Raw genomic sequence first — 288,358 nt, forward strand, 5'->3', positions numbered from 1 at the left:
AGGATTGAGCAACAAAAAGAAATTAGGACACAAGGGAAGTAGATACAGGTTCAGTAATTATACTTTATTACAACTCTAATACTTTACTTGCTCCTAAAGACTCCCTTAGCTAAATTTGTTTGTCCCAACAATTTTTTCTGTATCAACAAATAAACACATGAAACATGTACATTTTTCTTATTATTTTATTGAAAAGATACATTTAAAAAAATACACAGACATTTTACTATTATGGATTGCAGATAAAGATGCTCTAAAAGTTAATTCTATATATATATATATATATATATTTCCTTTCTTCCACCTGTTGTCCCCATTGTCACATAATGACTTCAATCTGAGTACTGCATATTGATATCACCTTTATAAAAGGGCTGGGGAGGTAAGAAGAGAGGTGGGCTATTACTGCAATATATTCAGTAAACAGATAAGACAGTCAATTATAAATATTTCATGTTCTGTACATTATTGCATTAAGGAGCCACAACATTATGCAGCATCATTACGAAGGAAACTAGTTAGAAATGGAAAAAAAGGATATTTACGTACAATTACACGGATCCATTGTTGTCTTGAACAATGCATATGAGTTGTGGTAATGTGCAATTGAAAAGCTTTTATTTTTTCCTCTTTAAACATTGCTTAGCAACATCAGCAAAGAAACAACAAAAATAATTTAAAGTAGCAAACAAGTAGTAATCTTAACTATCTGTTATATGGCTTTCTAGTTTTAATCTCTCTAAATAAAGTCTGACACAAAAGAAAGAAAATATTAAAAAAAGCTTCAGCGCTGCATTACTTCCAAACAACTGCACAGAAACTAAAAATCTTAAAATCAGACGCAGTACATCTTCAGTACTACACAAGATACACCAGTACTGGGGCCTAGGACAGTACACAATCCCTGTCAACAAGAGAGCACATTGAAAAGAAAAGGACGCAGTTCATTTGGAGATGTTACCCCCAATCAAGCACTTGGCTCACTTACCTTTTTCCACACCAGATTACACCCCTGCGGCTTTCAGAGAGCTATGTACGTAGGTGTGAGAGAGGAAGACCCTAGTTTTCAAGTCTGTCAGGAAAATATTTTATGTTCCTTGTTTCCAAGGTGCGTCATACACATTGCAAAAAATAATAATAGATGCATTTATCTCTAATGATACAATTTTATGAGCAATTAAGTTTTTAGTAAATCACTCTCTATTTGGATTAAGAGGGAGAGAGAGACCAAGAAAGAGAGTTGTCTAGATTTCAAAACGCAGTACCCATCAGCGATGAGCTTTATGGTGAAGATAGTTGAGATGTCATGCCGGGTGGCGTTTCGAAAGACCCTTTGCTCGCTATTCTTTCACCCTTCCTACTGGCCATAGCTATCTCCCTTTAACACCAGACTCAGTATGGTGCAAAAAGGATGGAGGCGGGTGTAGCACGAATGGGCCCGTGGCCAGGCCTGAGGAGGGCTGGGGGGATGGCAGGTGCCTGGAAGAGGGAGGCCGCAGGGCGGGCTGGGAGTGACAGTGCCGATGACACTGCAGCAGCCAGTGGTGAGGAGAGAAACGCAGGGGCCAGTGGCTTGATCATGTCTTTCTGGAATGCAAGCTTTGCCTAGAGTAAAGCAAACAAAAGGCAGGGTCAGTCCAGTTCTCCACATGTCCATTTTCACAGGGGAAGAATGAACCCCAGCACACAGAGCCTGGTGTCGGCTGTTCAGGAGCATCAACCTCACAGCCCCTCACTGCCAAGCCAACCAAAGCAACTACTACGTACTCATGGTGCACAAATCTCTACTGTAGAGCAGTCAGGCTGGCGTTTAGAAGGAAGCATAATTTCAAGTGAGCAACAATAAATTGTATAGGTCATTCCTGTGTGAGAGATGTTTAAAAAACCAGACTTAAGACTTCAATTTAAAAAGTCAAGCTTTTCACTTGCAAAAATGAATTGTAGAAAAGTACAGTGGCCAAGGTGGGAAACTAATATTAATTCAGCTTTTTTTGTCTGCTGATGCAGAGCTGTTCTTATCTACATCCATACATTTTAAAGATCAATACCATAAAAAATTTCTTATGATCTACAAGAGTGGGAAATACTGCTGAACGGGGAGACTTGGAAAAAGCTTTCAGCATTTTCACTTGCCTCTGTACAATTACAAAAACCCACTCACAGCTCAGCTTTTAAAGACTTTTCACATGTTTTTACTCATGCACACTCACATTTGCATGTCTCCCTTTCCAGCCTATAAATTGTTTTTGCATCATAGATGGCATGCACTTTTCCCCAATGAATAAAATACAGGCTGAGTCATGAGCAAATAAACACACAGTCTGTGCTCTGTGCCAGAGCCAGACTGAACTTGGGATGCATCAGACTGGCAGAACCAGCCTGTGGAATCCTTGGAAATGCAGGTGCGTGCAAGATGGGGACAGCTGGGGGCATAGAGGTGGGAGATCTGTTTTGATAGCCAGTGAAAGACACTGCTCGAGCACACAGATACAGATAGGCAATCAATTCTCCTAAACAACTGATAACTCATTTTCAGCACCATAATACATCCGCAGAGCACTCTGTTTTGCAGCATGGAGAGAATGAGCATTAGTATTTTTATAGCTTAACATCATATGTCCTTTTCACTGACTGCATCCATCATAACTAAGGGTTATCTCTGGTGCTGAGAATGACAGAGTATATGTGTTTCAGACTTCAAGAAGTACACCAACACTGCAGAGCTGATACCTTTCCATGGGGCACACAGTTCATTCTGCATTCCACTGATTATTCCCTCCTTCCTAGCAGTAAATAATACTCCCAGTGTTGTCTGTGTGCCTCAGACAGGGCAGACAGCATACATAAGTATCTTCAAATCTGATCCCAGCACAGAATCTTCCTGCAAGGGCAGAAAGTCTGCGCTACTGTCAGGTCTGTCATGTTCCCGTCTCTGTGTGGTGGGAGTCCCCAAGGTCACAAATTCACATAGTGATGAGAAATAAAAATACTTACTGCTAAAATACTTGGGCTGCGCTGCAGTTTGTTGTAAGGACTGTATTTAGGTTTCATAGGCTTTCCTGCAACTCTGTCCTTATGCCTTCGGCTGGAAATGTGCTGAAATGAACATCCCCACATTTAATTAGCTGCTTAAACATTTCTCAGTTTTGAGTTTGAAACTGATTTATCAGCAGGGTACATCTAGCCCCCTGTTTGTAAGATAAAGTAGGTTCTTTAGAGAGAGTGAATATGAGTTTTGCTAAATTAAACAAAACAGTTTGGAGCACATCAAACAGAGCACCAGAAACTAATAAAATACAGCAAATTCTGTGATCCAAGACAGGCTCTGCAAATTATTGATATTTTGGTTAGTACTTCCTTTTTCTACTTGATAAGCTTTGAATCAGGCAGAGCTGTAATCACTCAGTCATAGGGATATTCAGAATCAGGTGAACTTCAGTGTCTTTGATGCTGTCCGTTTGCATAAATAATTCAATATTAACTGAAGGAAGAACCGGTTCCTAGGGATAGTTCTACACCACGCAATTTAATACTGCCTTAGAGATAACTGAAATAACCATGGATGAAAGGACATGTCTACACTGCAAAGCAGCATCCAATTGGAAATTTCAGTCTGGCTATCAGAAACAACAAATTTGTATTGCATTGCTCTGAACCCAGGGCTAATTGGCTTGGTTGGAACAGAGCTGTGTATTCATGCAGTTGTTCTGATATTCCAGTGCTAATGATAACATCACCACACAGTTCAGGCTTATCTATGGTATTACTGTCTTACTGACTGTCCTAAGCCAACAGATTCACGTCCCATTCTCCTTCTTGGACTCAAAGATGTAAAAATAAATAAATGAATAAATAAATTCCCAACTGATTAAAGCAGTACCATAATAGGAATTCAGGAACCCCAGCCCCGAATTTCTTCCTATTGGGAGAGCAAAATTAACATCCTCTATTGAGCTTCAGCAAACTTTTAAACTAGATCTACCATGCTATCCAGAGCTACCAACAATTTTTCCACCTCTGCTTTCTGCTTAATGACTCACAAACTCATTTTTTCTCCAGCTGAAACAGTTACGTGAGGGACTTTCAGAAATAGCTGTGGGCTCACGAAAAGCAAGTTCATTTTATGGGAAAACACAGACCTATATCCCACCTATAATATTGCAATGGAACTAAAATTCATGAAGAAGCCTCGGGCACATGCAAGCTACCTGTTTAAGCTGAATTTCTGAGTTAACGTGGACATCGCAGATTTCACAATGAAATGTCTTGTTCTGCAGTCCTGAGCCTTTACTGCCATTCTGCACCTTCAGCCGTGAGCCGGGTCTGGGGTAAGACTTGATGGGACCAGCACCATTCCGAGCCTCGACCATTGTCTTGTGTTTTGAGCCTAGTGGGCAAGCAGATATAGGTAAGTTAGATCAGCATCACATAACAGTGTCTATTAGCCATGGCACTCCTTGTCCCACATTTATCTTCAAGACAGAATACTCAGAACCACCACAGATTAGTATAATAATGGTGTTACTCTTGGTCAGCATAGCTCCCACTTCATCAATCCAAACGGAAACCCAGCAACAAAAGAACGGTTTGTACAGAAAGGGAGCTGGACCACTGAGCCTCCATTTGAGGTCAGTGTGCAGCCACGCAGCCCACGTGTTTGTGCTTATTCTAACAAAACCCAGGAGCTAATGGAGCACAGCAGGAAAAGGTCATGATCCAGGAGTGATCACTCAAAAACTGCCTTGGAACAGGAATCCATGACTAAGCCAGCAGCCACATTACTGCTTATGCGTTCAAGAAAAGACACTGTACAAAGCCTTGTCTTTGTTAACTAATTTTCTCTTGACTGGGAGCTAAAATTCAATCCTTGGCTTGAACTGTGGGAATTGACAAATGGTCAACAAGAAAAAGCTGATCTTGAAAGAATTCCCCTGAATCTATGTGATTCTGGAGGTCTGGATCACCCAGAGATTTGCAATGTAGAGGAATTCTATACCAAACAGAGACATGAGCTTTCTGGATTCATCTTTTAGGCCATCATGACAATTTCTCTAGTAGAGGCGTCTTAAAGAAAATAAATCTATACTGACTTCTGCTGTATTTAAGAGCAGTACATACTTAAAATAATTTTAATAATTAAAATAGAACAGTGACTGTGGGGCCATCCAGAAAAGTGTAAAATAAGAGTGTCTAGGCACACAGTTATTTCCACAGCTTTTCAGCAGAGGAGGTGCTGGAGATTGCAATAAGTATCCTTGGATTTGGAAGAAGTGGCTGCTTTGGCCATTTCAAGAAAGGATTACAGCTGTAAAATTGGTTTAAATGGTTTGATAACAAGCTTTACGTCACCAGCACATCACAGAGCAGCCAGAATACATTAAGAGTTGTTGCTGGTGGCCTTTAAAAAGATTTATCCACTGAATGAAGACAGCATAGTTAATACTTAGAGATCCAAAGATTCCAGGATACCTAGGAAATCTAAGGAATCCATCCTAAAAATAGGGAAAATATCAAATAACAAAAGTTACTGAATATAGTGCCATGAAAAGACAGCATAGGTAGCTGAAATATGAAAGAGATATGTCACTCACATTTTAGAAACCCTCGTGCTACAGAGGTATGATGGAATATGACTAGGTAACATGAACTGTAAGGATTTAAAAAGCTTATAGAGTACATGAAGAAGTGCTCTAAAAATGTATAGAGAGCTTTAATGAAATATCAAATACATCAAATTGCCATTACCAGAAAAGTTTTTGTAACTTGGCACTGTAAGTTTTAACTAAAGATTCCAGTAAACTGAGGTTACCACAGTGCCAGAAAAATAGCTTTTTATGTTGACCTTTTCAAAAACAGCACACAACTCACACTCTGTACACACTCACCTGTATTGTGTGCTTCTAGTTGTGACAGGGAATTCACAGCTACTTTGCATAATGAACAGTAAAGTAGTTTTTTGGCTTTTTCCTCTTCTGACTCAGAGGCTGTGCTGGGAGCCCCATTAGTGCTGTTGGAGGATGCTGCAGGTGTTACAGGTGCCACTGCTGCCACTCCAGTTTTGGAAAGAAAAGCACCCACTTCTGTACTGGAATGCTGACTTGCACCATTGGATTTCACTTTTCCTTTATCTTCTAAAAGAAGGAAAATAACTATGTCAAAAATATGCTGTGCAATAATTATGCAATCATGCAATAATAATCCTGTGGTTTTAGTGAACCTATCCCAGAAGGGGCGTAATTCATCTAACTCTAGACAGGCCAGCAGCATCCTTGAAACCTTGTTAAAATTCAACCACAGAATGTATGTCATTTGATGGAAGGGCTGACTTTCTTGATTTTAAGGCTACCAGTGAACATAGTGACTTAAGCAAATTCACAGCAGCTGCTGTTGTGCTCCAGGTTTGGCCAGCTGCAAACAACCCGAGGAATCTCCAAGGCAGCCTGGGTTAAATACTGGAGAGTACACAGAAACATGCAAGGCTTTGTACCAGAGATTGCAAAAAGGCTCCTGAAAAGCAATATATTGCCTTTGGAATAGCTCAAATTTCTCAAAGTCACTGGGAGGACACTGAAAGACTCCAGCTCTGTCTTGACACGTGATATCCCTCCTCTGAGCTAGAGGAGTTCAGTACAGTACAACACTATACACAGCTGTTAAATATTTTCAGATTTTTCAAACAATTCCCCCATACATCCAGAGATATGATAGCTCCAATGTGCATTTATCGTATTCCTGTATCACTTCACAACCATGAATCAATAACTCATGTTCCTAGGAGACAGGTAGGCAAGTATTACTTCATTCTGCAGATGGTGATTGCAAGACAGAGAGATTAAATGTCTCAACTGTGCCTGAAGAGGCACTTTGTGCCAGAGCCAATATTCAAATGATCCTTGCCTATGTGATGTCTTACAAGAGCTCATTGAACTCTATTCAGCTGAAGTCCTTGTGACCACGGGCTATAGTGGTATAAGCTCACTAATAATGAACACGGAATGGAAGTGGGAAAAAACAGCACCTCTGGTATGGGCAGCACTGACAAAATGGACTCATGAAATGACTGTCTTAGGCTGCAACCTGTTGTAGTCTGAGCAAACTGCTACATCAGCAGAACGAAAGATCACAAATTTCCAACTTCAGTAAATAACACTGGCACCGGATGACCTGAATTTTTAAGATTTTTTTTTTTTTTATAATATGTGGAAGGGTACTAGAGATCTAATTTTGCTAGAGACCAACCAAGATCAGCCCTGACATCTCAGTGTATCCGAGATTAATGCAGTACCAAGAGCCAGCTCTACATTTAGGATTATTCATAGCTTGATCACTTGCAGCAGAAGCAAAAAGTAGGCACAATTAAAAATGGATGGGGCAAAGCATAGAAAGTGATGATGCAGATGAGCATCTTCCCAAAATTAAGATTTCCTGTTTCATCAGAACAAATTAGAAACTCATATAGCTCCACTTCCATTGTCTTTTTTTTTTCCTTACTCATTGCTTATATTTATATCTAAAAATACCTAATCTCTTGTGAGAAACACCACAAACTTGACATTACTATCACTTCTGCAAGTCCGTATGATGATTGTTTCCTCTACTTCAGAGAAACAAAAATCTGGAAAGGGATGAGAAGAGCATTCCTTACTCGTTTACCCACAGCAATTAATATTTAAATAGTTTTGGTGAGCTGAAGTAATGTCCTTAATCTGTCTTTATGACCACTGCTAGACTCTGCCTTGACTTACACCACATTTTCTCCTCATTAAGCCATGAGGCTTTCAGCATCCTTCAGATTCAAAAGAATACTTTTACGTATTCAGTATCTGCAACAGGAACCAACTTTTATAAGGGAAGTACAACACCTACATAACAGCAAACTATTAAAAACTACTCTGATCCTACATGAAACCTAAAGCACAGTTTTAGAAGTGTTGAACCAATTTAAAAAACAGACATTATTTTGCACACTCCGTCACTGTAAAATATAGGCCCTTGCAATTTATGCATACAGACACTGGACTCAGTAAGTAACATCACTCCAAGCATCTGGCCAAGACTGTGCAACCAAGACTTCTGAAAAAAAAAAATCCCTGCAACAAACACTTGAAAGTGCATAACAACTATGAACAGGCATTTTGATACTCAAACCCACAGATTTTGGCAGTTTTCCCAGAAGTGCATTGAAGTGCATCAATTTTAAATTGTTAAAAACTGGGAGAAAGGAAATTCTAATAACAGGATTGAATATATTTTTAAGTAGCTATAAAAATACTTTGAAATTACACAGTATGAACTATATAAGACATACAAAATGATCAAGTATGAAGTCTACTATTAGTAGATTGAATTTATGATAAAGAGATTCTGGAAGTATTGTCATTGATAAAGTATGACAGAAGAAAGTGATGTTAAATCACCGCTCATAGACTATTTAGTTTTAACATCACTACAGTAATCAGTTACATCTGCAAAACCCTCAAACATAGTGTGACCTGAGAGTATTCATAAAACAGAATTTTGGTAAATCACATCCACTGACATTCTAAATTAAACAATTTCAGTATGGAAAGTTCCCAACCATGGGAATTATCTACTATGGAAACATACTGAACTGCTGCCATTTGTGAGCTCACATTACAGGAAAACAGACTTGTTGTTCTACACAATACTCTGCGAGACTGCAAGTGGCATCACATCCAGAGGTGTGGGGGCCTGATTCCAGAAAAGGAAGGTCCTTAGTATTTTGCCTTTCAGGCCATAAAAGAGTAAGACAGGATTTGGAATAAGAGAATATAGCTCTGGATTTTGCCATCAGGCACTTGTGGAGTATGATCCTAAACAGTGAGGATAAGACCGAGAAGCCACTGATCACTGTCAGTGACAGCTTCCCATTGCCAAAGCTGACAGCTGATTGAAATATTCTCAAGATTTGCAGTGTTTTCACTCTCGATAATACGGAACAATTCTAGAGTATATAATGCATAATCTCCTGTCAAAAAAAAATTCTGGAGAAGTGGAGGGGAATTACCAGCATCCAGCTATGCAAAATGCTGTCAGCATTTCAGCTTTGGAAAAGAACCACAGCTCATGTAATAGCATCACTGGGAGAGCTTCCTGACACCATCAGCTCCTCATCCATGTGACTATAGGCGTACATGGAGAGACACATGCCCCTTTATGAATTGATGTTTCCTTCCACCGTTCTGAGTGCTTAATGCAGAATATCTTCAAAAATCGTTAACAGTGATGTTATTAGGCAGTTTAACTCCTATAGAAGGTACACTAAGTGCATATTTATCTCTGTGCTGGGATCAGAACTGTTTCTTTTTTTCTGCTTTCTAAATCAGAAAATTGCACTTCCCCAGATGGGCTTTGGATAATAGCTTACTGTTTTCAGTCTACAGAATTCAAAACACCATTACCTACGGTTTTGTTTGGGACAGAAAAGCCTACCAAGTATTCAAACGGGTAAAGCACAGGAAATGCAGATCAGATGTAAATACAAAGCAGGAAGAAGTCCATTCTTATTGTACTTATATTAAATTACATCTTCAAGCAGAAATCAGAGGAAAGGCAGTTTATACCTGCACACATACACATGCTTCCAGACTGTGCTCATTGTACAAAATACATGGGGCTGGTTCAACACGGCTGTAGAATCAGAGTATTTTTGCTACTTCTGAAGGCCAGTATTAGTGAGCGAGGGCCCAAACTTGCACCAATTTCCACCTGGGCCAACCCCACTGAGCTCAGCAGAGCTGGGCAGAGGCCAAACCAGCACACGAATGGGCGCATGCTGCTCAACAAACATGCAAGGGGCTATTGAACGTCTAACCCATGCTGCTGCACTGTATTGGACTATGCTTGTTTTCCACACAGAAGGATCATATTTCATCTGTGCTAAATGCCTCTCTTTAAATTAAGTCTCCCTTTTCCTCAGGACTCAAGAGAAGTAAATCAGTGATTCATTTTGAGTTCTTACTGAAGCCTGCATTTATTTTGAAAGAGTGCCCAAGGAAAAAGTAAAGCAGCTAATTAAGTATTGCTTTGGGCTCAATAATATCAATGCTCTTGTTGCCTACTTACATTGTTTCAATTCCACTTTGAAGTTGTTTTCATGTATTTGTGGTTGTTTGCCTCGCATCTGCACCAGCATCACGCTAGAATTCAAGGCTTATTTATCTCATTAGTAGCGCCTCATTTCAGCTTTTTGCATCCAAGTCAGACAATCGCATAGGATAACATCTGACAGGCTCACACCTTACAGGTTCCAGGTCCCTCCCAGTTCATGACCAGCCCAAGTGATGCACCCTCCTCCTTTGTAGATCGTGCTGCTCTCCCTGCTGTTGCTATTGCATAGTTTATGACCCACCTGTTAAAGCTGAAATCCTGCTCCAACTAAGTGTGTGAAGGGGTAAAACCACTGCCATACACCTTTCTTCCCTGTGATACAGCCTGCTTTACCTTTGTGCAGCAGTTTCCTCTCCTGGTTCCAGGCAACAGTGTGTGAATGTTCTGCCCCATGCAGAGACCAACTATTGATGAATGCCATGCATTTTCCTTTTAACATTTAGCAGCTTGATTTACAAGGTATTTTTTAAGAGAGTTCATTGTGTTCATTGTTCATGTCAAGAGTTTATAATATTATAACATATGTATTTGTACAGTATCAATTTGTATCTTAAAATCATCTCTTGTCATACTGAAATGTGCCAGTAGATCTTGCTTTTTACTGTTCAGAAACCACTTCTTGTATAAGAGTGATGATTTCTGTGCACATTCAGAGAAGTTCCAATTTGGACTTTGTGATGAAAATGAAGGTGTTCTTAAAAATGAAAAAGTAACCCAAACTTCAGATTTTAAATTCAGATTTGTAACAAAAATTGAGAGAACAAGATTCTATATTCCATGTATAAACTAAGAAATTCAAATAGCTTTTCTGTAGTATACAGGTTTTCTGCATCACTATTTGTAATTGCTACTTACATCCTACAACATGCTCACCTGCATGGTTTTTGTTACTGAAGATACACAAAATGTGTATTTCCAATAAACTTCTGTTTGACAACAGCTTAAGTAGCAAGTTGTGCATGAAGAAAATAAAGTACAACTTGATCACTTTATGGTTGTCAATGTCATGCTACCAGACAGGAGATGATGCATAGTTAGTTGCAATACCTTTGGTGCTATCAGACGTGTTTGCGGTGCTTTGCATCTCTACCAAAAGAACAACTGTTAAAAATGCAGGCAGTTTGATGAGTCTAACACCTTAAATTAATTTCTGACTACATCATTTGTTACGGTACCTAAAATCAGAAGTAATTTTTTGAGAGGATGTGTTTGTGTTTTATTTATGGGTTTCACAACACTGATCCTTAGTAGCTTTATGCTGTCACTAGAAGTGTGGCACAAATATTGTCTTATAACAGCCCTGAGTTCACTTGTGCTATTATTCTGGGCACTGGTACTGGTCCAAAGTGCTGATTTCTGAGACTAATTAGGACTCTGAGGTAAAGCAGGCGTATCTCCCAAGCCAGCGGAGCTGTATGGAGGGAAACCAATTCTCGAGTTCTGCCTGTAATGTCAATATCTCCGAATATGACAGAGTATTGGGCTGCATTAAACAACCTATGAAGCATTCAGTGATTGCAAAATTGGAAGAGGAAATCAATCATATTGTCAAGCTTGTATAAACATTCTCTCCCTGATCAAGTGTGTACCAAAGGTAAAATCAGTTACATTAATTACAGCCATATATAATACAAGGAACTCTGTTGAAAAGCTCATCACTGTAGTTAAATTGGCACCTATAAAGACAGAGTAAAAATGTATCAATTTAAAAATAAAATTATAACTCAGTTAAAACTTAGTATTTTGGATGCTTGGCACGTATGATAGAAAAAAATAAGAAGTGACACTTAGTTTCTTCCTAGACTGTATTAAATACAGCCATTGGTAATGCTGAAAAGAGTTGATATTACTGGAACCCATTATTTGACCCTGCTGTTCTAAGCTTTCTGCACACACAACAATAAGACAGTCCCCAGACCAAATGATTTGCAGCTTAAGGGCAGAGATCACATCTAAAGACAGACAGATACAAGTGAAAGAGCAATAGGTCATCAACAGAGGTATCACTGTGTGGCAGCCTAACTTCACACAAGCTTTCTTCTGCTTTTCTGTCCATCACAGACACATACATATATATATATTTATATACATATATTAATGTGCACACACACACACACACACACACATACATATGTATATAAATCAGAGGTAACTATAGCAAAAATAAGTTTGGCAGCTGCTGGTAGGATGATTTTCACATACAGAAGGACCAGAAAAGGTGCAAAGCTGCTTGTAGCAGCTAAGGGGTGGTAGGTAAAAGTCAGCATCTTGAAAGCACACTACAGCAAGAACCCAGTCTTATGTAGAACTCTAAAAGTGAAGGACATAAAGAGATTGGAGAGAGAAAATCAGTAGCTTTAACTTGGGGAGAAAAAAGTGAAATAACACAGAAGATCTACTGCTTTCTTCCCTTTGAGAGCCCAGGAGAATCCCTGAAGCACTGGTTCTGAGCATACTCAACTTTAACTCAGCTGCATTTGTTAAAGACGCGGAAAATAATGCCATTGTGAAAATGGAAAATCATGAAAAATATTAGAAAGAAGCAGTTAAAGGAAGAAAGGACTGGACACTAGAAACTGTACCACAGAAATACTGCAACAAAATTCAAAGCCACCCTGAAGGTGGGAAAAGCTTATTTATTCATGTTGTACACGAAGGATAAACAAACTCTAGGATTCACCCTGGGATACAGGTTTGTGCAAAGGAAGACGATCCATATGTCAACACACTAGAAACAATAGTTGCTGTAGTCCTGTTTGACTTGAAATAAGACACAGAGGGAGAAGAAGATCAATGACAGAATTAATAGAAGGACAAGAAGGGCATCCTCAGTACATGGGCAGAAAAACTCTACTGAATGGAAAGGCAGATAATAGCTCCAGTGAAAAAAGCAAGGATCAAACCATTGTTCTTCACAGAAGGTCTTATCATCTGCTGTCTCACACTGTTGTAAAGGAATAAAGCATGCGTTTAAACAATTAATTATCCTTTTTATGAGGAAAAATATGAGCACTATGAGTAATATATGCCATGAAAGCAATAGCAGGAAAGCAATTAAGTCACTAGAGGTCATAACCTTCACAGCATTTGCAGGCATTTTGTCCTGCACCTCACCACTCATTGCTCAAAAAAACCAAACCAAAACAAACCAAAAAACAAAAAACAAACCCACAACAAAGAGCATTAGATTATTTCTTGCCACTCATTAAGAGAGTTAGCTAACTTTGATAAAGGATTTTGAAATCTTTCTGTTTTATCTCCCCATTTGCTGAATAATGAGACTTTAATGGCTGCCAGAGAAAATATCTACTATTTCACCAGTTGTGCAGCCTACTGAGAAATGAGGCAGAAAAACCCGTAGGGCTCTGTTCTAGAAAAATTCCACTGCAAACCTACATGCAAATCAGATGGCACAGTGAATTTGTTAACTCACTGATTACCTTTAGTTCTCGTAAAATGTTCTTCCTTGTACCTGAGGCCCATCTGAAAAATGACTAGGTTTCACATAACAAAAGGTTGTTATAAGAAATAAATCTGTTTGACACATTCTAAAGAAAACCAATTTTGTTTCTATACAAAGATGAGAAACAAATGGAAGCTATAAATATAAAGCTTTTCATTTCAGGCACAAATGTGCACTGAAATAAGCTACAACATATTTTGTCGAGATACTGAAGCTACATCAGGAAATGTCTGGATGTCTCTGCAATATTGAGCGAGGTCTGTAGCTAGACTGATTATTTGATTAACTGCATCACTACTCTCCAACTCGCTGAGCTGAAGTATCATTTTCATTTCAGAAGTATTGCTTGTTTGGCTATGATACAACAGTGATGTTGATACTTAATTTCTTGGATATTTTGTTTCTGAATTGGCCTAGTAAAGACACTTACAAAGGAACTTGTCCCTTTTTAAGGTAACAGAAATATTTGCAACTAATTGGATTAAAAATGCAACATTATCAAGTTTTGGTTTTGAAATTTGAGATGGGCATAATTCTTATGGAAAGAGACTGAGAATAAGAAAATATTCAAAAGCCCATGTGTGTCTGAAAGTGCAAAACCTTGCCTTGCAAAATTTGTTTCTATCTATGTATCTTCTTGAACAGAGGGAAGCCAGTGTTTCAACTACTGGGTGCCTTTGAAATGATTCTACTGTATCACCTACAGTTTTTTGTCAATTCTTTGCATATTTGTGGCTATTTTTCCAGGTATGCTGGTACATACATAAAAAAAACCATAAATCAAAGTAACTATGTAAAAGTTACATCTCAACAAGGAGAGCTCACTTTACAAAAATCCCTCTGTTCAGGAAGTATCCTTAAAGTGAGAACGTCTTGCAGCTTTGCATTCCTGGGTAATGTCGCTCTTTGCCAAGCCAAATTTATTTCAAAATTATTTTAAGCTTTCATCTTTTCTAAGCCATGCCAGTCTGTATTGGCTGGGATGGAAAAATTTAAAACGAACTTGGAAAAGTGTTACACAGTTTGGGCAAAGTTGGAAATACAGTATATGATCTGTTATTGCAAAATGTTACTCTTGTCCATGCTACAATAAATCTTCTAGCTGATAGAACGTACCTTTCTCTGATATCAGACATCTACTGTTCAGTAAATATTTTATATTCCCATTACAAACTGACACGTTTGTTTTACTGGTACAGGAATGTAAGCTTTTCCACAGTCTTTTAACAGTATAAGCATGTTTAGAAAAATAACACTCAAGGATTAGAACAAACTTAGCATATTCTACCTAGGTATCCCTCACATCCTAAAAATGCTTTGGATCATCTCTTTAACTATAAAATTAATGTTATGTTCTCTACCTGTGAACTGAAAATATATTACTAGAAATACATTTCACATGCATTTTGTGCTTAAATACTCTTGAAATTCTACCCACAGCTGCTAAAGTGCTTTGGAATTCAATATAAAATTTATGGGTGTCTAAATAAATGAATCAAGAAGAGCTGACAATCTACATCCAAGTGCTTTCTCACGGGCCTGTGTCTGAACAACTGATTCAGTACTTGCCCGGACAGAACTGCCTCTGAAGCCAACTATGAAACACTCATCTTCATTTTAGTTAAATTACATTTATAATTGTGCATTCTCACTGATTTCAGTGGCAGGTCTGCCTGAGGACTGCGAGTATTCAGTCATGCTTTCAAGATTTATCCAATAAATTGTATATAATTTGCTTATCAGACACAGAAGTATTTTCACTCTCCTTGAAAATAAGGAATAAGGAAATAAAACACAACCTATTGACCATGTAAGCATTTTTATGCTACAGGAAGTGTAGCGTCTTTCTCACACCAATTCAGTAATGCAATGGCTGTATAATTACAGCCAGAAGTGTAATACGGAGGATTTTCAAAAGACCTATTTTACTGTCTTATGTGTCAGCCACAGGCATCTTTGCTCTGGTTTTGATTCTGAATTTCTGAACAACCATTTGGACATTATTTTCTAAATGCTGCTTACACGTTACAAAAATGAAGATAAATATAACTAAAAATAATGTTTACAAAAAAAAAAAAAATCTAGATGTGTGAAAATTGCTACTAGAGTACACTTAGAAATCTTTTCCTTTAACTATTTAAGAATAGTTAGTGAGAAATACAGAAAAAAGCCACTGATGAGACTGTTCCCTCAGTTATGTTTATGTACATGTTTTCCAGAAAAAAATGGTTCTGAAATAGAACATTTATCTGGTTTAGATGCTAAACCAAAATATCCTGAAGTGACAGCCTTGAGTCCAACATATTAGTTTATATTTGGAAACTAAAGTCACTGAAAGACCTTTCATTCTCAGATTTTAGAGACAACAAAACCTCCTACTCTGGCAAACCAGACCCAGATAAAATCCACTCCTAACTGCATGAGTAATCACCAGCATTCTACTATTTATTCCCTGATTACATGAGGGAACTCCGTGTCTGGCATCAGAAGCATGGCCTTAATTCTTCAGCAATATATTTCTTTAATAAGGAAATATTAAGTACAAATAAAGCTACTCCCTCCCAGGTGTGTTTAAAAAAAAAAAAAAAAAAAAAAATTCACAACCAGGAGCTGTCTTTATTTGGAGTTTTCCTTCCTAACAAATTTAAAGGCCTAATTTCAGTCCATCTCTGATTAAGAGAACTTCCCCTGATTTGAATTCCTTTGTCATCCAAGAACAAACCTTGTGCTTGGTTCAAAAATGAAACGTTTCCTAAGCAAACAGTAGTCATTTACCAACAGAACAATCCCATCTTGAGGAAATCAAAATGGATGTATCATTTATTTCCTTGGGAAATTTTACAAAATCCCAATCTATAACTCTCATCTTTACAGACGCCACAGGAACATCATTCTTCCTAGCAGAACATAGCAAAGGAGATGAGTGACATTGGTGTTTCAGTCCTACACCTGCTTTTTACTAACTGCTACTTTTTAGTCTCACTTTTCTCCTTCTTCCACTTTCTCACCTGACGACTCAAGATGTCTTGTAATATGTTGCAAAAACATCCATTACAAAGAATGATGTCACACAAAATAGTTGAGGTCATTGTGTCATCTCTATGGCATTATGTTCTCTGTGGAAATATACAAATTTGTTCTATCATAAGCTAGTAAGTTGTGACGTTCTATATTCATTTATCATTGCATTACCATTCAAAATAATCTTTGGATATTCATCAGGCATCATTAACAGAAACAAACAAGAAAAACAGATGCCTGATGTAAGAAGAAAAGAGCTGCTGAGGGATTCAGTATATATAAATGAATTCCTTAAGCGACTGTAGATATATTACTAAAAAAACAGTAGCCAAGAGTCTGTGCCTCAAAGTCCAGATGCATTAGCATAATCAGTCTCATTTAGCCTAATGTCTGTCTTTTTCTCTACCCACAGTAAGGAAAACATGTATGATTTTAAGAATGCCAATTAGGAAACTATTCAACAAAGTTCCAATTTTTATAACTGGAAGAAGTAATAACAGTACATTGCATTATTGATAAAGGACACGTGAATGTTCTAGTACACATCCAAGTACTCCAAAAAAGTCTTATTTAATCTTACAATGTATTTTTTAATGCAGAACTTCTGCTTTTACATTATGGCAGGAGAAAAGGCTGATGGTTTCCACAAAGCGATCTCCAGCTTACGCATCCTGATTGATATAATGGCTGAAGAAAGAAAAAATTGACTTCTTTCAATTTGAACAGGCATTGCAACAACTCATCAGTTGTGTCAGTCACAGAGCTTATTTTTTCTGTTAATGGCACCTGTAGTCATTTTCAGTTGAGGTGGGGATTTAGATCTGGGTGAGTTAACATTATGACAGGCTGAGTGAAGAAAGACCTGGAGTCCTCCAGGAGCTCTCAGGAGTTAATCAACATCAAATTGCAGAATGACTACTTAAAGCACACAGAAAAGTTAAGAATTTGAGCATTGGCAGGAAGAATTTTAAAATATGCAACTCAAGCAACATGACTAAGGGGGTGTCCTGATGGTGGACTTGTAAAATATGAACTAAAGCCTCCCTTGGGACATTACACCTCATTTGCAGCTGATGAATAAACAGCACTGGTAATTGGGACACTGGGGAAATCCAATCCATTGTAATATGCCTGAGTAAATGCGATTTAATATGTTGCACTCTACTACTAGGAATAAAAGGGAAAAAAAATCAGTTTCATTGTCAAAACTCCCACAGAGAAGCCCTCAATGAATTATAAACCTTAGACAAGCCCTCAAGGTCAACTGTTCTAATAAAGCTTGGAGCTGCCAGTCCTATCTAATATAAGCCAACTTATTACTATATGTCTACAAGACAAAGTAGCACTTCTGTTGATCAACAGATCTAGGCTGTTTTCAAAACTTAAGCTAACTCACCGAGCAACTCCAGCAGGCTGAAATAACTAGGGTAATTCCTAAGAGCCCTAGCTGGATCAAACAGCAGCATTCCAGTTACACGACATCACTGCTGTCCTCACCATACACTGCACATCAGCACAGGACTGCTCATGCTTTGTCACAGCACCACAAACTTGACACTGAGCTGCTCTGAGATGCATTTACAGAACAAAGTTACAGTGAGAGAAGCCAGAATTTGAAACAGGTCCAGAATTCAGCCTGGTTGCATGCCTAATACTGCAGATATACAAGCTGAACAAAAAGGATTTTTCAAAGACCATCCAAAGGAATCAATTGTAACACAACCCAGGTAGCAGAGCCTGAAGATCTTACTTGAATGAGAACTGAACTTGAAATGTGCATCTATATCATTTCAAAAACAGCTCTCACTGACGCATGGGAAAGAGATTATATCTAGAATGGCTGAAAGACAGAAAAAGGTCTTATTTTTCTATCCTGGTTTTGACTTTTGAGAAGGTTAAAACAGTTGTATTTATTTTCTGAGTTTTATATCAAAGCAAAATGCAAAGGAAGTAATAATGCATCATCTGTCTGCTTCACTTTGAAAAATTTATTTTGATTTAGAAGTATGATCAAAGACTTTGTATTTGTTTGATAAGTAAATAGTGACACTTCAGTCCATTTATTACCATATATATTCCTGACGGATGTTTCACTGTAAGCATATCTGCTCACAGCAGATGATGCTACGCTGGGATCATGAACCCCAGCTCCTGCTACATCCTCAGAGCCACATTTAAAATGTACTCAGCATATTCTAAACTCTGCTACGTATTTGTTGCTGCCTGTGCCCTTTTCTAAAGCTGTGCATTCTGGAAATACATATACATGCATATATAAATTTCATGTGTCTGTGTACAACACAGTAATACAATAAATATCTTTCAGTCTAAAGGACTTCACTAATCACTTAATGGGGTCTTCCTCATACATGCACACTTCTGTGTGAAGCCATCCTGAAATCCTGGGGTTCCACAGGGAAGAAAGGTAATATTTGCCCAACATGAAAGAGCAGCCCCCAGTCCTATTAATGCTGCTGCCTTGTAACTATACTTCAAAGCACCAACAAAAACGTTGGCAATGTCACAAGCAGTACAGTCCAAACCATAAACATACACACTTACCTGAGGATGCAGTAAACTCAGCATCAGTGTACTACAGCTTTGTCATTACATGGTTGCTGATGATCAATTTACAATAGTTATTTAAATCATGTTGTGCTGTTAAGAGCAGCAGAGACCACCACCCTCATACAAATGGGCATCATACTCAGACCAGGTTCCAAAGTACACCCAGCTGAGACAAGTTCTATCTGCAGGAACCCACATCCTCCTCAGAACCCCTCAAAACACCTTAAAAATTAATTTAACTGCTGTAGCTCTACCACCAGCCACACTTCCCACATTGAAAGGAACAGCTGATAGATTCATCACACAAACTGAGCTAATAGTGAAGTTATTTTTCTGGATCTACTACTTCTGAAAAATAGCATGACATCCAAAACAGTTGTGTCTGACCCACAAAAGATGTGGCTTTGCAGCAAACTTGACATTTCAGCTCAACATATAGCAACTGTTCTGTCTAGAGAGCTCCAGGGCAGACATCGACATGTCACTCAAAATGACAGCACATCAGAAAAGCTGTGAGTCATGCCTGTTGTGTCCTTTTATTAGCAGACGTACATAACATAATAGTAAACTGAGCTTGTCAATGCACTATGCTACTCCCTACCCATTCTTCATAAATACCAGCACAAGTGCAACACGTAACAAAGGAACACAAACTTAAAACTCTCTTCCCTTTTTAGTTTCTCATCCTGTCCTTCCATACTCAAGGAAAGGACACCAAGAATGATTTTTTTTAATTTTTTTTTAGGAATACTTCTCTGGAACCTAACAACCCTTACAGTGGTTAACCAACAGTTTCAGCAGTGATGGGATATAGTTCCTTCAAGCATTCTGCCCTTCCCCAGGCTGGAAGACAGCATTATACTGAACGGCCACTATGATTTATTTTGAATGTAGAAACACTTGCAGTTGTATAATCCAACACATGACAATCTGCTTGATTTTTGTCAAGTAATTAATATCATTTAACAACATAATGTCAAAACTGGGAAAATACTGCAATAACAGGAACAGGTTTCCCTTATTGTTGGCTAGATTATTTTAACTCCTCTCAAAAAGTGAACACAAAGATATGAAAGACTTTATATACATTCCACAGAGAAGAAAATTAAGTCAGGGACAGACCTTGCAGTCTGGCCTAAGAGACACGTAAGACAGCGCTAGACTTACAGAAAATGTTTGGAAAGGAAGACAAGGGGGTTGGTAACAAGGATGCAAATTGTGCTACTTGACACAAGTAGGGCAGCACAGTGCACAGCTATGTGCTCACAGCATGTATTGCAACATGGTAATTCCTCTGAAGTTTTAATGGAAATCTTCCTAAAGAGTTGCCTGAGATTTTACAGTTTACACCTGGAATAGTAAACTGTTCTAACTGAAGCTATTTATAGTGGTACAGACAGTAAAATATTTAACAAATATTTTAAATCACTTCCCATTAGATAATGCACATTTTATTTAAAGCAGACAGTAGCTTGCTACTGCTTTACAGTAACTTGGCTTGTTTCCTTGGACATATTACTGGATTCATGTTAACTTACTCAAATCTAAAGTGTGATTTTCTAGGTGAATCATCCCAAAATTTGGCACCCATCAGCATTGCTAAGGACCCAAAGACGGTTTTGCTGGTCAAAACAAGGAAACAAATAGCCATGTTATGGAAATTTGGGTGTTTTTCCCCCCATTTCTTTAGTTTTGATAGAGAACTATTTCTGCCGATTATTCTATAGAATCTGAGTCACATTCAGCTCTGTCAAAGATAAATGGATAAGTGGCTATCAAAGCAGCAGCAAGCTTATCACACACAACCAGCTGATCAGACCAACAGTTGGTTAACCCACATTAGGTGTTCTCTCCTGGATGACTAGTGCAATATTTCAGACTCTCAGCCAGTTCAGGAAATCTCTTATTTCACCTGGTAACACAACACTGACAGAGCTGAAAGTGGCTCAAACAACTGCACTGCAATTAGTGTTACTGATCTTCCTCAGATTACTGACATGAGGGGAAAAAAAAAAAAAAAAAGATGTTAAAACACTAACAAGCTGTGGAAATCAGGAAATAGCTGTGTCATGAGGCTTCACTACCTTTCTGTGGGTGTGTTTCTTACAGGAGCAGTATTATTTTATTCAGAAGGGAAAATTTTTTTAGAGAAATTTCTTGTGCCTCAGCTAAATACACACATCTCAGACTTGACACCCACCCACATCCATTACTACTGCCACATGAATAACAGTTTATATGAGTAAATTTGCTAAGAGAACATTAACTCACCAATGTCAGCATTCAGATGGGGGGGGATGGGGGGGGGGGGAAGCCTTCATAACATCAAAACTAACCAATTCCACACAAGGAAATATAACAAACAGTTTGGAAAAGACAAGATATGGATCAGCATCATGCAATAAGATTCTTTCATATACACATCTACAAAAGGAGAAAAAGAATGGATAGAACAAAAAGCTTTAATTGACCTGATTTGTCAGAGATGTTGGTTGTGACTGGCGTGGAGCAGCTTGGGTTAGCCTTTGCGCTGTCCTTGGAAGACCCAACTTTTGGTTTATTTTTCGTTGCCTCTAGTGCTTTCACCTTCTTGGCATGCTTACTTCCTTTGTAGTGGGCCTCGGCCTGGCTCTACAAAGGAGAACAAATCAGGCTCACTTTTATCTGTACTTTTGTATAACACAATGGATGATAAGGCAGAAAAGTGACACTTTCAATAGTAGGCACCATACTGTTCCAGCTGAAAAATCATAGTAGCTTTATAGTAACAGTTCTCCTATATGTAATTTCTCATATGTTCATACAACAGGATTTTAATGAACAGCACATGCTTTTGTGAACTTGGAAAAAAAGGCATCAGGATTAGATACAGCTCTGCTACTTCTAATCTAATTCTTTGCTTCCATGCTGCTTAAAGATTTAAAGAGCTATACAAATGTAAACATGCCCAGTTGAGGAAGATGCTACTCAATTTTTATGAACTGTTCCCTAGTCTTTATTGCTTGTAGTTAGAAACATGTATCACCCTGTAACATGATTAAAAAATCCATTTCTTTCTGTTTGATCTAGCAAAGAAGTCCAAGTATTTCCATTGTTACACTAACTCCAATTGAAACAAGCATTAACAGCATTATAAATTCACTATTAGATCAAGCAGAAAGGGATAAAAACAAGAAACACCATACCTATAAGCTTCAATAGCTTCAAACACAGGAATTGAAAATATTTATCAGTCTTGATTGTTCTACAAATTGCCTCACGCATATGTGTGTGTGTATATATATATATTTATGTTCCACACCCCCCACCCCCCCAAGACTAAGCAAAGGTGAACACAATGGACAGGAAGTAGAGAAGCTCTTTTTCCTTCTTTTCCTGCATTGAAGCACTGAATGTACGTACTCTTGGTCTGCCCAGATAGAACCACAGAAATAGATACCAAGATGCAATGTTTACCTCACCTTTGTCCTAAAACTATCTACAGAGACTAGCTTAGTATTTTTGAAATTGCACCACTAAAGACACATAAACAAATGCTTGTTCACTGATTTTAAGACCCCATTATTCTTCCTGACAGTCTATAACTACCTTGACAAGTCAGGCCACTTCATTAGCTGCAAAGTCTAGACATTACAAACTTAATCCAACCCAAGTGTCTGACATTTCCACCAATGTCCTTCAATGCATTTCTGGACACAGTTTCATACAAAACACAATCTATTTGCATAACATTTTCCGTCATGCTATTCAGCATTGCATTTTTCCCATTTTCAAACATTATGTTTTTTTCTTAATGATTTGAGAGGTAGTACTAGGTGCCTCTATTGAAGGTTACATATTAACTATACAAGTTAATATTGTAGTACATTTCAAAGTAAAATGCTTGGAGAAAGCATGCTTCATGTAGCAAGATGACCACACCTTGGCACCTGGCATATAACAACATCAGTGCAAGGAAACTTTTGCTAGATCATGCAAAAAACACTTTTTATGTTATTTAGCTCATTGTGTTAAATGAAACAAATTACATGCTTTAAAAAAGCAATTATGGGATCCAAACATCTCAGATGTTAGAAAGAGTGCTGCCATAACGAGGAAATTGTCATAAGATCAGTAGAAATAGGCATTGCAGTACAATCACCGTGGGACAGCACATAATAAACATTTTACTGTATGGAAGAGCATAAGTGAGCAGTAGAAACAGCTGGACTAGACAACAGAATAGACAGTTTGGTGGAACCTTCACAAAAACTATATGTACCTTAAAACTGGTGGAGAACTGCAGTTAAAACAGAGGATGAAGTTCTTACACACTGAAGCTTTGTGATTATACACCTTGTGAAACAGTGCTTTCTACCTCAAAAGGACAGCGTGTATAGTGACATGTTGTGACTATATATTTTTAAAACAGATTGCAGTAAGCAAGCATTCAGTAAGAAAAGCTCCTAGATAAACTTCACTTTGAATTCCTTTGAAATTGAGACTAGTTTCAATGTTCATTATAAAAACAGTAGAGGCTCTATTCATCACTTGCTATTAAGTTATATGATGATTTCAAAATCTTTGGAATTTAAGACATGATACAAACGCAATTTAAGGATTATAAAGAAAAGCTACACAGCTAAACCACTACTACTACATGCACTACTTAAAGGGACACTTGTCAACTTCTGGGTTGGAGCTCCTCAGCTCTGAGCAAGTAGAGGAGTGCAGATTGTTTGCACCCTGTTAGTGCGATGCATCTTAAGTAAGAACAGGAGCAAAGTGCCATCACCCTGCCTCTCTCCACTTTTGCCAAGCTTTGTCCATTTCTCTGCACTTTGCTGTTGCTACATGATGAGCTAGAAGGAGCATCAAGCGTAAAAAAAAGTTAAATCAACTATTCACAGGCTTGTACATATGTACAGAAGTCAAAGCTCAAAATTAAGGGGTGTGTATACCCTTTCCATTATGATACTTTCAATTTCCAATAAAAGCAAGGACAAAGGTATCCACTGGAGCACTCTAAAGTTGATGACAAGTTGATGATGTCCCTTTAAATAACTGAACTTTGCTCCATGTGCACTGTGCTGTTGGTAGGACCATGTACTGTCTGGGGCCAAAGCTACGACACAGGAGACATAGGTGCACTCAAGAGAAAGGCTTAGTCAGTCAAATCCTTGATAATAAGCCTTTCTACTGATATTTGCAATAATAGTGTCAGCAATATCAGTCAGAACCTACGATAGTCTTTGATTCCCTTCATTCAATCCTCACATAGTGTACATGAGACCTGTTGAAAACAAACAAGCCCAAGCAGAATTAAAATTAAGACTTCCATAAACACAAAACAAAGCCCCCTGGATTGTGCCACATGGCCTCACCTTTTATTTAAATTGCATAATTACTATCTTTGCACTAACAAATCCATGGTTGTACATTATATGGCCCAAAAGTGCTGTGGTGACCACTTAAGCACAGTGTCCAAAAATGTCAGTCTTCCTCAGGCTGCTCGAACCAGCCTTTCTTTTTTGAGTGGTGGGCAGAAAAACTACATTTTGTAAAATTTTTCAAGCATATTCTATTAATTTTTACACTGAATTTGTCTAGCCTCAGCTTCTAGCCCCTGGCTTTCATTAAACCTTTGGTTCTCAGGCTCTTTCAACACATGTTCTGTGCATGACAATATAAAAACTCTTTTCAAACATAAAGTCAGAGGAGCATCCCTCGGGGTGCTGAAGTAATGTTTTCAAAGGTATCTGCAAATCGGAGCTTGCTTATTACCCACTATGAAATAAATCATTTGATTCCATTGCTTTTGGTAACAAAAATGTGGAAACAACATGGAATAGAATTTCCTCTGATTCTTACAAAAAATGATTACTTTCTATAATTTCCTGGAATAATGGTAAATGAAAGAAAAGGGCATCCATGGCAATCTGAAATTAGAAAGTGTGTTATGATTATTCCCGGTACCAATTATTCTGATTATTAATGTCCCGGGCATAACTAACCCTACTTTTATAAGATATTTGCACCACATTATATGCAAGCCTATTTTCTCCAACTCCCATTAAAAACCTGTTTCTGGCACAATACAGCAATACATTACAAGTTATGGGCTTCTGTAATATGTGTGACTGAAATATTAAACATATCTTTGGAAAAAGCCACAACACGATTTCTTTCATTTTTTTCAGCTTAAAAAAGAAACTGAATGTTCATTTCCATTTGCTCTGACAATCCAGAAGTTATGCACGCAGAAGGTTTAAAAGACACGTTACATAAAAGGGAACTTACCAGTTTTAACATAAACTCCAGTAAAATAACAAATAAAATTAAAAATGAGAAAAGAAAACAAGAGCTCTAAAAGCCAAAATAAATAGCCTTAAGTGATGTCACAATACTCAGACTCATGATGCCTTTTAGTTGCACAGTGATTTATTCCAGTGTATATTTACAGTAGAATAGACCAAAGAAGTGAAATAATTTTGTTGATGTCATTGTGTCGCAATTCAATAGTACTGTCATAATTAATGCTTTATTTCAAACAAATTGTTACATTTATTTCTTATATTCTAAAAACTAAACATCTCATAAACTAAAATTTTAAACTCTCATTACTATGATTGTTGTTTAACCAAACGCTTTCCAAGTTGCTGAGAAGCTAGCTGTGGTATCCCTGTTCATTGTAGAGCAGTTGGCTTACATAAACTTCAGAGGTCCCTTTCAACTCTAAGGAAACTATGATTCTGGGATATTATGACATTTTTAGCAAACTTAGAATGCTGTAAGATTAATGACTTGGTTGAAGCCTTTCCTCTCTTAAACACATTTTCCATTGAGACACACAATGTTAGATTTTATTAAAAAACTAAAATTTGTTGTGAATTTCTGCTTTTGATTATCAACTAAGTCTTAAAGCTAAGCATCAGCATGTTTGTCTGTAAGTCTACGTGCAATACAAAGCCATAATGCACTGCCTTATATATGAGATTCCATCTAACAAAACATCAGCAATGCAAATCTTCATCTTTACATGTAAGCATGCTTTCTTGGAACGTGAGAATATGATTACCATATAATGCCATCAGTAGCTTTGCTAAAAGTTACATATATATATGTTTACAGATATATACAGAGAGAAAGCAAACTAGGAAACATGCAGATCATACAGTCATTGATTGCCATATTATCTTCAAGAAACCTTTAAAATTCAGTTACAGCTACAGTACAAAAAAATGACAGAAATTGCCCCTGTCAGGAGCAGGGAGTGACAGAATATTTGAAATCAGCACTATTCATTTTGACAGTTCATAACTGACTCAGTTTGAGAATCTATCTGGGGTACGAATGGCTAATTAACTGAATTTATTACAGCGTAGAGAAGAAATATGAGCCTATCAGATCTCTTCAGTGACAACATGATGCACCTGTGCTGAATAATTTTAACTGTAGTCTGATATTAAGTGCAGATGCAACTGATGTTAAGAATGGATGTAATTGAAGTAATCTGTAAAACTGAAGTAGCCATACTTTTGTTACACCAAAGCTGTGTGTTATTTTTGAAATTCAGCTCTCAGTAGCTTTGTGAAACTAAATTGCTCCAAATATTAAGGTAGATTAATATGAAATGGAAAAAATGGAAAAGTGGTGAAAATCGGTCACGTCATAAGAAAGCAACTAGTCAAACTTAGCTGCTTTATTAAATAGTTGGTTTGGAACAGAACTTTCAGCATGTTATAACTCTGCACCCTGTAATCACACAGTATTTCTGTCATGATGAAGCTAACAACTTTCATCATTTTGTCAGATCTGTCTTCAAAACAGAAAATTGCCTTCACAAGATCCTGAGATTTATGCTTTTAATTACCCCTTACCTGCTCTGCTATGCTCCAAACCCTCAGCATCAGCTCCAATAGTTTTATTTATAAGAAAAAACGTAGAACATTTGCCAAAAGCTGGTGACAGTTCTGTAGATTTTTATTTGATGCTATTGATTATTTTGCATGTTAGCTTTTTGACATTCATTCAAATTTGCAAAGATAAGATTTGGCAACACTAGCCTCAACTTTATAAAGTTGCCTTCTGGCTTTTTCTAAAAAGATGATCACTATTATTGCATCATTTTTATTAGCTAAATATATGCAATAATAAGTTGACTGTCAGCATCTTTTAATACCCAACTGTTGCATCCTCCTGCAAAGCATTTTGACTTCATTTCTGAGTCTTTGCATACCATGTCAAAAGGCAGCGCCAACTTAGCAGAGCGCAATAAGCTGCGCAGACACACACTTATGTCAATGAAAAGATACTGTATCAACAAGATGGTACCCACTGGCTTCCTACAGATAAGGACAGTGGACACTGAGGGAAGCGGATATTTCATTTAGAAGCAATCAGATGATTTAAAAAAAAAAAAAAAAAAAAAAAACACAACAAAAGTAACAAACACCAGCAAACAAACAAATCACGCAGACTGCTAGTGTAACATATTTGAGTTTGGAGTACAGTTGGAGAGGAAAGTGACTAGATCAACACCAACAATAATAGCTAGTGCCCAAGCTCCAAAAAACGTGGACTACTGAAACAAACAATGGAGGAGAATAGCAGAAAGAATTTTATTGATTTTGTAAGTATGGAGAAAAAGTTTTGCCAAAGCCTAACAGGTATCCTTGCAACTTGACTGATGCTTCTCTTGCAGGTGACAGTGCCAGTTGCTAGAGCAGAGAAGAACAGACAGCTCAGCACAGCCTGGCCTAAGTTCCACAGCTGCTGGAGTGACTCAGTGCCACATAACAGCTGTGGGAGATGTGCCAAAGAGAAGTAGAAGAGCAAGCCAAGAGTAAGTAGAGAAGAAATCTCTGGGAGACAGCAACAGCCATCTTCCCCATGCCCCATTGCTACTTGGATCCTGTTATGAGTTCCATAAAGTTAGGGCAAACCTTCCTCGTTGCTTTTAGTTTCTGCTAGAATGTCTGCAACATAAATAATTAACTCAATAAATCATACCTACTCAGTTAATATGAAAACCTGCTTAGCAAAGCTTATCCATAGTCCATATAGATATAACCACGGGTTTGAAAGGAGTCCCAGGATTCATAAGAAGAGTAACCTATTTTTGAAAAGCTAGGCTAGATCTTTTTCAGCACATCTCATTTCCTTTTCATGGATTGCAGCTGCATCCCTTGCTCTGGTGGCCTTTATGCAAGAGCAAGGTCTGACTCACTACCACAATCTGCTCCACAAAGAGGATTCTCTCCCTTCTGCTAGTTGGTCTCTGGTGGCAGTGAATATAATGGAGATATTTCCCAATTCTTCTGAGCTGGACAAAACACCAAACCAGAGCTTGAATTCTACTGAAACACTAGAATTTACAGCCCTGGAACACACGCTGTTTCATCATCATGTAGAAATTGAACAATAAAAATGTCGTTAACAGGCATTTTGATGCAGAGATACAAACATCTATGTTTGTTCTAATATACTGGAGCAAATCCAACCACAACTATTAATGGCTAATATATATTTTTAAACAGTTTTCTATAGAAGCATGTTCTACTTCACAACAGAATAAAGTTTACACATTCTGAAACATATCTCGGTTCTTGCTACTATGATTAATCAAACTCATCAGCTACCAATCCTTGCAATGCTATCCTTCATAAATTGACATTTCCAACCTAATTCAACATTATTTGATTTCTGTTACCAGTTACCATAAAAGTTAGCTCAGAACAAGTTTCCTTGCTTTAATTTGTACTCATACTTTTGCCATTTCACTTCCCTTCACTGTTGAGAACCTTACTAACTTCCTATTTTTAAAAATATTTCTATCTTTTAATGATATTCTGCTCCCAGACTCGACCTGGAGGAATGGAAGGAAAAAAGAAAGAGTGGAAAAACAAAACAAGAAAGCAAGGTTAATGGGTTGGAATTTCTGTGTCCAATAACAGGTGTTAAGTACAGTTGATGATGTCCACAGGTGTCCTGCCTGACCATGGACTGAGCACCCTCTGTCAGGTCCACTATTCAGGTGTGGATATCCGAGTTACCCAAATGACACAAGACACTTAGTTTTAAGCACTCTTAAGTACCAGCCAGAGCACCTTAAGTAGGTCATGGGACAAGTTTTGTTGATGCAGCCTCACTGATATCAGCTCAGTGTTAACCTTACAAATAAATTCCAAGTCCCCTGACCTCAAAATGCAGGAACTTCTCATACTGTCCTGCCAGCAAGCAAAGGGCTGAGTGGCACAAGGACTTAAGAGAGGATAGAAGCAGAACAGCTGGCCAAAACTGGGCAAAGGCCATTTCATATTATACCATGCACAAAAATCTTGAAAACTGTGGAGAGTTGGTTGGGTAGGCAGCTACATCTCAAGGACTCCCTGGGCATCAGTCAGTGGGCAGTGAGCAATTGCACTGTGCATCAGTTGTTTTTTATATATATAATTATCATCACTATTAGCATTCTTTTTTTCCTGCTCTCTTCCTTTTCCACCTTGGTAAACAGTTTAAATCTGTCTTAGTAAACAGAACCTACAAGTTCTACTTTGTTTTTTTTCTATCCCCTCCCCCACTTCACTCAGGGGTTGGAGCTGAGTGAATGACTGTGCTGAGCCATCTGCTAAGTTAAACCACAATGAGCTTCCAAGCTGTGGTCAATGAATTCATGGAAGGGATGGCATCACATTGAATGCCTCTTTCAACAAGAGGAGGCTTCAGCTACTTTGTAGAAGGTTACTATTCCTGATCCAACAGGACATCTGAAGACATTCCAAAACTGTATTTTCCTGGAAAAAAGAAGGTTTTTATTTCAAATTCTTATTTCAGAATGGAATTCAGAATTGCTTTCCACAATAACAGTTTTATACATTCCACAGTCGAAGTTTGTCAGTCTGATGTCCCTCTCAAGTAATTTCTTTTCTCCCTCAAAGTATCTCCAAACCAATTCTGTTTTTTAAAATACTAAATCAAAATTATTCAAAGCAAAATGCTTGATTTTAGTAACATGCTATTCCACGACACTTTAATTTACTTGTTTTTACCTTTCTGAAAACTCAAAACAAAACCAAATGCATTAGGCTACAGTCCTCAATTAAAGTAGCTCAAAACACTTCTTGAAATGTTTCTATATATCAATATACAGAAATTTTGATGGGCTTCTGTATTTCACCCTTGTCAATTTCCTTTGAAATATATTAGTGTAAATCTGGACTACCAGAAACAGTAGGTCCACTATGCCACATGACGGTCCCAAGAGTGCTGTGATATGGTTTAACTGCCAGATTTTACCAAAGTACTTCTACATACTCCTATACCATGTGACAAATACTTGGGTATCCCTCTACAAAAATTGTAGCTGAAAATAACTTGTTTGGTTTTATGAAATAATAATACAGAGCGCTTGAACGTATGCAAACAGAAACTCAGGTATGTAAATTTGATCTCCCTTAAATGAGAAAGAAATTCCTAAAGGTAAGATGTTCCTTAACTCAATTGTCTGCCCGCTGGCAACGTTAACAGTATTAATTTCTAAAGGTGCTAATCATGAACATTTCCCAAATGCACAAGTGAAGTTGCATAAATGTTGTACAAGTAAAGCATGCAGCCTCTGTCTTTTAATGGGGTACAGCAGAGACAGTGGAAAAAAGAACAAGGGGGACACTGAGTCACACTGACACTTATCCACAATGCATAGAACTATATATATGCCAACTTACATTCTAGAAGAAGATTGACTACATTTTCTTTTTCATATTTTCTACACAAATACACATCAATAAAATACACATTTAAAAAGTATTTCCATAACATTAGAAGTTGTTAGTTCACATTTTCTTTATACCCTCACACAAGTAAAATAGCTTAAGTAACAAACGATCAAAGACCTAGTCAGTCTTCTTATTCTGCTTTCACTAAACCAGCCCCTACCATGTAATGTCTCCTTCTGTATCCTCTGCAAGTTTAAAAGCTGTCAGTTACTCTTTTTGTAAAACATTGAAAATAAACTCTTTGGTTTTCACCCCTTAAGGTAAACAGTTCACAGTTTGGACTCACCTCAATCATTTTGTAAGTACTTCAACTATTTACCATATGCCTTGTTTCAGCCATCTCTATTTGCATATACACAGGATTATTTCCGAATAATTAATTCTCTTTTATGCAAAGAAACAAAGAAAAGGCTGACCATAGCCTTGCAGGGGTCTGTTTTTGCTGTTTAGGTTTTACTTCTTTGAAACACAAACACAAACAACACTTGATTAAGAACAAAAGTAATCCAATCTGATTGTGAAGAAGAAAGCAGATGAGTGGCCAGTCACACACAACTCGTAACTTCTCTTCATATTATAATATGTTAGGAGAAAAGTAACTATCTTAGCAAATTTTATTTCTCAAGATAAAGGTGGCATCACCTCAAAATTAGATATATTTACTCCCAGAACGAAGACAACTTATTTTAAAATATTTTCCAACCCTGATGTTAGACTTTACCTCCTGCCAAGAAAAGCTGCAGATCCCTCCTCCGGATCTGATGGCAGAACACTCTCACTGCAGACACAGTAGCAGAAGAAAACTGAAACCTTTGCAATTAACTATGCAAACTTAACGGAAGATTTGACAAATATAAATTGACTAAGTCAGAATTATTTTGTTCTATTGATCCAGAACAGTGAGAATCAACAGTGTGAATACAAGATTACAGGCAAGGAAACCAACATTCTTCTCACAGACAAATTTCCATTGGTTTGTACATTATTCATGTAATAGACAAACCAATACTAGGATCAGGTCAGGAACTTCAAACACCATGAAAATGAAATTCATTTAATAAAATAAAACAACTACTTTTTGGTTGGTTTTGTTTTATTTGCTTGCACAATTTAGGTCAAAGGAAGTTCAAAGAAACAACATGCCCATCGTGTACAAGGAGCACATCAGCTCTGTGGAGACAGAGAAAGAAACTGAAAAACTGAAGTGGATGAACCGCAAATCTCTGCTATGCTCAAAGATTTGACGCAAGTAATCATATATTTGTTTGCCACCAGGAAGGATTTCAAAACATTCTTAGCAAGCTGCAGAGTGGAATTGATCCACTGAAAGATTCAGTAGATATGATGGTCAAAAAATATCTGATTGCCTTTCCCATAAAGATAAGAAATTGCATCATCCTTTCAAGGACTAACAGCTACAAGAAATCACTTGCATTTCTGCATATAAAAAAAGACACGAAAAACTTTGTCAAGGAATTACAAAAGAGTCTGAAGATCTGAACTGAAAAGACACTAACATTACCAAACACTGTGACTGCAGATTTTTACAGGGGCAGGGGAGAAGTGATATTTACGAAAAACAAATTCTCACACTTCAGGGATGGGCAGAGGGTTGAAAAGATAACACGTGTAAACAAATAACTCAAGGTTAGAACACTGAACTGGAGGAAAGATTTAAAATCTCAAGCAAGCTTAACATGAGAAACTGAATAATCTACTGAAAGACTGGACAGCTTTGAATAGAACAGTGTTTCAATTGTAATACTTGTTCTCCAAATATTCTTGTATATTCTGGTGATGAAATGTTTGTGAAGCTTTATTTTATATTCAAGTATTTTCTAGTATTAAAATTCCACTAGAGTTTCAGTACATTTTAAAATCAAGTTTCCAGATTGTTTATGAATGTACTGTTATGGAAAAACTGCTCTAGAAAGGAACTGCTTTTTATCACTACCACTGGCATGGTCATGATGCTTCATGCATTCATAAAACCATCCATTACAAAAGAGTTATGATATCTTCTAACAGTTAGAATTGCGTCTATTAGACATGTTTAAAAAGTAAGGAGCACAGCACTGTGAATACAGCCACTCCAAAAGGGGAAACAAGACTATAATCTGACACGCTACAGTGATGCCACTGTTGGAAGCAGAATATGATACGCACTTTTTATTCTACCTCGTAAGCAAGTAAGTTCGGAAAAATTACTCAGTTGGCAGATGTACAAAATGATATAATATTTCAGCTCCTTTTTCTTCTGCCACTAAGTTGTGATTCAATCTGTCTGCCTTGAAGTACTGTTTAACCATCTGAATGTCAGTGCAAAATCCTCTAGTGACAGGACCTGCCCTCAAGAGGGACTCCTTAGAAGGAGAGGGAAGAGCAGGAACAAGCTGAGCCATCCTCTCAGAGAGGAAATAAGATCGTACTCAGAAGCAAGATTCAGATCCACAGGGCCTACATATTTTTAGAAACTGTACTGGTTCCTTGTTTTAATCAGTAAAAGTGAGTATTTTGATCAGGAATCAGAGCAGAAAGATTTTTTTAAGCCTAAACCTTAACCTTAAAAAGAAACATAAATGAATTAAATAAAAAAATGACTTTGAAATCTGTTAACTAAGTAGATATTGCCACTTCAAAGAAAGTTTAATAAGCTTGTTAGAAGATGATAGATTTTTGATTCAGAAATCAATTTGAAGGTAAGACAGCAATCCTTCAAAATCCATGCCAGGCTAGACAAGAAAGTCAAACTAGGGAAATAACATTACAAACCACTTCAAAAGGCAATGGTAGAGGCAAGAGAAAACCAGAGCAATAGATACTGACTTTATAGGCCTTTACTGAGAATGTTTAGTAGCACCAAGACCTCAACAGCCTCGAGGAGCTTCCTTCAAACTATTTCTTACAATAGCAAAATATCTAATCATGCATCACTTAAGTACTTCTTACACTTAACAGCAATAAAATGTCTGAGTCTTTAAATTTCTATTAGCCTAACAACATTTGTAAAGTCTCAGAGAACACATATGTTGTGTCAAAGTTCATAGTTTTCCAAAACAAACTTTTTTTTTTTTTTTTTTTAATACTTGTCAATATTTTGCCACACAGCTTGGGCAAAAACTAGTTGGATATACAGTTTAGTCATATCGGCCAATGTGTTCTTTTGCACTGCTTTTTTTCTTTTTTTCCTTTTGAATTACACGTCAGAAAGCAGCTTCTTTGAACTTTATCATTCTCAAAGGACAGCTAGAAGTAAATACTCAAAATGGTTACAACTGAAAGTTACTGGAAAGCTGACTTTATTAAAAAAAAATCCAAAGGCATTATCAGAAAGAACATAAGAACAACAGGAAAAAGATGTCTTTTGAAAAAAAAAAAAGTGGGTATGACATGAAGAGAACATAGTTTTTTTGTCTGCTCCCTCTTGAATTTTACTGGACTGTACAATAGGCCACCACCAGTGGATGTGACGTGGGCTATCATGGCAATCTGTATCTGAAAACACAGACATGCTGCTGGAGTAGCATTTCAGTATATGGTTGATATGTTTAAGAAGTTAGCATCTAGAACTTGAGAAAAAGTGCAGCCTGCTCCTCAGGTACAAGGACAAAGGTGTATGGCAACAGTCAGTGCCAGACTTCTATCTCTAAGTGGGCAAAATATCAGCCCAGAAGTTTGGGCAGAATGTATGCAGAACAATAACTGCCAACTTGGAGAAAAGAAGCTTGGATTAATTAAACCTATTTTGAATAATAAAAGAAAAAGAAAATAGCCAGTACTCACATCAGAGTTAAAGCGAAGCTGGCAGACGTTACAGGAAATGACTTGCTTCTTCTTTGGGGGAATGGACACTCCGAACGTATGGTTTATGACTGCTTTTTGCACAGGATCCATCTAGAGAACAAACAAGAATCCATTTACAACTTCTCACAGTATATAGTAAAAGAAAAAAACACACCAACATAATGCTGGAAGCCTATTCTTTAATTTTGGATATAAATAAGAAGAGATTTAATAGGTTCAGGAATAGGTAGCCTTACAAAGATCCAATGGAAAAAAAAAATGCAGCTCCATTGTTGCTGCCACTCTCAGGCTACCAAAAATTCCCTTCCCAAATCCTGCACATCCTCCATGCTTTCAAGGCTTCAATCACATCTGAATTCCAGAGACCCTCCTGAAAGCCTGCCTGTATCACCTGGTGATTCAACAGACATAATGGAAAACCACTTTTGCCCCCTAAAAAAGTCAGGGTCATTCATTTCTCTCCTCTTGGAGACGTCTTCATGAGATGAGGTCCTTTGCAGGCTCCATTAGGAATTCTGCCTGCCAGGAAAATGATCACAATTCTCCAACACTTCCATATGCAGAACTGATGGCAGACCCCATGAAAAGACAAATCCAGAGGAGTAAGCAGAGTGTGTTGGCCCCAGGAAAGGATACCAGTCACCACAGTTCAGAAAACATTTTGATAGTGGAAAAATTGAGATAAATGAAGCACTGAATATATTAGTTTTAAATTTGCCTGAACATTTTCACAAAGTGGAAATGATTATATCTAAATATAAGGACTGCTGCTAGTAATCAGTTTAAAATATCCTCAAGGACAGAGAGCTCTGTTAACATGGAAAGATGGGAACAGCACTGGAAGTTATAACTGCTACTGCACTGAGGCCTCAATTAAGCCTAATATTCATGATGCAGTATGGATAAAAAAAATAAAATGAACTTATTAAGCCAAATTTATTGACTGAAACACTGTTTCAATTCACATAAAGTATAACTGGACTGATCTAGCTGCACTGCTTAGAGCAGGAGGCTGGAGCAGGTGACTTCTGAGGTTCCCTCCAACCTCCATCATCCAACAAGCTTCTGTGCACAAACAGTCTTCTACACTTATTTAACATGTGAAATGGATTCTGAAAACAAGAGAGGGAAAATGGCAATCCACAAGAAAAGATAAATGCTCATTTCCCAACCTTGCTTTTAAACCACAAGAGATAATAGTTCAATTCGCCATAAATACGTATTTTTCTGAAGCCTGTCTTGCAGCCACAGTCATGATTTTTCCTTTACAGCATTGTCTTAAGAAAACCTGTCTGTATAATTCTGGATGATACACACCACCTATCTGATACTAAGCTCACTTACAAAAGAAAGAAAGAAAAGTTGAAGATAATGCTTTATTAAAGAATAATAATTGAAAGTTAGCTGCTGCTTCCAGAGTTTCCAAACCTGAGGATCAAGATTGTAATTTTCCCTTGGTACAGTATCATGCTTCCAGAGAAACCTGCACTGATGAGGACTTCCTGTACATGCATGGACATGTAGAATCTCACAAATTTAAGAAATTACTTTATAGCATTATATCTCTAATAATTTGTTATCTAACATTCAACCCTTACTTTTGTTTTTTTTTTACTGAAGCTAAACAGATTTATTGCCAGATTCTTCTTAAGCCAAACACATGATTTTGTAAATGTTATTATTAACAAATTTTCTGGATATAATTTCTATCAGCTTCTGTCATTAATTCTGGATTTCCTTGCCATCACTATCAAGGTAAAATATTAAAAGAAGTAATTACAAATGCAAAAAGGCCATTTTGAATGAACAAACATCCATTTTGAATGATTTATAAATGAAAACATGTTGTTGCAATTAACATGATAAAGTCTAAAATAAAAACCAAAATAAATATCCTTATTCCTTGTTTCAGCTTCTTCTAGAATAAAGTAACAGTCCCACGTTTAAGTTTATCATAACAAAAAAATCAGTTTCTCACAAGTACCACTTATTGCATTCTCCTGCATAATATTGCACAATTACACATGCAGATTAAAAGTTTTTCAGCATTAATTTTATTATAGATCTGCCAGTCAATATTATAAAATTCATATATTAAAATATTGCTGTGTCATTAGAGAATAGAATTTCTTTCTTTAAATAGAGTACATGCATTGCTTTTCAACTTAACTAGCAATTGGTAGATCAAACCAACTAGAACAAGACAGTAATGCTGAAAAGTACCTCAACCATTTGAAGTGTCTGAGATCAGTGAGAAGAAATAGCCAAAATACCCACTAGCATCTGCAGTCCCATTTAAAAGAAAATCAGCAATACTCAATGACTCCTCTGTGCGTACCAGATAGCAATCCACAGCGCTAGCATTAGCAGTCATCAGTTCAAAAGCACACAAGGCAGACTATGCACAAAGTCCTAGTTTCAAACAGATGCACAGCACAAGGACAAGCTCCCAAATAGCTTGGCTCACGCTTCCTCCAGACAGTGCCACTCTGGCTCCCCTGGGAGCGGTTACTGATCCTGCCCAAACCTGAGCCCTGCACGTTGCCTGGTCACAATTAGAATTCAAGAAGCACAACATTAACAATTAATAGCTTTTAAATATATCTGAAACTAGGGTGGATTACAGGATGCTGGAAAAATTAAAAAGTATCTATGTTAGATGATTAACGCTGCAGGGTAAGCTGATCTCAGATCTCTAAACAAAATTATCCTCTTCACTGCAGGGAGAGAGGGAGCAAATTATTTATTGAGGTATATATTAGGAAATGACGCGGCACACTTGGCGCAGTTGGGAGCACCAGTATTTAAAAAGCAATTCTGTAAAATGGGTTTATTCTAGAAATAATAACTGCAACTAAACAGCCAACACAAATAATAAAATTGTGCACTATGCTATTTCTGTTATGGTGTAATAAACAATCAATAAATAAATGGTTCTAGTAGCCATAACCAAGTTTAACAACTCTTTAGTCTTGTTTTCCTACTACAGTTCATTTAACAAAAAGTTAAATTTAAGACATCTTTCCAACAAAACTAGATATCTTACTATTTTGCAATGAGTCTCCTTATAAAGCCACCTGAACCATTACAGTGAACAAAGATTAACAGAATCTGGACAGGTTTCAGCAGTAATCTCCTCTTTCTTCTTCTGTTTTCCAATTTCACAACACGCAAATGTGAGAGATGTCTATATCCACTGAGGCTGGTGGTAGTGACTTTCAGGGCACTTCAGAAAAGCTGGTGCAGTAACACACAATCCAAAATGATAGAAACACTAAACTCCACTGCACTTCCCCCTAGCCTATCCTCTTCTCCTCCAAACAGCCATATTTAGTTAGCAAGAGAACAAGAACATGAACATACATGCCTTTCCCACACCTGTTTTCATACAATTCATACATTTTCTTTCCAACATAAGTTTTGCAGAACCAGGAATGCTTTTCCATGTATTTGGCAAATCCCAATGACCTTCTCTTCCATATGCTTTCACTGTCATCTCCTGAATATCAGGAAAAACTCCACAGTTTGCACTGAGCTCCATTTCCTACAACCTGCTGTGCCAAGGAACAGTTATTCTTCATTAAGCCTAGTTCCATGCAACTCAGTTTTCTATGACCTGTACCACATATCAAGTTAACTGTGCATTACTTGATCATTCTACACATGGAAGCTGTCCCATACTTTGGAATATCTTTGCTGTACTTCTTAATTCTACTGTATTAGTACAGATTCCATGAAGCGTTTTGAAGAGATGGATAAGAACCACGTACCATATTCAGGGTGGATCAGTAATGAACTCTGAGATGAGTTTTTCATGGAATTACCTATTACAATCACACTCTCAAGTCTTAATGAGAAAAACAAACAAAAAACCAACAGACAAGCTAGGTATTATTTCTAGGCCTTTTTTTTTTTAAAAAAAAAAAAAAGTTCACACTACTTTGCAAGAAAAGATGCTTTTATGGTATTGCAAACCCTAAATATTTTCATTAATTTTTATTCAAGTGCAATCTCCAGTTTAAAAGATTGAATAAATGCCAATTTATCTGAGCTGAAGCTTTTGGTGCTTGCCTAGTATCCAGGAGGTTACAGGCAGCCTAATGATAAAGCAGCATGGCTAAATTGCCTTTTCTACCTCATGACTCCTATGCTTTCGTTCTACTCCTGGTCCACTTAGCCATTAATTCACACTAAACAAGCATCATACATGCTACTGCAACCACTCCAACAAAAATCTTCATGCTACAGCTATCAATAACAGCATCATAACAGCTATCATAACAGCAGCAATAAAGCCCGTTTTATGGCAGTGGAACCCTGGGATCTCCAAATCACAGTGAAGTTTAACGTTGTGACTGGGAATTTACGGCCTATGTTCAGTTACCTCTTATCTTAACAACTCTCAGGTCAAACCTAGGGTTGTGTGTTGAGAAGCATTTGTAACAGAATATCAAAGGGTGGCTGTAAGAGATTTAATGGAATATCACTTAACCACTGGTCATTAAGAAACTTCTGTACAAACACTGAGAGCAGCCTTAAGGCATACTATGCTGTTCTGCTCTCATAAAACAAAATTTTCAACCGTATGTGGAAAAAAAACTGACATTATAATCCAGTGCTTCCCTCTGGCAATCAAGGCAAGCAAATAGTGGCGAATATAAATTACCAATGCAAGACAGCAACTAAAGTTCTGGGATTTTTCCAAACTGCTTGACAATCTACTCATGTGTGTGTCTTTCTAAAAATGATTATTATAAGCAAGCACCTAGGCAAACATCAGTAAACATTCTGCAGATTAGGCCTTCCCAATGTCCTTCTTGGTCAGAAGGCCATGTGCAGACATTCTGTGTTTGTGCTCCAGATGTCAGGAAAGCTGAGCAGCTTGCCATCATACAGAATGGTGATTCACTGAAGCTTACCATAAAATCTGCCATATACACACAGCCTTCTACCACAATGGTGCACATCATGATGATTAATACAGTTATGGAAGTAAACAGCCATACTCAACAGAGCACATATATAAAATGCCCTCTGTAAAACCAAAAATGGTGTAGTGCAACTTTAGACATGCTTGGCAAACCCAAACTGGTAGAAGTCTGTTCTTTCCATGCTTGTGCTATTTTCATCACAACAGACAATATTTCCCATTGGGCTAATGCTCATGGCAATATACTGTTCAAGTGACCACTATGCTGTTTCACATCTCCTTGCTTTTTTGTATTACTAGGAACACTCAAGGCAGCTCTGCTGATGCATACCACTGATTCTTCTTACAGAAACCCTGCCAACTGCATTTCAGCCCTGCTCACCTAGCACAGAGTGCATCCCAGAGATGTACCTCTATACGGCAAGCATGCAAACACCACCTCACTCACTGCAATATTTGGAGAGTCAAAAAAATCAGGGAGATGTAAATGATCATAGAATCATTTGAGTTGGAAGGGATCCTTAAAGGCCATCTGATCCCACTCCCCTGCAATGAACAGGAACACCTACAGCTAGATCGCTGCTCAGAGCATTGCCCAGCCCGACCTGGACTCTTTGAAACCATTCCTCCTTGTCCTATCACAAAATAATAACTTAGGGGAGAGCACTTTGCAGATTGTCCACAGCTGATTCAGAGACAAATGTGTAATTAGAACACATAATATTAGAATACAACATAATATTCTTTTGCTGTAATCTTGTGGTCTAAGCAAGGGTTACTTTTAACACTTTCTGTTGATTAACAAACTACAGTCTCTCTTACTGTTCTTGCACATTAGGCATTTGCATACAGTATAAAATTTGGATCTTACTCAAGTCAAACCCAAACTTACACAGGTTGGAATGAGTCCACAACTTTATCAAGAATGTCTACTCTCTCTCTCTCTTTAAAATGGAAAAAAAAAAAAAAAGTTCTGAGTAGATGCCTTTCCCCAAGTGCAGAAATACATAAGCTTGTACTTCTTGTATCCACTGAGACAAGTCTGACCTCAGGGACTAATCTCCCTTCCCTCCCACATGGTTTCCAAAACACAGGAACACTGTACCCTGAACACACACCTCTCTGAATACAACTCCCACTGTTTGTCTCTCCACATCTCCATCAATTTGGCAGCAAGCTCCAGCTTCCCCAAGGAAAACAGTGGTTGTGAGAGCCGTGACCTCTGCACACTATCACTAGTCAAAGAAATCAGCCCGAAGGCATTTTAAAGCAAAACAAAAATTCTGCTGTAATTCACTTGCTAACATGTCAGACACTGCAGATACCCATGAAGAGTTGATGAAATAACAGCTGGTATTTAAAATTAAAAAAAAAAAAAAAAAAAAAAAAAAAAGGAAAGAGAAACCTTTGGAGTTTACATTTCAACATCATTTTTAGTACAAGACGATTAAAAGGGCACCCAGAGCTGGGAACAGCCTTTTACATCTTAAAAGAGATGAAACATTAATAAATTCACTTTCATCAATTTCCTTTTAGAGGCTACTGTTGAACTAATTTTATTTTTGAAAATTCTACGTTATTTCTGCCAACAGACATGCAGGGCTGGAACCCAGGACTTGGGACATTGATTTTCTGTCTCCTGACAGCAGCAGTTGGGTTCCTCTTCCTTATGCCCAATCCCATGGCATAATGCAGAGTCCCCTGGAGTACTACCTTCTTGTATGTTCCCCTTAAAAGTCTAGCTCACACAGGAAAATGAAAAAGGAACAACTCTTGATTCTCTCTGTGCTTGTATCTGCAATCACAAAGAATAGTGAAAGCACTGTCTACAGTTACTTAAAGACTTGTTTTAGCTTAGAAGAAGCCATTACATCTGATTTCTTTTTTTTTTTTTTTTTTTTAAAAAAAAAAAGACAATTTTATAGACTAGAGAGCTTCAGCCTTTCCTGTGATGAAGTCTGATAATTTGTGGTCAGCCAGAGCTTAAATTTTAGAGGAGGGCAGAAGGAACAAACATACCACACTTGATTAAAGAGTTTCCAACTAAGATGAATCTATAACATCACAGAGGAAATGATGATAATGATGGAGTATTCCCACAGCTAACATCCACACCTTGCTTTGCCTGTCACAAACCACTCCATCTAGTTGTGTCTCACTCAATTAGATTAAAGGGCACCCTAATGCCTGCATGCATAGGCACTTGTACACTGCAATCAGATCAGCATTTAACCTTCTCTTTGATAAACCAAGTAAGCTGAATTCCTTAAGCCTCTCATTATAAAAGCCTTGATTCATTTGTTAGTTTTTCCTCTGACTCCTCTTCAGATTTTCAATAAGTCACTGAAGTAGAGGCACTAGAAGTGACAACAGTATGGTCAAATATACTCTCTCTTTACCTACTTAATTACATCTTTTTTTTTCTTTTAAAACCAAGAAATGCATTAATCTTCTTGCTTCAGCATCAGTTTGGGAAGCACAGCTCTACATCTTCACTGACAGGCTCATTTATTCATCTGGTGAGCTAACACAAACAATTTTGCTGTATTTTAACCTAGTCAAAGAGAAGCAGCCAGTTGAAGCTCCACACCCGGGAGCCCTGTGCTGAAGCAGAGGCTGCTTTCAGTCAGGTTTTCACTTAGAAAATTTAACTTGCAAGAACTCATCTGAACAAGTTCATGAGGCCAAGGATGAAGTCTGGCCTTATTGGTAGATTTTTATTGCTCCTAAATCAGTGCAAAATAGTGGCTTAGACCAACATAAACAAAAATAAAAACATTTATACTGTCCAACTTAAAACCAGGTTCCTTCTGATCTTCTGCTCTTCTGTTCACTCCATCTCTCCATTTTCTAGTTTAAATCAAGAAATTCAAAATTAAAAAAAAAAAAGTAACACAAATACTCTAATTTCCCCCTTCCCCTTCTCCCCACATAACATGCATATGCATAGAGATCAAAAGGGAACTGAGAAAATATCTTTTCATTCTTTTTTTTCCGCTGCTATGACTATCCCCTCTGCCCTTCCTTCTCTTCACCCATGGATATATATACTGCACAGTAAAAATAAACTCTGGTTGAGAAAAGCATAATTAGGAAAGCCTTAAAAAGACTTCTCCAAAAATGAAATGCCACTGCTGCTTTAGAAATTACTGTGAAAAAGAAATTAAAATATTTGATGCCTATGGAAAGGCTTAACTCACAGAATAAATTGGTGAGGCACAATTAATTACACAGGTAAAAGCTTCTGAATCCGGTCTTATCACAATGATGATACAGATACATAAAAGAACTGAGCTTCCAAATATGCTATTGGACAATGAAGTATTCAGGAAGTTTCTGTTTGTAATAGATATAACTCTTAACATAGTGACAGACCAAATCTGAGAAAAAGAATGAAGTATGAACCCAATGGCTAAATAAATACTTTAGCAATATGACAATTTCCCATCCCTTTGTGACTCTGCTGGCTTCCAGTTTTAACTGTACTTTTATTATTCATCTGTAAAACAGGGATAAAAATATTTTGAACCTCACAAAGAAAGCTGAAAGGTCTAAATAACATGTTTACAGCTATTCAAAATCCTCTGATGGAAGATGCTCTATAACTGCTACTTATTATTAAGACTGCTGCTATCATTCAGAACACTTGGCTGTGTTAAGTTAAATGAAAAACACCATCAGAAATACATATTGCCTTCAGATGCAGTAAAACTAGTAACATACCCTGAGAGCAAAGCTATTCTTTTTACACTATTACCACCTGACAATAAAATAATCTGAATTGGTAAAACAATAGGAAACATTACCTTCCAATAGAATCATGCCAAAAGACTCAAGCTTAAGATGTAGCAGTCAGAAAAGCTTAGATAGTGTGTGAGGTTAGCAAGATTTCTGACTTTTGCTTTCTTCTTTGAGGATGCCCTTAGACCTCACTCTTTTCTTCTTGGAGATCTGCTTTAAGTTTCGCTAGCAGTTTGCTTGCTTCCCGCCTGTTCCAGAATAGCAATGTCACTTGAAACTGAGAAGTATCCTGTTAGGTAGATCTTAATTTCCTTCAAACGTCTGAACCCTGCTAAGAGTTTAGAAGCAAGTACGTAGCCTCAATCAATACTGTGAACAGGAGAGAATAAGGACACAGGAAGCCTGGTCTTCCAAAATGAAATAGTAGATGTTACCTTTCACATATTAAAAATGCATATTTAAAAAGTAGGTAAGTTATATGTACAATGCATTTGAGTAAGTGTATAAAATGGATGAATATAAATGAGAAACGAGACAAACTGAAAATTTCTTAATGTTAGCTGACAACTGTCATCTGCTCTCCACAGTAACAAATAATAGGCTTTCTTCACATAAAAATCAATAATGATGTTTCTGGCTTCAGGGTGTTTTGATCAGTACCAGACACGACATAACAAGCCTTTACAATTCTCTTGATTAAAAAAAACCTCAACGTTTGGTTAAGTCTCTAAAAGAACATTATATTTCTCATCAAACCTGCCCTGAAACAACACAGAATCATAATGTGCTTGTTTTTATTTTTAAATCTAGGTGAATGAGATGCAAAGCAGACTGAAGGACAAACCAGTCTTTTCTAATACATGAACAAGAAAGGCCATTCTCTTTCCATACCCTTCACTTGGGGAAGCATCTGAGCTTTGAATGTCTCCGCTGTGGGACCAGACATGCTGTGATCAGAGCAGAGTGGGCTGAAAGCCCAGCTCTTGGAATCAGCCTCACTCTGGCAGCTGAAATGGGCTGGTCACTGCCTCAGACCTGGGCACCAGCAGCAGTCAGGCACGTTAACAGAAGACAGGCCTCATGCTATGACTTGAAATTGCAATGTGCTATTTCTAAATTGTTGTAAAAAAGAGCGTATCTAAATTGAACGGCCAGCAGCTATACCCAAATTCAGAGAGTGCAGCAGGCATTAACTCCCAGCTAAATTCTTATCATTTATTAGCTAATAATGAATTCAGTAATCTTTTCTTTCTCCAGGAGATTTTGAGGCAGCTGTGAGCGAGGGCAGAAACACTGAGCAGCCAGCAAGCCACATGAGTAGGTGCTTCTGCATTCATCTGACACTTCAGGAATTCAGATTTTTATTAACCTGCTCTAGAGTTTTTCTTAGGATAAGAGACCTTGCAATTAGAAACTACCAAGATCTTTATAAATACATGGTGCAATATGTATGTCTTATTTTGCAATTCTGTGACTGTGTGCTGACAATAGATGTTTTAGTCACAGCTTACTTGCAAAGTATCCTTCAGTAGTCTAACACCTAAAATATGTAAGGCTAACAATCCTGTCCCTTTAAATAGGACTTCCTCATGCTATAAAGACACTTTTAACTTAAGTAAGGAATTCAATGATGACCAAATCTTTTTAGTCATTCCCTGTGCTGACTGGGAGAAGGAATAAATAATGGCAGAGGTCTCAGGGAGACTAATTCCCAGCTTTCTAGGAAGGCAGATGAAACATGCAGCCAAGCACTAGATATTTTGGAGGATCTGGGATCTGAATGCAGAAACTGCTACGACTCCTCTGCAGAAATTGCAGTTCTGTAAGGAATACGACTGCTGAACTAATTATGCATATGCACAAGTCTCCATTGTTCAGGCTTTATTATGAAATTTCAGAGCCTCTGCCCTGTTCACCAGTAAATACCTCAGAAAACATGGTCTCTTTTTCCTTCCTCTTAGTAACACGTACCAGGCTAATTCTTCATGTTGCAGTTCAGTGATTCTGACTAAGATCTGGAAAACACAAACTATGCAGATTCCAGAATAACTAAAAGTGAAGGAGGAGAATTTCAAAGTGCTCCACAAAGGAGCAGAGGAAAATCTGAAGTGCTCTGTGTTCCTGCACTATGAGGCTAATAAAATGTTAGTAAGAAAAATAGTCATCTCTTGGTTTAAAACAAAACATTCAGCTACTCCACAACTTTCAAGTTCATTGCTTAAATTTCTTTTCTGTGTTGTCAGTCAATGAGGATAAGAGTCACATAATCATAGAATCATTAAGGTTGGAAAAGACCACTGGGATTACCAACTCCAACCATCAACTTATCACCACCATGCACGTTAACCCATAGCTCTCAGTGCCACATCCCTTTTCTTGGACACCTCCAAGGATGGTCACCCCCGCCCTTCTCTGGGTAGCCTGTTCCAGTGCCTCACCACTCCTTCCTGAGAAGAAATTTTTCCTAATATCCAACCAGAAAGGTATTGCTGTTATGAAATTTCATATGTTCTCTGGAACATTTCTGAGGGAGATAAACAGAGCAGGCCCTGCTCCCTTGGCACTGTACAGAGGGGAGAAGGGGAATTGAGGGCCCATAGACAGGCTGCATGGGAACAGGGGACAGCAGGCAATGAGCTGGCATCTCTGTCATCTGACTGCACCTCTAATCCACTCCTCCTGTGCAAAAGACTGAGCTCTGGAGCATGCTCTGGCGTGGAAGTAAAGCACTAAAGGGCTGATATTCAGATCCCACAAGGGAAATTGAAAGTTGCCGCACTTCAGTGCAGACCAGAAGCAGGAGAGGCTCCTGGTGTGGGGCAAGGAGCCATCAATATAAGGCACTGTGTTCTGATTTGCTTGATTGGGGGTCCTTCAAATTTCAGGGAGAGCAAATGAGAACTAAAGAGGTAGAAACTGAAAATGAGGGACATAATTGAAAATGCAGGAGAGGAAAGAGCAAATTAGTCTCTGCTGGTACTCTTGGGGACAGGCCAGGGATAGTTAGTCCAGGCGAGGTTAATGATGGAGAAAAGACAGAGATATCTGACCACATTACCAGTCAGCACCTCCTTCTCTTCCTAGCCCATTCCAGCTGGCTCACTTTCCCTGGCAGACGTGAAATACTTCTCGTTCACTCTGCAGTGGAGACCTGAAGTCTAATGCAAAGACTCAGCAGAGCCCTCTGCTTGAAGAACAGGCACTGAAGCAGCAACAGGGTCACGTTAACCATGATGAGAGTACAAATGGGCATTTAAAAACCAATCCTGGTCTATCTAGATGGGACATATCTTGCTAATGTAAATGCTACAAGAGATAGTATAATCTTTGATTACCCCTGGGGCCATAACAAACTTGGAAGGAAGCATAAGAATTGCTGATTATTTTCTGTGATGATAGAATCTCAGAAGTTGCTGATATCGCTTTGTGCAGACTGACAGGTCCCTGGCTGTACTGTTTTGACTGAATTTGAATCATGCAGTGCTGCTCTCATTTCAGGACAAGGTAGAATGTATGGCTTTCAGATTTTTTTTTTTCTGAGGTCTATATATCCCTTAAAGGGAGATGCAGGCAACAATCATTTAGTTTGCTTTGTGAGATAATTTCTTGCTTTCAACCACTTTAGCACATGTACAGTGATAATCATCTGTGTTGTAACCACAACACATTTTTCCTCATTCGGACCACAAGATGAATGACATACAAAAATGAATCAGGAAGAAGAAGAATACAAAGGATGAAGCCATGTGGTGAAAGCCAGGGTGCATAAAATTCAAGATTACACTATAACAGATGCACAGTAGAGGGACCTAATTAAAACTGCTCAGTAACATTAGCTTTGATTTTCACTAACTGTATGTATTTGACTTTGAAGAGTCACAGATCTTAAAATGTAATCAACAAACAAGAAGTTACATGGTAAGGAACCACTGAAGTCATTTTTGCATGCTAAATAAGTGTATTTATCAATACCCTTTTGCACTACATGCTTTCCAAATTGGAGGTACAAGTCTGGGAACTTCCTACGAAGTTGGATCAACTTCTGCAACAAACAAAACTATTTTAAGTAATACCAGTTCAAAATTTGATTCAAATTCTGCATTTTGGGCAGAGAGGTATGAGTAAAGCTTACAAAACCTGGTGCCAGAACTAGCATTCTGTCCCCTTTGTATCTGCTGCTGCAATGCTTCTGAGAGTGTTCTTTTGCGCAGCAACTCATGTTCAGGCAGTGACAGTCTGGTCACACCTGTTCTGCTCTGATAAAAACAATTTGCGGGTGCTCTGAGAAGGCCAGAAAGAACAGAGCACCTGTTCTGCAAAACCTCACTGCTTGGTGTCATTTGTTCTGCACTCAGAAGCTGAACCATTCAAACAAAAAAGGCCTCCTTAATAAGGAATAACGGAATGTATCCAAAAGAATCAGTACAAACATTCCCTCCCTAATTTGTCCTATATAATAAGCAAGTCCCAAAGAAAAAAACAAAAATTTACTTGGAATACAAATAGATAATACTATTGTTTTCATGAGAAACAAAGTAGTGGCATCTTAAAGTAAATCTCACAATTGCATCAAGAAAGTAAGTTACACCTGGGGCAGTCTTTCCTTTCAAAAAGAATAAGTCTTCTCAGCTTTTGTCTGAAAGCATGCCATGCAGAGAGAATCAAGCAATCAGAATACGTTCACAAACAAAATGGGGACACAAACGTTTCATCCATATTGCCACAGGTGTTTTCAGAATTGAAAACTGTTAATGATATAAAAAAGGGCTTACCTGAGATTTATGTTTCCATCTAGAAGAGAACTGATTTTGGAAACATGGTAGCGGTGCTCCTTTAAATAGGTTTCTAGTTCACATAATTTACCTCAGTTTTCCTACTGTTAATTATCATGCAAAACTCTTAAGATTTCATCAGAAACCACCTTCTGATAGAGCTTAAGTAAACATCTCTGATGCAAAGAAGACATTGAGACAACATTTCTTTTTCTCATGTTCAATGAATACACACAAAGATGAACATTTACATGTGCTAGCATTCTTCTCAGCCCTACCAAAGGGGAAGAGACTTGGCGTTGTGCACCATAGGTGTCACCATCTACAGTCCCTGACAAGGTCTCTCATGAAAGATTAATCTGTAGGGCAACTAATGGTTTTGGGGGCAGGCAGAAGGGCAGAGGTGTTACTCTAATGCTCTGCCTTTGCACAGGAAGAAATAAGAAGGCACTTCTGAAGATATACAAATGAGGGGTCAGGTAGGTTTTGATTCTGTTTGAATTTGATATGGAAAAGTGATTTTGACAATTTTTACATTATCTCCACACACCTATTTGTATTCACAGTGAAAAAGAAAGCATGAGCATTGAAACCTATTTCCAAAGGTTGTGCTAAGTTAAAAAGAAAAGATGTGTGTGACAGCTGGTGTTCACTGTGCCTGTCAGAAGATAACCATTAATAATTTAGTTTTTTCCAATGAGCTTTAAAGTCCATCATAAAAGACTATTAAGGAAAATCAATACCTACAAGATAAATGGCAAAGTCCATGAATTAGAAATAGCATAGTACTTAAATACTGTTCCTCCAGAAGGAGAATTTAAAAATGTGGTGTCTAGGGTGCATAACAGTGTGATTTTGAATAATTGCCAAGAATTTAAAGGGAGGAAGTAGAAAATATTTGCCACTGGCCACAGGGTTCTCTTTTAAAACCCACAGAAGTTTGGAGAAAAGTGACAGGTGTGAAAGATTCAAGAAAACAGGCAAGTGGAATGTAATCTAGATAAATGTAAGGTAGTGTTTATAAACAAAAACAGCCTAAATATCAAAATTAATCTGCCTCTAGAAGCTACCGCAAGTCAGAAATTCAATAATACCACCAAAACCAAATAATGGTTGACTACAACTACAGCATCCTCGAAGAAAAGGTTCTCTGAGACGTTACATACAGTTCTGTGAAAAAGCTCAGCTATAATACCAGTGCAACTAGAAAACAGGCAAATCAATAACCAAATTCTCAAATGTATAGATGAGGGATAATGAATGTGAATTGCATCATGCCCAGGAGATGAGACACTCCTATTTTAGAATTCTAGAATTGTATTGAGTTTTGGCTCCTGGTCTTTTAACATACTTGGATTTGTATCTTTCCTCTCTTTGGATGCATACATGTGCCTGTACCACCCACATCAGTATGCATGTACAACATCATGTTAGGCTGCTGACATTTGACAGAAGCTGGCTGATACATTACCTCACAAGTATTGCACAGCACCATGAGCTGTAGCACAAGACTTACTTGCAAGTGAGGAAGAAAAATAAATCCTCTTGCTGTACTAACTTGAAGCAGAAGGCCAGTTAGCAAAGAGAGTAGTGGTGGTTCAGCTGACCACAGCCTGTGGGTGGTGGCAATACCCCCCTTCCCCACAACAGTGACAGTCACGGTACTCTACAGTTCATGGGCCAGTCATGGATCAACAAATCACATTCACTGACTCAGCAGAAATGACTTAGAGCAATTTTTTTCCTGTCGATGTTAACTAACTGCCAACTCATTCCACACTGACTTATCTCCACACACAGAAACAGGACTGGCAGCATGCAAAATGGTGGCTTTGGTGCATTTGATGTGTTTAAGTCAGAGAACCTGAGCCTTACCTGTCACTGTTTTTTCCCTTTAACATCAGCTTTTTTTTTTTTTTTTTATTTTACATTTCATGGAAAAGCATACACTCTGGCAAAAGCTCAAAATTGTTCCATCACTCATTAAAACTCAACCATGAGGCTTTTTCAGTGTGCAAACAGCAATCCCACAGACCAGGTCTGTGGCCCACATACAGCAAAAAGGTTGCGAACAGCATGAGATCGTCACACAAGGGAGCAGTAACCAGCACAGCACAGAGTTCTGTATGTCAACTTCAATACTGGATGTTAGAACTGACTTGGAAAGCATTACACTGAAACTAAGTGCGGAATACCTTTACTTACTGTGTTAAAATTTGGGAAGAATCCAACAGCAGAGCTGCTGTCCACAGGGAAGGACATAAAGGGTTTGATATCCAGGGAAGGCTGCATCATCAAGGTAGGTGCACGCACAAGGGTGGGAAGTGCAGTAGTGCCTGCCAAGAGCAAACAAAACCAGCAATTCATAGTATTCTCCTTTCCACATTACACACAGCATAGCTATCTCTTGCTGACACAACCTCCACGAATAAATAGCGCATGGAGGTAATAAAGTAGCTCTGCAGGAGTTAATATCATTAAAAGAAACCTATTTCCACATTCTACAGATGAGGCAGAGTGCTCTCCTATGGCCATGGATGCTCGGATGCTGAAGAGGAGACATATGGTGTATAAATCACCCTGGCAGGTAGAATAAATCCCTCCTAAAGCTGAACAATTCTTCCGTGCCAAAAAGACCAGGATGGGAGCCCATGGAAGTCAGATGCTTTTGCAATTCCTGGTTGCCTATTAGATCAGCTAGTGCAGGCAGTACATGAGAGCTGAAATCCAGAGGTCTGTTTCCAAATAGCAAGTTTGTTTTTCCTTCTGATGGCTTCTGTAGCTATCAGGTACTGCACAAACATCATTTCGCTTAAGATTTAAAATAATGCCTTTTGTATTAGGTAGCAATACAAATATTAGAAAACAAACAATTAAATAATCAGCAGGCAACACACACAAAATAAATTCTTTACATGTAATGAAAAACGAAAAACAACATTTTTCTAATTGGAGCATAGCACTTTCCCTCCAAATATGGGCTTTGCAGGAATGTACTTGCTGGAGTTGTTACACTTGAGCATCACCCCCTCAACAAGGCCCCAAAGGAACACAAAGGCACAGATGTCCAAACATTCGTTTACAACTAGCTATCTGCTCTATCCACACAATGGTGTGCCTAGCACACTGCTTCCAGCTCTGCCTATGGAATGTTTTATTTTCCCTGAAATCATGCAAAATATATTTCAAACAATATCTTTCTCCTGAAATAGAAAACGAGAAAAAAAATATTCAGATTCTTCTTCCTGGGTCAAATAAATAATTCAACACTGACTGGAGCAGAGACTTGAACACAAGTCTCCCTGGTCTTTACAGGAGGTTGAGTCATTCTCTGCCTTTCCCCCAGGCCCCCCCCGACAGAATTACTCCATCATTACCTCCCTCTCCTGCTCACAGTGGCCAGCACATCAGCCAGGAGCATAACAGTCCTCAGGGAAGCTTCTTTGGTATCCAGCAGAGCCGACACAGTAACTAAGCTTTTTCTCACAGAAGTTGCCTGAGCTTTTTAAACACAGTCAGGAGGGGGAGGGAGAAGGAAAAGCAAACCAAACAGTTTTCCCTCTCTTCTCCCACAAAATCAAATTGTTTGTATCTGTTTGCAAGATGCCAGGCAATCCGTGTGGGCTGCTGAAGAACCAGTCTTCCATTAACATCTCCCTTTCTCTCTGTTAAGGATATGAAAAATTCGAGGCAGAGAAATTTTCCTCTTTCTTCATCTCATCATCCTGCCTCCATGGACATGATTTCAAATCCATTCTCTGGTATCTGAGAGAGAAGCAGAGCACAGAAGCCAGATGGGTCTGCATGAATTTACTGGATAGCCAGACACTTAGAACTAGCCCTGAGCTCAAATTCTGTAGGTGCTGGAAACACAGACAATTTGATCACAGCTGTAGCATAATAAATGCAATATTCTAGGCTAGCAGATGAGCAACAGGCTATAATCTATTTTCTGTTTCTTCTACAAAGGGTGAGGAAAGCAGAAGGGTGGGTCATTGACAACTGTGGAGAGAGAACTGGACATGCTCCCAGCAGAGCTGGGCAAGAAAGGAAAAATATGCTTGAGATACACTATTGGAAAATATTTTCTCTCTTCTGTTATCTCAATACTTTCATAAACGTAAGCTTTAAAAGTCCTTAGGTGAGTTAAACTCTGTGTTCTGACCCTGCATAAGCCCCTGCAACTTGATGACTCGGGCTCAGTTAATTAAGTCAAAGCTTATTCAAGTAGAGTCACAAATGTCAAAAAGCTTAAGGCTGCGTAAGATGCCCATAGTTCCTACTTCATATCTATAATGAAAAAAATGAAAATAGAAATGCATCAACAGGAAAGCAGTGTCTCTGAGGATTTAGTCATAGAAAATATCTTCAACTGCAAAAATGATGATTATTTCTACTAGCTTGTTCTGAAACAGTAGCTTTACATAATTTAGGTTTGAGCTGTACTCAAACAGCAGCTATACTGTATTCAATTACCTAAAGTCCACAGAGTGCAGTCAAACTTCTACAAATTTCTTTTTAAAGTTCAGAAGCAATTAAGATCCACAGAGTTAATGAAAGACCTGTCCTCTCTTTGCATATGAAGCTATGGTTATTCTAACTATATTTTACAAAAAAAAACCACAAAAACAAAATGAACAAACAACAAACAGCAACAACATAGTTAACTTGCCACTGAAGTTTAAAATTAGAGTTAAGCTGAGTTTCTGATGCTGTCTTTAACTGAGGTATAGAAAAATGTTGCCATAAAAAATTTTAAAATTAGAAAACAGTCAGCATCCAATAAGATAGCAATCCTCTTTGTATTTCTCATCTGGGCAGAGACCACTACAGACACTTCTGAAATCTGCCCTCAGCTTTGCAGATCATGGTGCTTCTGCTGCCAGAACAATACAAGTTCAAACTAGGATACATTCAGAGTCCATATGAAATAGAAAATGTACACACCTACTGGACTGATTAGTGGAGGAACTGATAACAAGAAATTCGTTCACTTCCGTTTTGCAGTTTGCTACTGCTACTACTGCCAAACAAATACCAGTGGTCCAATTGGACTGAAGTCGTATTTTCAGAACCACATTTGGAAGCCTTTGGAAGAATGACTAGTTAAAGACGACTCAAACTACAGGAGGGAGCACTTCATGGCAATCATCCTATTAAACAGAACAGAACCCACGTTCCACTGGTATTACATCCAAATGCCAAATAGATTCTTACCATCACTCCACCAGATCTGTATGCAGACCTGAGCTAAGCTGGAATGCTGGCACAAGAAAGATGGAGCTGACAAGCTTCATTATAATCATAAATTTAACAGATGTTTACCATTTCATTAGCATTTTAATGATAAAGACAATTTACCATGTCAAACACAGGTTGTTTTAAATACTTGTGAATCTTTGGCATAAATAACTGATATTTTTTGTAAATTCATTTATTCATTTCAAATTTGAAATTTATAAACATTATTTTATCTCTTTTTTTAAAAAATAAATAAATAAAAGAAATTACCTTCAACTCTGAGTGCCACTGCAGGAGTTACCTCTGCACAGGGCATGCAAGCAGCAGACAGCCAAATCCTCAATTGTTCTTTTTTAGTATTGCATAAGAGGGGGAAAAGCAGGCTTTCATGTGAACAGATGACTCAAAACGTCTCATTTTGTGCAGGAGGACAGACATGTCAGAGGCACACATCATCATGGCTTGTAGTCATTGCTCATCCTTTCCAAGCAGGTGAGGTGCTGATTTCAGCAAAACACAAGAGCACAACTGCTCAAACTTGAAAGCATGTTCTTGAAAAGCATTCACTACAGGCCACTATAGAGAAATCCAAAGCCATAATCAATTCCTTCTTCTCTTTTATCACCTTGAGACATTTCTACATTTCTTTAGTCCTTAGATCCAAGTAGTCCAAACTCAAGACAGGAACAATGGGAGAGTAACTGATGTGCAACTGAGACTGAATGATAGTATCCCGTCGACAATCTGCATCCATTTCAGATTGCACATGGTCACCTTTAACATGTGACCCAACACAGTATTAGGAGATCAACAGGATCTCATCTCTTAACATCCACCACTACCTACAACAGTTAAAGTTAAGAAGCGTCAGTATAGAGGCAGGCCATGCAGGCTTGAATTACCTGACCTTTTTTGGCTATGCGGAGCTATGACCTCCTAGATCAATGCACAGTAGTCTCACCCAGACAGAATCTAAGAACAACTGAGGGAATGGGTGAGTTCTGGGCTCTCTCCTCCCCTGACCTTATTAAAGTAGCATTTTGCAGGCACCACTTTGAGCCAAAGGTATCCTTTCAAGAGGGGATGGCAACTTGTCCCTTTGGTTTTGCACATATTGGCTGAATTCATTACCTACTGCTACCACACTAAGCACAGTCACTGCGCTTTTAGACTTCACACTGTCATCTCAATTTACAGCCTTTTCCTTCAACATTCCAGAAGACTTAAGACCAGACAGGACATGTTTGAAACATTTCAGGGAACAGTTCTGGGAGAATTTTGCATGCATAATCTTTTTCTGGGTACCCACAGCTTTCAGTACAGTTTATTAATTTTGTCAGTGCAAATTTTGAATATTGTCAGAAATACTTATTCAGCATGAGACTCAAAAACAGTTTTATAAGCAGCTTAGAGCCTAGAGGTAGTACCTAGGCTTTCATATCGAATAAAACTCTCTTCAGCTCTATTGCCTGTGCTTTGCAAAAAACACAAAACAAACAAACCCAACACATGCTTTTATGCAGTTTTATGGGAATATGTGCACAATTGGATTATATGTTTAAAAAAAATAGAAGCAATGCCTAGCTAGAGAAACGAACCCCATAAAAAACATCATCAGAAATCTTGCTTAGGATCTGATGCCCCCATTCCATCTTCTCCAGGCACGCTCACTGGGACTATTTCACTGTAAATGACAGGTAAGACTGGTTGATTGCAAGTAATCACATCTTCTAGTTTAGGTATGTACATGACATGTTAGGTGCTGTGATTACAGATATCTCCCTACACTGAACAATATAAATATTAATCTTTTTTGCTACCCAACGTTATTGGTTCAAAGGATTCAGGAACTTTCTTTTTCATTATTTTAGATAAGATATGCGTGAGCATTACAGAGTGCCATGTGTTCCTGCTCATGCTTAAAACAAACTGCTAAAACAACATTAAGCCTATGTGAAGTAATTCTGATTTTCTGAAAAACAGGTGATATAAAAATGTTTTAAGTAAAAGCTATCCTATATCATTAATAATATTTATGAACATTAAAACAAACTCTTCTCTTAAATACAAAACAAGGTAAATAAACATAGCACATCAGTAATTTCTTTTTCCAGAATTCAGTAGAACAAATATTGCTTTCTTGCAATGTGAAATTATGATAACTGAGACTTCTGATAGGGGTTTTGGTCTGTTGAAAGTAAAGCAGTAAAGGAGAGATAAGGCTGCTCATTCAATAGTTTCCTAATTGGCAAATTAACACAATTATATGAAATATTCACTACCCAGACAATGCAACTTATTTTTTAAAAATACATTGAAGTAGAACCCCGGTATGTATGAGATAAAGGCAAAGCCCTCCTTTGACAATAGGAAAAATGCTAAGAACTTCTGCATCCCCAGGGCAACACATAAACTAACTCATTAATGAATGAGGATGCAGGTCCTTTGGGGTTGAAACGGTGAGCACAAGAGCTAGCTACTCATGAATCTTTTAAAGCTTGGGGAGTGCACTGAATTCATACTTAGATGTTATTCAGAAACTGAGGGAACAGTCAGACCTTGCACGGACTCATTACCCACCTTAAACAGCATAAGTCATACATGTCTGGCAACTAACAACGGGTACAATTCTCAAATCTGTTTTTTTGTTGTTGATGGTTGGGTTTTCTGGTTTTTTTTGTTTGTTTGTATTTTTTATTTTTTTAGAAACTACAAGGAAAGGCAGCAAGAGCTGGTGTAGAGCTGATGGCTATTCAACAGCATTAAGGAAGAGCCACTCTGCACAAGCATCTTAACACAAGTTATGAGAAAGCAGTAGCCCAGGTCTAATCTCGCAGAGCAACATCTGGATATGAAATGACACACCAAATATTTTCATTCCAGTCTGAGTTTATTTTTTCAGTGGTTGCTTCAAAAAACCCAAAGGCATTTAATGCAACTTCACTGCAACATACAAAATTGCCTATATATTGTGCAGTTCAAGCTCTTCATGCTCAAGTATTACTTATCTAAACCAAGTCAGATTATAGAAATAACTCTCCCCCTACAAATTGTGATTTCCAGTATGCTAGAAGTTAGTATTTCCATTATTATTTCAAAATAACTGTATTATCAAGACATGCTGACAATTCAGTATGATCCTTTTGTAAAAAATCAGACACTGTGAAATAAAATATTTCTACTTTTCAAATACATGTAGGATTCCACCAGTCAGATCAGTACCAAAAATTAATTGAAACCTGATGCTGCTGAAATGAATGGATTTTCTGCCATTTCATAAACCCAAAAAGTCAGCTATTATTTACTTATCTAGTGTTGATAATTATACATAGTTCGTTTGCAGTCAGAAAAGTATAGCTATGTATTGCAAGTATTTTTTCAAAAGGATTGTAAAAATAAAAACAAACATGCAAAGCAAGAAAATCCTCATTAGACCAGACCCCTCCTCAATAAAATACTAGGGACTGACCTTGAATCACTTTAATGTCTATGAATTTTTAATATTTCTCTAATTGCTCTCCATTTCCAGTGCTTTATGATTAAAGGATGTTCATTTCAATAATGACAATGTAGACTACATATTGTAGTCTATGCATGTACTTGATACGAAGGGAATAATAGAAAAGCTGATATTTGAAACCTCTATTATAATAATGTTAACTTTCAATAGAAATAAATATTTATTCTTCTAATCTCTACAGTTAGCACATCAGAATCATAGAGAACAAATATTGATGTTTACACACAGCGAGGGCATAGAAAAAACCGAAAAGTGTAATTTCACACACTATTTTAAAGACAAGTAGATCAAAATAGATCAAGAAAATCTTACTCTCCTTGCAGTCGTACTGCATTTATAACAGTTTGAAATTACAACTGGAATCCCTGTGGGTTTTGTGTAAAAGACAGCAGAACAGATGGAATGAGCAGGTAAGTCCAATTATTAGAAACAGAACAGACTGCCCTGCATTTTCCTTAAATAACTGTGCTGCAATTATCAGCTCCTAACATTTGGAAGAGCCCTGTCCTTCCTCAGGTTGGCAGAATGTGTGACTCACACCACTGCCCTCTTTCTCCTTTAGCCATCCCTCTTCCCTGTACACTTGCAAGCTGAGAAAAGAAAAGCTTGTGCAATGCCCAGCTTAAATTTTACAGCACCTATGCTACCTTATTCCACACACATTTTGCAGTACAGAAACGAATTCTAGAAGCATTAGACTGGCATCAAAGCGTGGTTGTTGGTTCTGGCTTCTTGCAAAGCCTAAGAATTAGACAAATTAAGGAATATCCTTTACTATATTCAGAAGAAGTATTCTGGCTGCCGTAGAACAACAATCTTATTATCTATAGATACTATAGAAATATTTGTCATTAGTTTTTAAAAGAGCTAACTCTCTTCTTATAAACTTCTAAAGCAATCAAGGTGAATTTTTCAACTAGAAAGCAGAGTGGCACATTACCACTTCACATTGTTTCGTTTAGCAAGTCAGATTTTATTCTAAACAAACAGTGACAGCTATAAATAAACACAGTACTTTTGCATGCACTGAAGTTAGCTGGAGCTTCACAATCTACTCCAGTTTATTTGTCCTGGGAACCCCTGTGTTGCTCATCCCTCTTCCTCGGGTGCCCACAGCTGGATCAGCTCTGTGCTTCCTCTGCTACTACTTGGTTCTGGGAAGTGCTGCTTTAGAGTGGCTTGCTCTTATGAAGTTGTCCAAACTATGACAAAAAAAAAACAGCTGCGTCTTTTTCAGCTCTCCATTCGCTTGCCATCCATATTAACATATCTTTCTGAAAACCTGAAGATCACTTTTTTTTTCCCTCTCCATTTGTTTACATCAGATGCCTCCCCTTGCCTTTTCCACTCCCCCAACGCAAAATAAATCAGAAAGAATTTTTTTGCTTTTCTGCTGCTATCCTCAATAAAAAATATAAAATCACCACAAGCCTACTGAAGCCACAATCTTGCCTGGACCATGAGACAAATTCCATTTCAGCCTCTGTGCTGACTTCTTTTTTTTTAAAAAAAATGCATATTCTTGATGCATCAGGCCTGCGCGTGCCCCAGAATGAAGCACTGCACTCCATTCCCTCTCTGATTAACACATAGGCACAGCAACCAACATTTACCATCAGCTTACTGCCATATCAGTACAAAAAAGCAACTGCTTTTTCCTCTTCAGGAGTCTGTAGGGACTGAGATTTGATAAGCAACCCATCAAAGACAATTACCTTTACCTAGACTATGAAAAGTATCAGGAAAGAATACAGAAGTGTCTTTTGACTTAACACCTTTCTTTACAAAATGAAGTGTCTCTATCAAGAAACAGCTACAAAAATGACCAAGTTTACATTATAAATTCCCCTGCATTGGGATAAAAACTAGTTGCAGTTAGCTTACTAAAGAGCGAGTTCCCTCCTCTGCACTTCTCATATAATCTGATTTCCCAAAATCCAACATTTTTTTAAATCCTGAATTCCAACACCAATCCACACTCAGCCTCAGTGTAGTCTTTTCTTCTGGAGGCCCTGAGTTGCTATCCGTTGGCAACAAACATGGCAATCAGAGGGAGCGCTGCTGGGTGACGGTTTTGTTATTGCTCAAAGCCATCACAGCTTATCTTCTACAGTTGGGGTAATGTCTGCAGTTTTATATGAAATCATTTTATGTCTGCAGTTGGCTTCTTTCTCCTTATTCCACTTTAGTACTCCAACAAAGCAGCTCAGCAAAAAATATAATAGGGGATCCAGATCCATATGCATTGTCACAGCTGTGTCTAATCATTTAACCCCTTTAGACAATTTCTAACTCTCTTAAAAGAGCTCTTAGCTCAGAGAATTTAACGCTTCATTTGCTTTTCCCACCTATTACACAATCACCTCTAGAACATTCAGCTACCTGAATTGTTTCTTGTTTTCCTTCTCTAAGTACTTCTATTGACACAGCTCCCTAAACGTCCTTCAGATACAAGACTACAAACAGGTCATTTGGGCTCTTTAAACTGTTTGCTGTGGAAACCAGGCTCACTGAACGAAATTAAGGTGTGTTGTTGTTGTTGATTTAAATAAAGGTATTCAGTGTTTCAGAAAATTCAAAAGGAATTTGAACATTCAAAGCATCTCCCATCGACTCAAAGAGTCACAATTTCAGTCATGCTCTCCCTTTTATTTGCTATCATTTTCATACTATGGCAGTTACTTTTAGAGGAACCATAATCCAAGTGAGAAAGACTATGAGGCAATGAGACAGGGAAGTGGAATTTAAAGCTTTCATAATATTGTCCATGTAGCCTACAATAAACACAATCTTAACTGCTCTGCCAAAGCACAGGGCATGCTGCATAAAAGCATCTGTCCAAAAAAGGTCAACTTGGTAACACTACTAGGAAGATTTACTAGACTTAAATTAAACTGTGCATGAATATAAGTGATATAATAATCCTTTTCACAAAACTGAAGAAAATCCCTTCTTAAAGTAGTTTAAAGAAAACAAAAAACAACTTCATAATTTCCTAGTTAACACTACAGAAGTGAAAACATTTATCTCTCCTGAACTTGTCCAGCTCTCCTTGGTGCTCTGACTAAAAAAACAAGAAAGTCTCAGAGGATTTCCTGAAGGACTTTGCTTCTCTCTTCATCAGATGCCCTGCTGTACCGCCCTCTGCTCAGAGCCCATGCTTCTACAAGCCAAAGTAACGGGCATGTCAAAACTGCTTCTTGAGCTCTAGGAATTACCAGCATCCTGTTATACTGTAAATGGAAACAAAAAGCGCAGATTTCATCCTACTCAAGAAACCAGAAGCCAGACACATTACTACTTCTCACACCTAAAAAGACAACAACGGTGTTTCAGAATGTGAAAAGATGACAAGAGTTGCATTGCTGACCAAAGTTTATGCCATTTTTAAATGGAAGAAAAATGCTACAGATCACCAGAGACTTACAGTATTCAGAAGCTGCAGAGCTTTCACTGAGACCACTCAACCATGAATCATTTCAGCAAAACAAAGGCATAAAACAGACCGAGTTGTCCCACAAAGGCTTCCCGCTGCTAATTGGTGTCACGATTCTTACCTCAGTGCCTAAGGCTACAGCCCACCTCCACCGCAGCATTTAAACATACCCAGCATGAGATTCAGAGATAAATAATCCTTGCAGTTCGGCACGGTGCGTTGGTAATGCTAGGTGCTGCGAGACAGTGGGCAACCAACAAGTCCAAACAAATCAGGGCTGCTGTAATTGTATGCTTAGCTTTAATTACCCTCGAGGACACTGTTTGCAACTTGACTCCAGAGGAAAGGCAGCCTACTATTGACATCACCAGATCAAATATAACCTAAAAGACTGACAAGAGGCATTTCAGCAGCTCATTTCCTATTATTGTTCTTAAAACTAAGCTTGGGGATTACAGCTTTAGAAAGCTAGCTGTCTGCTGCAGAGCTGTATCTTTTAAATAAATTCTTCTTTTATATTATTGTTTTTAAAAGAGATGGTGTCTTGCTTGAGTGTTTGAAAAAGTTCATAAAAGAGGACCTTGGAGAACAGGGTTACGGAGACACTGAAGGGTCACGAGATTCAGAAGATCAGAGCCCTCAAATCCTGACCCTGCTGTATTAAGGTACACTACTATACTTATTCATCAGTCCTGACTTAGAGAATAAGTAAAAAAATCCAAAAAATCATTGAACTATAGTACACAGTACCTAGCCTGAAGAGAAATAAAGGCAACAGATTTATAACTAACAGATTTGGTAGCACAAATCATCACATCAGTGGCCTTACTGAATATTAATTAGTGTAATTAGTAACTGCCATTTGAGTAGGAAAGCAGCACTGCACCAGGCCTGCCTGGGCTGGGTCGTAGAGTTTCAATGCTGTTATATTTTCAAAGACTGTATGACACGAACTTGGGCAACTCTCCCCTCAGTTACATTCAGAGACCCAAGAAATAACATAAAAAAGCTGTATTTAAGAAAATGTTTCTGTAAAATTAATTAGACTGGACCAAAGTAAAAAACTTCTTTGGTGGGAAGGTGGAAGTCAATGTCAAAAAAGCATGAAGGCAGATTTATGAAGACTGCCATGCAGCTTGCATCTCTACCCATGACCACACTTAAGCAGGCTGGGCAGCCCCACCTGCTCCCACTCCCAGCTCCTCCCTTAAGCTGGCACAGAGAGTGCCAGCAGGCTGCCCAGGGAGGTGGTGGAGTCTCCTTCTCTGGAGATGTTCAAGACCTGCCTGGATGCCTACCTGTGCTACCTGGTGTAGGGAACCTGCTTTGGCAGGGGGGTTGGACTCGATGATCTCTGGAGGTCCCTTCCAACCCCTACAATTCTGTGATTCTGTGATTCTGTGAGCAACAAACCAAGAAAAGAGAAATATGCTTTCAGCCAGACCTTTGAGCTGGTCAAGCCAAACCAACAGCCATCCAAAGAAAGCAGTGAGACCGGGGTGGACAAAAAGAAAAATGAAGAATGTTGTGAGCACTGATGCCTCTCATCCATGCCCAGACTCAACCAAACTGACCCTCAGCTTCCTGGAAGTGTAGCAGACAAATTTCATGCCTGTCACACTGTGTTTCTGGTTCTCTCTCTCAGGATAGCATCCATCTAACAGGGCAGTGTTATATCACTTTCAGCTTGTGCTACACAGCAACCCTCACCTGAATTCACAGAGCAATGAGCCCTGCTCACCTGCCTTTCTAGTTATTGTTCAGCTCCTGCTCCCCTTTGTTTGCTTTGGCATAAACTTCTTCAAAGAGAAGATAATAGATTGGTTCTTAAACTCATGTTTGGCCCTTCTCCTCTTTCAAAAACACTGTGAAACCATGAGGTCTTTTTTAGTGTTCTGGGACTTCTCAGTGTCTTCACAACAGTAAAAGCTCTGAGATTTCCATTAATGCACGTATCCTTATGCACCATTTGTCAGAACATTTAAGATCCCAGTTCATCAAAACACTAACTTGTTCCTACATAGCAATCTCAGCCTTTCATCACTTGTAGTAAGCCATGTTAACAGAATCACTCTTTTTAACACCAGCAGTGCAAAAACACCACATAATTCCATCTTCTTCGCTTCTTCTGGCATTTACAGAATAACAATCCATCCTTCTCCTTGCTATTCTGTAAGTATTGCGAGTGCAGTTACAGAACAATTTCTTAAAGTTTGATGCTTCTGTCTCATTTCTTGCTTTTAATTTTTTTTTATATTTTTTTTTATTTTGTACTTTACATTTACATTACTTTTCTTCTTTCACGCTCTATAATTTGAACTACCTCCCCTTTCCTATTTCCACATAGGCTCCTTGTGCTTCACAGAAGAAAGAGCTTACGTTTAGTCCAGCTTTCCTGGCTACACTTCCTGATAGTTTGCACTGGCACTTATACCAAGGAGTCTTTAAAAGAAGTTCCAAACTTTTTCAGTATGTGTGATAAAAGCTGCATGATAAGCATGAAGGAAAGTCAAGCAAGATGACTATTCTGTTTTTAAGCATATAGAGAATATGACCTCATCTCATTTCTATAACAGGTTTTCCCTATCTTAAAGCGTAATATTTCACTCTGACTTTAAAAGTTATAATCCTTAATTTTTTGTTTCCTCAATTCTAATGAACTAGGCAGATGTTGCAGCATACAAGCTTCAGCCTACCTCCAGGAAAAGGTAGAAGTATTTCTCTTGTCCATTTCTTTCCTAACCTCAGACTACGTAGTGAGGTAAATACCAAGCCTGTAATTCTGAGAAGATTGGAGCAATCTACATCTTTACATTCTTTCTCCTCCATGCTGAACTTTACCTCTTCTGTTTTAAGAATGTGACTGCGTTCCCAATCACTGAGCTTTGAATTCACATATATACCTTTTCTCTCAATTCTCTTGACTGCCATGCACATTTACCCTTGCTTCGTACTTATTTATTGGTTAGACTGAAATAACAGAAAACTTGTGTATTGAAGGCAATGCACATTAGATACTGAGAAACCCAAAAATCATACCTCTGTGCTTTTCCCTTTTAATGCAGGTATTTGCTATTGTGAAAAAAAAAAGGGAGGGAAACAAAACTGCTGGAAAAACTTATAGCCCTGGACGTACAATGTGCAATACACAGAACTCCAGCAAATGGTCCAAGCTTGCATCTGTCACCCTGGTGTGAATCCATTATCGTTCCTTTTAAGAGCATAGCCTCACTGGGATTAGCAGCAGTGCAAGTGTGAGATCTGGCCTATTAACATCGCTAGGAGGGGCGCTGCGTAGACACAACAACTGCCAGGTCAGATGCTACAGACTTTCACAGTGCAAAGGAGTAATAGAAGGAGTGACCAAGGTATTTGTTATCAGACTGATACTACATTAAAAACTTCTACACGCCCTTCATAGACTAATGTTCTCCTTAAGTTGCTACATAAAGAAACCCAGTAAATATGTGGAACAGCAAATGGAAAGAGGCAAATAATTATCACACCACACAGGCCGCAGCATCTGCAGTGAGGGGGCCAGAATAGCCAACATCCTGCAGAAAAGGTCACAGCCCACCCTCCTATCACCACACATTCTGCACGAAACACTGCACCCATCTCACACATAACTGTCACAGAAGCATGCTCAATTGGGCAAGAGAAGTTTGCAAAGACAGGGATGAAAGACTGGTTCCTTAGCAAAGGTCCAGGTTCAAACATTCCTGTGAATATGGCAGTCATGGCTTCACAGCTGCCCGCATTCCACAATGGGTTTAAAATATGCCATATGTTTCTGCAGCAGAACAGTCAATCTGAGTGAAGCCATGCTGCAGAATACACTCCATCAGCAGAATCCAATCCAAGAGGCTAATCCAGGAGTGAGGGATGATTAAGAAGTAGGCTCTGAACTGGCCTTTTTAGAAGTACTCACTGGAGCCCATACTTTCAGCATGGACATCCTCAAACAGTTGGCATAAACAACCCTTCTCCACCTCTACTGATGGTATGTACCCCCTTGGAGTTTGCATTGCTCTTCAGAATTTTCAAAGCTGTTCTTTGGATAGATTTGATATACAAGTTTCTGTAAAAATTGTTTATAGCACAGGAGGAAATCAGGGAAATGAATTTGCCATTAACATGCTTTTATGTGCTCTAATTAGAAAAATCATAATAGCTCAAGTAGCTTTGTAACCCAATAGAAAGCACAGCAGTGACAGCAAAGCAGCAACATCATAGGCTGTAAGCAAGGATTTACTCAAATACAACAGGCACAAAAAAAAAAAAAAGGAAAGGAGCAGCTTATCTTCAAAAGGCTGCAGAGTAGACAGGAATCTCCAGTGAGATACCCTTGCTTCCACTGCCAACCCTTAAATGAGGTCTGGGAAGAGGTGGATCCTGATTCCATCCCTTCTGGTCACTGAGTGCATTGCATACAACTGAGCTCCCCTGGGTTGTCCCTGCCTTCCCACCACGTGCTCAGTCACTGGTTCAAGCCCTGACTTAGCATTTCTGCTAAAAGCTTCAAAAATAAAACTAAGTGAAAATCCTTAAGTATTTAAGAAAATGTAGTCAGAGTGTGGAAGAGAACAGGAAAGAACAAATCTATTTTTCAGTAACAGAATGTTTACAATACAGAGAAGTCTTCTACGCCTACCCCCTAAAGAAGCAGCATGTATTAATTTTTTTGTTGTTACTTTGCTTTGCTTTGTTTTAAGTGAGAAACTACTTAACTACAGATTTTGCAAAGACAATTTATACCTTATGCAGAAATGCCTATTTCTACAGCACTTTTTCCCAGTACATGAATTTCAAACATGTTCTATTGAACACTTCAGAAAGTTACACAAGACAAAAATGAGTCATGCAAGGTGAAATTTAATCCTCAGACGTCTTTTCTATTACTGAAAGCAGAAATGTAGCATATTTTAAAACCCTTATGGAGAGTACATTTGAATATAAGTCAGTGACCAACAACTGAATTAAAAACAAACAAAAACTTTTGTCTTTAGACAGCACTGCTGCAAGAATAGAAAGAAAAACATTATTTCCCTTCCCCCCCCCCCCCAAATTTAATAGCACTGATTGCAACAATGAAGAAAGATCAAGATTCTACAACAAAAATGAGGAAATACATGTAATGATCCATTCTAAATTCATTCCCAATGTCAACTGAGAAGTGCTCATCTTATGGGGTGGGGTCCCACATGCAGCACTGTGTTTAAATCTTGGCACCCATGACAAAGGAAAGGAAGAATCAACTTAAGCTGGGAATACGAAGAAATCATAAGAGCACCTGGATTCCAGCATAGTCAGAACAGAAAAATTTCAACTAATTTTGTGACTGTAAATCTTCATACCTGTAACAACAGGGGTTTGGGTACGATGAGCTTTGTTCAATACTTCTATTCCTGTATGTGCATATTCAAACATAACAATAGAAGAAATCTGTAAATCAATTTAAAACCAACTGCGCTTCGTGTGCTGGGATAGATCAATGAATTAATCCAGCAGGCAGCATTGCAGAACACAAATAAGACAAAATAACACAAAAAGTGCAGAAAATAAAAATACCCTGGACATCGAAAAGTTTTTTATGATGACAATTTTTGGCACATAATGAGAATTATGAAAAAATATAGTAGAAACAATTGTACACGTTTCCAAATAATACTTGAGTTGCAAGAGTGAAGTACTGACCTGTTAGAATGGCAATGAAAGATTAGGAGGAAGAAGCCCAACTTCCTCCTCTGCACAAAACCATTATCTGCAAAATATACGTTCCATGAAGGAAAGCATTATCACTCACTTGATGAAGATGCTTATTATGTTAAGTAGCAAGCACCTCTTCACGTAAAAAGGATTTACAAATTGAAATGACGGATATAAGAATCAAGCTCCAGAAAGTCTAGCAAATATAAACAGTGAGATAGTAACAATGCACAACTAAGAGAGGCAAAGGGCAATGCAGGCTATCTGAAAGGCTAGCAAAGAGTTGTGAAAGTTTGGAGATTAGAGAGAATTGAAGGAAAAGGATATAACTGGAAAAGAAGCCAATGAAACCCACCAGGTTTGAACATCGGGGGAAGTTTTCTTAACACCAACATTGTTCTGGGTCATACTTAGTGCTCACCATGGCACTCCTTTTGAGCTGAAGCAGACTGTGGAAATAACCTCCCCAGAGAACCTAGGAATCTCAACAGCACACAAGATGGTATCCAGACTGAATAAAACAATGTTGTATATATAGCAGAAGCAATGTCTTATGGATGAGAAGAGGTTAGATGACCAGCAATGAATACTGTGATTGCATCCATTAAAGACAAGTTGCAACAAAGATATTTACAGCTAATGTAATATACTTTTTTTTGTCTTTTAATTAAGTATAAACATGGTCTTAATTGATTTTAAGGGGGCTGCTCCTTCAGACAGTTTTATCAAATTTCTCAATGAGAAATCAACACAAAGAAATTTAAGAAAAGCAAACTAAAGCACAAACATATGCTATGAGCACTGCTACGCAGTGGATTTTATTCTGTTCAGTCCACAGCAAAAAACTGGGCCCTTTCTGCTGAAACAAGATTGCTAAAAGCTTGGCAAAATACGAAACCATGTAGAGTATGCCTTTTTTCTTTTCACAGAGAAAATGTTTTCAGTTCAATGGGAAATAGGAGCACTTATTTCTGCCTGAAATTTTCATGTTTTTCTGTGGGATTTGCGTTTTTCTTCAGTTTACATGCAGAGAACAATATAAACACTGTACAAGAATCATTCTAAGAATTATGTACCAACTCCTGCAAACAATTAAAGCAGAAAAGTTTTCCGTATTTACTTTTCTGCCTGATCTTGTTGTTGACAACTGAACGTTTTAATAGTGCTCAATAGTCATTGCAAATTCTGGGAAAAGAAGGTTGCTAAGATTCCCTCTCGTACTGAAGGTGGAATTTTCCACTTTGTATAAATACTATTTTTGTCAAATTTGTAAGAGTCCTGCTGCCGCTGTACATGAAATGGAAAGTTCCACAAAGTAATGGAACTGGGAACTTTTGTTCATGGGACATTTATTTTCATATCAAGAACAAACAAGCACCACAGTCACGAGCAGGACTTCTTATGTGAGCAGTAAATAAAAAAAATCACAAGTTCATTCCCAAGCATAAGTTCTGTCTCATTATAAATTTTAATTTTCCACAATGCACTTCTAAGTTCATGATAACACACCATGACAGCTGCTAGTTGTCATACCCCTGACATCTACCATAACGATCTGCTTCCATATAAAATGTTGAGAGCTACATCAGTGAAATCAGAGAGAGCTTTCATTTAGGAACATTAGGATTTGTGTTAGTTGCAACAAAGGAAGATATCCATCCAAGAATTTATACTTTTTTCCAGGGTGACTAACAACTTTCAGCCATTACCTCTGGATATGTCAAAGCATTTTGATTAAAACCCCATCACTACAAAATAGAACTAGACAGAATGTCAAGAGTTCAGCCAATCTACATACATAAAACGAAACCTTCTAACAATTTGTAAGAATTCTACCTTAAACCTATGGCATCAGTCAAGCTGTACACCACTATAAAAAGCACTCAGGACACAGGGAAAATAATTGAAGTTAAAAGCCAGCAGGAGAAGAGAGTCTGCTAGCGACTCCATAGGATTTAGTGCATTTTCTTTGCATGCGAGTAGCTCAAAAACAAAAGAACAAAAAAATAAAATAAATCAGATGTTTGAAAGGTCATGGTGAACTATAAAGAGGCATCCATTATAAACAACAAAAATCCATAATACGTCTCTACTTTAAAAGAAGGGTCAGCCAGACTAGGTAGGCTTGCTATTTACCCTGCAAATATTACATAGGGATAAGTATCAAGATCTTGCTTACAGCCTGGAACTTCAATTACATGAAAGAAAACACAGGAAAATAATACAATTGGTTATATTAACTAACTATACAGATTAATTGATGGAGTTACAAATACTGTTTTGGGATTTCAAAGTTCACCCTTCAATAGCAACTAGATAGTGAGAGATCTGCTCTAACGCTGGTGAAAGCAATACAGACGTGTGGTCTGTCTTCACTGAAAGTCTGGAAACCCACTTCTCAAAGTTTTGCTCACACTGATAAAGTTAGTGACAAAAGTATAAACACATATTTGACTTGCAAAGAAAAAAAAAGGTTCATTGGTGACATATCATAGGAAAACGAATCGTTTGCTACCTTCAATTTCAGAAGAAGACTGGATTTAGGAAAAAGAAAGCTTTGTTTATAGGCTGAGCAAATTTGTTAGGGAATCAGATTAAACACAGAACATGTCAGAAGGGAAATGCTCCCTGGAAGATTCAAACAAAGAGGATAGGACTGCAGTGGGGTGTAAAATGTCACTGTGAGACCAAGCACAGTACTGAGCCTGAAGTGATAGTGATTTAAAGCCAGTGCAGCTCGGCTTGGGGCCAGCCTGCAGCCAGAGGCCCTCAGTTGCTCCAGGCACACACACGACAGATGTGCAGGCATTCCTGGCACTAATACATATCTACTTGTCTTGCTTAGGAAGCAAAACAGGTACAGAGAAGCTGCTACTACTTTGGTTATTATCTCTCTGCAAATGGAGCCTGCCAATCTCAGGTGCAGTTGTTTTCCCATCTCTCATGGAAATAAAAGTAATTTTATTAAGCGTCCTGGCAAAAATAGTCTCATACTTCCATCAGCTCATCTCAATTAATCTCATCAAAAGCAGGGGAGCAGGTTTGCCTACGTTCATTCCAATCTCATTTGGCTCCCCCCCATTCTGTCTCCTCTCTCTTATTGCTCTCAGACAGCTGAACACACCTGCCAGAGGAACGAGTAGGTGGCAGCTCTTTACCCTGATGTCCAATCTCCATAGGCTGAAAGTAAAAATGACAGAAATCTTGCCACTTCTGAATTTCCTTGCAATGCCCTTCAGCTCACAGTCATGGACTACATGGCTTAGAGTTACACTTTAATTAGAGTTTTAAGAAAGTCTAACATAACTAGTAACTTTAAAATACTGGTTATTTCATTTGAATTACATACATGCTTCAGATTTACCCACAGACTTTCAAAACCAAAAGCTGCTCAGAAAGATTTTGCAACTGAGACAAATGAAAACAAATAAAGAAACTGAGCTTGTTGAGCAGAAAATGAGACACTGACAGCCCTGAATTTTTTCTTTTATGAGCATTCCATCTCAACATACCACAAAACAGCAATAACAACAACGAAATCCCCCACATCAACAAGAAAGAAAACATTCAAGAAACATACTTTCCCTCATAAGGAAAGGAGAAGGTGAGAGCTGGATGTGTTTCATACTGCAAACATGCAAAATTATTTGAATAAAACACATTTTAAAATATATTCATGTTGTTGTTTCAGGGAAAGAAAGATGTATCTGCAGTCATGAGCAATTAAGGACAACATGTATACCTGCCCAGTTATCTGCAGTTTAAAACAGATGGTATTTCACAGTGTCACTGACTGAAGCTGTTCTGTTTATCCATGTGCAGAGAGGGCTTATTGATGCCATCAAGTCAGAAAGAAACAGCTCCAAGAAACAGCTGGGTGCAGTCTCCACCTTCCACCTTTCCCGTAGAGCCGAAAAGCCTGCTTTTATATTAGACAGCTCAAACAATCAGGAAACCCTACATTGAAGAACTGAGGCAACATCTTCACAAAATGCAGAGCTTTAACATGATACACCAACCTGGAGAAAGCAGCATTCAAATCCAGATAATTTAAGAGTCCAGAAGGTATTTTGTTATGTACTATATTGACAGAGTTCATATACATTAAAGGGCAGAATTTTCACAGTACAACCCACCACCAATACTTCAAAGAGACTTGTCAAGTGCTGGACACAAACTACTTTAAAGGATATGATTTCCTTTTCACTAATTCGTCTGTCACAACATTTGTTTGAGAACAGATTTGCTCATTCAGTACCTCTCAACTACATGGAAACTAATTCCAGTTCTCTCAGCTCTAACATCAAGCACCTTTCTTACAATCATTCCCTTCTGAGCTGGTTTCCAGCACTAGTTGCAGTCCAATTTTCTCATGGTTCTTTCTCCAGAAATGATTTTCTCTTCTATATATCAGTAAAATACCCAAGCTTCTGGAATCACAGGGTTAAGTTCAAAAACTGATAATCATTTCTTTTTATTTTACTTGAAAGAAAAGCATTGCCTTTTTTCTAAATGCTTCATTTTTCAGATCAACACTGAAGCCAGATGAGAACAATAACTTCTACCTTCTTTAGGAGCCTTATTTTCTATTCCAGCAACAAACTGAGCAGAAACCTTGAGATCACATCTCGAGATGGCACACATTGTGTATACAATGAGCACACAACTCATGCTATTACAGAAGGTAAACCACAGTTTCCCGTTGAACTTTGAAACAATACCTTATGCATAATGTATAAAATTTGCAAGTTGCATCAACCTTACTTTCTGGTACACTTTAAAATGATTTAAAATGTCATATGCAATACTTCTGCCATAGGTGGCATATCTATTACTGCTGCATGTGACCCTACATTGGCATCCATTTTGTTGCTATCAACAATCACTTGAGCATTACAGATTTTTTGGCTGACAACATCACCTACTGCTTTGTTGTTACTTTTAAAGTTGCCATGGAGACAAAAGAACAACTGAATAGCAAAAGCTTAAGAAATATTTATTCTTTAGGAACAAAATTCTACTTGCCAACATGGAGTCTCAGGGTTTGATGGAAGCTGTAATAAACAGTAAATTTTGAATCAAAGCCTTGCTTAAAATGAAAAGGGACAAGACAAAAGAAGAGTTGCATTTCTTCCTACCTACTCAAATTCTACTGTCAATGAACCGATATAGAGGAAATTACCTCCTTGCTGTGGCAAGAGGAATCTCACGGAAGAACTTGCCTCCTGCCCAGTATCCTCAAGAGTAAGATAGTAGCTGTACAGAGCTTACCTTACTTTCTCTCCAGTTTCCTCTGTGCTGCAAGTAATCTCAAAATGGGAAGGAATAAGGGAGTCCCATATTTCATCTTCCTCACAAACTCAATTAAATTGCTGTTCCATCAAGAGAGACACAACACAAGCCACAAAAAAAAAAAACACAAATCAAGGATCCTCTTTGAATTAATTCCCCTAGTCACACAGTCCGGTTTTTCATCTAGCACATCCCTTCCTAAACAGAGCACGTCTAGAAGCTCAGACAAACAGCTGAGTCCTGCTGCTCTCTGCCCATAATCCCTAAACGCACATAACTGTACAACTGATGTGAACTGTGCATGCCTAGCCGTTGGATACTTGGCTCCTTTCAGATTCCTGTCCTAGACATACAATTCCTCCTACTCCCTGCAGCTCCTGAGCAGACTGAGTACAAGGGATCAAAATGAGCATCAACTGAAGCCTCTTTGACCTAAAGTCTTGTTGCTAGTTAGTCTGAAAACTTTTGTAGATCTTATAAGCAGAAGAATATTGCTGGTTTCATACAGCATATCAGCGGCAATCAGTAGCCAAACATGCAGCTGTCACTGACAGCTGAATGAATATTTTCCTATACAAGAAGTTTCCCTCCCACCTGCCTGACAGCCAGTACTTGGCAATGTGTCCCCTTTCCCGACACCCCAAAGGCAGCAGGAACACAAACCCTGCTCCCTGGGACTGCAGCCCAATCCTTTCCCAACAACAGGAGCAGCACTGGCTCCTCAATCTTCTGCTTCATGAAGTTTGAGGACTGATTTGCCCCTTCCCATGATGTGCAAAGATAGCAGTCAGAAGGAAGTATTTTAGAAAGAGAGTAGGTGGTAGGAGGTAATGAGGAGAAAGACTGGGAAAAAGACATTTCTTTCTCTTTCTTTACCAGATATCCTCACTGAAAGACACCTGTATAGCCTTTCCTGTAATTGTTCTGTCTCTGTCCTCCATGCCTTGCTCCCCACGGCCCTGACACCCACTCCTTGCTCCCCCAGATTTCAGAGCCTCCTGCAAACCCACAGCTTTCATCAGCCCTGCCCCTATGCCAGGACATATGCTGCTGACATCAGGAAGAACACTTCAAACTGGGGATTATCATCCTTTATTTGCGTTAGACAAAATCTGTTTTTGTTAAGATGCCTTGAGTTGACTTTGGAGCTCAGAGAATTTAATGTTAATATATGAAAGAACATGCATGTTCTGACAGCAGAGGCTTGTTTCTCTAGCTTGGGAGTTTACAGCTGAGTGAGAACTTTCTATTGACAAACCAAATTAGAAACATTGATCCTAGTTTTACAGATTCTCTGATCTACAGCAATGATGTTCAATGTGGAAATAAAATTCTGAAATACCATTGCTTTTTAGTTCTTTAAAGCAAATACTTTTCTATTACTTGAGGGAGAAGAAAGACAACGGGGAAATAAATTGTTATTACAGTTGTTTAACTTCATCTCAGACACCTGTCTGCAATCCTAAGATCTGAAGGATACAATGCAAATGATCACAACTACGAAGAAAAATGAAAACATAAGAGTGACTTCATCAAAAAGATGGTGAGACTGAACTTTCCACATACTGCTGGCCCACTCTCAGGAGTTCCACTGTACAACCTTGGTTTTGCCTAAGCAGGTCCTGTTCCAGTTAGAGAGAGATTGCACAGCTCAGACAAGTCATCTTGGCAGATACTGGGCAAGAAAGGAACAACCTTCATAACAACTTGTTTAGAGACATCACCAACCCAAAACCAGCATGTGTTATCCCTCTCGGGAGAGCACCCAGAGGGGTTTGCAGAGGACCAGAACTTGGGCACCACCTCCCAACACTGCAGCAGCTGCTGGATCCCAAGGAGCCAAAGCCAACATGCTGGCTTAAGGCTCCAGGCAGAAAAATAAGAGTCCAGCACACTGCTCCTGATAAGTTGCCAAGCCCAGCTCCACATTTCTTAGGTTAGCGATGCACATAGGGGATAAATTCACCAACAAAATGATGTAGTTTCTGGTCCTTGTACGCCTTAATCCAAGTCTGAATGGAAAGCAAAGAAGTTCACTTATTATAAAACACGGTAAAATTCAAAAGTGAGAAAAGAAAAAAAGACTGCTTTCTCAGACGAAATGTGAGTTTTGCTTTCAAATCAGTAATGACAACTAAATTTGAAAAAAAAAAAACAAAAACAAAAAAAACCCAGAAAATTAATGCTCTGAAATAGACAGCTGTCTTGGAGTGGAAGAGTTTGTCTAAGATTTCAGCTCCTATACCTCTTTATTAAATATATTTAAAAAGACGACCAATAACTGAGCTATCTTGGGTAGTGGGAGAAGGATACTCAGACTACTCAAGTACAGAAAAAGAAAAGCATTTATGGCAACACAAGTGGAGTTCAAAAGTAGAAAGTATCAGAAAGGATCCAAGCAAGTCAAGAAAATGAAGAACAATGCAGAAAATGGCAAACACACACACAGATGATTGAGAAATTTCCAGCAATAAAAACAGTAAGGACAGACCTCACCTGTATCTTGCTGAGTTAGTACTTTCTCACTGTGCCTTACTCAGTGAAATGAATTTCTCCATGGTGTGAGGGTACACAGACCTGGAAAGCCTTTCCCCTGTGGGGTCTGGCATCAAGGAGCCATACTGCTGCTCAGAGCCGTGGGTTTGTGCAGAGCTTGGTACAGCTGTTAGAGCATCCATGCAATGGCCTTGCAATACCACACCTTTAGAAACCCCGCTGCCTTCAACTAAGTCCATTTCTCATCCTTCTATTTCTCATGGTGGTGGTAAGTATTCCAGATGCAATTTATTAGCACTTTTTTTTTTCCCTCAGAGGTCAACATCAAGCAATGGATTAATGTTCCTAGTTTCTTAGGGTATGACAGTATCAAGAGGGTTTTTAAAATTCTTACGAAAGGTCTTAAAATTCTCCCTGGATTTGTATGTGTAATTGGCAGTATTATATAATTTTTAAGTACTGGATGACTCACAATTGCATATACAATACTGACTTTATAATAACTTTTTTATGCTTCTTAATATTTCTTACACTTTCATTGCTCTAAGGGCTTAGGATTTCAATCCCCGATGTTTGGATTTAAAAGTAGGAATTCCTTTCTTTCATGTAGAAGTCTTTCCTTTGTTTAATTTCAAAAAGCAAAGACAGTGCTAAGATCATTTTTGTTAGAGTTGCATAACTACCTCTCAAAGCACTCCTCAAATAGCTGTAACAGAAGGATTTTCCAAATCTTACAACTAGCCCTTCAACTAAGAGGCAAAATAAATCCCTATGCTTACAGACTCAGCATGTTAAATGTGGATGAACAATTTCTATGTAGACCAAGTATTAGAAAGTTTGTTTGTACTTTTTTTATTTTAATGTATTTAGCAAACTCTTCCATTCCCCAAAACCTGATTGCTTCTTTTAACTCAAAGAACTACTTAGATTTTGTAACATGCCTCTGAAATACTAGGGCTACTACTATAGTGATTTTGAAGGAGTCTTCATTTTCAATTTAATTGGATTCTGGGATATGAAAAAAAAAACAACCAAACAAACCTGCTAGTCTGTCATTTTTGTTTGCTTGTTTGTTTCACTGTTATTAAGTTGTAATAGGATCCTACTCCTTTCATTATCTCCTACCATATATCAATGTTCAAACTTGAACAAGAATTCAAAAAGTAAAATGACACTGTTATTAGTATCCCACCAGCAGACAGCTAAAAGAGGAAGCTGACACCCCTTCACAGCTGCTCCAAGCAAGCATTTGGCTTAAAGAACTTTCATGTAATCTAAGAAGTATTCAAAGCACCAAGCATGCACAGAATATATCACTAGAAGTAATTGCAAGGTTATTGTATACAGAAAACCACAAATAACCAAGTGACAGAACACCATGTGTCATGCTTATGAGTCCAGCAACTAGGGCAGGAACAATCACCTACATCAATCACAGGGAAAGCAGCATTCAAGAGGTATTTATGAGTTTCCTAGATATTCTAAAATGTCTGGAATCTCAGACCAACTTTGAAATTCAAAATTTTATTTATGTTAGTATGACCACTAATAACAACAACAGAGCACTGTTTCTACTGCTATTTCTAGGATTGATTTAGAAGAAAATTAGCATATGTAGGTAGTGTACTGTACTTGCAGCACAAACGTTTGAAAAGGAAATTCTGTAAGCAAAAAATGTTCCTTAGTTTGTTACTCTGCGGCATAAATGGGTGATGAGATGGAAGAAAGAAATGAATGGTGTTCCTAAGAATGAATATTGGGAAAACCAGCAAGACAACCTGACCAATAAAGAAAAAGGAGAATGGTAGGAAAGACAAGCTTAGGACTTCCACAAAAAGATCAGAAAATAATGAAGATGGTGAGGGTAGCCTGTTTTCAGCTGTTTTGAGACCAGTTTCATTTGTGTTTCAGTATTATGTCTAGTATTAAGCTATCAAATGTATTTTTAATGTGATAGTTACCATAATTTTAAAATTTAAAGAGCATGGAGCCATGAAGTGACCTTGTAGTCTTCACAATTGCTGAATTTAAAGTATATCATTTACTATAGATTGCATTCAGTGAAATCTGATCAATTTCTTTTTACAGCTAGAGTTGTACTTAATAAGAAACCATTCATCACTCCTGGAGGCCTTCTTGGCACTCAAGCTACAGAAACAAACAGAAAGCCACCTCCCTTATAATTTTTTTTTTTTTTTTAACTTTACATTTAAATCAGACAAAAATCATATCTTGTGGATTTCTGAGCCTACTTCTATTCTCACAAATGCTCACGTCCATGAGATTTTCACTAGCATCACAGGATTTCCTCCAGTGAAACAAACAAAACAGCAAAAATTTGAATGCACCACTCAGAAGATCATTCCAGATGAAGCCAGTGTCCCACAGCAGACTGTTCTGCAGTGCAGGCACCTGATACACCATAGAGAAGCTGATTAGCCTCATGTTTTTAAGCACATCAGAAATGCAGTACATAACTTCAGAGACCAACTCTTCATTCCACTGTAGCGAGTGGCAGAATTTCCCAACAAAATCAGAATTAGAAGCTAACAGTTTAATGGTAATGAATTATATTGAATAAACATCTTGTAGAACTCAGTAGCTTAACTTCATGTCCTGTCACATGGTTTAAACTATAAGGACACTGGTAAAAAGAGAGGGATACTGCGCTCTTCATCTCCAAATATTTTCTGTATCTTTTACTGTTTGAACAGATACTCTGTCAAGTGACATCAAAGTCCCACAGGCATAGAAATTACTTTTTTTCAGTAAAACCATAAGATTGAATATCTAGCCTTATTCTTCAATCTTTTTAAAAGCTTTGAACACTTTGAATTAGTCTCCCTTTATGTCTGTAGTGTCCTTAGTTTCTTATAGCCCTAAGCATGCTTGAAGTCAAGTCTCTCTTTGCACCTTCAGTGGCATCCCTATTCCACTCTTGACTTTATCTTGTGCTTTTTTTTTTCTTCTTCCCCAGCAGCCCCACTGCTCCCATAATGTTCTCCCTACAGGTTCTGACATCTTTGCCTTTCCTCAGCTTCAGGCAGCACAGTTTAAAAGAAAAAAAAAAAATTCTCTGCAAAGAGATGATTCTCTCAAAATATATATTTAGTCAAGTAGATTTTCTTGTTAGCCCCTGGTATTGATTCACTCCTACCCAAAGATTGATAGCTAAGTTGCAAAGTACATATCCCTAACAAATCCTCTATTTATAAATAAACACTTTTTCCCCTTTAGTCCTATAGAATTCTGGGACTACCTGAAAGAAAACAACCTACCACTTGGATTAAAGTAAATGAAGCTTCTTTCTTTTGCAAGAACATGGGAAAGGAGACAACAATAAACATATGAAAACCTTTATCTCTGGACATTTTCTTCCATGATAAATTCATGAATTATTATGAGGTGGTGGTTGTTTATTTCTTTTGGACTCACAGCCTTCTTTTTGTAAGTGATTAAATCTTTATAGTTCCGACATTAATGTCTTATAGCTAAACTAACATTTGTCCATTAAATGGGACAAATTAATCTTTGAAGTCAGCCCCAATTTTTCTATGATTTACTCATACATGCAATACTTTGGCTCTGCATCAGGACATAACTCACGTAGACTGTAGGGCTGCTTTGCTACTAATGTCAGGAGGTTGGCAGTAGCCTTTCAAAGAACTTTTCAGAGCTATTTTTAGACCTATTACTGACATCTCTACCTAAGTTTCAGCTGTGCCACCACGACATGATGACAAACAATAATATATGGTAACTCAAGTCACTAAAGAACAGCTGTTGATATCAACAAACTGATAGTCTTTTATACAATACATAAGACATTTGAAAAGGGCCATAACCTTACCAAGCATGGTTTAGAACAACTTAATTATAATACCTGTTGAATATTACTGTAGAACTCCATGTAAGCAACCAATCTGATTACGATGACAAGTCTAAACTGGAATTTGGTCAGTAAGAAAAGCAGAATAGAAAAAAATAGCTTAAAAAGTAAACCTGTACTGTCACTGTACTGACAGAGCCTGTTTTTTTGTTGTTGCTGTTCATTCTTAACATGAAGATGTAGAGGCTCAGGACTTAATGTTAGATCACTACCCATCCAGGTCTTTATTGTGGAAGCCTTATTATTGTGAAGGCTTTATCATGGACTTCCAGTACCTAAAGGGGGTTTACAAGAGAGCTGGAGAGGGACTCTGCTGGGGAGCGCAATAACAGGATAAGGGGGTAGTGGCTTTAAACTAAGAGAGGAGAGATTTAGATTAGACGTTAGGAAGAAATTTTTTCACTCAGAGGGTGGCGAGGCCCTAGCACCGGCTGCCCAGGGAAGCTGTGGGTACCCCATCCCTGGAGGCGTTCAAGGCCCAGTTGGATGGGTCTTAATCTGGTGGTTGGCAGCCCTCCTATGCCAGGGAGTCAGAACTAGTTTATCTTTAAGATCCCTTCCAACTCATTCTATGCTCCTACGATTTCTAAGATCCAGATCTGTAAATATTACTGATGAGCAACATTTGATATCAGTAGTAGTCTACTTTGAATCTACTAACATGTAATATTGTTTATTGTATTAGCCAAGGTAGCCAAGCCTTGCAGGAATATCTTCTACATACTGGAAATGAGAAAAATTCTCTATCTTCATTACATTTCACATCCCAATCAAAAAAACATATTGGCTCAATGCAAAAATAAGTACATCCCACTGAGCTTTTCCAGACTGCCAGTTCCTTGAATAAGCTACAGCAGTTACAGTTACAGTCTCTTCCAATGTCATCGAAGCAAAGAGGCTAAAGTGCCTGAAGTCTAAAATATTTGTAATCCTACTTTAGAAATAATGTGTTACATATGAAGATTTATTGGATTTCTTTTTTATTATTTACAACAATGAATGAATTCCAATACATTCTAAAATGAGTGATACTACAGAAGTTGTTGGGTTGGTTTTTTTTTTGGTGGGGACAAGAGCAGGGCATGTTACTTTGGTATGCCGCTTAGCCTTTTTTCAATTAACATACTCTATAAGCACTATAGAGGACTGTAAGTCCGGCACTATCCAAGTTGGTAAGGAATATTATGGTTTTCTGTAATATCAAAATATACAATCATATGTTTTCATGGACAAGAACAAGAAATACAGGTAATGAGGAGCAAAATACAATGAAATGAGCTGAGGCATTCTTTTATGTAGAACAAGTGCCTTGACATTTAACAATACAAGTGTTGTTGTAGAATCATAAGGAGGAAGAGTTCAAAAAGAAATCTTTATTTCTACATTCCGAAAGCTCTCTTTCTTCAAGTTTCCAATAAAATTTAGAAAGAATAATCTGATTTTTTTAGCTGTCGCCTTCAGTTTATAATAAAGCACCACAAGGAGAGGAAAAAAATAAAAATTACTTAGAAAATAATTTAACTAAACATGAAAATTCCAATATACTTTCTCTTTTTGTCTAGTACCACACAAGCACATCCGTACAAATGTAATGCTAGACAAGAAAGCAATACCAAACAGAGCTCTACATAGATATGAAGACCTGAATTGGATAATTGGCAGTTTTTGAAAATAACAAAAAGTACCTCATAAATGCTGGTGAGATGTATCATATCTTACAGATAACTGCATTTGTCACTGTTACATCAATTACTGCCTCTTCAAGTGAAAGAATCTGCTTTATCAGGAAACATCGGACACTGAATTGGATCTGTGCCCAGAGAGTTCTCTGGGTAGCACTGCCCTTTGAAAAGTGCAAGTCAGAGCTTCATTTCTCATCTGTAATAACTATTAATAAAACCACTTAATAAAGCAATATTTCAATTGTAAAGACTAGAAAATTAAATTGGGTTTCATAGTATAAGCCGAACTTCACTCGCTAGCTTGTATTATTACCGTACGCAACACATTCAGAGTAACTAGGGGGTCAGAGGGTAATTTTTATCATAAGATCACATTTTTCAGTACTCTACAGTCGGTCCATTGGTTTAATTTTCTTCAGAATTAAACAGTTGTTCAAAAACAACTATTATAAATATGCCAGATGGCATATATGAAGAAAAATTGGTGGACATCACCAAGTTAAGATTACCTGATGATGCCCATTGTGAAGGATTCTTAAAACTTTTGGGAGGACTTTTCATACTTCTGCTGACAATCAAGATTTGGAAGAATCTCCTCAGATTGTCCACTTGATCTTTAATATACTGCCACAACTTCTCTCTTGCACTCATTCTTCACATATAGCACAATGCCGCTGGCAATCATTCCTACATACAGAATTTAGAGTACAAATTTTTTCAGTCTTCACAACAGGGATGTTGGAAAAAAGAGGAACCAAGACAGGTCCAGCTTCCTCATAAGAGCTCCTGGATTCAGTAACTTTCCAATTCAAGAGGAAATTTTTAGCTGATTTTGTCAGGTAATATTATTTGTCCTGCAGCTCAGACTATAATATAGAAACAATATACTGACTCCTGTCCCTTCTTATTCCTTTCTGGCTGCTCTGAGATCAGCTGTTTTCCTGCTTCCTCTTGCCCACCTGCCAGCACTAAAGCAGAATGTGCCCCCAGAAGCAGCCAGCACCAACAGAAATAAACATCACAACAAAGGATTATAGGGAGCTTTAAATGTAACACATAGAAAAAAACAAACTGTGCCAAGGAAAGCCATTCCAGGACCAGCTTTTTTTCTTGGCTAATCTACAGAGTCTCACAAAAGTGAGAATGAAAGATCTGATCAAAATCTCAGGAATTAAGCAGAAGGAATCTGTTCCAAATATACTTCCAAACAATCCACTGTTTTAGTTGCACAACTTCAAATCTCAGCAAACAAGGTTCTGCAGAATTCAATCCAAACTTATCCCTAACCGTAACCATCTTTAACTACAAAGAAAGTTGTTGTTCTCATGGATCCTACCTTTTCACCAGTTAAACCAAGTTTTGTAGGAGAGAGGACTGCTTGTCTTTGTGTCCACTACTGCATTGATTGTAGTGTAAATATCAGGCTTCCTGCTTGTGGAGAAACTACTGCAAAGCGTCTTTCAGTTCTATTTGCACATTTCAAACCTCTGCATGGTTCAGAACAGGGAAGTTTATGTAACGTTCCAGAGAAACTGCAGTACATCATGGCTCATTTTAATTCAGGTATGAATACATGACATAGATGAATTCACAAAACGCTCCTTTCATCTGAAATTTAAGCAGTAAACCTTTTTTTCCCCTGAAGATTTAAGCTGCTTTAAGTGATGAAATTATTATATTTTCCTGTTTCTTTAAAGCAGTACTGGATAGAAACAGCTTAGGATGAATCCAGAATTTATTCAAAAAAGAGTACACCATCAGATATAAGGATATTTGAATAAGTCACTCCAAAAGATCTCAATGTTCTCTACAACTACAGAATGCAATGATTTTAAAGTTTGCTGGAAGCACTTCAGCATTACGGCACATAAAAGCAACTTTCCCCAAAGGGGAGAAATTTTCAAGTACTGAACAGAACTAAGTATCTGCTTGTAGAGATCAGTTCATACATCTGGGATATTCACCTATCTAAATACAAACTTATGATGCAAATTTTATGTCCATGCTGCCCACCACCAGTGCCCACACTGAACAACTTCCTTAGTAGTAATGCTGGTTTTATCACACAGAGAGAGCTATTTAAATTATTTATAGGAGGGAAAGTCATAGTGGAGTATCTCTGTACTTCATGATAGCACTCAGTATCCAGACACCCATCAGATGCTCAGAGTCCTGTTCAGAATGCTCTTTTTTGCTCCCACCACTGCTTCTTGCCCCCATGGCTCTGAGCCCCATGCCGTTTTCTCAGGAAGCTGGGTCAGAGCATCTCTGCTACTAGCAAGGGTTAGAAGTATTCCCTTATCTGACAACATTCATCTTGCTCAACCCTTGCCAAAATTCAGATTATTTACAGTACAGGAGTTTCCAAGTACAGGAGTTTTCCACTCTGTATTTGCAGCCTAAAGCACCTGCAAATATGCAACTAATTTTTTTGAAATCCATACAATTTAACTGGACTAAGCTAAATACTACGCCAGTCATAAACCCTTAAAAACATTTCCAGAGGACATTTGCTTGTCTTCAGAATGTTAAATGCAGTGACAACCAAAAATGATGGTAAATGGACGATGTATCTTTTTGGTATAGAAAGAAATGAACTATATTCTTCTAAAAACAACGAAAGCTGATGAAATTGAATTTGTCACAGGCAAAGGACAGTCAGACACAGAGCAGTGGCTGTTTTATAACATTCAATTTACAGCAAATGAGCATTTTGTCAGTATTTATTTTGACGTCTGAAAAAAATACCAATGACATTCCTCCAGACAAGGTTGCCTTATACAAAATAAAAGTGTTTTTTACAAGCTAATCTCGTAACTACAAGCAGGACTTTGAGAAGGAGAGCATTTATCTGCTTTTGACCTTAATAAGACATCCTGAGAAGAACTTTCCAAAAGCACCATGCACATTTTTAACATCGCTGCTAAGCAGTACAGTGAAACCTGTGATGCATTAACACTTCATAAGCTCAACAATTACTCTTTCAAGTACACAAGAATGCGTTCCCTATTTTCAAATGTTATTACTATACAATAGTTTCAACAACCACAAATAACACAGCACCCATCAACAGGATTTAGCAGCATAATGCTTAAAGGAAATTAAAGACATTCAAAAATCAAGCATTAAATTTTTTAGAGTCAACTATCAGCATGCTCACAAGGAAAAAACAAACTCATTTCAATATTTAAGCAATACATTCTTCCATTGGGCTTACTAACAAGAATTTTCATTTACAGCTTTCCTTCAGAAAATGTCAGGATTACCATCTGAACAGGGGGAAAAAAAGAAAGAAAGTTCAAATGCTGATTTTGGCATTTGTAACTTTTTGATGAAGTTTACTTAAAGATTAGAAAGGTATCTAGAAAAATAGATCACAGGTACTCACAAGCTAGTATTTCCTAATTCAGATGCTCAGCTTCTAAACTACAGAAAACAATTACATCTTTCACTAATGCACTGCTGTTAAAAACAAATCAGCAAAACACTACATGTGTTTCCCCTTCCGTACGGCTGGAGTAAGCAAACAGCGTTCTGTTATGTAGCTAGGTGAGAGACAGATTTCAACCTCCGCATGGAATTACTTACCCAGGAGCATGTTTCTCATCTACAGTTAGTTCTGCAGAATAGAAAGCTCTGCACAATAGATCTAGCAAAGGGAATGTTCCTGCAAACTCCTATTTGACTCTGCTCGAGTTCCGAGTAGGGCTTGAATTCGAGTTGCTGAGAAATGCGCTTTGCCCCATAAAGCTACTGGAATATTTTACTTCACTCTCATTGGTGAATGACACCTCTTCAGACTACACCAAAGTAAAGCAGAGGCATCGCCTGCTGGTGCCACCTTGATGTGAGGTAACAAAACCACAGGAAAAAAAAAAAGCAAGTAGTCCTTACAATGAAGTTTAAAAGTGAGGTATTTTTGTACAGCTGTCCTGAAATTGGTTTTAGCTCATTGCCTATCTTTGAGGAAGGCAAAAATTCTCTACAGAACTCCTGTATTACACAGGGTGTTCTGTTCCACACAACTAAGTATATAAATGGTAGACTACATTTAGGTTCTACAGAAGTGAAAGACTGATATTTCTTTCCACTGTGTCTGATTACATTACCTGAATTTGCCTCATTAGATATAAAATTCTGTGAAAATACTTCCTTTAAAGAAATACCAGCAGCAAGCAGGTTTGAGACTTTTTAAAAACTGGAATGGAATACCTCAAAAATCACCTCCAGTGCTAATTTGAACATGAAATATAAATGCTTAGAATGCTACAGCTACCACAGTAAGTACTTACTGTGCACTGACACCCATAACAGACTGGTTCTGCACAGTCACAATCAGCTTCTGCTGTGAAGAGAAGTTTCTTCTCACTGCAAAAGCCAAAGACTTTTGAGTCATCTGAAATCTGAGACCCGAATCATAAATTCCTAATGGAAAGAGGTGTCTCTGTTCCGGATCTCCTCACCCCAGGGTGTGCCAGTACACTCAATATAATTGAGGTTTGTGTAGAACTTCTGACGCTTCAAAACAATCTTACCAAGACCATCCCAGTAAACACGCTTGATAGAAAGAATCTTATCAAAACAAATACACATCTCACCAAGAAACCAAAGAGCATTAGGATAAGATATTTACTCCAACTGCTCAAATTTATATCACATAATATCTGACAACTCCTCATGGACAAATGGAGAATAATGAAACAAGATCTATGTGGAGCTCTTCTACCACAGTGTTTTACCTTAGATGCAGAGAGAGGGAAGATTTTCTTGATTTCCTCATTTGGTTTTAGAAAAGTTGAAGGATGGAAGGAGAGGAAGAATAGGATTTTTAAAAGCATGCCACCACTTGGAAGAAATTTCCTCAAACCTAGAAATACTGAAGAAAACCTTTCTAAACAGATTGATTTGGATGCAGTCCATAAAACATTCCAGTGACAAGGGCCTTCTCTAGGGTGGGATTATTGGTCACTCAAAGTAGCACACATGAAACTTCAGCCTAAACTTCTTAGTATTTTCTATGTTCTCCCACTTCCTATCCTCTCTTCTAAAAAGGACATTACTTTGATAATAACCTGCCAACGTGACTTGGCAGGAACTACTCTATTTTGTTACACATCGTGGATTATTTGGTAACCTTGTTAAGAGTCCTTTCCTATTTTTTATTTTTATTTTTTAACCAAGGGGAGGGGCATTACTAGCAGTAATGATCACAGAAAAACAGTGGAAAAAATGAATCAATCCTGACATAGAAAAGGACAAATAAAAATGAAACCCAATTAAAAATAAACCCCCTCTGATTTTTAAGCAAATCTTGTGATCTTGGAAGATGTGACTCATTCTCATTGCGCACTTGGGATTGGCAGCACCAAACCTCTATGAAATTTTATGTGGATTTTATATAGACTCAAATGACTTAGCAAGATGACCAGTATTTCCAAGTAAATACTACATTTCTCTCACGCTGACAATAATACTACTACTTGTATTTTCTGTGAGATATGGAGACTTAGAAAAAAAAAAAAGAAAAAAGAAAAAAGAAAAAAAAAAACTTACACTTTAAACCACAGAAGTGTTTCATATGTTCCATAAGCACACAGTATATCTGTGCGTTACAGTAAGACAAAATGGCAAGGGCTACATGGCCCCGAACCAGCAGGCATGCATCCTTCACTCCCTCCACTTGTTCAGTGTCTGTAATGTCTCTCTCTTGACAATGCTTGATAGTTTCTTGTGAATACCATCACAATCCACTAGTACTCTCAGGTTTGACCACGTAGTTGTTTGGGACACTGTAGATTTGTTTCCATCAGCAGCTAACCACAGCTTGCCCCACACAAGACCAGTCTTTAGCTGCAGATGATGTTCTTGTGACTCACTAACCACAGTTTTAGGATTTTAGTCTGCTTTCCAGCTCACATTAACCAAGCAATTTCCAGAACACAGATGATCAGAGTTTTAACTCCAAGTCTTCTTTTCATTTAAAACAAATGTTAATACCTTTCTACTCCTAGCAAGTCCACTGTCCCAAGACTGTGGAGGTCCCTGGATTATTTTCATGCCTGAGCCCCTTCAATAGTATGCAATCAGTGTTGGTCCAGCCACAGCTCCCCCATATTCCCAGCATGACAGCCTCATGGCTGAGGGCATGCAAAGTGCTAGCATGAGCCCAGCAGAGAGGATGAGGTGATGAGGAAGGCCAGAGAACACCTTTCAAGTAGCAGCTTAGAGCAGTCAGGCAGCTGTTCCATTATAGATAGTGCTAAAGAGCTGAAGAATCAACAAAAGCTAGAAAAGATGCTGAAAGAAAAAGAGAGTAACAGGAGAATTCAGAGGAGATAAGTTAGGGGGAAAAAAGGACATAAAAAACCACAGCATATTATGTGAGAGAAGAATGGGATGAAAGGCAGGGTAAAATGTTGTTATAGTTTAGTGAAAGGCAGAGGGGCAGAGCTGAAAGTACAGCAAAACCATTAGGGACCAATGAAATATAAAAGGCAAAGAACAAAGATAAATGAAATACAATAAAAATGAACACATTTTTTTCTCCATCTAGCTACCAGGTGATGACCTTCCAGAAGATAACGTGGTACAACATTCACAGCAACCTGGTACCTGCTACCACAAACCTCCTTAAGGTAAAGGGGTTGGCAAGAACACGCACACTGAGGCTGCTGAAAAGCAAGCAGACAAGCAGCTCTTGAGGAGCTGAGGGTGAATGCACTCAGGCCTTGCTCACAAGCAGCTCCCAGAACCCAAGGATGAGGAGATGACAGACAGTTCATCTGTTCAACTCCTCCAGTATCATCTTTTTACTGAAGTTAATATTTCCACACATATCCGATGCTTTCCTGGCATCTCTTTCATGTCACTGCTGAAGAAATGGGAGTTTTAACATTTGCAATAGGTTCTCTACTATAGCTCACTAATAAGTTTTAATTAAAAGAAAAGTGTCTTAGAATCCATCAATACCTACACAGAACTGGTATTAGACTCCCATTCTTCCTACCTCTCAACTTTCACATTGCTTTGGTGCAGAGAAGTCTCCCTAGCAGGCAACAGCATAACAGGCTTCTATTCTGACTGATGCTTAGGGACTCCAAGAATTGTCCTGTCAGGATGCAACTGAAGGAAAATGAACAGTATATGCAAGCATCCTTTATTTTCAGCTCAAGCACTGAGCTACACAGCCTTCCAGATGTTCAAAATTTAGTGCTTACGACTTCCACAGAAATTAACATCAAACTGTGATAACAGCATCCTACTGTCCAACCCATAAGAGGCTTGTGTGACCATGTTTGGATCCTTTAGGCTTAGTTCTTTCCTTTTGTGCATGAACAACTCTTCGGGCTTGTTATACTTGTTCTCTAGGCTGTATCTTCAGTACATCTACTACCTGCATACAGAAGCATTGCAGCAGATTTTCACAAAAGAGAAAAATGGTCTATAGTTACTATATGTAGTATTAACTGAAGACAAAATTCAGTACAGTTTTGACTATACTACTATGTACTACTCATCATGATTCTTAATCCTCACCTCTGTCTATCAAACATTTTTCATATGTTGTACAGAAGTGTTACTGTTAATATCTCAACTAAAATGAATATAATTAATATCTCAGGGAATGCACGATGAATAGATAGATGGAATACTGCAACGCACACTAATGAAGTACATGCACTCTCCAGAGAAGCTGACTTAAACCAGAGGCTAGTATAAGAAAAAAAAGACCTATTTTCAGTGAAAAATTCCACAAATATTCTGCCTCTAATAATAAAGGATTCACACCAATACTCCAAATTCTGCTACGTCTAAGAAGTGCCAAATCACCCATGATTTGTTTTGAAAACTCAATACAGGACTGAAAGTGAAGGTAGTGTCAGTAGGCAACGCTGCAGCCTTGTCCCACAAGCTGGGCTTTCTGCTGGCTGCGCTTGAGCAGTGTTTTAATCCAGTGCATTTTATGCAATGCTTAAGAGTCATCTTGGTTTAAATGAGAAAAACAGAAGTCAGAAAAGTGATTTAATAGCGTTATCCTACCATACAGACACATAGGAACAGGTGGGAGACACTGTCAAGCACAGATGAGAATCTGACCTGAGGTGAAAGTTCATTATTATAAGGTTCAGAAGAGAGCAGATGTTTTGGGATCACCCCAACAAGTAATTACTTCATTGCAGTCAGAAAAATGAAAATGACAGATTTACTTTCTGCTTTGGATCTTTTGTTATCAAACACTGGACAACAGAAACTTCCCCATATAAAACATCAGATCCTTAACCACTCCTTTTCGCAGTGATCACTGATTCTGATAGATGCATCACCTTCTAGTTCTCCAAGTTTGTTTGCATTAGATTTGTGTAACCTCCAGAAAAAGTTTAGAACATAAGAAATTATATTTGAAAACAAAGTTTTTAATCATGTGTTTATCTACTCCAGCTTTTGCTTCCAAAATTCAGATATACACTCATCTTAATGCTAATGGTAAAGAGTTCATAAGCAATGTGAATAAAGGAGAATCACAGAGCTTAACTAGCTGCAAGCTAACCTAAAAAGTTCTATAAAACATCCCTTGATGATTGTTATGTATTACATTAATGCTGAGGTGCTAAGTGACATTAAGCTCTGCAGTACTGAGTGCTGCATGCACAAGCTAAGAAAAAAATCCTGACCTAAGAGATTACAATGTAAGCAGAACCAAAAATGATACAGAAGTCAAGTACATCTCGATTCTTACGCATTGAATTAAAGCATCTGTTACTTTGTCCAAAAATGCCTGTGATATTTTCTGCTATACAATAGCAAATCATCTCTACTAGGCACATTCTTTTCCGTTGCTTTAAAAAAAATAAAATAAAATAAAAAAAGACCTACTCAGACATCTTTATTAGGGCTGGAAAATAGTTATCCCATCACAACAGATAAATGTCAGTGACATTGCTCCTGAAACACAGTGTTTTTATAAAGTGATGACAACATTAAAGGAAAAAAAAAGACAACAAATCAGAACAACAAATGGAACAAAAGGTGTAGCAGTGCTATGCCATTGACAAAGCTCTTTGTCACAGAGGAACAAGTGCCCTCTTGATTGTGGTGCAATTCAGGCTGGGAAATGGCACTTGGAAAAGGAAAAGAAAAAAAAAAAGCATGAATGCTTTCAGAGAAGAAAAGAGAGCAGTGGACATGGATTTGGGCTACTAAAAGAACTTTCAACAATGCTACAGGGGGAAGCTCACAGTGATATGTGATGATACCACTAAGAAACCTTATCTTGCTACTGGAGGTATTTGACTGCTATTGTGAATGCACTGGAAAGGAACTCTGTAAGTACTTTGAAAGACATTGCCTTTTTGACACCAGAAAACAGAAAATACTGTAGAGGTTCTGGGAGAGGAGCATGCTGTTAAAAACAAATACATAAAATAAATAAGAGTTAATCAACATGCTTCTCTCTATTGTTAAGGGAAAACAAACTTCAGTAAACCAATCACCAAAGGTGTCAGAGAAGGTTGTACTCAAAAACGTCAGATTGATGATAAAAAATGAGGACATTTGTACTGACACAAAAAAAGAAGTTTAGAACAGTTGCTTTGAGCATTTACATTGAAAATACATTCAAATCCTGTGAATGACTGTAAGAGGCTTCGGAATTTAAAAAAAAAAAAAAAAAGAGAAACATGCATACTGTTTGCAAGGACTAATATGCTAAAAAGTTCAACATAGTCAGGAAGTATAAAGGCAGTGAGAGAATCAAACCAAAAGAATGAATAACACATCTGGGTATATTATAATAAGGACTGATAGTTTAAACCCTATTAATCCTACTTAAATGACTATTTCCAGCTGATGCATAGATTTGATTCATATAAATTTTTTAAAAATCATATTGATTAAAGTTCATATTTTTGGCCAGAAAAATTTATTATTTTTTTTAAATGTGATAGTGAGAGTAAACAATAACACAGAGCCTCGCTTAAATTTGTGCTAGCCACGGCCCATGGTCACCTTCTGATGTTGAGTGCTGTGGCATGAGAACAACAAGATCCTGACGCAAGAAGAAATGGAACTGTGCAAGAACTACCATACCTGATTCACAGGCACACTCATTAGGGAACTTATTGGCAAACTTATGAGACATCAATGTCAGCTTCTGCTCAACTTCCTTTTTTCTCCAAATGGACATCTTCATTTAATGGCAGGGCAAAACAGGAAACTCCCGCAGATGAAAACACCTCCAACAAAATAGTGTGAAAAGGCTGAACGGTCTCATCATAATTTGGGCTTTCTGGCATGGCTTAACTGTGACACAGCGCAACTCACTGAGCACTTGTGTTAAGCTGTAACTGTAAAACAGATGCAGAGAAACACCTCCTGCTTCCAGCAGCTGAGTTGCTTCACTGGCACAAGCTGAGAAATACAATTTCCAACTCTCCTCTTTAAATGTGAAGGGAAATGTCTGTTCTGTGACTGCGCATTGGGTTTGGTCTTCTCTCACACAGCCTCTTCAAATTAGAAAGGCACATTCCCCAAAGCCCCTTCCCTTCAGCCCTTTCTCTTTATTTGCTACTTTCTCAATTTTCCTTCTCTTGGTCTTTGCATTAATCATTTTCTCTGGGCAGGTACAGTACTGGCCTCTTTGTTCATTCTTCTTGTACACAGAATCCTTTTACTTGTTCACAATGTTGTGTTGTTTTTGGTTTTGTTTTTTTTTTTTTGTGTTTGCACTATGTCTCACACTAGAACCCCAAAGTATTTCTGCAGAGCAATAACACCCACTGCAAGGATAGCTGGAGTGAATGCACACTGCTGCATCAGCACAGCCACTCTGCAGATGACAGAATGGGGGAAAGCTGCAAGGAAGAGTCATCAGGACAGCAGAATCCACACTAGGGTATTTTGGAAGTGGAAAATGTGCCTGATAAGCAGATCCACAGCTATGCACTGCAGGGGAGATTCTTTCTGCACTAAGGGAAGCTAAATGCCTGGACATTAGGACAGGGTCTGTTGTATAGAATTCCTTCTGAAACAGGCAGGCACATGCTGCTCTACAAGGAGACCAGTCTCTCCCTGAGCATGGTGACAAATAATAGCTCCTTTTTATTTCAGCTTTAGGTGCGAAAGCCAATTAAACTGCATAACTGAAACAAGACAGAGTTAATTTCTCTTGGCAGCCAATCTTCTCTTTCTACAGAGCCATCAAATTATGAACGGGCTTTGCAGAGATGGCATCCGTACCAATGCATCGGAACAAGAAGCAGATTTGTACCTGTTAAAATCCATCCCAAAAGGTTTGCATGTTCACAGATGCGCACCGTTGTTTGGAAGTTTGCAAGACTCCATAAGTATTTATATCTACTATGAATACAAGCATATGCTCCTAAAGCTGTGTATGAATAAGTGTAGGATGTACAGAAGGTTGGCTAAAAATTTCCAGGCTGCATTTCCAGGATGGCAGCAGAAAAAACCCTGCCTCCCTTCTACTTCCAGGAACAGCACCACAGCCCTGGGCTCACACAGACAGACCTCTGTCCCTATACTTTTGATGGAAAAACCCATTCCACGCTCCGTAGCATTCAAAGCCAACACTTCTAAAACATCACATGGTTTTTGTGTAAGGTATGATGCTAACAGCCAAAACTGCGGGGGCATCTTAGAGTGATTACTTCATTCTGAAATACTATCTCTGAATCACATGTTTTTTGCCTACGAGGTTATTCTCAGTATATAGATGACAACCTCTCTTTCCAGTCTTGATAAAGCACTAATCTCACAGTGTTAACCTCTAAGCTTCTTATTGATACCTTAGCTACCTCTTACCACAGGCATTTAGCTATGATATTTCTACCAGTGAGTCAGAGACATACCAGTTTTATCCCTTTGGGACAACCTGCTCACATCAGATCCTCTTCCTTTACCAGAAGTATTCACTCAGCTAATCTAAGCTCTGCAGCTTAAAGTACTGGCAGCAGTAAGTAAGGTCATTCCAGACACCTGTTATAAATTTAAGCAACCTAATTAGCCATCAGAGTTTGCCCCACCAGAATGGCATACGCTTTCAGTGATTTTCTTAACAGAAATTTGTATGTACTTCACCAGATTAGCACTGCAGTCTGCCACCTCGTTGGCACATACCCAATACATTGCAATGCATGACAGGACAGATTTATGCCCATAAAAACATAATTGAGCTTTTAATTGTTATATGGAAAGCACATAAGTATCACTTTTCTTCTTTAAATACTAGACATGCATATTCATTTTTTTTCCCCATCTGAATCTCATTCAGTTATTTCAGTACTGTTGCTACCTAAATACAAATATCAGAAGAGCAAAACTGACTAATATTTTCCTATTTTACTTATCTGTTAAATGCAATACTGGGCAGAAGATGGAGCTAGCACCTACCTACAAGCATGGCAGAGGAACATTTAAGCCTTATTTTCACTTGTCATTAAATTTGCCCTACAATTTGCCCTAGGAGTTAAGAGCAGTTCAGCATACAAATTTGGGTGTGAAAACTCACAAGCTTCTCCTCTCCCCGAAAAATCTGATTCATGTAGTGACTTCCTGTAGCTCAGCCCTGCTCTTCTGGGCTCTGCTCTGCTTTACTGCAAGTTCAGGTCACTATTCAGGTGGTTCTGTACTTACACAGGATACTCCCCCTGGGCACAAGCATTCAGAAATAGGGCTGCACAGAGCAGCCTGCAAGGCTAGGTCACACTACCTCTTTTCAGAGGTATGAATAATGCTGGACTGTATTTTTTATTTTATTTTATTTTTTTTTAAAATCTCATTTTCACTTCCTCTTGCAAAAAAAAAAAAAAAAAAGTGTCTGTTTTGTCTGGGAACAGATTAACTGAGGCTGCTGACTGCACTACAGTCTAAGTACCTAATCTTAGAGAAGGGCAGCAGGAGAAAGGAGCTCTCCCACTCCCAATCTACACGCACTTATTTTAGAATAAAATATTCACTGTTCTTGCATTTTCCCCTTGTTTTTTACTCTGGTGAGCATGTCATATCTTCTTTCACCTTAACAGTTTCAAAAGAAAATTTAACTTGCACCCAAAAGTTAAGCAGACACTTAAGGGAAGATGACCAAAATGGTTGACCTTGGGATAACTCACTAAGATTTCCTCTTCTCAGGATTCTTCCAAAAATTCAGTGCTAGAGAGAAATTCATTAACAAAAACTGACTTTGGTTTCTTATTTTAAAAAATATGATCTCTAGAGAAAGGCTAAAGAAGGACACCCAGGTAAATTAGCATTTCAGCTGATAAGTCATCATTAAAAGTAGGCATATTTGTTTAAAAGAAAATAACTACTTCAGAAAGGACAGGAATTTTAAATATTTTTTTAACTCCTTCAAAAACAGAGGGAAGATGATAGACTAATATCAATCTTGTCACAAAGCATATTCACTCTCCAGGGGGTTGACCAGTACAGGGAAGCGATTCTCAAATACATCACAAAAAAACAGAAGGGTCCCTCCTGAAATGTGAAAATAGTCCTTACAGAATATCTTTGTAATTTTCAGGAATAAATTGGACCTGCAGCCAAGAAACCATTTCCTGTCAATGTAAATAAACATCAAATAATAATAACAGAACTGCAAAATATTCATATTTCCACAATAAGGCATCAGCTAAACAGTAACTCATTATTTTATTTTTAAACTTTGAACAGTCACACATGTAGGCTCCTGTCTGCCCCTTCCTGATAGTTCACACCCATTTGTATCAGTCAGCATTACTGGCTCCTGACAAGAGGAAAACTGACTAACGAGACAAGTGTTGCTTCTGTACCAGAGCCAGATTTAGATCTGGGTGGAAATTTGAGATGCAAAGAAATGCCAGAGCAGCTTTGTCTCAATCCTTCATGTAACCTTTTATTTTCAGGGGGAAAACTGACCAATTATACTGCTAAATGACGACTGGCATCAAAATAACTTGCAGCCTCATATCTCTATTTTGAGGACAGATTATATCAGTAAAATCCAATGTATAAATAAAGGAATAAAAGAACATTCATATCTGAAAATACTTCCTGTGACTCCAAACAGAAAGACTGAAGAGCAGTATAACTAGCCCTGGTCATTCCAACCACTTCTTGAGATCTCAGTATGTAAAAAACAACAACAACAAAAACCCAAAAGCATGCTTAATCTTCACCAGTTTTGCAATATGTCACAATAAAGTTTATAATATAAATACATCTGCTGTTGATGCCAAAAAATGTACTAAAAAAGTAAACTAATATAAACCATTATTAGAGAACTTAGCTCCTCTTTGCCCTTATTCAAAACCACCATGGCAGTTCTTCAATGACTTCCACAGTTCTGCATGTACAGAGTTTCTTGTTTAAGTTCCATGTCACAGTCACAATATATAGCACAGTCCATAGGAGATGAGCAATTTTGGCTGGTAATAGATAGGACACCTAGGCATACAATTCAATAGTATGGAACCATCAAGATATCTCACAATGGAAGGGAAAATTCCCATCCATGCTAACTGATTCTGTAAACATCCCTGCAGGCAATAACAAACCTTTCAAGAGTCTACTTCTGATACAGATGCCTGAGAAAAAAAATACTGTTCTTATGACTAAATGAGCACCAAGTGAAATACTGTGATTTACAAATTTGAAAATAAAATTTTAAAAGTCCAAGAATGATCCAGTTAAGAGTTTTTTTTTGTTTGTTTGTTTTTCTCAAGATCTTTGTTGTTCCATGTATTTTCTGAAAATACCCCGCAAACATAATATTGGAACTCCATTTTTATATTCAAATTATAGAAATAAAACATGCAAAAAATCAAGGTTTGGAAAAGCAAATAGGAAACAACTTTCTAGGTTTCAGTTTCAGATACTGAAACAGGAGGAGAAATGAACAAAAAACCCAACACAAGTAAAGGGATAGATCTTTCATTCATCTTGTATGTCCCACTTCTGTGTCACCCAGCAAAAATGTAATTCTTCAGGAAAAAAAGCTGTATCAATTTTCAGTATAATAAATTGTCAGTTTCTTTCCTCTTCCCTACCATACTTGTATGAACTTTATTACTTCACTATTAAACTTCTTTCATAAATGATTTCCTCTCCGATATGCATTCAGATAAAGCAGTATCATAATAAGACAGACTGCAATAAGATAGCAGCTGTACCTCAAAATCTTCATAACTGGTTTTAACTCTTTCTATGTAGAGAAAACCATTCCTCCTCCCAACCAAAATGTCTGAAAAACAGATAAGTACTCTAACAATCTCTGTTGCTGAAATTTTGAACAAATCAGAGGATGAATTACTATATATTGTTACTAACAGAATAAGGAGATGACAAAATTGTGAACAGAGGATGAACTAGAACAAGCAAGCTGATGGATTGCACTAGCTTGAGATGAGCTCAAGAAAAACATCTCTCACTTACTCTCGCTTAATGCAGTGTCACTTTATTGTACTCCAAACCAGTCATGATCCCATGCAGCTGGGAGCCGTAGACACACAGGGTGCTATAACACACATCACACATACATCACTAGCATGTAATGTGGAACAGGATGTGCCCAAATAACTGCTATCATACTTAATGAAGTCATTGCAAAGTTTTTTGGCCAATTTGCAGCAACAAAATTGCTCCGAGGTGTTTTTACTGTGTCAATTTTTTGTTTAATAGCCATACAACCTAAAAAAATAAAATAAAAATAATAAAAAAAAAAATCAAGCACAGAATAAACAGTCAGAACTCCAGCAGAACTTAATGAAATGTAGTTCAAAGAAAATGTCCTTCCTGGAGTATCTTACCAAGATACCTAGGAGAGGTTTAAGCAACCACAGTATCATAAGAGAAGCAACAGAAAAAAAACAACACCTGTACAATAATGCCAAATTACTTCTATTCATCTGAACAGTTCACTGAAAGACAAACTGGAGACATTGTATAATTGTTAGTGAATAATGTTAAATGTTCATAAGCAAAGCATTGGATTCATTAAGGACAGCAGAAATGCACACCAACTTTGTAATCCTTAGATGCAGAATGTTGGGGGGGTGGGGGGGGGACAAAAAAAACCTGTTCATAATGTTGGGTATTTGCTATAATCACATCTGCCACTTCGGTTCTGTTTAATGTCATTAACACTTAAGTGAAAAAATAACAGAAATAAATTCTGCTAAATATTAGTTCAGGATATAATAGGTTTGCCCATCAACAGAAGAAATTAGCTTAAAATTTAGACACAGTCAGCTGCTCAGACATCTTCAAGAAATAAACCAGTTAAAGGTTGATCAGATTCTTTCAAACATCTCTGTTGCAATAGCATGCGAGAGATCAAGTGTTTTCTGATATTATTAAAACAGAGTCTTAATATTGCTTGTAATAGATGGCACTTTCATGAAGAAGCCATTATGGCTTTTTCCCCCATTAACGCCTTCCATAAAGGTTTTGTTTGTTCATTTTGCTTGATTAGTTTTGTTGCTTTGGGGTTGTTTTTTTGTTTGTGTGAGTTTTGTTCTGTATTGCTTTCTTTATTATTATTTCTATTCCATGCCTGTGCAAGAGAGAACATGCCTAAGCATGCTTAGCCACCTCACTGAAGAGGATACTAGCACTCAATTCCCAAGAGCAGACATATTTGCATAATTTATATTCAAAACACAAACCTCATCAAAACCTTATTAAATTTCTGTAATTATCTATTAGGTAGTTTCTGTTGTTGTTGTTTAGTTGTTCCCCCTCAACCCTCCCCCCCCCCCCCAATATTTTGGCTTTAACACTTTGTGCTTTATTCTCCCTTGTCACAAAGAGCATTCCTTCAGGGAACATCCTCAAATCGGGTAAATCCTGCTCTTTTCTCAGTTATATGCTTCAGAATTAGAGTTACTTTTGCTTCATAAAGGAGTAGCCAAATGAAAGTTCTGATCATCTAACATCAATTCTTTTGAGAAGTGTAAAATTTAAGAAAATTTTCATATTATAGTCATAGGCAAAGTCTATAATTATGCTGAAAGTATGAGATCTTTTTTATTTTTCCTTATCATGAATTTTAAATAAAATTGTTTGGGAAATCACATTATCATTTGGCGTTTCTTGATTTTATGCAGACTGCTTTGATTGTTAACACTTATGAGAGAGCTACAACCTTATCAGCAATAAAATGCCCACTGACCAACTTTCTATTAAAAATTATGTAAGGAATTAGCATTATGTATGGAAGTGAAGTTTGGTGTGCCACGTGGGAACTGAAAATTTAAATGTATCTTACTGTCAGCTACAAGATATACAGCATGCTCATTTTTATCTCTGAAGTTACAGAAACTGTGACAATTTTAAAATCAATTAACGACCTGTCACAAAGATCAGTCCCTCAGATGATTCTGCAGCCCTACTTTCCCAGAGTGGAACAGGTTCCTTGCTAGATAAATCTATCTGCAGATCTGCATAAACATATTCTGCCACAGAAGCCACACCATGAATGACTCGGTGAGAAGTAGCCTGGCTTTTAGATCAATCTGAGCCCACTCCCTCCTCCCCTCCTCCTCTTCAAAATGCAGCTTCATCAAGAATTTCTGTTCAGTAAGAGTCATTAGGCTTATTATAGTTCCAGATGACTTTGAGATCATTCAAAAAAATATATATAACTTAACACAGATGAACTATATTTCAGTCTTGTCCAAGTTACAGAAATACATTTTCATTGTTCCTACTCCTATGCAAATTCAAAATATATATTAAAGATCTGGAGAACAAACTAAATATTAGTCTACAGTACTTTTCCTTCTCTTTGAATGGAGACAAACAGAACCAACCCACAAACTCTTCAGCCAAGAGTCATTAATGCAAACTACAAGGTCATCATGATAAGAATAAAATCAATGGGATTGTCCTTCCGGGCTCTTCTCAGATATTGCTATGATGTCCCTACAGCACCTTCTTCTCCACGTTTTCTATTCAAATATTTACTCTGGTTGCAGTTTAACCTGTAGTTTGCTTTGTAATTTGTCAGTGCTCTGGTTTTGTCCAGAGCACCATTTCACACATCAAGGAGGACTGCACTGTTGTGCAACTGTGCTCAGTGCACATCCCAGTAAAGCTTGGTGGCCCACAGTTATTCTATGCATGTACTAATAAGCTCTGGAATTTCAAATAAAAACAAAGCATAACACATATGAATTGACTGACATTTAATTTATATAGGAAAGTATATAGCGTGAAAAATACCAATACTGCATTATCCAGGATTAAATTGGTTTTCAATAGCAACAACTGCAAGAGTTGCAATAACAAAATAGTTATTTGGATACCACTGAAGTGATATAAATCTCGAATATGCATTTTCTTTTTATTTCAGAAGAAATACAGCTATTTGTTCTGATTCAGACACACGTACATGTTATGCGCTGGCTGGGAAAAAAAATGACAAACCTATTATTCTTGAGCCTTAGTTATAATTACAGGAAATGAATGAAAAAACCCTACTCATTTTTGTACCTCAAACACAGATGATAATTAAGTAGATTAGCAGAATACAGAGCCTCTTACACTCCCCACTCTCCTTTGGTTAACCTGGAAGTGTTGTTTACTTATTTATTTTAAGGATAACGTTCAGAAATTCTTTGGTCTTAAGAAATTCTGATAAGCCACACATTCACTGAATGCATAAATCTTACCAAGATACTGACTTAAATTTCAGTACTGTAATCACAAGACCTGCAAATGTTCTCAAACAAAATGAAATTTCCAAAATAATCACACACCTAATATTGTAAATATTTCAAGGTTTTGAATGTACTTTGTTTAAATACAAATAAATAAAACTCAAAATGCTGTAAATCTAAAAAAATGTATACTTATAATGATAAATGTGAATGGCATTAATGGAAAAAAGATTACTAGGAGATATTCTAGGAAGCGTGCAGTTTCTTACACTTTGTAATTTTAGTATACATTGATATGTGTGCAACAATAAACAAAAGCATGCAGCAATGCTGCATACTTCTATCACATCGATTCAGAGCTGATTTGAGATTTGTTATTTCAACATAAAATGAGAACTTCAGCACAGAAGTTCTTTTTTTTCTATTGAAATTATTCAAGACAAAATTGTGTACAACTAAGAGTCTGGCACTAAAGAATAAAACTAGGTAAAAACTGAGAGGTTTATCAGCTAAATTGAAACCTTGAATTAAGCTAAATAATAGAACATACTGCCTGAATTTGAGTAGCACTGCTGATATAGTTAGAGTAAGTTCTGTTAGATCTTAAAAGCCCCAAATCCACTCTACCATAGAAATTCATCTACTTTAGCCTTTATTTATTTAATCAACTTTGGGAAATGAAAATAGAACCTAGAAACACATTAGAAGCCATTCTCCATCAATTGCGTAGAGCTTTATCACATCAATACCTCTCATATAGTTGTTGTACAGCATGTTTCAACAAAATCGCGTTGTAGCATTACTTATAAATGCAAGTTTATCTACCAAAGTCACAAACATAGAAAAAAAAATTAAAAAAGGTGATATAATCTGAATTCAAATAAAGTGGCACCTGTTCCAAGAAGTCTTTAACTCTGACACATTGAACATGAAATTTTTTACATCTTATTCAGGATTTGGCAAAACCAGATGGAGAACCTGACTCATCTCATGAAATGTGCCTCAGCATTTGATCTTACTGAAATCTACAATCCCAATAGTGCCAGTACCAGTGGTAAGGCTCCAGGATATCAGAGGCTGCAGTGTTTTTTACTGCCTTTGAGTAACTGCAGAGAAACCCATGTTTTAACTAGAAAGATTCAAGACAGTTACTCATAAACTTAAACATACATACAAAGTGCTCTCTGCTGCATTGCAAACCTTGCCATGCTAATCCTTGCTGAAAGATGTATGCTGCTTAGCTTAACCATTAAGCTGATATGCACAGGATGAACTTGAGTATTCCTGGCTGCACTAATTTTAATATTCACACTGCCGATATGAACAATCAAGAAGTTTTCAATTAATACCAGTTCCCTCCTTTCCCCCAACAATAACATAAAGCTGTAATTGAATGAAAAAAGTGCACTCCATGTTAGCAGATGAATTGAGACTCATTATTCCACAAGAAAAACAGGGATTTTTAATTTTTTTTTTTTTTGGGGGGGGGGGGGGAGGGGGGGGGAGTTGGGTTGCATCTTTTTTTTTTTAAACACAGATTGTAAACCAACTTGCCCTGTAGCGTCAAGTTTTTCTTTTAAAATTATCATTAGTCATTCCTATGGTCTATCACAAATAAAAGCAGCTACTGATTTTAAAGTCAAGACCTAATTCATTCACAAAGCATAATTTTGCAAATATAATATTCATATACTATGATAGCTTAATGCTTTCCGCATGTGTGTAAAGACAGTCCAGTCCGGCCAAAAGCAAAAACTTCAAGCTCCTCAATTCTTTGTACATGACCATCTCAAAGAAGGAAATCAGGAACACATTTCTGGAGCAGAAAACAAGTGAGCCAAAAAAACATTCCCTGAAGAGCACTCAGTACAAAGCAGCTTGGCAAACAGAAAACTTCAAAAAACTCTCAGGTCTCAAAGGTTCAAAGGCAAAATTCTACGGATTTCTATGGCACATGATTTGTAACTCTGCCTCAGAGACGGAATTTAAAAACTAATTAATATTAGCAGTTGGCATAACCTAGAGTTTATTCTTGTGCAACAGCTAAACTGTGCACAATACTTTCATATGACACTGTGATTCAGCTTGAGTTTCATGAAGCTACAATGGAACATTTCTTCACAGATCTAATTTAGCAAGTGGTAATTCTACTTTGATCAGTTGCTAAGTTGAGAAGATAATAGAACAACAGAGAATATCTGAAGGCAACTATACAGGACATGTTAAAGATAGAAACAAGCTATGTAAGCAAGACCAACCCAACATCTTTAAAAAACTCAGAATAGCAGGATTCCCTACAGTGTCCCCCAACACTAGGGACAATGCCACCACAGTGCCAATGCTAATTTTGCATTCCCTTCCACAGCCATTGTCAGGCTAAACTTAATATGACAGAAAAAGCATGAGAGGAATAGACAGCAACACCTACCTAATGCCAAATTAGCTTACCAAGATTGTGTTTTCAACACATGGAAAAGAAGAACAAAAAAAATCAGCTTCCTTTTGTGAAATATGCCACGTTAAAATTCCAATTTAAAACAAGTAATCTAGATAGGAAGTTCAACTCACTGCACTGGAAAGAGATACAGGTTTAATTGTCAGCACGAGAAAAGGAGGGTGATCAGGCAGACCCAGGTCATTTCAAGGATGTATGTTGTGTCTCCTTAGCTCTCTGCTCTGCAATCTCTTACACTTGGAGAAGCAGACAAATCTTTAATATAACAAACAATGAAGGCAGTCGCTGCCTTTCCAATTGCAAGTAAAGACCAGCTTAGTCCTTCAGAGCATAAATAGAACCCAAGAACTGTCAGCAAATATCTGCTCCCTCAGTAAAAGACACCTTCATTCACAGGGAATACACTCTGGAAGAAATCTTCCTAATAGTATGTTCAAGCTGTCAACAGCCACAGTCACATCATTATTCTCAGCTGGCAAAAATTAGAGCAAACATAATGGTTGACAAAGGCCACAGATTCATAGAGTTAAAAACAACAACAAAATAATTAAAAAAAAAAAAAAAAAAAAAAAAAAAAAAACCACCCAACAACTCAACCCCTTGTGCTGCAAGCATAAGATAAGGGTGCTCAGATTTGTTGTACCTAAATCCTCCTCCCCACACACATCCCAAAATACATCACATATCATTATATATTTCAGTTTCCTCCTGTTTAAGTAAGAATTACACACAAGTGCTCACTACTTCTCAAAGTAATTTTGAGACGTCATACTCGATGCCCATTCATTATAATAAGTGCTCAGGAGTGCGTACTAAAATAAACAGAACAAAATTTTATACACATTTCTTTAGCTTCCATATCAACAACTCATAGGTAACTAGCAAACAATTCTGTGTTGGCAGACATAAAATTTTAATCTTATTAATGGTTGCAACACACACAAGGAAGAAAAAAATATTCTGAGGATACCATAGAAATGCAATAAAATTAGAGTCAAAGACACAAATTATTGACTTTCAAAACAGAATCAAAGATGGTTTGGGCTGGAAGGAACCTTAACAGTCACCAGCTTCCCTATTGTGGACAGGGTTTACACCCAGTAGCTCATGCTGCCCAGGACTCCATGCAACCTGACCTTGAACGCTAGGGATAAGATATAAATACATACTTCCACATGTTCCTCCTGAAAAAAAAACTTGCCATATTTTTGAACTGCAGTAATCAGATTTTGCAATTATTTTATGAAAGACATGTAAGGCAGACATATACCTCAGTGATTTGAACTGGTACATATTTTCTGCTCTTGCAAGACACTGCAGTTCTGAATTCCCTTGTATATGCTATGCTGAAGCATAAAAGAAAATACACTGAGAAGAGAAACAAACAGATTATGCCCTGATTATGAATATTTGCAGCTCTGAACTAATTGCAATTCAATGTAATCATCTATCACTGTTTAGATTACTAGCACAGTACTTCTCCGCCTGCCTCAGTTCTGTGCTCAGGAATTATCTTTAACTATTTTTGGATTTCACATGTGTGCATGTTGCACATAAGCATACCTATCCTTATAAAAATATAAATTGAAACACTGCTATTTTAACCTACTGGATAAAACACTAAAAATCAGATCATTCTGAAAATCAAATCATGCTTTGAACAATGGCTTCAATAATATATTAGGTCATGTCTTTGCCCTTGAAAGCCCATTTATGAAGAAATATGCCTTGAATCAATTCCATATGCCCACAGAACTGCTTGCAGAACTTGATTTCTTATTTTTAAGCTCTGTAATACTGTAAACTCTGCTTATTTCCAATATCTCCTTGGGATATGTTCTTGCACTCAGGTATTTCCTTTAGTCACGTTCACGTACTGAAAGTGAAAACACATAAAGACACTGCTTAGGACTTGCTTCCGTTTTCTGTTTTACTCATTACTGAAGTGTTTAAAAGCATTTAAGAAAGTTTGCTGAGATACAATCTTTACCATCTCCCATAAAAACAGCACAGATTTTCTTTATCCATACCCTTTCCACACAACTCAATCTCCTAATGTTTGAAAGACCTGTGTCCTTCTCAGAATCATTTGGATCTTACTTTCTCCTGGTGTGTAAGATTTACTACCTATGAAATATTTTATTGCCTTATTTACTGGCTTCAGTGGCTCCTTCTGGGAAAATAGGCAGATCAGCTACAGGCACCCCTAAAGACAATGATGTTAATGACTCCAGCTGATGTTTCTACTTTTCCAGCCAATGGAAATGTGAGCCCTGTTCCTGCAAGAAGTGTGTTTCGTGAAGAACTGTCCCAGCATACTCCAAGTGCTTACTGCCTGGAGCAATACCAAATATATATTCTAGCCTATTTCACAAATCTGTAGAAGATCACACAGCCATCTAACAAGGAAGAGTAGTCATTTATGTTTTTCATAAGCAGGATTACTCAGCTTAAAACCAGGTGAGGTATGAGAAGGAAAAAAAAAGTTTAATCTTTCCAAGAAAGTGGCTGAAGGCAGGGATAGATCACTAATGGGAAAATAAAAAATAACAATCATGATATTTCTGTAAAGTGTTTCATTTAAAGATCTCCAACCTATTTAAAGATATTATTTCACTTACCCTATCAACATGCCTTTTCTTTGTTCAAGTAGCACTGGAAAAAAAAACAAATCAACATACAAGTTTTGCTCACAAATCTGACATACTTTAAAGCCAAGAAAATATATATTAAAAATGTAAATTTTGAAAATGGTTCAGAAAATAACCTTCGCAAATTAAATTTCATTCACCCAGCAGCCTGAAATTGGCCATTCAGCGATTCCTCCCTTGAGCACTAAGAAAGAGGCTGCAAATTTGAAGGAAATCATCACACTACAAGATCCTTTGGATTACTGTGGCGTCTCAAACAGACTGTGCAGACCTATAAGCAGCCACTCCAACTCTGAGTCTCTCATAGATCCTTACACACTGAGATATTTGGACCAGATGTTTAACACCATCCCAGCATCACACGATCAAAAAGCAGTTTAAGAAACACTTGACAGATTAGAAGAATCAGGCAGGCAGTATACACAGACAGATTGTGATAACTAGTTTGCAAACCCGCATTTTAAAAAACCTTCAAACTTATGCAATTGTAGGTTTCTATTTCTCCTGAAGAATTACAGAAGTTTAAGATACAGTAAGTATGAAATCTGGACTCTGCATGTATAACTGAGGACCTGGAATTAGGATGCTGAAAACCTAGATGAGAGCAATATTCCCTAGGCATCACAGCCCAAGGTAAGAAGAGACTGCATCATAATTCAAATTATTTTCTTGTGGTGAAGAAGAGTGATTGCTTCTAGATTTTTTATCCAATGCCTTCACGCATTGTTTCAAAGTAGATCTTAAAATTTGGATAGCAAATGTTTTTTCCCATAATTTTACGCAAGTCTAGCATAACACAATCGTGGATTTTAAGATGTGCCTGCAATACAAAGAACACTCGATTGTTATGGCATAGAAGACAAGCAGCTCTGAATTGAAATGCTTCTCCTTTATAGAGATGATAGCAGCAGGTCCTCTGCCAAGACAATTCTGAAGATATTTAAAAAAAAAAAAAAAAACACATACCAGAAAGTAACGTAGAATATTTTGTAGTTGTCACGTAGGTTTTTCTTTTTTATTTTTTTTATTTTTTTATGTTTTTCTGGGGGGGAGAGGGAGTGGTGGAAAGGGAAGTAGGGGTGACTCCTTCCCTTTACAAGGCTATAAGAACAATTATACATCTTCGAAATCAAGATAAATAGTACCTCCACATGGACATTCCCCTTTTTTTTTTTTTTAATATTCACTGACAGGTATTCTTCATTATTACTCACAATATCAATTCTGACTTCTGTTTCTAAAGACATTTTATTAGGCCTCCATGCTTCGCATCCCCACCAGTTCTTATTACCATTTTCAAACCCTATGGTGAAGCTGACAAGAAACAGAATAGATTTGACAACCAGAAGCTTGGAAATCTAGCAAGAAATTACTATGCAAATGTGTCTGGGAGAAGATAACATTAATAAATATTTGCTGACGGGCCTTTTGCTCTAGTAGGTGGCACATTTATAATGAAAACTTAACAGCAGTTAAAGCCAAAGACCAGAAACCTCAGATGTACTTGTGGATGATGGATGACAAAGAAGAAGAAAAACAGTTCTGCTCGTTGTCATTTTTAAGGAAACTAAGCCAATCTCATTACCTGAGATGAAAATACTTTCCTTCCAAATCCTCACTTGCTATGTTTTACTTACCAAAAAAAAAGAAAAAAGGAAATTTTTTTGTTCAGCAGTTACTAGCAATTCAACAGTATGTATTTCAAAGTACTCATACTTTCAGAGCTGAAACATGAAGTGTAACAGGCAACATTAGGTTTGTCATTAAAAACAAATAGAGCAGTTACTTGTAAAAAACATACATGTTAAACTTAAGTTAATTCTAGAGCTAAAGGAACATAAATCACATGGAAGCACTCCATATTTTGACTTCACAGTTGAGAAAAAAATCAGCTCTAAAATTTGACACAAAGACAAACGTAAGAAAAGAGGAGGAGTTACTTCCATGTGATCACATGAGAAGAAGACGCACTGTTTTCAGTTTGGACTACAAGAATGTAAGACATTGTTCTGGAAGAAAAGTAACTGGCCTGGTGTAACTACAGTACAGGGAACTAGAGGTAGGGCTCATGTAACAAGAAAAACAATGGCAATTCAGAAGTGAGCAATTTATACCAGACACTGAATGGCATACAGAAGAGAGAAGTCTGTTTCTATTTTAGTTTGAGTGTCCCTATAGTAGAAACTGCTGCAAAATAACTTCCTTTTCTAATACAACCATAGCTGTGATTTCCCCTTCTTAAAACACTCAACTGAAACATTTTTTTGGATTTATCAATGGCCTGCACACTCAAAAGCCTTCTGCTCTGAATAGAGGCACACATGCAGACACATACAGACCAGGGATCACCCTGACACTGAAGATAATCAGCAGCTCATTACACTAAAAGGTCAAGTTTGCAAGCAATACAGAAATCATATAAATAAATTCACAACAAAATCTAAATGTATAGAGCTTTTTCACTTCTATTTCTTTGGGAGAAAGTTTGCTAACAGAAAAATACCATATTCTGGCAGTGATTTCATTAGATTCAGAAATCCTGAACATCAATTCACAAAGCTTAGAAAGATTAGCATCATGCTTTACAGTCACAGGCTTAAGAATAAGCCTGTTGACAGGAACATGTTGTCCAGGAGGTTCTATGCAACTAAATTCTAAGCACTATTTAAAGTAAAACAGGAAGGAATTAGTCACCCAAATAAATTAATATGCTTATGCTGTGCTTCCACTCCTCCCACAAACTACAGAAAGAAGGCTTTGTGTGTGGATCGATGGATGGATGTGGGTGCTACAAACGTGTTCCAAATGAGCTGAAGACATCCCAAGGATAATAGCCTGAATATCACACGGTGTGATATTTTCCCTAAAAATCCAGATGAAACGGAAAAATACCAAGGAGTATCTGTCAAGCACTCCAGGTACTAGAAGTGATGAAATGAAAAAGATTCCATGAAATTGTTTACATAATTGGATTGTGGGCAGACAGTTCCAAAACGTCTTTATAAAAACTAAGAAAATAGGTAGAAGATATTATATTCCCTGTTTTTTGTGTTTATTGAAAATACACTTTAGATAAATGAAAGTCTTTGGAACTAATACCGAGACACTAATGTGAAATGTTACCTGAGATAAAAGGAACTCCAACTAAAGTCCCTTTTTGATATTAAGATCCACAAAAGAAAAAAAAAACAACCCCACAACCAATATTTGTAACATGTTCAAGTGCTAGAAATCACTGTACAATCATATGTAAATGCTATCCTGGACAATATTAAGCTGCATAACTGTTTTTCTATATTTAACATACAGTGTTAGAAACTGGGGCTAATTTCTATGGAAGAACTAAGAGAGCCAGCTATATCACATGCAGTTGATTCAACCTGGAGAACAACTGTCCCTTCACAAGTGCTCTCTGAGAAAAGTTTGACCTTGCCAGCTGAAAAACCACTGCATAGAGCAAGGAAAGTGGAAGTCCAGAAAAATCTTGAGAAGTACAGGTAGCACACACTCCTTACCTGATACTAAGAAAGAGAGCTTTATGCATTCAATTCTAGATGAAAGAGTATCTACCACTGGTAAGAGTACATTGTGAAGACTTAAAAAACCAGGACCCACCATTCTGCTATGAGGAGGCAAAGTTGTAATTTTGATTCATTGGGCAGTTCCTGAGATCACTGGTATGAATCAAGTTTTTGAAACAAAAGGTAAGAGATACTTCTTCCAGATGTTACAATTTGTGTTTGCAATAGCACACTTAATACAAACTGCGATGGACTTGCCCAAGCTACCTGGGCAAAAAAGGAGATGTATCTAATAGTAAAAGACAACTCCAGGCTTGTAATACAGAAAATTCAGATTAGTATTAAAATGCAATTCTCAGCAGTTAATGGATAATTTAAACAATTCAACAGTATAACGACTGAATTTATCAAGTCCTGACGTCCTTAAATTGAAATTGGATGTTTCCCTAAATAATGTGTTCTAGTTCAATTGCAGTTATTGGACTTAACACCACAGAGTTGCATACTAGAGAAAGAAATTTTTTCTAAAGAAGAAATTCAAGGAATTAAGGAGATTAAGACTCTGTGATTACTTTGGTCCTCAGAATCTTCCATATTCAGTGGATATGAGTTTGATTCTGATTTCGTTTATAGCAAAAGAATGAGGCTAAACCATATGTAGCTTACAAAATCTTTGGCTTCCAAACTTTCTGGTAACAAGTTCACTTTGATCTGTGTAACAGAAAGATTGTTCTCATTATCTTCAGTTAATTAGTAGATGTCCCTTCAGACTTTACTTCACTCTGGCAGCAAATTGTTCTCCATCACAATGGCATAAGCATGTTCCTTGAGCATTCAGCAGCAAGGACAAAGAGGAGAAAAAAGAAAAAAAAGGAAAGAAAAACATTAGTGGTTCTTCAAGCAGTCCACTACTGTCTCTCTACACCGTTACTGATGTCATTCTCACACGTATTTAACGCCTGAAATCTTGAATTTGCAAAACAATGAGTACTAGAACTCTAGCAGCAAGCAATAAACTACATGTTCATTCAACAGGTGGTCTAAAAAATAACATGAGTAAAAAAATTTCAGTTTCAGACAAGGTAGTGTATTAACGATACGTCATTGGTTTCTTACAGATTAGCACCACTCTTTAAGAGTTGCTACTGTGGTGCATTTCACAACACATTTCTAGCTACCTGTTTTGTGACCATTAAGGACATCAAAAACTGCTGTTCTTTCACCCAAGTTCAGTGCATGCTCTATCTTGTACACAGACACCTCACCCAATCTTTCCAAATCCCTGACATTTCTCCAGCAGTGCCTTTGCCACAGAGAGATCAGTGTTGAACAAATGAGGCATGTCCTGTTTCAGAAGGGCTGGATCAGCTCCCTTCTATGCAGTATGCAGCTGTCAGTCTTGAGAATGAAAACCTCTGCTGCAGCAGGAATCAGACTCAGAGTAGCTGAACTGGCTGCTAATCAGCAACCAGCAGAAAGAACGCACTCTTGCTCTCCACTCCTTAGTTATTCAATTAATTCATGACAACTATTGTCATTTGCATTTCTATCTTAGCTATTTAAAACACCTAAAGTAACTTGGGTAAGTTGCATCCACAATGAAAAGGGAAGAACTGGAGCTACCAGAGTAGTCTGCTCACTATCAAGTAACTCCAGGTTTTAAAATGAGAAGTAAAAATAGTAGAATTGGGTTTTATTTGCCCAAATCATCGCACTATACATAGTGTGAGTGGATGATTTGGGCAAATAAACATTTCTATAGGAAAACTGTAAAAAGGGAAAAATTACTACATTGAGTCTAAAAAAAAAAATCTGTCATTCCGTAACCTCCTAAGTATTTAAGCAAAAGAAAAAAAAAAGAAAGAAAAAAACAAGTTATGATTATAAACAAGGCCTATATTTGCCAAGGTAGAAGTCCAGAGCAATTAAGCACAACAGACAGGAGCTTTACTAAAATCTGCTTTTTCCTTCTGCATTGGAATCTTGACATAAAGTGTGACTGAAATCTATAGCCTTAATTTCAAATGAGTCTGTAAATTCCACAGTGATGCTTGGTCTTCAATAAATTAACAGTCCTCCAAGTGTATTTCTTGTACATAAAATACCACTATGCAGGCATACCTAAGCTAGCAATCAAAGAACTCCACAAATCTTTTTGTTCTTCTTTCAGTGAAGGCAGCTAGAATTTTTACTTGAAAAAAATAATAATAAAAGTTAAATTATCTGATAAAATTATTATTTAGAAAGCCACTCTTAACAGCTTTTGAATGCTGTTCAATTTAATAACATGCCTATTAGGCATAAAATGGACTTCTAAAGATAGAGCTGTACATTAAATTTTGTTTCTAAACACAGATAAACACAGATACTAATCTCTTGCTATTCAAATACAAAGCAACACAGCATACTTTAAAAGGTTCATTATTTTCTAGTTTTTCTCATTCTGCTTTGCTACTGAGTATCTTGATATAGATGAAAGCAGAAGAATGTTTCTGCCTCTACTGAGTAACTGATGGTGAACAATGTGAAACACTGCAAGTATCAAACACTGCCTATTTGAAAGGCACATTTTCTAGAATTTAGGAATTTATAAAGCATTTAAGATCTATAGCTTTTCCACTCAAGTATTCATGAGTAAATATTCCCTTACAAATCATAACTAGATTACAGGCAATTCATAGAGTTGCTGAATTATTTCTTTATTAATTTGGATTTTAAGCTTCACTGATTATCTAATCCAAAAACATTTCCCACAAAATGATACCAACTGCATAGGTACCATGCAGTAACACAGAGGTCTGCCATGTAATAGAGAGAACAATGTCAACCAGAATATTTTACTCCACTCAAGTAATATTAAGTAATCTCTACAACAAAGTGTTTTCAATTGTTTCTCCTGAGGAAGGAGGAAATAAAGAAGAACAAAAATCTTTCTTGCAAAGAGAAATACTTGCTAGAAAGGAAAAATCATTAAAGTGAGCAAGTGCTAGCAAATGATAAACAAAATGAAGCAGCAACAAAAATATTTTTAGTTGTTTCTGTCAAATCTTGTTTCTGTCGATAGTTCTTAACAAAAAATCTGGTGTCACAAGTTTCAGATAAACATTCTTGTTAAACATATCGCAACAACAACAACAAAAAAAGCCCAGAATGCTTCCATGATTATTTAATCCTAAGCAAATAAGTTCCTGGTGTTTTAGCTTTGGAATATCTGAAGCCTGTGCCCTGCTTACTAGCCACAGCAACTTGTATCTTAATCCCAGCATTCTGGGCATGCCAGGTGATAAGTGCTATTTATGTTTCTTTACAAAAATAAATAAAAAAGAGGCTGTTACAGTGACTGTTTAATACAATAGGGATTGTTACTATCCAGAACCTTACTAGAGACACCAGGCTCCAGTCTTGCCGCTAACAAACTTGGCCACAATACACTAATTGCAATTCCTAACAATAAACTTCAGTTCTTTCCAACTACTCTGCATTTTCTTGATGAAGTGATTTCTGTGACTCTTTATCCAGATGTGCCACTCTAAAGCCTAGAAATCTTCCTCACCTCTTTATTTTCCCCATGGTCTACTTCAGTCTGTTCTGCTGATTAAAAAAAAAAAAAAAAAAAAAAAAAAAGACTCCTTCTCTACTGACTCCCAGGACCATGATTTCATTCTTTCATTCTACCTCCTATGAAACACAATAATTCGGGATGCCATCATTGTGAACGCTCTGTGCTGAGTGAGAAGTTGAATGCCCACATACAAAAATTTTAAATCCAGGTTGAGCAAAATGAAAAACAATTTTAGGAACACCCTTCGTGGGTTTCTTCTAAAGAATGAAAGGAAATGGAGTTGTCTGAGTAAAATTCACAAGATCCCAGCTGATAAACTCTGAATTCTGAATTATGTTATTAATGAAATCTTGAAGAGAACACAATGGAAACAATAGTACCATTGTCCTGCATTAAATTATTTGACAGAAAACCACATAGGCTTCTAATTTCTATGTTTGCTTTTTTAATTTATTTTTTAAAAAACATGGAAGAGCTTCTACACAGGTTCTCAGCTCAAGAAAAGGTTCTGACCAGCACATTAGTGACCTGTTCTCTGTCTCTTCCTCTAGCTCAGTAAGAATATAAATAGCATCCAACTGAACAACTTTAACACAAGAGAGAAACAAACCCAAATGACACACAAACAGAAAACCATGAAGAGCTCAGAATTCCCTGCACGTGCAAACAGCTGTTAACCTCCAATCCTTCAAGAGTAGGGCTTCAAGCTCATGTACTGATCAGAACGTAGGTCTCATATGCTGTTCAGAGATACTGCAGAAACTACTACGTGACATTACAAAACGCATCACTCCAAGAACTCGCATCTAGCCAGAAGTTTGACATTTTCACATTGCCTAGCAAGAAATGTTTGCCCATCAAGCTTTCACAGCGGTATCTTTTCACTCAGCTCCTACAACGTGCTCTAAGAATTCAATAAGTACCAGTTTTTAATTTGAAAAAGCACTAAAGCACTGATCATTAATTTGAAGGACTGCACTGATCATGCACAAAAAAAGCTCTACTCAGGGTAGGTCCAAGAGCTACCCAAGGCTAATGAATTTAGCCTTTCATCTGCCCAGCTGCTGGTCAATACAAAAGCAACCTTCTTACATCCTTACAGATCAAAAAGTACTCTGCTTTCCTCCCATCAGAAAAGAAAACAGGAACAAAAAACCTACATGAAAGGAAAGTTATTCGGTTCATTTTCTCTTGAAAGGCACATTATGAGCACTGCTCAGAATCCAGCAAAACAGAAAGCATATAGAAAAAAAGCACAGTTTCTTGGCTGAACATTCTGGGTGAGGCTTCCAGAACATCTCAACTCCTGCCTGGCTCTCTAGCTTATCGGCAGGGAACAACACACCGAAACTCCAGCTTCAGCTGTAGGCTTCGACAGGATTGCCACAGTGTCAGCTTACTCTGCTCTCTTGACAGGAATCATTAATGACCTTCACTGAAAAAGACAAATTCAAGATTTCCACACAGAGTCTGACTAGCCTCAAGTCATAAAGTCAAGTCATCAACATAGAATGGTTTACAACTCTAAACCACTTCCCCAGTTATTTTTTCCTTTTAGCTTACAGTATCCTCTTTTTCAGGATCTTCTTGTAAGTAAACATGCACTAATGAAGCTGCTATCCCCAGAACACTGAAATAATAAAAGACCCATGCATTAACGTTTATGTCTTCTAAAAGATCTTCTAAAGAAGAAATTGAAATTACAGTGCCATGTGAAACTCATCAATCTGAAGCAGAAACACTCTTGAAGATGTAGAGTTCCCTACCAGGAAGCTCTGTCCAATTTAACTAGCATTCTGGATCTCGCTTCTCTCATTACATACCAATGTGAAATGACAGGAAGAGAAATATGCAGCAGTAAAGACACATGGGAAAAGATGCAAGATCTCTGGAGCTAAAAGTACCTTACATGCAACAAAGTCTTGGAACAAAGAACTAGCCAGCTTGAAATGCGACAAGCATATTTATAGCTATAAAAAGCACATATAAAAGAGTCCCACAAAGAATAAAAGGATAAGGAAAGGCATTCTAGCTAATGTACTTAAAGAAATAAAACAAGTTTTATATGTTACGGTAGTGACATGTCACACGTCATTTTCCAAATGTTTGTAATGATGTTTTCTGCCTGGCAGCCTTTAAACATGTGCTGAAGGATAGCAAGCAAATTTATTCAGAAGTCCTAAAACGACAGCAAGCATATATTTATTCAAAGGTCCTAAAATGACAGCAACCATCTTTTTTCAAGCTGTCTAAAAAACAAGCTGTCAGTTTGCATCAACTTCATGACTACAGGATGCTCCAAAAACCATGACTTTGAGAAAGGGGCTCTGCTGAACTGATATTCTGCGTTCCAATGAGACTTTTAGCAGCAGTTTCCAGAGATTCCACTTCTTCCTTCACGATGATGAATTACCAAAAACTGCTACATCAAACTGCTAAGAGGTAAACTGAAGTGGATCTCCAGCTTCTTTCCCAAAAAAGGTACATTGATATTTTTTCTCAGTTCGTAGAGATGACACCCATCAGTTCTAGAGCTCACCAGGTCTTCCACACAAAAACAGAGTTAGATTTTGTCCCCAGTTGACACAACTTGACAAGAAAAAAAGTTACATCATAAAAATTGCTCATTGCAGGATCAAATAAAAGTTATGGAAACTCATACTAAAAGTAGCACAGTTTAAAGTTTCCTAGTATACAACAGAAATTAATGTAAACTGGGTAAAGTAATCCAAGTGAAGCCTAACACAGTATAGTATTAATCACCTTCATTTTTCACTATGAGTAGCTGCTGTTAAAGGAACAATTTTTAATCTGGCAGAGGTAGAATGTTCTTCCATGATTCAGTCTCACATCCGTGCTGAAGATAACAGAATAGATCCTCCTGGAAGCTAGCTAAGGTATGCGGAAGAGAAAGAAATGATAAGAGACAATCAGCATGGCTTCACCAAGGGCAAGTCCTTCCTGATCAGCCTAGTGGCTTTCAGGAACGGCATAACTGCATCAGAAAGAAGAGCCATTGATGTCATTGTTCTGGACTTCAGTAAGGCCTTTGGCACTATCCCCCACAACATCCTTCTCTCCAAATTGGAAATCTATGGATTTGATTAGTTGAACTGTTTGATGGACAGGAAACTGGTTGCAAGACTGTACGCAGAGACCACTGGTCAATAGCTCCATGTCCCTATGGAGATCAGCAATGAGTCATGTCCCTCAGGAGCATCTCCATCAATGATGTGAACAGTGGGATTGAGAGCACCCTCGCCAAGCTGCAGATGACACAAAGCTGCATGGTGCAGGTGAAACAACTTATGGAAGCCTAGATAGGCTCTAGCAGTGGGCCCAGGAAAACCTTAAGACATTCAGCAAAGCCATCTAGGTTATAGCAATCATCACTATCAATGCAAGTTGAGGGATGAAAAAAAATTGAGCACAACCCCGCTGAAAAGGACTTGGGAGTAGTGGTGGATGGGAAGTTGGACATGAACCAGAAATGTACTGTCGTAGGCCAGAAAGCCAATCCTATCCAGGACTGCATCACAAGAAACGTGGCCCTGGAGAAACGAGCTCACCTGGAGTTCTCAGTAAGAAACAACGTAGACCTGTTAGAGAACATCCAGAGGAAGGCCACAAAAACAATCCAAGGAATGACAACTCCCCTATGAAGACAGGTTGAGAGCTCTGGGGCTGCTCAGCATAGAGAAGACGCTGGGGAGACCTGAGGGCAGTCTTTCACTATCTAAAGGGAGGCTGTAAGAAAGGTGACTAAGAAAGGTGACAGGCATTTTCGCAGGGTCTATGGTGACAGGACAAGAAAAGGTTCAGACTGGATATAAAGAAAAAGCTTTTTGTGCTAATGGTAGTGAGGCACTAGCACAGGTTGTCCACAGAAGCTGTGCATGCCCTGTACCTGGATACTCTCAAGGTCAGGCGGGACAGGGCTCTAAGCAACTTGATCTAGCTGCAGGTGACCCTGCTTATTGCAGGGGAATTAGACTAGGTGACCTTTTAGGGTCCCTTCCAACTCAAATTATTGTATGATTTTAAGAATGAAATACAGGTTAAAAAACAGCTGCCTAATCGATTTACAGAAGGGTTAAAAAAAAAAAAAAAAAGTATTTACTAACAACTTACAGCAACTTCTAAAAGTTTCCAGATAGAGTCTATAACACATTCTACAGTTGCATTCTAGAATGACTCTCCTGGATGTTTAGGGTGCCTCATAGACATGCGTCAAGTGCACTGTGTCTTTGATCACTGAATAAACACACAGAGTAAGATATCATCAGGGGATAGTAATTTTCCATGTCACAATAAAAGTTTATTGCAAAGTGATTTAAAAATTCTATATGAATCTTAAGAAAGTGACAATCAGTTTAATATTTTTACTTCACAAATAATAATATGCTTAGGAATGTTATGTGAAAAACTAGAAAACAACTCCAAAATGCTAACTGAAACAAGAATAGTCACTGGGCCAATTTGCCTTTATTAGGATCTCCCTAGATTCCTTTCCTCCCCCTCCCCCAACCTGCTTTTGTTGTTGGCTTTGTCTGCTGGTTTTCTGTGTGTATGTTTTTCTTTCTTATTGAGGGGGAGGGGGAAAGGGAGGGGAGAGGGCAGGTTATCTCCAAAGAACACCTTAGCAAAAGCTATCAGCTTTGACAGAACACCAAAATTCTGGCACTGAACCAGAAATTGACCATTACCATAAAAAGAACTGCTAAATGAGAAACCATGTGCTCAGTATAAAACTAATTTCATGCTTTCAAAAGCACACAGTGGCTTCTAGCAAGATAGTGGCCCTGGGACTTGCAAAGACAGATTGGCTAATACAAATGGTGTGTGCTCCTGATGCAGTCTGCTTAGCCAAGCTTCACATGTACTGGCAGTAAATGGAAATTCTCGAATCTTCTGTCAAACAAATACACACTTATCTATAACTTTAGAGCTGAAAGCTATAAAACAGCTGCCTCATAAATATATTTAGCAGGAAAATGCATGAGCTGTCCTAGTTCCTTGTAAAAAAAAAAAAAAACAACAAAAAACACAGCAGTCTTTACACAGAAAGCACAGACATTTTTAGCAAGCAAGAAAAACATTTTAATAAGTATTTTTCAGCTTCTTCCCTTCTTTAATTAAAATACTTACTATCAGAAGATTAAAATAAAATCATAGCAGGTCTCAGAATGCAACATACTAGCAGAACAGTAGTGCTTAATGAGTTTAATTTTTTAAGTATTTTGCAATAGATAAATTCTCAAACTTTTCTTTTTTTTAAAACAGGTACAAAGTTCATTTCGTTTTCAATAATGCTTCTGTCAAGCTTAAAGATTTACTACTACAACTTCACAGACTACCTTCAGCACAGTATCTGTTCCCTTAAATAAAAGTTACTGCACTAAATCTCAAATTTAACTGATTAGGGAGAAGCGACAGTCATTTTATACCCTCTCAAGCAAGCTGTCAGTGCAAATGAATTATCGGATGCTATCCTGGGCATGACAGGTCATAACTTTTAATATTAACAATGACAGACATAGACAACATGTCAAATCCAGTATACAATTTATTTCCTTCTTCACTTTCATAGCTTATCTGAAGAATCCAACAGCTCTTGTGCTTTGTATTTAATTATAACTATAATTTGAGATTTAACAAACCAAAAAGCAAGCTCTTGCAAGGGGTATTTAGTCACACTGTTAATTAGCTCCTTCCTATAACAATAATACAGCACCACTAACATGTTTCAAAAACACTTAGAACACATAGGAAGTCACCTAGTGAAAAGATGCCCTCTGCAAGCAGCAAGCAAGAAATGGGAGCTTGCCACACATTTAGTGTTACTCTGAATATTGAAATAAGAGAAGAATTTATGTATGATATACATTGTCATTTTTCTTAACATTTCCACTGGATTAACTAAAATACAAACGACATGAGTACAGAAATACTGCTGAACACGTAAGCAGTTGCTACTAATATCGCATCACAAAGCAGTTCAGTGAAGTTTAATTAAAAAAAATAATCATACTCACCTCTACTGGGAAGTCCACTCCACATTGTGGCAGTAGTATTTAACGAGCTCAAATGGAACTAAGTGACATAAACAAAACTTCCAGTATGCAACCAATATGATCTACAGTGCTACAGAGCCTTGGCTTCAGCCCTGCTCCTCTGTCACAGTGCACTGGCACACCAGTGCAGCTCCAAACCTTCCCAGATGCTGCCTTATAGCATTGCTCATTGAAAATCCTTCACACGCTGGCAACATTTTAGGGAAGGACAAGCACACTCTGAGTCATTTGTAAAGAAAGCAAAGCAATTTCAGTTCTGTATCTTCATGCGGACGGAAACACAGAGCACTGTCAAAGTAGAAGTCTGAGGTGAATTTACGCTGAGAAACAGGCAACCTAAGCAGTCATTATCAATGCATGAAATCAGCCAGTGATCAAATTCAAGCAAACCATAAAAAGGGTATGATTATGAAACGCTCCACAGATCCAGCTCTAAACCGCACAGAACGAAGAATCATTTATCTAGCCTGTGTAAATGTTAAAAATAGCTCTGTCTCTTCTACAATGAGCACGAGACAGAGGAGAAGCTGTAGCCTGTATTGTGGTGGATTGCTACTGGGAAAAATCTGGCAATAAAAATTAATGATTCCTTACAGTTTTTCTAAATAAGATCAATTTACAATTATGCAGATGAACAAATAAGTACTCTTTAACCACATAACTGACAAAGCCTATCAGATTTATACAAATACAATATCTGCTAAAGAGAAGCATAAATGTCTAGAGGAATTTCAGAATACTGACCCATCTGTACAGACTGACAGATTAAGCATTTGTCCCCCTTAAAAAAAAAAAATGAGCTACTAAAAACATGACATTATACAACCAATGCCTTTGCCTTCTGAAAACAATAATAATTTTTCATTACTTACTATGAAAAATCTCCATGGCTTATTAAATTCATGCTCTTCCTACTCCCACAGAGCCTTTCCACTGTGTAAATCCTTTTGTCTTTTCAGGTACTTCATATGTTTTCTTTCCCAGAAAAGGTAAGAGGGCATGTGCCACTGTGCACACTCACACCCTCAAAGATTTTAAATACAAAGTGTAATAAGAATCAGATGTAATCATGAATCAAGTTTAAAATGAAATAGAAGGACACAGGGGTTTTTATTATAATACCTGTGCAGTTATCCAAACATACTACTGTGTCATGAGACAGCTATGAAAGAAATTTTGGCTGGCTCTGTTCCCAGATGAAGATACTTACTATAAAGAATATCTGATTTACTTTTGAAAGATAAAAATAGTAGGAAAAAAAAAGTTAGCTTATTATTTTTTATTTCATTCATTTCTGTACTCAATCACTGTTGGAAAGACATACTGAATAAAACTGATAAATCCGTATTTAGAGAAACCACTTTTTTTTTTTTTTTTTTTTTTTTTTTTTGAATGCTACAACATCTGATTCTTGGACGTCTCGAATGTCAGTTCATTACCACAACAGAATTGCCCCCAAGAGAGATTATAAACCATCAAAGATGAGTCTTCAGCAGAGATTTTTGATACAGGACTATACTTGTGCACACTCATGTGCTAGGAGCTAATGCAACAAGTGGCAATGGTTGTAACCAATTCCATTTTGAAACCCTTCCCCACTCCGCCTGCAACAAATCCCCCCATAAGCATTTTTTTCCGCCAGACTAGTCACATACCAAATTTGCTTACAAGTGTCATTCATGTACTCCCTGCCTCCAAGAGGATGACGTGGGGACTACAGGTGGATAATTGTTCTGATTCCCATTGATCACTTCCAAAAAGCATGTTTTTTCCTTAATTTTATATCATCACTTAAACAAATAACAGAAAAAAAAGAGCCCGCTTCAATGAAAAAAAAAAAAAAATTCCCACTATTTTCTTGAAGACTCCTGACTTTATTTTTTTAATCATTACCTGTACTTTCACAATGCAACTACTCAAAGACAGAACAAAATATTATGAATACAGTTTGCAGCTACTAGCAAATGAGACCATTTTTAACATCACTCTGTCCCTTGATATTCACGCTCATCATCAATATTTTGTAAAGAGTACTAAGAGCATAAAAACAACCTGAACTCCCCTTAATTTCAGAGCAACTAATTACACTAACCGTAAGAAAAATAGCAGCCATTCCACATAAATGTGTTTCATTTCCAAGAAGAATGCTAACTTAATAGCATATAATTCCGAAGTAAATTGTGGGAGATATTCAAGTAACAGAAACAACGTAGCAGTATACCAAATACAGCCTTGTTCAGAAGAACACTGAATAAGGAAGTCAATTTACACTGCAGTAAGAAGTTAAATACTAGGTTTCTCAACAGCTCACAAATTAAAGTTATATTACAAGAGTATAACCTCTTTATTACCTTCTTCTAGTAAAATTTTTAAAAAATTTCTTCTTCTAGTGAGACTCTACTCTTTGGTTCTGCCAAATAGACAAATTTTGCCCAGAGGAGGACAGCAAAGAGGCAGGGCATCTCCCTTTCTCACAGGGACAGCAGAAGAACAGTCCCCTGACATCACTTCACCTTGTGTCTCACAGCAGCATCTTTCCTTGGCTTCCCAAGAGGGCTGCAGGCAGCAGAGAGAGAAGGCAGAACAAGAGCTGGCCTTAATCAAGTCTAGAAAAGGTTTGGGCACAACACAACAACAAATAAACCTATAGTGCATTCCCATTACCCTCTGTAGACTTGCACACTACTTCCATAGCTTCATATGCAAGAGCTGAGGAAGACATAGCTCACCAAATTTTTCAAGATACTGTTGGTTGCTGCTTAGCATTTCTCTGAGTATTCACTAGAATGAGTAATAAACATATTCTGTAATAAACTTAGATTATCCCTGTTTGCTTATTTTTTCTTCCAGAAAAATGTCAGATACATGCAGACAAGGTATTTTAGGGTCCAGTTCAAGAAGCTTAAAGCAAGCAAAATTTCTATTCACCATTGAGCTGGCACAAAGCAGTTCAGATGGCAACAAATCTACATGGCAATAAGTAAGTCTGGGTCCTGCTCAGGATTCAAATCTACGTACAAAGCTGTCCATTCAGGATCTGGGTCTGCTGGCAATCAGAAAAACAGGGAAAAACTCCACTGAAATAAGAGTAATGCACTGCAGTTACCTTTGATTGTAACAGACCATCACTCAACCCATGATTTCTGATTCTCATCACTGATCTTGTGAAGTTGCACTGAACTCATGCCCTGTCAAGGTGATTTCCTTCACCGTTCTGTAAAAGAGTCCTCTGCACACACATTTACTAGAATAAGTATATGCTCGTGCATGTAAGTCTACCTGAAATAGTCTCAGAACCATTTCCTGAAGTTTACCAGTAGTCTTTTTATTTTTTCCCCCAAGTCAGATATTTAGACAATCAATTACTAGTTTAAGCAAGATCTCGAAGAAAGCCCTTGTCATTTGGCACTGCTGAAGACCCTATCGAACTCAAGACATTTGGTTTGGGAACCCAGTATTCGAGTTACCTATCTAGGCCATAGATCCTGTAAAGCATGTGCATCCAACCTACTAGTTTATGTTTTTGTTGCCCTAATTTATTTATTTTTATGTTTTATTTTAAAAAATGTAAGAAAAAGTTGTGTTACTTAAACTATATTGTATATTTCATCTGCAACCCAAGACAGCTCCCCTTCACTCAAAGCCACTCAGGCAAGCCAAAAGGCTTGACACGATTCGGAGTGCTTTAGCAGTAAGCCTCACTGCCTCCATTGCCTTGAAAGGATGCCCAGACTTCCCACATAACGCAGCATCACATAAGATGGCAAAGCAGCACTAATTTCTGTTGCCAAAAGTGGAAAAAAAATACAATAGAAAACCTGACTTCTCCATGCTGCCTTTTGCTCTCCTCCAGTGCTCAGATGGGGCAAGGGCACCCAACGAGTGTGGACCGCAGTACGTGAAGCAAAACCGGCGTCCATCAGAGGAGAACTGAGACGAACAGAACGATACCGTTTAAAGCCCTGCCGCAGCACACCTTCACAGACGGCTGATGATCGCTCGGCACGCCGGTTCCACGGCCAGGCTGAAGGTAGCGGCAGCACGCATTGCTGCCGAGCACGGCGCAGGCTGCAGCCCCACCTGCTGGGCGCAGGTACCGCTGCACGCCCCGGCCCGTGCCCTCGGCGGCCGGCTGCTGGCAGGCGAGCGGAGAGCAGTCAGCACGCAGTGCCTTTCAGGCAGCACGGGCCTCTCTTCAAGCACCCAACTTTTAACTTCAAGCTAAAGAGAGGGTGTCGTCAGGTAAGTGCATCAAATCACCAAGCCCTTCTCTTCTCGGTCAGTTCGTTTCTTGATTCAATCAATTCTGCAATTTGTGCAAGATGAGAAAAGCAGCTTTTGATCTTTGCTTTTAGTTTTAATTTTTAATTTCAAATTGCTGTGGAGAGACTGACGTGCAGGTAGAGCATAACTAGTAAAATTGTGTGTAAACTCCAGTAATGGTGGATAATATCTTTTGAAATTCTATGACAAATTTGCCTTTAAGAATTAGCTTTGAAGTTATGAAATATTATTATGTCCAAATACATAAATCCCATCATCCGGATACCATAGATCTAGTATTATTGCCAAGAATTGGCAATAATTGCCGAAGAATTCCAGGTCCCTAGACTTAGGAAATTTTTCCATGAAGGACCATTATAGAACTTGAAGGTATGAGCAACAATTTGAGGTTATATACGTAAAATACGTTGGAGGCTAAAAATTAAGAGGATGCATTATAACATCCTGAGACCACTTGTCACAAAGGGGACTTCAAAAGAAAGAATATGAAAATACACCTCGTGACTCCTTTGTGTCTATTTGCGTTTGGAAGAAAGCCCACCAACAGCCAGTGAGGCTGGAGATGGCGCTTGGATGGATCAGTTCTGTTGCACAGGCTCAAAACAGACAAGTCTGTAGTCTTGATCTCTGTATTCTGAACATACATTTATAGGCATGTGTATTCCCAATCACCTTTTTAATATTATACTTATTTATATTTATTTATTCTATATTCATCTTACAAATGCAGAGGAAAAACCTCACTGCAATTAGCAGGAACCTTTGTAGCAAGCTTCAAATGCTCATTAACTGGTTCAGCAGAAGGGTATGTAGTTGTAACAGTGAAGTGTAAGAAGGGCTATTTGCTTTCTTTGCACGTGGAATCAAGTCTGTTCATTGGTGAGGTGAGATGAACAGAATTGTTCTCTTACCATCTGCACAATTAATTGTTTACAGTGTTAGCCAAAGAAATGGGAAAGGCAGACTCCCATTACAAGGGATAATAACACTCCAGAGGACATGGATTAAAACCGAGCCTGGATAATATCAATTTATAAGAAAATTAATTTCTACTTATTTTTGAAAGGTGTTCTTTGAGAATGACATTTTGGTAAACGCTGTTCCTCTAGTGTCTCTTAAGCATTACATTAAGCTGTCTACACAAGACATTTTTTTCTTCTAAATGCTTATGACACCAACATCCTTCAGCTATGAAAAAAGCATACCTATTTCAACACGCAATGGGTAGACTAGTGTAAGGTACTAAATAAGTAGCATGTGGTCTAATACAGAGATAAATGAACAAAGCATATTGCTAAAAAAAAACAAAGACAACAAAACAGGAGTTTTAACTCCTGTGCCATATGGTAGCCTCAAAGCCTGTGTTCCACCAAACTTAAAATTCACTGCAGTATATTCATATTTACTTGTCTCAGAATCAGAAGTATGATTTGCTCTACCTCTATTAACGTGTATGTAAACGAGCTCTTTAAGATCAACCTCAGCCTTTTTGCATGCTACAGAATTTAAAACAAAAAAAAAAACAAAAAACACCCAACCACCCAAATGTTGTTTAACAAAATAAATGGAAGGGGAAAAAAGTATCTATTTCAACTATGAGTAAGAAAAGCATCCTTGAAGTGCTCTAACAAATTTTCTTCAGTGTTTTTGGAACATCACAGAAAAAGGATAATCCTGCAGCAAAATCCTTACACACTGAACATCAAAGCAATAGACCATCTGGCATACCAGGATCCCTTACAAAAACGGAAGGAAAGTCACAATATCCTTTTCCTTACAACTGTAGAAGTTCAAATTGTTCAATGAGTTCAACCTCCTATACGCTTAGAGAAGTAGAAAAATAAGACATTTTTTTTCATAGTATATATGAGTGAAGTTTAGCAGAGAGAAAAGAAAAAAAGTTTGTGGGTTTTTTTTTTTCTTAATGTAACATTGCAACTTTTCATATTGCTTGGGCAAAATACTTATTAGGAACAAAGGACTTCTGTTTTGTCCTGTTAATAAAAAGTATTGCTTCAAATTACTTTACTTGAATTAGAGTAATTAAAAACTCAGACCTATAAAAGCAGAAACAATTAAACGACCAGGCTGTTGAAAGTTGCAGCTCTCCTTTCCTACCAGTATATTTCTTTAGAAGTTTCTCCTGCCCATACAACATCCTTCCAGAACTTGTTTCTTTAGGAAAAACATAGATGACAAATGCATTGCTCTTTGAAGCCAGAACAACTACTTTTAAATATGCCATAATCTCAACTACGTAAGGCCCAACCCAGTCATTAATCATGCACTGACATAATAGTTTAAATAAAATAATCTTCACAGGAGAAGAAATACACCAACAATTCTCAATCTAACAAAATATATGAATATAGATTAAAAGTAGCAATTATTTTTAATGGTTATGCTGGGTGGGGAAGGTAGAGCTTAAAACCTTCCTTAAATTTCTTGTCCAAAATGCAACATTTCTTACTGATTAGGTACCTGTGCTTGTACTTGCAAATAAGGTGCCAGGAGCTGTACTTGTAGGGAGCTTTCCATTATTTAGCTGCTTCACTCTTTTCAGGTGAGACTTGCCATTGTAATGAACTTGAGCTTGTGCTGCAGAGTTCAGCTGTATATTGCACACTTCGCAGAATGAAAATAGTATCTTCTTTTTTTCTTTGCCTAGTTGATAGTCCTGTCTGTCATTTTTCAATCCTTTTTCTTCAGAACTCCGTAGAACAGCTGGCTGATTCATAATCCCATCTTCAAAGACACGGTCAGGACTTAACGGACGCTTCATACCTACAAAACAAAAAGAAAAGTGTTACTGGAAGTCAACTAGTAATGCTTAATACCAAATCAGTATTTTTGTTTTCAAAATGCAGTAAAACAAGCCACCAATTCCAATACATAAGGTTCCACATTGTAGAAGCATCTCTTTATGGAGAAATATCTGCATTTGTGACACACCTCAGAGGCAAGAAATAAGAAGGTGGGTCAACACCCAGTGACAACTCACAACTCATTGCTCTGTTCTTCAAGCTCTCTGATTTAAAGCAGGTTCATACTTACATCCCCAGCAGAGGTTTAGACCTTCGTATAGAATCATTAGGGTTGGAAAAGATCACAAAAAAAAAAAATAAAATAAAATCATCTAGCCTGACAGCCTACATACCAATATTGCCCATTGAACCATATCCCTGGGTACCACATCCACACATCTCTTGGACATCTCCAGGGACAGTGACTCCACCACCTCCCTGGGCATTCCATTCCAGTGCCTGACCAGTCTTTCTGAGAAATTTTCCTAATATCCAGTCTGAACCTCCCTGGTATAACCTGAAGTCAATCTCCCTCATCTTATCATTAGTTACCAGGAGAAAAGGCTGGCTTCTACTTCACCACAACCTCCTTTCAGGTCATAATAGAGAGCAGTAAGAGCTCCCTGAGCCTCTTCTTCTCCAGACTGAAGAATTCCAGTTCCCTCAGCTGCTCATCATAAGACTCGTGCTCCAGATCTTTTACCATCTTTGTTGCCCTTCTCTGGGCACACTACAAATACATTTCCTCTATCTCATTACAAACCGGTTCCAGAGCTTTTGACTTTCCTGTGCCCATAGTATTAACTGCTGCCCCAGGTAGAATTATTCAACTAATGATTTTCTTTCATCATTATTTAGAAGACAGTAAAATGTGTGAATGAGAATAATGAATACTTTCTACTGTTATTTGCACCCAAAACTTCATACAAGCGTTAAGACTCCTATGATAGATAAATCTATGTAGATGTCTATAACTAACTCTCAACTCCTTCACTATTACAACTGTTATGCAGAAAAACTCCAGCTCAAAGTTCATCTTGTGGGAGCTAAGCAAATGCATAGCAAACGGCAGTCCCTGGACAAAAACTCAAGAGTCTGAAACATGCATTTGTCCCTAGAGAATAAGACCTCATCACAGTAAATGAACTACAGTGAACAAAGAATCTGTTATTTGTTTTGTTCCCTATTGTTTCTATCTATGTTGATAGAAATATAAAATATATATAAATATATAGATATGTGAGTCTGTAGGTACACAAGTGGTTTGTTTAAGGTTATTTAAAGGATTGTTTATACGGAGGGATGGAGTACTTCATCACATTCCTTACTCTAGCCCATGCTTAAAATCCTAGTATTTGTACAAACTCCTCCCCAGTCATGAGTCATTCTTCCAGTATTCTAAGTCAACAGAGTAGTTGTAGTCATGTATCCATTTCACACAGCTCCCAGCTCTGTCATCAAGTAAACAAAAAAATACAAGCAGGACATTCATTAAGATGTACATCAAATATTAAAACAAAAAAACATTACTGCAGATTCCAGGTACCTAATTTCTTTTTAAAACACATTTCAGGAGTGGATCCTGAAAACCTAGGCTGTCACACTAAATCATTTAAGCATAAGTATCATATTTCAAGGCAAGCAACCAAGATCCTCCACTCCACTGAGCTTAGATGACATTTTCATCTGAAAATTTAATCTGCTCAGAGCTTTGGTATTTGTTACTTTTCAGTGCATTTTTAAACCATAAATATAACTTCCCCCTGTGCCTTTTGTTCTCTGATTTCTATTATTTTATTTTTACACTGCTGCTCTGGTTTTTATTCCCTGAAGTAAGAGGCTGTGGGAAAAAAATAAATATATTATGCTGTTGTTTTGTTTTGTTTAAGTTCTACTAACATTAGAAAAAAAGAAACAGGTAACAAAAAAAAACTCAGCTTGTCAGAGATTTCGTAACTGTGACGGCAGAAAGCAAGTACTGATTCAATATGTAATTCAATAATTATTTCAATAATTCAGTAAACTTTAAGCTCTTTACAAAACTCCATTAGTGTGAATGCATTTAAAAGTGGCAGAGGCTCATATCTGCATTGAGAAGTGACAGGGATCAGAGGGACAGATGCTCGGTGCAGACAGAGAGAGTGGAGTTCCTCCAACAGCACTGCAATCTGCAAAGGGGTATTTTGGGAAACAGCAGAATGGTACTGAATTAGGCTGCTGTCACTGGAACATGGGATGCATACAGTCCCAGCCTGCACCATCCAGTTTAATTTCACCCAAAACAGTGAAGCCTTTCATTTGGCCAAGTCAGACAGCTATGCAAGATGCACCAAAGCAAAGTGAGTGGGGAAAAAATGAGAAGAATTCCTCAAAAATGCATTTCCAAGGTGACCCAGATGTTTTTTCATGTAGACACGCCCAGAAAGAGCAAGAGCAATAGCAAGGACTTGAACACTGCATCTAGACCCTAACGCAGCATCCCAGCAGCCAGCCCAGCAAGAAAATCCATCTTCACACACAAAAAAGAGGAAAAAAAAAAAAAAAAAAAAAAAAAAAACCATAAACAGAACAGTTTCAAACTTGCTTTTAGCACAAAGCACTATCTTGGCTACATTAGTAAAGAACAAGTGAGAAATACAGAAAGCAATATCTTGTTACCACTTAAGAATTAAAAATCACAACCTGAAATTTTAAAATAACTGCTTAAAGTTGTCTAAATTAAAAGCGAATTGATAACCTCCCCACAGCAGCAGGGAGCAGCGTTTGCAGACTACTTCAGAACCAGTACCTTCACCAAGCACCTTCAGCTTGGCTGTAGGAACACTCATACCTACATGCTCTGATGCTGGAGAGGACCTGTACGTGCAGCCAGAGAGCAGAGCAAACCAGCCCTCAGAAGTCTGTTCCCATGCAGCAATCCCAGCCTTCCTCTTCCTGGAATGTGAGACCTGAACATTTGGTACAGCAAAGCTCTTAAATAAGATGTGACATAATCAGATGCAAAGCCATGCTCCTGCCTGCTGCGAAGAGCCAAGAAGATCCTATGCATGCACTGAACAAGCAGAGGTGGCTTCTGGGGCTGGCTGTAGAACTGCACCACCTCTAGAAACTTATGCAGGCACCTTCCCAACCTGTCCTGCAGCCAAGAATGGTTCAACACATGGCAAACATGAAGGCACAGTCACAAAACACTTTCCTTTCCTCTCTTAAATTACTCTCAGAGAAAACTGCTCAACTCTCAGCCATTTCTGTAGGTCCTGTGAAGTAATTGACATCTTTAAAATGCCTTTTCAATACCCTTGCCCAGTCTCCTCTGAAGTGAAAGCAATGGTGGCAAATATCCACTAAGAATTTATAGCAGAAGTACCTTTAATACAACAATGTATCTTCTACCATAACTGATCAGTTGCTGTGGTATATGTATCTATAAAAAAAAAAAAAAGCAAAAATACCCACACACTCAAAAAAGATTATTATCTGAAAGGTCCCATCTTTCTTCAAATTCTATCTCCTTTCCTCTTTAAAATTTTGGTTGGAAAAACACCTTCAAAACTCTCTGCTGAAATGTGCTGGCTCTAAAATACAAGCACAGTTGGCACTGAGTCAGCATAAGAATCTTAACTTGAATGTCCCAGGAGACTGACTTCTAAAGAAAAGTTACTTGACTGCTTTGTGCTTTTATGAAACAAACTTGTACAAGAACTTACACAAAACCAACCTCATAAACTTAACTTAGACATTCTTCCTAATCTCTACATTTGCCATATACTTGCATATATTCAAGTGACTAGGAAGTCTTTCTTACCCCATTAAGAAAAACGCAGCCTTTCACTGCAGAGATTCTTAGTTCTGGATGGTATTTATTCTCACTCACCAGGAGTCAGATAGGAAATGGGGCCGTTTAGCTCCTCAAGCTTTTGCACAGCTCACTAACGTTATCATGTAACAGAGGCAGCTACTTGAGACTACAGTCAGTGAGCTGAGAATTAAGAGAAGTTATACGATCGTTGTACTTTGCAAAATCAAGAAAGTCCATTTAAAATAATTGTTATCTACGGGATTTTGAAGTATTTAGAATTAGGTTTAAGACTAAATAAAAAAAATACAACTTCATTACAAGTGAAAATAATGGGAATTATCATACGGGCAAAATACAACAAAATCAGTACATCTGTGATAGTCTGGTCAGATTTACCAGCTGCTTATGTTCGCATTTAACTCTACATAAATATTGACTTGAAAATAAGAGTTCTATAGAAAACATTTTATGGAACCTTAAAGAATGCATCATTTTCAAACAAAATGATTGAGTCCATGGTTAGAAAATGTATCTATACATGTTTACATACAGCGTCTCCTAATGAGTTTCATGAAAGCTAATCATTTAGCTCAGCTTTAAACATTAATTTAAATGAGCAAAACTTTCCTATAATGCAAATATGCTTTCCCTACCACATGCACAATACTGCCAATCTACATAGGTTGCTCCAAAAGTAATGCTTCCTATTTGTTTCCATGGCAAGTAGAACAGATACAAATAACACAATAACTGTTTGATAGAGCAAATTTTCAGCTACAAAACAGTATTTTTCAGTATAATCATCACCATCAGCTATGCATTTTTGCCAGTGATGAACAGAAGCCTGCATGCTGTGCTCATAAAAATCTGCATGGCTGTTCAGAGCATGTCTTGCCTTTCATCTCACTGTCACCACTGCTGAAACGCACCACCCACCGCCTCACTGCACTCACTTCCACTATTTGGTCTCCATAAATGCTCAGAAGAGTCAATGAATGTCAGTGGGTGCCAATTTTTCCACATGGAGGAATTCAATGACACACCATTGCTTCATACGCATTTCCATGTCAGATGCCATTTTGTCAGACTGCTGCCATCTGTCACATGGCAAAAAAGTGTAATGGAATACTGGTGAGAAGGTCCAGCCTCTACTGCCGTATCTCCAATATTCACCTCTGTAGTCATGGGCCAACATAATGAAATCGCTTCCAGAGCAGCACCTATATATGAGTAATCTTCACATAAAAGACACAAAAATTGTTGTTCCAAACACATAAATCAAACCTCCACAAGCTCTATAACTCAGGCACCAATATAAAAAAAAAAAAACAAAACAAAAAAGGTGAGCTTTTAAACCTGCACCATGTTCAGCTCATGTCCCTCATGCCCCTTCCCCCAGAAATAATAAAAACACATAATTATGTACAGGACTGTCATTCCAGAGCTATTTCATTTTTATCTTTCAGCAGACCAACATTTTTTGCACCTTTCCTAGACAAAGCTGATCACAGGGATTGGGTCCTAAAAACAGTTTAATTCACCTTTATTCACTTATCATTACAAGTTCTACAAATTGCCTCAGCACTGTACTGACACTGTCCTCCTTTCATCTGAATCTGGGTCTTAAATTCTCTGCCTGTGTAAGGCAACAGAGGAGCTTCACTTTAAAAGCAACTACCTATAGTTCAAAAGCCAACGTGTATTTTAAACTTTATTATTTAGCGTATAACTCAATGATTTCATTTAAGACTAGCAGGTGTAATTTGTTTCCCACTTTCGTATAGCCTGGATACAGTCTGCTATTTGTTAAGTCTCAACAGCAGTCAATAGATGCCAACCACAAATTAAAATACTCCATCAGGAAGCACAATACCATGAATCACCCTGAAGTGACTCAAACGTTACAAAGATAGCGCCATATCATTGTAGCAGTATTTACTCAATTACTTAGAGAACTAGACCCAATTAAAAATTGAAAAGTGAGAACTTAAAGACAAGAAAAAAGTAGGAAATGAAGAACATCTGTATCCGTTACAAAACATCCAATTGATCCAGAAATTCTAGGTTCATAAAGGGACCATACAACACTTTCATCTTTCACGTGTACTTATAATTCCGCTCCTTTCTCTTGTATTACCAAGTTTTTGGGCTTCCTCCAACTCAGGATATTCTATGACATTAAGTTCTTCTATTTCAAACCAGATATACTCCATTTTACTCTGATCAAAGTCATTCTCAAACTGCTTCCTCACATAACAGCTTTTAGATATTTGACTAAGCTGTTACCAGACTAAACACTTTTCCCCATCACGCTTCATCCTGCGTACAGAGATCTGTCCGAATAGATTCTGCAAGCAATACCACAGCAAGAATAAATTAGTGATTTATGACACCACATTAAAATTCTTAGTTGTCATGAGATACCCTGTTTGGATTTCTGAAACCACATCTTCTCGGCCTCTTTCAGCTGGGAAAGAAATCTAAGCATGAACCTTCTTTATACTTGAAGCCCAAAGCAATTAGCCTTTCAATTTAGCTAATTTACTTTTAAGCAGAGTTGTGCTTTCTGAGGAGCTACAAAGAAGTATTATATATAGCATACTGCTGTAGGTGAGAATGTGCAAATCTTTACTCAAAGGAAATAAGCTTTTGGTTATCCTAATGAATTAGTAATGGTTACACGAAGCATTCTTTTCCTAAGCACTGGTCTAAACTTTTGCAATGCCCATTCCTAATTAGTTCATACTTCAAAGAACCACCATGCTGGAAATGTGATTACAATACCAGCCCTGCATGGATCTCTGCCAGGTAAGCAAAACAGAAAACTTACCTTAACAACTCACGTTGAGCAAAGATAATTTTCTTTGTTAGCCTTTGGAAACAGTCAAATGAGTTATGGAAGAAATATAAAAATTAACTGGCTTTCTACATTGTTACATTTTCAATAAGGTTCATTCAGACAAGTGAGGAGAAAAAACAAATGTGAGAATCAAGACAGCGTTGAGCTGTACACTTCATAAGTACCTCTCATGAGGAAAAGCTATGCATGCAGATGGAAGAGCCAAGTCTCTGTGCCTAAGCTGGGGTCTCACATTGGAGCATAGTTCCTCAGTGCTGCCATAAAACACTCAAAAGAAGCAAACAACAAAAACCCCAACCAGTTCAAATATATCCGGAGCACTGTCTAAAAGGAACTCACTAGAATGATTTTGGAGAAGTCTTATGACCTTTCTTAGATTTTCAGACAGTATTTCCCAAACATAGATAAACTATGGAGAGGCATATGGTTTGCACCATCTGGGCAACAAGTTCTATTGGGATACTGCGGTGAACAGCATATGCGTAGTGCCTTGTGCTCAGTATCCTACAGTGTTAAAAAAGCACTAGAGACTATTTTGAAGCCAACCTTGAAAAATCGCCCATATGTGTAAGGGACCAATTTCCTTTCTTAAAGTGTGTTCCTCTTTCTTCTGGTACAAATCAAAACATAGAACTGCCATGTTTATTCTTTGTCTTGTTCTGAAATTCCTCAAGAAGGCATCACATTCTGCAGCGTCCCCACCAAGCTATTTGCTATCCCAAATTCTACGACCCACCAACTCTTCTTTACTTCTTTCAACTGCTCACAAAGCACACAATGTTTTGTTTCAAAACTACAGTAAAAACTGGATGGTTCAGAAGAGTTAATTCATTTTTATTCCTTGTATCACTTAAAGAATAACCAGTAAATCATGCACATCAACCAAACAGTTAAATACAGTGTTAGCCAGCAAGTTTTTTTATACTGGTTTAATAAGTGGCAATAAGAACTCGGTTTGCTATTCCCATACAAGCGAAGTTTTGAATGGTGTAGCATGACAAATGGCTGACAGCCCCTACACTAACACATTTCAGAATATTTAACATTTGAACAAGATTCTCTTTCTACTACGAAAACAGATGGTTGTTTCTCAACACAAACATTAGCTGTTCAGTACAAGGTAATTCATAAAATGGAAAATGTTCAAGTAGCTAGTATTTTGCTTTGTTCTACCAGCCCTGAAACTGTCCACTTCAAGGAAACCTGAAATTAGACCTACTGTACTGGACTGAGAGCTCAGCTGAACTGGAGTAAAGAAAATCACTCTGGATTTAGATTATACTAGACTGACTGCATTTGCATCTGTCCATGATTGTAGCATCTTCTAATTACAAGCTTTCCTCTTTAGGAAATCTTTACTTGCAGATTTTCTGTCTTTCTTAATATTAGCAATAATAGATTTATGCATCTTATTTGCCAAAGAGAAGGAATCTTGCCCTGAATTAATATATCTGACTACTGCCAAGAAGACTAATCAAGAGTGGAGTCTAAGCAGCAATCTTGGATTGTGCTTCACGAAGAGTAAATGGTTTTCTTATAACCCAATTTTGCTTGATGAACCATTTGAATAAGTTGTTACCTACTTCTTGGGAATCTGTCATTATACAATCACATATTACATTAGATTAATATGTGATTTATTAAGAATTTTTATCTGATTGTGGACAAACACGTATATACTCAAACATCCAACCTATAGTTGCACAGGGCTTTTGCTCTCTCCCTCCACGTTTGTAAGTCTACGAGAGAGTAGATCTGCCAGGAAAGCAGCTATTCAGTTTCCTTTAACCCAGCATCACTGATGGTCATTATCAGTTCACATTTAGATCTTATTTCATTCAGGAACTCTAATCTTTTATCAAAGCCCTAAACCACAAATATTCTGAAATTCTAAAGCAATGCTCAGGAAGAAAGGAAAAAAAAATAAAATAGACCTGAGATCTTGAATTACTTCCTTGTCAAACTAAACCAGGATTAAAATATCTCAGATGCCAAAATGCCAAGTAAGTAAGGCAGCCAGTAAAAAAAAAAAAACAACAACAAAAAAACCACAGAATTAAAAGTAGGATGCAACATCACCTCCACAAAAGTAGATCAAAATCATAAAACTGCTGAATTTTGTCAAGTTAAAATGAGGTGTTCAAGCATTTTCCTGAATGTATTCCCTATTTTGCCTGTTCTTTTACTTAATTAAAACGTGGGAACATTTTATCAATTACCAATTTAACAAAATATATTGTATTATATTGTCTAAGAATTTTCAAAGATCATTTTGTGTATCTTAAGAATTCTACAAAGTTGTATTTCTGTATTCTTGCATCTTTCCAAATATTTCACCTAAGTAAAAGGATTCTTATTGTATTCATCCACAGAAAAACGTCTAAATCGAACACCACAAAATGCTAATTAACCATATTTTACAATTCTAAAGATCAGAAAACAAATATATGAATGAAAAATAATGTTTAATTTGAATCTGTCTTCAATATCATATTCAAATAACTGCTTTTTTTTTTTTAAAGTACAAATTCATCTAGGATGTTTTAGATTATGTTTTCAAGCAAAAATTAATACCTCCATGTAAAGTAAATAACTTTTAAGTAACTAGAAAGTTGTTACAAAATAGAAGCATTTTCACTGAAGCATCTATTTTTATTACAAAAAAAAAAGTTTCAGGCATGAACTTGTGGGAATAAAGATCAAAATCCACTGACATAATGGGAGATTCCCACAGGGTGCTTGTATCTGGCTTTATCTCGCTTTATCTTGCTGGTTACTTTATCTTGCCTGAGCATTATCACATTTGAGGAGCATGTAAAGCTTTGGTCACAGAGAGCAAAAATCATTTCCTACCTTTCTCAAAAATACCAAGAATGCACCTACCCTAAAAGGAAGCCTTAACAGAAAGGCAGGCAGAGTGGACAGCCTTCATATTCATATAGCACAAGTCTGACAATACTAGAAGCTGAGTATAATTTGTAATGAAAAAAATCAGTAATTCAGGATACAGCATGATAATATTGTGAAAAGGCTCTTGAACACAAGAGCAAGGACTTTGAGGTCTATGTGGAATTAATATCTAAGCATGAACAAAGACCAAACAACATGAAAAAAATACCGTGAGACAGACACATCAGCTTGCTTGACTGAACTAAAAATATGAGGGAGAGAAAACCCTGCTCAAAACAGCAAGCATGGCCTATGGCCATGAAGACCAGCCCTAAGATGCTCCTCAAGAGGTGGTCCCAGGTGAGTCATCCTAAATAGACTGTCAACTGCCAAGTAAAATACTGATTCTTGTTTGGAAGTGAAAATATATTGAAAGCTACGCATCCTTTAAGTATAAAGGTAAAGACACATTTATGTGTCTTTATTATTATTTACTTATTAAGTATAAAGGTAAAGACACTATTACTAACAAGTTCAGATTTATAGTTAAGAGAACCACCCAGCTAGCGAAGTGACAGCCCTGAAGGGATCACCTAGCTTGAAGTCATCTGCAGGAATGGAAAAGGTTCAAGTTGGCTCTGTTTTGAACATATTGTTTCACTTTCCATTTTCCTTGTTTAAAAGAGCCACAATCAATCATATTTTGTGCTGACACAAAGCACAGAGATCCCTGGCATTGCTAAAGATATGAGACTGCTCAAATTCCACTTAGGCTTGCACAGATGTCTGCTCACCTCAAACTGTTGGTCACCACCAGCTTTTAGTGATCGCTGCTTGCAGAAAATCTATTCTACCTACCCTATTCCACACTAAAATGAGCACTTCAATTCATAAAGAGTGAGGCAGCTTTCTGCTGTTTTCACTGGTATTTCTCACCTCTATCTAGAAATAGTGTATGCATATGCTTCCAGGCTGCAGATAATCCACACCACTCTCCCCTCAATTCTTCAAAGAACCTGTTTGAGTGCACTTGCTTATACAAATTTGAAAGATAAATCCTCCTCATTCCTTTAAATTCCAGCAAATGTGATCATACTGTTGCATTAAGTGAGATTGAAAACTTTTGGGCATACCTTTCATGTAACATTCACATCTTACTTTTAAGCTGAAAAATACACCTTGAATTAAGATTCACATGGTTTTTTTTTTGTTTGTTTGTTTTTAAATCGTTCATCAGTATATTATTTGGATATTGTACTTAAGTGAAAGCATCTGAAGAGACTCAGATAACATATTGCTCTCATCCCCCAAAAGCTGTATATCAAAGAATGACTGGCAATTCCAACAGCATTAAACTGTACAAACATTTCAAACCCCACACCATTTTAGTACTCTGCATCAAGGAACTGGAAGCGCTGCAAAAAGAACAGTCAGGTCAGCTGTTTGAATCTGTAAAGAGAATACTGTTTTTTAAACTTTCAGCAGATACACAGACCAAGTGCAAATAAAACATGCTTTAACACTTAAAAACCAGATGCCTTAACCACAGTGGTTACATGGCAGATGCACAGATTTCCTTCTCTCCAACATGTTTATATTCAGTTCGTCCTAGAGCTTCATACTCGATTGGCTTTACCATCTAAAATAACCTACATAAAGATCTTGTCACATAAATAACAAGTGGTCTAAAGACAACTGATCTAAATAGTATTTCTCAAAATACGCAGATGAGAACAAACTAGTTCAGTGCATAGAGCCACAGAAAGGCTCAATGAGGGAAGCTGCACATGTGTATTCTTGTGGATCACCCTTATCTACTCCCATTTTCCCCTTCTCACAGATGGATGATGCACAGACACAACCATATGCACATCTACAGCAGAAAAATCTGCGCTCTTTCAAAGTCATTTTATAACTTTGGGTCCAAATTGTCCCCTTCCTTCACCTATTAACAAAACCTATACTGCCAGAACAAGGACATGTTTTATACCACAAATTTATGCTCATTATCAACATCAAGTATGACCCAATATGAGTCATCTAAACATTACCCCTGACACTGTCTCTAAGAATCAGAAGAGCTATTCTTATCACAGAAGCACCAACAATGACTAAAGGTCTGCCAGAAGTTCCACGCAAGTTCACCATCAAAGCTAAAACTACGGAAGAATCATCACCTTATACTCACCCATATGATGGAGATGGATCCAAGATACACAGATTCTCTCTGTGCTGAACACTGCATAACGTGAGGGTTTTGCAGTGCTGACTACATACCAACTGCAAGTGCTAACAAGCTGTGTCTTCCTTCGGACATTTACAAACATCAGAATGCTTATTCATGACAGTCCCACATATCATCTGCCATCCCAGATGGTGACTGGTGGGATGCTGATTTTGTCCTAAGGCAGTTACCACCCACCAAGATTTTATATGCAGGGCTAAACAAAAGCATGTGCCATCTGCTGTCAAGTTTTTGAGACTGCTAGGTTAGTTTAAGTTTATTTTAGATCAGACAGGTCAGGAGGCTGTAGCTCTCAAAATGCTCAGCAGAAGAAGGGTAAGTTGTGCTGTAACAGACACACAGTAAATCTCAAGAACGAGTTGCGAAGCATTGCTGGGCCCACCCCTTACACCTTGAGCACAGCAAAGGATTTTCACTGTCGTCAGTGGCAAAAGGCTCATGCAGCCCACAGGCACTGAGCAAACTGGAGGGAAATTGAGACCAGAAAACACGATTAAGCTCCGCAGAACTTAAAGACTTCTTTGGCCTGAAGAATTTTATTTTATTTCATTTCAGACATTTTCCTTCTTGCTGACTGGATGTTTTTTCTGACTCCTTTCCTTGTATTTCTCTACTGCTGCCATTCGGACAGGTTTTCTCCACCTTAGGATTTCTTTCCTGCTCTTTCCCTGTTCCCATATATCTGTAGATTCCTCTCATTCTCCTGTTCGTATGCTGTCACACTATATACACATATGAGAAAGTAAGGACAATTAAAAAGAAGAACCAGTGTGACCTCTTCTGCCTGCTTTACAAATCACATGTAGTTCCTCTTACTCCCTTCACCTGTCACATCTATTTATGGATGGTTAACAGAATACAGTAATCTCCCCAGTCAGGGACCATTAAGCTCTCAAATTACATAAAATAATGCTACACCTTCTTCAATCACCTCATTAAATCTCTTTTTGTATGTTAATACATAAAAATCTAAAGAAGTGGAGCAAATAAACACAGCCCTCAGCTTGTTTGTTTTTTTTTTTTTTTTTTTTTTGTTTGGTTGGGTTTTTTTTGGGGGGGGGGGGGGGAGGAGGGAGTTGTTGTTGTTTGTTTGTTTTCCCCAACATACCTAAGCCAACAGCCTGAAAACCTCTCACCTGAAGGAATTAATCCTTGCAAAAAAGTTACACCACTTATTCACAATGATGGAGAAACAATTACTGCTTCAGCTCACTCCTTAGGAACTGGGATTTCAAAACACATCTAAACTGCCTGTGAGTTAACACCAGAAGAACAGGGCACCAGAAGAACAGTGGAGAAGGAGCACTAAGGTCCAGTACTGCACAGTAATGATATCAGGGGTGCAGAGGTCTCTGCTGGGGCCTGGGCAGTCAGAGCCCCTGGTGCCACAGACCACGCCACCTCAGTTGTGCCCACTGGCACGCTCCTGGGAGCCTGGCAGCAAAGACTGAAGGCAGACAGCTCCAGCCAGCACAAGCACAGCACTTCCTGCATCCTTGGGACAGAGGCAGAAGTGCAAAATCCACAGAACAGTTTCCTCCAAGCTGTAGATTAGCTCTTCAGAAAAGATGGAGGACAACTAAAGATAGAAAATCTGGACAAGTACATGCAAAGAGAAGTCTTTGTCATTTCTCTCCATTCTAGGATGTACTGAGCAACCAAATGCAACAAGGGGCACAAGGTAGAGTTTCTCCATGCTCTCAGCCAAAGTTTCCTTAGACCTTCAAATTACTGTTTGCACAATCAGCAGCCCTGCACCAGTTTAAATCATATTAGACTGTTTCCTCTACTGCAGGGACCACAAATACCAATCTATGCGTAACTACTGCATCTACCTGTAAAGCACCCAGATTAAAAGTTGCCCACATAACCACTGAGTAATTAAAATGCAGTACCACAACAAAGTTACTTAACATAAAAAGATGTGACAAAGTTACACAACCTGCTCTTAGTCTTATACTGCCATCCTGCCAAGAACAAAGTTCTGGAATCTCTTTAAGGATATAAACATTCTTCTATCACACTGGAATCTGAACTCTTCACAGGAATTCTGCTCCCATAAAAACGTCGTTTTGAAAAGGGATAAATTTCTGATGAAGGCAGTCACACTGAAAATTGGCTGTTAATCTCCTCTGAATAAATATAACCCCTAGAAAGATGGAAGCATGAGCAGAATATTTTTTTGCACTTGAAAATGCTGAGGTGCAGAACAAGCAGCTTTCACTTTAGAGCTTACAGCTGAAGTTACCCTTTCAAAAGATCAATTTAGTCTCATAAGTTACTTCCCTCCAGTCATTCACTTTTCAAAGCCTTCTGCAACTTCAAGATTGCAGTAAAACTGACTCTTATATCCTGTTTCAGTAAATCTCTCCCTCATCCAGTCTCATTCCTTGGAGATGTTTGGTGTTTTCTCAACTTCATGAACACTCGCTAAGAGATGTATGGAACAGTAGACTTCATAATGCAATACATCCTTGTGATAAACAATTGCTCTGGTAGATCACCCAACTGATGAGGACCTTATTCGCTCATAGCAGTTTATCTAGTCCATCTGTGCTTTGCTAAAGAACTGATGCTAGGGAATCAAATACAATTTCTGCTATTAGACAGTTTTAAATACAGCATTATTGCCTTAAAAAAAAAAAAATCCAGCTGGCTGAATACGCCTTCTATGCTGACATCAATGTGACAACACCAAACACTTGGAAAGTTTCACTCAAGAAAAACTAATTTATCAATTTGAAGTCTCCCTTTCTTATGACACTCCACTAACCCTTCCATAGCTGCTAGCTCTCAAAATTGTTTTCTTGAAGCTTTAAGCATTTCTCTTAGGCCTGGTTCACGCAGTTATAAAAACCCTCCGGGAAATGTAGGGTTTTTTTGTTTGTGGTTTTGTTTTTTTTTTTTTTTAATATCCCTCTAATCCTTGCAGAGAAGACTGGAAACATGAACTCTGAAGACTTAAAAACTAGATGGGAATTAAAGAGAAACCTATTTCATTTTTCTTCTAGGACCTGACAAAGGATTTTTGAATGTTTGGAGCTGGCATTATTTCTGGCAGCTAACCAGGAGTGTTGCAGCTCCCTTAGTCAGGCACTTGAGAAATCCTGTACTGCCACTGTGTTTACTGCTGTAAACACAGAGCTTTAAAAAGACCCTCAAATCTAGTCCTCTTATACCCTAGTCTTTATCATTTAGCACCATGTTTAATGCCACTTCTCCTATACCGGGACTTTAGCTTCCACCATTCATGCTAGTAAGATGGTCCAAAGTTGCAAGTCTCCAACAGTCACATCTGTCCTTGGTCATATGAACTGCTCATGGGTGATATCCTGACACTTGCTCTGGGACAGTGCTAACTTTGGGTTTAAAGTTCTTCAATGTGTGCAGGGAAACAAATAACATTTACTTTTTTTTTTTTTTTTTTAAATACAGCAAAAGCAAGCGTGTCCTCTTCCCCCATGTTCAACATCCCCCTTCCATTACCCTTTATACTAAGACTAAGGAAGACTCTCCATAAAAACTAGGATCTCCCTTTCCCTTATCAGAATAACTCTCTGCAGCCATCTCCACCTGAACTTATAAGGGCAGCAATTAAAGCAGCTCCCTGTATTCTAGACAATTACACATCACTTTTGTAATTCCATATCCCTAAAAATCAGGAAGTTCAGGCATCACCATTCACTTACTGACACACTTATAAACAATACAGAAATCAATTTTTGGTTTTTTTAATCACAATTCATTAGGTGCAGCAATTAAATAACTGGAAAGAAACAGCAAGAATCCTCAGTTATCATAATTCATTCCACTTATGCTAAATGGCTGATTCAGCCAGTAAACAAACCACTAATTAAATGACACTTGTTGTTTTTAAATATTTATTGGCCTTTTACCGACGATACACAGACAAAACCCAGTTCCATCATCAATGGAAACAGATTGTCATTTTTCCACAGGAAATCACATGGGAAAGCAACTCAGAGAGTTCAGAGACATGACAAAATACACCCATAAAGAACATTACAGATATAGTTTCAAAAAAAAAAAAAAGTATCCCCCACTAGAAAATCCTGTTTAGTAGACAGAGTTTTTACTATAAATGAATCTATTTAGTTGCCATTCTTATTGTTCAGAAATTGCATAACCACTGAATAGCATCCTTATATACTGTTTGAGTACTTTCAGACAAGCATCACAAATGAAAATATGGAAAATTTTACAACTCTAAATATTATAGAAGCAACTTCCAAGTTTCACATTTCCCCTAAATTTAAAAGAAGAATCAAACTTGATACTAAGGAGTAAGGCGACAGTTTTGGATTCTGAGCCCTTTAAACCAACAAGGTCTACCATTCAGAGGCTGTTCTTGAACTACATTAATATTGCCCAAGTCTCCTCAATCCTGCTAATGATTTACCTGGGGCTTTGGCTCAGATAGCAATTCTAACTGAGCTAGCAAAGATCAACAAATATTTTGGGCTGTATCCTCAACTTCACCCTGTCTTCTTTGATATACGAAAAAATCAGAAGATTTTTAAAAAGAGTGAGAAGAGGGAAAACAAAGAGCCTTAAAAATAAATAAAGCAACCACAAAAGCAAACATCAAGCAGTAAAGAGAAAGAAGCATAATAAGAGCAAACTCAACACAAGTACAGCAGAACCTTCAACTGCAGTATGACTGTAACCTAATACTGATCAACCTCAACTCCTTGGCTTCTGAAGATACTCAAGATTCTACTGCAAATTTGTCTTGATTCAACATGAGAGTTATGGGTTAGACACCATTTGCATTTTATTTAGTTTTTCACCGCACACTTGTGGTCCACCCTTACATTCCTCATACTGCAAAGATTCCCAGAAACAATTGGAGTATGTGAAGAACAGCAGCAAGCCCATGCCTACCCTTGAGTTTCCTCAGCTTCATAAATGCCAATGGCCAAAAAATTTACACAGCTGATCACCTGTGGATTAACCACATACGAAGTGTCGACATTTGTAAGACATACTCTTTCAACACCAGAAACAAAATTTAACAGGTTTGTCCACCCTGCCTCAGCACAGACCCAAGTTTGTGCACATCTCCCTGAGCAGGTACAACACAAAATTCCATATGCTCGGCCCAACAATAGTAAGCACACACATATGAAATATATATGGTACCTTGTCACTTTGTCTCACATTACCCTCTCCATGAAACAGCACTAACAGACATTCTGTTACCTGGATGCACAAAAAAAACCTCAGCTTTATTCCTAAAAAAAACAAAAACAAACAAAAAAAACACACACACACTATATATATATATATATATATCTGCAATTTGGTTTCCATTCACTATAAGCCTGTTATATTCAGCTTTTAGTGAGAACATTACTACATGCCGAACTCTAAGCAGTGTCTACTGCATCAATACGAGAACAAATTAAGATAAGAGACTTCACAGAATCCAAACCCAAGAAGAGGCAGGCCACAGTTCTTTGACATGGTTTTCTAAGGGCATTTCAGACTGTTATAGCAAAGATGATCAAGGGCTCCTGTAAATGTGCATTGAACATCTCCTCAGTTCTGCTAAGTCCACCAATAACTTCTTACCTAGAAGAGGCTCCCAAGCTTTCTTTTGAGTTATGCTGCGAATCCAGAGGACAGGGCCCATACCTACTTATGCCTGCGACATTACATGAGCTTCTGGACTTGAGGCTACACAGAAAGGACAAAACACAGCTCTCGAGGGTACATTGCCCAGGTGATCTGAAGGAATCCTGAATAGGAGGAGAGAAACTAGCCACCTGCATTTTCCAGATACAAACATTGATAATCTGTAACAGAGTCATTCTAAAGGATCTTAATGCTTCCAATGTCTGAATGCTTGGACCGTAAACAGTAATTTAGGACCATTTGATCTTTTCTGCTGCTGACTTTCCCAATCCAGACAGATGGATCAGAGAATTGCAAAGCTAGATTACTTTCCTTTTTTCAGTCAATCATCCGATTCCTTTCATGAACATGCTTATTTCAGGGTATGCACAAATTGTAGAGGAAGATCTAACAGAGAACCTGAAACTGTGCAATCATTTAACTTCTTACTAATAAAAAACATGAACAAGGAAGAACACTAGCTGATTTTCCTTAGCTAATTCAGACTAGTGTACTGCAGTACAGGGAAAGAAAAATATTACGGTTTTTATGGACATTGAAGAAATAACAGTGATCTTGCTAACGGAAAATGGGATAGAAATTTAATCAAAGAAAGCCATATGGAATAGCTGTATTCTCTAATGGAATAACAAATCATATTCCAAATTAATTCTTGTGCAATAGATATAGTTGGGAACAAATAAACCAGTGTCCTAAAACTCTGTCGGAGAGAGAACTCATTTGGGAACTACAGCTGTTGTGCTTTAGAGATTTGGATTAAAATCCATCATTATCTTTCAGTTAATACTCTTTCACTGACCAATCAGCAGTCATATGGTGTTTACCAACCCTGGTCACTTAACCCACTTGAATGGCATTTGTGCTATAATTTGTACTTCAATACAATCAGATTACTTCTAATCTAAATGATTCGTATCCTTTATGGGACAGATAAACACTAATCCCAAGGTTCCTAAAACACTGTAAGCCTAAACACTGCTAGTACAGCATTCAGTGTCTGCAGTTTTAATGGAAGTATTTCAATCAAACTTGGAAATATTTCATCACTCAGACCCTGTCTTTTAAATGCTTGTTCTAACATTGTTACGTAGACGTGATTCATCAGCAAAAAAAACACACTACTCAGATAAAACCAGCAGCTAGTAATCATGTCAATGTGTATATACTACTTTTTAATCAAATTATTTCACAGGAAATAATATTTAAAGTAAACTAAGCAATGAGGAATATTTTAGATCTTTATGTTGAGCAAGGTATTACATGTGGTAATGGCCCACTGTCCCAAGCTCATGGTTGAAAACACCCTTCACTCTGGAACAATTTTCCAAGGACTGAGCAGTTAAAATGCCCTCTATCATTCGTGTTCTTCAGTTAATCTTGGGTGACACTTGAAAGAAATTGCACTGCAACACAAGTCCAACATCCAATTACATTTGCCAGTAATACGCTTAGGCTCTGATCTCACACAGGTGGATCAGTGCCCATGTGACAAACTCCTTCAGAAAGGAGGGACCCACAGACACAAGAGCATCTGCACGACTACAGGTACATCAGTGTATGTACCTTGACAAACACTGGTGGTGGGAAGAAGAATCCCAAAGTTCAGTAATAAACAATGGGTGAGAGCAGGTACACAAACATCTAACTACATAGGAGTATTATCTGTGTAACCCTGTGTATTGTATTCACATACACAAAAAAGTGATATATTTTTTTACCTAGAAAAACGGGTAACTAACATTCCAATTTCCTATAAAACATCCCCTTCAAAAAGATAACTGATTGTATGTCAAGTTAAGGAGAGAGAAATATACTTGAGAATTGGATAAATCATTCCTAAGGAAAAATTTAAAATAAGATTTTAATTTAGAAGATGTTAGCAGCATCATAGCTAGTACCTTATGTAAATCTAAATATATTTACTTACAATACATTAGCTCAAGTGCCTGTATTTCATATCAGCAAAGCCTCTTTTCTAGTTGCTGGACTAAACTAGAAAGAGAAAGTCCTTTTTTTCCCCCCCCAGTGTCTCACACACACAGAACAGCTCTCAGCTGTGACCTTAGCCTACCTTGTAGTGACAAATGAATGAACACCCACAAAAGGACCTATGAACCACCACCACTGCCAAAACTTTACAGTTAAGAAGCAAGCCTGATGCAATAACTTTCTAAAAAAAACCCAGTGATTTTAAAAGGAGTGATGCAGATCATCTAGTTCAGCACGACTGATCATAAGAGGCACTGCACTGAAAAACCCTCCATGCTAACAGCAAGCACGTGTAGAGTTACATTGTGAACAGCACGTACACTCCTTATCCTGGGCACAACACACCTCCAGAAAAGCCTAGTAGAAATTACAGCTTGTTGGAAATATTCCAGGAGAAGTAACAAACTTCAGAAGTCACACATGTGTGACTATCACAACCATTAAATCTAGTAAAAATTCAGAATTAACCATTCTGAATTTACAGTATTGCGCTTAAAAAAAAAAATAAAAAAAAAAATCACATTCACAGTACAGAAGATGTTGAAAAGACAAATATTCAAAAATTAACATCATTAGAGAAACTTCAGGCCTAAGAGTAACATAATGCACGATAACTGCTTTGCACACAAAATATACCGAAGTAGACAAAAAAAAAAAAAAAGCTATTTGGGAATGGGATCCAATAAATAAAAGCTTCTTCAAAACCCCTAAGCTAACAAAAATTGCTGGCTTGTAGAGGGTTTTTCTCCTTATTGCTGGAATACTAATTCTCTCACACTAGGAAAAAGTTAGAGCTACACTGAGAATATATGGGATATCTGCATTAAAGTAAGTTTGAACATGAAAGATCACGTGTATTTCTGTTCTTAGCTGCTATGTTTGTGCTTTATGGAAGAGCCACATTCCCTCCTCGCTCCAGTGAATTGGATATGTGACAAGGAAGCAAACAACTGTAAGTCACAGGAGCATGGGCTTTTCTGTCCTTGTCATAATAAATGAGAAGATGCTTATAGCTGCCTTCTTCTCCTCCCATCACACTAGTCACCCAGCTAGAGAAAGCATTAAACAATTGAAGGTGTGAACCCAGTCTAGATTTCCACCCCATTAAGTCATACATCATTTTTACCTAGGAGTCAGAGAGCTATAATCATATGAGACAGAATGAGAACTAATTAACAGATCACCTAAGCAAATAATTTTGCATTGTTGCACATTAGAGAGCTTTAAAATCAGCCAAATTTTCTGTAAAATATTCTCAAATATTGAAAGACACTTCAAGCTGATAGGGTTCCCTCCCCTAAGAGATGGCCATTACCATGTGAAAAATACTTAATTTCTTAGCATAGAAACCCCATGAAACTCTGAGTAAGGCTTTTGTTTCTTTTTTAATAACACTTAACTCTGTCTTGCACACCAGTTGAGGTGCAGCTTTGTTTACAGCCTTTGAGCGTAGTCAATTTTTTTCCTATAAGACCAATCTCCTATGCTTTTTAAAAAATACACAATCCAAGAAATCTAAACATACACTAATGCAAAGCATTAATCAAACACACCTAAATCTAGCAGTTAATTTTACCTTCAGAGTGTTCACAGGATTCCTTTGCCAACAAGCTATGGTTTCCTCAGAAAAACAAATTCCTTGCACCAGATCTCTCATTCAGTGCAATTACATGGTACAACATTTTCTTTGAAGGTTAGAGGGAAATCTGTTACAGACATATTAACTGAAATAAAAGAAGATTACAGCCCTTTTAAGCACACGTAATATTACTGTAGTACCTAGAGCCTCTGTTAGGGAGTAAGAAACCTATTATCCCATGATCACATAAAAATAGAGCATGAGGATGATCCTCTAAATCAAAAAGCATTTTCTCCAAGGGATTTTTATATGTAGGTATGGATATGCATTTTACTTTTATTCCTTCTCCATTTTCTTTTTAATGATGTAATGATTGAAGCTACAAAAGAAACTCATTTAGTAGTTTTTTAAAATAATTACATTCATCAATCACACTAACGCCTTCCTGCAAGACATATTCAAGTGCTTCTATAGCAGACTTACAACTTATTTTCAAAAATTTGGTTTCCCACCAGCACCTTAAAATAAGAAAGATCAAATGTTCTTCCATCCTGAAGCATACACAGATTTCACAACTAAACCTTAAAAATAAAGTGCTTTTTAAAAATTATTATTATTCTGCTGAATTTAATAAAAGGGTATGGAAAATGTTCTTAAAATAGTTTTAATTCAGGATTGAGTGAATGGAAGAAGGGCTCAAAGACATTTTTATTAAAGATACGGCAAGCATTCATCAAAGGATTCATATTTTACTGATATTCCAGTGAGTCTGTGCTTACTCTAACTTTTAGAGATGGGCTGCAATGAGGGAGAGGGATATGGTCAAATGCTAAGGGCAGGCAAGGCACTGCAGGGGCAGGAAATTAGAAAAGTCAAGAAGTGCCACTACCTGAAGGAAAGGGCAGAGCCCAAGGCATCAGGTTGCCTGATGGGAGGACAGGAGACATGCCAGGGTCAGGAGCAGTAGCAACAAGTGACAGAAGCTTTGCAGCCTATGAAGCCCAACTTGCTTTGCAGGCTCCTTTGATTCCACTCAAGTGCAAGCTGAAACCGTCAGTTTAAACGGCACAAGATAATCCTCTGGTTCAATGCCAGCAACTTTATAGAAATTTAAAAGTATATTTGTTTGTTACAGTACATCACCAACATGAAAATAATTTGAGGATTCTTACAATCTGCCAAGAAGGAGGAGGAAAAATGACAAGAGCAACACAAAAATCAGTGACAGCCGTGGATTTGGCACTTAGAATAGTTGAACATATATTATCAAAAGCATTCAAAAACTTGGATGCAGCATCACACAGAACATGCTCTCCACCTCTACAAAAACAGTAATTCCATACAAAACCACATTATTGTCATAAATGTATTTATACAGCATGAAAGCAAGTTTGCCATGACCCCCAACACTCAGCATGAAACAAGCTGTTGACTCCAAATTCCCCTTTACAGATCCTACAGTTATCAATGACCACATGGTTAAATAAGCCTCTGAGCGGGAAGAGACTGCGGAGCTGCACGCAGAGATTACAAACCCCACGCGCTCCTGTTGGCCACAGACTCCTTGCTGCCCTCTGTGTCATCTGGTGCTTAAAACAAGCATGGGCTTTTTTTTTTTTTTTTTTTATAAATGTTCACTAAATCAGATTAGGATAAAGCTCCTCCTCTGAACAAGGGGGAAGTTTTCTTGTCCCTGTCAAGACTTAGATGCCCACATGAATTGTAAAGAAATTCAAATCTTTTCTCACAGAACTACTGCACAGAAACTTGATCAATATTCTGATTTAGAGTTGGGAAAGAAAGGTGAAAAGCCATTAAGAGCTAGAAATAACATAAGAGACCCACAGGGTTCCTCTAAGGGCAAAGGTTTTTCATGCTTTTATGCTACAAAAACAAAGCTCCACTAAGTCACATGCAGAAATTTTGGCAAGTGTGAACTGAAAGGGTTAAAAGAAGCATTACAGCATTCCTGCTTTGCATGCCTTGCTCTTCCTCCCAATCCTGTATGACTTAGGCAATAAATTGTAATTACAAAAGAGTTGGGAGCCATCACATTTACAGAGTTAACATATGGTATTACAACAGCATTGACAATATAATCAAATTATGACATTAGTTCTGTCAACGTTTGTTATTTCTGATCATCAGCACAACTGTCTTTGATGTTTGCTGAAGTTCCTAAAGCTCCATTTTCTGGTTTCTTAAGCTATTTTTGCACTACTCTTGGCTTGGAGAGACTAACCTACATGCTGAGGAGAGACAGCAGAATTTGATTTGAAATGTTTCCTCAAATCTTGTTGAAAGAGAAAGAAATTTCCAGTGGGGGTGGCTGTTGCACAGCCTTTTAAGAATTTAACTTTCTCAAAAGAATCTGCCACCTGCCTGCAGTGAAGAGGTCTCACATCAGATTTGCTCCAGCCAGACTAGTAAAGCTATAGTAGTCTCAGGTACTTCTGTGAGAAGAGATTTCTATCTAAATAAAAAAAAAAAAAAAAAGTCATGTGTTGTCATGTGTTTCCAAAAGCATTAATTTGGAGCAGCTGAGTACAATATAGAACAGGACAATAGCACCAAACATCCCTACTCATACTAAAGCAATTCATATTCTTCTGCATTACTTATAGGACTGGGAGGGCCATCGTTCCACTTCAGCTGCCCCAAACCTTGTAACTATAATATGATTCTATTGCTTTTGAAAGGTACATAGTGTCTAAAAGAACATAAGAACATGCTGAAGTTTTCTAGAATAGGATCTGATCACATCCGAGTAAATACCAGCAAAAAAAAAAAATACAAGAATCAGATAAAGCTCATCAAGCCTCACCTCTTATGTCCTAATACGGTAGTATGAAGTTCATTTCTCCCTTGCTCCAGCCATTTCATAACCTCCAGAAGCAATGCTCTGTATCTAAACATCTGAAAAGTGCTTAGAAATGACACAAGACTTACCAAAATTATTCCTTAGAATTGAATTTAGAGGTTTTAAAGTTCACTTTTGAAAAATAAAATAAAGAATACATCTTCATAAAGAATACTGAGCTCTTTAAGTTACAACATCATATTTCCTCTTCTCACAAACTGGAGAGGAGTCAAGACTCTCTTACACAGAGACCTCTTTCACAGAGCTGCTAGCAACGCTTAGCAAGTCACTGAAGTCAAGCCTTCCTCCATCACTAATTGTGCATGCCTTTCCTGGGAGCCCAGCTTGATAACAGAGCTCTAGTTTACAGACATGCTGAGCACTCACACTATAATGCAAGGCAACACAAGCACTGCCACAAACACACTGCATCACTCTGAGCATTGGCATAGCAGCTCTCATAACTCCCCAGCTGAGCATGTGACACTGCTGCTGACCTTCCTGTGTTAGCTCCTCATCTACTCGGGGAGAAGGCCCCCTCACAGAAGCATTGCAAATTTTTTTATTTTTTATTTTTTAATATCACTAATCCTGCATTACTTATCCTGTTAACACAGCCTGGTGGAAGTCCCACAGAAAGAAAGCAAAAATGATTCACGGTTGTATGCAATGGGCACACAGACAACATTTCTCATGCTTCCTAATTTTCCAGTAGTTAACTTTACAAGTTCTATGCTGCTGCTGTCTGTTATAGGTACAATAAAGGTATGCTTGTTTTGCTGATTAGCAAGGAAGCAGGTGAAACATCAGAAGGCATTGACAATGCAGAGGCCCCCAGCCTCAGCAAAACCCAGCTCTGACACAGAGTGCCCCCACACTGCAGAAGAGACTGCAAAAACAGACAAAGGCAGAATCTTCACCTGTAAAGCTTTGACACTGATTTATAAGGGGTTTTCTTAATTAGTAACATGTATTAAATAACTTCATTTTAAAAGACAGATGACATGCATGTAGGCACACACATTTGCAATTCCAAGTCAAAGGTTCACCATCCAATTATTAGCTGGTAGCCAAAGGAAGCAAGATTAAGCAATTTTTTTCTTTGTCATATGCAGTCATGCAAAGATAGAGACCAGGTACTCTTCTGCTGGCTTCTATTAGCATTTCCATTATAAAATCCCATTAGGAGGTTCTAATACTTTCTTTAGAAGCCTTGCTGACCAGGGCAGAGTACACACAGTTTGAGAGCGTTTACTTTATACCCTAACCAAACTCATCTTCTCAGGGATAAGTCCTGGTAATGAATTTCTATGCTCAAAGTTATTTTCTTTCCCTGACTTGGAAAAATAAAGTCATTTTCAGACCTGATAGTTGTAATAGAAACAAACACTGAAAAAGCAAGCCAAGGTGCATAAAAATCACATTATAGTTTAAGGATCAATGGTATGACAAACAGCATTAGTACAGTGTGATTCAAAATGAGGGGAGAAGAAAAAAACTAATTAATCTTTGAAGTTCTATCAAATTGTAGTAGAACTAAAGAGACCTGATAGTCTACTATATTCAAATGGGATGCCCCAAGCCCTCTCATTTTGGCATCTCTGCAGCAAATAGGTAAATCTCCAATAGGAAACTAAGAGTAATGAAACACTATCCAATGTACTCCAGAATAAATCTTCACCAACACAACAACCCATCACTCGTCATCAAGCAAAACAGCCTGGAAAAGGTCTGGAGAACCATGAATGAAGAGATGCAATTATGCATATCCTGCATTCTGCCACAGAAGAATGTGCATTCAATGTCAATTTGTAAATTGAAAACTACTTATGCAGTCTCTCTGTTTGAGACCGACTTTAAAGCCTATAAAATGAGTCCTAAACAAAGAAAGCTATGTAAATGAAAAGACAAACACAAGACAAAAAGGACTTTAGGTGTCTAAATAAGTACAAGCGGAAGCAAAAGTTTTTTTGTTTTTTTGTTTTTTTGTTTTTGTTTTTTTTTTTTTTGCTACTTCTGCCCCTTAAATTCCCACATTATAGATTTTTAACACTAAAAACATTGTTGCCAATAAACAAAGTGATAGAGAGTAATCCCAAGGAATCAGGCATTTTTGATGTTCCCCTACCAGGCCAACATACTCATACCCAAGCAATCATCAATAACATAAACAGTGCAATTGAACTAGATGTGCAGTAGCACCACCTGCCCTTTAAAGATCTGCCTGGCAGTGCAACAGTAGCAAAATAGTAAGGTGCCAGTTTCGATAAGAAAAGGATTGGAACTGCACTGATACAATTAGATTGGTTTACAAGGCTTCTATTTTTACAAGCCTTGGCAGATCAAGTTCTCTAATGAATTTTTAACACATCAATTAATATGTTTATAGAAAGCAATGTCAGCTTTAGCTCACATGTGAGAAAAATCACAGTTGCATGTAGAATGCACAACATATACGTGACGATTCTACACTTCACAATGTAGAGATATTCAAAAGAATTACTGAGGACAATCTGATGAGAACACTCATCTGTAAAGGAAACACAATAATGCTGTGGAGGTTAATGGGAACGAATCATCACTATGGAAATACATCAGCTTATCTTCAACAAATGAGATGAATTGCAAAACAGAAAAGGGTTGGGTTTTTTCTTAGTGGTTTTGGAAGGATTGGGAGAGGCACAGTAAGACCCTGACCTCCTGTCATTAAAAACACATTATACTGAAACAAAACACTCGGTGCTTTCTTATCCTGCAGTTTACCAACATGCCACTGATGCCAAGAATTGTACTGGAACACCAGATACTGTTTTTTAGCACTGTCTCCAACAAGGTAGAATGCAGTCAAATGACTGCACTATGCAGACTTCATTTTTTACTTAATTCCCTGACTCGCCCTGCGCATTGCATAAAAAGTGAAAACAGATTATTTTATGAAAAACATTAGTTAAAATCTTTACAACAGAACTTTTCAAAGTGTTTAAAAGAAGGCATATAAAAGCATTTTGCTTTAAAAAACATTTTCATTTGTTAAGAAAATACAAAAGCCAACTTCCCATAGAAAGATTAAATGCACTTTCTGGAGCTGCAGTACAAAGAGGAGTTTTATCTCTGAAGAGAATCTGTGCATTTTACACTTGTGAGCAAAACCGGAATAGAAAATAGTCCTTTGACTAATTCCTGCAGTGCCTCTGTAGAGCTAGGCAAGCAGAGTTCCTGGGGCAAACCCACCAAGCTATGCAGCTAGTGGGATGTTAGGATCACACAGGAGTGAAGTTCCTGTAATTCCTTCAGCTTGCTGCGAATTTGCCAACCTGAGGGAACACAATGCCTGTGTGGTCTGGATTTGGGTATATTTCCCTTAAAACCACTGAGATATCGTAGCATTTAGGCACCTACCTCTGCCTTCACTGTGTCAGAGGCAATACAGGCTCACATCTGGTAAGAGCTTCCTCTTTGTACCACGATGGCTGACAGACATTAAGTACTACCATTTTCTGAATGAAATGAAATACTTCAGTTCTGTAACTTCTGGTCTGCTACAAGTTAACACTGAAGGAATGCTGATGGTTTTAAAACAAACTGATAACAGAACTTCAGAATGTAAGCTATCCAAACTGTGATTGTCTTTTCTTCCTATTAACTACAAATGATTTAAGCTTTGCAGCATATCTCAGCACACAAGAATAAACACTGCACTCAACTTTTGTTACAGCCCAGCACAGCCTGACAGACATTTTAAGGTTTGAGACAGCCACAGCTGTTCCATATGTTCATTTTTAAATCAATACTACCACCTCATCTCATAGATTTTCAAATTCATAGAGCAAATACTCACAAACCACAGTCCCTTGTGATAACCTGAAGAGCAAGGACGGCAGTGACACTTCAGCATCTGTTAGGTTTTATGCAGCAACCCTCATTGCTGTTCGAAATCTAACGACTTCCCAGCTAATTAGCTAACAAGCATACACTCCTTTCAAAGATTATTATCCTCTGCAGGGCTTTTTCCTGCTCTTATGCCATGTTATCCCTGAACAAACGTAGTCAAGTAGGAAGACATCCTCTCAATTAAAACTTCACTGAAGAAATCCAAGAGGGAAATGAGATGGGAACAGCTAAGACGAGTCGCTTAGGACAGGCTGAGCTGGTGTGATACAGCCATTGCCTCCGGTGGCAGAGACCAGCACAGAACAGAGGGGCTGGGACGGCTCCAGCCGAGGTATAAGGAGGTGAGATCACAGAATCCCCTGATACTGCCTCAGTTTAGTTAACACTTCTGAGTTTAAGCAAGCATCCTTCATATTACTCATCAGGGAAAAGCACAGGAACTTGGTACCTTTATGAAGATACCATGTAAGAAGATCGTTTCCTTTTTAATTTCTTACCACTTCATGGATTATTTAAACAAATAATAGAAAAAAAAATGTTAGTGTAACCAATTTCACAATTCCATTTCATGTCTGCCTGGCAGCTACCACACCAAACCCTGCTCACTGTAAAAGGCACGAGTTATGGAAAAGCCATGTAAGGATCCCAAACACCAGAAGGGCTCAGAATGAATTTGCAGCCATGGAAAAACACCTTAGCACTCAAAAAGCAGAAAAAAAAAAAACAAACCACCTTCCTCTAAGCAGCGCACTGACCTGATGAGTGGGAGAGAACAGCAACAGAACTCATTTGAGAAAGGAGAAACAACATAACCCAGGCAAACCCCTCCCAGGCCGGCTGAGCTCTGCACACAGGCAGCGCTCCCCCCTCACCGGTCTCCGCGCACCAGGCAGGCCGGCCGGCTGGCTGCTGGTGGGGCTGCTGCCCGCTGAGGCGCACGGCGCTGCCCCGCACAACGGAGCGCACACCCCGCGTGCCAGCCGCCCTCAGGTCCGTGCTCGCACCGTTACATGTGGCCTTATGGTGCAGCTCCTGCACTGCTGTGTCGTGTTGCATTCAGGCATGAGAACGTGCGGGTTCTGGACAGTAACAGGGCTGGTTTTATACCTTGTGCAAGATATCACTGATACTGCAGCAAAGAGGACGCAAGCAATACTATTTCTGCTACCGCTTTCCCAGTAAGCAGCAGCTTGCTGCAGTTAGACGCTCACTTTTAAGATGTATTTCAACTTCACAGAGCTTTAGAACTACCTCCCATCCCAGCTTCCCCACGCCGCTCGTGCTCAAAGCGAAGACCCCGTGCCCACACCGAGCCCCGCGGGGCGCTCATCCCGCAGCACTGCCGCGTGGGCAGGAAAGTTCTGCCGCTTCCCCGGCACGAGGGCGCTCGCGGCTGTGCGCGCGCCCACCAGCACCGCGGGGCTCGCGACGGAGACACCTGTGCTGCCCAGAGCCCGCGCCGGCCCTTGCTCACCGGGACGGCTCCTTGACAGAGGTCAGTTCCGTCTTCCCTAAAGGAATCCACCTGCCCCGAAACCTGGGCGATGCCCGCTGAGCTACGCGAGCGAGGATAGCGGATCTCCGTCCCGCCCCGGGAACGGCACAGCCCGCACCCCGAGACGCGGAACGGCTACACGCTCAGCGCTGACCTACTTAGGGCTCGCCTCGCGCTCTCCCCACTCAGACTCGCGGTTGCGGGAGACGCCGCGGAGGAGCGGGAAAGCCCGGCCCGCCGCCGCTCCTCACCTGCGCAGCCCCGTCCCCATCCCGCCGTGACATTGAGCAAGGTCCCCGCCGCGCCAGCCCTTACCTCAGCAGCCGGCTTTAGGCGAGCAGCGCGGTGCCGGCGGGCGCGGCAGTCCGGCTCTTCCTCAGGGGAGGGCACGCGTCCCAACTCCGCCGGACCCCGGCGGTTCGCTCGCTGCCACCACCCCAGCGCATGCGTCCGACGGCCCGCCCCGCCTCAGCCGCTCAGGTGCGGGCGGACCAAAGGGTGGGAGCGATCTACGTGCTTGATTCCTCTGCTAAACAAAAACGTTGAGAGTGGGTTGGAGAAAACCCGCTTGCTGGGTCTTTTCTCAGCTCGTGGAGAACACTTAATACCGTTCCGAATTGCCTCATACTTTGTTTGTGCTCCTGTGTTCAATGGGCTCTTTCATAATTCAAGAATTTTTCCGAGTTTGAAGTAGCCTTCCTGTTAGAACATGAAATCTGAAGTAAATAGCCCTTCCTCTGGTCCGTTACCTCCCACAAACTCCTCGCAGAGCAGAGATCTGAACTCTAACCTGAAACAGCTGGTGGCCTTGAAACATTTTCTGATGCATCCCTACGGTGAGAAAGGGAAGCTGAGAACAGCTTCTTTTGTTTGTGTGTTTGCCCAGACATTCTGAGTTTGTCTGAGGTCCTCGTGGAAGGATGGATGACATAATGGGAAGAATCCATCACTCAAACTGGTCACACTGGGACGTTGGTGGAGGAGCTGTTGGTGTACCCCTCCCCTGTAGTAACTCAGCTCAGGGAAATGATGAAGGCCGGCTGGTGCAGGTAAGTCAGACACAAAGTATCCATCACGGATGATCCACCAAAGGAATGTCCTGTGTGACTGCACACTGGCAATATCCAGCATGTCGATATTTGTTTATCTTTTTAGTCCATTCCAAAACAAACTTGACGTAGTCTTGAGTAACAGTTTCCAAAATACAATTGAAAAGCTCCAAATCTATCAGGCTTAAAAAAAATCAGAATTTTTCTCTTCGTATCCAGCTGTTAAGTCCTATTGTAACGAACAAGGAATATTATGTTCATGAAATATTATTTTTCTATGTAAGCAGTGGTGGTGGTTGCCATAGAGATGTTATTCAATCTCAAATTGGAAGGTGGTCTACAATGGCCATCATACTAGCTGTTAAGATGAAAATGTTTAAGAACCCGTGTGAATACCGCAACATTCTTCAGAGCAAATGCATTTCCATTTAGTAGACTTGTGATTTTTTTTAAATGACATTTCAGTGAATGGTAACCATCAGCCTCCTACAGGGAGATGTAATAGTAGACAGATAATTGTGTATGGCTTGGAATGGTTTGTGTGAAAGTGTATCTTGGCTCTGCCTTTGAACTATTCTTGTCAGAAACACCAACGTTTAACCCATAATTGTAAGGACCTTTACAGAGTATTTCATCTAAGCCTTCCACTGTACAACCCATTGCTCTTTACTCCATTTATTTTTTTTTAATACATCAATTATTGAGAACAAATTGACTTGAGCTTGTCACTGAGAGAACTAGATTCATGCAGGATGGTGCATGTAAGCAAACCTCTGAGGGAGGCTTGCAACCCAAAATCAGTGGAGAAATCCCAAGAGCTGGGAAAAATCTCCTGTCAAACTTAACTATTATATTAAACATTAGATAACAATATTAAAGGCCAACACTGTCCTGAATCAGATTACGGGGACAGGTCACTACTGGAAAACTTAGAGCAACCCTCATAGTGCGATGGTGTGACTTACCCTGCAAGAGATATAGGCCAAGAAATTTTTCTCCAGAAAAACAAGTCAACAGGTGAGCTCAAAACACTGATCTATTTTATATATGTCAAAACCTATTCATTGTGAGAAAGCCTTCCTTCCTTGTGAGAAAGCCTTCCTTCACCTGAACATTGTACTTTTTACGAGAATTAAGGTGCAAGAAATTTTATTCTCATTTGTTTAGAAGAAAAGCGGCATCTAACCACAACAGGTATGAGTGTAGACTTTATATTACTGATGGTCTCTGCAAAATATGAAATTAGTGTCCTAATGCTGCAGATGGAGATTTGCCTCTTTGGTCATCTCGTAAGGCCAACATGGAAATAACAATAAAGTGAAAGGAGCAAAAACAACAAGCAGAAATTCTTCCAAGGCACATTCCATAGGTCTTCTGCAGAAACATTCAAGCATTTCCAATGCTCCTTTTATCTGCCTCTTCCAATAACCTTATCAATGTGAGAAATATTTCAGTTAAAGAGGCTTCAGAAACTGGGAAACCATCTGTAGAAACAGAGAAACACAGGTAGAGTCAGGTCAGTATTTCCCTTCCATTAACTACTAACTCTTCTTATAATGGGAAAAGTTTCTTAGTGATTACCTCAGTGTGTCTTCTTTCCCAGGGTAATTGGCCTCGACTCTCTAAACTCATTCTGTCCTGACTGCAACTGACTGTGGGTATTTGCTTTGTGCTCTATCCCTTCAAAGGCAGCAGTAGCATTCTTGCCACATAGATCTGATTATAAACTTAAAGGAAAAGTGTTTGCTTTTCACCTTAAGATTATAGAATTAAGGTTGGAAAAGATCTCTAAAATCATGTAGTCCAACTCTCCATCTACCCCTGATGTTCCCCATTAAACCGTGTTCCTTAGTACCACACTGAATGTTTCTTGAACACCTCCAGGGACAGTGACTCAACCACCTCCATGGGCAGTCTGTTCCAATGCTTAACCACTCTTTTGGAAAACAAGTTTTTCCTAATATCCAACCTGAACCTCCCCTGATGCAATGGAGGCCATTTCCTCTAGTCTTTTCACCAGTTACCTGGGAAGAAGAGTCTAATACCCACCTCGCCAGAAGTTCCTTTCAGGTCATTGTAAAGAGTGATTGGGTCTCTCCTGAGTGTCTTCCAGACTAAACAATCCAGTTCCCTCAGATGCACCCCATAAGACTCGTGCTGCAGACCCCTCATCAGCTTCACTGCCCTTCTCTGGGTACTCGCTGGGGCCTCAATGTCTTTCATATAGTGAAAAAATTGATTTTTTTTCTGAAGATTTTCCTCATTTATTTGGTCCTCAAAGGTAATGTTTAGTTGAAGTTTTATAAAAACATGGGTGAAAATATGACCACTGCATGGAAAATATATGGTCAAGAAAGCCCCTCTTACAACTAAAGTACAGTCTGCAATACCTGAATCTGTGTGCCTGGGAAGACCCCACTGAATTCTCACAACTTTGCTTCAAAAGACAGAGTTTTCCCATTGGCATGCAGGTCCTTCTTTACTTCCCTATTTTGGTTTTCAGTGAAGCTCTTTTGAGTCACTTGATCAAGTGTGTATTTATTTAAGACTTTTGGAACTTTATTGATTTTCTTACTCAATTGTAAAAAGCACAGTTGTATATATATTGAGTTTAGGTTCCTCCAAGGGACACTGATGTTTTATAATGAGATATCTTCTATGTCTGTACATTTTCCAGTTTCCCTGCTACTGCCTCTGGGGATACAATCCCAGATTTAGTCAGATCTCCATCTGCCTCCCCTATAAAAACAAATAAAATGGCTGGTTAGCCACCTTACTACTTCCTCACCAATCTATTTTTATTTTTCAAGTAAGGTAATTATAAATGTTGTTCTTTTCTACCTTGCATTTAAATTTGATGGACCCCTTGTTACCTGAGATGCTTTCTGCAACTTGCTATTAACTCTTTGGTACTCTTTATTTTCCCCACCTACTTCCAAATGCTTGGTGTTTAAGGGTCCCAATTGTCCACTTAGCTGCTCAAAGATGTTCTCTTTTCCAACTCATGTCTTTTCCCTCTATACTAGAGTACTCAGTGGCTGATGAATTTAGCCTGGGGAAGGTGATTCTAACTTATCTGCATTATAAAATTTATGTGAGAAATTGTGCATATGATTATACTTTACTCCATTAATTGCCTTCAAACCATTCAATCATGCATAACTGTGCCATTAGTACTATGTGACAGGTTGGTTAATTCCCATGATATTGCTCTTATTTCCTGGTTGCAAGTTGAGTAAAATTATACTGATTTTGACCATAAGGTTTTTGGCACCAGAAATTGTTTGTTATCTGTCTACAGAGTGCCTTGGAAGTCACGTCTGCGAGCTATCCTTAGGGTTGGCTGTGCACATTCAATATCAATAATAGATGACAAACTGTTGTCAGGATAACCATAAACACTTCTTCACAAAACATTCTGGTTTCATTTACATAGTCACAGTGCTTTTCAAAATAACTTGTGAACAAGTATTTGTGTTTCTTGCTAAGTTAAAAACAGTATAAAAATCACAAATCAGCATTACATATTTTGTTTTAATGAAATATTCACATCTGTAATTCATTACTTTCCCAGCCATGTTAAATCCTTTTCCAGTATGTGCTTCCTATGAGAAACTGGAGCAGAAAAAAAAAAACTGTTCTAAACAAAAGCATATGACATCTTACCATAGCAATGTAAAAGCAGCTAAAGCCTTCCTTTCAGTCACAGTCTGTTCTGAGAACGAGGTCTCACTGATACATATAAAGACTATTCAATGTTATCCCATCCCTGGAGAATATCAGCTTCACAGATAGCATGGAAGCCTATTCCTCTGCATAAGCAATTTACTGTGAATGCTGGAAACAATGGAGAGTTTGTAATTTGGAAAATAAATAACTCCAACAATACCCAGGAAAAACATATTCAAGAGTTTCAGATGCTTCAAATTGTAATTCAGTTCAGGGAATAAGTTAACTCCTAGACGGGGAAGAACAACTAGATAAGGAAGGTACATTAATAATATAGTACATTAGTAATATAGAACTTAAGATGCTGAAAACCAGCATAGGGAACCTCCTGGTAAAGTATCCAGGTAGGCTAGCCAGATGGCATACTATTTGTTTTCACTACTTCATTTAACATGGAAACAAACTGTTCTTCAACTGAAAAACAAAACCGATTAGAATATTTCTTTCCCTCAGTGTTCCTAAAGCAGCCTCCATTAAAAATCACCAGGGATTTACAAGTAAGAGCTTTGCATTTTCTCTTTTGAAGTACAGGTGAAAGATTGGAGACACCTCCTGAGCTCCCATCTGTTTTTAAAAAGAATACTATCTGCACAGCATGTAAGTAGGAGATTAGGAACTGTGAGAATAATAGTGGAAAAAGAACTTGAGTTACTATGTTTGTCTTTGGTGTCACTGTCACAACCAAGGAGGATACATCACGTATAGTCATGTTCTGGAATTTTTTTATTAATATAAAAATTATGCAGTGAGCTATAACTCTGAGAAGAACTGAACTGAAAAGACCATTCTTCAGCTAAAGTACAGTCTCATCTCTCAGAGATCTGCTTCTTCAAGGACAGACAACAAGCCAAGCACATGTAGCATAATTTTGTCACTATCCCCGGATAGAAAACTATGAGATACAAAATCCGCTGTAAATGCTGGTGGTTTAGAACACATGGGAAACCAGTTATCTTCTATCTTGTGCTGTGGATTAAAAATACGTACCAAGGATAAGAGTAATCTTTAATTCTCTATATAGCCAGAGTTTTCTTTGGAAGAGTTAGTCTGGGATAAAATAAGTGTGGTGGTGAGTGACAGGATCCTTATGTACAACAGCTTCAGAACCATTTTTTAAACTGAGACAGGGGAGATTTAAAATGAGATTTAAAGGTTTAAGTTAGATATTAGGAAAAAGTTTTTCACACAGAGGGTGGTGACACACTGGAACAGATTGACCAAGGAGGTTGGGGATGCCCCATCCCTGGAGGCATTCAAGGCTAAGCTGGATGTGGCTCTGGACAGCCTGGTCTGGATGTTGGCAACCCTGCACATAGCAGGGGGTTGAAACTAGATGATCACTGTGGTCCTTTTCAACCCAGGCCATTCTATGATTCTATGATGACCATTCTCTGAAAGATGAGAATACAAGAAAGCATTAGGAGAATGCCTTGCATCTCTGACTGCAAATATTTAAACTAATATTATTCAATATGAAATCTTGGTATGCCAATCAGGACCAGAAATACTCCTAATGAAGCCAGGGGAAAATTTCTCTAGTGTCACAAACAGGATTTGGCTCTAATTGCAGTTCTATCTGTATCTCAAGCAACCCTACAGGTGCCCGTTTGGCAGCACACACGATATTACTAACCAGTGATAATACCTAACCAAACTGGTATAGCACACCATGAAAGTCAGTGTATGGAAAAATACATATCTATCTGGTGCATTACGCTGGTATTCTTACTACAGTATGGGAAGGCTGTGCAACATATTGCAATACCAGCCTATATGCATACCCATCAGATCTAATGATGCAAAGGTCCACATCAGAAACTTGAACCAGCATTGCCTATGTTATCAGACTCTGTTTGCCACTATCTTATGCCTGAAAAGTTGTATTTGAAGGCTGTTTTGTTAGTTGCTTTTTTTCTCCCCCATCACCAAAGCGGGTGCATATTGAGACTTTTTTCTCACGTGGAAATTTGTTTCCATATTAAAACGGTTTCTTCATCTCCTCTCCCTTCTGCTTTTTCTATCAAAAGATAAGTTCATTGTATTCTACCAAAAGTTAAATAGTTTCATCTATACAAAATGTGAATGGAGACCAGGTATAAGAACATTTAAAGGACAAGCTGCAACTGTGCTTGGCTAATTTCAGCAGAAATATGGGAAATTGCATCAATGGAGTGGATGTTTCAGAGCCTCTGGATGAATCACACGGATCGCTCTGCAGGGCACAGTACTTGAGCACCTGCAAGAGAATGCCTGTGCTATAAGAATAGCACGAAAATGGCTAAAAAGGAGGGAGAGATAATTTGGATTTACCGTTTTCATAGGTTATCTGCCTGCATACATACATTTAATTGAATCTCAGAAAGTTAATTCTGATTAATCAGTAGGAAGGATGGATATTATGTGGACATCGAATTTTGGAAACGCACAGGGATTTCATGCAGTGTTCAGACTGCGTTATCTTATTTATTAAAGACTAATATTGCAATTGCTGAATTTTACAATACAATAAATTTGGAAAACTTAGATGAGTTCCTCATTTTAAAAATTAATTTGATTGCACAGCCTTGTAATTACATTGTACATTAAAAAACACACTGTATAATTAAATAGTTACCTATTAAACATAGAACCACACAGACTTATAAAATGATACCCCTACAATACTTTATTTCCTGGAAAGTCCCATAACAATTTTAAAATACTGAATCTTTCCTTAGAACGTCTGTATGGTTCCAGTACATGAAGACATTAGGAGGAGATTAACTCTGACAAAGTTCTACATTTGATTTTCTCAGAGCTTGTAAACCAGCAGAGAAAATAGGGTTGTTAGGGTTTTCTTTGTTTGGGGGCTTTTTTTTTTTTTCCCCAGCATATTTTCTTTCATTCATTCAGTCATCATTCTGTAGAAAAAGACAGCAATAGATAGTTTAATTATATGCTAAAAGATCAAAAGCTGCCTCCATATGATTACACAGTTCTAAAACAGAGCAGTCACCAAAATAGTATCCACCAAACCAAATGACATTGGCTGTAACCTCAAAGGAGCACCCTGAGCCTCATGAGTGTGGCACAATCTGCTCTACTGTGAGATCTCTTTTCTTTAAGAGGGAGGTTTCACGTGTCCCAAAAAAGCATAGCTTCAGAACTGTCAGAAGAAAAAGCAGAATGGGCACCGAGCTCTTAGAAAGGAAGCGTTTGGACTGCAGTTGCAAAAAAGCTCCACCTGGTTTTGTCCTGGGCCTCCTGAGCACCGTGCAGCACAGCGGCTGGAGCAGTGAGCGCTCCGGGAAACTTCCCATGGGGATATAAATTTCCCATCGCTGCCCCAGCCTAAGGGCTGAGCCATCCCGTGGCCAGGGATCTCTGCAGGACACGGCAGCCCCAGGGAATTGAACGTAGCACGTGCCAGGCACTGCGCTGCCTCGCAGCCAGCAAAAAATATCCTGGTGTTTCTATGCCGTGAAGCCTCTGGGGCTGCAGAACAAATCTGTCTCCTGGGTGGTGTGTGAGCCAGCGACAGGCTGGAAGGAACCACAGCAGCAGTCCCAGGAGCAGTGATGGAGCAGAGGGATCTCTGGTGGCTTTTCAAGACCTACTACAGAGGATCTACAGATTTTAGTACTGGATTTACTGCTTGTGCCAGAAAGGGGGAATAATTTTCCCTGAGCTCCTGCCTTGCCCATTTGAAGGAAGCTCCAAGGGAAAACTAACACTCTGCTTTCCATGAGGTAAAGAGAATACCTCAGTGCACAGTGGCAATTGTTTTTTTTCCTACACAACTATCAAATATATATTACATTTTATCAGCATTCATAATTATGCTAAGAAATAAATTGAATGGAATGTGAATGACTCCATGTCAACAAGCTATTAACTCACAGGCTATTTTATCAGATGGTTCACATGCACTTCTCTTCTTCCTCTCATTGTAAAAGTGAAATGAATGACTAACTTGATCAGGACATCAGCAATCATAGTTGCAGCAGAGCTCAGCAGAAATGAAAAACAACCTTCTGTGTACAAACAGTCCAGATATATGAAGAGCATACGATTTCTGACATTTGTACAGCATGTGCAACTAGGAAAGAAGCAATATACAAGGTAGACTCATTTGCTTGTAACAAATTCCTATTTGAAACAAACTGTAGAAATGAATGAATTCTCAGCTCAGACTGAGAGGAAGATAAAATGCTGTTCTCCGAGCTACACCTACACAAAGTCCCTCTGTCTTACAATTTTTAGATCATTAGGGACAACTTGTCATACTTCTTTTCCCAGCAGGTGCAGGAAATAGGCTCTTTTGGAAACACGTGGCAATCTAGCAACTGCACAGAGCAGACAGGCTGTTTCAAGTCAGCAAATGAGACTATGTACGACACGGCTGTCTCTACTGACAGCCTATCGTGACATAAAACTGCTGAACCTTCACTCATTTCTTTTGAAACTTAAGATCTGCTCAACAGCAGATAGTACAGTCTTTGCAGTGAATGATGAATGCTAACACGAGCAAGAAAAAGTAATTTTTGTCAAGAGCCCTTTGTGGTTGCTTACTTTGCCCTGTCCATAGGCAGCCATGGCTGGTGGGTGGCCAGAGGCTGGGTCTGTCCCTTGTTGCCAGTTGATGAGCATGTGGGCTGTGTGTGTGTGAATCTAGCACTAGGTGCTTCCTTCCTGTTTATTAACATCTCCCCATCCATCATCCTCCCTAAACTGCAGAAGTTTGGGGAAAGATATCAATCATTGTTCTGTGCCTTACTGCAAGAAATAACTAGTCTCTTCTGGCTAATCTTCTCCCTTATCTCTTGAAATTAGGCTGTAGTTTAGGGGGAACACCTTTCTCTTGGGGTTCTAAATGTGTTTCCTGCTTCCCTCAGCTGTTTGCCTGTCCTCTTGCCTTGTCCTTCTGTCTGTCCATCCAGCTGGAGGGCATGGAGCAGGGCTCCATCAAGTGCCTTCCAATAAAAGCAGGTAGTGAGCAAGCCAAAGAAATTTATCCTTTAGCCATGCTCTGGTCTTTCTGGGTGTGACATGCTCCCTGTACTGCATCTCTGCTTGTGTAATAACACAAGGCATAGCAACAAATTAACACACTCAGAGGGATTGATCACACTTCCTCCTGCTTTTGTCACCTACTTTAGGAACAGTGGTTCTAAAACGTTTGCTCACCATTGAACTAGTCAGCTCAAGGGTTTAAGAAGGTTATCATTAAATAAAATATTCTGACCTCTTATTTTGATCTTTGGGATGAAACAAATTAAACTCCAGCTATTTCTGAAGCAGTTCCAAACAAAGCAGTGTGTCCACCTGAAGCCAGGACAAGAAAACTTCCATGCAGAATCTTTTTCCTTTAAACGTCTTCTAAAATTTGTTTAAAATCCTTGAATCAAATCCTCATAAATGTTTTCATCTTTTCCAAAACTACTTAATCATCTAATTCAAGCTGTCAGTTGTATAAATTGTACCAAAAATCTTAAAGGAATTATTAATCTAATTTTTAGTAACACAATAAATATGCATTAACAATTAAAAAAAAACGAAACATTATTTCATCTGTAATTAAGCTGTAAGAATCTCCAGAAGATATAGGAGGGGACCTGCAAGTAATAATATCATTAATCTAGACTTTAGAGAAGCCTTCAACAAGCCCAGCAGCAGATGAACTAACCAATTCCTAACAAAACTAAAATCTTCTTGAAGAAACTAATCATTTGGGAGGAAAGAGATGAAGCATGGCTTCCAAACATGCTTCTAGAATGTGAAACACATAAAGATGTGCTCAGCATTCTGTATGGCAAAAGATTAACAGTGAAACAGTCCCAGAACAATGAATGTCTCTCGCCAACAGCACAGTGACTAGCAACAACAAGCATGCAGATTGCTCCAAAAGCAACAAGTAACACTGAAAATACACCACCGTTTTGGAAGGAAGTGGTATGGTCCCAACAAGTGAGATGCCCAGTTGTTGGCTGCAGAATCACAAAGGCCTCAGCAAAAAAAGAGAAGAATGAAAGCAGTGGGAGGTGGTGAAGGCTGTCCCTCCAAAGGGAAGCTATGAAAAAGTGTTTACAGAACAGATAACAGAACAGCACTTAGCACAGGACACTGGCAATAATGAATATTATATGGAGAAGAAAACGAGCACTTCTTACCCTATCTCATAACAAGCCTCCAAGAAAATGAGAACAATACAGTTAAAATAGAGGGCAGCTTTTTTTTTCTCTTAATGATGTAGATGATTCCATAATAACAGTCTGCAAGATTTGTGGCATCAGTGTTAACTGATAATGAACTGAAGATTTCACACCCAATTCATAATATTGGTGTGTAGCACACCCCCATAAAAAAATAAAGGAGCCTTTTGGAAATGGAAGCCATCCTACCTTTCCCCTTTAATCCCTTTCTGTAAAACAAAAAGTATAATGGTTTTAACAGAACTAGGAGCCCGGAGTCATTAGGAAGAAGATGGAGTGAAAGCCAATGCTAGGGTTCAAGTGCAAATTAAGCTTGTCATTCAAAATGGTAATTTCACAGACTGATGACAGCTGCCCTGCAGCTAACCTTGAAACTTGCTCTCCTTCAACTGATCTGCAGATCATCAAAATGATTGGTCTTCACGCTGCATTTTCTTCATAAACTACAGTAAAACTGTAATTATGGAAATAAAGCCTTCCCATAAATGCTGTGAAATGAAGAAAGCTTTTGATTATACACGCACCCACGGTGAGGAATGCCTAGAGCTCTGAGCACTGAGAGCAGGCGGTGCTTTACCCCAGCTCACAGACCACAGGACCACCACCCGCTGGCCTCCTCCTGGCTGCTCCGGTTGAGCTGAGACTTAAATAATCCTGGAAAGGAAAGTATAATTGTATGTATATAAAATATCAGAATGTGACACCACAATACACGCCAACAATGCTGATATCTGTAGTATCATCTTTGGAATTGCCTATCATTATGAAAACACACAATTTTCCACTTTTGCAGCATTACACTGCACCATACATCACTACAAATCATTAACTAATGCATCAAAATGCAACTAATGCTTTTTCTTTTTTAGACTTTGTAACATTAAGAGTATCAATATTTTGTACTGTTTAACAGGGTATAGGTGGAAAAAAAGCAAACTATTTGGGAGCTATTCAGACAATATAGTAATGAAGATTATTCCACAGAGCATAAATAGCTGAAATTCATTGCTTTGACCTGTCTTAACTTTACAAGAAACTAATCTTAGTCTCTTGTAGAGGGAATGAAAATAGAAGGCTTTGTATGCAGGTGTGTGCGTTCATGCATATGCACAAAACCAAAACAGTTTTCCAGTGTGTCTGCCTCTCTGCAAACAGAGCGCTAAAAATGAATTGAGAGGAAAGAATTGCTCTACAAAAATGAAGTAAACCAACTGGGTGTGCACAGGGCTGGATTTAGCTCGAGGAATACCACGACCACAGCCTTCCCTGCAGCAGGCACAGCTTCTGACCGATCACTGCACTTTCTTCCATAGCCACAGTCACACCAATGGAGGAGCAAACAGTGGGCTGTGTGGAGCTTCTGGATGGCATCTCAAAGAGTTGCCATTTCAAATGGAACAGGGATCAAACCAGGCTGGTCACCACCTCTCTTCCACAAAGAGGTAGAACAAAGGTCTTTCTGGTGTGGGAAAGAGAAGAAGGTTTTGTTGCAGGAAGCAACAAAGCTGCCAAGTGGCATTTTTTCCCCAACTGTTGTTGGGGGAATAGTTGTTAACTTTCAGTTTCTCATTCCAATTACTGATCAACTCCGATTTCTTAAGCACTGCTGTGTCTCACAGCACCGTGTGCAGCAACGGAAGATGCCCTGTGAACCTCCTCAGAGCACGTTTGCCTGCAGATCTGACATCCAGCCTTTTGGCTTGAACGAAGGAAGCAGTCATTAAAGCACAGGTCCCACTTGAAGTAGTCCTTACTTCAGCACTCCTCCTTCCCACGAAGCCCCTCAGTTTGTCTGCACGCCTGCCAAACAAGACGCAGAATATCCAGAAAGCTCCCATTTGGAAGGCAGGTTACCACCCACCAGCCAAGTCCTCACACTGTGTCCTCACCCAAGCTGGCAGAGAGCAGGCTGCATGGATATATCCACTCTGTGGTCAAGACCCCCTGTGACACTGGGCAGACCGGGGCCCTCATGCTCTGCCATGGTCCCTGTGGGCCTCTGGTGGGGTGAACATCCCACATCCAACTGGGTTGAGAACAAGCAGGCTGTCTGCAGGATCCGAAACCAGAGCCAGTGCAAGCATTGTTATACACCATAATGGAAAAAAAGAGAACATACCAGGAACAAACTTTAAAAATAGCATCAGTATGTGGCAGGTTATATTTTCTTTTCCCCTCAATGGACTTCTGTGTTTACGACTTAACAAAATAGTTTACCAGGACACTGTAAGTTTCTAATTTGTCATCTTCCTCCCCTTTTTGTTGTTAAAGAAGAAAATGCTTGATGATAGTCATAAGGAATAGACAAGAAAAGAAAATCCCTGACTCCACTAACAGCCAAATTATAGACTGGCTGTAGGAAAACACACAAGAGAAAACTAAATATAAAAAGCAAAGGACCTCTCAAGTGCCCTTGTTTTTCCAATATATAAAGCAGCATTTTGCCCATGCCACTTTTAACCTGGAAAATACATGTGTCACTCATTCTTAGCTAAAATACTCCCTGATTTTGCATTTTGATTTCATGATTTCTTTAAAATGTATATATACATGTTGACTAACTAAGAAAGCCTTTTAAAAAAATACTAGTTTCTCTAATTGAAAATACATTGAAGGACAAGTGTCTGCGTTGTGTGTTGTTTAAGTACCTGGAGTCAATTCTCTTTGCTAACATAATAGATTCTTGCTTTTTTAGATTATCCAAGACAATGTGCCTTCTGGTGGTCACATTTCCTTATTCATTCCCAATTCAAAGCTGTTTAAGAACAATCAATGAAGAAGTTGATCTAGCATCTTTATAGTCATCAAAAGGTGCAAACTCTAAGATGTAGAGGCTCTTAAATTGGACTTAAAAACCAACCCACTCTAGCTCACTTATTGTGTTAGGTTGACACATCATTAAAGCTTCAGTAATTTAACAGCGTACTCATAAGTAAAAATAATGTACCATCTAAATCTAATTAATAGTATGAGTAATTTTCAGAATTAAATCTAACGTTCAATATGCATGCAATCTATTTGGGAACTTAACATGAGCAATGCCATAAGACAAATGTTTCTGAAGTCAAATTCACATTTCCATGCAGGCCTGCAATGAACTATATACAGTTTGAAGATGCAATATTCTCAAATATCAATTAAAATCATTTCAGTAACTACAGTTAAAATATTTTTTAAATGGTTATTAACTAAATGAGTAGACGGTTTTGGCCCTAAATTTATCTGACTGCTCTCATACTAAGAGATGGTACTGTGGCAGTTTACATAATGAGACTGTCTAAATATTTTGACAAAACATCTTCCCCTGGGTGAGGAGTGCTTATGACCTCCCCTGCAGCTCAGCAGGACTGAAGCAGCTCTGCACACATTACCCAGGCAGCCCAGCAGGCACTGTGCTGGCGTTGGGTGACTGCTGATAGCACAGCCATAACCAGACCCACTCACAGAAAGCTATGGATAGGCTAAATCAATCCTGCTTCTAAGAAGAAATTACAACTGAGCACAAGAGTTAAGAATACAACAGGATCTGTTGTTGAAGTCTTTCAGCCAGAACTGCTGCTCAAAACACAATGTAGTGCTCCAGCACCAGCTACAGGCACAAGTTTATTCATTGCTGTGCATATGCTATAGCTACAGCTAGCTAAAGAAACCCCAGCACCACAGTGGATCATCCAACTCTGCAGCAGTTGAGAGGATAGACTGAAATCAAACGAGATCACTCCTACACTCAAAAAAAACAAAGCTATTGTATCACTACTCAACTTCCAAAACACCTTATCTTGAATACTACACAGAATTAAAATAAATAAACAAACAAACAAACATCAGGAAAAATGATCGTGACTATGGAGCAGTCTCAAAAGGAGAGAGATTAATCAGATAAATTTTAAACTACCGAAAAAGAAAGAACAATATACAGAATTAGGTCTGTAAAATCACAAACAAAATGGCAATCAATTGCACAGTGCTATTCATAGAAGAAATCAGAAGGTATCAAACAAAAGTGATCAAGCAGAAGCTATGAAAGAGACCTACTTTCACACATACTGTACAGGTAAATACTGGAATTCCTGTTACAGGGTGCTGCAGTTCTCCCTGCAAAAGCATTAAAGAATGAGGCCAATTTGGGGTGAGGCCTTGTTAGGATGCACACAGAGCCTCCGGCTCAGGAAGCAGCGAGCCTGCTAGTAACTGGGAACTTGCTCCATGTGCTGACCAAGGTCAGGGCCGGGGACACTCCTGGTCTGCTGCAGAGCAGCCCTGCTTCTGGGCACCCACCTGCTTCCAGCCATGTGTTACAACTACTGCTGACTGTTACTGCATTGCTAACGCTGAATGGCTGCCGGCAGTTATCGTAAAAATCAGGTCTATTATTAATAGTTCATTCTATTAAGCATCTGTTAATCTTTCTGGGAATAAAAATCACCAAGAAACCGTACAAACAGCCGAGACCTCAGCTCAAGTCCTAGTCTCACTTCTCTTCCATTCCCTGCCCTTGGAGAGCACAATATTTCTAGTAGCTAGTATAAAGCCACACAACAATTTGGAGGTGCTGTTTACGTTGGCATTTCTTGATCAGCAGTTTCAGATCAAATGAATTTGTTTCTTTTAAGCAAACGATGCTTTGTTTTAAGGCATCTCCATTTATTACAGATGTAATTAACAAGCCTTTTAATTTGTACAGAATATCTCAAAAGCTACAGTTTCATAAAATTGATTCTATTAAACCTACAGTACAGTAAAGAAAGGGTTACTCTTGGTAAATTAGCTAAGCTTGTACAATACAACAATTATGAAATACAGGTAATTTTTAATACTGTTAGTAGACAACTAAGAAACAGACAATAATTACTAGCACTAATCTTTCTAAAAAGAATTACTTCAAATTAACTTTTCTAGGAATTAAAGAATGCTATCAAAAATGCACGATTCCCTTGGAAAATGAGAAGTGGGAACAGAAACAAAACCACATCACAATTTAAATAAGACATTCCTCATGGTGCCACTAAACTTTCATCTTTCTCTGCAGTGTGTCTTTATTTTCTCTGTTAGTATCTTTGAAAACATTTAAGTGCATGAAAACTGGCAGAAATAAATTCTGTTAAACACAGAACAGAAATACAAAGCATCATTTTTCTTAGAAAAATGTTGTGACAAGATTTATCCCAAACTAGTCTAGTTCCTTAGGAATTGCTCTGTTTTCTGTTACAAAACAGCTCAAATGCATTTTTATAACGTTCTACATGCAATGAAATACAATGCATAAATGAAATCTGCATATTTTCATGTGCCCAGAAATTATGTTCATTTTGCAAAGTGAAAAATACGGTTTTATGGCACTAAGAGTTGAGTTATACATGACTGTCATTCCTGTCTTTTCTACTGACCATGGCCACATTACTATTTCATGTCAAAATACTTTCTGTACTTGTCTTTTTTAGTGGTGATATTTAATCTTAACCACGATTCTGATTTATAAGTCAAACAATGAATGTTGAGCTAGTGCTTCAAATTACTCTTAGGTAGAACTACTTCTATATCTTCAATTGCTGGGGTTTTTTTGTTTTTGGTAAAACTTTGCTTCCAGTAAGCTTGAGCATTTCGAGCCACACAATTCAAAGCGAAGATATGAAATCTTTTCTTTCACTTTTTTTTAAAGTATAGCAGTAAGGACATTCCTTAAACATTTCCCTCAGAACTACACCTGAAGTCTACACATGACTTTAAATCAGATTCACAGCCAAAAACCTCTCTTCCTCTCTGTAAGATCACAAGCGTACATCACAAGCTTAGGATGTTATAACATTAAAAAACATTGTGAAAAGTAACACAGAACAAGTTGACACACTTTCAAAAGTGACATTTAAAATAACAAAACCGCGTTTCCAATTTTTAACTCTTGAAAAAATAAACAAAGGTTTTCCTGAAAAATTTTGGTCAAACTTACTTCCACATTTACGAAGATGGAAGAATATGTAACTATAGAATGCATGTAGTGCTCATGCTGATGTAATTCCTTTTAAAAAGCCTTCCCATGCATCATCTATAGTATAATCTGAGATTCTTACGTTAGCTTCAGTATCTTTGATCTGTAATTAGCCAAAGTTAAAATCCAACGGTTTTATACTATAAATTTATGAATACTTGTAATTAAGTGACAGAAACACCCATTTCACTGAGATCTTAACTGTTTTATTCACAAAATAAACAACTTCATCTTCCCAGAGGATGAATTTAACAGAAAGACTTAAAGCAACAGTTATAAAAAAAAGCAGTACTGAAAATTTGAAAAAGTCTGATAAAATTTACAAATGCAAACTACCACTTTGTACAAAATCTTTTTTAAAGAAAGTTTAGTCATTTTTTAAAATACAGTTTCAACAGCTCAGAAACGCCCATTTATTTCAAACTGTTTAGGTATTATTTTCGTCTGTGTGGGGAATTCTCCCTTCGTCTATCCTCATATTTTCTGGATTCCCTGTACTGGTCAGAGGAATGGTTGTACTTCTCTCTAAGTCTTTCTGAGCCATTTCTATATCGGTGGTCTTCTTCTTCCTCCCTTGGACTTGACTTGTTATATGATCTCTCTCCAGATCTAGATCTTTCTCTTTTTCTACTCCGATGTCCATTATCTCTGCTCCCGTGTCTATAACTTTCATCATCAGAAAAAGAAGCTCTTCTTTCTGCTTTCTTCTGTTTTGAATTGCTGTGTTTATTTTCTAGATCCTTACTTCTCTCATAGTTCCTATCTCTTCCACTATGGTAATCATCTCTGCCATTAGACTCATCCCTGTGATGGTATTTTGATATGTCATCTCTCCTATGTGCTTCGTAATCGTCTCTGCCATTAGACTCATCTCTGTACTGATATTTTGATGTGTCATCCCTCCTGTGTGCTTCTCTCATGTTTCGGTGATTCCTTTCTGACTTGCTCTCACTATCACTTTTGTCCTCTTGCCGCCTCCTTCCCACTTTCTTCTCAAGCGATTTTCTTTTCCTTTCTTGTTTTTTCCGGGAAGCTTTTTCAGATTCTCTGTTTTTCTTTTGTGTTCTCCTTCTTTTAGCTTTGGAAGCATCTGAAATGACAACAAATTATGGGAATAAGGTTCTATTTTAATCAACTATTTGATCTATTAAAGTACACCAAGAGTTATAAAGAAATACCTCTGTGGAAAAACATTCCAACTTTTGTTATGTATCTGGCCAGAGGTTACAAAAATATCAGCTTTGCTTGTATCCCTCCCCTCAACCACGGATTTCATGCAATAGGATAAAATCCACCCATTCTTTTAAATGAGCAGGTTCTGACTATTTTTAAGGGTCTGGCTGTATTATAGGCCTCATATTTTAATACGAAAAGTTCTCCCTTGAAGTGCAAGCTAAGAAGCCCAGAGCTACATTATTCCTCTAAGCTTCAGCATTTGTCAGCATCTGCACTGTTACAAACCCACAAACCTCACGTGAACAACAGGCAAGGCTACACCACATCCAAAACAGTAAAAACAAGAAAACATGACCTCATGGAATAATCTCCCACACTTCATCCTATTTACCATGACTGCACAGTTATCAAGAACATGACATCATTCCACTTTAGCTCTAACAAACATCAAAACCAAACTTCTTCCTCAACTTACAGAACATACAAACAAACCTGCACTTGAAAGGCAAACAAAAACTAACCAGTCGTATAAATGAAGTAACTCATACCCAAAGAGTAACATGCTAAACAGGAATCTGACATAACATGTAGGTCGTGAAAGACGTGCCTTCAGATTTTAAGTGCTGCATACTGACAAAACTCCAACCATCAAGCTTCCACCCTCTTCTACTCATTTGCAGCTTTGACACCTGCAGGGTTTTTATCCTTTACCTATCTGGAAGTAATGCCTGAATTCTGAGAGCCTCTACACATCATCACCTTTTTACTGACTTGATACAGAAGGACCAGGCACAGGATGTAAAGCCATACATCAAAACTCTGAAAATTTCTTTCCAAAAGGTCATCTTTTCCAGACCATCCATTATCTTCAAATTGTTTACTTCACCAATTACTTTCTGGAAGAGCTTATCAGGCAAGGAGTTTAAAAACAGCAGAGAGGGAAAAAACTCTTAACACTATCCTAAGAAAGAAAAGCCGGATGAAATAGCTTCAGAAACTTTGTGGTACTGCAGCAACATAACAATGACTCTGGTTTGTTTCCAGGAATGATAGTGCTAGCTTGTCAACAATTTAAGATCAGCTTCAGAACCCTAAGAAAGGCCATAGACTACTGACTCTAGGAACCACAGGAAATAACATTACATTAACATCTACAGAGCTTTAAGAAGTCCCCAGTTTAAAGTGGGCCTACATACTTGTTTCAAGTGAAAAGTGAAATCATCATGAATGCTAAAGAACAATATAAAGTTAACAAGTTTAAGAAGAGGATGTTTTGATAAAAGCCCAGTGGTCCTTAAAAATACATAAATACACAGATATTTTAGTTATGCCACAGGTACTGAGTGAAAGCAAATCAAAGGCAGTGTAGCTGCTTTAAACCAGTAAATATTTGCTTTTAATTTACAGAAAATATTTTTCTGTCTAATAAAACTTGGCTTTTGAAAATAATGTATAACCACCTCAGAAACAGCCTCCATATGAACCAACATCTGTATTTCTAAATGTGCAGCAGTATTTATCTCAGAGGAAGACTTTACTCTTCCTGTTTGCTCTTTATTAACAATCTGCAGATTTCTCTCAGCAGATGTGACAAAGCATTATAAGCAAACAGTGAACACTAAAGTTGCAGTCATTTACAGTTAACAATGGTTATTATATGAGCTACAGTATCACATATTTAACTGTTTCTAACCACCTTATGAAAATACTGTAGCCATAAATTGATTTAATAGTACATCAAATATCTGAGTCCTACAGAAGCCGGCTAATCTGTCTGAACTAAGGCTTGCTGGCACTCTGATTACATGCAATGACGGATCACTTTGGCTACATTTTAGAACAGTAAGTTTTTCTTTTTTTTCCCCAACGCTACCAAGGTAAAGAAGCCTTCCCTCTGTTTGCAGCTTTTTAAAAATCAAGCTATAACCAGTAAAATACCTTCATTTTGTAGCAAGCCTGACCCACATTCGTAAGTGCATAGTTATCTCAAATTAGCATCCCATACGTGACATTTAAGTACACAAAAATCAGAGAAAAAGTGAAACTGGGCTACTAAGATATAAAAATACAAGTTTTATGACTGTATGCCTTGATGAAGGAAGGACAAACAGTAAAAGAGAGGGTCCTAAGACTACAAAAATCAAGTGCTCACACTATCAGACTGCAGACTCAGTTGGTTTGTCACTAAGGACTTACCTCTCTGGTTCCTATCAAGCAGCTCAGCAGAGCTGCAGCTGTCTATGCAGGAACCATCTGGCTCTTTGCTGAACTAACGCCTTCTTTGACCCTATTTGACTGCGCCCTCCTCTAGTGCTTTGCTGTCATTAATGTGATAGCTTTAGGATGAAATGCAAATCAGATTTCGTAGAGGAACATTGCAAGAGGACAGAAATGCATTTCTAGACACGAGCAGTTCACACTGCTTTTATTTTATTAATCTGCATTTTCATTTCTGAGTCACATAATAAATCAAATTAATTTTGAATCAACAAGGTTCTGAACTACAGAAAGTCATGCTGTGTTATCATCTGCTCATGTTATAGGAGAGACTGTACACAGTAATTCATACTAGCAAGTACTTCACAGATTAAGCAATGTTTATGACAAATAACGATTACAACATGAAACTACATAATACTAAGTTATCAGCAAAAGCTGATTCATCCTTGAAGATTTCCCTTAAGGCAAGAACCCTCACTATATCAACACAGAAAGTCTTCCAGAGGAAGAATTAGAAATGAAGAATAACAAATAGAATAAAACAAAACTCATTGCTAGAACTGACCAATGTTGTGTCTAATCCACAACAGGGTACCTATTTACAGAAGAGGATACTAGGAGCATCAAGCTCACTCAATTAAGCAGTGGAAAAAAGAATCAGATGTTAGTACCACAGTTCCCCACTAAGCATCCCATAGAGATATTAATACTAGCCCCTCCGTTCTCCACTAGACTGAAAAGACAGCTCTGTGCAACAAGTATCAACTGTGTAAGAAACTCTTCTATAAAACAGTGTTCCTCAAGTATTTAAATCTCTAAAAACGGGACTAAGATCTTCTGTTTTCTGAAAGAAGTTTATATGAGCAAAAAGTAGTATTTTAAAAACATGCAATTTAAAAAAAAATATATTTATAAACCACAGCAACACTGTCTAGAGCTAGTTTGTAGCAATAACAGTAAACAGAAGCATGGCAGTAAACAAGAGGTAAATAAATAGTTATAGCTAGTGCTTAAATACCTGAGTCACTGCTGTCGCTACTGCTAGATGAAGAGTCACTGCTGCTGGATGACTCTGAGCTACTGCTACTGCTGTCAGAATCAGAATCTGAAGAAGAGTCTGTTTCCGAAGATGAAGATGAATCTGATGACTCAACATCTTGTTTCTGAGTCATTATCATCTTTGGTGCATTTTTCAGATGCTCCCGTAATTCATCTCTAAGGAACAACGACAATATCATCAAAAAAAAAAAAAAAAAAAAAAAAGAAGCCGCTTCCCTCTCCCACCTCCTAAACTGAGAGGCAGGGAAGGAAAGCAAATATTAAATCAAACAAAAATGTTCCTCACGTAAGTCCTCCAAGGCCAATAGAAGTGAAGAAATTGATGGCAAAGCGAGTGTTTCTTGGGTTATCCCGAGGCAGTAATCCCTCAAAGAAAGGCTGCAATGTTCTGTTGAAAACAAACATCTAAAATAATCAGTATGCTAGTTTAGCACTAATTCTCACTGACATTAATAGACTTAAAAAGGAACTATATTACATAGCACAGTGAAAATTCTCTTCATGCATTTTTCAACACTTTCCTTGTTTATATCTGTGATGTATATTAACAAAATACTTCTGAGATCTAATAATGCACTGTCATAACTGACAGTTTGAGGAGCCTGATTTTGCAAAGCCCTGAGCAGACTTGTGAAAACACAGCAGCTAGTGAAAGTAAAGGATATTACTTGATGACCATGAAGGACAAAGATCAAATTAAACAGGACCTTAAGATGGTCTAAATTCAAGCTTACATGAACTAAAGCATCTGTTAAGTTTGTTTAAGAGTCAACCCAACTAATGGGAAGCAGCTCTAGCAACCAAGATGAACGCTGCCAGAATGCAATGTATTAAAAAACCACAAACGGTTAAAAGAATGTTATTGACACGGTACTCAAGGACAAGCAACTAACCCTAGAAAAACTAGAATCAGGTCCTTTTCTTCTAAACTTTGTCAGAACAAACAGCCACAGCAACTTTCATTACTGCTGACAAAACAATGAAATTAACAGACTGGCACTTGATACATTCTTGTACAAGTTGTACTGTCTTTGGAAAAAAAAATAATATAGCTTTCAAATAAATACTCTTGCACATAGCTGAACTTGTCAATGGTAGCATTCAATTTAAAGGGACTGTAAGTCTCTAATGAGTAAAGTTATACATTAACTTATTCTTGAAAATTGCAGCTATAAAACCACCGATGTAGTTGAATTTGAAAACAGAGGTTTTATTTGTACTCTTTCTGATGAATTAATTCAACGTACTGTTTTTAAAATAAAACTTCAACTTACATGTCCTTTAGTCTTGCATTTAAATTTGGAAGTCCCATATATTCACTAAGCTCCTGAAAGAATATTTTGACAAAAATCCTACTGGAGGAAGTGGTTGTTTCTTCACTCAGTATTATACACTCCAGAACCTGAAAATGTTTAGGAAAAAAACACACAAATGAAAGAAAGTATGTTCAAACTTCACCTAAAACCCTTTGGCCTCCTGAAAAAACAAGTAAAGACTATTTATTTATTTTTGTTCACCAATGCACACTAATTCTCAGTCAAGAACTTTTCTTCCTTGAAAGGTCCGTTCTAACAAGAAATTTCTGATCATTTTTAAACTAGCAATTGTTTCAGGGTTTATCCTGTCCAAGAAAAGTCAGTGGAAGAAAAACAGGTGTGAGAACTCCTGGAAAGTTAAAGATTTGAAATGGGTGTTCTAAAGAGGTGAGATATTTGGATTAATTTGTGTGTGACTGAAGAATGTCAATTAGATTACATTATCGAACAAGAATAAAAGTGTAGGAAAAGAGAATTGTAATTATTTCTAAAGTTTCATATAAAAAGCTTGAAAATTTTCTGAATGAAGTTAATTTTAGATGATTTCTTTACATTTACTTTTTGAGAGACAGCTAATTACACTGCTGATTAGCTAGAAAAGTGTACATTTTAATCAACCAATTCCAGCTCAGCTCTGTAAAATAACAGCTCAGAGCCACTAATGAAGAACTGTGGGAGACAGAAACAGGACAGGATGTTCAATGGTGTATCTCAGAATACATTTAAAATAATTCTGTTTGCTACAAGTGCCAATAGTTCCAAAACGTTGAATGAATACTAAAACCAATTTATTACTTATTTCTGAATTACTACAGATTAATAATTAAATAAAAAACCTTTGGCAATAGCCAGTTCTACTCACACTCCAGGGAATGGAATCAGTGTACAGCAGATGAGCAAACATCTTGGCAACATTCCTTAATTTGTTTGTTTCCAAACGATGAATGGTATCATACTGTTCCTTGAAAATAGCTTCAAAGGATTCCATATATTCTTTTTTTAACATGCAGAAACGCTGAAACAGTATTTTACAATTTAAACAACCAGATTAAGCAAAATATTAAACATGCAAATAACATATGCATAAATGACTTATGCAATGTAAATGTAATGCTGCTAATATTTATCACAAGACCTTCTGTTAAAAACTAATACTTAGAGAAAACATCTCCAAACAGATACAATTGATTGCTTCCAGCAGTTTGTCAGAGCATGGAACTCATCTGCATTGCAAAGTAGTAATTAACAATTTTGACCTACAGCAAATGATTCAGCAATTTATTTTACTTCTATACATCCAGTATTCTCACTGGGCGTAACCCCTCAAATACAACTTTTTTCATGATGTCACTGAGAGGGTATTTAAGACCAGAGAGGCAGCAGGAACACAGTGAGAGGCAAGACACTTTGGACATAAACACTGCAATGAACACTAAAAAAAATTAAAAATTAAATTAATTTTTAAAAATTAAATTAAAAATTATATTTTTTTAAAAAATTAAAAATTAAATTAAAAAGAAATTAACAGTTATATCCTACAGCTTTTTAACATCCACATTCAAATGGCTGGTGCTTCATAACAATATCAGCAGAAATATTTCTTCAAATACTGAATTAAAAAAAAAAAAACCTACAAATGGAAGTAAACACTTGCTTTCATCAGAACTGCTTACTCTATTTGACTTAGCGAGTCAGCTCTGCCAATGTAAGAGATAGGAAGAGCTTAGGTAATTAACCATGACTACATTTGTAGTTATTTTGAGAAAAATGAAAACAACACCAAAGACCCAAGATGCTAAATGTTTACTGAAAGACAACAAAACAGGGAAAACCAGGACAGCAACTATTGCTTTGTCTTATAAATAAAATCTACTAAGCAGCTGAAAGAAGAGTCTCTAAGGTCAACTGTTAGCATTAAGAAAAGGATCTTTCCAGTAACTCAGAACACTTTTAACTTCTTTTAGTATCAATGCCTTGGCCTCCCATTTACTTCTCTACTGTAATGGAAAAATGGGAGGCCAAAAAGCATTAAAAGGAGAAAATGAGTTCTCATTTGGCATTCACTGTGCTTGTTACAATCCAGATGCTAATTCAATCAATTAATATAATCATTTTCAGTATAATAAAGACTATTAGTTTTACTTCTCTATTAAAATTGGTTTGACAAGAGTAAACCAAAAGAAATTATCTACCATCGAGTGTAAAATCTGAAATTAGGACTCACCCCTGCCAGTAACCCAAAGAATTTCTCATATGTTCTTTGCTGAGCGCAGCAGTCAAGTATCATGTTGCAGAGTTCTTTCTGATTTCAGAGAAAACAACATTTTCTCTAGGTAAATTTGCTGTAGCAGTACAAACATCATCACAAAGTATCAAAATATTAAAGAAACGCTCACATGGATGCCAGCTGTGAAGCAAGATATTTACATAACTTCACTGGATAAAACAGTAGTTTTCCAAATTTCTTGTGTTTCTGAAGTTATCTCAGGGTCTATATTTGCACTTTTGGCATTTGTATTTTCTCTTATGCTTAAGCCGGTGTCTTTTAATGATTCTGAGCTCACTCAATGCGTAATTTAATAACAACAGTCAAAACTACTTTACTAACCGTCTTTACCACAGAGCAGAAAAGAACACTAAATCCCTGCATCTGGAGAAAACATAGACAAAGAAATCCATATTTAATTACATCACAGGAGACCCCAGAATAACTGGTACCTTAGCAAGTGCTGGTTATCTTCATAACAAAACGCCAGACTTGGAAACTAGATAGATGCACGTAAATGCCTACCTTTGTGAGTAGGAGCAGACAACTCATGAATGAAATCTGTACACATCTTTACAAAGATCCTAAAATAATTAGTTCAATTTTAAACTGTAACATTTCTTTATGTAGCGGGTATAATTTTACAGGTTTTTTTAGTCACAAAATAACCATCTAGTAGTTTAAGCTCAGACACATTTTTAAATCCTACTGCTAGAAAGAATGAAATACACAAAAAAAGCAATTGCTTTTTTTTTTTTTTTTAAGGAGCTTTTGCACAAAATAAACATAAAAAAAGCATAAAACCAGGAAGACCTCTTTTACCATTCTGAAATCTTATTTTTAAATAACCTTTTTCAAAAGCAACAAAAATAATTCAGAAGACTAACTTGAGCCTTGGCAAACTGATCTACCTAGGCTTCTTTTCTTATTAAGGAAGTGAGCTTGGCTAGGAGAGAATGCAGGAAGTAGAGGCAGATTGGCCTTCCAAAGCTTTTTTTTTTTTTTTTTTTTTTTATACACACAGACACACACACACACACACACACCAGTGACAGCCTGCCTTCCATCTCTCCTGTCCGAATGCATGTGAGCATAAGCAAACATCAGCTATGGCAGAAGATACTAGTTGCCAACTACCCAAAACAACCAGTTCCCTCCCACTCCACAAAAGGCAGCCTTGTTGGAAGAAAAGATATCTGTCATCCTTTCTGCTCATTTCCCAGTATAATCACCCCAAGTTAATTATTGTATCACCCTCCAGCTATAGATACACATAAATGTTGTTTTCCCAACTACATAAACTGAGCAGACAGTGGCATGGCTTATGGCACAGTCACTAATAGAACCAAAGCAAATATTCTCATATATGCATAAAAGCCATAAAACTGTTATGTTTTTATGCATAAAACTGTTTTATGCATAAAACATATGCATAAAACTGTGTTGCAGTTTTCCCCAATTATTGTATACTTTTCCATATGACCAACTTCACAGCGTAAATCAATTTATGACATTCCCAAATAGGTTTTAGAGTATCAGTCATGTATCTTTCATGATTATTTAAAATAAACTTTAAACTTTCCACTAAGCTTGCGATGCAAAAAGAAACATTTTGCCCATCACAAATTGTACTCAGAAGAAACAGCAAACCAACCACATTTAACAAGAAGAAATAATCCCTTCCAAATACTGAGGCAGCAACGTATGAAAGAGAAACCTAAGTTTGTTTAAAGGCATTCTTTTCAACACTGTCACACTGGGTTAGCTTGATATATTAAAATGTATATTAACTTTTTATATTATCCTGCTTTACAGTAATGCTTCAGGTAATCAGTTTTTAAACAATAAAAAGGGGTAAAGTGCTGATGCCATTGCTAATAAAGTCAGCAAGATTTGAAAAACAAATTACTTCTTTTCCTCATCTTAAATGCAATTACAATATTGGTATCCCCTGTGGTTTACAGTAATTAAATATTTTAACATTTTAATTAAATATTACAATGATTTCTAGGAGGGTATCTTGAATAACCACATGCATGAAAATAGCTTTGCCCATAGACATCCTTGCCAGTGTTATCAAAACAACTCAAGGTTAGGTCTACAGTAACTGTCTTTCAGATTAAAAATTAACAAACTTGAAAATGATTTAATTATTTTTTGAGAGATGTAACAAGTTCACAAAACAATTCCAGCTTCAATTATAGCTTTAAAAGGTTAGTTAACTTGTTTTGTTGCTTCCAGTGCTAACGTTTCTAAAGATGATTAAGGTGAGGAAAGCTTGTGGGTTTTACTGCAGAATTTGCTTTAAAGAATGTAACAAGCGCTTCCCAGTTTTGAAGACACTTTGTGTACTGTGCTGTCCAAAGCCTTCCATACAATGACAAGCAAGCAAGCATCCAGATTTGGTCAGATATTAAGTACAGCTATCTTGTCATGAAGTAAATCAATACTTAAAAAATATCTGATGTCCAACACAGAAGGAGCGAAATCTTTTGTGAAGATCTTTACCTCAATACTGTATTATGGAAAAATGCCACTTCCCAAAACTGCTGAGATGGAAAATAAGGAGAAAGACTTCTCTACATACACTGTATTTCCCCAAGTTCTCACTTGAACAATTCCTGATCAAGCAGGATAATGGGTTGGATGGACTTAAGCGCAGCCTTGCAGGGAGATTATCTATTTTAAACCAGCATTACTGCTTTAAAGAACAAGCATACCCTTGCTACTCTACTCTATTAAACCAGCTTCACACATAAGGGCTAAATAACTTCTCTTTCTGAAGTTAACTCACTTTTCTCACTCCTTTCTGATTCTGTGTTTCTTCTTACACTATTTTTTTTTTTTCTTTCATTCATTCTCCTTTGCTTCTTGCTGTGATTTCTCTCTGTAAGAGCCACTCCTCCTCTTTCAGAGTTGACCCACAGCTGTTCTCCAAGGAGGCCGCTTTGCTCCTCCTTCCCTAGCTGGAAGCAATGACATTTCCCCTCTCCTTCCTTGCAGCCATGCAGTTCTGTTCCTGCACTGACTATACAAGCTGTATACAATCTGAAGCAACCGTGAGATATCCCTTATCCACAGACTACTAGTTCTTTTTAAAACATACAAGTTCCCATGCTAGTATGTGTGTTTCTATGATCGTGTAATGAACTGGAAGAACCAATATGCTGGAAACAAAACTAGTAAGGGATATAGGCTGGTTCACACCACTGTGAAATTACCTAAAATCAGCATCTTGTTTCTGTACATTGTTGCAGTGTTTTCACAGATGCTGTTCCTCATTCTTCTCTATTTTATTCCAGCTCAAGTTTATTTTACTACCTTTAAGCTTTCCCTACAATGGTAGGGAAATGTAGTGCATGCAACTTACATATACCTATTTTTTTCCAGCATCTCTCTCTTCTTTCTCTCAGTTCTCAGAATTATTGCACACAGCCAAGGCTGACAAAGGGATAGAAGGTGCTTCAGTAGCAGGTGGTCTGGCAAACTGCATATAATGCTTTTGGCAGTTCCAGATCTGTCCTCTATTAGGTCAGCTGATAGTTATTCTTCAACTTCCATTATCCCTTTGTCTACATTTTTATTTTTTTTTAAACCTCAGTTTGTTTTATGATTAGAGAACTGTATGATTAAAGTTGAACATACTCATCAGCAGACAATTAGACCTACAGGATTTTATGTAGGAAGAAAAAAATGCATATAAGGACACACATGTATTTAATTGTGCTGCTTTAAATCTGCTTCCCGCTACAAGTCTGCAGCACACATGGAAGGCTCTAGTAAAACAATACATTGAAGCCACACAGCATATGCTTCCTTTCAGCCTCAAAGGTATGTGTGCAAAAATTAAGTAACGCCACTGAGGTGATGTGGGCAATTCCATCTTCACAGCTTAAATGCATACACAGAAGTTTACAAGATCAAAGCCTAGCCAGAACTCTAGCTAGCACCAGGTACTAGTAATACAGAATATCACCTCCTCTTCTATATTTTTTATTTTGTAGATGGACGTGTATACCAAAATAAACACAGAAAGGGCAATGAGCTTCACAGCTAGATAATGAAATCAGCTATTTTTACATCAGTAACATTTTTATTAATGCGCTTAACGGAAGCTTTTATGTTTTTTATATTTATTGGAAACATTTTAATAAAAACATCACCTACCACAGTTATAAAATGCATGAATCCTATTTAAAAAAAAAAGAATTTAAGTCTAGACACTTCAGAGAGTTGCAAAAAAAATTTAAAAAAGCTAGCATTTTCTCATTCAAAAGATAAACGAGTGAAATGCTGGCACCTTCTAATAGATTTCACGTATTTTAAAAAGCACATTTTAAAATATAAGTTAGGTTTCTGGGACTTCATTCTGTATATACATGGCTTAGAAGTTCCCCTTAATTTGTTACTATTTATTTCCAAGAGATACTTTGAATAATCCAGCTACACAATTAGTTATTTTCTTCTGCAAACATTCAGTTCCTCCATGATCCTGAAGCCTAAACAAGTAACCCCTGTTCAGGTCGTGACAGAAACCTCAGGTCAAACAAAGCACCTAGTTCATTCCCATCTACTTAACTCTGTTTAGAAACTGCTTGCATTTTAAATATGTAATCTACATACTAACTGGAGGGAAAGGAAGAAAGTAGATAAACTGGTTCCATAAAGGGCATTTTTCAGATTTTATCTCAAGATCCACATTCTGCAGTTATATGTGCGTTTCTGATGTAACTTGGGGGATTATACTGATGTCAATGGCACTGCATGGTGCACACAGTAAAGCCACAGAACAAGACCCCATCTATTAAAATTTTATATTTTAAATGTAATACAGTGTTTAGAAGCAGGTTTTTTTGCACTTAGTCTTCTGAGGATCTTATATGTGTAAAAACTGGATCAAAAATACAGCATAACTCATAAGAACTTAAATTAGTGTAAAATGGTCAGATAGTAACCTAGCATAAACAAGCACTCAGATCAAAACTTCCATTTGAAAAACATCACAAAATCAAATTTCTAGTGGAAGCGTGGACCCATCTCAAACAAACACAAGCCTACTGGTAACACTGATCGTTCTTTCTCTCCTCAATACCTTTTCAAGTTGCCTAAGGAATAGACCTGAATCCGAGAAACAATTTATCATCTACACACCATGGAATACTCTAGACATCAATTCACAGGGCACATAACCTAACCTATCCATCCTACGTACTGAAAGAATACACTATAAATCAAAGGACTGTTAGAGGCATTCCTAGGATCCTACAGATTGTAAAAAGACAGCCAAACAAAAAAACCCCCATCATTATGCCCTATATTAGTTATTGTCTCTCAGAGGAAACTGCATCAAGCCAAGTCCTATTTCAACACAAGTCTGAAATAAACTGAAGGCTCCATGAAATAAACAAATAAAATGATAGTCCTGCTACAAAAGACAGGGAATGGCATGGAAAGACTTAAGGATGATCATGTATTACAGACAGTAGCAAGGCTGTGAATTACCAAAGTGCAGCTGCCAAACCAACCAGCTGGGATGCCCCACATTTGACAAAAGTAAACCAATGAATCTCTGAAATCACTGACTTGATCAGAACAGAGTTATCAGATTTAGATCATCCCTCTCCATACCAGCTTCTTGGACTCTGTTTTCACTGAATGTCAAGTCAAAATAAGTACTCCTGCTCTCTTCAAAACTAAATTAAGAAATAGCACAAGTAAGACACTCTCCCCCCCCCCCCCCCCCACCCCGAAGTAGGACTGTTTTGAGGAAGTGTGACTCCATCCTGTAAAAATGAAAATGTGTCAAATGCATGCATAAGTCTTTCAAGGGTGTGCTTAAAAAAAAAAAACTTCTCATATCAAGTAAAAGAAATAAATCCTGTGACCCATTATTTTTGTTTTTGTATAGCCACACTGAAGGCCAGATATTGTTACAGAAGCGGCCCTAATTTAGTTCAGCAAAGTTCCAAGTGTTGCTGTATACAGATTCAATTTACATCACAATCATTGGGAAGAACAAACCAAGCCTTTCTGTTTTATCCAAATTCTTGAAGAGCAAGAACAATATATTTTTTCTCCCTGAGAAAGACTGAAGAATAATGTAAGAATCCCTTATGAGCTCAGCTTGAATGATGCTTCAGTCCGTTTTAACTAAGTATTCTGTAAGCAGTAAAATCTTTCAAAAATAAATAAATAAATAAATAAATAAATAAAATTCAAACCCCAAATGCATTCCACATACACGTGGATTCATTCCACATACACGTTTCACTAAAGAAGGAGCAATTCTCCAGGTAAGCACTTGCGAGTGGATAGATAGGAGTGCTATCTAGATCTGAACTACCATGAAGAAATCATTTTCTTTCAACTAAAAGCATCAAAAACAGAAACGCACTCTCTTTCAAGAGCAGAGGTAACAAAACGTGGTAAGGGAAAAAAAAAGTGAAAAGCCCATTTCTGACATTTTTCATTGGGCTTGTTTTTTTTTTTTTTTTTTTCCTGTAAGAGTTTTGAAGCCAGAAGAACTGGTAATACCACATTCCTCTACTACAGTTTTAACTTAAATTTTCTTCTTTGGCAGTGCATTGGATTCACACCATTTTAACACGGATAATAACAGCACTTTAAGAACAGAAGTAGTTCTCTCTGCCAAGATCAAACATATGCCCAAAGCAGAAACTGAAAAGCTTGTTTAGAACAGCTTGTCACAGGCTGTAGTACAGACTACAACAAAGCTCTTCAACTTTTGATCTGCACGCTTCAGTTGGGTCTAAAAAAAAGCAAAAAACAAAAAACAAACAAAAAAAACCCCGAAAAACAAGAAAATGCACTCAAAAGGGTTTCTTGAGCTTTAACAATGGCTTTTATTGCTTTTTTTGCTGTGGATTTGACTCACATCAGTATGTTTGTTCTTTTCCTAAGCATTAGAAGTAGTACTTAACTATTCAGAATATCAAATTCAGACTTTTATTCTCATTATTTTTCTGCTTTTAAGGTAAAAAAAAAAAAAAAAAAAAAAAAAAAAAAAAAAAAGAAGATTTGAAGTATATTTACAGTAAAAAAAAAAAAAAAAGCCCTGCTTTTCTTGAGCGTTTTTGTAAATTCAACTGAGGCCTGAGATCAAAAGATGAAAGCTGGGCAAGAAAACTGCTTGTAAGCTTGCAACAGAAAACTGTGCAGTTATTTTTAAATGAAGAATAGAACACAGAGGTAGAAAAACTTCTCTGTTGAAAAGAAAGGGCATGAAATAAAAGGTGCAGATGAATACTCTGAGAAGAGGGAATATGTAGCTGGAGACTAAAAATTAACTATGCAAATTAGACAGAAATGGATGATGTTTGTGCTCAAATGCATTCTTTATTTCTGAAAAAGCATTTCAGTTCATAGCAGAATGAAAAACGTCTTGATTTCAAGCCACAGCACAGCAACTTACTAAAGAATAAATAAAGATTGCCAGCATTCCCATCAACACCGAGTCACACCTATACTGTAATGCCATAAAGCCTTATTAGGTTGTTCTGCTCCATAGATGATCCGTTTGAACCTTAAAGCTCTTCTGCACGTGAGATCAGTGTGGCAGACCCATGACAGGTCTGGTAGTGCATTAAGCACTTCTGTCACAAAGCAGTTGATGTGACACAATCTGTAATTCAACTGCTGACAAAAACTGCTGAATTTAAACCTGAAGTCAGCCCTACTCTATCATGTCTGAAGTCTGTGCACATAAAGATTTGAGACAAATGCCTTAAAGTAATTAAGACTTTATTAGTCTCAAAACTGTCATTCATGTCTGTCTTCAGGTTTCAAAATACTCTTAGTAGTTTTTAGGTAGCATTTCACAACTCATTACTCAAAACTGTGGAATACAGTCTTACAGATAAAATTAATGAAAGCTAATAGTTTTCATTTGATAAAGTATTCTGGAAGGAAGAAATTGACATTTAACATAATTAGAAAACAAATTTTGCAATGAAAACTTTAAGTTTTCCAATTTTTGAAAAGTAGAAACCATACTGAATGACACTAGAATTAACTCTAATACGTACACCTTGTAATAATTGCCACTCATAGTGGGGCTGGCACGGAGAATGAGCTCTACAGGGTCTTCATTATATCAGAACTGAGGCCAGCATAAAGGTTTTATGAAAGAGCAATCAACTAACCATGGCATCACCACCTCTCCTACATGAAACGAAGCTGCGATTTCCTTACAAGAACAAACATGAGTTTATCAAACATTTCAGAAATGTATCAATAACGGTTAAAGCTTGCAATCATAAGATGTGAAAAAAATGTTGGGCAAGATCCAGCATCTTCCTGAAAAACAGGTTCATGGAACTTTCATTTAAGGGAAAACCAAACAAACAAAAAAAAAAAGGGCAGAGGGACAGGGAGCTTTATGGCTAAAAAAAAATTCATCCTGTGACTTGTTTCAACTATGGAAGTAGTGAGAATAATTTCAAAAAGGCTTCATTGAAGAAGATACGGGATATAAGAGAATTTTTGTTTAGAAATAGAGGGTCAAATCAGACAGAAATGCCCTGCCATCCATTTAGCACATGGACAGATCTGAGGTGCATAAATCCTTTTATAACTTCAGAATCTACAACTGATTGTCCTTTCCACTCTCACACTGATCAGGAAACTGTATTTTCCTTCTCCACTATAAAACACTGCTTAGGAGCTGTAAGCCCATACGAGTCAAAGCTCTCACATTTTTGATTAAGGTAAAATAAAAAGTAATGATTATTATTAGGGAATGAAAACAGCACAAAGAGGAGGTGGCATCTTATGAAAAGATGCAGATTTACATTAGTTGTACCCAGTCATGAACTGAAGTAATTTTTGCAACAAGTATGAATGATTCCAGTTTGATACAGTTGATAGCAGTTTATCTCTTTTCATAAAACAATGCGTACATACACACAAAACGCCAACAAGAACTCTTCAGCATTTAACCTAAAGGCATCTAATTAATAGTAATTAGAACAGAACCCTAGTTATATGGATCACATAACATTTTTTTTTTTTTTTTTAAATAGGATGCTTATGCTAACTGCAGCCAATCATCTACGCACCACAAATTTTAATATTCAAATACAAAAATTCGTATTAATCTGTAATTCTTTTCAGAGTGTTAAAAGTTGATATTAAAATCTGTGACGATTAGAGAAATTTGAACACTTAAGTAACAACAGGAAAAAATATACTGGAATGAAACATTAGGAAAACAAAGTAGCGCTGTCCAGAGACATAACCAGACAGCTGACAGGGTATCACATTCTGTACCCCTCCATCAATTGTTCTTTAAAAATACATCACTCAGTAGAAACATTCCAGAGATTAAGTCTTGATGGTAAAAAGCTGCCATACTGTAGTCAACATTGTATTTTGTTTGATTACTAGTAGTTCCATATACAGACTATTAGACAATTTAATTTATCCATCATTTTGTAAGTCTCAAAACTAGATCTGGAAGTTCCTTTCAGAGCTTTCCTACAAAATTAAGAATGAATAATAACTTCTGCTTTTGCAATGCAGCAGAAAAACACGTATTTACCCATTTCTTTTGCATATAGTAATATTCTTACATTTTTTAAATTGTGATTGATAGTGGAAATATAAAATTTCTCAAAGCTCACACTTTTATATTTCTACAAAGCACTTCACAGGGTTATGTAATAAAAAAAGATTAACACTTGGTAAAAGGACCACATAAGTATGAGAGAAATAACACATTAAATTCATCTCTGTTTATCTGCTCATTTGCGAGTAAGGCAACCCACAAAAGCAGAAGAAAATAACCTAATGCCCAATACTGAGTCAAACCTCACAAAATACCTAGTTTTCTGAACTAAAGTGATAGAAAAGTCTATTTCTTTCCACACTTCAGATTGTGATTAATGCAGGTTTTTCGTTTAAATGTATATTTTCTCCTTGCAGTTCTTGACCATACAACAGATGATAGCTGAGACACAGCAATGGGATTAAACACCAGCAGTTGAGAATCAGTCAACAAGCCAATTACTAAAGCAGTGATGCTCAAGTTATATCTACACTGTATAACATAGCTTATGCATTCCTGACTGTTCTCTACTCTTTATAGCTGAATTGATTTTCTGCAACACAGCATTTTTTCCCCAACTACTCAGGAATTCTTCAGGTTATGGCTTCACTGGAACCCAGAATCCTATCAATGCTTTGTATTGCATTTAGGCAGTGTTGAATCATTTCATGCACAAAATTAAAGAATCAAATAAGACAAGAACATAGCAGTCACCTGAAACTTTTAAATTACTTTTATGTAAATTGTTTGCTGGCTAAAGGACAATTTCCCTTACTTGAGAACACATCTGATGATCTCCAAGACGGCAACTAAGCATCCATACACAGATTGCTTTAAATCAATACACAATATTACTAGGAAAAAAAAACAACACAACACCAAAAACTGAAAGCAATGACATGATTCATTCTTTTAATACCAACCTGTATTTCAAGTCCTACTGACAAACTCCACAGCTGCCCGAAAATACCTCCAACTCCATTCTCTTTCAGAGTCAGAGTTCTGAAAATGTCTTCCAAGTTACAGTACTTTTGTTATAGGATAACCATTTTCCAACAGTCCAACCAACAAATCTTTTCAGGCTTTAAACAAATATTTTAAACTGCTTGTCAGCAAGGATACAATTACACAAAAGAAACGTGTTAAGAAATATGTCAGCCTACGTGCCCTAGAGGTTTAAGGACATATTGAGGAAAAACAGCTATAAGGAGACACTCGTTCATTTACTTGCCACACAAGTTAGGTCCCAGGACAAGTGAGGTTTCTCAATACTACACAACTACTTCACATTAATAGCAACAACAAAAAATAAGCTTACTGTTTGACTTTCAGGAAAATCCATCTTCAGCAATTTGTGAGCACATTCTTCAAAGTCTAAGCTGCAATAAGAAAAAAAAAATTCTTCTTATCTGAGCAATATACAGCTGTACTAAAACACCTGAAAATCACTGACTTTTGTTCACTTGAAAATTTTGATTACAGCAATACTCACAGAAAAGTCCTAGTGCAGTAACTTGTATTATTGTATTGTAGAACAAAGATTTTTGTTTGAAATGATGATTTAAGAACCCACTGTCAAAATAATAGTTAATTTTCTACCTTATAAATCAAGTTCCATATGGTATTTTAAAAAAAAAAACGATGCTAAAGCAGGATTTAAAAAAAGAAGAGAATTCAAATTCGGTCACATCAAAAGAAATGCAATTGCGTATAAATTATATCATGTTTACCTTGACTGAATAGCAAGATAAATGGTACGACGAAAGGAAACCAGGTTGATTTCTGTTTTGTCATGGACAGTAACTTTCTGGCCTATGAAAGAAACACAATTTGGAAATAACAAAACATTAAGCCATATTTTTTATAATATCTATGTATCTCTTAGAACGTATCTATTTTTATTAGGTCTGCAACACATCTGTGTAAAAATACCTTTTGTATCAATACTTAAGATTTAGGCAGTATTGTGTTTGTATATTTATTTCTATCAAAGTAAAGAATTTAAAATCAATGTTCACCTTATCTATGGCTAACAGGTAAATATTTAGAGATACAGCAGAGATACAGAAAGCCTCCTTTTAAATTTTCACTCTTATGCTATGTGCTAGTATTAAACACTTAGATCTGGGAATAATTGCAGATTAAAGCCTCCCTTAACATTGCAGTGTTCTTAGTTTTATAAAATGTACAACAGAAGTCAAGCTTTCCTTTACAGTTTAACCTACAAAAAAGAAAAACAAAAAACGTGCACTCAAAACAATTCCAACAATCAAACAAAAAACAAACAAAACTCCAAAACTATCACCACTAAGTTGCCAGTCACACACTTACCATCTTCATCCTCCTCTTCATCTTCATCTTCCTCTTCATCACTACTTCCAGCCTCCTGATCTGGTTCAGACTCACTGTCACCTTCATCAAGGATTTCTGAAAGAGCAGATTAAAGGTGTACAGAACATAATAATTCAGTTACCAAAACAACAATTGATCTAACATCTGAGATTGAAAGGATGTCTCAGGCAAAGAAGGTATGCCACAACTGGCTAAAAACATAGCTGTAGGGACAATACTGAAGAAAGGGACAGGAGTATGTCAGAAAGGAGTACAATGAATTGAAAGGCAGTTATCTGAAAAACAAATGCCACCTGCAGTTAAACAATAAGACTTGTAACGATAGTTGGGTAACTAAATAGCATACAAAATACACAAAGTACATCAACACATATTTTACATATAGCATGCACATATAACATCTAATAGAATACATCTATTATGTATAAAACATGTACGCCTGTACACATACACATGTACACCTACCTTTCTTGAGTGCTTTGTATTTCTCTTCATTTTCCATAAAGTTGGGATCCATCTTGAAAACATCTTTAAAATAAAAACGAGTCTTTAAAACACGAAATGAAAATAAGGCTGTATATCAAATCTTCAGTCTGTTTTTGTGTGAAATATAATCATGGAAAATATTTCTATTTCTAACTTACTAAGAACATCCTCTGGGTTGTATTCATCTTCTAAAGGCAACATATGAGTAAACTGATCTTCCTCTTCCACTAGATCTAATCCCTCTGGAATGATTGGATGATCCTTGAAGCCATCCTTCCGTACAGCAAACATAACTTCTATCATGTACTGAACACGCATGTCAATTTTAGACTCGTGAAGAATGTGTCGAAGACGGTCAAAGATTGCTTTGGAAAAAACGAAATATTTAATATGGACAAGGACTGAACATAACACAAAACAAGAAAAGGCTAATATATTGGCTCACTATACTTACCATTAATACCTCTAGGAGAAACTTCTGTTAGCTTGAGCCCACTCTCCTTAAGAAATCCAATTGCTACTTCAATACTGTCATCAGTAGGCCTTTCAAGAAGCAAGGTGAGCATTTCCAAACATAAAACCTCATGAGCCTTTAGAAAGAATATCAGTAAAGAACCAGAATTTACAATATTTCTTTGAGGATGTCACACCATTTGTTTAATCACACAAAGAAGGCAACACGGGACAAAACTAATTAAGAGGTTGTCAACATTTCATACACAATTCAGCTATTTATATTTACACTATCTTCACAGTGAACATGACTATACTTTTGAAATATGAGTACATTCTAATAAACATTTCACCATTACTGAAAAAAACCCAACAGAATGCATTTATACAAACAAATAAAATAATACTTAGCTTACTAAAAGTAGTTTTAGCATTGCATAGTCTTTCAAAATATCTGCAAGAAGTAATGTTTCAAACTGAAGTATCTTATACACCAGGGATAGAAACCCTGGTACTTCTAACACAGAAGATGGTGAAACAAGGAAAGATACAAATTTGATTCAATTGATTCTGATCCTGTCTACAGACTTAATCATCTTTGTATGAGATTACAGTGCTGCAAGAAAATTCCATTTAGTATCTGCAGGAATTCATTTGCTTTCTATCACAAGCTATCAGAACAGTATCCCAAACATATACATAAAGTTTTGGGAAGCTCTCAGACATTAAATGCAGCAGCAAGAGATGAGAACATCACAGCCATATTATCAGACAAAATCTCTTCTCTAGAAAGTCCCAACAACTTACAGCAAGCACTGACAGGAAATCTGAACTCAGTTTTCCCATAATTTATGGAAAAGGAGAAGTAAATTCACTTGAGCTACCACTATCTTGAAGCTAAAATAAATAGAAAGCCATATAAAATATGAGCAAGTGAAAACAAAGTAACATACCACATTCTGATTCATCAAATGCGCAACGAACTTTGAAGACGTCAGACAGAGTTGCTGCAAAAGAAATAAATGACTGGAAACTGTAACACCTTACATGAAAGAAACACTTGTAACTGAGACATTCTATACTATCAATTTGTGCTTCTCAGTCAAATTAAGACATGAAAATAACTATTTTGGTATACTGGCAATTATTCTACCATTAGAACTGCATATGTCCAAGTAAAATTTAAAAATAGTATCACAATTCCAAGCTGAAATCAGTAGCCAAGCTTTCATAATACATGAGTGCTACCTTATTTAATGTACACATGGTAGGTGAAGCATAATGATACAATAATAATAATAATAATGACACACAGGTCATGGCTGTGCACCTTTGAAACACCTAACTTGAATACTCAGTACAAAATTACTCAGCAGAGTTACAAGTTTTAGCATTTTGTTTCTTCACATTTTTTACATACCTTATCATTTCTGCGATATCCTTTGCGAAAATTTAGTATCAACCTCTTGAGAATCAATTCACCAATATTTGGAAACTTTGAATTAATAATTGCCACAAGAGCCGCATAAACATGGGTAAAAATTGGAGAGGCACCCTGAGCTTGCAAAATGGATCTAGACAGCAATCCCCTGCAAATATACACAAGTTTAAGAATAAAATTTTTCTTATAATAAAACACAATGTTTTCACCCATTATGTATCACAAAATAGGATTGCATTGTTTGAATAGTTAGAAAGGTTGCTATGTGGTCATTTTCTAACAGTTGTTCACTGCAAAACCCAGGAGGAAAAAAAAAACAAAAAAGCCCTCAAAATGTGACTCTTTAAAGTACTACTTACTATAGGGTTAATAAACGGAATAGAACTCATCTGATACGTGTATAAAGGAACAGAATACTTGGTTCTAAAAGTATTAGCTACAAATGCAAATTAAATTAATCTGGTTAAGATCATATTTACTTGTACAATCACCATGATTTATAACTGATAGAATCATAGAAATACCTAATAGCAAAATAGCCTTTTCTCCAATGGGACTTACAATGGGAAAGATGAAGGTGGTAAACAGATCAGTCAGATAGTTGTAGTAAAGTGTTTTGGCTAAAAATATTTACTTCAGATAAAGGCCAGGAACACAGAAAGAAATAGACAGGCACATGTAAATTGCAAGTCATTCAAGTAAAATCAATAGATAAGCTAAAATAAAAAGGAAACATGCTATCTGCTCTACTGTCTTATTCTTCCAAGCATGTACTCCTTCCTCTACCCCTCTGCTCCCAGCCCCTTTCCTCAAGCAGGGTAGTCCCCTGCATAGGAAAATATAAGCTTTTAAAGTCAGATTAGTAACCATACACTAAACATACAGTGATGCAAGCATGTACAATACACATATTAACAGAAAAAAAAAAGTTGACTTAAATATTTCAACATTTACCTTCCTCGAACAATATTCTCCTGAAGCAGCTCATGAATAATATTTTCTATATTAGAAACATTTACTTTATTGACGAGACCGTTGATGGACTTCTTCAAGGCTTCCCAACTCATCCTCTGATATGCCAAGCTATTCAAAGGCATCACAGATTAGTAAAGCATAAATTTGTGGCAGCGCTGTTATATATACAAAAATGTGAAGATGCAATATATTAAATAAAAAAACTAAGAAAATATTCACATCACAGATATAAAAACTAGCTCACAATTATACATTAAATGACTACAAACCCACCAAACCAACATGGCATGCCAAAATGTAATTCCCCACAGATGTGGTAAAACCCAGAATGTTTGTCTTTTAATGGCATTAGGGAAAAAAAGCCTGTTTATGCTCTGTATCCCACTTTTCCATTAAGAGCAGAAGTGGAGAGGGTCATAGTCTGATTTGTTACTTTCGTTGTTGTCTGTTTGGCTGGCATTTTGTTTTCCTCAGAGACAGGTGGAAAGAGAAGATGACTTAAGAAAAATGGCTCTCATTTTTTTTCTGATTAGAAAGGTATCTCAAGAAGTGTCCCACTTATAACAACGTTCCTTAAAACCCTTCATAGTTTTGTTTTTCAAGACGAATTCTAATGTTACCTTCAACTCACCTATTTTTATCAGTAATTTGTTCTTGCATCATCCTGAGCTTGGCAGGTGGAATATATGCACCACCTGTGCGAGTAAGGATTGGATCCACTTCTTCTTTCTTCTTCTTTGAAGTGGCCTCTTCATGAGTATTTGAGCCCTGAACTGTTGACCTCTCTGGACTCCTATGATCAGGGGAAGAGAGTCTTCTCTTCCTCCTTCGATCATAATCTCTTTCTTCCCACTTTTCATAGTATCTGTCTCTCCCTCTCTCCATCCTTCTAAAAAGACAAAAAAAAAAAAAAAAAAAAAAAAAAAAGAAGCTGTTTTCCTCTTTTGTTGTTTAAAGTGAGTACCTTCATAGGAATTGAAAAACAGGTCTCAGTATTCACCTTTCTGAAGATCTGTCATCATAATACTCCCTTCTTGAATATTCTTGATCATATCTGCTGTCATCAGAATATCTTCTTCTTCTGGGAGATGGAGACCTGTCACGCTCTACATCCCTATTCACAAACCAAGACACAAAATTCTCAGTAAAAGGATTAGAGAAACTATGCTATTAGTAACTACCTGCAATGCAATCTGTTACATACACACCAACAATTCCAATTCTGCACTCCACTCTTAGTATGTGCATCACTCCAAAACAAGATGTTCCCTTTATAAATTGTTGCCAGACAGCAAAAAAATAAAAAATGAAAATAAAGAAATCGATAGAATCACCTTAAAAGGAAGCACCTCCTACCATGTGGGATAAACGCTAAATGTCAGTAACATCAAACACCAAAGGCAAGTGCCACACCGCATTTCTTGAAACTCACGTATTCACTTCAGCTACTTTTGAGGTGGTGCATGAAACAGATGCCACGAAAAATGATTGCCTTTGGTACAAGATGCTTTATTCCAATTCAAATATGAAATATAGGTAAACTGCTAGTGCTTCATCTCCTGCATCAGTACACTGTGCTTCAAACAATACTTGTACACCTCTTGCTGGCCTCCATAATCTTGCTACAAACATCAGTACTGTTCCACAAAAGAAGGTGTTATCTAATTTCCATTTTCAAGATCCCTGAGATTTTAACTGAGAATTTTAGACTAAAAGTATTTAGTCTTAATTACAAATCTATTTAACTACTGCTTTTTATACACACAAGTATTTTATTAAACCTGCAATTATTTTTCACAGCTGTTATGGTAGCGTATAAAATCATACTATATTCAGTTTTCACCTTTGTTGTTTGTTTTAATTTTTCTCTCCCTAGAAGGTGTGTACATACGTACATACATATATACACACACACACAATCACAGGGAACATAAATCAATCATTTCTACCTGTCTTCTGGAGTCAAACTTCTGTGCCGTGGACTGTATTTTTCTTTCTTTTCATGACTGGACCCATGCTTTAATAAAAGAGAAAAAAAAATTCAACTTCAAAGACATAAAACAACTAGTGTGAACACACACACATACATATAGACATCAAGGCATATGATGGCTTTAGACCACTACATATTTATAAGAAGCAATGTTCATCAAATAAAGCTAATAGCAGTCCGACTTATCACAAGGAGAGCTGCTTCTAAATAACACATACTTAAGCAGCTGCTACAGGAGACTCTAGATGCTAAGTTTTTATCACGATTTCAAGAGGCTGAACGCAGATGAAAAATCATACAGGTTACTAAAAGAAATTACAAACTGGATGAGACTGAGTATTTTCACAGTTTACCCTGTTTCTACAGGGCATTTGCTATGGATTACTGTCAGAGACTAGGCAAAATCAACCTTCAGTCTTTGTTCCTTTACTGTTTTCTTTATCCACGCATCCTTTTATACTTTGTTGTATCATGTGCAACACTGTTTACAGACATCTACCAGTCCTTGTTTAGCAAATGGCAAATGTATCTTCCCTCTTCTAAAGATTCTTTTTTACTTTTTAATTAAAAAAAACTCTCATTTTTTTCTAACCATTGTATGTTTTCTCACAGAATCATTCCTAGCTTCATAAATTTGACATGTATAAATTTAATATGCATAGTAACAACATGAAAAAGGTGGGTTTTTTGGGGATAATGAGTTCTCATGAGCTCTACAGCATTTGCCTTTGCCCAAGTAGACTAACAGAGACAAGGGTTCATAGGAGTAAAACAACGTTACTGATGTGTCTGTCTCTGGGAGTTCTCAGGTATCCTTGCAAAAGCAACTATTTTGCTGAATAACTTATTTCCCTCAGCTTTTCCTGACTAGGCTTTCTGTCATAGGTTACAGTATCCCTCCCAGCCCATTCCCAAAGCACCCAAAGAACCTACCTGGCTAAGTTACTCATTTCAACAGGTGAGAGAGCACTACTATAATCATTTGGTCAGGAAAACACAAGGACATACCTATGCTCAATACCAAAGGATATTTGAGCATCCCTGTCAAAAACTACTTTGGCGAGAAAGGCTGGAATGTAACTAGGAGCAAAACAGCCCAGGCAGGGTTGAACACAAACCCCCCCAGGAAGCTAGTGATAAAGATGTCACTCAAATTCAGTAAAATTCTAGTGAAAACAAATGTGGTATTTCTACACCCCATTTTTTCTCATTGCTTGCCAAGAAATCAGCCCTCCCACCCTCCCTGCCACTCAGAACTGTACTGTACAACCTCTAAAGCTGAAGTTCAACTTCCACGCTAAGAAACGCAGCTGACACAGTAACTTATACTTCCTTTTCTTCTTAACATCATCATTACAGTTTCAGCACCCTTTTTCCCTATTTCCCAGCCCTTATGTTCTCAGCTGAGCCACCATTCAGCCACTTTTGTTTTACTACCACTATGTAGTGCCAATAATGTTCAGAACTTCCATTGCAAGGACAGCATGCACCAGCCGCTATAACTGACTGCCTTAACAGTAACACCTCTGTTGTCAACGGCTGCCATCACCACTGTCTGCTTTACAATAAGTGTTCTATTTAATACAACATCAACAGAAATCTAGCCACCAGCAAGAAGAGAATGAGAATAATACACAACATAAGCTTCAGGGCACTTACGTTTATTTGTGTCACCCTGCTCTTCATCTCCACTTCTGCTATTTATACAAAACTCTGAACGTGCAGCAACGAGAAAATCCAAAGCGGTGACCAGTTCACCCAGAACGTTTCATCTACAATACAGAGACGACAGCAAGGATTTTATATTGCACAACACAAACGTTACATTGCCGTGCCGCAGGCCCAGCCGCGCGGCTCCCGCCCCTTCCGCCCGCTCCCCCTCCGAGCCGCGGCCCGGCACACAGGCCGCAAACGCCGGACCCGCGGGGCTCGGGAAGCGGCTCCGCCTCCTCGCAGGGGAGAGAAAGGGCAGAGAACGGAGGGACAACTCCCGCCGCCTCACCTAGACCTCGCCAAGCGACCGCAACCCCCGCTCCGCACCTACCGCCCGCCGCCGCTGTACCGCCGCCAACGCCGTCACTTCCGGCGGAACGCGATACGCAACGAACGCGACGCGCTCAGGCACCGCCCAGCGACAGCGCAACGCACAGCGCGGGGTGCCGGGCTGCGCTGCACCACGGGAAACGCAGTGCGGTAGCGGCGGTGTGCGGTTGCCATCTTGTGCGGCGGGCGGTGGCGGGCGGCTGAGGGCGATTGCCGTGCAGTGCCCGTCGGTCAGCTGTTTGGTTTAAGTGGTCGTACGGAGCGTTCGGGAAAAACAAACTGAGCAAGCAAACAAACACAAGCACTTATTTCAACAGGAAATAAGTTGATGCTGTCATCTGAAATTTGGGAATAAACGCTTTAATAAAAGCATTCTGCATTTACGACGTCAGATGTGTGAGGGGGTATCTCCACCCTAACCGCGCTTATCTGGAACAAAAGAGCTTCAGCTTGTATACGTTACCTGTGATACGTATGCAAAAGCTTCCCTGATCAGTACATGAATATTCAATATCCCCCCAAAATCGTTAACATAAGGTCCCACCTCCTTGCACATTTTGAGTGAGGGTCTCAGGACCCACAGCAATGAAGTAAGCAGTCTTCATGAGAAGAATATAAAAAATTAATTGTGCTTACTTGTTGAACACTTCACATTTTATTCACTCTCATTAATCTGGAAATACAGTGTTTATTTTGTGAGAATTCTCTTGGGACAGGGCTATTTGTACTAAAGTAAAACCCCTCCTAAATCCTGGTGATGAAAACAATGAACTCATTGCGCCCTGAGGATCACTTTGCAAATCATGACTGCAACACGCTCTGCATCCGACAGCAGTGTTCTGCTGGAAGTGCAGTGAGGAGCTGGTGAGTTTGCAGAGTTGGAACCTAACAGCTGCGACCTTATGAACATTCTGGACTTAGCACAATGGCTTTGATTGGGGCCTTGCTGCCTAACTGCATATAGCCTTTTTTTCTTTTTTGCTTGTATATTTTCTAACAGTGAAGAATATGTTTAGTTCTATAGCTTAATTAACCATAATTATGTGTCACTTTAAATAGGGCTTGATTCTACCACCAGGTTCTGTCAAGTCAAATGATCTCCAGTGGTGTTAGGACATTATATCACTAAACAATTTGACATGCTATATAAAAGGTTTTAATTTGGAAGAACCATTCCTCCCTGGTATTTATTCTCACACTGAGTACGATAATATGGATACATTTATATATAGGATACGTTTATATATATATATGTAACATATACACGTACAAACACATACAAACATCATGATGTGGCTGGATTTTGATTAATCTACTGCAGCAGTTTCAGAGTTAAGCTGCCCTGCCAAAAACTGTGATCCCACAGAAGAGTCAAGGAAAGGGAGTATCAGACCATGCCTGTGATAATTCAGCATTCATCAGTCTTTGCTCTCAAACACTTGAAGTATTTACAAAGTGAGTACAAGCTTGGTCTCACATTTTTCCAAAGGTCAGGAGTACTTTCTTTAAATTGTGCATCATGCCAGTTAAAAATACTCTGCCCTCCAGCGAGAACAGCTGTTTTTACTTATAAAGTCATAAAAGTGAACTCTCTCATTTTGTGATCCTAAGAAGATATCAACAATCTAAGAAAATCCTAATCAAAACAAACACAGGGATAAGATGTTTTAAATAATTGGAAAAGTACAGAAGTATGTTTCTGCTTACCTCTAGCTTTTAATCACAGAATTTTATTTCCTCAGCTTTTGAATTTGCAGTGGCAGTGCCTACACAGGAGACTGAAAACAGCATGTTATCTGGATGTTATAACAACTCTGACAATATGAACTGTTAAATGTTCTCACTAGATGTACCATGAACCCACTGCAAATTGAACATCACCTGCTGGCAGGGACTTGTGCCCATGAACTCTCTATGGTTTTCCATTCTGCTGGGAAAGCAATCTCTTTCCTGACCCATGCTGTGTAAGCAGGTGCCGTCAAATAAAAAGGCATATGGCATCAATGTGGCAGCACCATCTCACAAGAAGTTTCCTGTGGCTGATGGCACATGTACCATGACTCAGGCTGTCCCTCTGAACGTGCTGAGAGAGAGCAAATGGGGAGAGCTGAGCATCTCTTCAGAGGGTGTCTGAGGACAAGACCAGAAAATAAGCAGGTGCAACCTGAGGTGCAACCACCGGGAAACAACTGATTACCCCTGAGGAATAAGCTTATGTTTGAAAGCTGAGTGACATGGAGAGACCACATCCTCTCATGAATTACACTATTCAGCTTCTCTGCTTAAACACAGAATGCAGAGTAAGGGCCGGGAGAGAGATTCATTGAACAAGAAAGGAAAGGACTGTGTAATTCTGAATAGAATCAGTGAAGTGTTGTTTCTCTTTTTCCTTTCCTAAATTAAGGCTTTTGCATTTGAATTACAGAGCGGAGCCCTCTTCCGTTCATTGCTTTTCTGGCCTCCTCACCATGCAGTCTCTTCTCTGCAATGTGTTATGTAGAATTTCAGTTTTATAGAGTGTCTAGGTTTCTGATCTGGGGACATATTTTAAAAGATGTAGGTATTAATTTCGTGAAGCTGAAGAGACATTTATTTCCAAAGCCTCCTGTTTCCAAGGAAAGTTTTGAAGGGGCAGACAGCAGTGCTGGTTGGGCACTGCGTGGCAGTCTTTTTGAAGCTCCTGTGCTTGAGATCCCAAATGCACAGAGTCTGAAGCAGAGTCAAGACTCATATTTCTGAGTTCTGGAAAGGAGTAAGGCTTTAGGCATCTGCTTTTTGTTGGTATCTTACACATCTCCTTACTCTGCATGTGGTTCTCTTCATTGCTTGGAAAGCACTCAGTTCTCTATGACTGTGGTGCATGAAACCACGTACCTAACTGTAACAACCCTGATTGCCCACATTCAGAAAATAAATAAATAAGTAAACAAACAAACAAACAAATAAAAAAAAAACAAAGCAAAACCCAACAAGAACAACAAAACCACAAGAGAAACAGTATGCATTTCTGAGATATCTCAGACGTATCTACTGCCCTGTGCAAGTGCAGTAGAGAGGCACAAGGTGAAGTTAGTTCTAAACTAGCTAGTTCTGCTACCTTGTTTCATCAAGCTAGTGCAACACTGGGGATGGGCTAACAATACCGTGTTGCTTCTGATATCTGAAGTAACTGATGTCAAGTGGCTGTATGTATATTTGGGGCAGCTATAATGAACACACAGAATGCTCCTCCCTCTCTCTCTGTCCATCTCTCTCTCTCTTTTTATTTTTTAAATCTGAGCAAAACAGTACCTCAGACCTTAAAATAACTCCCAATTAATACAAAATTAAATACTGTATGAGTCAAAGTTAAAATATTAATTTCTACATATGGTAAATATAGAAACACAGAAAACAGTGATAATTCAACTGAGACTAATAGCAATTAAGCCAAACATAATTATATCTTTGAAACTTGCACAAAGGGAAAAAGGATAATGTACCCAACAAATTCATATTCAGCAGCTTAATGTTGCGCACGAACACTCCGTTAGTAAGCCACGGGAAACATAGTCAAGTTGTTTTCCCACGGCAGTTTTTGTCATTGTGCTCAAAATGATACAAGTTAAAAATTATCTCATGCTGCACTCCCTGGGTTGGCTCCTCACCTGGGATGAGCACTCCATCAGTTCCTACTCTTCTACACATAAGGAATAAAAGTTTGCATGTAGATGCTCACTGAAAAAGCAACTGTAGTAGCTCCAATATCTGATTCTTAGTACAAACACTATTTGCAGTTAATAGTACTTCATTAATTAATTACAAAATGACTTTCCTACCAGCTTCATTTGGAATACAACATTTATACACAACTAATTCCTATTAAAGATAATCAGTGTGACCTTTAGCATGCTGTAGAATTACAACTTTGTGCAAGGCTCAGACTGTGCTTTCAGATAGCTGCTACTATGCATCAGGTCCAGACTGTTACTTCACACCTCAGTAACACAAGAAATTGCATCCTCTGCAGTTTCAGCGCAAGGTCAGATAAGTTAACTGAGCCAAGCCAACAAAGAGGGGATGAGAAGCAAACATGAATTTGTTCAGAGCAGGATGTAGCTGTGCAAGACCTTCTGCTACCTTTCTTTCTCTTTTTTTTTTTTTTTTTTTTTTTTTTTTTTTTTTTTGGCAGGGGGTGTTAGGGGATGATGACAGCATTAATGCTGGTTGTTACAAATTTGTATGTGAGAAAGAGCAAGATAAAGAAAGAAACAATCTCTGACACCACAAAACCGCTTCAGAGAGATCTAATGTCTTTGCTCACCGTTACTTTTCAATACATACTAGGTAATAATCCTGCCCACAGCAGGGGGTTTGCAACTAGATGATCTTAAAGGTCCCTTCCAATCCAAAGCCATTCTAGGGTCATGGATTTACAATATTTCCTGAATGATACCTCATTTTGGTAATAAAAATGGGTAACATAGAGAAATACTCTTTTGTCCATGAAGGTACCAAGACATTCCCAGCTTGTTTTGAATCCTTGCCAAAACACAGCTATTCCCATGGTCTCAGCAGGAAGAGATGAGCAGACTGCAAACTTCCACACAGCTTCCACGGTGTGAAAATACATTACATGTGTTTTCTGTTACTTTTAATGATGCTCTCTCAGCTGTTTCTCATGTTAGTCAAAAAAGTGCATTCCTATGTAGTGGTGTGGACTGGTGGCAGAAGGAGTGCTGAAGGCACAGCTCTCCCAGGTGTGTGGTGTTTTCATTTCCTTACTTTCACTTGGTACTTACATACCTCAGAGGAACACTGGTGCTTTTCCACAGTGAGGAGTGTTCACCAAACCAAGGTGTAACATTACAGCAAATCCCCTGCAGGTGGAATAAATCTGTTTAAAATGTTGAGGCTATACGATCAATTGAACTATGTAAACATTTGGCAACTTTGTCTTCTTTAGCAACAAAAATCCATTTTTAGCACCCAACACTCATTCAGTTACGTTTTGATTCCTTTTGTTAAACCCTTCTGATGTATTTTTCCATCTCCAGTCCTGTAATGAAAGCTGTCTCTGCTGTTCCGCAGAGCTGTGGCAGCAGAGCCCTCTCGTGGGGACACCAGGCTCAGTGCCCAGAGGTGGATTTGTGCCCTGAAAGCTACAGGACACGATGACACCTTCTTTTTACCCTCCCTGCCTTAGCCAGGTCATTATGTTACTTAACCTGCTGCTCAGTGCTTTGGGGCTTTCTGTCCATGTTCTCTAATAAGCATACAAAGCTTCTTTTACTTAGCTCTTGATGTATAACTTTATCCAAATTTTACTCTTTAAATAGAATATGAATGTAAAGATACCAAAACAAAAATATTCTATGTATGTTACAATATTTTTCTGTGTTAAGGATGAATTAACTATCTGTTGCATGCTCCTAAAACTTGCTAGATAGCTACGCCTTTCTTCAACTTTTCCAAACTAGAAATGGAAATAGATGATTTTCCCATAGTTTATCTTTTTCAACAGTTAAATTAAACCTAGAAGAAAACAGGTTATTCTCCCTTCTATTGCTTCCCTGCTCTACTTTATCTGATTATTTCAAGATGCAGCAGCCACTCAAGCCAGTGAAAGACAAGTTAGCACAACTATGTCTCAGCAACTGAACATTTGAATGTGGTGTTCATCTTTCATCTCCTCAGTGATAGAGAAGGAGAGACACTGTCTGACTGCTTGCAAGGAATCCCATGTGATACTGAAGCATAAATACTTCAGCACAGACAGTATCATCATAATACACTGGGAAGGACCTGGCAATATATAGTTTACCTTGTGTTTGGTGGGCCTGAAACATAAAAAACCTGTGCACTAATTAGTTCAGAATTTTTTCCTTGTTTTGATAAATGTTTTGGTCCTGATGTCCTGACAGATGAGTCAGATCTTGACAGGACACTGCACACCCCTTGGAGTTCTGGGATTTGTAGCACATCCAGCCACAGGAGCTCCTTTTAGAAGGTTGTTTGGAAAGATATTCTTTTCTGAATTGAAACAGAGTAACAATGCTGGAAGCCCACCTGCAGTATTTCACAAAGAACTTTGTTATATAAAGAGCAGTAATCTAAAAAAGAGGGGGGAAAAAAAAAAGAAAAAAAGAAAAGAAAAAAAGGAAGCCGGAAAAGTACAGTAACAAGAAAAGAAGCAATGACATTCTAAACTGAGGTGTCTTTGTGTTAATGTATTTAATTCTTCTCTTAACAGCCACCCAATGTTGCATTAAGTGCTAGGATCTGTACAAAATGTGATGCCAGCATCTTTTCTTTGAAGTGATACATTTGATTTACAATAAAAAGTAGCTCTTCTCTATGAGAGACCAACCAGTTCAGGGTGGAAGTGATCCCAGGGTGTTCAGAATAAAAGAAGATGGCAACAACAGAACAACAAAAACCAAATCCAATAAACAAACAAAAAACCCTGAAAGCAAAAACAAACAACCAATCCAAACCAAACCAACCAACCAAACAAAAAAAAACACAAAAAATGACAAACAAATAAAAAACCATCAGAAAAGAAAAAAGCCCCAACAACAAAACAACCGAAAAACCAAGAAATCCCAACAAGCCAGCAGACGTTACAGCAAAATGTAGACCTTGAAGGAAGAGTGTCGGAAAGGCTTAATAGATAGCCACCTATACAGAGAACATAGTTCCCTGGAAGGAGGCAACATCTTTATGGACAGTGTGCTTGTGGGTATTCTGAATATCAGAATATATGTTCCATTTTAAAAACATCCTGAAAGAAAATTTATTTTAAGGAATTTTTATTGTCATAGAGCAGTTTGTAATGTACTTGAACAAACATTTTCCAGACGGGTCCTATATGTTCTCCACTAAGTTGTTTAGATTCTTTTTAGAAGTAAGGATCTTATTACCATTAAATATCAACTATAAATTTAATACGGTTGAATTGTGAGCTGCTTCCTTTAACCAAAGATTCATTAAAGTGCAGTCAAATTCTTTGAGAGAAAAAAAAAAAAAAGTATTTAAAATAGTAAAGCAAATTGCAACATATCTGGAAATATTGTTTCACAGAAAATGGAAAAATTATGTGTTCAAAATAATGTAAACAAATGTCAAAACGTTGATGCTCTAAAATTTTACTTAGAAAACTGTTCTTCAGAAAAAGTCACTACAGGAACCCCCTTAGAAATATCTTCATCATGTGACAAAATGTTACGTTTGTTAATTAACTTTTCTTAGCACTCCAGCAGACCTTCAAATTAACAGCTATTGAAACTATAGGTAAACAGTGGGTGCCTGACTTAATTAACTCAGGCTCTGTGTGATGTGATTTGTATTTCAGCAATGCTTGTTCATAACATGGGCACTGCTATTCCTATGGCATATGGCTCTTTATTGTTATTTCATGATTTCATCTCACGGTGTCCTGCAGATTAGAAGGTCTGTGAGAACCAGAGCAAATATACAAAACAGAGAGTAATGCAAAACTGAAAGCATTATTATTTTCATGAAGGCTTTATACAAATAACAAAAATATTTGTTAATAGGAATACCATAACAGATTTGCTGCGTGTCTACATATGCACAGACATGGACAGAACCCCATAATACTCAATGGAATGTCACAATGAACAGCTAAGAATCAACTAAGCAATAACTGTATCAATGCCTAGTCACACTACATTTTAATAGCTGATTAATGTATGTATATAGATAGATATCCTAATGGTATTTCTCCTAACAATCTAAATTTGAAGGGAGACAACATATTCATTACATTAACCATACTTTCTACTTTGTATTGAGTCCTTGCAATCTTCACAGAGTACAAATGCTCATATTTCCTCTAATAAAGGCTTCCAAGTAAGCCTTGGCAATATTTCTGAACAAAGTGGAGCCACTGCAGAAATAAACTGGCCTTGTGTCTCATATCTCCATGGGGTTTATGAGGCAAAATGACTTCAACAGTGATAGTAGGTTAAAGCAAGGACAGGCAGCCTCCTCAATTAGCCTCCCAGAAAACAAATGCAAATACTTCATTTAACACACATACGATTCGGCAGTTCTAAAAAAGAGCATAGGTCAAAAAGAATAAAATTATTCAGCTTTATGAAAACATGTTCTTTAATTCTTACCTGGAGGAGGAGTCCTGCACACGACTGCTGTCACTCAGCTTTACACCGAGCTTACTTCGCAGATGGCATTGAAAAAAAATCTCACTTGAAATGATCTTAAAATTTGAAGGTAGTCTGTCTTTGAAAATGGACATTTCACCAAAAAAAAAAAAAAAAACAAAAAAAAACCAAACCAAACCAAAACAAAAACCACCTGATCTTCTGTTGGTCAGTATGCAATAGTACATGGAGGGTTTTTTGCTTGTTTGTTTGAAGCATTGGATCATAGTTAATTCGCTTGCATAGTAATTAATAGGTGGCCTGTTATGCAGTTCTTGTTAGAACCTTCTTTTAGGCACAGAGACTTTAGGAACTGAAATATATTCCCGCTTTTTTTCCTAGTGCTCTCTAACAGACTAGCTGTTATTTTCTACCACAGCACTTGTTAGCAACAGGATGGATTTTTTTTCCCCACCTTGTGCAAGCAGATATGATGAGTGATTACTTTTGGAAATCCTTTCATAAGTTACCAAATACATTGTTCCACTGCTTCCCAGCTTCTCTTACGAACAGCTTTTTTAGGTAACATTCATTTTTGAATCTGAGTAGTTTTCATAGCTTCACAACTTGCTGATAATCCTTCTATCACTTGTGTGTCATCCTCCACCATATCACTGTGTATCGCTGTTGGAAATTCTGAGAACAGGAACATCTGGTTTTTCTTGGCTTTTCTTCCCTATTTTCTTGAGGAAACAGTGCCCCCAGGAGCTCTTATTTAGGGAAGGGTGATTTAAGATGATTAAGTCAATTAGCTATTCACTGATCATCTCTAAATGTAAAAAAGTCTTCATAGAATTGTTTCTAGAGATGTTGGTTTGAAAGGCAGATGAAACACAGTTTATTTTGTTTTCCTTACTTTATGTTCAATAATAGAGAGTTTACTAAATGACAGTTCTTCTAATATTTCCCATATGGAGATCTCTGGTGATGAGAACAGCTTTGCTGGCATTTTGGAGGACCGAAGAGTGTGCTGTTTGCCAGGGTTGCATCTTTGCTGTTTTTCTTCGCAAGTTTCCTTATTGCTGGGCTGGTTTTGTCATTTGCCAGTTGACATCAGGATGGCTGGCAGCAGTCCAGGATACAGCAGGAAGCAATGTTTGTTTGTTGGTTTGTGGATGAGCAGAGAAGAAAGATGGTGTGAAAGGGGAAGAACAAAGAGAATTAACAAGGAAAAGCTCAAGTTACAGTGAAATCGTAAAAGTACAGACAGCAAGACTATTAGCCACTCTTTCTTAAAATACGTGAAATACACATAGAAATAATCATGAATATCCTCAAAATCTCACAGAGTCAGATCATTGTAATAACTTGAAGTTATAACCTGGTGAATTATCACAGCTTTTTATAAATAACACACAAACATTCGTGGAAGGCACCACAACTGCTGAAAAATTGAGGAATTGTCCTCATAGCATTTAACAAATCCAACATCCTCAAGGATGGAGTTTTTAAAGCAGAATTTGGAAATTAAAAAATGATAGTTTGTCACTGAGCCTTTACATTCAGAGAGAGCATGGGGTTTGTGTATGGAGGATGGGAAGGGGAGGTGGCTAACACCACGAAAGGAGATTATGCCACTTGAAAAAAAATCCAAATTTTTCAGTGAATAACTGATTTTAATGCATTACCAAATACTTGACATCAACACCTACATTTGTTTCCGTAGCAGAAGCAAACCTCTGGTTCCCCAGACATTGGCTAGTTGACCTCAAAAGATCACTTCAAGTACATATAAATACATGGACAGAAACAATAGATAAAAAAATTCCTATCAGTGAGCTCCAGACCAATGTCAGCTATTTCAATTTACAATGAGAATTGCAGCATCTGCCTTACATGGCAACTACCCTGTAAAGCAGTGAAAAAATAAAATCCATAAAATGGAAAGGAGGAACTCCTTGGTTTTCCAGACAGACTCTCCCTGTCCTTTTAAACTATGGGCTGTTTCCAGGTCCTAGACCACTGAGAGCTTCAGAGGTCAGAAACACTGCTTGGAGCTCTCTTAGGGCACTAGACAGAGCCCTACAGATTGATAGATAAGTATAAAAGGTTTCTGTTGCAAGATCTATGCCAAAGGAGTAAAGCAGTAAACTAGATGATATTGTTTAGATTGAGCCTGCAGTCAGCCAGACGTGGTTATTTCTGAATTACACAGATCAGTGTGAATGAAGATAAATACAAGACAGAGAAAGTAGCATAAAACACGTATACAATAAATGACTCATAGTATTCCCATGTGCTTTCAGATTCTCAGGGGTAGAACCATGCTTTCAGTCCTGGGAGCATTCCTGGAATGAAGATTACTCTCTGATGCATAGCTGTATTCTATACACGGGAGATATCTGTGATGTATAGCTGTATAGTGCATGGGAATAATTCTAATTTCTCCATTAAATTTCTCCTGATCAATTGCAAAAGGCATTACTTTTTCTCCTGTTTTTCTATGTGACTGTAAATTTGCCAAAGAAAATGCTATGGAAGAAAAGGAGTTCATGGTTGGGTTTATAACTGGTGTGGAGTGAATCTTATGAAATATGGGAGAAAGGTGACCTCTGCTCAGAAGACTGCCTGATTATTAACAGATGGCTGTAGTTTAATGATTCTGCTATGGTGCATAGAACAAATCAAATTAGATGTTGTGTGAAGCTGTCGTTGCACTGTGTTTCTCTGCACAGTTCCAGCTTAAACAACGATGCTCCTTTCATAGCAGTCCCTCTGATTACTGTATCTAATTCTTTCCACATCAAAGTGCAGTCAGCACTTTTATAATATACAAAGGATGCAGAGATAATGTTACAATGCATTCTCTTCAAACAGCATTGACTTGTACAATTGCAACATTTTTTTTGAGTTTTAGTAAAAGAAGATGCATTAAAGTGAGTAGCATCCTAATACTGAACAAAACCAGAAATATTTACTTAAAATCAAACCAAAGCCCTTCTGCAGTGATGGTGGGGATTTCAGAAAGTCAAGTCTTCTCAAGTGCTATCTCAATTATATCTCAGTCAACAAATAGGAAACATTGTGAGTATGCAAAATGTTTGTACTTTAAAAAGCACAGAAGGCTTTATTTATTTACAAGCAGAAAGACTACAGTGCCTTAAAAAATCTTTAGTATAGTATAAAGTAATTCAGATCCCACTCCTTACATCAAAAGCATGGCGTCACCTAGTCACTAGTGCACAGAGAGATGGGATTGCTGTGATGATATTACTGCTTTATGACAAAGTAAAATACAATCAAATGAACACAGGATGGAAAGGATTGAAAGGCAGCAGGAAGAACTTTGTAGGATTGGCTTGAACTCTGTAGGGCTTTCTCTAATTTTACTCCGCCAAGAAATGTTCTTCCTTCCGTGATACCCCTTTAGCAGCTATGCATATATAGTCTATCCTTGTTTCACACTGTGTTTATTGGTCATGTTAGTCACTTGCCATCATCTGTATGTCACAGAAGGTGAGGGTTGGCCAGCAGGTGGCAACTATATTTTTTGTTTGCAAAGAAATCATATAAAATTTCAAAGATTTCAGATATGTTTACGAAAGAACATATAGCAACAAATCAAGAAACATAAACATTTTCCATTCATTTTCAAGGTTGTAGTAACATTTTTCAAATAAGTTTTTCAAAGAAAAAAAGCAAAGCATAACTCTGAATAAGGTGAGCACATTTACATAAAAGCAATGTTCAATGGGAGACAGAAGAATTGATATTTGGATAATTCATTTTTTTTTAACTCTGAAAAAAAAATTGAAAGCATGAGAAAAAAAGTTTAGGTCTATATATAGTAAGCCTGCCAGATCCATCTCTGTCTAAATACTACTCACTTTTATCCCAGAATTATGAAAGATCTGTTCTCAAAATTATTTCTTCCTTCCTCGGTTGCCTTTCATTCTCCTGTCTTATTAGAATGTGACTGTCAGTAATGTGCCTTTGGATCCTGAACGCAAAGGGAAGAACACTCAGACAATTATGTGTCATCTTACACACAGGTCACAGACTGATCTTGGCTAAATCAGCCTAAATCTGGAAAAACTTAGTTGAGATCAATGGGCTTACCCAAGCCTGAAATCAATTATTACCCTGCTGTAAGCACCTTGATAAACTCATTCATCTACAACAAGCTGAGAATAAAAGCTTATTCAGATGAGATCAACAATAAATATTAAGAATTTGTTTATTTTTCAGAAGTTCACTTCTTTTATTTGTTGTTTTTTTCCTAAGTTTTCAGAGTATCAGCTCAGCTTTGCAGTATGTTGGAAGTAACTCAGCCCATTCTTTGCAAATGGGTGAATTCCATCTGTTTTGTTTTTTAAAACTGCATTATTATTTTTTTTTTGGGGGGGGGGGGGGGGGAGGGAGTGGAATATCTCAAACCAGACAACTTTCCTTTTCCTGGTTTAACTCCCTACTACAAAGTCTGTATGACGTTACGGGCTGTTATGCTGCCTGCCATATTATCATGCTGCTGCTAATAGACTGCTGATTTTCTTCATCTGTGACAGCTAGAATGTATCTGTTACACAAGTTCCACTTACTAGTTATGTTAAAACTCTAATTCTGAATGCTGAAGAGAAAGCTGCCATTTCCTTTATCACCTCTTTATTAAACTCCTCCAATTAATAGATTTGAAGTATAAAGATAGCAAATCAAAGCCAATGTTTCAGGGACATTCATTTCAGGTGATAATTTTGTATCTTTGCTGAATATTTCATAGCTGACAAGAATCAAGATAACAAATGATTGCCTTTGCAATAACCTGAATTCCCTGAAATATTCCAAAGGAGTCACTGGACGATGGCTAAAAAGAGATTAGCCCATGTGCCTGTCATAAGCTCTGTTTGCAAGAAGGACGATCATTACTACAGCCTCTGAAGAATGACTGGGGTTCGTGGGTCAAAACCGAGGAAATTTCTTCACATCGATATTACAAACTGAAACTCTGTGAATCTGTGGGACAGTGTCTGTGAGGGCACTGAAGGTAAGTAGAAATCATTGTTTCTAGTGTTGGGATACAAAAGGCTGCATCGTAGCCATGCCCATAAGGGTTGTTGCCACACTGTGGGCCATCTGCTTTCAAGTTCTCAGGAATTAATAAACTCTTGATTCTGCTCCCCCTCAGCCTCCCACACAGGTCAGCCAAATCATGGATTGTGCTGCTCTGGCATGCTCTCTCACAGTGGTGATACTTTGAAAATCAAGTCCAAAGACATCTATTTCTAATAGGGATCACATAATGACTAACAACTTGCATCAAGTAAGATGTTGCATAGCAGCTTTGAGATACAAATATCCTAGCAGATTTCACAAATCAGTACACGAGGGAAAAATATCTGAAAATTCTTGGGAGCACCTTCCAAAAATAGCATTAAGCTGTGACTAGTGAGCTAATTGGACTGTACTGGAGGCAAACAAGTGGAATTCCACTGTTATGTATGGGGACACAATAAATAATTTTATGGAGATTTTGATCGAACTAATCTCCCTTCCACAAAACTTTATTCCATCACCTTTATTCCATCAGCAGATCTACAGCATTTATTTTCTCCTGCTAGGCACAAATCTGAGATGGGCTCGATACATGTCAGTCAGGCATCTCAGATTATTGCTCATTATCTTTTCCAACTGACAGTTTTGACTGCACAGAAAATTACTGATATATTCCTATTTTGGATTTCCAACATGGTGTCTTTGACTTCTAGTCTAGACCTGGCTAGCTTTATCAAAGACCTTATCAGCTACAATTAAGTGGTAGGCAGAGAAGCAATTTGTCTGAGTGCTCTTGTACTAGCTATAAGCAATAAAATAAAGGTTGCATTTAGGGACCTCCCAGCTTGTCAGTCACCTCACTTTCTGTAGATATGCACGAGGAATGGGGACAGAAGCCCTTCATGGAACAATGTCTTTTACTCAAGTGAAATTACATAGCAAATGATGTAGTGCAGGTGTGCCAATGCAGAAGGGTTTTGTTGTTGCCAAATTCTGCACTTGTACATACAGAAATAAAAAATGTGATAGACTATATATAAATTACTTTCCAGTTACTACGGTGATTAATCTGAGAAAGTACTATAATAAACATACTGAATAATAATTATTTACTGTATAAAGGAAAAAAACCCAAACAATCTAGTTCCCTTGAAATGTCAAGTAATTCTGACTGGTACAGAAAGTATCTGCTGAGAGCAGTGACAAAGCTGGAAGGTGCCCGCTTTACAGAAATAAAGCCAATGAATTAAGTAACATCCAACATTAATATGACAAGCTTGCTTTGCTTTAGTCATTTGCCATGAGAAATCATCATAAAAAGCAGCTTTCACCAGATATTTTTTAGAACTGGGGTATGTTCAATGCTTTAAAAGGGTGAATGTTTAAAAGCAGCAATTGTTGCAGACTCTTTAATGTTGACCTTCTTTTGATAACTATAGGTTTGGCATAGCCCCTGCTTTTAAATGAGAGTACTTAGTTTGTAGCACTGGCTTAAATTCACTGTCTGGCTAGTGAGCTTCAGCAGGTTTAGTGCCTCTCTATTTTAGACACTAGCATTTGTATGGTAGTTTCCTCCCCAAAGAAGTAAATTATTTATACAGCACCAACCTTTTTTAACCTGGCTTCTGACAGGCTGGGATTTTTCCAATCTCAGTTGAAACTGCCTAAATAATTTATCAAGTATTCTTTCAAAGTACAATGAATTCTGAAACCTAAGAAATGTTAAATGATGTTCTTTGCCCTTCCAATGTGAGTGGGTCACCAAGGTTAAGCTACTGTTTTCTTTGAACTTTCCTCAGTTCTCCCATTGTACAGACTCCTTTCTCCCCCTCCCCCCCCCCCCCCCCTCCCCCCATCTATTTTCATGATATATTCAATTTATCAAACTTTTTGTTTGTGTTTCTGTACCTCTTGCTAACTCTTCCCTTCCTAATGTCTTCCTACACCTTTTAATTTTAGATACAATAGGACAGTTTTCCCTGTAGGCAGTCCTCCAGGTACAGGAAGAATTGATCTCTGCATTCCAAAGTTCACAGGCAGTAGCAGTCCTCCCAGTATTCTTGGTGCTGGGTTTTCCACTGCAGCCTCAAATTCAACTGACCCTCCTTCCATCCTCTACAAAGATAACATTGATTAATAGACTTGTGATCTTTGGTATGGAGCATGAGAAAGTTTGCACAGAACCTGAATCAGGAAACAGTGTGCAGTCATTCATGGAAGTATTTCCAAGTCAGGTATTTTACATCCCCTCCATTTCTTTCTGATCAGAATTAACTCAAAGATAGATTTAATTCCTTATCTTTCCCCCCATCCCTTCTCTGGTTTTCTGGAGTCCTGGGCGTAGAGGCAGTAAATTCATCTCACAACGTTCAGGTATTTTGTAGGTACTACTTCAAAAAACAAACTCCAGAATATCTACTGCATTTCAGCTCAGAACCAACCTGATCTGAGGAACCTACTCCAAAGCCCATTGAATTTAAAATAAACATTTCTGTGATGTCACAGAACTTCGGATGTCAGTAGTTTCATTTGTTCCTTCTCTTCCAGTAACTGCCTACACTTAGTCTGGTGCCCCCTCCTTCAGTGTCATCATGCTGGTTAAATACTTTTGTGCAAACTACCAGTAGCACAGAGAGAGGCAATTTGTTGAAGCTCAAGGCTGTGAGACCTATAAAGTCAGTATTTTCCAGTATATAAATGCTCCTGCCTGTGTCAGATGTCCTGAACTCAGTTGGGTGGGTGTAGGAAGGATGAGGATGGTAACATCTGACACTAATTGTTAGACATAGCAGGATTTGCTCATTCTGTTGTAGGCTGTAGGCATCTTCTGACTTCTGTGCTGCTGTTTTACAGCGGGAATCTGTTATGTGCCAGAGCATGTCAGGATACTGAAGGCAGATATTACATTCCATATGCAAAGATTATTTTAAAAACATCGGTACCTTGACAGTTCTTAATTGTAATACATGGTAAGAAGTCTGAAGTCCACAATTTACAACTTTGCCTGCCTAAATCCACAATTATTTCACACTGGATTTGCTTTCAAATGTATCTGCAGCTTGCACTGACCTGCACCTGGTCTTAGTCTGTGTTAAAAATAGGCCTGCTCAATTTAGGAGCTTGTATATAAATTCAGGCTCTTTTCTTGCTTAAATGCCTGCTTTTACAAGGAATGTTCTTGTTACAAGGTTGTGTAAAGGAAAATTAGTTGCATGCAACAGTAAAAATAAATATCATTCCACGTTCCTTTTCACCACATAAGAAGTGTTAAAATAACCCATTTGGAAAAGGCCAGGCTACGATCTTCAGTTAAACAAAGTATGCTGTGATGTTCACTGTGTTTTGTTGGAACAAGAATGGCAGACTAGGAATCAGAAACTGCAAATAACAAAACGAAACAAATCAAAACCAACCAAACAAAAAACCCACAATTAACAAGGGGATGTAAACTCCAAACTAATTAGCATGTAACCTCCTTCTAATTATTCTTTGTGAATTATAATGTTACTGTTCCAAAGTATTTTATTTTATGTTTTGTGAATGTTGCCATCTTCTGACATATTGAATTCCTTTCCTAAAGGCTTTCTTGTCCCAAGCCATATTCTAGCTCTAAGCTGCCCCCTCAAAAAAAGATTTCCTCAGTCAGAACACTGCTATATTATTTCATGATACGCAGTACAAATATCAGTCAAGAATAAAATTTAGACCTTCACTTGGGGAATAACAGTTTTTCCAGCTTAGGGCTACCATGACATTGCTAACAAAGTTTTAAAGCAGTGAGTGTAAAGTTTTCTTATGTGATATGTGAATATGCTTTATTTAATGATATCTACTTGTGGGTAATTATTTTCTAAAAGTCTGTGCAATTTTAATTTCAGTCTAAGTTTGCCTTTTGGATTTGATAGCAACAGAGAACTTAATTTCAAAGAAGGCTTTGCTTAACATTAGCCATCTCCACAAGAGTATTTTTCTTTTTACATAAGTGTACTTTTGCTCTAGGAGATAGGAAAGCTACATTCATTAATTCAGATTTCCCAGTAGATGGTGCTCTAAGTACATTTCAATATGTTCATAAATTTACGTCCGAATTATTTGCAGACATTACATGTTCATTAATTTACAGTTTTCACGAGTTCATCAATATTGATGATATGGAGATGTAGAGTTCTATGTAAAATTAAAAAGAAAAAAGTGGTTTTACTAGACAAAAGTTCTGAAACTCGTTGGCTCGATGTTTCCCCCAGTATGCCTATAGTTGTAGTGCATCATGTAAGTATTAATGGTTTGGGTCACACGGGACACAGTGTGTTACAGTGGGCTTCCTGACATACTGCTAGGAAAGATGGATGGTACTTCTTGAAAACTAACATCAGCCAGCAAAACTTGGGTCAAACTGCCTTCTGCTTGGGCCTCTTCTGCTGCTTCTTTTTTCTCTTCTGATACAATGCTTTTTTGTTTTAAACTTGCTTGCACCTGATGCATGATGATGCTAGATGCCAGTAACTACTGCGCTCCACTCCCGTAAGGAAACTTAATTTGAATATCTACCTAGATGGTAAATATACCGTGTATTATATACAATTACACACACTCAGAAATTCACTCAGACATTCCAAACTGGAATCCACAGAGATAGGCTATTAGACATCTTTATATTCGCCTGACACTTTGCTCAAATATATCTTTATATAAAATATAGTGAAGTACTATTGAAAAATTATCATTATGACAACAATTTCCTCATAAAGTGTCCTCTGTGTTCAATTCTTTATACAAGATGTAGGACAACGTTACAGATATGGAACTGCCCAGGAGAATTTCAAGTTTGCAGCATCTATTATATCCAATGACATCAGTGCTGCAGTTGTTTATATTTTATATGAACTACTTAATAAAATGGCAGCAGTATTTCAATCTTTCCTCATTTAAAATGATAGAAATACTTACTGCTGAAACACAGTATGGAACAAAAAAAACAACAAATCCAAAACAAATAAAACAATTCTTAATCAAAGTTTCAAATAAAAACATTTCTATTCTGAGAAAGTGAAGCTGGACTTAAAAATCTCTCAACTGTTTTAACCTACAGTTGACTCTGAGTGCCTTATTGGCACCAAAGCATGCTATTCAATCTATGTGGGAAAAAAACATTTTTTAACCTTGAGGTTAAAGTGGGTATACAATTCAATCACAGTGTTAACTAACTTGAAGATATCCTGGTTTTACATCAGTGACAAAACTGGCTTAAATAGATATTTTCGTATTCATACACAGTACATTTAAAGTGTGCCCTAACCTGAAAGACTGGTATTTGCAGCAGAGCCTCAATGCATGTGATTATTAATTGATACTTTTATTTTAATTTGTCAATTATGGTAAATTACTTCATGCAGACATTTATATCAGTCTCTGAATATACCTTTATCAGGTAGCAATGGCAATGACAGCTCCAATAGTAGCAGATCTTCTCACATGAGATAATGTTAATAGTATAGTTGCTAGTGATGTTTTGTTACTTACTTACACAACAATGTTTTTTGTTTGCTCGTCTACGACAAGCAATTTTTATGCCATTAATTTTTAATTTAAAAAGTCCTTGTTGATTAACAAACAATTCTGAATTATTTTAGTTCTTGAAATTTACCAGAAAAGAGTAAGTTGTTTGTACCTGTATATGACTACTGCATGCAGTTCACATCCTGACCCATTCCAAGGAAGGAGACGTATCCACACAACCATACTAACTTCATTGGTTCCAGGGCACAGGGAAGGTCACACATGAATCAAATTGCAATGCTGCTACCTGTGAGAAATCATAAATCATGACCTGTGCTTCTCCATCACTACAAATAATGAGATATTTAAATTGCAATATTTAATTTTTGATTTATTTTATAGTTCTAGAGCATTTTTGGCTTCAGATTTCTGAGATTTCTGGAATCATTGTGATACGTACTTATTTTTTAAATACAAAAATAAATTTTCATTTCTAATTCTCTTGGCTGTGCTGGCAGACCTCTTCTACGTGCTCAGCTACGTCAGCAGAAAAATGCTGTCTTTGCTTATGCGATTCAGGAATGTGGTGCAGCTCTAGCCAAAAAATTCCTTCTGTCAGCATGTCTTGAATCTGTACTGGGGCTTCTGCCAGCCACACTAGTCTGGCATAGCTGCACAGGCAAATAAAGACAAGCCTTCAGAGCCATGCTGTGGATCTCAGTCGATAGAGCTCAATTTAACCTTTGAATGCCCCAATAACGATCAGTGATTCCAACATAAACTTAAACCTAAAGTCCTGCCTTGTGGCCAAAATTGAAGAGTTTTGCCCTGAGATGTACCAAAGCTTCCCTACAAGATTTGTTTTGCACAAGTGAAACACTGGGATTGCAGAACCTGCCCAATATTGCCCATGCCAAAGTCCAGCTGATTTTACAGCGCAATGACACGGATTTAGAGCTGGCTGTCTCACAGCTTCTGATGGCTCTCAGAATTCCCAATTGGATGAATGCTTTTCATCTTAACTTCTATTTCTGCCTTGTCCGGCATGGGAATAATGCATTTAGTTAACAACTGTTCTGTACCTCCACCAATGATGCGTCTATCAGGTATCGTGCTTTATCTCACCTTAAGCCACATACCAGCTCCTAGCAAAGCAGCACTGTGCTGGTATGTCTGAATCCTTCCCTGATTGAATGCTGAGAAAGTGCTGCCAAAATACAGTGGGCAAATGAGAGCAAAAGAAATAGAGCCAAAAGAGAAAGAATTAGACACGAAGGGTAGGGCTATATGGAACTGTGGAAGCTCAGTCTAACATTTCCCGTTCTTATTTCAAATATATTTTTTTCAGGATCTGTTTGATGCAGAACTGAGATTTAGCAAAAGCCTCATTCTATCTCACTAGTTTGAATTTAAAGAATGCTCAGGGTGGTATATGATTTTCTTTTTCTTTATGCAAAGTGAGTGAAAAGCATCACCTAAGCTATGTTTAGTGAAGCCTACAGCAGAAGCACACTCCTAGTCACTTCAGGTGAGTGCAAAGAAGGTAGCTAACAAAGAGCATAGTGTCGTTCAGTTTGGCTGGTAATTCTCAGAGCTGTGTTCTGAACAGAACAGATAGGAGAGCAATTGGAATTATCACAGCTATAGAAAGAGCCTTACTCAGAATATCTTTTGAATTAAAGGAATAATTTTCTACATGTTTGCACAGCTCTTCTCCTTTCTATGCATTTGGTATTTTAAAACTAAGGATTAGAATAAAGTATTTGTAATTGAATTGAATTGTGCAGACAGACATTTCAAACTGAAGTAAAACTAATATAAAAAACACACAGTGCTACAATAAAATGAAAAAAAAAAAGAAAAAAGCAGAGTAAAGATTCTAACTTTTTTTTTCAAAATCATTTTGAATGGACCTCCTATTTTTCAGAAGGAAAAGGCAGAGCAGGGGAGAAATGTTGGAATGTCAAAATACTACTTTACACATCTCTAATGCTCTCCATTCAAAGATCTCTAGTGCTTTACAAGCTTAAAATGATTAACTTTATGCTCAGTAAGCAGTTCTGCCCATAAAAATAGGTAGGTCTTTACAGGATTAGGGCCTCAATTTGTCCTTAGAGTGATGAGCAGAGAATATCACTTACTGCTTTAACAGACAAGCTATATAAATAACAGATACTGTGATTTGACCAAAGATCTGTCAAAATGAAAAGTTGTAATGGATTAACCTGGAATAAAACAAGTGTTTGCATTTGCAGCACACTACAAGAGAAGAATGTAGAGTAGGAAAAAAACCCAAATACTGATAGAGAAAAAAACATAATTAAACATTTCTTTTGATTAAAAATGAATTATTTTAAAGTGCTTAAAATATCATTATTTAAAATAAAATGAAAGTCATTGAAAATTACCAGTTAGAATTGAAATAATAATTCTTAGTATGTCAACATGAAATGTCAACTTTTCTTTGTACATTACATAACAATTTTTGCATCATAAAAATGTTCTTCAATAGCAAGCACTTTCTAATATCTGTACAATGAAGGGTTGAATGGGGCTTTTGAGACATTCCTTGTCATGGTAAAACTATCTTTTTGGAAGCAAGGCTCTGTGGAGTCAGCTGAGCCTGGAGGCAGGAGGCTGAGCTCGGCTCTGCCATGTCTAGTGGTCTCTAATTAGCGGCTCTTAGAAGGAAGACACAATTTCTCATGCTGTGGTGAAAACTCACTTTGATTTGTAAAAAGACAGATTAGTGCTACAAGGACCTGCAGCCCTCTGTTTTGATGGAAGAAATAGCACACAGTTTAAACACACTTTTCTTTTACTATAGAACTCCAGACAGAGCCAAAAAAGAGAAACATTTCACAGAAATGTGACCTTCCTGTACATAAAAGGATGTGTTAGGAAGTCTGGTAAAACTCATGATGTTGGGCAAATAAATATCCCATGCAGCTTCAACTTAACACATCTCTAATTATCAAAAGTAGTACTTGTGAGAGGGCACTCACACCACTGGCATGTCCCCATCACTCATCAGAAGCACACAGGTAGCACTGACTCCATGCTGTGCCCCAAGTCAGGGCCCTGGCTTGCTGTATGTGGGAACAGCATGCTGGTCTGACACGCGTGGACTGGCACACAAGCTGCAACTGCCTGTGATCAGCAGCCAGGCCTTACAGCACAAACACTGGGGGACACAGACATGCTGAGCCTACATGACAGTGGAGATGGCCACTTTGGGCATGGCTTCCAGAGGATCACATCCATTTTCTCTTTTCCAGCTGCAGTGGATATGGGTATCCACCCATATCCTCTCTCCTTGCTGGCCCAGCACCATCTTGAAAAGTCCCAGCACCATGAAAAGTATACTCACAGTATACTTACTTTCATTAAAAAATGAAAAAAAAAAAAGATATTTTCTACAGCTGATTTTTTTTTTAGCTGTAAGTATTTTTAGGACTGCAGAAAAACTTTTGACCATATAACTTTGTGTTGCATTTAGACAAGAGTAGAGAGAACACATGCTTCTTTTCCAAATAATTCAATCATAAAAATGAATAATCAATATATAATAATATTTTATAATATTTATTTATAGTAATAATTTTTAATTAAAAGGGACAGCCTATTTTGGTATTGCAAAATCCGTGAATAGAGCAAGTGAGGATGAACTCGTTTCAGAAATTTGAAAGCCTCCAGCTTGAGTTTTTAAGAATATTTGAAAACAGATGCCTCTGGGGATTTTCAAGACAATCTGCAGGTCACCTTGCATCCATTGATTTCTTTGGAAGCAGGCACCAGATTGTTTGAAAAGTCTCATTAAACCTCTTCTCTAGATTTGAAATCCTAAAATCTATTTTGTAGTGGCAAGAACCAAGCTTCCAATTCACTAAGTGTAGTTAATATTAATGCGATGCTTCTCTAGGTTTTAATAAATTATACTGTGAGACATAAAATAAAAATAAGTAAGTTTTAACTAAATGAATAAAAATACATAAATAAATAAAAAAGTTTTACCAGTTTCACAATTTTAATTCTCAATTTTTGCAATATAATTATACATTTAGCTTGCTACAAATTCAAACAAAAAATCTCTCACTTACTAAAATTGAAAATGTACTTCATCATTTTCTAATGCAAGTAAGTTTCCACCATAGAGTTTGGTATTAAATCTTCTGCTTAAAAAACTTATGTGACCAGTACTTAGTAAGAAATACCCAGCTGGAATAAAGGTCATGTGCAGTTGAGAATGTATGTATCTGACTGATTATGCACACCAGCAAGAGCAAACATTTTTAGAATAACAATGAAAGGCACAAATGCAAAACAAGATTAAAAGCAGTTATACAAATCAAGAATCCATGATTCAGATCTGTGAATTATATCACTATGATTTACATGTCAATCCATCATGCTTACAGTATTTTTCCCAATGCAATTAAGCTCAAGACCTGGACACCATATTGTTGCATTGAGCTGCAAAGATACCTTTCTAATCTCCCTGATTCTATTTTACTCATTAATGAAAAGACAATAAAAACTTCTGCCTTTTTTGGGGTGAAGGTACTATGCAAATGCAGATGATACTATACAAAATGGCAATTGAAATGGTGAAGGAGCAAAGGGTTTTAATAAGATGACAATTCAAGACACATGCACATGTCCCTGTGTGAATGTTGACTGCAATGAAGAAACTTAAGAGTGAATTTTAAGTGCCTGTAGAAAAATGCACTGAATATTAAGAGTAAACTAAGAAATGCACAGGCCAAGGGACAGAGCTCTCTCAGAAACGCATAAAGAAAGAGCCAATATATTCCTTTGTGGATTTGGGACAAAGAAGCTCTCAGTCCCTGATGTCAGTGCCCAGCAGGTTAGGGAATAGGCTGTGGGGAGCACAGGCATTGTGGCACTTCAAAAGCACCAAGAGCTGTGAAAAGTTGAAAATGCAGTTAGCAACAGATTTGGATCTGAAGGGTGTAAAAAGAAATAGTGAGCACAGCTGGATATGAACTTTGATGTTTCATTATATGACATTTAAGAAGATGTAGGGCTTTCAGAAGAAGTTGTCGTTGGAAATTCAGAGGGGTAACTCCGGGGCAGGGAGAGGGCCAAATAGTTCTTTCTGCTTTACAGCCCAAGGCTGCTGGCAAATTGCTCTGGTAGAGGCCGATCCAAAGGAGCCTGATAGAGATTTCTGCATGGATGCTCACAGTTTCTGGGACTCACCCATCCTCAGGTGTCTAAACAAAATGGACCACAAAGATAAAGGAAGCCACAATGGCCTCTCAGATGCATGGAAACCAACTCTGAGGTATTACCCTTTCACTGAGCCCCATGACAGATGGACATTTTCAAGTTTAAGAGTGAATTATATAAGAATGAAATATGGAAACACATGATCCTTTTTACCAACCTTTAGTTTGGGATGGAAAAAGTATCCTTTCTTGTTTTCAGGAACACTGAAATTGTGCTTTTGAACTTAACTTTCTTTCAAATTGAACTCACAATTGCAGAACACACAGTGCATTATTATGCTACTTGGAGAAGAGGAAAGTACAATGACAAGATGACTGAAGAAAAGAAGGGTGTATGTTGGCCCTTTTCATACTGATGATGACCCTAGCAGCTTTAAATACAAAAAGGTGCTGCTGAAAAAAAAAAAAAAAAAAAAAGTGGTTTCTACTTGTTACGAAAACTTTTCAGCCAAAACTTTTATAGGAGACTGCATGAAAGGGACAGAAGAACTCAATGGAGAGAGCTGGGACTTACTCGTGAACACTTAAAAATGGAAGAAAAATAGTCATTTCCACAACGAGCTGTTATCTTGCTAATGAGAGTTGAGGAGAAAGGCACCTTACATTTTCCTAGAGAAGTTCTGTAGCTAAGACTGTCTACTCATGCCAGGATATGGAACGCTTACTTCATGTGAGAACAACTCCTCTGTGAAAAAGACAGACCTTAGAAGTAAGTAGGAAATTACACTGAGCAGCCATGCACTGCTGCTGGCATCTCAGCTCTCCCAGTTGGTTGGCTATGGAATCCTCCCAGTGTGGAACACTGAGTGAAAGAAGAGAAGGGGCTGTTCCTTTAGCTCCCAGTGTCTCTTCAGAGACTCAGACAGTAACTAGCTGTTTAAATGTCATAGAGGATTTTCTTGACTGGCCCAGTCAGTCAAGCCAATCTCTCCTCCATACATTTTCTCCCACCTCTTACAAATTATCACAACTGCCACTGCTAATGAAGCATCTCTGGTGAAGAGAACAGCTGTGAAAACATAAGTACTGAAGTTTTTACAGTACTCAGTTAAAAAAATTTAGCTTCTTTAATTTTTTCTTTAAACAAACCCACAAACACAACAATCTATCATTTTAATGGATTCCAGCTGAAGAAACTATACAATGCTGAGATATACTCTGCCTAAGATAAGGCTGTCTTCTCACTTTCCATCATTTTACTATCTGCTCAACTGGTTGGCAGTTTATGATGCTGACAGTTTAATCCTAATTTCTAAATCAGTGTCAACAGCTATTTTTTTCTCTGGAAATGATACAGAAAGACCATAAATGATGTAGAGCACTATGCCAAACAAGCCCTTTTCTTTTGGCACATCAAGAAAAGAAGAAAAAAAAAAAAGAGAGGAAGAAAATATCTCCACAGCCACTCCTTTGTAGGAACCAGCAAACCAAGCACAATGTGAGAGATATTTTCCCAGCTAGCGTGGGTAGTTGTGACTGTCAGAAAATGTGACCAAATTACATTTGATCTCTCTGCTGGTTGAAGTTACAGATAGAAGTGCTTTAAAATTGAACTGGCCAAGTCAAGAAATCCCACTCGATGAATGATTCTGCACTTTTCTCAAATCAAGATACATCACCAGTACAGGAGAGACAAGGGGTAACGACTTTAATCTGAAATCAAATTAAACCTACCTTTAGTAAGGGAGGAAGAATGATACAGAACATGTAGCAGTTCTTACATGTAAATGTAAAAATGAAAAATATTTGTCAGTACAAATGTTATCACTGCACTTTTATTTGAAAAGCAGTTGTTAGTGTTTCCAGGATTTTAACAGCTCCCAGGAATTCATAAATTCACTAACTTAAGCAATGAGTCTGGATCACATTTATACACAGAATGATCTGTTTGCTGTGGTTGTGTAGGGCTGTACTGTGATGCTGACATGAGGCCAAATCATAGAATTATAGAATGGCCTAGGTTGAAAAGGACCACATGTATGAATGAGATGGCTTAATTTATGCTGTGGCACAAATGCAGCTTGGGAAGTAAAGACTCATCTCCTCTTTCACTTTTTGTTACAAGTGGGTATGCCCTGTAACAGTCTACTCCACTGGCCTGCTGGACTGAATCCCTCTCATCTTCTTTTTTTTTTTTTTTTTTTTCAATATATATTTTTGAACAGGAATTCATTTTGCTAGGGCACCAAAGCAAAAACAAACTGTATTTTTTTTTTCCTGAAGTAAGTTTGAAAGTATGAAGTTTTTTATTATGGGCTTTTTTTTCCTGTTCTAATGAGATACTTAGGGACACAAATTATTCAGCTGTCAAAACATTCATGCCATGGCTACAGGCAATGACTCTATGGCAGACCCAAAGCAACAGCTCTTGGCACATGCTTGTAGTCACTCTACCTGTATTACTCTCTGACAGCATGAAAAACATTAATTCAGAATGAGTCTTGTGAAGCTTATTAAGAATAGATTGCTTCTGAATTCTTCTGAAAAGAAATGCTGTTGATCATCTATCTAGGAAGTTCTCTGTAAAAAGCATCTTTGTCCCCTTTAACACCCTCTTCTCATGTAGCTTGTGCCACCCTGTGCTGAACTCTGCTATAGGAAAGTGCACAATATCCTCAGCTCCCACTGGAACCAGGGCAACCCCTTTCAATATATAGCACATCCTCAGCATCTCACAGGACGTGGTCTTCAGGCTCCAGCTCACAAACACATGGGCTTAACTTAAGCATGTGAGTAGTCCTATTAATGTTGAAGTACTTAAAGTTAACCATGTATGTAATTGCTTGCAGGGCTGGTTCCTTAATTAGCTACACTCATCCTTTAATCCTCCCTATCTTTTAACCTCTGTAGTGTTACATGACTCAATTTCTTTAATCAGATAATGAACATTAGATAAATTGTTACTTACCGCTTCTGTTTCAAGACTTGAACTAAAAAATGATGGTCTCCGCATAGCTCCTAAACACGACAAAACCTAAAATACAGTGAGAGAAGAAGTTTGCAAATTTTGAAGAACATCCAAACTTTCATTTTGTTAAATAAATGACTTTTCAGACTTCCTGAAATCATGCATGGATTTCCTGATGGCATTTTTATCTAAGTTTAAAAGTTACACATTCTTTGTGTTAAAAATAATAATAATTATGTAGTCAAAGCAGCAGCCAATCAAAACTAAAATTCATCAGTGCAAACATAGCAGAATGGTCAAGTTCTAGAAATACAAAACAGCACAGCAAAAGAAGGAAAAGGAAAAGAAACATGAAGAGGTAAAGGGAAAGGTAAAACAAAAAGGAGGAGGAAGAGGAAAAAGAAGAAGAAAAGAAAAAAGAACACTGACAAAAGTAGTTCGGAAAACGCCATTTTCCAATTGAAGTTTTTCACTGGAAGTGTGTGTGAGCTGCAGCTGGTTGTGCTGCCTGCTTTCTACCAATGTCTCCTTACCAAGCATAAAGCTGCCGAGAGGGCAGGAAGAACTTTGGCGCAGTCCAGCTCACCGATTTCCCTACTCCCTTGACCTATTTTTTCCCCAATCTTTAATTTTTTTCTTTCTCTTAGTTTGGCACATTAACATTCCTCTAAAATTTAATTATGCTCCCTCACGACTCCCCAGAGCCCTCTACTTGAGCTTACTTTCTCCATTTGCTTTAATTCTAAGTAACGAGCACCTATACTATACTTTGCAGGAGTCCAACCCCCTGTAGTTTCCTTTACTCCCTCCGTATGCTGCAAGCTGTCCCTTTTGGAGAGTTGCCCTGTAGTTTGACTGGGGGCCTATTCTTTCTCAGATGATTTCCCTATAAGGTTCATTGCTATTGAGAGCAGGACTACTGACAGCATACATTTTGAATCCAGCCATGAAAATTGCTTCGTGATAATCTTTACCAAATGCTGCATTACATGGTACAACATTTGCTACTGGGCTGGGGATTCTTCTCTCCGTTTGTAAATCTGCTTTTATGACCATATTATTTTGAACACTTCATTTCATGCCTAGTACTGAAAAAGGAATAAAATATCACAGTAAAGCATTAGATGCTTACCTAAAAAGGGGATGCTAGCCTATCCAATTTTCTGACAGTATTGCTCACTTAATATAGCGAATAAGCCCGAGGTCCAACAAGATTCCTTCATAATGCATACTGAACTGTATCACTTTCTTCCTCAAGCTGGTTTGCCATAGAGCCAGATGTATCCTACCCATCTTCTCATTACTATGATCAAACTTCTCTCTGCTGATCAGAATTTAATCCTGTTAAATCACTAGCCTTGCAGTACATGTCTATCACACACACGCGTGCTTGCCACAGCAGATTACTGTAACTGCCTTTTTTTTTTGGAACACACTCTCCAGGCTCCCCTGGGCTAATCCTTACAGCTCTGCTGCACAGCCACAGGGAACCTGGGCAGCACAGCCCTCTTGCAGGGCAAAGCAGTGTCCAAAGGGTGTGTGGGTCCCTCCAACCTGAGCTCCAGGTGGGGAGAGACAGAGCAAGCAGCACAGACCTGCCTTCCACCCAACCCAGCTGCTCACTGCTCAGCTGCAGCTGGGAGCAGTCAGCACCACTGGTCCGTGCAGGCTTCAATATACCCAGATGCAGTACAGTCTTCTCAATTTTACTGACATTTTTGATTATTTGCCCTAAGACAGTAATAGAGCGATAAAGGTCTTGACTATGGGAGAAGCACTCCAAGTCATTTAGCAATTTGTAGCTGCCAATGTTTCAACTAGTTTGGATCACTAGAGGGTGCAGATTAGCCTCTTCAGTCTCAAAGTGGACGTTTGTATTGTGACATATAGACCCAGACAGCTCCTGATTTCCAATATTAAGTGCTTCAGACAGGAGGCATGAATTACTTACTTTGAGCCTGCCTGTTTCAGCTTTCCTTTTACAAGCACACACTACTGAGGTGCAATGTTACACAGAAAAAGGCATTCTGTGCCTTCTGTTCCTACCGTATATACGGAAAGGTTTTGTCAATATCAGTATTAAACAGAATAGCAACATAAAAAGTTAGGTATGGCTTATTTAGTCTTACGATAGTCTGAAAGCAGCACACTCAAGTTATATCTCTTATTTTAAAAATAGAATATACAGCCTAATGAGATTTCTAGCCAATGGTTTTTTTTCAGATGAGATGTACAGAATTTTAGTACATTCTCATTCCTTTCACTGTGTGACTTGCCAAACTCTTTCCCTGACCTTATCACTTTCACTAACGGAGTTCAATAATTCAGCACTCTCTAACAGTAACTGTTATAACCAAATCTATTATTTTGTTTGTGTGGCACTGGTTTTGGATCACAGTTTCATCTAGCAGTTGCAATGAACGACTTGGATTTGCAGATATCCTTGCCAGGGAACTAGTGGTTCGGAATATAATGAGTAAGAAAAAACCTTTCTTGTTCTCTGTGCCATTCTCTGGGGGATAATGATGATGAGCTAGAAAGCAGAGTGGTCGAGCAATATTCTCCTGTACAATAATCATCTAATTGTCCCAGGAGGTGCACAGAACAGCATCCTGAAACCCCTCGCTGAATAAGAGCCCCCCATCCAGGTGCTTAATTAACAAAAAATTCTGAATTTAAGACTAATTAAGAAAGTCAGGATCAGTCAATCAAGAGCATATCTGAAAGTGCAGAGCCTTTAGCGGGTCTATGACATTCTAAGCTATTGGAACAAAGAAGCACAGAGTGTTTATAAACCTTAGCAGAAAGAAGCAGATGGGATTTTTGTACATTATGTGCAGCTGGATTCACTTGTTGGAGCACAAGTAGATCAATAAATACTATTTAAATGAAAACCTTTGACTCTTCCCACACTTGTACTTAGTATTTAACTTGTTAAAGAGAAATTTATTTTATGAAACAGTCAGGAGTTACAGTGGGAATTTGATTCTTGACAATACTCAAATCCACCATGCTGCACAGGACTCTATATGTCATAAAACACTGTTAATAAAATGAAAAATAATGTATCATGTAGGTAATTTAACTGCCAGAATAACATTTGACAGCATAGTTGTGGTGGGGTAGACAGAGCCTGGATGTCAATTTGTCTGCTATTGTCTGCAGTATTCATTATAGATAGCAAAATCAGTTCTATAGCAGGAATGGACAGGCAACTGGAAAACTGAACCAGGTCCAACCATGTGTTAGGAAAAGGGGCTGTAGAAAAATAATGACACCGACTCTTAATCATTCTTTGTCAGAAACAGAAAAATCTGAGTAGGGAAAAGAGAGCATTGTAAAGGTAGAAGAATGAAAAAAAAGCCCATATTTTTTTTCTATGATAAAAGATAACATATGTGTGCTCTTTAGAAGCAGCATTCACATAGGAACTCTGCTCAATTGGCTTGCTGCAAGCAGGGAAAAGAGGATAAGCTCTTCTGAATCAGTGCCTGGCCCTGGGCAGAAGCAGGCAGGGAGTCCCTGTGCAGGTGACTGTGACACACTCAGAGATGGCTCACAAGAGAGTCTGATGAGAGCTATGAGGCTTTCAAAGTCCAGATGGGGCAATGGTGATGCTAGTGACAGGTTGAATTACAAAACAGAGACAGTTCTCATCTCTAAAAGTGATAAACCCCTTCTGTGGCTGTGACTGGTCTTGATTCTCTACTAAGAGTTAGAAGACTGTGGCACTGATAGCCACAGTGACCAGCTAGTAGGGTGATGCCTCCAGGGTTTGCAATAGTAGCCTGTCAATAGAGAGATTTAAAGGGCTGATTCCACATGGAATATTTACATGAGGATGTTGTGCAGAGAAATGTATGGTAGAAATTTACAACACACATAAATTCCCATATGAACATCTCCTCATAGTCAATACTTGAAAGTGGAGCACAATAGGAAGCAGCAGGAAATAAGATTGCTTTTCTTCAGCTGTGGAAGTCTGCACAAAGCAATTGTGTTGGAATTGATCCTATTCAGTCAGAGTTGGAGCTTAGAAGAGAGGCTGTTTAATCACATCTTAGTTCTAGTTCAGTAGTCCATGCTCAGGAAAAAAAATCAACAGCAGCAAAATAATACAATGTACAAATGTACAAAAATAACAACATCATTAGATGAAAAAAATTGAATCACAGTTCCTAAATCTACTGAGATAGATCTTAAAATCATCGTCTTTTGCTCATAAGTTAAGGGATAAGATGCAACATCATGCTTTTTTTTTTTTTTTAAATAATCTATTCATATGTATTCTTTGAAAAGCAAATACAAAACCGTGTAACATATTTCTTGCAGAAGCACCAGTGTAAGAAAGGACAGTTCCTTGGCTCAGGGAAGATTTTGTAGGTATCTTAAATATATTCTCTGGTACAGTGTTAAAAAAAATCACTACATTTTCTTTGTTTTCCTCTTTTGTCTCTCGCTTTTCACTTGCATTCTTCCTGCCATTTTCTGAACTTGTGTCTAGATCAGTGAAGAGATCCTTGGCCCTCCACTAATCATTAGCATTTTGAGACAGAATCAAGTCAGTGACCTATGGATTAAAAGCACTACAGCCTATTACCATCTACCAGGGTAGTTTGCCCTAATGTTAAGTGCCATTTAGCAAAGAGGTCCTCTAGTTTGTAATCTTCTAAATTTATTGTCTAAAAAGGAATTAATTTTAAAATAATTAATGCCAGTTTAAATTGCTATGATGTATCTGCAGGCTTCTGCTTGCTCTAAGTACAACACAATTCACTCTTTTCTATCCTTCATGGTTCAGTCTCTGTAATTGCAATTCATGGTCTAGATATCTGTCAACACATTGCTCCTTTTGCTGGTTGATAGTTCATGCAATAATGCAAGGTAGATACCTTGCCAAGCAGCACCTGCCTTTTTAATAATTTAAGATATTAAATAAATAAAATGGAGTATGCACCCACTGCATTATTTTCCTTAAATTCGTTCATTCCTCTCATACACATTTAATGATAAAAGCTGGTTGTTAAGAGATGCTGATTTGTCACCACCACAGTACGTAGAGGTGCAACCGGGGAAAACTTTGCTTTTCTGACTTATTGTTTTACTTCGAGAGGAAAGACACAGCTTCAAGCTGCTGCCACTCTCAGTTGCTCAAGTTAGGCAAGAAGCATGCATAAACTCAGCATATTTGTATTTCCTGTGGTATTAAACAGCCATAAACAAATTCAAATTCATACAGAAGTTGAATACAATTTAGAGTACGAATTATTTCGAATTTGAAAATTAAGAAATTCCTACTTCCTGTATGCTATTTCTATTCCTTTATGCTGACATTTCAAATGAAATAGAGATATTGAGCACAGCAACATTAGAAATCTAACTACCACATCCAATCTACAGTGGTGCTTTGTTCTGCTGTGGGCTTCACCACAGAAGTACTGTGATGACAATGTACCAGTTGCATGTGGTTTGAAACAGGAAAGTGCTATTTGCTGTTTTAGAGGTAGGGAACTGATCCTCAGAGACCAAATCCAGATCCTGAAGAGTTGTTCAAAGCTCTTCATACTGCCATGCCAATTGCAGTGCAGCTTGGCCACTTCAAGGCTCTGACCTGACAAAATTATCCAGCCTCATAGCCAAAGTCTCTAGTTCAGAAATGATCGTGAATCTGAACCTTTCATGCTCTAGGCTCCAAGCATGAAGATATCCTTCTATTTCATTTTTAATATCTACTTTAAATTCTGTTTTTCAATCAGCATATATTTGAATAATCAAACATATTTATTTTTGTCAAAAGAAAGTCTGAAATGTGAGAATTCACTGTTCTCTACTTTTCCCCCAAGCAATCTTCAGAAAGGCAGTAGCTGTACTTCACAGATAACATAGCCATTAGCAGCTCGGTCTGCTTCCCCTGACCAGTGGCATTATGTCACACATGAGTTCTGGCATCTGAATTGAAAGCAGCAGGTATCTGCTTCAATTGATTTCTCCCATACTATTTCTAACATGCTCTATCAATTTAGATAATATATGTCACTACTTATCAAAACGACAATTCTGATATCTGAATAATAGTAATTTAAAAATAAAACCCAACAATTAATAATGTAGGAAGAACCAGAACTGGTGTGTAGGGGTTAGGGTAAGGATTGGGGGGGAGTGCAGAAATACAGGTACCACCTTCCCTGCCTACAGCATCTTGCAGCCTGAGGGGTTTCAGCGTGCTTCCAGAGCTCCAGCAGAAAAATCCACTCAATTACTGCAGTGCAATGTGGATAATTTCAGAGGCATAAATAGGTTCAGACAGTCAAAGTATTAGCATGGTCCTGTCGTTCTGCGATATGAGGCAGTTCAGCAACATTTGAGGTTCTGAGCAAAGAGAAACCAGTCTATCTATCTCCACAGCAAACAGCCTCCACTAGCGATTGTTATAGCCCATTACGTAAGATCAAGCTAAGTTTTTTTCACACTGTGTGGAAGATAACAGTTCCGCTAGAGTGATGACAAAAAGAAATACCCACAAAGAGAGGAGAAGAGCAGCAAAAGCAGACACAGCAGCTCATGCCTCTGAGACTTTTGCTTACTGATAGGCCTTAGGACAAAGCAAGTGGCCACTTCCTATAGCCTTATCAGTCCCTCTGAAATGCAGCAACAAATTCTCATCTTAAGCTGAAATGTCTTCCTTTGATTACAAGTTCACAGCGGGGACAAGAGTCAGACATGACAGTAAGGCAGTGTTACTTGGTTCCCTTCATACACTTCCTCACTCCAGCAAGGCCCTGGACAATGCTGTGAGTAGAAGATGACTAGATGGGACAATCACCGTGCTTCTCGTGCTCCATCTGCCCCTCTTGCACTGGTTTATTTTCCAGGGAGCTGGCTGTTTTAATACTTGAATAAATCTCAACTTTTTGTTGACTAATTTCTGTCACACTATTTCTAGTGTCCAGGCTTTGCCCCCTGTAGGGTTTTGTTCTGCATCATAGTTTGTATGCCATGCAATCAGATTCCTGGCTCCTGCCTGAAGGCTTTGAGTTTCTGGGAGGCCTGTGAAACCTGGTGCTTCCTATTGTTAGAACTGCTTGCATCCAAATCCCCAAGTGAGCTTGCACAGGCTTAGCTCTTCTCTGAATCTGGCCCTAAAACTTTTAGTTATCTACATTTTGTGATCAACAAAATAAACTGATGGAACTAATGCTGTGAAAGTTGAAGATCTTTGCTAAAAACAAGGGACTTTGTACTCAGTGAGAGGGATTTAGGAAGAAGTGAAGCACTCACATGCAAAAACTTCCACTCCCCCGTATACCCTGGAAGCATGTGAACCCAGAATTTTTCTTTTTGTGCCTCAGATCAATGCAATTTGAAGAGACATGAGCCCCAATACCCCTCAGCTAATTGAGATGCAGGGCTTTGCAGTCAGTGCTCTCTGAGGCTGCCTTGTGGCTCTGCTTACAGATGCAAGTGGGAGAATGGAGCTCCTGACTCAGTTGCAGCTGCACCTGCAGCTGAAGAGGGGAAAGAAGGATGCAGTACTGCCATTCTCCTCGTGAACAGAAAGTTAGCAGCCACCCAGAAAGCTCGTGTTCGTGCCCTTTCTACCCAGACCTGCCTTGCAGAAAAGTGTTTTCAGGAAGGGCAGTTATACTGTCTCTTATGTAACTTGCATGCTCACATGCATTTTCACTCTCTCACTCAGCAAAGTTGAGTGAATATCCCTTCTGGGATATTTTAAAGAAGAACATGATTTCGTGGGATGCAAAGACAAAGCATGCAGAACCTCTTTGCACTCGAATAGCCAGCAGCGCACAGGTGACTCCGTGGATTTGCATCATATCACATGACATAATTGGCACTTGGGCTGCAAGTTGCCCAGACCAAAGACCCTGTCATTGACTTGTGTTATCAATTAATGTGTGCAGCAATGGCATTATGAATGAATTACATGAGCAGACTGCCATGTGACATCACTGACCTACCATGTCGGGCAGAACATTTTACATCACAAAATAAATTGAATGGAAGTGAAAAAAGGCCTTGGCATATTTAAGGTAAAAAGCGTTTTCTCGCCCAGCTGTGAAAAGGGGAAAAAGAAAAGATTGTTTGCACTAGTGTGCACATGTTATAAAGCTGTTATTTACAGGAATGAAAATAAACTCCCTTTTTACAACTGACATTATCTAATAACCTACAACCCTTGATGCAGAATCTGCAAAGAGCTAATGATTTCAGGACTTGCTGACCCAGTATGGGCTCTGTTCCCAGAGTCCTACTGAACATATGGGGAAAATAGCCAGGTTTTGTACAGACACAAATGTTTGCTTGAGCTGAGCCCAGGACCAATGCTGTGCAACCATTATCTTGGGAAAGGAAGTTTTGTTGCCAAGCAAAAATTTAATCTGGAAACTGAAAGTCAGTAAGAAATAAAGTTGTTTCCTTAGGACAGTCATTTTCTGCTATGGAAACAAAATCCAAGGTAAGAGGAGCAGATTGTAAAAAATTGTGCTATGATGATATCTAAATACATCCTAAAAAAAGATTTATGACTTCAGTCTAGTCCTGAAGGGAATTTGCAGAACTGCAGGACCACTGGCACTGATGTGGGGATTGCAGACAGCACAAATCAGGCTCTAAATAATGGATCAAAAAGAGGAGCCTCAAAAGCTACTTTTTATTGTACATTGGGGAATAGCGAAGACTATTATAAAATACTGCAGGTTGTGAAGCTTCAATAGTATCACGAAGTTAAAAGAAAGAAAAGCCTCGAGGAAGGCAGGGAAAAGTCAGTTGTAGCGAGTAGAGCTGCACCTCAGTACAGAAGGGGACAGCAGTACCTCAGGCAGGTGATGGGGCTCAGCACCTTGCCCCATGGGCAGCCACACCACACTGTATATTGCAATGACAATGTGCAGTCTGGGGGATTCATCTGGCCCCTTCCAATCCTACATTCTTCTAAAAATAAAGGTGATTGTATGGCCTTGGTTAACAAGAACAATTGCGTGGAGATAATATTCAGACACATTCTGTTGATTGCCCATGCCAATTACCTACACGTGGTCATACCAGGAACTACCTCTTCTTGCATCATAAGGGGCAGGCATCAGCAACATGTAACAACCTTTAGTAGTTCAAGCTTTAAAGAACAAGATCAATCCACCCTCAACAAAATTTCTGCAGCATGTTTCCTTGTAGCTTTGGGGTTTCTTCACATTTGATTTTTTGTTAGAAAAACAAAACAAAAAAAAGCAACAAAAAAAAACCACAACCACGCTACCAGTTCAAATATGTAAATTAAAATACACCAGAGAGCAGCAGTTTAATTTAAGCTGGAACTTAAAGAGGCCAATAGCAGTGAATGCTTGGCTATCTTGAAGCGAACCAAGAGCATGCTTGCCAGACACGATCTCTGGTGACCAGCTCTTTGCAGCTACATGCAAGATTCAGTAAGAAAACAGATGGTACACTAGAGCTTTGCTTCATGAAGAATAATAGATGAGCAGATAGAGCCTCTCAATCTCAGAGTGGCACACTGGGTGATCAGAATCCTAATCACAACCGTGCTGTGATAAAAGAGTCTGGATGAAAAATGAATTAAGGTGGTTTGGCCTGTTTTATCAATAAAAGTAATAGCAAGACATATTTCTTACAATTCTTTAAGCAGAAGAAAACTCACACGAGTGATACATACTGCTTCTAAAGCAGTGTGAAGCCGGATAAATCACACTGTCTATTTAATGGTTGCGCATTTGTTTCTACTGTATTATCAGAAAGATTATTCCCCACATTCTGGGAAAACAGATAAGAATATACAAAAAATATACAGACCAAAATTCCCCTTCTGGCATCTTTTGTCTCCTTTCTATGAGGGCTAGTACACAGCAGAAAACAAATCATTTGCTTTATGTTGCACTGTTTTGTTATTATAATACATTATAAACTAATGCCGAATTCTGTCATCTAGAAATATCTGAGCATGATTTCCATATTTGAAAAACAATTTCACGTCAAGAAGGTAATAACAAGTGAAATAACATCAATATAACTAGAATATTAGGACAGCCTGAGAGTAATGACATTGCAGCCTAAGGTATTAGAAGGAAATAGCTTAAATTATTCAGCAAGTAAACTGATGTCATGTGGTCAATGCACTGCATGTTTCACATATCCCAATTAGAATTAATGTAATAATAAAGATTGATTATTAAGTAATAAGTACTGGCCAAACAAATTACTGTAAACATAAGTCAAATCTTGTAGGACAGCATCCCTCTCCCTCTAGCTTAAACAACAGCTCTTGACACAAACCAGTACTGAACAAGCAATTATTTAGAAATATTTTCTGACTTCCTCATCCATCTTGAAAACATAGATCAAGTCATCTCAGAACTCACTATAAAATTTCTAATGCTGTTTACTCAGTGCATCACTTTCCAAGATGCGATAATCCCCAAAGTAGTTTTCGGGCTTACCTACCCAGAACTGTACCTCGGTTTAGCTGTGCTGATTATAATTAATTGTGATAAATATATTTTTCTTTGTACTGCACAAGTAATTTATTTCATAAAAGCAGAGTAGTTTACAGACTTGTAGGTTATTGTCAGTTATTTTACTGAAAATGGGGATATACGCTACAAAGGTTTTAATACTGAATTGACTTCCTTCACAAATGATGATTCAAGCTGCGTGACAACCTGCGGAGGCCCTGTGGTTTTTGTGAAATACCACTCCCATGTTCTTGTTTCTCGGATGCTGCATGTGTGCCAGGATACAGTTAGCAGCAGAGAATATGTCCTAACAGATTCTTTCTCTGTCAGAAAACCTATGAACTACTTATGTAAGCCCTCTCAAGTCCTTCATATTTGTTTTTAGCTTTTCCAAGTAATTCCTATTAAACAGAACTTCTGGTATGGTGCTATTGCAGCTAACCTTGCTCTAAGAAGCTGTTATATCATTACTTAGTGCCGTGCAACTCTTTGGGCTCCATAAATCTATAAGCATGCTGTTCTAAGTGGTTTTATTGCTGACAAACTAGCAACAAAATGGAAACAGAAGAGAGTCCATCTGATGGAGGACAGCATTGTTATGAAAAGGCAGATCCATTTTGCTGATGTGAATGAAAGACAGTGAAATACAGCTTCTAGGGGCAAAACAAACCAATTTCAATCCAAAGTGTTCAGGGTTTACTAGAAACAATAGAATACATATTTGATTAGAACGTAAACATTAGAAGGATTTAAAGTAGCATAGAGAATGCATCTCCCACATGAGGATGTTAAAGATGGAAAACATGAAGCCCTTGTTCTAGATTTCTTTACCATGAATATCCGTCTGCATTATATATTGCTCTGGTCTGTACAGAGATGAAATATTCGATGTGGTGGGAATCCATCTGGCCTTTTCAAATACAGTCCAAGGCTACAAGAAGCCAATACTTTCAGAAGTCACTAGAAGAAATGACAAGCTGGAGAGTCACTAACTGCTGTTTCTAAATGTGCAAATAGTGAATGAATAGAAGACTGTTGCTTAATATTCCAGATATACTTTAGAATTCATGGCTGGTTATGAAGAACTTAACCAAGATGCAGTGTTTTTGAGATGCTTGTTCAAACACATGTTGCTCTCACCAAATGTGCCTCTCAGAGAACTGTGCAGTTCTACCCTCCATCAGATTTATATGCCATACGTTCCTAGATCTTGAGATAAACTAGCAGGCATCTGAGAGAGACCCCAAATGAAATATTCATGAACTTTCATAACATTCATTACCATTTTATGATTCTCTTTACTTGGTCGAACAACAACGCTTTCTAGCAGTCTATTAAATCAGCCAGCAAACTTTATAAATCACCAGATAAACTACATGAATCTGTCACATCTTAATGTACTGTCTGGGCTCCAAAAATACTTGAGCACATGGCAAAGTCATACTACTTATGAGTCTATCTGCTGTCATTCTTCAACATTGATTTTTCTGACTGTATAAGGAATTCACCATCTTTTTAGGATGGAGTTTGAGCTTAGTAAATAGATATGCCAAAGAATCATGTAAAATCTAACAAATACACATTTTCCACAGTGTTGAAAATATACATAGCTTTCCTAGAAAAAAATACAAATGTGCAAGAACTCACCAAATAAAATCTTGATTAGCTGTAGTCAATAGAATGAAGATGTTCAAGATCCAGCTAAAGCTCTGCAAGGCTGCAAATACTGGACTGAAAGTCAATTCAGGCTGCCAGAAGATGATGCTAAATCCTAGTGAAGGAAAATGGAAACAAGTGGAATTGCTGAGGATGCAGATGACCTCAAGAAGAATCAAATCTGTCCATTTCCATTAACATTCTGTCATCTCTTGCTTCAAGGCCTTCTGGGCACAAATCTTCCCAGCTGCCTGCATTACACTTTAACCACCTGCCTCTGCAGGCTAACAATAGCTCTCAAAACAACTTTTACCAATGAATTGCTGCTGAGTATAAACATACTCCATTTATCTGTTGTATTCGCTATAGACAGCACAGCACCTTCCTGGCTTATTCCCTGGTTGCATTTAACTTTGCTTAGCCTGTCTCTGCTGCTTGCTAAAATGCAGGATCTAAGTAGTCTTAGCAGTTCTCTCATGGCTGACTTCAGACATGTCAGCTCACTCAAATAATGTGATTCAGAAAAAAAACTGCAACTCCTGGGGAAAAAAAAAAAAAAAAAGCTACATCTAAACTGAAATAAAAATATCAACTACCACCTGGATTTACTTGCTGTAATTGCATCTGACACTTGCAATATTTTCACAGTATCTGTTCTGTTTATAACGTTGTACAAGGTCACAGCTACTGTACCTTTTCTGTTTCAAAATTTCTATTTTCTTATCTTAACTTTGACCTCTCTTCTACTGAGTACTGATTCTTATCGATTTGTGTGACTTCTGCCCCTGAAGCTACAGAAGCTTAAGTATATTTTGAAGCTAATTTCTCTCTTCTAAGGAGCTGGTAGGTAACTTAGAAATCATTTACAAACAGGGTTAACCCCTTGATGCCAGTTCTCTAGTTCTGTGATTGAAGTTAACCACTTGTTTAAGTGTTTTGCCAAGGTAGGGAAACAGAACCTGGTTCAGGGCCCTTGGCAGCAGCAGCAGACATTTACCAAGGCAAAATAACCTTTGGATTAGGCTAGGAATATTCACAATGATTAAAAAACACTTTACATGTCTCTGTATTGATGTTTCCTTTTTAAAATGGATGCCAAAGGAAGAAAGATTCCAAGCAGACTGTAAAACTTTGGTACATACATTTAAAGTTATAAAAACTTTAAACTGTAAAGTTGCCCTCACTCTTTCCTATTGAACAACAATAACACAACTTCTGAGCTTGTCAACAATTTGCCAGATGCTGACTGAATTTGTTCTGTACCACTGAAATGACTGTAAATGAATGATACAAGTGTAAATATGGATGCTGTGTGCTACTTATTCTTCTGCTGTAAATATACACTCCACAAATTTTTTAAAACTTATTCTTTATGCATACTCAAATTCAGTTTACTGCATTGGCTAACCTTGAAGACTTCTGCTTTTCAATTTGAGATATTTTATGTAAAGATTCTCTTTTGTTACTGAAGTCATGAATGTGATAGTTTTATAGATAAGAAAATATTCCCCTGACGATAATTTATCGCTGACCAAAAACTCATTTGCTGTAAACTGTCACAGCTCCATAGGATCCAGCTTAATTTTTATCAATGTCATCAAAAATCTTTGATGCACAGTACAACACATCATAACAGTACCAAAATTATTTTGGTTTCTAAGAAACTGCTTTTGATTTTACTTATTTTAAATTATATATGAAAAAAAAGTTTTACTTTAGAAATTGTATTGTTTTGTAACCATATCATTTCTTTGCTTCCTGGAGTAATGAGCAAATTTGCAAAGGATTCAAGTTTCCAATTCCAGGTTACACAAAATGGCTTATAAGATTTGCTTATAGGTTACCATCAGACTTCACAATGGCTTGGATGTTACTTTCTTAAGGATGGAACACATCAACACTCCAACCTTGGAGTGGCTTTTATTGTTGCAATAAAGTATTTCACATTTCACACGGGGGAAGGTAATGTTCAAATGCTCAAATATGTTTGTCCACTGACATTTGAGACATCCAAGGGTATCTGTGACTTCTATGGGGGACTGGCAATGGGATGCAGCACACAGGGGAGACCTATCATGCTCCCATGCAGCAGACAAAGGCTTGATAGGAAACCCTGAATATCTAAAATGGCATTGGGTGCCATTAATTGTTCTACAAAGCAGATAACATTAATCCTCTCCAGTCACAGGGTAGTTGAACAGAAGTTTTCTGCTAAATTAGTCTTTTTTTGTTTGTTTGTTTGTTTGTTTGTTTTCCTGTGATGGACACACATTGACATAAGCAGGTTAGTTATGGACCTGTCCAGATACATAGCAATATGAGAGAATGTAATGCTTGCACATGAACAAGTAGAAACATAGTGAATCTTGTTTAGGTAAAATCACCACAGAGAGAAACTTAAGTCATTGAAGCAATTGCCTCCTCAGTTCAGAGAAGGCCTGCCTGAGGAAATTTTGTATCCTGAAGAGAAAAAGAGTGTCAGTTCCATTCTAGTTCAGTTACCTAGTTTTGCCCGGACATCTGGTTAACAAAGCTCAAATATCCTCTTCCTGACAGTGAAGGCAGATCCTCTGAATTCTCACTCAAAGGAGCTGAAGTTAAGCCTTTCTCAACCACTATCAAAAAGGCTTACATTTAGGGATAAGGTCTCAATGTGGTACAATCTAATATCATTATTGATGGCCAAGCAACAAAACTTTATTCATTTAGTTACTTTTGTGATGGTAGCAAGGATTTTCAAGTTTGCTCTAGAGCTCTAGCTACTGTATCACCCACTGCATCTTTCATCTCCAACAAGAAAAGCAGTTCTGCAAAAGCACACTTTCTTTCCAGTGACATTGGGGAGACTGCCTTACATCAGAAGAGCAAAATATCCTCGTCCAGACTCTGCATCTAGTTATATCAGCTTAGATTTTCAGTCACCAGTGGACATAATGTAATTATACAACATATGTATTATTATAATTGGCCATAATTGCAGTGCTTAGAGATAATGAGATGAAGAATTACTTGAAATATAGAGGCATAATCAATAGACAGTAAGTAGAAAAACAATTAGATAACCTTTTAGGAAAAGTTTATTTTTTTCTGTTTGCTTCTAAATGGAATTTATTTTTTTGGAATTTCAGTTTGTGAAATCCTGGCTAAAGAATGCATTCAGCATTTTTTAAATAGACAGTCTGGGACTCAGAAGCATGACAGATTTAAATTATAACTATGCCTAGACGAAGGGTGAGACAGAGCAAACTTTGCATGGAGGAAACAGCAAATATTTCCTTAACTGTTGTCTGACAAAACAAACAAACAAACAAAACAAAACAAAACAAAACAAAAAACACCAAAAACTTGGTGAATTTAATGTTAAAAGAACTGAGAACACAAGAGAATCTCCAGCATTGGGCCTTGTTTGTAAGCACACTGGTGTGCACAGGCCAAATGGGCAGCGTGAGGCCAGCTGCTCTGCTCAGACCTGGCTACAGAGAAGTCTCTGCAATTTATACATGCAATGCCGAGGCTTGCTTTGGAGCCTGAATGTTGCTGGGGCAAACAGGGACATTATCCTGGCCCTGTGCCCACCCTTTCTAACTTCTCACCAAGAGCCATTAGCTGGATAAAAGGAGGTGTGGAAAGAAGGAAGACTGTAAAAAGAAGGGGGGTTGGCCTCCATCCAGCTTACCCAGGCTGCACATTCTCCATGGCTGCTGTAGGCTGGTTTTATGACCACTTTGGTGCCAGTCATGAGTACGACCACACCTTTATCAAGGCCGAGATTCTGGCCCACCGTCTGATCTGCTTTACTGAGCAAATCTCCCTGCTCAGGCTCTCCACACAGCAGATGTCTATCTCCAGCATTAGATGTCTGAACGTCTTCCAATTCAGCAACATCAGAGAACAACTTCCCTCAGAATTTCAGAATAAAAGCTACAAAAATAGAGATGAGAGTACTGTTAATTCTGGGCTAGTATATCAAGGAGGTGCCATTCTACAGTCACCATACAGCAATGTATTCCCTGATGTTTTTCCAGCACGTCTGCACCAAAACTCACTACATGGAAGAAATATTTTCATATTGTAATTCAATTAATATGAATATTTTAATCATATTATTATTTAAAATGCCTCCAGATATCTTAGACTGTCAGACCAAAATCTAAATGTTAAATGCTTCAGCTTCCTTCCTACAAATTTTTGGGAAGGGACAGCACGGTGCAACACTATTCTAGCTTCTACAGCTTAATAACCACAAAAAATGCTGCAATTCTTAGAAAATCATTTTGGTCTTTGATGAAACGTGATGAGATGGCACTTGATTCATGACACAAGTTTCATTAGCTAGTGATGCTTTTTGAAAATCAAGAGTAGCTGTAAACAGGATCCATCCATCCTCAGGAGTGAACCACCTTCCTGCCAGTGCCAGGCTGCACTGCCCAGGCTGTGGGTGCCTGTCATCCCTGCCATCCTACATCCTTACCATCAGAATTTTCAGTGTCTATTCAGTGTTTTAGTGAATACTATTTTTCGCCTATATCCCATCTCTATTTTTTATTAAAAATGAAACTTCAATGAATAACCTCTTTCATAACTTTTTCTCCAGTTTTTGCATCAAATGTTCTGATTGCTAGAAGAGTTGTTAAAGAAATATTTTTAAAACAAAACAGCCAATAAATAACAAAGTTAATTTTAATGCTATCTTAGACTGAGACCTTGAATCAGAAGACAAGATTTTAGCACAGCAGAGCAAAGAAAACTTAGGAGTGCCTGATATATACCTTAAGCTACTGTTTCTAAATATCACTCGAGCTACATCTCGAAGGAAGAATATTCTTATTTTCTGGTTATTCTTTGTATGCAGGAGGATTAGCTGAAGGTAAGCAGCATTAAGTTGTTTGTCAGTTATGCGCAGTTATTTGTCAGTTCTGTATCCAACTCAACAGAATAGTAGAGGAGTTAAATCTTTTATTCAAGCTATGGTTTTTGGTGCCTTGAAGAATTAAATTCTATTTTCCTAAAGTTACAAGCAATGTAACTGATGAACAAAATAATTTGGACAGTCAGATAACGCAAATCAAACCATAAAAACAAACAGCAACTACTTGTTCCAGCTACCGTTTCCTTTTAGCTTACAACCTCTCTACTTTACAATTGTCTTTTTGCATCCACATTTTCTCCATCACAGTTACTTAATTCCTAAAACACACTACACAACAGTGTTAATTTCCTGAACAGCTCTCCTCTGTGAATGAGGCAGATGTGCTTCAGTCCCATACTGGCTGCCCACTTAAATTAATCTGGAGCCAGCTGAATTCTCACTATGATCACAAGTGCCCTGCTAGCTGACTTGGGGATAGCAGGCTTGGTCTTTGAAACAACTCACATCTTGCATTCTTATCCCTTTCCTACGAATCCTTGGTGGCTTTTTGTTGTTATTTTTTTTTTTCTCCCCTCTGTTCCTTTCTTAGCTTTCACCACTTCCCTTAGTTAGGAGACTTGTTAAAGAGCAAGTTATTTTTGTTAAGCAAAGTTTTGGGCTGAACAGAATCCACAGCACTGCTGTGTTTCAGAGTTCGCTGTATTGAGGTTCTATGTAACAGAATAGGCTTAAATGTTTCCCTTCATCAGAAAAACCCTTTGAAGTAGGATCTACTACTAGCCTAGGTACAGCAACATTTTAATGCTAATAGTATCATGTGAACTGAAGAAGGTTTTGTTTCTAGCGACCAAGATGATGTTTATCCATCATCACCAGCATCACTTCTGAGTAGGACTCATCTAGAGGATTGAAAGCAGGTGACTCATATTTGCATCATCATCTTAGCTTCAGTTTTTCAGATCTATGATACAATTCCTGTTCCACAGAATTGCTAGTGCCCATCCCGTTCACATTCTCAAGGATTTTAATGAGAAGTCAAAAATACCTCCAAAATCAAACTAAACAAAATCTACCCCAAAATGAAATTTTGGGTTCTCAGCACATGCCATCTGATGGGTACACTGGAGCTGGGAGAACTTCAGTATCCCTGTGAGCACAATGCCTGTATGGTATCCAATCGGGCCAGGAAGAACTGGGGTTGATTGCCATGTGTTAGTCTTTTCATCACCTAATAAATGTACAAGAACCTGCTAACTAGATTTTTTAAAATTTATTTCTCCCCCCACCCCCACATAGAATGCTTCCTAAAGTACTCGCTGGGTATTTATGGTTTTGTGTCCCAGTAGCTGAGCTGCCATGTGAGTTTGGTTCCAAAATTTAAAGAGAATTACTCCAATAATCTGTTCTAAAAAATATTCCAGCAACAGTTTTTCCATTGCTTCCAGCCTGCACATGAACAACTTTGTTCAGTTAGCCTCTGGCTACGATCCAGTGAGATGATTAGATGCTTGAATGAACCCAGAGAAATATTTTTACAGTGTGAAGAACTTGTGCTTAATCACTTGGGGAAAAAATATTCCATTCTGATTCTCAGCTACAGCACTTATCTTGAGTTGCTTAGTCACGTGAAACTATAATTTCACTAGCTAGTCAGGAATCCCCTTGAAATTTCACTTGCAGCATGCTTTGACTCACCAGCTTTGACCCTGCTGTAAGGTCATCTGCACAGCTGTTTAAATAAAAATATACACCATGATAACTCACACTGTGCTCCAGTCATGCAGAAATGTGAGTGAGCATCTTATTGATTGCAGTGTCTGACAATGCCTATTTGTAATTAGGAAATCTATAACTCTGGATTCCTTCTCTCTTCTCCAGTGCTATCCTTCCTCCAAATGGCAAAAATATCTTCATATTCAAATAACACTCAGGTTGTATTCCATACCCAATTATGAAATGCAAGCATTTCTACAATACTTAGGACATTTCACTTAATCTACTTTCTTGGTGTAAGCCCCTTCACTTCGTGAGAACAGCTTTTTAAATTCATTATTAGGATCAGCACAGGCATTCCTGTGATTGCCAGTGACTGTAACTGGTGTAAGATGCAAGTACTCAGCTGACATCACTGCTCAGATATTGATCCGTCATCATTTCATCCAGCTGATAGCACGGCTGTAGTGCATCATCCTGTCCCTTCCTGCCAGGTTACTGAAGAGCTGGGAGGTCTGAACCCTATCAAAGATGCTTTTTTTTTTTTTTTTCTTCTCCTCTCTGTTTCAACTTTAGCACCATAGTAGCTCATCAGTGTTTCCTTGTCATCTCCTCTCTAGCTCCTACTGCTTCACGTCAGCAAGAATGCTACAGGGCTTGAAAACACTGGAGGATTTCTATAAAAGCTGCTGAAGAGGGAAACAGGGCATGCAGACAAACCAATGAAAGAAATCAAATATTTAAATAACACATGTAAAAGACTCCAGGCCTCTTACATAGCGTCTCAGAAAAGAGTCAATTACTGGGCACTGAAAGAATCTAATAATAACCAAAGTAGGCCAAATGCAAACACTGACATCCTGGCAAAAAATGTAAAAGAAGCTGTACAAATAGCAGTGAAGGAAGGCAAATATACACACTCAGAGCATGCATACCCTAGAGCACATTCACTAAATCACATTATGAGAACATGATCTACCAAGATTGAGGAGTTCTGGATTCACCTACAGTTAAATTCTATCTGAAAGACTTGCCAGACCTGAACCATTGTGCACTCCAAAGCTGCCACAACAACAACAACAACAACAATCACACAAAAAAACAACCAACCAACCAAACAAACAAAAAAACGACCTCAGAAAAAAACCATGGAAAGTGCTTTTGTAGTTGCCTGATCCTTTGTGATGGCTGAATAAGAAACAGTGTGCAACACCGCATCATCCCACTGAGCTGAAATGCAGAAGCATCAGTTAAACACAAGGAATGGAATGGATAATGCTACAGGAAGCAAAAATAAAAGATCTGAATTTCAGAAAGTTTTCTAAAATGCATTTTACTTCATTTCTGCTTCCAGTAGGTAGTGTTCTGCATGCATATTATGGTACTGACAAAATAGCAATGCATAGCTATACATGCACTGCATAAGAACCCTTAATGAGACACATGCTTGGAATTACTCAGTAAATGTTGAAAAATAGGTATGTCAAAATGAGTCCTAGTGTAAGCTTTTTTAAAATAAACATACATATTATAAAGAACCAGGATTCTCAGAAAGACTTCAGCTCCAGTACAACAGGTGAAAAAAGTTCATCCTTCATTTGAAGAATTATTCACCAGGCTACAGTCTTTTAAACACTGTATAAATTACCACATTCATGTAAGATAACAAATTTGCTTTCCTGGGAGAGGTCAGCTTATTACTCTTCAAGCAATGTATCTGTACTACCCTTGGCTTTTGCGATAAAAAGACCTCAGTGACTCTGGGAATCGCTTTCTGTGGGCTCAGTGCTTTCCAGTGCCTTTCCCTGGGGACAGAAGGCTGCTGGCACTGGGGCCATGCTGGGCTGAGGCTCATGGGCAGCTGGAGCTCAGTCCCTCATCCTGGGATGCTCTGTGCCGGTGGGCACTGCTTCACAGAGCTCCGTCTTCATAGAATCAGAGAATAGTTTGGGTTGGAAGGGAGCTTTAAGATCATCTAATTCCAACCCCCTGCTATAGGCAGGGACACTTCCCTCTAAACCATGCTCTGCAGCACTGTGATTTAACACATAGGATGCACACATTGCCCTTTGTAGAGGTGTCCATGAAGTAAAGTGAATGCAAATATTACTGTGGAGCCGGTGAAGTAAATGGGAACAGTTAGTGGTGTAACTGATGACATGAGAATATACACAGCACTTCTGAAGCACAGCAAAGGAGTGAACTTAGAATGGAAATATTATTCTATTTTGGGAAATTCAAAGTGAGGGAGTAAGAATACAGAGCCACAGCTGCTCTCCACACAAACCAGACAAACCAGGACAATATTTTACCACTTCCTCCTTGCTTCTCACTCACCCTCAAGAGTCTGTAGGGCAATTCAGAACATTTCTCTTCCAAAATATTTTTTTTAACCAAGATATCTCTTTACTTTCCCCAGATTTACTTCCTCTGATCCTCACATCAGCACTGCTGTAGCTGACTGGCACAGTCCTGCTGCACTGAGATCCTATACTTCCCTTCTTCTCCCTTCCATACAGCTAACAAAAATAACTTATCCTTTCAGAAATTGCTTGCACTGAAAATAAAAATACATTTCTTCTCTGCTTTCATGGATTAATGAGTTACTCTTTCCCAAAAAGCAGTGGAAACAGTCAGCTCCCCCTATTTCTGCCTCCCAGTGCAGTTCCACACTGACTGCAGAGACAAGGTGCAAATTTTTCCTCTATCAGAGGGTGGCTGTTCAGCCATACCAGAAAAAAAGGTACTGAATGCTACAACACGACAATAACCGGAGCAAGAGCTGTATTGTAGAGACCTCAAACCACACCATATTCTAATCCCAAGAAACAGATCACTTTCCTTTTTTTTCTTCTTCAGAAAGTTTGATAATAATCAGTATCTTACTTTTATGTAGTAACATAAACCTTGTAACAGTTAAAAGAAGTACCAGTCTGATGGCTGTAAACATTTCAAAGTATAGCATACCACAGTCCTTCTTTTGCCTCCTCCAGCTCCTCATGCTTACTCTGTTGCTTTCCAACATGTGGAATTGTTCTCCTTCAAACACATTTCTCCCAGTGCTCAGTAAAAGCCAGATGTTTTGGTACTCCTCTACATCTATTTAATTGGTTGCTATTTAACATGAAATAGTTCTCAGATGATGACAAATGCAAGGCTGCATTCATTTCCATCAAGTCACAAATGCTTGCACCTCACTCTGATTTACCTTAGAATAAGCAAAGACAGAAGGAAGAACCTGAAATTAACTTCTGTGAGAGTGACTCCTGAGGCAGAAGGAAAGAAAAGAGTTGCCTGGAGAACTACCTCAGGGCAGAGCAAGGCACACCAAAGGCAGCAGCTGCTTAGTTGCCCCTTCTGAGGGCAGACATTGATGGTTTCCTCCATCTCAGCATCCTGCACATGAAAGAAGGCTGACCCTTTAGGTCTTGCAGGAGCAGAATCAGGACTTTCAGAGAGGAGAGCATGAGTGAAGCTGCAATCAGTGTTTGGCTCTGCATCGAGGTCAGCTGGAGCACTTTCTAACCCCATTCTGATTCCTCTGTGGTGCTGAACCACCACTGGGATGGCTGCATGGCAAAGGAAACTCAGGCACCAATCCTATTTAGGAAGATTTCTTATAAACTACAAATCCTACAGCTACCCTTGTAAATGCAGGAATCACTTGGAGATAATAAAACACAGTATATCTTTTCTCCCCAGAGACAGATCTTGCAAAGCCTTACCTTGAGGGAGGGCTGAGGCTGTCTGTGGCCCTGCAGATTCACAGATGGGACGTTCTGGTGAGGCTGCCTGATGTGGTCACAGAGAGGAGAGAGCTGTGCTTCAGCATCCCTTGTCTCTGCCTGCTCCAGCTGAGCTGCAGCGACAGAGCACTGAGCTGTCTGTCAATAGAAAGAGATTTTTTTTCTGTTGCGTAAGGAAGCAGACAGACCTGGCTGTTTTCACAACTTGTTTCCAGCACAGCTCACTGCAAAGCAGGAGCTAGCACATCTTTCTTATCAATTTTTCAATCACCTTTCATAGGTACTGCCAACTCCATTCAAGCTACCTTGTCTGAGTTTGCTACAGTGGGCTGTAATTCTGTGATAGGGTCCAGGCCACTTTATGTAGCCAATTTCGATATTTGATAGGTAAATCTCATAGCTGATGATATTTATTTCATGCCTTCTTGTAGCAACAGAAGATGCTACTATTCTAACACATAGTGACACCAGTACAGAGGATCCTTTAGTGTTTAATGACATTGAATAGTTGGAAGCTGCAACAGTGCTGCTTGAATGACTCTTTCTATAAAAGCTGTATTTTAATAGAGATTTATTTCAATTTACATCACCATTTACCAATTTCTTTGGCCTTTACATTAAATTCCATTTAATGTCAAAGAGGAGTAATCGCATGTGAAATGAATGGAAAATATACCCCTTAAAACTTAATATGTACATGAGAGGTTCTTATTAACTATAGCTTTACTTAACTTCTGTACTAGAACATTAAATATGATTTTCAGAACACGGAGCATGCGAGTTTCCTCCCACAGAAGCAAATGGGGCACTGTTGCTCCTACAGCCCTGCTGAGCCCAGAAAAGATGCTGGAGGCTGTGTAGGAAATGATGCACAGAGTTCTCAAATAACATTGAGAAAACCCTCAAAGCATCTCTAATTAAACCCACACATGAGACTGAGCAGCAGAGTTTAGTTGCCATGAACGCCTACAGCACATGGTCTAAACCAACAAAGCACTACAGTTAGGTAATTAACTGGTTAATTACCAATTGAAGTGAAGATTTCATTATGAAAAAAAGCCCAAAAATATTAAAGGAGAAGGGTAGCACTGAAAAGCAAAAATCTGCAAAAGAATGCTCATCTATACCAGGAAGAAACAAACCCCAAACCTGCAAAAGCCCTTGCCCGGTTTGTTGTCTTATCTATGCTTGACCTTCAGACAAAATCTGTGCACTCCTGAAGGGTACTTCTAGTACCAAGTAGTGACCGGTCATGTTACATAGCCAAACAGACAGCATTCCAGCTCTCCTTGCAATATGGATGTCCCTCCACCCCTGTCCCTTTCTGAGCAATCACTGCTTTGTTGGAGCTGCCAGCAATCAGCATCCTGCTGTTTTCCTTCAGCAGCACAGAGCCTATCTGATCATCCACATGTCATTTTGGAGGGAAGTAGGCTGTGAGTTGTCAAAATACAATTTAGAGCTCTGAGCTAGAGGTTCTAGTCTACAGGCAAAGAGCAGAGAAACAGCAAAAGCATGCAACAATTAGTCTTTTCCCCATCCCATACCAAGCAAGGCTACTTTTAAAAGATAAATTATTTTCAATGAGTATTTTAGACTGACTTAGCTGAAAGGGGTTGCCTTTGGCATCCAGGAAGGATGGTTGGGGCAATGGAGCTCAAATCATTGTTTTCAGGGACAGAGGAGGAATCAACTTCTTTTTACAGGCTGAGGGGGAGCTGTGTTCCCTCCCTTTCACAGCAGAAATTCATGGTCAGATGAAGCAGGAGCCTTGGCTTTTCTATTTTCCACAAGCCATGGCATTTGAAATTACACTTTTCTTTTATCCAGAAGGAGGATGCGTATATTCGAGGACCACAACTACTTGAAATGCCAGATTCCTTTGTATCCTGGTACATCTTGTCAAAAAAGATGCAAGGAGAGGAGTCTAGTAGAAGAGATGCATCATTTGACATTAGAATGTATATTTAGTATCTAAGAATTAAGCACAGAAACCAATAGCATAACAAGAGAGAAACGCCTTCTATAAAAGCCACTCCTTCAAGACTGCAGATGAAAAAAGCCTCTGAGGAGCAAAGCTTACTTAACCATGCAGTGAGTTCAAAGGGCCTGGTGCTCTCCTGGCTGGATATGAGCATCATCCACTGAAATCAATGCTGTTACATGCATCTTGCAGAGCAAGAGTCAGTCTGTTTGTATGTGATTTGAGAACACTTGCAAAAAACACTAACAACATACGAGAGCTCTCATTTATCCTTCTAAAGGCTAGGCTGTCTGCCAAGAGAACAGCATGTTAAGCAGACACATCAATAATTCCCATCATCTATCCATCAAAAAAACAAAAAGAGATTCCATTTACCTTAAAATGTACAATATGTAGATTTTACTGTACTGAAAAGGGTAACACTTGTAGGTCTCTGAACTATCATAATATAACAGGATCGGTTCCCCTTAGTATTTCTCAGATACAGCCAGTGCCTCAAGGAATTTATATTAATTCAGCGAATTTCATTTCTTCTTTGATAGGAGAGGGTTATTTAGCCATAAACTGGCTAACCTCTTTGGCTATAACTGATCAAATGAAGTACGCCCATACATAATGTTCAACCAGAAAATTTAACTAAAGAAATAAAATTTGAACATCCAGTAAAAGCTGTTGGAGAAGTGGCAGCTATGATCTCAAAAGCAAAGCTATTTCCAGCACTAGATGCAAGATGAGCAATTTTAGGTTGTAAAACTGGGCGAATGGAATTCCAAGCTAGTGATTTCAATATATTATTTAGAGTGAATTTAAACAGGTTACTATTGAACACAGTATTTGAATGCCATTTTTTCTTTTATAACTAAGTATCTCACAAAATCACACAAGCATAGGGATTGAAAGTGACCTTTACCTAGTCCATCTGGTTTTGTACAGTAGGTTAAATAGGAAAATGTCCAGGCAGGTTCTGAATGTCTCCAGAGAAGGAGACTCCACAACCTCTCTGGGCAGCCTGTTCCAGTGCTCCATCACCCCCAAAGTAAACAAGTTTTTCCTCATGTTTGGATGAAACTTCCGATGTTCCAGTTTGTGACCAGTGATCCCTGCTCTGTCACTAAGCACCACTGAATAAAGCCTGGCCCCATTCTCTTGACTCCAGCCTGTTAGATATTTATAAGCATTCATAAGATATCCCCAACTATCTTCTTTTCCCCAGGCTGAACGGTTCCAAGTTTCTCAGCTTTTCCTTGTGCAAGAGATGTTCCAGGCCCTCAATCATCTTTGTGACTCTCCACTGGACTCCTTCTAGGAGATCCCTATCTTTTTTCAACTGAGGAGCCCAGAATTGGACACAGTACTCCAGATGAGGCCTCACTGGGGGAGAATAGAGGAGGAGGATCCTCGCCCTCAACCTGCTGCGCACACTCTTTTTAATGCACCCCAGGATACCATTGGCTTTCTGATCCACCAGGGCACACTGCTGCCTCATGGCTAACCTGCTGTACACTAGAACTATGAGGTTCTTCACTGCAGGTCTCTCTTCCAGGTTAGCCCCTAATCTACACTGATGCGTGTGGTGCAGGACTCTGCACTTGCCCTTATTGAAACTAAAAAGGTTCTTCTCTGCCCAACTCTCCAATCCGTCCAGAACTTGCTGGATAGTAGCACAGCCTTCTGGTATGTCAGACACTCTTCCCAGTGCTGCATCATCAGCAAACTTGCCAAGGGTGTAGTCTACCCTTTCATCCAGGTCATTGATGAAGATGTTGAGCAAGACTGGAAAAGATCTTGCATAGGTATCTCAACTGAGAAATGGGGTGCTGATACTCTGTATAATGTTTAACTCATTTTGGTTAACGCAGGGTTACGTGGTTTTCAGATGATCCTACAAAGGGTTTTTTCTCTCTGAATAAGCAAGAAAAGTCTTGCCTACTGCTGAAAAACATTTTGTTCAATACAGAAAAAAAAACCATTCAAGTTTGCAGTGCTGAGGTTTTCCTAGCAGCAGAGTTTAAAGAGTTGAGAAAGAAAATATTAGAAAATATTCTCCTCCACCCCTATAGTTACATTGCCCTCTTAAAAAAAAAAAGAAAAAAAAATCACTGAAACTTCTTATCACTTTTACATCTAAACATTGACTTAGATCATCTGGAAAATGTCAGTGTGTGAACATAAATTTATTTCTCCTCTGAGAATGAAGATTGTCTGGACATGCATAAGTGTGAGAGAGTTTCTTTCTACATAGCCCATCTGACTCAGTTATCAAATCTCACACAGATTCAGATATTGCCAGGTCAAATCCCAGTCTTGTGAGGGAAAAAAGTCTGATCTATACTTATAGGCAGCCTGCCTTACATCTCTGATGACTACTTTTTTTTGGCAGTGATGATTTATCACAATGTTTATGTTTTAAAGGAAGGACATTGCCCATTTGGGTGTGCATGGATGGGTTTGGATGCAGTAGTAACTTGTGGACAAATCACACGTGCAACAGTTCCAACCCTGCCAGGAGCTGGGGTCCTCAAGTAGCAGATTTACTCCACACATTGAATATACATTGTACTATGTGCATTCATCACTTGAATTTTATCCCTTTGGGAAACAAAACTTGAAGATTTCTGATAGTTTGTTGTAAGTGAAAATGGTTGGAAAAAATTATACATGAAATACCCCTGTGGGAATAGAAAATAGGGAAAAGAGAAGGTGGGAAGGGAAGGGAGAGGATTAGAAGTTAAACAGGTAGGGATGGGCAGGACAAAACAGTTGGATGTGTCAGCACCAGGGAATTGCATCTCCCATCTGTTCCTTCTTTTGCAGTGGCACTGAGTAATTAGGAATTGTCCCTCAGGCTAACTATATACTCAGGCCTCCTGGCCAAGTCTCAGAACAACCCCAAATCCCTATACAAAACTTGAGTAACAAAGGCTACAGCCACTCAACGGATAAAAACAAAAGAGACAGAGCAAGTCATATTTACAGTAAGGAGAATTTCTGAAAACATCTGCCATCCCACCCACTGTGAGGTATTGGTTGTTTAATGTCCCAGAGGAAGTAATGCAGTTACTAGAGCCAGCAAGTGTGTTTTCTCTGGGATATTTTAAATTCATTAAATGCAAGTAAAGAAATATTTCTCCTTGGAAGGTTTAAAAGCAAGTCTTTTTATAAAATGTTTTGTAAGGGTCACTGAGGTAACGAATGATGTGAAAGAGCTGAATATTAGATTTCAAGCACTGCAGTATGATTGAAATTTCATGTTACCGATAGGTAAAAATAAAATCCACTACCTTGCTTTGAAACAATTTAAGGAAAAAAAATGAGTTTCTGATTTTATCAATGCTGCTGGAGATTTATTTGAAGCATACAATAGAGATCAATTCCTAAAATCACATGCTCTTTGGATTGCTTAAACGTTTACTATATACTAAATAAAATAGGATGTTCCAATAAACTTCTTGCTCTCCTTCTTGACTCTATGCTGGCAAATTTCATCACAGGGACATACACAGATTTTCTTTTTAAGCAATGGTGAAAGCTTTACTTGCTGGCCTCCTCAGAAGGTTTTGCTATCATCTAAAAATCTTGCAAGACTGGTTGTGCTAGAGCTGTCAGTCAGGAAGATAAGGGCTTGAGCAATTGATATGGGAAAGGCTAGCTTTTCTAGGGAGGCAGAGAAGGATTTTCTCCTTTCTTGCTCTTGGCAAAGGACTAAGCTGAACCTTGTTTTTCTGGGCTAACCAAGATGTGGAGGTAACAAAAAGCATTTTCTACAAAAATCACCAGTCAATACACAATATTTCTCTTGGTTTCAGAGCAGACAGGGCAACTGAAAACATCTCCTGTCTTGTACTGCCACATAGGAAACCCGTGCTTGGGCACACTGATGCAATGAGGACATTTTACTGCATCCGTTGTGCAATGCAGACCTCAAGTAAAGAACAGTGGTTCCTTCTGGAGGACACATCATATTTTTGTGTCAGAGCGAACACTCAATTTACTGCAGATGGATCATAGTGGTGTTCTGATGCCATCTCTAAGCTGGGCATACTGCCAGGCCGCAAGTTCATTCCAGCAATGTACTGAGATAACTTTGCTCTTCTTACTCTCAAGTCTCCTTGGAGATAGTCCAGGTAGGTTTTCCCTATTTTCTAACAGCTTTTGGCTAGCTCTTTCCAGACTCTGAGGTTTCCAGATTTCCCACTCTCCTGACAATGCTCGTCTTTGATTCACCCTGAACCTTGTGAAAAAGCACAAGGAATCCAGACCCTTCTTCAAGCCCAGTATCTGATGTACAGATGGTGAGCATCCAACAGCACCCACACTTCACTTTTTTTTTTTCCAAGCTGCTCAGATGCTCTCTAAGTAGAAAGACCAGTGTAACATTGTGCTCCCTTCCTTGCTTCCCACCAGCAATGGTGCAGAGAGGGATCTGCTGATCCACTGGGTGTCACATGCAGCTCCTCACAGGAAGATCTGGGACAGAACTCCATCACAGAAGATATCAAAGAAAAGTCTAGGTAACATATCCTACATGTGTAACACTGCTCTGAAGGTACAGGTCTTCGCACCTCCCTGGCTGCAGACAGGGGCATGCTGTTCTACACAGATGGGCCAAAAGTTGTGCCCATTCAAATGACTATTTCTGATGCATTTAGTTGCTGGCTAACAGTTCTAAATATTTGTTTGCTGTTGGTATTTATCCAGGTTTGTGAATTACTCAGAAAATATTCAATTAGCAAGGAATTAATTGTGTTTTTAATTGCCCGCACTTCTGTGATGAAATATAGTATAAGCACAGCTCAGATGAATAGAAAAGCAGAAGATTATGCATGCAGAGTTGGAAGCCCTCCTGAATAGCTTTTATTTTTTTTTCCTCCAAGTCCTGATTGAAGCTAACAAAATAAAATGAGAGGCAATTATGGGAACTGGGGACAAGAAAACTGCATTTTTAAATTTATGCATAGGGCTGGACTGGAATTCAGGACATACACTGGCTATAATCACCTGACCAGTTCCTCAGCACCAGTCTCAGCATCTTCAGTCCAAAATGTGCCTTCCCCCAGTGCTCCCTGTCAGACAGATCTTTGGAAGCCTTCATCCAGCTTATAGGAAGATCTTGGCATGAGGATGAAGGACGAGCATAGGTCTCCCAAAGACAGTGCTCAGAACTGTCAGAACACTGGAAATTAGGCAGAGATCAGCTTGCTGTGGGACAAGGCTATTCTATCTCCTCAGTGTGCCAGAAGCTCAATTTCTCAGCCTTTGAGGCAGAGGATACCTCCTCTCATGTTCTATGCGCATATGAAAGGAAGGCGATTGAAGAGATGGATACATTTTGCTGAAGGGCTATGAAGAAGCTCATGCTGCTTTCAGTAAGCTTTGGTCCCTCTTAGATACTGCAATGAGCAAAGTGTTTTTAAAATAACAACAGTCAGTACCTTGCTGCTGGAAGAGGCTCAATACAGGTGGAGCAGAAGTGCTCTGGCAGCCCCTGCCTCATCCACTGCAACACAAGTCTGGCCAGCAAGGCTCTCAATATCTGACCTTTCATTCTTTGGGGGCAACATTATTTCTGTTCCACCTAATGCTGACCATTGGATACCTATATCATTGACAGATGCTGCTAATAAATGCAGGCACAATTCCACAACAGAGCAGTGTAAAACCATGTGCCTATCACAGGAAGTCACATATGGGGTTTGAAGAAGTGGTCCATTTGCCCTGAGCATAGATTTAAAGCTGTCAGACTGGTTAAGAATAATGAAGGTAGCTTCATGCTCTTATGTCAGAAGTCAGTGATTCATTGTCACCCACTGCAAGATAAACTGAGAGCTCAGAACTAACATCTTGACAGGTAAAATGTCTTTGATTTTTCTTTTAATTCAGCAAGCTCACATCATTACTGGTTTCCCTGTATTAATAATGAATGCATGCTGAAGATGTTGTCAGCTGCAGGGTTGAGTTCTAGCCTGATAACTGCACATCTGAGAAAGCAGGACTCTTCTTGCAGTGTGCCAGAGCCAGCAACTCTCTAACACAATGTGGAAGTAAAACGGTGGTAATATGATCATTAATTAGATTTATAAACTCCTTTATTATTTGCGGCGTTAGTTGTTCAGTCAAAGAAATCCATTCAGAGAGAAGTGATTTGGATCAAACAGATTTGTACCTATATATGACAGCACAATTTGGCCCTTTTCTTCTTAGTGTAAATTTGAACTGCAAAATCTGCAAATTGATTTGCTAAGAGGAAAGCTTAAGAGCTATATTTGAAGACTGTTGAAAGCATAAGCTGGCCTTTTGTATAAAAAGGAACACATTTGAATCTACATTTAACAAATCACTGGATATTAATTTTATTGAATTCAGTCTCCTGGCCACAGTAACATTTATTCAATCCTCATCTTTTATCTCAGTTGCAGAGCAATTCTATATTTACTGTACAGTATTTCATCTGAAGGATCATTAACTCCATTAATAGCAACAATGCGGAGGTTTTCTAATTTATGATTTCTCCACTGGTCATTATTTTCTCAATGCCACAAGTGATTATGAATCTGAGTGATGCCTAACCACTGCAGCCTCCATTGACTTCAGCAAGAGTTGCAGCTGGTCAGCAAATTATGGCCTTTAGCACAGCGTTTGTGTCAGAGTGGCGAAGCTCTGAGGTGAGGGCTGGGCATGTGGCAGTGATTTTGAACTTAGGAGAATATTGTCTTGGAAATCTCAGGAAAGAATTTAACCTCTCTTCCACATCTTAATAAACTCCTTCATTGATTCCCCCTACCTCCTAAACAAAGATTGCAAATTGCTCTAGTTGTGAGCAATAGAACATACAAGTAAATTGTTGCTATGCAGAATTTCCTATACACTAATACTAAATACACCCATAAAGTAGCCAACATTACCAGATCAAGCTGTGACAGTCAGACATACTAATAACATTCTTGAGTATAGTTGGCTTGAGTATAGTTTACTTGGTAAACCTCCATCTTGATTTTAACATTTTTACTGTTATTGTGTTTTAAAAGTATTCAGTGGCATCTAGCCTTTTTCTTAACACTTTCAGTCATATAAACTGACATATTGATTTTTTTTCAAATCACCCAATGATCTCATTGAATTGCTGGCAGGCTGTGCTGCACTTGTCTTGCTCTGGGTATCACTGCCCATTCAATCAAACCTTTAAGACTGCTAACAAAAATAAGGTTACCAATCTTATTTGAAAGACCTCAGACCTACCACCAGCATCATTGAGCAGAACAGTATACGCGTGTTTCATATTAAAAACAGATTTGATGGTGGAAGTTTGGTGGAGAAAATTCAATACACATATATTAAAAGAAAAAAAATTTAAAACTCAGTGTACAGCAATATTCAAAGAGAAAAATGACAAAAAAAAAAAAAAAAAAAGAAAGTTTGCTACTGCATAAATCATAATTAGAAGGAATAGAGAGACTAATCTGTAGCAGGTCAATAATACCCTTATCTAGAACAAATATTAATGATGGAAACAAATACCAAGGATGCAATATATCTCACTTAGAACACGAAGAATACCTGTAAGAACTAGGCAAGATATCTTGGATTGAACTAACTACTATAGCTGGATCCACAGAACGGAAACACTTTATCTGACCCAATCGATGCCTTCATCCACACCCTTAAGATAGATATGTGCTGTTCATTTACCACTACAAAATGCTAAACCAATAATCACTGCAGTACTACATCCTCCTCCCAAAACAGCTGTGTCAGATTTGCTACAAGCATGAGACACCACAAGTCTCTGTACACATCTGCATCCCAGCAGTTGCCTGGGAGCTGCACTCAGCACAGCAGTCCCTCAGCAGCCCTAGCACCCCATCCATGAAGCAATGGTAGAGCACAGCTGTTTGACTATCACTCCGATACGGCTTTATAGCATGACTGCCTACGTGCAAGTGAAAAAAAAATCCTGTGCATATGCACTCAGACACTCAAGGATGGTAGCAAAGACATGAATATTTAACCAAAAAAAAAAAAAAAAAAAAAAAAAAAAAAAAAATCACTGTACAGTAATCCATCCTTTTTTTTTTGCCCAAGATAAATCCAACTTGTTTTTCTTAATAGACATCATGAAAGTTTTTCATTAATACATTATGAAGTTCTGTATTTACAATAAATTACACTGAATACATAAAAACATCAAACACTTTTTTCAGAATATTTCTTATGCTGCTATTACTCATGATACTAATTTTGATAACCACATCAGCTAATAAGATGATAGTTACTGACTCTAAGCATAGCTTCTGAAGAAATTTTTTGAATGCCCTTCTAAAAATAATAAGTATTTGGAGACAGAGAAGGAATGACTGTAAACCATAGTATGAAAACTGGTATGGTGTTGTGACAAAATGACACAAAAAACAATTGCAAAAACACAAGTTGACAGTTCATAACTAGAAGTGAACACCAACTGCATTTATTTAAAGACCTGTCAAATGCAACTATCTGTGAAATACAAAGAATGTCCGGTCTGATGGAAAGAACAGCTAACATTTTTTACCCATTCTTCCCTCACAGAGAGAAGAGCATGACATCTTAATAGGGTAATCAAAACCCTGATTGCCATTGGTGACAGCACATGCCACAGAATCTGAATGGATTTGATAGAAAGGAGCATTTTTGAATTTGTGCATTGTATCCTTCTGTAGCACAGGATTTTTGTTTCCTAACAATAGCTCGTTCAGCATCTCTTTAATAAAGGCAAAGGGTGGGATGGAAGCCTGTGAATACAGGAAAACCATGCTCAGAGTTGAGCATAAGTACAACTTTTATGTTATATCTTCAGAGTTTCACTGCCATGGGATTCACAAGTGTTAATTTGTGAGCAGAATTCAGATCTAGTCTCTCCAGACAAAGAATCATCACTAAACATTGAATCAGTCTGATGCATTTGTTTCACTTTTAATGTTTGCTCTCACTACAAGTAAAGAAGTTTCCTGCATTGCGTTCTCAGATTTGTATTTTCAGAGGTTGTTGCATAGATGTGTCTTTTTTATTTTGTGGTCATATTTACTCTTCTATTTCCTCTTACTCATTTTCTCTCTTTTAATAAAATACAGAGTTGCTACACCTAAGACCGTTTCTTCTTTGTATTGGAACATTCACCCACTGTGTATTTGGAAGGAAAGCTCCAATGTACAGGCTTGCTCTTTAGCCTTATGTGCTTATGTCTGATAGTGAGGAGAGTTTTGGACTCACAAGGAACAGGTGATGGGGCTCTCAACATGAACTGCTTAGGCAAGCAATTACAGAACCACTAAAGTTCAAATGCCACACAGGGCAGTGTCATAATCAGAAATATAAATGAACCATGATATTTGTAAGGAGATAATTAATGGCCTAATAAATCCCTCTAGCAATGAATTAATTCCATTCAAACTCTGGAAAAGAAGGAGAAGCAGTTTTTTTCTGTACACGGAGAAAATTCTTTCATGAATACATTGTGAATCTGGCTAGTGCTCAAATTCAGAGATTCATCTGGGCAACAAACAAACAACAAAAAAATAGAAATAAAAATTACAACAACCTACCACTGCCCAAACCAAACCAAACTAACAGAACTGCAAATAGCCTATAAGTAACTTTGAGGGAAGGATATGCTAGTGAAAGCAGTCCTTCCGTCCTCCATCTCTTGCTTTCTAGGTCCTGCATGTTATCCTTGGCCACGCAGCCACCCCTATATGCTTCCCAGCCTGCAGCATCAAAGCGCTTCTGAATTTGCCTAGTGCAGAAACATCTCCCATAAGCTAATTGCAAAAGGGTCAAGGTATGTGAGATCTCCATTCTAGCAAGCCCACTTCTCCTGTAAAGATCTGCTTGGATGGCAGGAGCACTGATGGGGTTCAGCATGCCGCTCTGCCACAGCCATGGCATGCAACGCTACTGCAGAGTGAAAGTAATCAATGCCTGCAATTCCATTATTTATAGGAAGTCATTTAACTACAGTGTACTTAAAGGAAGAACCAGAGACTAGTAAATTTCTCTTAAAATAGACAGATTGTTCCGTATCAGAAAAGAAGGGCAAGACAACCTAGCAATTCTTCCTTTCTTTTCAGTTCTAGATTCTGTAACAATGCAAAAACACTTTTTTTTTTTTTTTTTTTTTTTTTTCTTTCCTGGTTTGCATCCCTTGGTGGATGAGATTCCTGCATCACATTGATCCCTCTGCAGAGAGACTTGGAAAGATGGCAGAAGTTTTAGGACCAGCAGGCTCTCTCCTTAGCTATGTTTGCTCAGAAGAAGCTACCTCAACTATTTCTTCCAGTATAACCAGCAAGTCAGTCTGACTTGCTTTTTCACGCTGACAAATTTGTACAACACAATTCTTTCTCCAGCTTAAAAATAAACCACCTATGACTAAAATACTCAGGTTTTACTCATTATCTTCATTGAACAATAACTGTATGTAGCAATTTCACACTGATATGTTGCATATAAAAGTATCATCATTGTCAAATACCAGGGGAAAATAAATAGTTAAAACAATTTTGGTTTTTTATTGTTTAAGAAGGAAAATCTCAGAAATTTTAAGGAGACCTTTATCAAAAGAAGGCAAGCTTGAAAAAGGCCTGATGTGGCTGGGGTAGGGTGTGATTTTCACATTACTGCATGTAAAACTAAGGGTGACAACTGATATTTCTACAAAACTAAACTTCTGATTGCACAAGCTGATTAGCAAAGATAACTTGTCCTTTCTTACGTTATTGGTACTGGAATCAAATTTAAAGCCTTTGGGAGGGAGGGGTGGTGAGGAAGGGAAAAAAATATCAGCCCAGTAATGTTATTTAGGGCTTCAGTTCTTCACTAGGGATGTACATGTCTTAAGCTCTTGACCGAAAGTGCCTTAAAATGAGGATGCACAGTGGCTATCTTATAAGTGCTAGGTGGTAATGAGCTCCTTTATTATTCTCTTCCAGATCTTTTCTTCACATCTTGCTCAGACATTGTAAAACTGTTTTTTCCCCCCTTGAAGTCACCATAGTGCTCAGAGCTCATCAGATGGCCTCACTTTCAGCTAGACCTGAAGATATGCTGCTTTCCTAACCAAGATCCTTGCCTTTCTTTGTCAAACACCTTTGTTTTTTTGCTCAAACTCAAAAGCAGAGAGGACCCTAACTCAGCTGCATGCAGGGTGCTGTACAGGTGCAATGAATAAGCAAAGAGAAGCATTTTATCAGCCTAAGCCTAGGATTAGGCTTAGTAAAATAATAATAGTTATAGTGATGTCTGAAGCTTACTACTGAAAACCTACAATTTTAAACAGCTGTGGCTCCCAAATTATGACAGTTGCCAGCCTGTATACCTCTGCATTTACTGCACTGATTCTGTGCTACGCTTTGTCTGTAAAAACAGTGGATCAAATTGGCCCTGTGGGTAATTCCCCTGATTTAACCATCCCTTCTTTCCTCTGAGCAGCAGTGCATAGAAGCAGGGCTGACTATCTTGTCTGTGACTCCCCGTGTGCAGAGATCTGATTAAAATTAGTAGTTGCAGAGCTATTCAGGTATCCAAATCAGATCAGTTATAATTAGAACAAAATTGTCACAGCAACAATGCAATGTGAAAATATCTTTTCCTTTAGAGAAGAAGCAACTGCAGAAGAACCACTCTTTGTGTATTTCTGCATTGTGTATGGCTAATAAATCTGATTAACTTTCCAGGTCATTCTGTAAGTGCAGAATGGTTTGAATTTAGAGAGAAAAACAAGGTTGAGAATTTCCTTGCTTTGACATGTCCCACTTGCAGAAAGTACTTCTAAGCACAACTGTGTGCAGAGTATGACATTTTGAGCACAGTAACACACTGTAACATTATTGTTTTCATTGTTTAAATAATCCATTTCAGCACTCCTGAAACCTTGATGATGTATTGCCATGACTCAAAACAGGTTACTCTGAGTCAGCTGGAATTTAACAAGCATTTTTTCATAGTGAAGCACCACTTGCAAGGAGCTGTAATTTGTAAGAATGTCTTTCTCCAGTTCCATTCTCTTTAACAAGCCAAAGATTCCTGTCAAAGTGTGCTTCCCACTGAATGCAATGTATGGCTAGCAATTAATTACAGCTTGCTAGATGAATAAAATCAGTCAGAAATACTGTTATTTGTTACAACCTTGGAAGCACTGTTACAATAATTTTTTTAAAGAAATATTTAAATAGCCTGATTTTTTAAAATATGTTTTAGGCCACTAAGCAATACCTTTCAAATAGCTTGTCAAGTAAATTACCATTCTAAAACTGCATTTATTTAAAAATTTCTATACATTTAATTACAATGAAGTCATCTTTTATCCCATGACAAACTCAGAAACACATGGATGAACAACTGCATAATATTCCTGCAGAAGGAAACCTCAACCTGCATTGTGCAGAAACACAGTTCTCAGTAGACTTGGCTTTGGTGGGGTGAATGGGTGCCCTAGTTACAGCAATGGTAGTACAAAAACAGACCTCAATATCTTGAGTTAGTTTTAGCATAGATTTGCTTGAGAAAATTTGACTTGTATTATGTGCATATTTCTATGGACTTTGTTTCTAGTATTTGTGACAACTTCACATATCCAAAGAGAAATAAAAATGGAGAAATTAGTGCATTAGCACCATCTTGTAGGGGACAACCCCACTCCAACCTTTCCTGATTTGTATTCTTGCTTTCCTCATCAATGTTTCTTCTGAGGGATTTGAGGGTAGATACAGCCATCCTGAAGCTGAAACACCTGAAATTGCAGCTATGTACAAACTGATGAGTGTGACAGCTGCCATGAGCAGGAGGTCTTCTCACTGCTTAGCAAACAAAATTCCTAACGCTGTAGAAGAGCCAGCAAGGGTCAACTCTCCTTTCTTCCAACTAGAAGTTTGATTTCCCAGGAATTCTCCAGAGCAATGAATAGCCTGGATGATGGACGCAAGAAATAAATGAAGGAAGCCCTAAAATCACAGCTTTAGTTTCACTGGTACATCACTAACACCTGCCCTGCCTGGTGGTAACACAGCAGGGGTAGAACTCTGGCAGCAAATGCTCCCATCCCAGCATGGACACTGACCTCAGGGTATCCAGTAAGACCTGCCTCTGTGGCCAGCCTCCAGCTGAAGGAGATCAGCTGCCTGCTCCATGAGCTCCTGCAAACCTTCCTGTGGTGCTGCTCATAGCAGCACTGCAGTCAGCGCCAGGAAAGCTCAAGTCTTAATTCCAGACCTGGCACTCACTTGCCATGTCTAATTATATGTTGCATTAAGTATTCATGAAGAAAAAAAATCCATATGTGATTGACTGTAATTAAAGGGATTTAACAATCTGTGTGCAATTCAAGAGGCACTGCAAATACACAGAACATGCACTGCAGCTCTGTTTCTCAGGTCAAGATGATGTATATGGCTACCTCTGCTTACCTTGGCTGAGAACTGGGATGAAATCTGAGATTTAAGATGCTACAGCCTGCCTGTGTGCTGGGTTTTAGAAACCCATTATGCTGTACATAGGTTTCCCAGGCAACACTTGCAATACAGCCTTCAGGATCTGCTACTTATTTGTGTTGACAAACCACAGACAATCTGCCATTACTACAGCTGTTGACTCTAGCACTTCGGGGTTTTCAAACTTTTATAGGAGCAAAGGTTATGTTTCATTGAATACTGACAGAAACTGAGGCAGCTGCTGATAGAGCTGATAGTACACGACTACTGCACAAGCTGCTGATAGAGCTGATAGTACACGATTACTGCACAAGCTGCCATGCCACACTGCCTCTCCCATCTCACCCAATTGGAAGACAGCAAACATCAAGAAAACAGCAGGTTTTTTTAGCAAAACAAATCTAAATTAAACTTTTTCTTAAAAGCAGTGCTGAAGGACTCAGGATAGGAAAATTGATGGAAGATGTATTTTAACTTGCCAAAAATACTGAAAGACAGCTGCTTACCTTAATTGTCAACTTAAATCCTTCCCCTGCCAGGTATGCAATTCTTTTCCTCTCCTTTAGGAGCTGCGGAAGTACAGAGAGCACATTACACTTTGCTCATGTGTAACTATGATCATTTTTCTAGAAAGCTGCTCATGCCTGAAGCATAGGTTAGCAATTTGGGAACCAGCTTGGACGACATGCAGCAGCCACCCACCTAGCAGGATGAGCTGCATAGTGCTGGTGGCAGTAGGATCTCATCCCAGCTATGGACCTAACCTTCTGCTCACCATTCTCCTGTTTTAAGGCCTCATACAACCACACAAATGACATTTTGTCCCTGAACTGTTTCCCTACTCTGGCTTCCAGTCACTTCCTTGAGAAATTCCATAAGCGGATATTGGCTTTTGCTGTTTTGACAACAGCTTTGTTCTACTTTCCATAGTTTTCAAGAGCTTTAAATTTTTGAAAGGATTGTGAATGGATCTACTCTTTTTTTTTTTATCTGAAAGATTTATCAGAAGCTTATTTTAAAATAACTTATGTAATTTGTGACATACTCTTAATTTCATATTTTCTTTAAGTATGTTTCGTAATATTTTCTAATAACTATGCTCTAGTTATCATCTGTATTCACTACCCTCAACCTGCATGAATATAACCACCAAAAATTGAACAAGATAATTGAGCCTTCTGCCACAAAACCACACAAGAGTATGGATATAGCTAAAAAAGGATGATTTTGTATTAGCACATTTTCCTTTGAGAGGTTTTACAGCTTGATTTGCTATATTCTTTCAAGCAGTCATCAACATTTTTTGTTCATTCATTGTTCCACAGGTATACTCACTTCATGAAATTCAAAGCGCAGTGTAAGTACGTAGATTTTTACGAGGCATAAATCCCCCTCTTTTCTCCTCTAGACCGCCAATTCTAGCTGCTGAATAAAATTATGATTATTTTTGTCATACTCAATATATCAGCACTGGCTGATCAAAGACAAACTTTGTAAGACAAGTGTCAGTGTAAACACGTACATTTTAAAGAATTTTAAACTTTGAACTGAAAGAATGATAACCAGAACTGCAAACTCATCTTGATGCTCTGGCCATATTTTGAAAGGAGACAACGAGAGAAAAACCTACAGTTCAAAAAGCCGCTTCCCTGAGCTTGATATCGAAACCCTGCAGACTTTCATAAAAGGTGCAGAAATACTGCAAATAGAGAAGTCACAAAGAGAAGAAACAATCAACAAACTGCAAAACGATGTGTAAAGAATACAGACATAGGAAGCGATTGCAGACTTTCAATGATGGAGCAAAAAAGAGACAGCAGAAAATGTAACTGAACAATTCCACTTATTGTTTTCAGACAGATTTATTTCCATCCAGACTCCTTAGACCATCCTAAAATTACTTCTCAAAGCCTGCAAGCTCTAGAGATACCACAGAAGAGATTGGAAAGCACATTTGGCTCATAAAGAAACCAAAGAATCTCTTTGAGGAGCTCTATAATAAGTGACACAAGAACAAATTGGCCGGGCTACATGCTAAATCTGTACCTTGGAACAGCTCGTTTATTGGGAAAATTTTGTCCTGAATTTATCCAGATGTCTTTCAACAAAATATACCAAAATATCACTCCTGGCTTCCAGCAAGTGTCAAGTGTGGCATACCTTGTTAATCTGGCACCACTTTTTTTTTTTTTTTTTTTTTTTTTTTTTTTTTTTTTTTTGAGATCTACAGCCATTCATGAACAACAAACTACATAATCCTGATGGGTATCCTAAGTCAAAAGACTTTTGATTTTATTTCTGAAATTACACTGCAGGAAAATTACTTCAGTATATTCAAGTATCAGAGAGAAATGAGCTTGTGAGGCTCTGACTACATTCTGAGATATAAACAGAAGATAAAGTAGCGATACAAATCGCTGTTTAAATGTGCCTTTATAGCTCTCTGCAAAACACAATAAAGAACTCCCAGCAGATAATATTTTTATTTGCACGTGGGTGTACTGCAGTTCTGCACTGCATTCTCTAAGCATCACTTAGCAATATTTATCCTGTCTTTCTATTCTTGCATAACATATAGATTTTACTTTCAGACACAGTGTCAATTTTGAAATACCAATACCATAATATCCTTTTTATAAAACCTATAAAACATGCACTGCAAAAATCAAGTATAACAAATGAAAGTCCTGCTACAGAGTTTGAGATTTTTTGCTGAACGCTGTATGGTAACTTCTGTCAGGCTTTCACCCTCATCACATCAAATGGCAGTAAAATTCACTGTAACTGTAGTTCTAGAGAATACGTCTCTGAAACATTTTAGTATGCTGTCATATATCCAGGCTTAACTTTGTTCTCATCAAGCTCATATCTGTAGGCCACCATAATCCAGGTCAACTTCTGGGTCTGACCAAAGAGAGCACTGTGAGACAGGCAAACACACGCACTGAGCTGCAGCACCTCCCCCTCACTGCACCCACCGTGTTGCTGCCTGTAAGTAAAGACAGCTTCAAAGGAGAAATCAGCAATGCATAGTGCAGCTGCTGGAAGGGTTTGATCAGGAAGCCTCTGAGAGCAGCTCAGCAGCACTATTGCCTCCTTGAGCATATACTTCTTATCACATAAACCACCAAGACTAATCCCTCTGTGCAATGGACATTTGCACATCTTCTGTTCAGAATCATAAGAGTTTCTTGGACAAAGTCCACCATTAAGATGTTGGCTAGTGCACATGCTTAATTTCAAAGGGGTTTCTAATCCACTGATGTTTAAAAGATTTATTGGTTTAATTATTAGTTTATTTTCTGGTTTATTACTATCCTTTGATGTTACTGGTTATTACAAAACTTCTCTAAAGGCACTTAATTACTCATGCCGTTCAGAGATCTACCAAAGCCTGATTTAAGTCAGCTCATATGGTCCTTCATGAAAAGGAGACCACGAATCTTTTTTCAGTCAGTAAGTAAAAGGGAATATTTTGAAAAATGGTTTTCATAATGGTGAAATGAGTAAGAAGTTTATACTGGGACTGCCTGAGGGAACACAAAGCCAAGGACTGGGGAGAAATGGATTTTCCAAATGCAGCTATCTGATTTCTCCGGAGTAATACTTGGGTAAAATCACAGCACACCTTGTCAGTGAAGCAGCCCATTCTGTGCAGACTCAGCTGTGCTGTGCTGAAAGTATAGCACTTCAAGAAACTCTTTGAAATGATCTCTGTGTTTTCACTGCAAGGCAGAAGGGGAAGGTATCCAACCTCTATCCTCCATAGAGAACTGCTGCTGCACAGTGTGTAGAGTTATGTCAGAAGAAAGGTGGCAGGTAACAGGAAGATTTCTCAGGTGCTGAGAACTGGAAAAGGTACTGTTTGTGCCAGAAAAATTGAAGATCATATCATGCATCCAGTTGCACTAGTTCCTCATGCTGAATGGTTCTCAATAAGTTAACATGCTTTTTTCTCCATTATTGTGAGAAAATCAGTAGTCTACAATAGACTTTGCACTGCAAGTAAGATTCAATCTCATCAGGTGAGAATGTTTGGGAGCGGTTAATATTCATTGGTCTCTAGAAAGAGAACAACTATAAGCATACCCAGATTTAAAATACGTGTCCAAAATCTGCTTACTAGTTATGGAAACAATACTGCATCTCAGTGGAAGAACTGATAAAAAACTCCAACATGCTAATAAGTACAGACTGACACTGGAAAGTTGAGAGCCAAGCGTCAAGCTCCCAGATGAAAGAGGTCACATTTTAGGAAACTGATCGAATGCAAAAGATTGACATCAGCAGGAGTTGTGGACTCTTAGCAGCTCTCTAAAATAGGTTTTGTAATTAGGAATTGAATTGCAAACTTAGTATCAGTCCAGACATTAAAAACAAAAAACATTACAATGATCAGTTCATCAAATTCCAATTCTAAATCTATTCCAAAAGATACGTACCTTAACACATCCTCTGCAAATACAGCCTTCAGCTTTTGGCAGCAGAACAGCACAGTGGAGTCCAACTCTAAGAAAATAAAATCCCTCATATCCCTTAACACAGACCAAAAGAAAGGTGGTGCAGCTGGATGCTACCAGATTATCAGAGGTGGTGCTGATAAATTGTTAACACCTGTTAACACCTCTTGCAATCCTGTTTCACCACCTGAAGATATTCTCACTAGTGTTTCTTTAATACAACCTCTCTGGCAACGCACAGAGCAACTCTCTTAGGTCCAGACGCACTCATAACTTCATAAAATTAAAAAAAAAATAAATCACTTTCAACTTTTTTCAATTAAGAACCAGCCAAACTAATCGATGAAGTACCTACTTCAGTGTGCTGTGTACAGATATGCCACATAAAAGCAGCGTGTTCATATAGGGAAGATACAGTTGTCTACTATAGACCTGAATTCATTCAAGTGCTGAGAATCCCACGGTCATCATAATGCCAGGCCAGCATTTAACTGTGGTAACGCTTGCAAGAGCAACCACTAATCTAGTGCTCAAAATTATACGCTGAAGAAATACTTAGCTCATTTAGACTGATTTTCTCAAAAATGCTCATTTCATACTAGACAATATCACCTCTGACATAATATCTGCACAACAGGCTTTGATCCAAAACTCTACCTTTATTAATATATTTATTGCCAGTGTGGTGATGGGAGGTAACAGCATTCAGCACCTCTTTTTGCAGGCTATTGGATTGAAACTCCAGTCTCCACTCCCATTTCAGCTGACATGCAGAGAGCAGCTTCAGAGCTATCAGCTTGTCAGACATCAAATTCTGAATGTCAGTCAATCTATACAGACTTAATTCAGAAAAGACCTAGATATTGCTTCTTGCATCCAAACACTGTTTAAAGCCATTATATATGCCTGCTATTCCCTTTGATGGAAATCAAATTGCTCCCACTCTCACACAGAGTCTGAAGGTCATATTTTGCCCTTGGAAAAGCAAGCAATCTGTTTTTAAAAAGTTTCTCAGTGCGTTTCATGGGAGATAGCTGGTTTTGTTCCTTTTGAATTACATTTTGTAGTAAGAAACTGTCGGTATTTGGTTTGTCCAAATTTTGACTGTTACAATACTGTCTGTTTCTCTAAGGGACTTTCCATTTGGTAGGTCAGTACAATGTGTGATACACAAATTTTCTAAGATAGCCAAAAAGCTACTGTTGCACACCATCAGATCTGGAATTGCTGCAGCACTTTCCAGGTATGCAGTAAGTTGCTTAATTAAGGATGCCTTCTCAGCTGAGCCATGCTTGTTGTCAGGCCCTGGAGAAGAGCAGGAATCTCCTCTACCCTTTGCTCTCCTGGTCTCTTCTGTTTACCTGTACCAGGGAAGAGAGAAAAGAGATTCCTGCTGAAGGGTCAGCTAGAGACATCCTCAGTTAACACAGCAGCAGCCCAGCTGATACCAAGGGAAAGTCTTTACTCACAGTTTACTAAAGGACAAAGTGACAGAAACAGAAAATAGCTGAAAGGGAGACAAGGGAACAACCTCATAAAACACTTCTGCTCTCAGGCTGCAAACAAGCAGATTCATACGCTATCTTTTGTATGACAGGAAAGTCATCTATCTGTCTTTCCCCATTAGAGCTGTGATTGTGATATATGGTGGCACTCTCAAATTTCAGCAGAAACACCTCTACACATCAGTTTCCTTGCTTTTAAGTATATGATAGCTTATTTTAGGTCCTACAGGTCTTGCAAGTCAGGAATATCACATACCCATCCACTGTATATATAGTATCTACTTTCTTGATACAAGCATACTAATGTCCTGCCCATATTTTATCCCTCCGTTTTTGATCTCTGAATCAGTGCATTCATTTTGCCTGAACCACTTGGCCAAAATGAATGCCTTGAACATATTTTTGCTGATCTGTGCTTATAAAGAATGGGCACTAAAACTATCCTCTACAACAGTCCATTTCACTTCAAGTCAACAGCTGGTACCTTCACCTTATTTGTCCCATGGACCTCTGGACAAGAACTTGTTGTTTGATGTGACAAGTCACACAAGCAGACACACCAGGTAAGATCAAAACTATGGGAGTTTCTAAGTGCTAGTTTTACTCCTTCAGAGTTAGCTTTAGACCTCTTTCTGGCAGAGGAGTTGCATTTTATGTTCTATTTCTGGGATGCTGGTGAGAAAAACTGGAGAAATCTCATGTAATGCATTCCTAATATTCTTCCAGAAATACATAGCAGGGTTTGAGCATCTGCAAGAAATGGTTTAGCCTCTAAGATAGGTAAACATTTTAAGGATGAGAATAAGCCCAGAAATATCATCAGCAAATTAATAGCCCTTGCCTAATTAAATATCAGTTAAGGTGAATTTGCTTATAATAATGCCCTATCTGAATCAACAAACATCAACAGCAATGTTCAAAATCTGTTCCATTTTACCAGATCCAATGCATTCTTCCAACTTCACTGAAGAGTGTGATTTACCCTGATCATTTTCCATCCAATTCCAACCCAATCCATTTACTCACACAATGGATTAACATAAGCGTAGGTTTAGACTGCATCATCCAAGAATAATTTTATTAAAGACATCTCTCTTGTTCTGCCATGGAAATGAAAGCTGTTATCAATTGCCTGTATGAATTATGTAACAGATTACAGCGGGGATCTACTTAACACCTTAGTGTGGGGGGGCTTCTCGTGCTCCTCTCTCCAGGACAGTAAGACCTCTCTTACTAAATGGACTGCTAAAAGATTTTGATAGCTATTCACAACAACTACTTTAATTTATTTAGAATTGTGCATGAAGCTGTGCTAAAGACCAGTTGTGTTAATATTGATGATAATATCCGTAAAAGGCATGTATTTGGTCTACAGCCACAGATGGCTACATTTATTTGTGAAAGCTGTGGAGTGCAATTAAATAAAGATGTGATTGTTTTAACTTGCAAAATGAAAAAAAAGACCAAGAGTTTATATCAGATAAATCAACATGCATGGAATCAAATTCAGATGATGAGGTGAGGGCACACAAAAAGCTCCAAAGCCAAACAGTCATACTTTCCAGTATTGCAGAAGCAGAGATGCAGATGTATGAAGAAACCAAATCGCATTGGCTGTGCTTATTATCTTCTGCTTAAATTACCCAAGCATCAAACACTGCTGCAAAGATCCTATTTATGGGTTCAGTGCCTGCTTTCAAACTCGACCTGGTACAGATTGTGTTACACTGGTCAAAAGAGGGAGGAAAAAAGAACAAAAAAAACTTTCTATTCCAGGGATACCCGAGCTGCTGACCACACATGCGTTTGAAAGAAGCAGGTGTTTGATCGCATAGTCTCAGATTTTCTCTTAATCCATGTGCACTAGCAATTTTCCCTCCACAGGTGGTTAACAGTGCTTCTGATCAGAATGCCTCATTTCTTCTAATACTGTACCCAGGAAAAATTGCTTAGAAAATACATTGGTGTAGGTTTAATGCTGAAACATAATAGTATAGACTGAAAAATTACAGTTACAGTTAACTGCCTGAACTCTAGAAGAACAATGCAAAGAACAAGCATAGCTGCTGGGGACAGAGTACTGGAGAGTGATGTGATAACAGTCAGTGGACAATGAGTGCTAGCTGAAGGAAAGAAGAAAATGATCAGGTCTCGATGCATGGTGGAAGTAATTAGAAACATGGATGACTGTAGTTAGTATTTGAGAAAACCTCTGTCAGGGGTGGAAGAAGTGATGCATTTGGAGGCCTACTGAGGACACTCTCCAATACCAGATAAAAACAAGTATGGTATAAGTATACTGATTAGACTTTGGGCAAGGGATGGATTACAAGGATAAGTGTAGCTTGTGGTGGAAAATGAATATTAACAAAAAATCTTTGCTTTTAAACCATAAGGAAATCCAAGCCACTCCAAGGATAAGAAACAAATTGAATCTCCTGAAATCAATCGTGGAGCTCAGTGTGACATGCAGATCTTTAGCAAACACTGAGTCTTGGCATAGAGATACAAGGCAAAAAAAAAAAAAAAAAAAAAAAAAAAAAAAGGATGAAATGCGTTAAAGCGAAGGAAGATGAGCACATCAGACTGCACAAAAAAATCTCACTACGAACAGAGGAATCACAGAACCATACAGCTTTTGCAACATTTCTAACAGGCATCAGAGTAAAGATTTCATTTTCTCATAATCTCTTCCAAACTAATTACAGTAGGTTATGACGCACATGTTTATCTTAGAGAGCAATACAGCATATCAGACTCAGTTGCTATGTCATACTCCAGATCTGTAACTATTCAGAAAAAAATGACAGTGAAGTTTTCACACTGAGTTAGAATAGAATAGCTCAGTTAGAAGAGGTGTAAAAAAATCAAGCCCAATCACCCATCACTTTAGGGCTAAGCAAAAGGTAAAGCATATTAATAAGAGCATTGTCCAAATAGCTCTTGAACAATGACAGGCACATGAACCATCTCACTAGGAAGCCTATTCCAGTATTTGTTCATTAGTTTCATGGTGTACATGAGGTACAAATATTGAGTATGAATAAGTTGAAATCCTGGGAAAAGACAAGAAGGAGAAAAGAAAACTGTTCATAATAAAAAGGAAGCCCTACAGATACTAAGAAAAATTAACATGACTGATGACATGAGAGTGAGCTAAGAAAATTATCCTACTTTCCCCACCCCTGAGATGGCAAGCTGGGTCAGGTCATCTTCTAGGCAGTAAAGGAACTTAAGGCCTTTTAGAAACAGCCACAGGAACCCTTTCCCTATGAAGTCTAGCAGACAGAGAACTGATCTCTTAAACCAAGAAGAAAGGGAGAGCGTGAGGTGATGTATTTGTTTCTTTCACAAGTAAAATTAACTTTTCCCAGGCCTACTGAGTCTGGTCCAGGGGCCAATGCATGCAACCCAGCAAGTTCAACATGAGTCAAAAGATTGTAGCTGTTGGAGGCTTACTGAGTAATGATCAAGTGTGATTTACAGGGAATTCAATTAAATACACAGAAGGTGAGTGAGAAAGCTTCAGTGGTTCTCCACTACTTATGCTCAGTTCTTGCCCTTGAAGTTTGGTGACTTCAAGCTGATTCTCGAGGTACACATGCCATATCTCAGCACAACACAAATCTTAAAGGGATCATAAAAACCTGAAAAACAGGAGACCTCCTGAAATCATTGAATCAAATTTTGCCTGCATAGAAGAGCTACTGAAGTGGAGGTTGCAGAGGCTATTTACAGTAGAAGTCACCAAGAAAACCTGTAAGACCAGTCAGGGAACTGTACTCAGGGACTCCAGTGTGCACACAGATACCTTTTTGGCTCACTGAAGACAGAAGCAAAATAAAACCTGTAAGAGGTGGGAGACAAGACTTTTTTCACTTTCAAAGAGGCATGGGTTTCTTTTAACTCCTGGTTATAGGCACTAAAACAACAGGTAAAAATGCAACCAGAGGAACCTCTGCAAAATGATGCCTTCAGGCAACTCCCTCAGAACTGTCATCATCCCCTGCCCCCAGAGCCTGACAAAAAGAAGAGTCTTCCAGCATGAGATAAGAGTCAGCAAATTAAAGCTTTCAGACCAAAGGAAAACCAGGCAAGCCTCTACTATGGCACTCATATTAAGCCTTTTCTCCCCTCCCCCTTCTTATCAGAGGAACTAGCCTGAATATCTGCAGTGATTATAATTGTTATGGTGCCATGTAGAAAGCAAAGCTTTTGTAGTGAAATCATAGCCCAAGACACTTAGTCATTAGAAGCTCAGAAAAGGCAATTTCAGCTCCATCCAGATATTCAATGGCATCACTGTAATGTGCCTTGTAATTGACCCAGCCCATCTTGCAAGAACAGAAAATTCAGATTGAAATTGTTTGCTGAAAAAAAGCACAGTGAAGGCCAGGAACAAATCTATTACAGAGCTCTGGGACTGTAACCCTCATTTTTCCAATTCACCCTTGTCTGGTGTAACACATTCACTCTTGCATTCCCATTATTGTCCTGTGGCCAGCCATTTCTCTGCTGAGGTTAGGGCTGGATCTCTCCTTGCACTGGATGAATGTCAGGGTGATGAAGGCATATGTAATAGTCACCAGGTCCACCTCTAGCAAAATAAACTGATGGAAAATCCTAGGAACTCTTTAGAAAAAGCTTATTAATGACCTCACAATCAAGTGGCCTTGGGGATACTAAACAGAGTTATTGCACTGTGAAGTCAAGGAGGTATTGATTTAGATGTGGGTTCATTTTTTATAATTTCATTTAATATCTTAAATCTGTTGCACTCTTTTGGTTGAGCCAGATCCAATAAACAATTGCATTTTATCAGAACTTTGTTATTGTTACTCATGAGGCTGTTACTTATTAGGTAACAGATCATCACATGTGTAAAACTCACTTTCAGTTGAGTAGTTCAGCTGGCACTGCACCAGCTCTCTAGGGAAGCTCAGTGTAGCATTACATTCATGAGCACCATCCTGATAGGGCTCAATTGTAATAAATCAACCTACCTACTCATAATTGTTTGATCTACCTACTGAAGCCATAAACAGTTATGAAAATCATTGTTTTCTGATCAAAGAAAAAACTGTAAGTGCTATATTTTGCTGTCATTCTGCTCTTTTTCTGTGTTACTATAAGGAATAAGGATTATCTTATTTTTCATGTCTGGAATTTACTGTAATAGAAAATCCAAGTGAATTTTTCTGCTTGCTGCCAAAGAAAGCATTATATAATTAGTACTGAGGTTGTTGCTGATCTTAGGACCAAGCATGAACACACATGAGAAGGTGAAGATAAGACAGTGCACTTTCAGATTACATCTGAGAAAACAAGAGTAATCATCACATAAATGAGTGTATTTTTCTCAGTTGTCTGAGTTAGGAGTCCCCATGTGTTAACAAATGGAAAATAACACATTCATTGCAGCCAATCTACAATAATCCCAGTGTGAAGAAAGCCAGCAGCAGACCTGCCAAGATATATAGCGTCTCAGTGTGACCACAGACTTCATCTGTCACAAACAGAGAAGAGCACACAATTACATTGAAATGATGATAGGGCTGCCAGCATTGCTATACCTGGGAATCACAGCTTATACTACAAAATAGCAGAATATCACACCTGTATGTTGGCAGGTGTTCCACTTGAATATTTGAAAATTTCTGAAACTAAGTCATTAAGCTGCTGAAAAAATGGTTCGTGCATTGAGTCTTAACATATGGAATAGCTTTTCCACCATCTCTCTCAAATTCAGTTATTTGAATAATTATGTCTTTTCTTGATCTTTAATATACTCATTTGCTCCATGATCTCATCATGCTTGTATTTGTTGATTGAAGAAGTTCAACAGTATGAATTAAACTGTAATTGCTCAGAGAAAGGACTTTGCTAGAGAAAGTTTTCAACTCATTGAAATGCACGGGATCTGTATCCCAGGAGTGTCTTGCTAGAAACATCTTCGTTATGTTCATGGCTTAACTGTGTCATACAGTTTCCCAATTAATAAGATTTCATAACCCCTGAGGTTTATGTGCAAGTAAGATTTGTCAGTAAGTCAGTAAGTTTTTAATCCAGAATACCCAAGAAGTGTAACTACTTTAGCTAATAAATCCCTCAAGTAACAATTAGTGTTATCAATGTTTTATACATAGTTTATAATTCCAGTAAAATTGCCAAATGTCTTCTTTAATACTTTCACCCAGACACACTCAAGGTTCAATTCCTAGAAACACAGAGTTGTCCTGACTACTGAAAATGCAGCCAACAGAGCTTTTTTTTTTTTTTTTGCCAATTAAGGCTCTGCCCCTCACAGTAGCAACCAGCACTCCTTACCAACCAACCTGCACTGACTGAAACACAGCTATCACCAAGCCAAACCCCAGGACTTCATTCTGATCCACTGAAGGGAGGAACAAATAGAACCACATGCAGATCTAGATATTCTAAAAGGGAAGTGGAAGAAAAATTGTAGGAATATAAAAGAAAAAAAGGAAGAATAGATCTAGTTATATCCTTTATTGCCTCTCTTTATTGCTGTATTCTAGACTTGTTCATGCTAGATCTGAAACTGTTGCTAACACTGCCGACCAATCAGTTCAATTAGGTAAAGTCTGACCTAATTTCTTCACTTGTTGGCTGAGGACAATTGGTCTGCACAGAATGTAACAGAGGCCAGCAGTATGCTCATGGCTCAGGAACAGTTAGGATATGGGGATTTTAAAGTACTATTTTCTACCAGCTAAGGATCACACTGCTTAGAAAACTGTAAAAAGAAAATATACAGTTTCAACTAGCTTTCTCCTTATATTCAATTATCAAAAGGATTTATTCCATGTAATCATTTGCTTAGTGCTTCTATGAACTAAAATGTATCCTAGTGCATTGTGAACCTCACACTTCAAGTTTGGAGTTTTCACATTTATGATATTGTGACATTTATGAATGTTTGCTTTTGAGCAAAGTAAATTGGCAAAGAAATCTTGTACACCTGTCTGTAAATACAGGTTCTCATGGATATAAAAACAAGTTTTCTTGAATGGTAAGACAAACACCTCCTGCAGATTCAGTAAGGAAACACTGAGAGTAAAGAATTAGTGACAGAAAAATGCACCATCCATAACTTCTCTGTGGTAGACTCTGCAGTTCTTTGCTTATACTTGAATTTATTAAACTTTCTCAACAGTCGAGTGATGCATTTTAGAAACTACTCAGTCAAGAATTCAGACAATTTTAGTGTATAGAAAAGAGATACTGTCAAGGAGAAACAGAAAGCGTTTTGCATTTCTACATTTTCAGCATTTCCTCCACGCACTCAATTTGAGCACTGAACATGAAGCATCCACTTTTCCTTTTCACCTCTGTTTCCAGTCTTTTCTTCCTTATTTTTTGCTCCTTTTCCATTAGCACAGTGCTACTGAGATTCCAAAACTCTGGGACACTGCTTAAACTTCCAACCAAAAAAAAGTGAAGAAACACCTCTGGCAGTGAAAACATCTCTACTCATGTTAGATTTTTCCATTCATCTTGTTTTATTCCCTGCTTTCCCCTAAAATTAATTAATTAATTAATTAATTAATAACACATTTGTGGGTTAAATTAGTATTGGCTGACAATATCACTAGTTATATCACTAGAGATAGTTATTATCTTTCCATGTTTTGGCAGGTGTTTACTTCAGTATTACAATTGTCTGTGCATCTTAACTTAAGCTTTATTACTCCTCCTACTGACTCAGTTCAAGCAAAATTAGACACTCCTGAAAGGGGAAAATAGTCAAAGAAGAGAAGCGAAGCGATTATGCAGTGTTTTGAATGCCAGTTTTAACAGCAATAAAAAGCAGCAGCTTTTTACTCGTCACCTAAGGACTGCAATGTTACTTCTGTTATTAGCGGTATTTTAGAACTTTTAAGCATTTGCAAAAGTAAATAAAAGAAAAAAAAACCCTAAAAAGCTAATACATCAAATTTTCTCTCTTTTTTTTTTTTTTTTTTTTTTTTTTTTGCTGTTTTTGTTCTGTTGCTTTTTTCAATGTAGGCATGTTGATCAGGCAGTTACAGTGCAAGATGGGCTTCAGAGAAAAAAGAAATTCCTGACTATGTAGAACTTTGAAATTACTGTACTGTGTCTTTCTTTTCCAGAAAAGAAAGGAAAATAGACCTGAATCTCTTGTTCAGAAGAAACACAAGTGAAGTAGAAAGACAGAATGATTTTTTTCTTTCAATTAACAAAAACATACATTGCTACTGGCCTGTAGATAGTCTTTCTTCAGAGTCCCCTGAGAACCAATGAATATTCATGAGTCAGTATTGAGTTAATTTGCTTAACTTGCAATTAGAAATATATTTTGAAGATTACAGTGTGATCTTGGGAACTTTAACTGGCCTCCTGGTTTACAAAAGGAAGTGTAACTCCTTGCATGTGGGAGCCAAATCTGTCACTAAAAGAAACTTCACTGAACCCTGTCTTCCATTAGAAACAGCCTGTTCAGCTGCAAAGAAAAGGGGATTAACAACATCTGCTGTCATCACTGATGCCTTTTTATTTTTTTATTTTTTTCTGGTCTACTCTTTATTCGCTCTGGTAATTCATGCAAATATGAGACAGGCAAATTTGAAGATACAGAGATTTCTGACCCTGGAAAGTGCTAAGATCAAAATACAGTGACACTTCTGCTCTGCTGACTATTTCTGCCCCCAGCTCCATACCCTCAGGCAAAAGTCTGTTCTTGTTTTTTTCACTATTCTCACTTATTTTGTTTTCACGCCATCAGTTACCATTTGACCACCTGTATTCAACAGATGTCTTCAATCTGCAAACACTTTGCTTAAATGAAAAAGGAACTATTTTCAATCTCTTAATTCTGAAGTATGGTGGCAGCACCCTTCAAATTTACTTTTTATTTCACCATTTGTCCATCTAGACGCAGGATTAGATAATTACTGGGGGGCCAGGCATGATATCTCAGCTAAAATAATCCTACGTGGACTATAGAAACATCCTTGATAAAAAATTCAGAGGTCACTGTCCCATAAAGTACACCTTCTTGCAAGCTCTCCTAGTTATCAAAAACCATGTTGGCTTGATCAGTCTCTCAATAGCATTGCACAGGAGAGCTCTCACGAGCAAAGATGTTTTATGTTTTGCTTGAAGGAAGATGTGATAAAACACTTTAAAGGAAGTAATTTCTAATTAGAAGATCCAGGATGAACGAAATTTTAAGGCTTCCTCTTCCCACATTTCCTACACTAAAGAAAATAAATTAAAAATACATGAATAATAAATTACATATGCTTTTCTACTATAGGTTACTTTTACCACTAAAGACCACAAGCATTCAGTATGACCACAGAAGATGTTTTGATCTCAATCCTTCAAAGGTTTTCTCACTTGGCTACAAATCTTGAATTACAGTCTTGCAGTAAAATCTATTTATATGGTCTCAGCAGAAGAGGGCTTTTAATTTTCCTTTTCTTTTTCTTTTTTTTTTCTTTTTTTTAAATGACAACTCTGATTAGGCTGCAAAGACATAGGGAGCATATTGAAGTAGTCTTAATGTCACTATTGTGTTTCTGCAAATTGTAAACATGTTTCTTTTTATAAGACGTTTTCTTACTAACTGCATGTTTTCTGTATTCACAGAGGGAACATTATATTTTCTCAGGAAACCTTTGTCCCTTCTGAAAATTTCTCACAGACTTTTAACATGCACTGATAAGACTCTGTGGGCATTAGCACTGTCCTGACAGACTGATGTAACCTTTGCAGCGTATTTGCTTAATAATCTTTGAATTTGAAAGATAATCAAATACTGTAACAACCTTGCTAACAGTCTAGGAATTTGGCATAGCAAAACACTATTTGATGATGTAAGTATTACTTATACACAGTGTTTTTTAATCAATTAGTTTTTTCATTCTATTATCAAAAGCCTGACATCTACTGCTTCTGCAAAAACCTGTTTAAAAAAAACATCCACTGTTTAGTCTTCATAAATGTTCAGCAAGTGTCAATGAATATTGTATACACACATATATATAATACACATATTCTGTGTGATTCTGTGATTCTGTAATATCAATAGGTGCCTTTTTTTCTGCACGGAGGAATTCAGTGACACTTTGCTTCATCTGCACTTCCACTTCAGACACCATTCTGTAGACTGCCCCTCTGCTGCCATCTGTCACACAGCAATAACATGCAATGGAATACTGGTGAGAGGGTTCAACCTCTACTGCCATACCACCAACATCCATCTCTGACATCACGGGCCAGCATAATAACATAGGGAGCATTACTTTTGGAGCATCACTTGTATATTTGATCATTAGTATAGCAGCATGAAACAACAAGAACAAAAAATGCAAATACCAGCTACAGCTGGGTTCTTCTCAAAGGTAGTAATTTTATAGGATGAATGTAACTATAAAGAACATACTGACAATAAGAGGGGATCAAATTCTCTTCAAGATGGAGTCTCATCTCTTCTATTCAATTCTGGACATGGCTCCCAAGAACCAAGATGCCATCAGACACTTGCGTTTTTTGAAATGGTAATGCAGTGTTCAGTTATTTGCCAACTTCCAGTTTTTTGGTGACTGTTAGTGTTTCAATAGCATCTTGCACTGAGATTGTATTAAAGCATTATTAAAACACAAATTAAACATTTCTTTTTCCATGGGGAAGTACTACTTAATATTTAAAAAGCCCTCTTATGAAAAAAGTGAATTTCATATCAGTTCTGAATTGACCTTCCTTTGCAGCAACCTCTGTAAATATATTTTTCTGTATATTCAGTTTAGGTTTTCACCCAAGATTTTTGCCACCATTTGCAAATACAGAAACTACTGACTGGACTCAAAAGAATAAAGCCAAATCTGTACTTGCCTTCTGAGCATTGTTCAAGGTGAAGCCAGATAGCAAGACTCTGCATGAACCTCTGAGATACTGAAGCATTTCCACTTCTTCAGGAAACAAACTTTTACAATATACTAAAATGTTCCTAAAGGACCACAAAAGAGGATAAAAGCCACCCTGTAATCTCCACAAGATCTCTAGCATGTTTTTAAAAGATGCTAACGTTGCAAAACAGGCTTTATTTCTCTTACTGACTGTTCCTTCCTATTAGTTACTATTTTTAGCAACAACAACATGACACTGTGTCCAGTGTAGGAATCTGTGTAATTAGGTGGAAAGTATTGATAATGAGACCTTATCCCAATTAGGTAGATACAGCATAGAACTACAGGATCAGCAAAACACAGCAGGAACGTTTCAAGGACACTTTGTGCTCTGAAGCACACGCATACTTCCATGTTAAGTTTTCCTCCTCACAGAACTTCAGCTTTTCTAATGGAGTGGAAGAAAACCTTGAAATAACATTAAATCAAATCTCAATATCAAAGAAATTCATGAAAGGGCAATATTAAGATTCTTATCATCTTTTTTTTTTTGTTGTTCGTGCTACATACAAAGATGTATTTTCTATTTATATTTTATTGAATATCCATCAAAATAGCCTGGTTGTGATAAAAATACTCTATAGAACACAAAGAATGAGAAACTGTAGCTTTTGGAAATTCAATGAGTGCATGTCTTAACTTTTTCATTTCAACATCAATGCTTTAGCATTTCAAGACATTAAATACAATTTCATCTCCTTGAAAGAAAGACACACACACAAAAAAATAAACTCACTTAGCATTAGATTCGCTTAGATTGCTTAGCATCTAAATTTTCTTAATTTGGAACTGTTATGCATTATTCTCTCAGAATGAGGGAGCTGATAAACAGAAATTTTAGAAATTCATAGAACTGTTCTGCAATAATAGCGCTAGGTTTCAAGCCTCTTATTTCCTGGAAGCAGCACTGCCAAATACCAGTTTTAAATCTTTTTATAGCCATACTCGTATCATATCATATCAAAAACTGCGCTCTTATCACCTGTATTCACTGCTAAGTAAGCTTCATACATTTTCAATATCAAGGTGAAAAATACGCCCTTTTAGACTCCTGCAGCCAACTTTCATCAAAAACACCTTTCAGTGAGTGCCTGTTCCAGCAAAGCCTTAACCTTCCGAGGAGCTGCAAACAAAACAATTACACAAAATAATAATTTTCTGAAAACTATGTGGCAGCAACTAAAGTTTCTTATCACAAGTCACATTCCAAAATCGTGTTGCAAAGAGCCATGGTCTTGCCATACAGCACATCAACATCTGCTGGAAAGTGAAAGGAAAAGGAGGCTCCATGAGAGCTGCTCACACATGGGCTCTGACACTGATCGCTGAATGATAAGCCTGCTGGGCCATGCTGTGCTTCTGCAGCCAACTGGCAAGGATGCAGTGCAGATCGGTTGCTTCAGTTCAGCAGTCCCTGCCATTAAAATATCACATGGTTGGAAGATTTTTTTTCACGTCACTTTTAGCCATGCCCACTGTGTCTGCAGCTGCCTGGGTGCTATTGGCCTGACTCCTGAGTCAGAAGCTATCTACTGCTTGTTAGTGTGGTCCTGCTCTAAGAAATTGCATCCCAGCTGTGCCCTGCCAGTGCTCTAGCCATCCTTGCCTTTGAAAATTAATGGCAAGTTACTAATGTTAGCAAGCCAACACTTATTTTGCTTGGAAAAACCCTACTAGAGTCAAGAATGTTGAAAATTCCTCTTAAAATTTTTTGGAGGGATATGTTTTCAACTTGAGAAATATGCCACTGTTGGGGTCAACAGTTCAAAATCCACAGTTGGAGAGGGAATACTTATATTTTTATTCTTGATAAAATTGTGGGTCTGATGTTTACAGTTTATAACTGGTGTAAACTGATGAGGGAAACAAATGCCTCAGCAAAATATATAACTATTTTGGCAAAAGAAAAAAGGAAAAATGTGGGATCTTAAACTACTAAATGGATGTTGCTCTACAGGGAATAAGTATGCAGATATTCTGACGTGTATTAGCAGAAATCAAATTTGGCTTCAGACATTTTCAAAGGTGGACCTAAATTTATTTTATTACTGTTTTGTAATTATGAAGAAATGCCTGTAATGCTATCAAACTATAAACATGTGCAGTGTGGACAATGCGTCTCTCTGTTTTTCCTGGTGACATTCAATTGATTGAGGAGCTACATCAGAAGAACATATACCTTTCTCCTCTCTGCATCCAAGAGAAAAGAGATGTGATAACTTCACTCCAAAGTGTTTCAAGAATTTTTAATCTTTAACTCTTTCAATATTTTTGTAGCATTCATGCACGCATGCCAATGATATCTAGAAGCCTGCATTAGATTTCACAATCAAGCAAATAATCTGAAGTTTCGGATGCAGTACTGGAGATGACCTTGCAGTTAGGCATTGATGTTAGGAAAAAACAGCTGCTATTGCTCCTGTAGGAGCATGAAACTGAAGAACTGGGCTGCATCTCTTTCAGGAAAATAATACTAGATGACAATTTGTTTTTTCTTTTTCTTTTCTTCCCCCAAAATGGTGCTCAGGTGCACAGCAAACACCAGTGGTGCAGCCTTCGTCTTGGGGCAGGCCAGCTGAAACTGAAAATAGCACGCTGAATTCCAGTGCAAATTTGGTATACGGCATTTCCTGGAGTGATTTTTTTCTTAATTCCCTCTTGTAAACTTGAGGCCAACCATGTAGGGGGATGCCCCAAGCAACCCCAGAACTTTGACATCTGAGAGGGGACACTGCAACATGCCTTCCTTTCCCACTGGCCACAGCATTTCTGTCACTGTGTCTCACATTAGCTGTAACACCTCTCTGCCCACATGACCACCCTCAGATCAGAAGCTTGTCCAGAAACTCACAGTATTCTGGAAATGAATTCAGTTTGGGACCAGATCAGCACAATGTCCTAAAAGGACCAGCAGAAACTCAGTACAGACCACAGCTAGGATGACACCGGCTGGGAACACTGTCCCAAATACTTGATAGCACAGAGTGCATGGTCTCTTGGCTAGGGCCATTAACCTCCCCCCCCCCCCCCCCCCATCTGTCAGGAGGGAGCAGTGCCTGCTCTGAAGTCAGCTGGCCCTGTGCCCAGGAGTGCAGGTGCCTGGCAGTAAGGAGTAAGGGGCCAACTCACAAAGCCTGTGAGTAGCCATGCAACTGCAGGAGGTGCTGCTCACGCACCAGTGTTGCAACTTCAGCCAGAGAGGAAATAAAATACTGCAAACAGTACAGGGGACTGCTTAATTTTTTCCCCTTAATTTCTAATCTTCAGCAAAAGCTAGACAGTGGATGCAGGCTCTTGAACACACACACACACACGCACATCAAAAAGCATAATAATTGTTGCTTCTTGCTAAGAAATACTAGCTTTTATCCATGTGCTCACAGCAGCAATCTGTGCAGTGAGCTGTAGGCAGAACAGCAGAACAGCAGCTGGTTGCAGGTAGCCCATGGGCCTGCCCTTGTGTCAGCAAGGTCAGTGTGCTGGTGAAGAGGTGCTTGCGGGGAGCTCCAGCACTGGTGCATGAGAATACCACTTGCTCAGAGCTGGCTGTCCCATGGCTAGATGATGGCTCTAATTGGGGCCGATATGATGGTAATATTACCTTGCTAATCATTGGTTTCTTCCTCTAATGCTGTTGTACCCATCAGAAACTATTAACCACATTATGCTCTGCACATGCAGAGACACCTGTATTTTAGAGAGTAAGGCAGATTGCAGTGCTTTTGTCTAGTCTGCAGCATTGAATCTAGTTGCTGGTGTTCTGCAGTGAAATCCAAGTATAGTAGTACTTAAACAAATAATGATCTCCAGGGTTTTCTGTCAATAACTTGTCATCTCTGCTAAATTTTATATTTCAGTCTTTAATGTTCTTGCCACATATAAAGTTTAATCCTTCTGGACTGTGTTCTTAGCATCAGTCTAAGGTGGGACCCATGCAGGATTTGTGATGACAATATAGTGATTCCCTGAAAACACTTGGAGTCATTTTGAACTTTCCCAGTGTTTTCTTTTCCTATCATTTCCCATTTACTAGAAACTGAGTATTACACATAACCAAGGATTTTCTTAGTCTTGTTTTAACTTTCCCACAACTGTATTTGTTCAATGTCCCTGTGGTGTTTTGCGTTGTAAATACATATTTCTGTTGAGCACCAGAATGTTTTCCTGACTTACTACCTACATATTCTGAGGTCGCACAGGAATGTTTCCATTGCTGAAATCTCAGGATTAGCTCTTGCCAAAACACATATCTGGTTTAAGGTGAAGGTACTAAATATCTCTTGTAGGATGTTGTCAAAACAGAATATTAAAAAGGAAAAAACTTCCTTTAGAGCCCTGCCTGTTTACACAGATGCTTTCCTGCAAAAACAACTTTATTTTTTCCCCATCCATGAAATTTCCTGATCTTTGTTCTAAGACCTCTCTAGAGCTCTGAGGGTCACAGGACCATACTACTAAGCTTCCCCACAATAATTCTAGGAATACCTCCAAGATATGAATCATCATCTCCTGCCCTGACTGTCAGATGCTTATGCAACCTGCATTATGCCCCAGCTGGATCACAAATTGACATATCTGGGGCCTTCCTGCTATTTCCCTGCTTGTGCCACCCTGCAGCTAATACTGTAACTAGAGCCAGAAGTGTGGACTCAGTCCTGAAGGAGGTTCACTGCCTTGTAAAGGAGGAGGGGAGCCAGTCCTGAGTTTCATGCAGCACTGCCCTACCACATATAGGAAAACTGCTCTGTTCACATTTCCTGTAGCCTCTTCCCTGACTATAGTTGAGGAAGTGCAGGCCTCTTTGTGAGCCAGACCTATAAAGCATCATCTCTTGTTATTTCCCAAACTTGCTGTCTAGTCTTGGCAATACTACCTGAACTCCTGTGCATTCCTATTCCCCAATCTGAGGCTCATTTTGTAGAAGCATAGAATCATTTGATCCATCTAATCCAACATCCCTGCAGTAAACAGGGACACGGTATAGTTCAGTCAGGTGCTCAGAGTCCCCTCCAGCCTAACCTTGAATGTCTACAAGGACAGAACAACCACTATCTCTTTGACTAACCTGCTCCAGTGCCTCACCACCCTTATTGTAAAAACCTCTTCCCTGTATCCAATCTGAATTTATCCTCTTCTCCTTGTCCTATCACAACAGATCTGATTAGCAGAGCACTGCTCTATCTGTGCATGGAGGGCTACAAGACAGCAGGAATATGGGTATCCTCATGCTGCAGGACACCTGCTTGTGCTCTCTAGCCAAATAACAATTTCTTTGCAGACACTTCTGGTTGCCACCAAGAGAGACTGAGTTACAGCAGCTGCCAGGAAACATTAAGGCATGGAAATCTATGTAACAGGGGAAAGCAGTTGTGTTCAAAGCCAGCTTGTGCCTGGAAAGACTGGTGGGGACAGAACGTCTGTGGTGGATCCTAATGGAACTTGTGAGAGTAAAGTACTTACAGGTCTAAGCCACTGGCTGAAGAGCTCTGCATCTCACTGGATGGAGATATGATACCAGATGCCTTCTGTGCTCAGAAGAAGGCTAAAATGAAAAGTTTCCAAGTCTGAATATGGGGAATAAAGCCATGCTGTGTCAATGACCTGTGTGAGCTAGTTGGACACAGGCCTGGATTTGTAGCTGGAGATGCTCAGCTATGCCCTGTGCTTGGCCACCAGTGCCAGCTGGTGGTGCTCTTGGCAGCATTTTGCTGCAACTAAGAGTTGTATAGAAAATATAGATTCACTTGAACATTGAACTCACATACCAGCAGGTTCCTTCATATGATAACTGGTTCACACCACTGTCTGAGAATTCACTGTCACAGACCCAAAAAGCAAAAACCTTATGCATTCTCAACACCAACTGTAGCTCTCCTCCAGATATACAAAAACAAAACAAAACGAAACACCCCCCCCCCCAAAAAAAAAAACAAAAAAACAACCTAACAAACCACAAAACAAATAACAACAACAAAACTACAATAGATACTATCTACCATCGGGAATGGTGGGAAATGGCAGCAGCATTCCTAGGCAGGACTTAAACATCAGAGTAATGGCATTCAGCTCTGCAGGCAGCTTTCATGGAGGCTGTTTTTAGCTAGAATAATTTACACATTGGTGGCTGTACTGATGGGAAGGTCATGCTGGACAGATAAAACGCATTTACAAAATAATCGAGATGTACACAGTAACCTGAGAGAATGGACTCCTCAGAAGTCCACCTATGTGTTGGATCAAAAACAGCTAAAAATGTTGAATGAGACCATACCGTTACCAAAAATAGGAAATAGCTGTTTACGAAGTGATAAGTTAACATGAGCATTCTTATTCTTTGCTTTTAAAACTCTGCTTATGGAAACCTGCATTTTCTCCCAGGTATTTGGGTATATATCAGGCCTGTAACAAAATCACAAGCCTTCAGATGTAGGCTGCTAAATGACTGTCAGACACAGAAGTAGTAATTAATTCTGCTTTTTTTCTGGGCATATAAAAATCCTATTTTTAATTTCTCTCTGTAGATTGCAGAAAAGGAGAAAACATTTTACTTCAAAATTTCAGTTTGCCAAACAAAATCCTTGTTATTAGGAGATTCTTCTTCAATACATTTCTTCATTTTTGAGAATTTTGAAATAGAAAAGTATCTTCAAGAAAAACAGGCCTCTGCTTCAGAAGGGCCATTCTGCACTTTCTCCCCAGCACCCATTCTTAAGGGCCAGAAAAGCAGCGTAAAAACTCAGCTTTCACCACAGTGTCACAATGATTTGATAGCAGCTTTTTTTTCCCTAGCATTTTAGTGTTGGAAAACTTGAAATCCCAGTCAGTCATCTGCCTAAAAGGTAACTGTGATTAAACATGAATATGTGAGTAACCTCACAGAGCTTCAGTGAAGCCGCTTGAGTGAGCAAAGCCCATGACATGCTGAGTGTCTGCAGGGTGATGGACGTGCCACCTTTCCTGCATCCATGCCTTGTTTTGCTGTCATACAGCTCTTCAGAAGCATGGCACTGCAGCTGCTGGCTGCTTCCAAAGTGCTTTGTGTGTGCCATTTATATTTAGTACGTATCAAAGTTTGCAGCTTTAATCAGAAACAGAATTCACCCAGATCTCACTGACTTTGACTGGGCTATGGAGCAAGCGGCAGCACATCACAAGAATTGTGCACTTGGTTTGCTTCCTCTTTAAAAAGATCCTATATGACCTAGGTTAAAATATGTGCCTCCTATTAAGTCTAAGAAGTATCCCAGATATATGTACAGACTAGGGGGAAGAACTCCTCGAGAGCAGCCCTGCAGAGAAGGGCTTGGGGGTCCTTTTGGATGAAGCTATGAGTGCCCCATCCCTAGAGGAACTCATGGCCAGGTTGGATGGGGCCCTGGACAGCCTGAGGTGGTGAGGGCAGCACTGTCCACAGCAGGGGGTTGAAACTGAATGCGCTTTAAATTCCCTTCCAATCCAAACCATTCTATGATCCTATGAACCTATGATGTGTGTCTAGGATCTGCTTCCTTAGAAATAAAGGAAAAGATAGGGCAGGTGGAAAGGCCTGCATGGAAAGTTTACAGCATATGGTAGTTCTCAGCTGTCATGTGGAATTTAATAGGTAATTATACCACAGAACAGGATGTTAAAGTGTGTTTAAAAACACTGATAAAAAACAATGCTTTTGTTATATTATTCAGTGGTGAAGAGTAAGGATACCTTATTTAAATGCACACACGAAATTTTAAAAGGAACTTCTATGAGCAGGAAAAATAATCATCAAAAAAACTTTTCAGAAAAAACTGACCAGGAACAAGAGCTAGCTAAATTGACTAATTACATGTACAGGGAATTCCTTCCATAAAGATGGCAAACGACCTTTCAGTTAATAATGTAATAGTTAATAGTAATAGCTAATAAAAGCAATCTCTGATTATCTATTAGAATTGACCTATTCGACCTTCAGGATTTTGTTGATGCCAATGGATTTTTCAGTCTTGTGTCTTTAATTAATCTCTGCTTCGAATACCAGAAAGGATTATAGGTCTAGATACAGCAATTTTCTTCTAGTTATTGATAAGTCTTCTGAACTTTCTTAACATTTAATAAAAATAATAATGGGATATGAACTTAATAAAATTGTGAATTAGGTCATAGGGTTTTGTGCTTTTTTTTTTTTCTTCCCCTTTTTCCTCTGAGAGAGCCTTTCTTACACATCAGCTTTAAAGAAGAGAAATAGGTCAGACTTTTTAGCTGGGCTTTAATTCCAAATTATTTTTAAATAATGATATTTTTTCAGATCCAAGAAGAAAAAATCCTTTAAATCTTTAGGGAAGTGGGATTAAGCCAAGGTACTTCAAGCGATATCAGCCTTGAAGTAATAGAAGCTCTCTCGATAGCTTGAGATTAGGAGGGACAAAAGAGCAGAGCCTGTTCACAGGTTTGGAAGAATATGAGGCAGGAGAGATAAGCACTTATTCATTACACAAGAGGCAACACTTAATATGATTTTTGGAAATCAGAGAATGGCTTGAGAATCCCTAGTCACTGACGAAATTACTTACGGTGACGTTGTTTCTTCAAAAATATACTTGGAAAGAAAAGAATTAGAAAGACTCAAGTGGATACTAGAACTATATCTATGATTTGTTAACCAAAACGCCCAGCTATTTCAGTTATGGACAAAGAAGAAAGTACAAAAGCATTTAGCTGCAAAATACAGAGAGATATTTAGCACCTGTCCAGGACTGAGCTCATATGTGGCAAGAACCTGTAAGGGATATAAGCCTCAAGGTCAAAGCAGCAGCTGCTGTACTAGTTTCAGATTCTCTACTGAAATGGCAGAGGATCAGCTTCATCTACCTCTTGCAAGAATTTCAAGAAGCCCCATTAACATCAACAGGTTTGCTAACAAGCACGTTACTATTGATCACAACTGATTTATTACTAGGATAGAAATTACATGCTACAGTGGTTGCCCATGTGCATTACTCTGAAGCAGTGCAGCAGCCTCAGGGCTAGTTCACACATCATTGCCTTTAGCTTTTAGTTAGCAAAAGTTTATACTCGTGCTGGGCTGGGCCCTAGTGTTTCCTGAAGTAATGTATAACCCCTGGATTTATTTTTCTTCACGATAAGGAAAATGGGAAGCCAAAGTGGCCACTTGACACTTCTACTCTAGGATCTGCATGTTTCTCTAACAAAAGTTTCTCAGAGGATTGAGGAGCTCTCTGGGATATCAAAGAGGCTTTCTTGCTCTTTCAAAGAATCACAGGAGTTGGAAGAGACCCACAAGGACCACTGAGCCCAACTTCTGGCTCCACAAGGAACCACCCAAAAGCCAAATCTTATATCCGAGAGCATTATCCAAATGCTCCTTGAATTTTGGCAGCGTGGTGCTGTGACCAATGCCCAGGCAGCCTGTTCCATGCCCACCATTCTCTGGCGAAGAACCTTTTCTTTATATCTAGCTTGACCCCCTCCTGTGAAGTTCAACAACAATTCTGTATCTTTCTGGTACTCTGTCTGCAATTTTGGATGGAGTATTTTTGTTAGAAAATACCTAGCAAATATCTGAGTGACATATGGTTGAATAGTGAAATCAAAAACCTTGCAAAGGAGAGAAGATATTTCTCTATATCATTGTATAGCCACAAATCAAGGGAGGAACGAACTGAGCTCAAGTTCTAGGTTTGGTCACACGACTTTGAGTTAATAATAGCTTA

General features: G+C 38.0%; 2 protein-coding genes and 1 long non-coding RNA gene across 18 annotated transcripts; all 3 read right to left on the bottom strand.

Moving 5' to 3' along the window:
- Nucleotides 1-203: 203 nt before the first annotated feature.
- Nucleotides 204-153,490, bottom strand: ZNF385B (zinc finger protein 385B). 13 transcript variants are annotated; one of them, XM_048953867.1, is made up of 9 exons: nucleotides 153,033-153,490; nucleotides 123,130-123,432; nucleotides 50,392-50,522; nucleotides 34,723-34,833; nucleotides 21,655-21,814; nucleotides 5,886-6,131; nucleotides 4,209-4,387; nucleotides 2,995-3,096; nucleotides 204-1,605 (listed from the first exon to the last, which is right to left on the bottom strand). In XM_048953867.1, exons 2-9 carry the CDS (start codon nucleotides 123,428-123,430, stop codon nucleotides 1,393-1,395), a joined length of 1,443 nt encoding a protein of 480 aa, XP_048809824.1. In that variant the 5' UTR covers nucleotides 123,431-123,432; nucleotides 153,033-153,490; the 3' UTR covers nucleotides 204-1,392. The 13 variants fall into 13 exon arrangements, with proteins under 13 accessions (XP_048809824.1, XP_048809825.1, XP_048809823.1 ...); XM_048953868.1 differs by having other exon boundaries at nucleotides 152,969-153,490; XM_048953866.1 differs by lacking the exon at nucleotides 153,033-153,490 and adding an exon at nucleotides 151,978-151,998.
- A 14,824-nt stretch (nucleotides 153,491-168,314) lies between these two features.
- Nucleotides 168,315-201,825, bottom strand: CWC22 (CWC22 spliceosome associated protein homolog). Of its 4 annotated transcripts, none has more exons than XM_048953860.1 (20): nucleotides 201,803-201,825; nucleotides 196,634-196,746; nucleotides 194,931-194,998; nucleotides 193,982-194,095; nucleotides 193,613-193,870; nucleotides 192,961-193,089; nucleotides 191,986-192,154; nucleotides 191,519-191,572; nucleotides 190,567-190,702; nucleotides 190,271-190,477; nucleotides 190,092-190,154; nucleotides 189,606-189,701; nucleotides 189,005-189,086; nucleotides 188,593-188,653; nucleotides 177,668-177,745; nucleotides 176,306-176,458; nucleotides 175,402-175,529; nucleotides 174,414-174,515; nucleotides 174,087-174,283; nucleotides 168,315-170,762 (listed from the first exon to the last, which is right to left on the bottom strand). In XM_048953860.1, the coding sequence occupies exons 2-20, from the start codon at nucleotides 196,658-196,660 to the stop codon at nucleotides 170,107-170,109; spliced, it is 2,778 nt and encodes a 925-aa protein (XP_048809817.1). In that variant the 5' UTR covers nucleotides 196,661-196,746; nucleotides 201,803-201,825; the 3' UTR covers nucleotides 168,315-170,106. The 4 variants fall into 4 exon arrangements, with proteins under 4 accessions (XP_048809817.1, XP_048809819.1, XP_048809821.1 ...); XM_048953862.1 differs by lacking the exon at nucleotides 201,803-201,825 and adding an exon at nucleotides 197,019-197,144; XM_048953864.1 differs by lacking the exon at nucleotides 201,803-201,825 and adding an exon at nucleotides 197,015-197,088.
- Nucleotides 201,826-212,070: 10,245 nt separating this feature from the next.
- On the bottom strand, nucleotides 212,071-266,297 carry LOC125697137 (uncharacterized). Its single transcript, XR_007378689.1, has 9 exons — nucleotides 266,177-266,297; nucleotides 263,070-263,159; nucleotides 262,241-262,303; nucleotides 246,273-246,431; nucleotides 239,641-239,885; nucleotides 235,956-236,079; nucleotides 223,828-223,893; nucleotides 215,840-215,974; nucleotides 212,071-212,286 (listed from the first exon to the last, which is right to left on the bottom strand). It is a non-coding gene; the product is annotated as an uncharacterized LOC125697137 (long non-coding RNA).
- Between the last annotated feature and the right edge of the window lie 22,061 nt (nucleotides 266,298-288,358).

Source organism: Lagopus muta, chromosome 8, assembly GCF_023343835.1.
Source record: "Lagopus muta isolate bLagMut1 chromosome 8, bLagMut1 primary, whole genome shotgun sequence".
Classification (NCBI taxonomy): Eukaryota; Metazoa; Chordata; class Aves; order Galliformes; family Phasianidae; genus Lagopus; species Lagopus muta.

What these genes read in the sequence shown, in the direction of transcription:
- ZNF385B (XM_048953865.1), bottom strand. Translation starts at nt 135,327, where the DNA reads ATGTTTGTAAATGTCCGAAGGAAGACACAGCTTGTTAGCACTTGCAGT. An exon ending in AGCTTCGCTTTAACTCTGAT is followed by an intron (nt 21,815 to 34,722) that starts GTGAGTACTGGC and finishes TCTCCTTTGTAG; the next exon opens with AGCCAGGCCGAGGCCCACTA. An exon ending in CAACATCTCTGACAAATCAG is followed by an intron (nt 6,132 to 21,654) that starts GTCAATTAAAGC and finishes TCCTTCTTTTAG; the next exon opens with AAGATAAAGGAAAAGTGAAA.
- CWC22 (XM_048953860.1), bottom strand. Translation starts at nt 196,660, where the DNA reads ATGAAGAGCAGGGTGACACAAATAAAC. An exon ending in CAAATTACTGATAAAAATAG is followed by an intron (nt 193,090 to 193,612) that starts GTGAGTTGAAGG and finishes GCCTTTGAATAG; the next exon opens with CTTGGCATATCAGAGGATGA. An exon ending in CTGATTCCATTCCCTGGAGT is followed by an intron (nt 175,530 to 176,305) that starts GTGAGTAGAACT and finishes AAACATTTTCAG; the next exon opens with GTTCTGGAGTGTATAATACT.